The sequence below is a fragment of the Sciurus vulgaris genome (genome assembly GCF_902686455.1).
Source record: "Sciurus vulgaris genome assembly, chromosome: 14".
NCBI lineage: Eukaryota > Metazoa > Chordata > Mammalia > Rodentia > Sciuridae > Sciurus > Sciurus vulgaris.
The window spans coordinates 59624565-59912146 of NC_136475.1; the positions used below are offsets into that span (position 1 = coordinate 59624565).

Consider the following 287582-nt stretch of genomic DNA (forward strand, 5'->3'; position numbering starts at 1 on the left):
TGGCAGCCCAGATCAGCCAGAAGAAGGACTATAGCAGTCTGTAGCAGGGATGCTGCCACCCAGCTTGGGCCTTTGCCGAGGAGGAACCCTGTTGTCCTAGGAAATTTGCTGAGCAGAATCTCTGGCCTGATTTGTAACTGGTGCCAAACAGAGAGCGAAAGGGAGCCCCCTTCTCCATTCATTTACAGCCTTTGCTTTGGTGATGTTGATGGACTGGGATTGTTAAATGGAAAGGGTTTTGTCATCATGATTTTTTCCATAAATTTCTAGCCCTAGGCATCCTTTTTAACAGGTTGGGTAAGACATGTTCCCCAGGGTCAGCTCTTTATTTTGTTGTCATTCTAAGAGTATCAGAGTATATGACTAGAATTTACATCTAAATAATAGATTTCTGGATAGTGAAAGCCTATATTATTACTTACATTTAGTAAAATCCCTTTGGATAGTAAGAACCAGCATAAAATTAATTTTTCTCACTGTCACTTGACAATATGAATTGGTTTTGTATAAGATTCAAAATCTCATTGGATTGAATTTAGGAAATGGGTAAAACAAATTTGACTTCAGTGGGTTTGAATGATTACAGTGTAATAAACATTAGCTAGAAAAATAATTTATCACTGCTTTCAGTTTTATGTGAAACTCCTTCATCATTGGTATAAACAGACTTTATTAAAGATTATGAATTCAATTTCCAAATGAGCTGTAAATGGCTTTCTATAGAGAGATTACTTGATTTGTTGTTTTCCTGAATAAAACATGGTTTTGCCCAGTGGGGTAATGTAGCCCATATATTAATATTGGAAGATTATTCTGTTGTGCTTGGCATCTATGATGTGCAACGTTTGATTTGTTCTCTGATCTATTTGTCTTCACTCTCTTTAATAAACACTGAGACCCAAGACCAACCGAATGTATAACCTCTGAAGACCTGCACTTCAATGAATCATAAAAGAATGTCTGTCTGTGTGGCAGTTTATCATTTGAATGATAATTCTGGTTCCCTTTAGAAATGTTAAAGTGTCTGCTCTTCAAAACAGGCTGCAGTGAAAGGCATGAGAGATGCCATGGGTCACTGCTGGGGAATCATAATCGACCTCAGCTTTTGTCGCATGGTAACAGACTGTCAGGGTATTAGATCATCACATACCATGGAACTACCAATATACTGCCCTGAAAGTCAGGGCTGGGGGGAGGATTTTGCATTTTCAATTTAGAAAATTACAGAGAGCTGACCTTGTAGAGAGAGAAGCCTGTCAGCAGAGCTGAAGCCTCTGGGAGGAGAGCCCTCCAGAAGCCTGCCATATTGTAAAAACCTGTTCACTTTAAATCCTTTTGCCAAAGGATTGCAAATTTCATAGCCCAGTGCTTACTGGATTGATCACTGCAGAAATGCAAACACCGCTGAAGAAATTAGTGTCTAGGTGAAGTAGCTCAGAATGCTGGGGTCTTGCTGAGTTGCTTGGGGCCTCACTAAGTTGCTGGAAGGCCATTTATTTTAATTCCCTCCAGGCCAGTTGGCATATTTTAATTTATTAAAACTATCGTCTAAAGACCTAGGAAAAGTAAATTGTCTCAAGGGGTATGATTCTACCTCTCCCCAGTAAACCCTATTTGCAGCTGTCCTTACTTTACTGCATCATAAAACTCCAGAACAAAGGATGCAAAGTTCTAGTGAAGGGGAAGTCATTACCAGTGACAGTTTTGGGAGAAATGAGTCCACACTGAAAATGATAATAATGTGTTCACTCTATAATTCAACAACTTTAAAACAGTTTCCAGTGAAGCAACTTGGTCATCTCAAATCAAAGAAAATTGTACCAGAGACCAAACTGGTTTTAAATTTATTGTCTTTAAGATTTTAGATTGGGCTGGGGCTGTAGCTTAGTGGCAGATCTTGCCTAGTATGTGTGAGGCACTGGGTTCAATCCTTAGCACCACATAAAAATAAACATATAAAATAAAGGCATGCTGTCCATCTACAACTATAACAAATTTTTTAAAAAAGATTTTAAATTGACTCAATAATTCTGAAGTTCAGTAAAGAAATACAAATAAACTATGTACTAAGTTTGTACCAACTTCAGGAATAAGTCATTCCAGACTAATAGAAGGAAGTGAGTACAACTGCCATCTAAGGGGGCCTGCCTCTTGAGGTAGAGGGTGATGGGAAGGCTGGGAGACTGCTTGGCCTTCTTCTAAGTCCCCACTTAAAACCCCAAAGTTTCTTTTCTCTTCTTAAACTCAGAATATCCAAGTTTGTCATTTTCTTCTTTTCATCAGAAGGTACTTCTCTTTTTCTAAGATACTTCCAATAACCCTGCAGCTCAGCCACTCTTGTTTTTTTGGTACTACGAATTGAACTCGGGGGTATTTAACCACTGAGCCACATCCCCAGCTCTTTTTGTATTTTATTTAGAGATAGGGTCTTGCTGAGTTGCTTGGGGCCTTGTAAGTTGCTGAGGCTGGCTTTGAACTCACGATTCTACTGCTTCATTCTCCTGAGCTGCTGGGATTAGGAGCATGCTCCACTGCACCCGGCTCAGCCACCCTCATCACATCCACAATAAGGTATTTTATGCACCCCGTGTGGCTTCATCTTGGACTAACCGAATGTTCTTGTTATCTTTCTTTTCTCTGTATCTTCTAGGTGCCTGTCATGCATCTAGTATATCATAGGTACCCAACTTTTCTTATTGTTAAACATTTGTAAATACAATTTTAGTGGGATCTGAAAATTCTGTATTAATTTATTATTTTAGTTTGACTCTCAGCAGCAAACCTCCATTCTCAAACACAACCTCTATTTTCTGCCTGATGAGATTATTTCTAGCTATTATCTAACTGGAGCCTATCGTATTCTAGAAACCATGAGTTTAAATCTGTCATTCAGAAAGATTTTAACTAAATAAAATTTTTAAAAATATTTTTTAGCTGTAGGTGGACACAATACCTTTATTTTAATTTTAAGTGGTGCTGAGGACTGAACCCAGGGCCGCATGCATGCTAGGCAAGTTCTCCTCCACCGAGCCACAACCCCAGCCTGTTAACTAAATAAATTTTGACTAAGAACTACTATGCTTAGAATTCTTATATCACACATGTTGCTTTGAATTGTATTCGTCTTGTTTCATGTTTATAGATATTTACATTTTGAGTTAAAATAGGAACTTCTGTTTCCATGTTCTTTCTTTTTCTCCCCCCTTAGTGCCTAGTCCAGTGTCAGGCACTTGTAGGTATAATGAATGAATGAGTGACTGAATACAAATACTCACAAGCAGAAAAGTGCAGTGGTTAAGTCTGGAAGTCAGTCAGAGATGAGTCAGAAATCTGAAACCTACTAGCTGTGTAACTTTGGGCAAATTATGTAAATCCTTTAAGCCTTAGCTACTCCATCTGTAAACTTGGATGGTTGTAGAAGTGACCCTATAAGTTTGTCATGAGGATTAAATGTGATACTGAGTGTGAAATACTTAGAACAGTACTTAGACACAGTGGATCACATAGGGTTTGAAAATGTTAGTATAAAAAGAAGTGATAAAACACATGCAAAGAGGGGGAGCTGCTGGAGTAGTAGTCTGAGTTAGAGATTAGCAGAATTTTAAACAGGTGGAGATGGGAGTCGGCCCTGCACAGTACAGAAGGGTCTAGATTGAAGCCAGAGATTCTAGACCTGATTTTCCCTCCAATTAAATGCAGTACCTTTGACAAATAACCTCATCTTTGTGTACTTAACTAGAGGGCTACATTAAACAACTTCTAAATCTCTTCCCCTGCAAATAATCCTGCAAATATAATTTGTGAGAAAACATACACAAAATCTCTCTGTCTCTCTCAAAGGGACCATAAAAATCACAAGGTTATATGATAGATTTGCAATTATAGTCCAGAGAGGCTACAAGATTTATGGCAAAAGACAGAACTAATTAGTGGTAACAAATGCAAATCCCTACTCTCTGGGTCCCTGTACAGTGGTGGGTTCTATATGTGATATCAAATGATTTGGAAACCGAGGAGAGCAGAGCCTGTTAGGTCCTTGCTGGGAGTGAGGGAGTACATAATGCAGGGTTTACTGGGAAAAAACACCACTCAACACAGAAAGACACAGCTGAAGGAGACCCTTAGTCTACAACTAAGAGTTTTAATATGATAAAGATAACTAGGGCTCACTGGTAAATAAATTTATTCCTAGTTTATCGATTACTAAAAGATACAATAAATCCAGACAGAATCTATTCAAATACAGAAACTTCAACATGAATACAAGAGGAAAATTAACATAGATGTTTCCTACATAGTCAAAAAATAATAGTTTATTGGCTCATATGAATATAGGAATGATCTTTGGGGATCTAGGGCAGTAGCTACTTCCAGGAAGGTTGCACAGAGCAGCTGCAGCGGGAGTGTGCTCATGAGAGTGGGGGCTGCAGGATGGGGGGGCCTCTCTGCTAGGGGCATTCTGACTGCGACCTGCCTGCAAATGTCTGGGTCTTTCTCCTCCCCAGGCCCTGCCCATCTGGGCCTTCCCACTGCAGCTTCCTAGTGGGCTTTGTGAGATGATCCATCTTCCAGTTTGGCCCAGAGCTCACTTTTCATATCCCCAAATGTGACACCCTCAGGAGGGACTGAAGGAGATACAAAGATCTACCCAGAGATGGCATAAAGAACAGAATGCTGACAGCAAGTCTCCAGGATAATGCATTGCAGCCCTGAGGAGAAAAATGTCTGAGGACCAAGGGAAAGTCAGAGAAACATTTATGGATAGACTGATTACAATAAATACAGAATGATGACTTTCAAAAAGTTCCAGATAAAGAAAGTGGCGGGGGTGGGGGGGGTGGGAGAGACATGCATTTAAAATCTTTGAGGATTCTGAAGAAAATGGCTGATTCTACGTCCTGGTAGAGAAAGTATAAGTTGAGACTGGAACATTTTGTGCCAGCATGCAAGAAAGTACCCCCAAACTGATGGAAACATGTCAAAAGGACATAGGAACTGGGCTGAACAGTTCACACTGGTCAAATCCAGGTCAACTTGAGCACCAAAAGTTAAGATAAATGTAATTGACTGTAATATACTGAATTGAAAAAAAAAATTCACTAGCCAAAGATAAGGGGAAAGGAAAGTACTTCTTTACCAAAAAAATGCTAGCTAATATATATAGAATGAATTATAGAAGAGAAAAATCATAATTTTGCAACCCACAAGATAATTATTGGGTTAGACAAGGATCATCAATGGATGATAAAATCACTAGGTGGGGAGTTATTGGGAAACAGGATATTTACACAGTGACAGAGTATTGCTCCACGGATTACTTGTTAAAGTGGAAAATGTACCTTTAAATGATGAGGTCTGGTAGGTAGCATCTGATGTAAGTAATGAAGTTTATTATCACTAATATTCAGTGTGAAATATATAAATATTACCTGTGAAGTATTTTGCCAAAAGTCTTTAACTTGAATCTTGTCAAACCTTTAGACCTGAATTTCAGTTTATAGGCATTGTGGGATATACAGGGAAAAGTTAAATGACACTATTAGGAAACAATCATAAAATCTAGACTGCAAATATTTAAAGAGATAACTGTCCTGGATTCTTAAAAAAATATAAATGTCACAAATAAAGAAAAGTGAGAAAACTGATCTAGAGTAAAAGAATCTGAAGGGTCTAAAGAGACATAACCTTGCAAAAATATGACCCTTGATGGATCCTACTTAGAAAATAAAATAACTACAAAGATTATTTAGGGAACAATTGGGGAAATTGAAATACAGATTGGATGTAAGATGATATAGAATTTTTAAAATATATGATAATAGAGTTGTGGTGTATGACTCTCATTTCCTCATAGAGAGAAGAAACTGGGATCCTCCCCTCCAGAAAATGGCCTGTGCAGATTTTCTGAAGTCACAAGAGGTGATAATTTCCCAGAAATTCTACTTTATTGTATTGACATGACTTCAGAACATCAAAAATAAAAATTGAAATGGGTGCGGTGGCTCCCAGTGACTCAGTAGAGTGAGGTAGGAGGATCTCAAGTTCAAAACCAGCTTTAGCAGTTTAGCAAGACCCTGTCTCAAAATAAAAAATAAAAAGGGCCGAAGACATAGCTCAGTGGATTTGTAATGCCCCTGGCTATACTATAGCTCAGCTGGTAGAGTGCTTGCCTTGCAAGCACAAGGCTCTGGGTTCAAATCCCCAGCACTGAAAAAAAAAAAAAAAAAAAAAAAAAACTTAGTTGTAGTGCCCCTGGATTCAATCCATGGTTAATAAATAAATAAATAAATAAATAAATAAATAAATAAATAACATGGAGGATTTCACAAATGTAGATACTCATCCATACCATACAGGATACATATCTTATCTAATGGGCTCATCAAACCAAAGGCTGCCTTCTCAGACTACCTAATGACTGGCCCCTGGCTCCTGAATTTCCTTCAAAAGAGTGGTCAGTGCATCTCAACTGAGAGCAAAATGTCAAGTGAGCATCCCAAAAATGACATTGTGACCCAAGACTTCTGTGAAAGGTATAGTAGATAATGTGATCCTGAGCCCAGTAGAAAGAAAATTGAAATATGGAAAATGGAGGAGAAAAGGAAGGTGGGTAGGTAACTCACTTGGAACATTTTAAAGTCTTTCAAAGCAGACAACGATTTACTCCATCTTCCATAAGCAGAGTTCAGTAATTTTGGCTGGATAGTTAGATAGAAATGGAAGACAATTAAAGGGAGGAAAGAGAAGTCCCCAACAATGCCAACTTCCCAGACATGAGGATGGACATTTCAAGTTTTACCTGTCAAACTATCCAGAAGATACTAAAACTAAAACAAAAACAAAAAAACAATATAAAGAAAATAAAGTTAAAATTTGAGGTACCCTTGCAAAAATTTGTACCTTCATATCATCTCCCATGCTGCTGACAATATACAAAATATCAACCACTTCTCTTTGGGGACACCTTTCAGAGAGTAAAGGTATGATTTGTATAGCTTAATTACCTGCTGGTTCATTGCTTTAATTCTTAATTTCATGAAGCTAATACAGTCTGAACCATAAATTCTCTAAAGGAGAACAAAAGTACAATTTAAAAATAGTATAAACAATTATTGCTTGACCACATAAGAAAATTTAAGGTATAAGCACATATTTAGTATGCTCAACTTGATTTAAATAATAATTTACTTAAGAAGATTAGAAGGGTCTTACTGACCACTTTCTCTGATAAAGCAGATTTTCATTATTTTTAAGATAAACCATACTGTGTAAAAATCTTCCAAGCAGTTATTAAAAGCCACACAGAAAAGGCACATACCAAAATTACAACTTTATTTATTCATCCACATATTCATTCAACAAAATTTATTGAGCATCAACTACATTTCAGCCTCACACATAGTGTTGAGGGCAAAGACATGAGGCCCCAGAAGGAACTCAAGTGTAATTGGAGCAAACAACCTATAAGAAACCTAACATTTTGTTTTTAGGTACTTGGTATTGAGCCCAAGGCCTCATGCATATTAAGCAAACAATGAACTATATCCCAATCCCTTTTAATGTTATTGTGAAATAAAGTTTCACTAAGTTGCCCAGGCTGGCCTCAAACTTGAGATCCTCCTACCTCAGCCTCCCTGGTAGCTGGAATTACAAGTGTGCACCACCATGCCCAGCCCATATAGCATTTTAAGGTTATTTTTAAAAGATAGTGATTATTTTTTTTAGGCCAAGGGGCCAGTGGAGTTAGGAGACATCATAGGGGATGTGTGGGCCAAGTATGAGCAGATGTCCAGGAGTCAATAGAAAAGGAAGAGGGAGAATCACAAAGAAAGACATGAATGTGAGAAAGAGCACAGCACATTCAGACACCTGGGACTACTTCAGAGTAGCCTGGGTGACAGGATATGGAGGTGCTTTTTGGTGAAACCAGAATAAACAGATGAGGGTGAAAGATGATAGGTTCAGTTTTGGATGTGATGTTTTAGGGCCCCTAGGAGAAGTGGTCAGCAGCATTTTCAGGACTATCTGCAGACCTGTGCAAGAGAGGACCTGCCTTAGGCTTCCTTAAGAGGACGTTGCTGGCACAGCAATGTTTATAGCCAAGTTGTGGAACCAGCCAAGGTGCCTGTCAACAGATAAATGGATTAAGAAATGTGGTACATATACATAATGGAATTTTACTCAACTATCAAAAAGAATGAAATTATGGCATTTACTAGTAAATGGATGGAACTGGAGAACATCATGCTAAGTGAAATAAGCCAGACTCAGAAAGTCAAGGGTCGAATGTTTTCTCTCATAGTTGGAAACTAAAGCAAAGTAAAGAAAAAAAAAAGAGATGGGGGGAAGATCCCACAAAAAATAGAAGGAAGAGAGTGGAGTAGAGGAAGGAGACTGAGGGGGAGGGAGGATGGCTGGGAAAAGGGAGGAGATATGGAAAGAAATTGTCAAAATTATGAGGTGTACATATATGAATATACCACAGTGGATTCCACCTTCATGTATATCTATAAATCACTAACTTAAAAAATAAATAAATAGATGGAAGACCAATAGAGGAGAGGAAGGGAACTAGAAAGAGGGAGGGTGAGAGGGAAAGAGGAAGTACTTGGGACCTAAATGGAACAAATTGTATGACTATGTCAAAATGAACCCCACGATTATGTATAACTAGAATGCACTAATAAAAAACTTTTTTCTTTCTTTTAAAAGAGGACACTGGTCTGGACTTCCTGCAGATATGCCCCTCCACACAGGATCAAGGGCATTTCCCCACCCAGAGCATACATCCCTTCCACACTACTTTGGTTCCCTAGGGTCACATAAGTTTTTGCTCAAATGGCCCAGAACCTGCTTCCAGGGCCTGTATCTGCTTTTTCCTCAGTCTGCTCTCCAAGGGGTGTGTACCCACAGGTACAGTCTGCTCTCTGGAGAGTGGCCCTGCAGATGATACTGATGATAGAGGTGGTAATGATGATATCTCTGTTCCTTTATGTTTCTTCACTCTGCTTCAGATGTCTCTTTCCTCTTTTTTCACCTCTACTCAAACTCCTATGTGCTCTGGTATGAATGTGCCTACCAAAAGTTCATGTGTGGAAATTTAACACCCAAATTCATATGTTACTGGTATTTGGAACAGAGGGGCCTTTGGTGGTAATCAGGATTGGATCAGATTATAAGGATGGAGCCCCACGATGGCATTAGTGGCATTATAAGAGAAAGAGACCTGAGCTAGCAGCTTACTATGTCTCACCATGTGATGCCCTCTGCTATGTTATGATGCAGCAAGAATACCCTCACCAGATGCCAAGCAGATGCAGAGTTATGTGCTTGAACTTTCCAGACTCCAGAACCTTGAGCAAAATAGCTTCTATTTCTTATAAATTAGTTAGTCTCAGGTATCTGTTATATGAACAGAAAATAGACTAAGACACTAGGAAGTCTTTCCCTTGCCCATTGGGTTTCCTCCATGTGCTTCCATAGTCTCCTATGCTCACTTTTACCACAGTAAATTTATAGCATACAGTAGACTACTGGGATTTATTGAATGAGTAGTCATGGTTTCTAGTGAGTCCAAGTACCCCGATTTGTCTGGAACTGTCTGGCTTTAGCACTGAAAGTTCACATACCAGGAAACTCTTCAGTCTTAGGCAACCCAGGTGGTTGGTCACCCTAAACTCACATCTCAATTTTTTGGATGAACAAATAAATGAATAGTAACATGTCATCATCAAAGCTGAAGGCACTCAAGTTTTCTTACGGATATGTGAGCATAAGCCCCTTCAGTTCTTTTCCTATACTCTTCAACCCTCATCATGCAGACAAAACATGATGTGACTGGATTCCTGTCCCACCTGTTTTCTCCACAGTCCTATAGGTCTGGAGACTGTTTTCTTAACCAGTGTTCCTTATCTGAACTACAGAAGACGAAAATGACTTTCAGTTCCATTTTGCAATTCTTTCAAGGTTGGTACATAGCTAGTACCCTTTCCAGACACATCGGACAAAAGCTAATTTCACTACAGATGACTGATGTCATTCATTTAGGGCTTAATTCTCTTACTTACTGAGAAATCCATAGGCTGTGAGATCGAGAGTGCTACTATGATAGTTCTTCAGCCCTTGTTCATTACCATGGCTAACTGGAGGAGGGAAGCTCAGGGAAGGAAGTGTCAAAGGATAGCATTTGTGTTATCTCTGTTCTGCAAATGAGGAAGAGGTCTAGGGAGGAAGTGCATTCTCATTTACCAAGACCGGCAAAGGTAGAGAATTGCAGATCTCATCATTTGTGTGTGTGTAGGGGGAGAACAAAAAGACAATCCTAGGTCTTGAGTGGTGGTCAACATCAACTTTGCTTTCTCAGCTGGCAATTGCCAAAGTCAGGCAGCACTATATGTTATGCTGTGGAAGACAAATGCTCTATAAATAAATTGATTTGGAATAGTCTCAAATACGCATAAACCACAATGGCTTTAATGTAACTCTTGACTTTTCTCTAATTTTCTTTCTCTTCTTGAGAGGTCAGCAAGGAAGTTTCTGTAAGAGAGGTCTTATCAAAATTCAATCTAAGAAACCTAGAAGAATTTTTCTGTATCCCTCTTTAAAAACCACATTTTATTTCAAAATATTTGCTAAAAGCTCCTGGATGCAAGATACACCTCTCTGAGCACATACCTGATATTAGACTTAAACTCATACTTGTTATATGTTATGCATTAATTCTTTAAAAAATTCACTTTCTAGAGGTGATTATTCATTTTGTCATTCAATTTCCTATCATTACAATTTTCATATGTAAAATCACTGCATGCTAATAGGGTACTGTGTAAAGAGAATATTTTTAGTGACTCAGCTGAAAAAGATCATTGATGGATCTTCCAACTGAAGATATGAGAAGGAAACAGGGACAAATTTCTGAGGTATACCTTGGAAAAACCTGGAAGCTACCAGAATAGAGTTAGGAATGATGACCTCAGATTTTGAAGCAGAGGAGTTCACTTTTAAGGAACATTCTACCTTAATGATATTTATTTCATTTGTAGGACAAAGTTAAATCTGCTTCCCACCCACCAGCATTACATCACTACATTAGCAAGGACAATAGAAACACAGGGTTCTGATTTTTCATTGAACGGGTCATTCATCTGAAAGGGTCACAGGGTTGCCAATGCTAATTAGAAGAGCACTTAATGTCTGGTTTGCACAGTTAAAAGAAGGCCCATCTCTGACCTAGGGAAGAAAATAATACCCTCTTTCTCCTCCCCTCAGTTTTTTCTTTTTAGTTCCAGGGCTTGAACCTAGAGGCACTTTACCTTATTTTTAAAAATTTGAGACAGGGCTCTAAATCGCCAAAGGTCTCGCAAGGTTGCGATCCTCCTGACTCAGCCTCCCCAGTCCCTGGGATTACAGGCATGCCCCATCCAGACTGGCTAAGAAAATACTTTTAATGGTGTGAGAAAATGTCCAGTTTGGCTAAAGGAGGTTAAGTGCCACTGATGCTTTCCAAGTAGGTACACATTTCTGTTAGAGAAAATCGAATGGTCTTGCTGGACAGGAAAAATTTGAAGGGAAGCCACCTTCTCAGCAAGTTAAGATTTTTTACCTTGGCTTACTAAGAATGCTGCTCACTGGGTTTCAAGGGTCCACATAAAGGTGATTTTATTGGAAATTCTCCAAGGCCTTGATATGGTTTAATATGATTCTTTCTGGGCTCAAATTCTACCACCAACCTTTTCTTAAAGAACTGCATTTTAAGCATTAATTTCTAGTTCCTCTTTGACTTCTCAGCATCCGCCTCACCGGCTGTCTCCTTTGGGCTCCCGGTACCAAGAGGCCATTTGGAAAAACCAGTTCCACAGAATCTCGGAATATGGGTTTTGAGTGACTTTTTTTTTTTTTTCCCCCTGATAAATTACTGCTGGCAAAGGAAAGTGAAGGGGGAAGTATAAACGGAAGACCTTTTCAGATTAGTCTGTCAGCTGAGCGCAGTTGCCCTTATCCAGATTTCCATGGGTCTTGTAAGGAAGTGAAACGATAAATGTGTGGCCTCCACGAGGCCAAACACTAGGCTGAGAAACTGAGAGGGGTATGTGTTTATTGGGGTCTTTCGGCTTCATAATCGCTTAAGGTGTTTTCATCTACCCCTCAATAAAGGACAGGAAAGTGTTGGTGCGAATGTGGCAGGGAAAGAGAGATGGAGCTGGAAGGTTCTTCAGCCAAGCGCAAAAGAAGCCGCTCTGCCTCCTGGCGCAGTTGCTAGGACAGCGCGGCCCGTGCAGCAACGGCAGAAGCCGCACCGCGTCCCGGCGGCGGCTGCGAGTCCGAGTGACGCATTGCAGGTACGAACCAGCCAATCAGAGGTCGGTTCAACGACTATCGTAGTGCACGTCGCCACTGAGATGCTCCTCCGCGCCGCAAAGTAGCGCTCCTCAGGCGCGACTCCACCGGCCTTTTAACGGCTCCCTGTGGAACGAAACCCACTTACGTCATCCGTTCCCCCATTTCCCTTTATCTCTTGCCCCGTCCACCAAATAACTGTGAATAAAGGGGTCTCGAGCAGAGCTTGAAGGGAGGGGGGCTGGCCGGGACTCGTTTGCGATGTTCCGTTATCTGGCGTACGGCGGAGGAATCTAGCGGAGGGAGGTGTTTATGAGGCGCTGGGGGCGGAGGAGAATTAGTCCGAGTGGAGCGAGTGAGCTGAGTGGTTGTGCGGTCGTGTCTCGGAAACCGGTAGCGCTAGCAGCATGGTGAGTGCGTCGCTGAGCTGCCGGCGCTTTGCCTGTGGGGGGAAGAGGCTGAATCAGATAGACTAGAGAAAGGGAAATCACTCCTTTCCACTCTGAAGGGGTGGCCTTTCCCAGAGGGACAGCGCAAAAGAGGTCGGGGGCGCCCGCAACGGTTGTGTCGCAGGTTCTCCCCCACCCCCTTCTCCACAGGGGGGCTTCTTCCAGTGAGTGGGGGTGCCAGGCGCACAGCCCCCAAGGCCGGGAAGCTCCTCCGGTAGCTCGGCTGGGGCAGGATGGATCTGGGGTGCGGGGCAGTCTGATACATGGGGAGAGGCGGGGAAAAGAGGGGGCGAGGGAACGTAGAGAGCTCTCTCGGTCGGGCGTCTGGAAAGGTCAACCCCGTCGCCGGATTCAAACACCCAACGGACGGTTAGAGCGGGCTCCAGGAAGCGCCTTTGTCCGCTGGCGGCCGCCAAGCGCCGGGGCGGGGGGTGCTGGCGGGAGGAGCGCGCGGGGCCCCGGGGCGAACGCCGGCGCCGCCGTTAGCCCCCGCGTGCCGGGGTCCGGGTGGCGCGCGAGCGAGCGGCGCGCTGTGTGGGCCGAGCCCGCGCGGCGCAGGGAGCGGCCAGTGGGGGCGGGGCGGGCGGGCGCCGCGCGGGGCCGGGAGCCGCCGCCCGCTCGGCTCCGCTCGCGCTCCAGCTGCTGCGTTGGCACCTGCAGGACTGCGGAGGTTTCCGCGGCCGGCTGCGCTGCGGAGCGGGCTGGCGGGGGAGGGGGCCTCGGCACTTTCCCACCCCGCTGGTCACCCTCCTCTTTCTGTCCATCCGAGCCCTGGGGCCGTCTTCCCTCAACTAGGCTAGATTAAGAAAAAAGAAAGAAAAACAATTTAAGTGGCTTTGCCTTTGAAGGAAGTGAATTTTATGTCTGAAGTCAAGCGCATCCGAAAGACCTATCCTGTTAGGAAGAGTATTCGGCTCTGGCTGGGGTCTGAAAGGCGTTTTTTAATTCCCTGAGCCGGGGTGACTTCCATTCCGCTGTGAAAATCGGTCTTATTTTCATGTAATAATTGATTGAATGCCTTTGAAAGGGGCCACTGCCTTGTTTTTGAGTGAGTACTCCTAATGATAAGAACCACGACCACACACAGCATGCCTTGAAAATGACTTTTATTTCCGTGTACAAGTTGCCTGCTGATCTTAACATACAGTTCATTTATACAATAACGGCTGTCAAATACTGTATTGGTAGAAGGCAGAATAGTGTATGGGGGGGGGCAGGGAATTTTAGAAAGCATATTTGTTACCTAGGACTCCTGGATCTCCCACTCTTTCCTGTCTTAAAAAAAATTGCGGATGATAATTTGCAATACTTTGTGGTTCGTTCTGCCAAGTGGTTAATGGCGATGGGTGTGTCCAAGAGGCAAGGTGACATCTTAAACAGGAGTTGGGAATCCTTGCCAAGTGAAACCTCCAGCCTCCATGGGTGTGGGGAGAGTTCACCATGGGTAAAAACTAGCGTTCATTTAGGTTTGATGGATTTTCCATCTTGATATTTTACATTGTTTTGAATTCAACTATGCTGACTGAATTTACTTTTAATGCAAAACAGGATGTACATTGTAAGGATGTAATCATAATTTTCAAAATATGCAGTATATTTAAAAGTTTTAATTAAGGAGTAGATATTTTCTAAACCATTCTCATAACTGAATTAAGAGTTTAAATAAATTTTCTCCGAAAAGTATAGTTTGCATCTACATGTTTCTGTGGTCCCTTGCCAATGATAATCTTCTGTAGTTACTGTTTGCGTCATTGCTGTATTGGGTCTTTTTTAGATTGTTAAATTGGCAGTCATCCTTAAGTAATAAATTACTTTAAGATTGTTCTCTGTTAACTTTATAAGAGTTTGAGATTTTTTTTAAAATTAGGACTCCATCAAGAATTAAAAATTATTCCATAGAAATATTTTTAACAGAAGTATATAATAGGATCACTTATATAGGTCTTCTTGTCAATACATGTTTATTGAAAGGGGGATCACTTCAAGAAGACTTGAGACCAGCATAAGTTTAAAAAAAAAAAAAAATGTGAGAAGGTAGAAAATTTTGTCACTTCAGTTTAAATAATTGTTATTCCATCAAACTGTAAGGTCTGCTTCTTTTAGATCAGAAAATCAAATAATTTGCTTTGGTTCCATTACAGAAAATTCTAGCTTTGATAAGAAATTAGGCCTTTTACTAAAGGTCCTAATTTTTATGAAATCATTTTTGTTCCAGGGGTTTTTCTTTTGGTTTAAGATGCTATGTAATTTTGTTCTGTCAGAATTAAAGTATCTACTGAAATAATTTAGACTGATTTTGATAACGGCAAAAGAAATAGCTTGACTTCTTTATAGAAAAAATGTCATATATTGAAGCCTTTATATCTAAGTAGCAATTGGGTGGAATGAACAGATAGAAAAGGATGGAGGATAGCAGTTTGTATTCCCTTACTAGCCCATGAACCTCATACCTTTTTTCAGATAAGACCTTCAGATTTTCTAAACCACTTTTCACCACAGAAACTTCACACTATCGGTACCCACTTTTGAGTGCCATTTCCTACACTTCAGGTCACTCCGGCAGTGCAGATTAGTGCTTCTCGATGTTTATAGTGGTTCTCTAAAATGCATATTCAGTTCAGTAGGTTGGGGTGGAACTTGGGAGTATACTGTCTAGAAGCCTACTTTGGATTGAGAAAAGCAGTATGAAGAATTATGTCAACAGTTGGAAGAATAAGGGAGTAAGAACTAGTCATCTCTAGTGAATTAGTCTTTACTGAGATAAACACATGTTAATGAGCTTGTGTTTTCCCCAAAGTATAATTCTTCTAAATAAGAAAATGGCACTCTCCGTGGACAGAGTGAAGAATAAAACTTATCTGGAAAAGTGAGGGTATAAGGAAGTCTAATGTTCTTGCTTTTAGGAGGTTACAACCTGAATGCTACTGGTAAAGTTTATTTTAAAACCTTAACCTTAGGTAAGTAGTATATAAAAAAATTAACCATAACCCTAACCTTAAAACCTTCCAAGAAAATTGAGAGGTTTCAGGTTATGTGATTTAGTCTCTTAATGCACTTAATTATTTCAAGTTTATTTTTGTGATCAGCTCTAAGGTTGCAGTTTGCCTGGAGATAGGGAGCTAGAGAAGATGGCATAAAGTCCTTAAATTTTGACATTGCAAGCAAATTTGACAGTTTCAAAATTTGTTTTATAGCTAGCATCCTCATTTCTTCCCCAGGATTTCTCATCTTTCATTTTTATGAGCCCACCCCCAATATATGGGATATGAGAGAACATACCCCATGTCTCCCTGTACATAGCACTGATTCCTTCAGCTTTCACACATAATGCAGTGCCTACCAAACATTTAGCTTAACAATTTTAGTCTTCAGCTGATTTCACTTGCCTCATCAGCCCTTAGGTTGAGCCTTGTGGTTTTAGTTTGCGCAGGTAAGTTTTCTACACTTAAACAGAATTGACATGGAACATCGTAGGTTTGCTGAAAAGGGCTTCATAATGCCATGCATGTCTCCTTCTGTGTGACAATTGGGCTAGTCAGGTTGATATGTAACATTGTAGGTTGATCAATTTATATATATTGTTACCATTAACTGTTAGCTCTTTATGTAGTTTTTCGCATCCTCTGTACTGCAGCCCTCAGGGTACAGGGTAGGTATTGTGTTGCAGATGAAGTTGACTATGAGAGGTTGTGTGTCCAGGGTCACACAACTATTAAGTGGCAGATTTGGGATACCAGCCCAGCTATGATTCAGAACACCGTACTTTTTTCTAATACTGTACCTGTGGTCTTTCCTTCAGAAATGGAGACCTACAAAATGCAGCCTGACTAGAAGTGAATTTTCTGTAGCTTCTATTGTAAATAAACAAACATTGACTCAGTGAATTCACCAGATTTTAAGTTTACTGCTTGACTTAACATTACACGAAATATTTGTTAGTGGGGAGTTTATCTTGGGAACTTTTGCATTGGAACTTAATAAAGCTGCCTGCTTTTGCTTTTTAAAGAAATAGAAACATTCATTTCTTATCATGGTCAAATTACAATTATTGAGCAGGAAAAGAAATATCTTACTGGGTTCATTTTAAAATTTTCTCATGTGGTACCCTAGAGGAATTTGAGGCTGTTCCACATTAAGGTGTTAGCCTTCCCCAGGGTGTGTTCATTTATTAAAGAGGCAAACCAGGCAGTATTTATTTTTCTTCTCACAACAAGTAGGTGAATGAATTAATCATGGTACACTTTTCCACACTTGTAGGAATTTTAGATAGTCTTTCTTGGCAGCACTCCTCAATGCCAGGCAGTTGTTTCATGGATGTGTATACTAATAAACAGTGAAAGATGAAAAAATGAAGGTCACAAGAACAAGAAGAAATCTGGATATTTTGCAAATGTTATTTGTTACGGTGTTCTGAAATTGAAGGTATTAGGTATGTGTGACTCTTCAATGCTTAATTGTGGCTGTTATTAATTTTGTCTTACTCTGACCCACCCAAATTTAACGTGACCCTGAAATTAAAGAGTAACAAAAACCTCAAGAAACTTTTCTATGTATGGTGTAAAAACATCACAAACCATCTGGGTGCAGTGGCACAGCCATTTAGGAGGCAGGAGGATCCAAAGTTCATAGCCAGCCTCAGGCAACTGAGTGAGACCCTGTGTCTAAAATGGCTGGGGATATAGTGCAATGGGTTCAATACCCAGTCTTGCCCCGCACCCTTCCTCTCCCCCACCCAAACACCAATTGCAAACCTTAGGCTAACTTTGGGATTTCAGAAATCAAGAGAAAATGGATGGCAGGACTTGAATTTGGTAAATATTATAGTTCAGATGGTCAGAACCCTGGATTTTTTGCATTTGCCTGCCATGTGAGAAGTAGTAAAAACTGATGGTGGTTCTTTTTATGTGTGGGAAATCATTTTTGTGACAGAATGTTTTGAATCATCCATGGGAATACTTTTTGATTTGGGATTTTTAAATATTTGCTCTGTGGCAATTTCTAGTAGTAATGGTTTGTATATGCCATAGCTTAAATTTTGGTATCCTCACTTTGAAAAAGGAAACACCATTTGTATTGGGTTCTGTGCTTTGGAAGAACAACTCGTAATTAAACTTTGTAGCATGAGAGATTTTCAGTTGCGTATAAAGTTAACATTTGAAAGTTTACTTTTAGAAGTATTCTGAAATATTTGTATGTCCTAAACTTTTTAAGTCAAGACAGTATATCTGTGGAGGTAAACCCATCTGTAAGTTTGTTGTTGGTACTAAGAAATGTTGAATTGAAGTTCATGCTATAAGATGAACCTTGTCCAGTTTCAAAACTTATTTTTGTAATTTTTAACCTACATACTTCTAAATAACTAATCTATCTTCTTGATTTCTTTGTAGGCTGACCAACTGACTGAAGAGCAGATTGCAGGTAAGAAATTGTTAGGTTGTACCCATTGGATTTTATTACAAATTAATTGAATAGCAAACCTCAAAATAGATATTTATATGAAATAATTGACTTTGTTGTATGTCAGAGATGGTAACAACTGGATGGAATGTACTGTAGTAATTCACCCTGCTTGGGCAAGAGAGGATGTAAACTTTTCCTGTGAAAGATGCTTGGGGCTGTGGCTTAAAGTCATGTATTTTACTCTGTGTGGATATGCTTAAGAGCTTGTTGGTGGTCTTTGTGTTTTGAAGATTACCTTACTATAAAACATGAATTCTGGGCTAGTTAACATTGCAGCTCCAAATCAGTATCCATAGAAAAGTAGTAACTTAAGATAATTTTAAATGTAGAATTAGAAAATGAATATTAAGCTTGGTGAGATGGTATATCCCTGTGATCCCAGCAACTCAGGAGGATCAAAAGTAAAGGCCATGCTTGGTGACTTAATGGGGACCCTAAAAAAAGGACTAGGAGAATAACTCAGTGGTAGAGCACCCTTGGGTTAAGTGCCCAGTACTATTAGCTGGGCTCCGGAGGCTGAGGCAGGAGGATCAAATGTTCAAAGCCAGCCTTAGCAACTTAGACCCTGTCTCAAAATTTAAAAAATTAGAGAGGGTTGGGGATTTGGCTAAGTGGTTAAGCGCACCTGGGTTCAATCCCTGGTACAAAAAAAAAAAAAAAAAAAAAAAAATCCCCAGTACCATGAAAGGAAAAGGGAAAGGAAGGAAGAAGGAAGAAAACACTGAATTTACCCTGGCTTAGATTAGTATTTTAAATTTAGAATTGCATATATAGGTTGGGCCTCCCTAATCTGAAAATCTGAAATGCTCTAAAATCAGAAACTTAATGAGGGCTGACATGACATCATCAGTGGAAAATTCCATACCCAGCTTCATTTGATGGATTGCAGTCAGAATGCCCAGACTCTAAAGATAATTGTGTAAAATTACCTTAGGGGTGTATAAGGTGAATAGGAAACATAAATGAATTTTGTGTTTTGACTTGGAGACCCATCTGCAAGGTGGGTTATGGATATATAAATACTTTAAAATTGGAAACATTTCTGATCCTAAGCATTTTATATAAAGAATATTTAATCTGTGTAATCAATTGGTGAATAATCATTTCTCTAGGAAATAAGCCTATAAATGTCACTGAATTTTGACTTAAAAAGCAGTGGCACTTATTGAAGTTTTTAAAATGTCTCCTTTGGTTTGCTGTGGAAATATCTGAAATGATTACATAAAACCCCATATTCTGTTTTCTTTATGCTATATCATTTAAACATTAATACTTCTAATTTTTATCCTAATACTTTGAGAATGGGTAGTTAAAATGTTGGAGGAACCTCCTAAATTTGTTTTATATTTTTAAAATAATAGCAGTTTTAAATGTCTTTCAACCTGTTCTTTTACTTTCATTAGACTATTGTTAGCAGAAGCACCAAGCAGCTTGTCAGTTTTCCCAGTAAACCAGGAAGAGTTTGATAAGTGCTTAAAAGCACTTGAACATTTTCTGAAGTCCACATGAAACTACTATATCTCTCAATTAAAGCTTAAAGGAAGCCTTCCACCCTGTATATTTACAGAAATTTGAGACTATCAGAAATTAATAGTCTCTTCATATATTCCATGACTATATAAAGTAGCTATTCGAATTAAGGACCAAATATGAACAGGTTTTTATTTTTACTACTTATTGCATAATTTTACTTAAACTTGGGATTATTCACTTGTTTTGTGGGTTCTGTAGGGTTTTTTTTGGTGAGGCGTACTTTGGATTGAACCCATGGCCTCACACATGCCACGCTGGGCAAGTGCTCTACCACTGAATTACAACCCCACCCCTAGTTACACCATTTTAAATGTATAAACAAAATAAATTTTTATGAAATCTTATTTATTTATTTATATATTGGTACTGGGGAGTTAACCCAGGGACACTTTTACCACTGAGCTATACCCAGACCTTTTAGTATTTTAAGACAGGGTCTCCCTAAGTTGCTTAGGGCCTTGCCATGTGGCTGAGGCTGTCCTCAAACTTGTAGTCCTCCTGCATCAGCCTCCGGAGTCACTGGGATTACAGGCATGCACCACAAAGCCCAGTTTTGAAATTTTTTTTTTTTTTATGTTCAGGAGATAGCTTAGACTATTCAGTATTTCCAGTCTTAAACTCTGACCTGTAATACATCTACTTATCATTTCCAGTTAGGTAGTTGTGTCTCTGTGAATCACAACACTCACTTTCATATAGAAAATGTTACCCCAGGTGACTGTCACCTGGTTGATGTTCATTACTAGTATGTTAAACACATAACTCTTCTTAAAAAAGCTTATATCTGTTGAATATAAGAGAATCCAATCTTAAATGACTGAACTTGGGCAGGGGGCATGAATGGGTACTAGGGATTGAAGCCAGGAGTGCCGCATATCCCTAACCCCCCCCCCTTTTTTTTTTTTGGTACTAGGGATTGAACCCAGGGGTGCTTAACCACTTATCACATCCCCAGCCCTTTTTATTTTTATTTTGAGATGGTCTCACCAAGTTGCTGAGAACTTGCCATCCTCCTACCTCATCCTCCTAGTTACTGGGATTATAGGAGTATCCCCCCCCATATCCAGCAACTGATAACATTTTATTAAAGATTACTGGTAGTTATCATAAAATTATCTTTAAAATAAACTTTTAAGTTTTCCAATGAGAGTGAGAAAAGTCTGTTCTTAGGTTTTCTTCCTATTCTGCTTTTTCCTGTACCACAGCTTTCTTTAAAGCCATTCTTTAACTCCAAGTTTTAGTGAACCTTTAAGGTAGAGGAACTAAAACTTTTATACTACTAAAATAAAAGCTGTGTGCAGTCAGGGATCTTGTTCCTCCTTGTAGCACTAATACCAGCCACATAGGAAGTACTGAATAAGCACTTTATTTATTTATTATTTACTTTGGTAATACTGAGCATAGAATTCCAGGACTTCTTCGCCCATGCTAAACAAGTGCTCTGTTGCTGAGCTACATCCCTACCCTGAATAAGTATTTAATTGAATTCTCAAGAGATGTGTGACACCAAAAAAGTCAGTGTATTATCATCCTATCATGAATTCTGCCTCTTCCCAAGTCCTTTCCTCCCAAATTTGGTATATTTTAACATCTGCCTTTGAGGTGAAGACAAGTTTTTTTTATTCAACTGATAAATTGGTGACCAGTAACATTTTAAGAGTCTATAATTACTTGTTCTTCCAGAACAAATGTTAACAAGCCTCATACATAATGCAACATCAAATATACCAACATACTTTGAAGCTATTTTTATTGTCATGTAATACTCATTACTATACCTTTGTTCAGAAATTCTAAGAAGCCAGGTATGGTGGCACATGCCTATAATCCCAACAGCTGGGGAGACTGAGGCAGGAATATCACAAGTTCAAAGCTAGCCTTAGCAAATGAATGAGACCCTAACTCAAAATAAAAATTAAAAAGGGCAAGATACTAACAGCAGATAACTTGGTCTTCTTGAGGTAAGGTTACTAAAAGTGTTCTATTACTTGGTCTTGAAGAGTATTCCAGGCTATTGTAGTATCATTAACAAGCTAATTTTGTTTATGACTGCCATGATGTCTTCAGTTGTTGGTGTTTGACACTCAAAGGGCTGATAGAAAACTCAAAGGACTGATAGAAAAAGTGTTCAGGAATTTTCTTCCCTCCCTTCTCTAAGCCTTTATTAAATGTTTAAGGTCACATTTGATAAGAACATCCACCTTATTTAGTTTTTAGCAAAAACTACATATTACAACACAGGTTCCATACACGAGACCTATAAAAAAGGGATATTACAACATATTTTAATAAAATTATGGATATGTATAATGAACTAATTAGGGAAAGGGTCCTGAGATTGCTAATGAAGAAGTAAAACTTTGACTTTTCTGAAAATTTCAATTTAGGCATGGTTCACATGAATTTTTAAAGAAAGATAGCCGTTCTGACATTCAGGACCTGTTCTTTATTGTGTATTTGATTTTGATTCCTGGATATAAATGCTTCAATACATAAAGGTTTCACTATTTCTTAAAGACACAGGTGAACTCTAAAGGCCAGGTTAGTTTAAATTATACTTTGTGGTTTATTCTCATTTCAAGGAGTTTTTATTATTCCTGAGTCTTTAGTGTAGGATCACAATTAGAAATTTGGAATAAAACTTGACCTTCTCCCCTTCCTGTGTTATTCATTTTGTTTTTGGTTTTGGTACTGCAGATGGAACCTAGGGTTGCTTTGCTATTGAGCTACACCCACAACCTATTTCTTTCTTTATTTTATTTTTTTGAGACAGGGTCTTGCTAAGTTACTGAGGCTGGCCCTCATACTTGGAATCCTCCTGCCTCAGCTTCCCAAGTCACTGGGATTACAAGTGTGACCCAGCTCTAAAGCTTGATTTATAAATTTGTTTTTTCCGTGCTCAGGATTGAACCCACAACTGTGCACACTAGGCAAAATTAGACAAATGCTCTATCACTGAGCTAAAACCTAGCCATATCATTTTCTTGCATGCATCAAGTAAATAGTAGGTGTAGCATAGATGTTTTATTTTCATTTATTTCAGCAACATTTAAAAGGTTATTGGATTTTTTTAACTTCTTAAAATTTAGAACATACGTATGTAAATCATTCCTCTTCTATAATTTAGCTACTAGTTAAATCATGTAACAGAAGAATGATTATTGCTGCTTTAACGTTGGGAATGTACGTGCTTAATGATGGCTTAAAGTAATGCCCATAGCTAGATGTGCAGTAGCAGAGAATACAATATAAACAAATAGGCATCTCTGAATACCTTTTTTGTAACCTAAGTTATTAGGTGATAGATTGTCTAAATTCTAATAGTTCATATGTTTCTAGATAATGTCTTTTTTTTTTTTTTTTTTTTTCTTTTTAAGCCCTAATAAAGTGAAATACCTTCATCACATCCTGTTCTCTATAGGTGGGGACTCCCTAATCTATTTTTGTCATTAGATTCATATAGATTAGTGTTATAGTATTGTCACAAAATCAATTAGTGTGGTACTAAACTTCTCATTTATATTAAATGAGTTCCTCTGGAAACAAGTAAATGGAATGGAATTGTTAAATACTACTGAATGTAGCAAACTACTACAAACTGCTAGTCAGTGATATCTAAATAAGGCTAAGCAAATAAAATAATTTTAGGCAGAAAAAAGTAACATGGTGGTTCAAAAAGATAATAGATTGAGGCAGATATGTGGATGATTTTTAAAGAAAGAATCCAGTTTGGGGCCAGGGGGTGATACATACCTGTATTCCCAATGACTCGGGAGGCTGAGACAGGAGAATTGCAATGGTAATAGTCCAAGCAAAAAGATAACACTTAGAAGCAAAATATTGGTTGTAGAGGCGGAAGAAAGAATCAAGTAGTATTAAAATGGTAGAATTCAACATAACTTGTTAAAGAATTTTTTGTTGTGAGTAGGTATAGATGAAATGGCCATAGAGAAAAAGGGGTGAAATTGGTTGCTGCACAGATTGAGATGAGCAAGAATCTTTTGGCACAACATAAAATGGGAGGAAAACCAAAGTGCTGTTATGGAAGCTAAAATAATTTTTTGTTTTTCAGTTTGGATTTGCTGCAAGGAAATGAGATCTTTTTCTTGGCATTTATTAAGTATTTGTCAGATATATTTCTAAGTATTTACATATATTAAATTTGGGAAGTAGGTATAGTTACTGTACCTCTTCCCCCTCCTTTTTTTTTCTAGAAAAAATGATGCTGAAGCAGAAAACTCCCCCCCCCCTTTTTATGTTGTTACTAAGTAGCAAAGCTAAGACATTTTACTCAGGAAGTCAAGTTCCAAAGCCTGCTTTTAGCTTCTGTGCCATATGGCCTCTACATATCAAAACATAAAGGTACTGGGTTCGATCCTCAGCACCACATAAAGATAAATAAAGGTATTGTGTCCATCAAAAACAAAAACAAACTCATAACCTGGTTGATCGGGTGGCTAAGTGCTTATTGATTAACTTTAGTTTTTTTGCCTGATTAGTTGGAGCTGAAAATGATTTTAATAATGGATTATTAAAGTAGTGGTGCCTTTCAAAATTTGGGAAGGGACAACGACAAGCATTTAAAGAGAAAACAACTGAAGTGTGACTTAGTTTTAGACTGAGACACAAGAAGATACTTAGGTGTCAGTGGACAAAATCAGAGAAGTAGTTGAGTACAGAGAGGAGATGAAGGAACACAATTTCACAGAATCTTAAAGGATAATTTATTTTAGTCTTTATAAGCTTGGAATTTAGGTTCTAAAGAAAAGTCTAAAATGTCTTTTTTCCCAATAATTGAGCGATTGGTTAAAACTTGACACATCCTTCAACCCCTTTTTGCCATCATTATAAATTATTTGGTGATAGTCCCGTATACCTGCCTGTTAAAGGAAACTAGCCTATTACATATTGTTCTGAAGTTTAAAATTTTTTGGTTTTAAACTTGGTAGGTCATTGATCTAGGCATAGTTTTCATCTTTGAAGCAAATTCTAAATGTGCAAGTAATATAATTACTCTAGAAATATGTATTTGGCACCCAGAGTCTTATTTTTCAATTGTCAGTGTAGGTTAGATCTGTAATGTTGGATTATGTTCCACCGAACAGCTTCAGTGGAAAATTGATTTGAACCTTTGGTTCTTCTTTCAGCCTGGAATACATGTAGTTTTTATCTGGTCTAGATAATTGATTTCCCTGAGATTTTAAATGTAAAACTCCCCAGTAACTCAGTGTGAAGCATATACTGGGGTATGATTAGCTAAAAATATTTGAAATGTTATAAGGTTTTCCCACCTATTTTGTTAGAAATTAAGATTCCATTTTAGGTGATGTCTCCATATATATCTTTGCTTTATTAAGAGTTAATTAGTACATTTCACTTCGGAGTTTTTTGGTGTTTTTGTTGTTAACCTGTATATTTGGATTGTGGTCTTTCAAACAGAATTCAAAGAAGCTTTTTCACTATTTGACAAGGATGGTGATGGAACTATAACAACAAAGGAATTGGGAACTGTAATGAGGTCTCTTGGGCAGAATCCCACAGAAGCAGAGTTACAGGACATGATTAATGAAGTAGATGCTGATGGTAAGTTTTTTAATTTGGAAGGAGTAGGAGGGTTTGAAGAAGAGGTATTTATATTCTATTTAATATTTTAACTAAACACTATTTTAGGTAATGGCACAATTGACTTCCCTGAATTTCTGACAATGATGGCAAGAAAAATGAAAGACACAGACAGTGAAGAAGAAATTAGAGAAGCATTCCGTGTGTTTGATAAGGTAGGTATTCAAGGACTGGATAATGTTAAATTTTAATTTGAGGATGAAGTGAAGCTGCTGAGTCTGTATATTTGAAGACTTGTTCTTCTGGTGATTTACCAACATAATTTAAATGTCAACAAAAGCTTTTTATAAGGATTCAGTATAAGCCCAATGTGGTGGTCCATGCCTTATAATCCCAGCTACTTAGGAGGCTGAGGCAGGAGCATTGCAAGTTTGAGGCCAACCTCCGCCACACAAGTGAAAATCCTGTCTCAAAATTGAAAGCAAAAAGGACTGGGGATATAGATGAGTGGTTGCCTCTGGGTTCAATTGCCAGTACAAAAAGAAAGAAGATAAAATTTTGTATAAACTTAGATTTCCTGATAACACGTATTTCATTGATCTTCTGTGTGATTACATGACTTTGGAACCTGGGAATAGTGGTGGTATTATTATTAGGGGGGGTGGGTACCCAGGGATTGTACTCAGGGGCACTCAACCACTGAACCACATCCCCAGTCCTATTTTATGTTTTATTTAGAGACAGGGTGTGACTGAGTTGCTTAGTGCCTCACCATTTGCTAAGGTTGACTTTGAATTGTATGTCCTCCTGCCTCATCCTCCCGAACTACTAGGATTGCTTAAGTGACATTATGTTGATAGATCAGCTACTTGTAGATTCTGTAGTTTGTATGAATTTCTAAAGTATATTTTTCTCCGTAATGTGAAATTTAAATTTATTAAATTTCCATTGTAATTCTAATTTTACTTAGACATTGTATAAATTTTTCTCTAGGACGGCAATGGCTATATTAGTGCAGCAGAGCTTCGCCATGTGATGACAAACCTTGGAGAGAAGTTAACAGATGAAGAGGTTGATGAAATGATCAGGGAAGCAGATATTGATGGTGATGGTCAAGTAAACTATGAAGGTAAATCATTGCCTTATGTGTGCTTTTATTTTTTAAGTTAAAAGTACTTTGGGTGTTTCAGGTCAAAATCCAGATTTTTTCCCCCCTCAAAAAAGTAGATGCTAAAATTGAATATTTACTAACCCTTTTTCTATTCCAAATGATATCTTCAGTCTAGGCAATGTCACTGTTACCTAAGAACTTTTTAGAGATATTTATCAGTTCTCCCCCTATACTTAGAATTTGCACTTACGGTTTCTGGATGATTATGTAATTCATAGTACATTAAAGTTTGAGAAGCACTGTACAAGTTTTTGGTACTAAAGATTATGTTAGACTATTTGGAAAGCTTAAAACTTTGAATTCCCTAAAATGAAATTAAGAAACTGTTTCTTTTACTGGATTCTCTTTATTGCCTGTTAACTGACTTTGGTCTGAAACTGTTTACATATGTTTGAATTTAAAATCATATGCAGCTTTAAGCTTCAGGAAGGCCATTGTAGAAAGCAGGGTCTTCAAAAATTTAAAATTTCCAGCAAAACCTTTGCCTTACACCTTTTCACTTGTATTTTGATGTAACTACTCAACTTAGAACTAACAACATAAAATTAATTCTAAAACTTAAACATAGTCCATTGTGCTGAATTTAAAGTGTTAACCACTGGTAACCCAGCAGTCATAAAATTCAAGTCTAAATGTAAAAACCAAATATACTTTTTTAAAAATATAACTTATGTAGAATATTAATTTGTCTAATACATTAATAATCTTGAATGATTGTAGTTTATGAAGTTATAGCCTTGGCAATAAACTAACTTTCATCTGTACTTCATGGTAGTTTCAAGGAAAGAAGGGGGAATAAGAGACTCCTTTATGACTAATGTGATTGGTTTTGAATGGGGTTTTTGTTGACTCAATCTATTGTGTGTTTTCTTTTTCAGAGTTTGTACAAATGATGACAGCAAAGTGAAGACATTGTACAGAATGTGTTAAATTTCTTGTACAAAATTGTTTATTTGCCTTTTCTTTGTTTGTAACTTATCTGTAAAAGGTTTCCCCTACTGTCAAAAAAAATATGCATGTATAGTAATTAGGACTTCATTCCTCCATGTTTTCTTCCCTTATCTTACTGTCATTGTCCTGAAACCTTATTTTAGAAAATTGATCAAGTAACATGTTGCATGTGGCTTACTCTGGATATATCTAAGCCCTTCTGCACATCCAAACTTTAGATGGAGTTGGTCAAATGAGGGAACATCTGGGTTATGCCTTTTTTTAAAAAGTAGTTTTCTTTAGGACTTGTCAGCATGTTGTTGTTGAAGTGTGGAGTTGTAACTCTGCGTGGACTATGGACAGTCAACAATATGTACTTAAAAGTTGCACTATTGCAAAACGGGTGTATTATCCAGGTACTCGTACACTATTTTTTTGTACTGCTGGTCTTGTACCAGAAACATTTTCTTTTATTGTTACTTGCTTTTTAAACTTTGTTTAGCCACTTAAAGAAAATCTGCTTATGGCACTATTTGCCTCAAATCCATTCCAAGTTGTATATTTGTTTTCCAATAAAAAAATTAAACAATTTACCCAACTGTTGCTCTGAATCTGAGTCATTTAACTGTTGAAGTCTAATTTAGAGAATAAAACATGAATTGGTTTATCCTGAGGTATAATTCAGATATTTTGGTTTTTATTCCTAAGTTTATATTTCATAAATGAGGATAAAACTTCAAAAGGTGTAAATGAAACTTTAGCAAACCTTTCTAAGCATATTTCTCAGCTGTCATCCATTTGTCCATGTTGACTTGAGCCACGAAATGAATTTTTTAAATGTTTGCTTAGTTATCACTTTTTTTAAACCTCCTTTTAAATACTTAACACTGCAACCCAAAGCCAAGATTAAAACATGGTGTATAGTTGTTACCTGCTTCCTATAGACCACAAGGTTTAGAATCTCTTTAAGGGAGCTATTCATTATTTGACAAGTTATGCCTATATTTTTAAACCAAGGGAAGTTAAAGGCCTTCATAATCCTAGTAGGAGTGTTACATTATTGCAGTTGACAGATTAAATAGGAAGTTAGTATGGATATCCACTCTACCAGTGCCTCCTGCATTAGATGTAACAGTTTTAGTCAAAAGAAAAATCTTAAGGTATTCAGTGGGATAAGAGCTTTCTGTTTCTGGATGAGACAATTTTCTCTAGGGTGTTAAAATAAGCATAGACTTTTGAGTTTTATTGTGGCAGTGTTCAGATCACTGTCCGACAAAGAGGTCTTCAAACTTCAGTTATCTTACCTGTAAAATGGGTGTAGTTCCTAAGCTGGTTCCTAACAATGTAATTGTATCTGAACCCTGAACTATGACTTTAAAATATCTCTTTCACATCTTAACCATGTTAGTTGTGTGTTAGCAGGCTTGTGGTTATTGTTAATACTCCCTCCACCCCCAAATTCCCTGCATAGCATGTTGGCTTTCAGATGATTCTACCAATAAACCCTTGCTATTGGAGTTGAAGGTCATCCTCAGGTGTAATGGATTTTCCTGGGAATTTCTAGGAAAGGGTTAAAAAAAAAGTCTGATGGCAGATGTTGGACTCTAATATTTTAGTCTTTTGTTTTCTAAAGAAAATTCCTCCATAAAATTCTTACCCTGAAAATAAGTGTTCATGATAACTATATAAGACATTATTTTCTTAAAGTGAACATTTTATTTATGCTACATAATCTGTTTTATGGATAAAGTCCTTGAAATCATTGACCCATGCTGTTTCTATTTTTGAACTTAAAAACTATTTTCTCATCAAGATGTTCCTTCTCTTCAATTTCACACCTTGTATGGGTTTCTAGACTTCTCTGTACCCTTCATATTCTTTTAGTCTCTAGGGTCCCAGTCCCTTGTCTGCTGAGCCAGTTTTATAATCTCAGCCAAAATAAGAAAATGAAATGAGGCAAAGGGATGAACTTGATTATTAAGTTTATAAATACTCTTGTTTACTTCCTTCTTGGCCCTCATTTGATTTTAAACCTAGTGCCCGGTCCTTTTTAAAGTAAATTTAGTATTCCAGTATTTCAAGAGAATTGAAGTCCTATAGACTTCTCAAAAGCTCATTCCGAATTGTGTTAGAATTACTAGAAATGTAAAATCTGGTTGGTGATGTAACTTAATGGTAGAGTGCTTGTCTAGCATGTATTTTGTGACCTGGGCACTGTAAAAAATAAAAATTAGGCCCTGCTCTGGAACTGGGATCAGTCTTATTTTAATAATATGGCCAGATGTCTTTATGTGAACATCAGTGTTTCAAAGGCACAGCTATAAACCATAGTTTTGTTTACAGAGGGGAAAACTGGCAATTTATTCAAATATTATTAGCCCTCTTGTGTTCCAATTTATTTTGGTACCAGGGATTGAACCCAGAGGCGCTTAACCACTGACCCAATACCCAGCCCTTTTTTATATTAAATTTTGATGCAGGGCCTAAGTTGCTGAGGCTAGTTTTGAACTTGTTATTCTCCTGCCTCAGCCTTCTGAGCCACTGGGATGATAGGCATGCCATGTTACAAATTTTAAAGTTAGAGAAATGATTTTTCAATGATTCCTCCAATAAACAGGGTCCTTAGGGACATGACAGGTTAGGTCTAGGGGTACTACTCAGGGGAGTTGACCCTTGAAATTTTCTAGGTGTCAAAGAAGGGGAATAGTATTCCATGCAGGAGGGTTTGCATATTTTTGAGACAATAGATGTGAAGATGGCATATTTGGGGTTTACTGTACAGAGCATGAGGTTCTAATGAGAAGAGGTGAGAGCTTGGATTGTAAAGTTTGCTTGTGGTGTGCCAGACATGGTTCCAGACAGCAGCCAATATAACAGGTAGGTAGGTATTGCTTATCCTCTTTATAACCAAAGAAAGAAGCACAGAGGCAAATGCAAGTCAGTGTTTCAATCCTGGTAGTCAACGGGGGAGAGGGATTCAAGAATGAGGGAGTAATCCATGCAGCAATGAAAAACGAAGGCCTACTTTGATAGAGCTGAAAATCCCCACTGGATTTATCAATTGGATCACGGGCAAGTTTAACAATTTCAATTTTAGTTAAAAGGTGTGTGTGCGTGTTAGATTAAAATGGAAGGAAGGAAAGGATCAGGTCCACATTACTACTAAAAAGTTTGAGAAGGGAAGCAGAAATTCATGGTATCAAGGGCAGTGGAGTTCTGGAGTTAGATCTGGATTTGAATGACTGCCACTTTGTGATGCTGAGTCCAATGCTAAATTGTCCAAGAAAGACTCTCAAAAGATGGGGCTTTCGTTAAGGTTTTTCATAAAATCTTTTCATAAAACTTGCAGGGTTGATTTGAGGATTAAATGAAATTAATGTATGGGAAGCCCCAGGAACATGGTAAGTACTCTAAAATGAAATTAAGGTTAAGGGGTGGTTTGTTTTTAAAGAGAATGTTTCTAGGTTGAGAAAAGTTTCAGCTAAGCAAAGGAAGGGGTTGATCTGAGGTTTCACAGCTGGTGAAACCTGCTGTCTGGTGCTCACTCCTTAAGTGAGAAGCGACACCAGAATTTCGATTCGGATGAACTTAAGAGATACGGAAAGTGAATGCTAAAGCAGAGTATTGCTTTAGAGCTGAGTATGCCTACCATTTGGAGGGGGCTGCTGGAGACTGCGGAGTTCCCTCCTGACAACACTCTCTTGACGCACATATTCACCCAGGGCTCTGGCGACTCCACAGCCAGCTAGATTTTCTTATCACAAGTGCGTGATGGTCTGGAGGGATTTCCTCTGCGTCTGCTTAGCTGGCTCCGCGGGCCGCCTCGCGGTGAGCGCCGCCTCCCTTCCCCCACCGCTGGAGACAAACCTGGCGGGTGCTCTGCGCACGCTCGGGAGCCGCGTGCCAGACCGCGCCTCCTAGCAACCCGAAGCCTAGGGAGAGGAGTGGCCTCAATGGACCAGCCAGTCATCACCGTCACCTCTAGCGCTGTATTAGGAGAAGACCTGGGGCGCGCAGATTCGATAGTGTATGTCAAGCCCCCGGTACGGTGGTATTTCTCATGCCGCCCCTCCACCGTCCGCCTCTGGACCCCTGCCCCTTTCCCAGTCTCTACTCCCAGGCTCTTGCGCCCCTCGGCGCTCCCGGCCCCTGCGGTTCTCTTCCTGCCTTCACGACTGCAATGCGGTCCTTTCTTCCTGTCCTATTTGATCTTTACTTCGTATTTCCTTTTCCCTTACTGCCTCTCTTATCCTCCCCCGTCATCCTTTGTTTTCCACATTTTCCTCCTTCCCATTACTAATTGCTCTGGAAAAATGCATCAATAGAGTGATTAAATTACTTTCCCTTTTCAGAGACTAGATTCCACCCCCCCCACCCCCCACCCCCACCCCAGGCGCTGGTCCCCGTCGTGGTGCTGGGGATAGAATGAAAAATTTTCTTTCCTTAACCCATCACTTTTTTCTCTGGCTCTTACTTTAGTACCTACAAAAATATTCGGAATTGCCTTTGTTTAGTTTTTAAGTAAAATTGGGTGAGGGGAGTTTGACCTATTTTTATCATTTCCCTTTGAAGTGAATTTGAAGTGGAAGATGGGTGGAATTTACATCACCTGCCCTGGGCCAAACAAACAGCAGCTGCTGTTAGCTTCCTTAGGATTTATCACGTTTATCTCTCTAGTCTCCTTTCTACTTCATTTCCCTGCTTTTGGGTAGAGGTGGGAGACCTGTATTGATCTTCCTGAGAAAGTTTTCCTTCTGTGACTATTAAATGCACAACAGAAGATTCAACATAAATTTAACAAAGAAATATATAGAAAGAAATTCAGGCTTCATATTGTGTATGAAACCGTGTTTCGTTGTTGTTTTGTTTGTTTTTAGAGAGATGCACATATTTCATACTAAAACTAAAGCCCTGTGATACTCATAGAGTGGATTAGAGTTGAGACAAAAAGAATGAATTATGTCAGGTTCTTCATACTGATTACATTATTTTTAATGCATTCTTGCTTGCAATAACCCATATTTCCTAATAATAACAAATGCATTATAAAATGAAATGAGCTGGATGTGGTGGCACATGCCTGTAATCCCAAGTACTCAGAGGCTAAGGCAGAAGGATCAAGAGTTCAAGACCTGCCTGGCAAGACCCCATATCAAAATAAAAATTTAAAAATGGACTTGGGGATAGAGTAGAGTCCCAGAGTTCAATCCCCAGTACTGCAACAACAAAAAAAATAGAACTCAATACTTTAATTACTTTTACCTAATAGAAATAGTACAAAAAGATAAAACTAAACAATTGTGGACAGTGGGGCTAAAACAAAAGTGGAGTAGTAATAAATAAGAGTATATAACTATGGAAGATACTTTCTTGGAAATTGAGGAATAGCAAAATATCCGCTTCCTAGCTTGGCAGATGAAGTGTTAAAAATGAAAGCTACCATTTATTGAACAATGGTTGTGGGTGCAGGTCTTTATGTGTGCTACACCATATTCTCATAACTCAGCAGTGCCTCAGTTTTATACTCAGGTGAGAAAGCAGTGCACGTGAGGATTGAGGAATGGGCCCAGAATACTTCACTACTAAGGGAAGGAGCTGCAGTTCAAGCCCCACTCACTCCATGTCTCCTAAGAACTTCAAATTTTGTTACATCTAATATCCTTACAACACCTCAGCAAGTTGAGAACACTTATTACTCTAATTTTATCAAAAGGAATTTAGATATTTAAAAGCATTTAAAATCATAAAAGAACAATTTAAGGAAATGGGCAAAATTTATCATTCTGCAGCTTTTATTTTAATGTCAGTTTGGTGCAGGTATTGATTTCTTCAAGTAATGTTTTATAAATTTAATTTCAGGAGATCACCTCTCAAATGAATAAGCATATTTTGTATTTGTTAATAGAAACCAGCCCGGAAGTCTTCATCTTTTCAAAGAGAAGGATGGTGGAGAATAGCATTAACGGTGTGTATATTTTCAGTCTTTCCTCTTCAAATTATTTTTGTTCCCATTAAACTTTTGATCAGTTTTACCCTTTAAGTCAGTAACTCTTAACTGTAAGAAAACAGTGATCATTCAGGTCTACAAGGGCCTCATACTTATAATTTTAATATTAGCAAAATACAAATGAGAAATTCACTTTAAATTTTAAATGCAATGCAAGCTTATAAAGTAAAACAACTAGGAATCCAGGTGCTTTACAGAATATCTAAGTAAAGTGAACCTTTGATCTTATGATCTCAGTGACATTGGACAAGAAAGAAAAAGCATCCATTCTGGAAAGGTGACTTGGCTGCAGATTTTCTCATAGATAGTACAGATATGATAACATTTGTTAACATGATCAATGTATACAAAATGTTGAAGAATAAGATGGTTATATATGAAAAAAATGACCAGAAGTTCACCCTTTCAGGAGATCATTTGTAATGAAGCTCCATGGGTCAAGGCTGTCTTGGAATCGATCTAATTTTAATGGCAAAACTGGGCTCAGCTCATTGAAAAAAGTGGCTACAGGACAGCAGTGACTAAAAGTTTGGCCATTCAGCCACACTGTGGTTGTGGTTTGAAAGTACCAGACCTCTTCTGGAACTAAGTAGACCATATACTCTGCCAGTTCATCCTCAAACTCATGTTATTATGTGTTAACTTCCCACCTGATGGCTAGTTAGAATCACAGTACGTACTAAGCAGAAGTAGGGTAGCTTTTAGTTGACCAAGAAGCTCTCTTGAGTAGTATCACTAAAGACCTGAAATGTATAATCAAAATTAAATTGCAAACATAAGTTTATGCCTGAAATTACCTTTTTAAAAAGTTAACCTTCAACTATCACCCATTTGTGTTAATTCAGGATTTGTTTCAGAAAAGAAATAATCATGATTCTCTGGACATACTTTTCTGTCAAGAGTGTTTATTATATGTGATAGAATTTCTTTACATTTGAAAATAAAGAGAAATGCTAATTAGGAATGACCCTTCCAAGAATGGTGCTTTAGGGAAAGTTAAAGGTTTACAGTGATCTTAAAATTGCTGTCAATTTTTCCACAGAATACTCCTATACCTGGCACTTATCACTTGAAAACCTTTATTGAAGAATCCCTATTAAATCCAGTGGCAGCAACCTACAATTTTAAAAATGAAGGAAGGAAAAAGCCACCTCTTGTGCAAAGAAACAATCCAGTCCTAAATGATCTTCCACTGTATATGCCTCCTGACTTCCTGGACCTGTTAAAGAAGCAATCGGCCACTTACTCCTTTAAAGACAAGCCCCGGCCCAGCCCCAGCACACTAGTTTACAAAGATAAGGTAAAGTTCTACTAGCAGATTGGGTTTTGTGGGAAAGCTACTACAAGCTCCAGAGGAAAAAATCCTGTATTATTCTCCCCCCAAAGTCCCCTTCTACACCCAAGGGAAAATGGAAAACCTCCAGCATGTCTCATTTCTTATAGAAATCCAACAAGAGCTTCCTGATTTGCAAATGTATCCAATAAGATTTTTCCTCATGAGGTCTTAATCTAAGGAGAGTACTTTGGGAAAAATTTTCCCCTTTGGGGTCACACTTGGCAGGGTTCTCCTAGCCTGGGGAGCCTCTGGGATCTTATCTGTGTTTAAGCCATGCTCTGGCTTCTTCAAGCAGTTGATATAATGAGTCCTCTTTATTTAAAGAGAAAATCCTGGATCTGGTGAGTATCCTTGTTAGAGCATGCATAGAACTATAAGCCTCAAGAAGCTTTGAAATTATTTTCCTGGCTGAGATGTAACTCAGTGGTAGAACATGCATGAGGTCCTGGGTTCAATCCCAGCACCAAAATAAATAAATAAATAAATGAGAATAAAAATAAAATTGTTTTTCATGTAGGAATGAGCCTGTGGTTACAGAAGGGTCAGATTCTACTCAGCTCTACCGGTTCATTCATAGCACTGATAATAGAGCATTACTTTGCTTACAACCTTGTACTAGGACTGTGGAGGGAACATGTTCCTGAATTAGAAATATTTAAGTAATAATATAAGGCAAAATATAACAAGTGCTGAGATGAATAGTGCAAGTGCCAAGGGAGAGCCCAAGGTAGGCTGGACCGAAAGGCTGGAAAGCTCCCTGGATTAAGTAGGATTTAACTGGACCTTGACTAATGGCTTTTATGTGGCTCTTAACCCTCCCGTGTATATTCTCTTAGTTGCTTTTTCAGTATTCTGAAGTAGATGGAACAGATGTTATCTCCTTTACTTGCCATAAAACTGAGGTAAATAGAGACTTAGTAACTTGCTCTGAGACACATAACTTATAAAATAAGAGGCCCACTTTCAACTGAGGGCTTCTTAACCCAAATTCTGCCCTCTTTCCGTCTGCCATGTGTCCCCCTTCTTGAATGAGGGGCAGGGTTTTGATGGGTAGAATCCCAAGGAGGCATGTGCCGTGGGGAGCATAGCCTTGTTGAAGGCATACAAGTGGCAGAAGCAGGGCCTGTTCCAAGGACAGAGCTTGACTTGGACTTTTTTACTTGAAACTTTGGGCATTTGTCTCAGTTCTCTGTGCCCTAATGTCCACTGACTGGAAAGGAGGCAATAATAATATCAATCTTCACTTTATTAGAATATTATTATTATAAACGAGAAGAAGTCCATGGCAACCAAAGGCTGACTTAAAAACAAGGAATTATGATTGCCAAGTAGACTAGAAATCTTCAGCAGGATGAGGACAGGTGTCCAATGTGTAGACCCTTCCTAGTGCTTTATGAATTATAACAGTAAAACAGAACAGAATGAAAAATGTTCATTGGGTAAATCTTATCCTCTTTGCTTCAGTGGATGAACATAAATACTAATTTGTCTTTGGACTTTTATGGCTTGTTATCAGGTAACCAAGCCACATGCGACATTGTTCTGACTTCTCCAAACACAAAGGCATTCTATTATACTCTCCTCTGCCATTTATCTCCTTTCTGCTCCAACTTTTCTTGCTCTTATGGGTCTCTGAGCATTGGCCAAAGGCCTACTGTGGAAAGGAGAAAATAGAGAAATTTGTTATTAGGTAAAACTTTACCTAATTTACAGTGCTGGAGAATTGAACGCAGGGCCTTATGCTTTCAAGTCAAGCATTCTACCAACTGAGCTACATCCCTAGCCCTAGGTGAAATTTTTAAGCAAATGAATTTATCTTATCTAGAAGGATGAATAAACCTTCTGAAAACATTTTCTATTTTTTTTTTCTTGTTTTTCCTCCCCTCCTCCCCATCTCTCACAAAGGATTAAGCTCCAAGCACTAGAAAAATTCTGTTGTTCCTAATTTTGTATTTCAAAGGTATATGAGAATTATATTCACAAGGGAAGCAATATTTAGATATAACTTTATAAACCCACCTATAAAAGTCAAAATTCTGGTGTTTTAATAGCAGAATTCAGAATAATTTGGATTTGGGGTAGTTATAGTAGACATTAGTGTTGTTACTAAGATAGGCAACATTCTCAAGTTCTATCATTTTTAATAGAATATTCACTTTATACCTCATCAGGGCTTTATTTTATTTGTAAGAAAGTTTTTCCTGGCTCAATGGTGCATGCCTTAATCCCAGTTCCTTCAGAGACTGAGGCAGGAAGATCACAAGCTCAGCCTGGGTCACTTAGCAAGACCTTGCCTCAAGATAAAACAAAACAGACTGGGGATCTACCTCAGTGGTAGAGTGCTTGCTTAGCATACACAAGGCCCTGACTTCATTCCTGCTTGCCTCCATACACACAAAAAGAAAGTTTTTAATATTTGGGAGCTGGGTATGTAGCTTAGTGGTACAGTGTTTGCCTAGAATTCAGAGGCCCTGGGATCCATCTTCAGCACAGGAAAAAAAAAAAAAAAAAAAGAAGAGAGAAAATCTTGTACTATTTTTGTACCTTTATTCTGAAGCATGAAACTCAACTGGACAATCTCTATCAAGGAGTCTTATTAAGTGTGAGTGTGTGTGTGTGTTTGGATATGTATGCATGCATAGGCTCATGTCTATCTGGCCCTTTCCAAAGAGGATTTGAGGTGGTCTCACAATGTTTACAATAACTTTTTTCATATCAGAGAAATAATACGTTTTCATCGTAGAATGTAAGTACAGAAGTGGGACTGTCTCTCTCCATCTGTGCAGCTTTTGGCCCCCTTTTTCCTGGTGTCACAATTATCCACTGGCCCCAGGGTTACCTGTTCCCTTTGTTTTTTGTTGATTTTATCTCCCTTAACCCACAGCCACTCCTTTCCCTACTTCCTCATAATTTCAATACACAAGTGGATGACCTTCCAACACCTGGTTTCTCAGTTTCTTGACCTCCTCTACCTCAGCCACTTACTTCTTAGATTTTTTGTAAGACCCCTAATTTCACTCCTCCATCATCTCAGTTACGTGAAGGCCGATCTCTGGAGATACCCTGTGATGCTAGCCCCAACAATTTTTTCCATCTCCCAACCTACAGCCCATTGGTTTTCCCACCTTTTCACTTCCCTTCAACCCCCCATATTCTCTCTTCTTGACAATGCTTGAATTCCATAGTTAATCATGATAGTTACTTCCCATGACAGTTACTCGACAGTGCACTGTCAGTTCCCGTGGCCCTGACTCTCCCGCTCTCCTCATGTGGTAAAGCCATACCCTGGTTAAATCTCAGTGCATGCATAGCTCCTGAATTTCTGTAGCTAAATGCCTAGTTTCATCCCCCCCCCCCCCCCCCCCCCCCCCGCCAGTGTCATTTTAAACCCTTCACCTCCTTGGGCACTGAATGGACTTCTTAGTTTGTCAACGTTCCCACTCTCCTGAGTGTCCCCTGTCTTTTCAAACCTCAAACATCTCCTCAATCTTGATTTTTTAGCCTTTGCTATCTCTGCTTTTTTTCCTGTTCACCTGGGAGTGCCCCAGGCATTCAGGCCTCTTCTCCATCTGCATTTTCTCCTGGGATGCTGATCTTATCCAGTCTTAAGACTCTGAACACCATCTATTTGTTGGTGATTACCAAATATTTACCTCCTGTCTAGAGTTCTCTTTTGAAGTCCCTCTGCCTTTTCAAAATCTCTGCTTGCATGTCTAATCCAGGGTTTCTCAGCCTCAGCACGATTGATATTTTGATAGGATATATCTTCATGTGGGGAGCTGTTCTGTGCTTTGTAAGATGTTTGGCAGTATTCCTGGCCTCTACTCACTAGAAACCATTGGAAGTCTCCTTTCCCAATTGTAACACCACCAATATTACCAGACATTGCTAAATGTTCGCTGGTGGATAAAAATGCTCCTGAATGATAACCACTGAGTTAAGGCAGTATTGTGGTAGGTGATCTCAATGTGATTTTTCTCAGGGTTAACAGGCCTATTGTGAATGGGATTTCTTTCTCAGCAAGTTTAATTATTGATGTATAAAAATACTTTTTTTCCCCACATGTTGATTTTGTATCCTACATCTTGACTGAATTTATTTTCCAGTTCTAATAATCATTTGGTGGAGTCTTTAGATTTTTCTATATATAAGTAAAGTCATGTTGTCTGCATGTGAGTTATCTCTGACTGGGTATCACTTATCATTCTTCAAATTTTATTTCTTTAAACATTCCCCAAGACCTGGAACTTATGTGCTCCTGCTTTAGCCTCCTGAGTCACTAGGATTACAGGCGTGTGCCACCACACCCAGCAAGCTAATGATAAAATTAACAATAATGTGATTGGCATCCTTCTTTTTTGAGAAGTCCTGTGTGTCTGTTACTCAGACCTTAAAACATCTGAGCAGTGAGTCACTGATGTTTCCACACGGATGAGGAAAAGTCCCAAGAGACTTCTCCAAGAAGAGACCCACAATGAAGTTTCTACCAGTAGCACCTGGAAATGCAGCTCCCGCTGGTGGCTGTGTTCACCTTATGATGGATCTGATGGTGCTTCTATAGTCTGAGTTCCTCAAACAGTGTCACACTGATTTCTGGTCTGGTCCTGTGTGTAAGTAGCTTAGAAGTTGCAGTTCCATCCTAACTGCAAGCTTAAAACTAAACAAACTGAAAAATCAGCCACTTTTGTTAGATCAGTAAGAGAAGTGAGGTCACAGGGCTAACTGCCTCCCCCAGAACTGGAGAGATGACAGGAGGACACAGAATAACACCTTGCTAGAGCAGAAGCCCACAAATTGCAACCTCCATAGGTACTGTGGCCAGGACAGGAACCTCTGAACTGTAATTGATAAGCTGCTGGAGGCTTGGTGTGGGCAAGTCTGAGAGTTAAAAGCATCAGGAGGACCCATCAGGCCATAGGGCTTCCCATGCCTCCATGAGTCTTAATGCCAGGAGCTCAACCAGTTTCTCACAGTACATGTCAAAAAAAAAAAAAAAAAAAAAAAAATCTCCTCATGCTTTTGCCTGGGTGACAGGAAAAGGAATTGTTTTGAAACCTGTCAGAGGACTCTGTTCTCAACAAGGTGTGCCCTTAGGAGAAACTATCAACCACAGCCTGACTTTCTAGGCTTTTCTCAGAGACTGACCTGTGGGTAAGGGAAATACCCAGCTCCAGCCAGCTCCGGTCAGCCTATTCCACCTAAGAGGGCAGTTGCTGAGAAGAGCTTGCAAAGTCCATCCAGAGAGAGGCATAAGTTCACTAAAAGACTGGGCCTAATTATAGGCTCTAGAACAATCTCCACACCACTTCTGACCACCACATTGCTAAAGGTCTATTTACAGCAGCTCCTTTCACCCAGTCCATCTTGCCTATCTATCAGGAAAAAAATTACATGGCACACTGAAAGGCAGAAAACAGTTTGAGGAGACAGAGCAAGCTTCACAATCAGGCATGGCAAGGGTGTTGGAATTATCAGATTAGTAATTTGAAACAACTATGGTGACTATGCTAGGGGCTCTAGCAATAAAGATGACAACATGGAAGAACAGATGAGAAGGAACTGGGGGTGTAGCTCAGCAGTAGAGTGCTTGCCCAGCATGGACAAGGCCCTTGGTTCCACCTCCAGTACCACCACCAAAAAATAAATAAATAAATAAATAAATAAAAAATTTAAAAAAGAAGAAGAAAATATAACAGATGGGCAATGGAGGCAGAGAGATGGAAATCCTAAGAAAAAAAATCAAAAAGAAATGCAACAACACTGCAACAGAAATGAAGGATGTCTTTGAGGGCCTTGAAGCACACTAGACATGATTGAGGAAAAACTCTCTGAGCTTGAGATATTTCAGTAGCACCCTCCACAACAGAAAAAGAGAACCAAGATTGAAAAAATCATAATATTCAAAAACTGTAAGACAATTGCACAATGCATAATATATGTGTAAATTGAATACAAAAGCAAGGGAGAAAGGAAGAGAATAAATATTTGAAAAAATAATGACCGAGAATTTCCTTAATTAATGTCAGATGCCAAACCACAGATCTGGGAAGCTCAGTGAAGGAGGATAAAGGCCAAAACAAAACACAGCTACCATTAGATATATCACTTTCAAACCCCAGAAAATTAAAGACAAAGAAAAAATCCTGGGTGATGGAGGGACACCTGCAGAGGAACCAAGATAAGCATTGCATCTAACTTCTCTTCCAAAACCTCTCAAAGAAAAAGAGCCTGAAATGAAGTAAAGTATTGAAAAGAAAAACCTTTCTCTCTGCACAGAGAAGAGGCGGCAGGCTCTACCCTGACCTATCAGGCCAGAAGCCTTTGTGAACTCCGAATACCTGACCCTTTCCCCTAGGTAGGTCTCAGCTTTTGCTGGACCTGGTTGTTAGCCCTTGGGCACTGTATGTACCCTGTTTAACGTTGCACCCCCCCTCCAGTATACTTCCTCTCTTACCTTAGGCCCAAAGCATTTCACCAGCCTGGGCCAGAGAGGGGTCTTTCAGTCACGTCCTTAAATTCAATAGCTATTTAACCTCAGTTTCAAGCTTACTCAGATTTTTAAATATGATTTAGTATTTGTTCCCTCCATGGGAATTTGAGTTTGGTGGGGAAGTGGGGGAGCCTGTCAGGTTTTTAAGATTTCTTTTTAAGTATATGTAATGCCTTCTCTGATATGACCTTACAGCCAGCTCCTTAGATAGCTAAGGCCAAGGAAGTCAAGAGGGTAACTGTGATGGGAATGAATGCAGAGGGTTCACCTGGTGGTCCCAACAGGACTTATTCTTGGGAAAAAAAAAAAAAAAAAGAGAGAGAGAAAGAAAAACCTGCCAGCTTACAAATCTGTACCCTATGAAACTATCTTTCAAAAGTGAAGTAGAAATAGAGACTTTCTTAGACAAATGAAAGTTGAAGAAATTTGGGTGTGGTGGCACACACCTGTAATCCCAACGGCTCAGGAGGCTAAGGCAGAAAGGTGTTGAGTTCAAAGCCAGCCTCAGCAAAAGCAAGGTGCTAAGCAACTCAGTGAGACCTGTCTCTCAAAAAAATACAAAATAGGGCCAGGGATGTGGCTCAGTGGTTGAGTGCCCCTGAGTTCAATTCCCATACCAAAAAAAAAAAAGAAAAGTTGAAGAAATTTTGTTACCAGTAGATCAGCTTTGCAAGAAATGTTCTAAGAACTTCGTTAAAGAAAAAAATATGCAGGCCAGAAACTTGAATTTACGTGAAGAAAGGAAGAGCCTTTAAAGAAGGAATAAGTGAAGGTAAAACCAAACTTTTATTTATTTATTTTTTTAATTTTATTTTGGGGCTGGGATGTAGCTTAGTTGGCAGAGTGCTTGCCTTGAAAGCACAAGGCCCTGGGTTCAGTCCCCAGCACTGCAAAAAAAAAATTATTTTGAGGTTCTGGGATTGGACCCAGAGGCGCTTTAACACTGAGCTATACCCAAAAGCCCTTTTAATTTTCTCTTTTGAGACAGGGTCTTTCTAAGTAGCCCAAGCTGGTCTCAAATTTGTGATCCTCCTGCATAAGGCCTTGGGTTTGATCCTTAGTATCTGCCCAGCCCACCTCACCCCCAATAAAAAAGAAAAATAAAGACAGCAGAATAGGCTATATCAATTTCAGAGAGCAGGGAAGCTTATTAGAGGTAGCATTATATAATGATAAAGAGTTCAATACTCCAAGAAGACACAGAAATATGTTAGGCAATGTGCATGTGCCTAGCAACAGAGCATTAAAACATGTGAGGCAAAATACAAAGATAAATGGATGAATCCTTATTACAGTTGGAGACTTAACCCTTTATCAGAAACAGAAAATCAGCAAGGATATAGTTGCACTCAACAACACCATCAATCTACTGGCTACAAGTACTGTCTATAGACTACTTCATTCAACAGCAGAAAAAAACATTCTTCTCAAGCTCACATGGAATGTTCACTATAAGGTAGACCATATTCTGGGCCATTAAATGCACCCTAACAAATTTAAGAGATTAGAAATCATAGAACGTGGACTTTCATGCCACAATGGCATTAAATTAGAAATCAGTAATAGAAAGGTAACTGAAAATCCCCAAATATGCAGATATTAAGCAACATGCTTCTAAATAACACATGGATCAATGAGCAATTAAATCATACTTCAAACTAAATAAAAATGAAAACACATTTAGATAAGTATGTGGGACATTGTGAAGTCAGTGCATAGAGGGAAATTTGTAGTGTTAAATGCACATTTTAGAAAAGAAGACTGACAATCAAGCGTCTAAGTTTCCTCCTTAGGAAACCAGAAAAAGAAGAATGAAGTAAATCCAAAGAAGGCAGAAGAAATAAAAATTAGAGCGTAAGTCAATGAAATTGAAAGTATCAGTAGAGAAAATCAGTGAAATAAAGTGCTATTTTCTTGAAAAGATTGATAAAGTTTATCTAAACCAACTAAGGGGGGGGGGAAGGATATAAATGCCTAATATTAGTAAAGAGGGGCCATCACTAAATCTCATAGACACTAAAAGGATAATAAATATTATGAACAATTCTATGCCCACAAATTTAATAACCAAGGTGAAATGAACCAATTCCTTTAAAGACAGAGTCTGTCAAAACACATACAAGAAGAAATAGATACTCTGAACAGGTCTATACCTATTAAACTGAATTCAAAGCAACCTTCCAAAACAGAAAATGTCAGGCCCACATGGGTTCACAGGTGAATTCTTCCAATCATTTAATGAAGAAATTATATCAAATCTTTATAATCCCTTTTAGAAGACAGAAACAGAGGACATACTTTTTGTTTGTTTGTTTGTTTTATTCTTATTTTACTTTATTTTTTTCCCTGTAAGGAAGAAACTGAAAGACTAAAACTCCTCAAGGATTTTGTCCTGGTATCATGATTTTACCTGTGAGTCATAGAATCATAGCAGATTCACTCATCCTAGAGCACTCCTTGATCTTTAAGTTCAAGTCTTGTAAAACATTCTATGTATTTTAAAGGTTGAGAGTTTTCTAAGAAAACAGTTTTATTAGCTCTTAGGACCTGGAAAAAAGTAAACATCATTCACTCTGACTTTTTTTTTTTTACTGTCAGGGAACAGGTCAGGTCATTTTATGGAACTATTAGAATATGTGTCAGGGCTGTGCCAGGACCTGGGGATACAGAGAGGTGAGAAGGCACCACCTGTCTACTGGATGATTCAGATCCTGTGACAGTTTTTTGCAATGTGAGTGTACGAAGGGCCCTACCAAGGGTGATGTAGGGAAGGCCAAAGCAGCTTCTGGTCCTGTCTCTGTATTTGGGAAGGGCCTCTGCTTTTCACTGGGACATGAAATATACAAAAGTAAGTTTGGATGGTTTAAGGGTCAAAAACATTTAAGTATCAAGTATTGGTGCCATATTAAAACCTGTTTATCAAGGTTGGTTCCGTGAAAGAATCTGAGAGCACACACTGGAGAATGGGATTCATTATTTTCAGGGTAATCTTAACAGTCTTAAGATATGTAAATATCACCTTGACTCAAGATGTTTCCCAGCCCAAAAATGTGCTGGGAACTCAGAAGCCAGGAATCTGGGTCTCTTTATCTTTTGGCAAGTTTAATTTTTTTTAGGACTAATCCAACGTCCTCCTCCATAGAGTTGAGCACTGTGTGAGAGCCAACTCTCCATTTTCCACATGTATTTTATTTGAGTGGAATTGTTTTTTTTTAATAATTATAGTCCATTTTATTTTACAGAGGACATACTTTCTAACTCATTCTATGAGGCTAGCATCACCCTAATCCCAAAACAGATAAAAACAACACAAGAAAATTACAAACCACTCACTTGTCTTTCATGAACATAGATGCAAAAATCCTCAACAAATATTAGTGAATTGAATCCAACAAAATACAAAAGTAGCTACCTATCACAGCCAAGTGGGATTTATTCCAAGTATGAAAAACTGTTTCAAATTAAAAAATAATCTATCACATCAATTACTAAAGAAGAAAAGTCATATGAGCTATCAGTAGATAGGGAAAAAACATTTGTCAAAATGAACACCCATTCATGATAAAAATTCTCAGTAAACTAGGAATGTAAGGGAACTTCCTCAACTTGATAAAGAATATCTATTTTAGTGCTGACGATATAGCCCATCTTGGAGGGTGCTTGCCTAGCATGCAGAAGGACCGGGTTTCGAATCTCCAGCACCTGTGGGATGGGGAAAAAAAACAAAACAAAACAAGAATATCTATTTTAAAAAAACAACTTACTGCCGATGTCATAGATAAGGGTAGAAACTAGAAGATTTCCTATTGAGATCTGGGACAAGGCAAGGATGTCCTTCTAATCATGTTTAATGCTAGCCCAGGCAATATGACAAGAAAAGGAGATAAAGGATATGCTGTTTGAGAAGAAAGAAATAAAAATATAAAATAAAACAAAAATATTGTCCCTATTCATAGATAACATGATCAACTATGTAAATAATTCAAAAGAATCCACAAAAAAATCTCTCCTACAAATGTCAATTGTTCACCTATATACCAGCAATGAACAAGTGAAGTTTGAAGTTAAAAACACGATACCATTAAAAAGAATCCCTCAGTGGTGGTACTTTTCTATAATATTGGCTATTTGGGAGGCTGAATCAGGAGGATCACTAATTCAAGTCCAGCTTGGGAAGTATAACAAGACCCTGTCTCAAAATAAAAAGGGCTCTGGGGACATAGCTCAGTGGTAAAGTGTTTGCCTAGCATAGGCAAAGCCCTGGGGGCCCTGGGTTCAATCCCAGTATGGAGCTGGGCAAGTGGGGTAAGTACTGTCGGCTTTTGTCACCTGTGTTGTGACATTGATGCTGTTGGTGCAACTGAATATACAGTCACTCTAATATCATCCTGCCACATTTTATGACCTCCAACTATTAAAAGATCTTTGAGTGCCAAATCAGTATGGATTGGAACATTAATTAGTTAGAATCAGATATTTTTATGGGCACATTGTCTAGATCCTATAAGCCTTACATTATACAGTACAAATGAAGAACTGAGAACATATGTGTGAATTAGAAAATTGTGTGTATATTCCATTAGATCCAAGAACAACAGGACCACTCAGAAAGTGTGCAACAAATTTAGCAATGCACAGAGACAGTCTCTTTAGTCAATCCTTTTAGTTATCTTAAACTGCAAAGGATACACGAAGCCAAGTAGAGCAGGACAAATAAGGACCCTACAGGGGACCAATATTCTTTTCCAGACTGAGTCTTTTCATGAGTACCTTGCTCTTTAAGGGTCCTTCCTTTTCCATTTTCCTCCTTTCTCCTCATTTTGTGTGTGTGTGTGTGTGTGTGTGTGTGTGAGAGAGAGAGAGAGAGAGAGAGAGAGAGAGAGAGAGAGAATCAGAGCAAGAGAGACACATAAGCACAGTTTAAAGTACATAGAAAACATGCGTGAACCATATTAAAAATCAAGAAATAGGATGTTGCTGGCTCCAAGAAAGACTTTTGTTAAATTTTGTTCCCGTGCTTCTGCAGTATGATGCAAAAATAACTTTGTTTTTCCCCTGTACTTATTATGTCAAGTGGGCAATTAGCAAAGCACAGGTATGTCAGGACAGCATGTGTATTTCATCATAAAATGTGTATTTACTGTTATCATCGTATCCACAAAAATTGTGATCTGCAATCAAAATTGTGTTCTCATGGACAAGACAGCTGCAGGGTGAAATATAATAGCTGAACTTCCATGTGGCAAGTATGAGGATGCTTCATTTTCAACAAAGGCAGCATTGTTTCTCAAAATGTAAAATACCAGGAGGTTGAGGGAGGTGGTTCTGAGTCTGCCTAGGAGTTGATCATCCAACTCCCGCCTGGCAGCTCCTGCAACACAGAGAGTCTGGAGCTCCTGCCCTTGTTTCCCCCTTTTCCTCATCCTCTTTCCTCTCTTCCTTCCTCCATTCACATACCCTCCTCTCCATCCTGAGACCACCTTGCTTCTCATCCTCTGGGCGAACATCCACAGGCAAAGGGACATTGGAGCCACCTAGATAGTTTGCACCTAGATAGTAGAGCAGAGAGACAGTTTCACATGGAAGGTTCTTCTTCTTGGAATACCCTCCTGGCTCTGCTTGAGGAGGTCCTGCCTTTCTTAAATGTCCCCCTCAAATGTCCTCCTCTTTGCTGTCCTTAGATCACCCTGTTGGGTTTAATCTCTGTTCCCCATTCCCACGCTGGTTTTCAATCTATTTTAGCATTGACTACAGTGTTAGGATGATTCCTGCAGGTGCCTCTCACACCTGCTGTCAGGGACCATGTCTCTCTCACACTGTATCCCCCTCACTTGCCCTGTGCTGTATCCCAGAGCAGGCAATATATGGTCCAAGTGATTTTTTGACTCTAGCAATTCAAAATGGGAGCGGTTAGGCAGCATTTTCCCACGCAGCATCTCAGGCAGGTTGTCTATAAAATTCACCATGAAAAGTGAATACATATTGAATGTTTTGGAGCTCAACCTTTGGAGGTAGACCTTTCCTATATTGAAGCACAGAATAAATGATGGAATGTTGAGTGACCATAAAATAAAGCATTATTGAATAACAGATAATCAAGTGAGTTTATGACATCTATTAATCTATTATTGTCTCCTTGCTCCTTCCCTGTAGTCACTTCAGCTTTACCCAGGTCAATACGAGATACTTCCTACACCAGTTCCCAAGTATGCTTCCAGGTAATTATATGCTTATTAATGAAGTTACTTTTAATCATTTCATCCATGCCTATTACATATGTACTTACATACCAATACTTATGACTTAAACTTCACTTATGCACTTTATATTCAGATTAGCATTTTAAAATATTAAATGACATATAGGGAGTAAGTTAACAAAGGCCTTTACTTTAGAAATAAATTTAGAAGCTGGTGAGTTGATACACACCTGTAATTCCAGCAACTTGGGAGGCTGAGGCAGGAGATCACAAGTTTGAGACCAGCCAGCCTTAGTGAGACCCTGTCTCAAAACAAAAAATAAATTAAAAAGGCTTGGGGGTGTGGTTTAGTGGTTAAGTGCCCTGGGTTCAATACCCAGTTCCAAAAAGAAAAAGAAAGAAAATAGATTTAGAAAACTATTTTCTTCTTTTTTAAATATAGGAGCTTTGTATTTCGTTCTGCGGTTCAAAGATTCCCAACAATCTACTTCACTCCTGTGAGTATAATGTAGACAGTTAATTTATGATGAATTTGATGTTTAAAATATCTAGTGATTCCTTTTAATATGTTAACATTTTGCTCATCATCATAAGACATGAATGATTAATGCAATTGATTTAAGCTATAGTTTAAGTATATCTGAAGATACACTAGGAATTTCAATGTAAATGTTACTTGTCATGGCAAGTAACAGAAGAAAATGTCCAGTCCCTTAACTTTCAGAAGTTCAAGATATATATTGTACGACATGGTGACTTCTGTTAATAAAATGTATTTACTGTTGAAAATCATTAAGAAAGTAGGCTTTAAGGGTTCTCACACAAAAAGTGATGTGTGAGATAATGAATATGTTAATTAATTTGATTTAGCTACTCCAAAATGTATACATAATACATATATATAATTTTTATTTCTCAATTTAAACAATTTGTTCATTGTGTAGCATCAGTACCTCAATAGCTATCAGACTGGAAAAAAAAAAAAGAATCAAACATGATTTCTTAATTTTATTTATCTTTGTGGTGGTGGGGATTGAACCCAGGACCTTGCACCTGCTAGTTAAGTGTTCTACCACTGAGCTATATATCCCCAGACCCTTAAAATATTTTTATTGTCACCAATACAATACCAATACATGGTTAAATGTCAGTAGGTACCATAAATCATAACAAATAGCAATCCTCTGCTCTGCTACCTTCTTGAGGGCAGTCACCTTCAACTCTTAGCCATTTCTCCTGGTATTTTCATCCATATTTTCAACTACTACCTTATTCTCTTGAATTTGAGGCTTTATCTCATTTTTGGCCAGGGGAGGTAGCAGGGATTGAACTCAGGGGCACTCAACAACTGAGCCACATTCCCAGCCCTATTTTGTATTTTATTTAGAGACAAGATCTCACTGAGTTGCTTAGCACCTAGCTTTTCTTTTCTGAGGCTGGCTTTGAACTCTCAATCCTCCTGCCTCAGCCTCCTGAACTGCTGGGATAACAGGTGTGCTCCACCGTGCCCATCAGAGCTTTATCTCTTAATTCTCCAATTGCTCTCAAGTCTTCCTCACGAAAGCTCTCCCCTTCCTCCTAATAATTATCACAATTTTTATATCTGATACATTTTAATTTTACTCCCTGTGGAGCCACATAGTAGATTAAATTAAATTTCTTAAACTTTTTATTTTCTTGGAGTTCATTGGTTTACTTAGGCTGGGGATGTAGTTCAGTGGTACAGTACTTGCCTAACATGTGGCAGACCTTGGATTCAATCCCAAGAATTGTACACACACACACACACACACACACACACACACAAACACACGTGCGCACTTTACTTTTGGTTTGCTTAGTTTGTTAAGGACCCAAGTTCTCAAGAGAACTCTAAATTCTTCTTAGGGATGATTAAATGCATCAGATAATTTATCAGTTGCATTTTTTCCCCCTCCTTTGGAGATATCCTTCCTGGAACATTCCGTCATTATCCTGCGATCTAAACTGAATACTTAAAAAAAAAAATGTTTTTTTGGTACTGGGGATTGACCCAAGGGGCAATTAACAACTGAGCTTATGCCCCCAGCCCTTTTTATTTTGTATTTTTAATACGAGTTCTCACTGAATTGCTAAGGCTGGCCTTGAACTTGTGATCCTTCCTTCTCAGCCTCCTGAGCTGCTGGGATTCAGGCCTGCTCCACCATGCCCCATGAAACTGAATGCTTTCTAGTTTGATGCATAGTGCTCTTGGACATGCTTTTGTTATTCTCTTAGAAATTTAATGGTGTAGGCTGCCATTTTGGTAGGACATGCTCTCCAGTAGTGCTTCCTTCAGACTTGGTGTTGGCTCCTTCTTTGATGCAGGGGTTCCTTGTGGGAAAAATAAAAGCAGAAACCTAGGTCAGAAGCATAGAGCAGACTCTCCAGGGATCTACACAGAAGGATCTACACTAGCTTCAACTCTGCAAGATCATTATGAGGATCAGCAATGTCTTTATAAGAAGCAGCCCAGGCTAGTCTCTGGTTTAGAATAGGAGCTCAGTCCATGGTGGCTGCTATTGCTAATATTGGTTTTATATTAAAATTTCTGTCAGAAGCTCAGAGGACGAGGGCAGCCTTGATCAGGAAGGCCCCCTGGAGATGAGCTCTCTGCTTTCTTTAGGTCTTGACTCAAATCACCTTCACAGGGAGGTCTTTCCTAGTCACCTATTCAGGAATCCCACTACCCCTTCCTTGGTTTCCTTTTTCCCCATTGCATTCCTTACTGTCTGACACACTGCACTTTAAAATTGACCTATCCTGTTTGTGCCTGTCTCCTCAACAAGGATGGCAAACTTCATAGAAGCGGGGATTTTCATCTGCTCTTATCCTGTATTCCTAGCACCTAGAGAGTGACTGCCACCTGCTTTTGTTGTCTTAACTAATTAATAAAGTCATCGGAGCCATTCAGTACATCATCGTATTAACAACAGAAAGGAAGAATATCTAGTCTCTTTTCTTTGAAAATATGAAATAACCTTTCTGTTTTAAAATATTTCCAAACGCATGCACATGAGTTATGATAAAAATGAGCTCTTTTAGATGAGGAACTAATCAATAGGATATCAAAAAATGAATAGTGAGATACACAATCTGAAAGTGAAAAACAAAAAATTATTTTGGTGTAGTTTGATGGACTATAGTTAAATTACAAACTTGGAATCCAAAAAGACCATAAAGTAAACATCTGACAAAGAAATTGAGGTAACCAAACAGAGCTCAGAAACAAACCCTACAATGTTCAAGATTTTTATGCTTGATAAAGTTGATATGACAAGTCACTAGGAAAAGGGAAAAATATTTTATGCTAAAAAAACTGATTAGGTTGAAAAAATAAGTTATGCTCTCTCTTTATACCACATATTACAATAAGCTCCATACTGATTATAGAATCAGATACTTTTGAAAGCCATAACCAGGAGAAAATATATGAATATATGTCTAAGGATAAGGCAGACTTTCTGAGAGAGTGGCAATGAAAGAAATTTCAAAGGAAAGGAAATATCACATTTGATTCTAGAACATTTAAAATTTCTCATATATCAGGAAACAAACTGTAAGCAAAGTAAATAGGCAGATGCAAATTAGGAAGTGTATTCTCACTTGGCCAGTAGCAGGTGGAGTGACTCAGCGGTACAGCGTGGGCCCAAGCACCACAAAATAACACAACAGAAAAAATAAAAAAAGGTTGATAAAGGGTGAATGGCTTTATCTGTAAAACTCCCTTACCAATATATAGGAAAAAACATCAATGGAAGAGTATAACAGATAAAGGCCAAAAGCAGACAATTCATAAGAAATTCAGATATCCAATAAAAGTTGACAAAAACCCTTTTGATTTCAATAGTTCAGTGTGAAAAACTAAAAAACTTAGTGAAAACTGTATATAGGTGGTGTAGTAGGCTAAATAATGGTCCCCAGAGATATATCCATGTCCTAATCCCTGGGACCTATGGGTGTTACCTCACGTGGTAAAGATTTTGCAGATGTGACTCAGGTTGAGTCTGAGATGGGGAAATTATCCTGAATTAGCTGGGTGGGGTCTAAATGCAATCACAAGGATCCTCTTAAGAGAGATGAGGAGATGTCTCTCTCTCTCTCTCTCTCTCTCTCACACACACACACACACACACACACACACACACACACACACACACACACACACAAGCAGGCAGTACACATATAGAACCAGAGACTGCCAAGGTGCAGTCACAATCCAAGAAATGCTGACAGCCACAGAAGCTGAAAGAGGCATGAGAGAGTCTTCCAGAGTCTCCCAAGTGAGTATGGCCCTGCTGATACTTTGTCTTCAGCCCAGTGAAACTCACTTCAGACATCATCCTCCAGAACTATGAGAGGTTTTGAGGTTGTTGTTTTTGAGCCACTAAATTGATAGTTATTTGTTACAAAACAGCCATAAGAAATAAATACAGGTGGGGATTATCTGCAGGTGAGTTTCCAGGGGAATGGATGGGATGAAGACCTGGCTTTTCCTTTGGTGGTCCATGGACACCTGTACCTGTAGGTCTCTAGGACACTTCAGTTGCTTCAGAAGAACCCGTCAGCCTTCTCTGGGGTATGAGCCATTTGCCAGGGATCTGGGAGCTGAGTCAGGGAAGGGGCCCAGCAGCTCACCATTTGTGTGCAAAAGTTCTCTGGATTCTGTGTTGTCAAGGCCCCTATACTCATAGTACCTGGGTCTCTGAATTCAGATCTCTGACCAAGTCTTCTGAACTTTTCTTAGATTCTGTGGAACACCAGCCTGCTGATGAAAAATCTCAGGAATTTGAGGCATGGGGTACCTGTAGGTGGTAGTGGGGCTGGAAGCAGGAGGTCTGGCTGACCAATTTTATCACAGGTCCTAACCCCACCTTGTCCCTAGCTGCTAGGCAACGTCCCTTCCCACCTCCCTGTGAGAGACAGAGGTTTGGTTCTGGGGAGACTGCACCAGAGACCTGGACTTGGTGACACAGCCACTGGGCAACTCAGTTAAGAATAATTTTATTTTTTGGAGCTGGGCATGGTGGCACAGGCCTATAGTCTTAGCTACCCAAAAGGCTGGGGCAGGAGACTTGTTTGAACCCAGGAATTCAAAACCAGCCAGCCTGGACGGCATCACAAGACCCATCTCAAAAGCAGAACAAAAGAAAAAACAATGATAATTTTCTTTTAGTTCAGATTGGTACCCTGTAGGATGAGCATTCTGGTGTGCGAAGTAGCACAAGATGGTAGATTCTGATGCGTTTTGCCGGTGTTCTTATTGCTTTTATGGAGGAGGGTTTGGGGGATCCTTACTCTGCCCTTTTCTCTGATATCACCTCATCCATTCCATTTTCTACATAAAAGTGATTCACTGATTTGGAATATCCTGACTTTCAAGAAAGAGAAAAAAAATACTTTCATGGAAAATGTTTCAAGACAAAGAACTAGCCCAGGGCTGTGCTTTGTGTCTGTCCTACACAAACTTTGCCAGAGCAGACTTGTGGGTTTGGTTTAGGTCCATAAATGTGTAAACTGCAGAGAGCCAGCCCTGGTGATCCCCGCAGTGGGAGATGGTGGGCTGTGATGTTAGCATGGTAAAGCTCACTGGGAGGAGGTCTTCAATCTTCTTGCCACAATTCATTAATCCTTACTTAGGTGATTATAATGGGCCATGCAGCCTTTATCTGAAAAATTTATTTGGTTGATTTTTTCCTTTAGTTTAATTGTTCTAGAAATTGATATCACGGTCAGGGAACTGTTAGGGATTCTTAAAACAGGAAGGAACTTCATAAATCTCTTACTCTCTTGGGGTCCATTTTGATGATGATTTTAACTGCTGTTTATTGATTGTGCTCTGGCGAGTGACATGGACTGTGTCATTTAATCTTCACAACTTGTGGAGGTAGTGTTAACTTGCCATCTTTATTTGGTAGGCCAGGAAAAGGAAGTTAATTGCCTGAGGTCACATGGTTATTAAGAGGCAGAGTCAGGACTTAGACCCAGTCCACAGTGACCTTGAAACCTGGGCTCTTTGCAGTCCTGCCTGGGGAGTGGGCACCAGAAACCACTTGCTTCATGTCTGTAGATAGTAAGAAGCTGATGTGGGCTCAGAGTAACTGCCATTTGTCCCTTACAACAACAGGGAGGCTGGGGACATGGAGGGAAGGTAAAATGAGGCATACAGCTCAAAACCCAGGATTTAATTAACTGTACACAGAATAATAGGGTCTGGAGCACTACCCCCCAATCTCCTTATGTGGAATACTGACCATCTAATATTTTCCCCTTGGGCAAAAGATTGGTAGAGTTGGCACAACTACAGGCACATGCCTGGAATCCCAGTCACTTGGAAGGCTAAAGCAGAAGGATTGCGTGAGCCCAGGGGTTTGAGGCCAGCATGGGTGACATAGTGGGACTCATCCCTCAAAAATGTATTTGTTTGGGCCCGGAGAAATAGCTCAGTGATAGAGCACTTGCCTAGCATGAGAAAGACCCTGGGCTCAGTCTCCAATAACACACACACACACACACACACACACACACACACACACACACACACACACACGAGTAGAGTTTATCTTCTGGAAAATCTCAGTGATCCAGAGGAAAGAGAACTACAACTTGACATTTAGAATACCCCAGGAAAAAAACTGGATCTCCATTCAATTGCCTGATCTCAACAAATCCAGCCATAAAAACTTTTAACATAAACTAGAGATGGGGATAGACAGAATGGATACCTTGTTGAAAATAGAATTCAGTGAATAGAAGGGGAAGTTGTTGTTGTTTTAATAGTGTCTACAGAGAACTGAGAAAGGTAGAATTATTTTCAATTTAGGATTCTATGCTCAGCCAAATAACCATCAATTGTGGAAACAAAATAGAAGCATTTTCAAAATAAAATAAACAAAAATTACCTACTAAGTTTTTTTTTTTTAAAGATGCTACAAGTGATAAACAAACAAACAAACAAACAAAAAACACAAAACAAGGGAACAAATCCAGAAAAAGGAAGGTATGGGATCCAGGAGAAAGTGGATCCATCTGGGAGAATACTGGAGAGCTGTCCCAGTTTGACCACTGGATAGCAGTTTGAGACAAAACCAATCCATATTGAGAAAGAAAGTAGAGAACTCCAGAAGGAATGTCTCTAGGGAACAAGGGGCTCAAGAACAGCCGGTCTCATGGGGGGAAACTGAGAAAATAAGTATAGCAAAATGTGCAAGTAATAGGCACTAACTCCAGGTAAGACAGAAGTCTGTGCTGAAAAACACACATCACGGCTCCACCCGAAATGACATCTAGTTAGTAAACAATTGATCCGTGGTTTAAAGTTCTATTTTGAGCATATGAGGAGAGAGGTGTGGTAGGTAGAGCAATAGAGCCCCATGCTCATTTATTCCAGGAAGCAGTCAATAGGTGATTTCTAAAATATTAATCAGGAAATAGTGATAGGAACATAGTACTTAGTAGTAAGATAACTGCCAGAAGAACACCGAAGAGCTGAAACTAGTTGTTTTGGATTCTCTAGACACATGGAAAGAAGTGTTTCTAAGAGCGCTGTTTGCATGAATGAACCTGTCAAGTGCTATTTCAGTGAAATGCTGTGTTCACCATGCTGTACAGCATGTTATACACTCTTAGGGGGGGAAAAAGACAAACAAACAACAGTTGTCTTGGGGAATGAAATTGGGGAGGGGTGGGGCCAGATTTCTGTTTTATTGCTTTAAGACTTTTGCTACTATTTTTTTCTTTTCTTTTTCTTTTTGTTTTGGTACCAGGGATTGAACTCAGGGGCACTTGACCACTGAGTCACATCCCCAGCCCTTTTTGTATTTTACTTAGAGACAGGGTCTCACTGAGTTGCTTAGCACCTTGCCATTGCTGAGGCTGGCTTTGAACTCGAAATCCTCCTGCCTCAGTCTCCTGGGCCACTGGGATCACAGGTGTGTGCCACCATGCCCTGCTTTTTTTTTCTTTCTTTTTTTTCAATACTATGGAACACTCTACCACTGACCTATACCCCAGCCTTATTTATTTATTTATTTATTTATTTATTTATTTATTTATTTATTTATTTATTTATATTTTGAGACAGGGTCTTGCTAAATTGCTGAGGCTGGCCTTGAACATGTAATCCTCCTGACTCAGCTTCCAGTGTAGCCAGGATTATAGGCCTGAGACACCACACGCAGCTCACTTTTAGTAGTTTTTTAAGGTAAAGTCAAAAACAAATTTCATTCACTACTTTAAAATTTTAATTCCATTTAAAGTGGGTTCACCTTAATAGGTCTTTTTGTAGGTCAACTTATACCTGCATAATGTAACTCTTATATTTGGAATAATTAAAATCAAGACTAACCATCAATAGTAGAATGATTGAATAAATTATGATGCAATAACTTAATTATTTACCCAGTAAAGATAAAGCTAAAGAGAATTTTTAATAACATGAAAGTGAATGATAGACTAAAAAAAAGGATATAAGATTGTGAGGTACCATGATTTCATTATTTTAAAACTGCAGAGAAAAAAAGGGAGAAAATGAACTCTACTGTTTATGCATGAGTAATGAAAAGTTTTTAAATGCAGTTTTCTGAATTTCCCAAATTTTCTAAATTTTTATTCATTTATTTTTACTCTTTGTTTTTTTAACTTGAGTTTTAAAACTTCTTACTAAGAAATACTAGAGAAATACAGTTTTAGAAAACAAGTGGGCAAGGCACAGTGGTACACTCCTGAAATCCCAGGTCCTTGGGAGACTGAGGCAGAAGGATTGCAAGTTCAAGATCAGCCTTGGCAACTGAGCAAAAACCCTGTCTTAAAAATTAAAAAAAAGTAATAAAACATAAAAAGTGTTAGGAATATAGCTCAGTGGTAGAGCACCCATTCAATTTCCAGAACCACAAAACAAACAAAACAAAAATGAAAACTAAAATATATATATATAATTGCAACAATACACTAACTTTTAGATTAAAAAAAGTAATTGGGTTGATTTTTGTATTTTTTTCTATTTTATGATATTATAATGGCATATTTCACTTTATGTTTGACATTTCTAATGAAATCACAAAGGACAAATTTTAGAATAAAAATATTTGAAGCTTCAGTGGCTTTCCAAAGAGAATCTCTTAATATTTTGATATTTTAAATCATTCTTTTTCAAAGTGCCAATAGCATCACAATCCTTTTCTGACTTCTCTTTATCATTAACCAATCTAATTTTGCTGGGTTCTCATTAGTCAACCTCCTGTGAATTAGGTACTTCTCCATCACTTTCATTAACTTCATGAAATCCTAATTTTAGGGTAAAATTTGCATTTTCATTTTGAAGTGGATTTCCATTTTATTTGCAAAATGTATTGTTGAGTGACCATTTTAAAATGAGAGAGAGCCAGATGTGATGGTGCACATCTGTTATCCCAGCTCCTCAGGAGGCTGAGGCAAGAGGATCTCAAGTTCAAGGCCAGCCTAGGGGATTTGGCGAGACCCTGCTTCAAAAACAAAACAAAACAAAACAAAACAAAAACAAAGAAAGAAAAAGAAAGGACTGGGGATATAGCTTAGTGGGTAGAGTGCCCCTGGGTTGAATCCCCAGTACTGAATGGAAAAAAGGGAAAAAAAGAAAGAAAGAAGAAACTGACTGAAAGACACCAATCTATCAGCAGTGGTGGAAACCATTGTTAAGCAGGGTGAGATATTTGAATAGGCTTTGAGTTTTTTTTTTTTTTTTTTTTTGTACTCAGGATTGAACCCGGGGTGCTTAACCACTGAGCCACATCCCCAGTCCCCTCCCCACCCCCCTCTTTTTTGTATTTTATTTAGAGACAGGGTCTCACTGAGTTGCTTAGTGCCTCCCTTTTGTTGAGGTTAGTTTTGAACTTGAAATCCTCCTGCCTCAGCCTCCTGAGCCCCTGGGATTACAGGCATGTGCCAAGGGTATGGTTTTTATATGTGCTCAGTTCATTGAAGAATTCATTCATGTTATGACAACTTTTGCTTATATGTACAACTTGTTTATGCAAGAACATTGATACTGAATACTTAGATGAAAAGCCTAAGTATGCTTTGTACAGAGACTCAATGCACAGTCTTTTCTAAATTTATAAATCATTTTTTATGGATTGTCTCAAACAGGATTTACTAGATAGAGCTTATATGTAAGTTCTTGATATATATTATACTAGCAATGAAGATAGTGTGATTTCTACAAGTTTGTGTAAATCTTTTTTATTGTTATTTTTTAAAATATTTCAAAAATATTTGTCAATTTGATAGTAAAAAAAAATTTAGTGTGTCTGACTGATCTGAAACTCCGCATTCTAATTATTTCTTAGCCAGTTCCCTGTGAGTCTTCTCTATAAGCTCTGGTCACAGTCTTTGCTCAGTGGTTTCTTGGGTAGACGTTAGGTATTCTTTTGTTGTCATTGATTTGTATAAACTCTATAGTAAAAGAATATTAACATTTCTATTTGCTGAAGTTTTATAGGATCTTTGACTTTTATGTGTTTTGGTTTTATTTGTAAAGTTAAAAAGTAAAATATTTATGTCATCAAATTAGATAGTTTGTCTTCACCTTCTGGAATAAATCCCATAAAAGAAGGTAAGGCATTTGATTTATTCATTAACAACCCTTCACACTCTCTCTCTCTCTCTCTCTCTCTCTCTCTCTCTCTCTCTCTCTCTCTCTCTTTTGGTACTGGGGATAGAACTCAGGGGCACTCAACCACTGAGCCACATTCCCAGCCCTATTTTGTATTTTACTTATTTAGAGGCAGGGTCTCACTGAGTTGCTTAGTACCTTGCCATTGCTGAGACTGGCTTTGAACTCTTGATCCTCCTGCCTCAGCCTCCCCAGCTGCTGGGATTACAGGTGCACCCCACCAGGCCCGGCAACCCTTAACTCTTAATTCTTCCGAAGTGTGGTTTTGTATTTGGTTGCATGGTGCCGTCACAGTGTCATTTGAGCCTGTTGACTTAGGACAGGTTGCCTCTTTGTTGGTATACGTGAAACCTGCAATCACTGGAAATGTGACCTGTAGATCTGATGCAATGGAGCACAGACCTACAGATGGTTGCCAGATCCCTTTTACCCCTTTTTAGAACAAGGCTGGTTATAAAAGATACATGCAGGCACCCATCTCTCCTCCTTTCTTTGTGTGACCTATGAGGAGTTCATTAATGTTTGTTAATCAGTAATGCATTACGTTCTCTATTAAAAAATCATTAGCGACTAAATGAAGGCAGAGTAAATTACAATTTTTTTTTTCTAGTTATAAAAATACACTAAAGGGCTGAGGATGTAGCTCAGTGATTGAGCACTTGCCAGCATAAGAGGGCTCTAAGTACTATTCCCCTCATGGCAACAAATAAACAAAAACGTCATACACACACAAACAAACAAAACCACTTTGAATTTGAAAATCCTCTAGGATCTTATGGCCCAAAGTCCCCTCAAGTGTGGAAGAGCAACTCCTACTTGTTTTATTTTATTTTTTTTGTGGTGCTGGGGATGGAACCTAGGGCCTTGTGCATGCAAGGCAAGCACTCTACCAACTGAGCTACCTCCCCAGCCCTCCTACTTGTTTTAAAATAAACAAAAACTTGGCAGACTTCTGGTTCCCCATGTCAGAGAGTCATTTGGTGGGTTACATTTTATCCCTAACGTGTTCGTGGCCCACAGGAGAAACTGTGGGGAAGGAATCACCCTGACTGGGAAATGATTTGAACTTTCAAATTGTCAATGTAAATTATATACTTATTGGCTCTTTCAGTCATTGTTGGCATAATGATTGATAGTGGATAGTTTTTTTGTCCCAGAAGGACAGTGACAGAGTATGTGTGCATTTTTAGGTAGATACCAGAGGATATGTTCTACCATAAGGCACCTTTTTTCACCCATGGAAAAAAAATTGTGTTGGAAACTCTATCAGCCACTAATTGCTTTTAGCAGTTTATAAGACAAGCCCCACACATACCAAGCCCAAAAGGTGCAAGTCAGATGTACCAAGATTTTTTTTTTTTTTTTGGTGGCGTGGCAGTACCAGGGATTGAACTCAGGGGCACCTGACCACTGAGTCACATCTCCAGCCCTATTTGGTATATTATTTAGAGCAGGGTCTCGCTGAGTTGCTTAGCACCTCACCATTGCTGAGGCTGGCTTTGAACTCGCCATCCTCCTGCCTCAGCCTCCTGAGCCAAGCCGTTGGGATTACAGTCGTGCTCCACTGCACCGTGCCGGCGTCAGGATGTTTTTAAAGAGGAAAAAACAGATGACAATAAATCCTAGTCGTTTTCATCCAAGAGAATCAAATGAGGCAAAATTTGTCATTTGTGGTTTCTCCTCTCCTTATCCCTCCTGTTACAGGTTTTCTTGTTGTTATAAATGACTTAAATAAGTCTCCTGATCTACCGAAAAATTGCATGATTTTATTTCCTCCTGAATGTGTTTTGAAATAGGGGCATGAAGGACATCAGTTATTCCACCCAGCTTTTGGAACACATGGGGGCTATTGATGGCTTTATTTAATCCTCCTGCTAAGGTAACATAGAGTAAGGAAGATTTTATTTTTCTAAATCTTCTCCCTGCCCCAGGAACTGCTTGGCATGAGGATTAGAGACTCAGCGCTTTTCTTATCTATTGCTGTGGGAGTAGACTTCAACCCCTTGAAAAGCAGTTTAGCAATATATATTAAGCTATAAAAACTTCATACCTTTTAACTCTCTAATTCTACTTTGAGAAAACCCTCCTAAAGTAATCATCTTGAATACAGAATATTCATCTATACAAAAGTATCATTGAAGGATTATTTGTAATAGCAAGATAACAATAGTAACACTTTATTATCCAATCAAGGGAAATAATCTTTAAAGAATATTACATATCCACCCAAAGGACTATTTTACAGTCACTTAAATAATCATTATAAAAATTATAAATTAGCAACACAAACTTTTATGATCTAATGTGTACTGGAAAGTGCAGGATAAAAAATTATGCATATATTATGATTAAAATAAGGTGAGAAAGATCATATATACAAAATAGGAAATGGACCGGAATACTGGTATTGACTATGCTGAGGTGCTGTGACTAAGAGTGGTTGTTTACTTCCTTTCTCTCCACTGCCTTCATAATTTTTCTAAATATAATTTTCAAAAGCAAAAAATAAACAGTGTTTGGGTAAAAGAGCCGTCAAAATTGTCAACAGGAAAACATTTTGTTTCTTAAATAAAAATAGTCTCACTCACTACTACGTAATTAGGACTCAGTCATTCATATGATGTTTGCTAAGAAGATTCTTTACAATTACGATTTCTCAGAGTTTATATGAAATAAAAGGCAAGATGCGCTCATCTTTCCCGATTGAAATAAATCTTACAATGTCAAATGAAAATAAGTTTCTTTTGTTTGATGTCAGAAATATTTCAAGGTACTTCTGTTTCTTAAAACCTGACAGGACTATGAAGAATAAGGAAGAGATTAGAAAAACAGGAATCTGTACAGACACAAATGATGATAATGTGATTTGTCTATTTTGGTCACATTTATTAGAAAGAATGCTCAAAGTGGGTATCAGACCTGTGGTATATACTGTGCATTACTACCAGAGCAGGATCATTCCAATTGTTTTTGCATTTAAGGAATTAGTTCAATTAAAAACTAAACAGACAGTCTGAAATTCCATGGGGAGTAGAAAAATAATTAATAAACATGGTCAGACTGAATAAAGCAGAAAATTGATTTCTGCTTGAATGGAATCTGGAAGTTAAGATGATTAAAACAGGTTCCAGCCTCAATCTTCTTAAAGATGAATTTCACTTGTAGCTAATGTTTTTGGAAAATATAGCATTTCAAATAAAGCTACAGATATGCTAGAATTTTCTAGGAAAAGATATCTATCCTGGAAATTTTTCTTCTTAAAAATCTTTGCAACATTTGCAGTGGCATTAACATTAGCAGAATGATGTTTCGCTATCTAGGTGTGAGTGAACCATCTCCTGAGCTTCTTTCTTATAATAGAATCTTGAGTGGAAATTTAAAAAAATGAAATAGGACTTTCTTTTTTCCCCATTGCAAATGACAGAAACCCATCCCAAATTAGCTTGAGCAAAAAATAAAAACATGAAGGTAGGGTGGTGCCTTAGTCTGTTTTCTGTTGCTATAACTGAGTACCTCAGGCTTAGAAAGTCATACAGAAAAGAGGTTTATTCTGCTTATGGTGGTGAAGGCTGGGAAGTTTAAGATTGGATGGCACATCTGATTGGGTCCTTGCTGGTATGGACTCTCTAGTCCTCAGGTTGTTCGAGGCATAACTTGGTTAAAGCAGCCTATCTCAGGAGTCTCTTCCTCTTCTTAAAAAGACACAGTCCCATCAGATTTGGACCCCACCCTTATGGCCTCTATTAACGTTAATTATCTTCCAGAGGTCCCACCTCTAAGTACCATAGTCATATCAAGTGTCTACCCTCTTACTACCTCCCAATAGGGATGAAATCTCAACATGAGTTTCAAAGGGGACAGACATTTGAACCATAGCATTTATTGGTGCTGAGGGGCAGCCCTTGGGTGCTGTTTTATCTTCCTCCCTCCTTTAGACCTGATCTCTCCATGAGCCGGGTAAGATGGGATTCTAGCCTCCTTGCTGGGATACCTGTTTTCTTTTGGGGCAGTATATTCCTGCTTATCACACACACCAAAAAATTTTTTTTTGGGGGGGGGAATCATTTTTTACCACCTCACATAATAAATTCAATTTCACTACTAATTGTTTTATACATATTATGAATATTTTGGACAATAAATGTATATCCAACCCTTTTTCTCTTCAGCACAATCAGCTGACAGCTGCGCCTAAGATCAATGGGCACGGACTATGTGGTCTTTCTAGGTTCTCTTGAGCTTTAGGATTGTAAGGAAACACAGCTTAGAACAGAGGACTGTTACTTCCAGCACTTAGCAAGGAGGCCAGCGACTGGCTTTAGATAAGTAGATAAGTCACTGGTTCTAACCTCGCTGAGCCTCGGGCCAACCGCACCAGGTGGTCATGAATTTGATTTTTATTTATTCATTTATTTTTTGGGCGGTGCTGGGGATTAAACCTAGGGCCTTGTGCTTGCAAGGCGAGCACTCTACCAACTGAGCTATCTCCCCAGCCCTGTTGTGGATTTGAGATGAGAGCATGTGAGTGAGCAACTCTGCCAGGTGGAGAGGCTGCCAGCGTGGGCAGTGGGGAGCCCATCTGATGCAGCAGGCTGGAGAGGAGCCCAGAAGACCAGCACCTGCCCGCAGCTGAGAAGGCTTCAGGATGACAAAGACTTGCAGAGACTGGAAATGCATAGTGACATTTAAAAGATTAAGTCTGCAATAAAATTGTGAAAAACCTTTCTCAATTTACGACACATGTGAAAATCAACCAAGTAACTGCTGAGAAAGTTGAATGTCAAGTCCTCACTGCATTTTTTTGACAGAAGCCTATGCAAACATCTGTTGACATGTATCTTGTGTGTTGGTGCAAAGAGGGTCTTCACCTGAGATATGGAATGTGTATTTTCTGGAGAAAGGTGATATTATAAAAGGAGATTCAGCAATTCAAGGTGGTTACTGGGAAGTAACATTTAGTCATATATCTCAGGTTAAAAGTTTTGCTGTGTGACTTTTTTTCATATAAGCTCAAATTTTTTTATATAAGCTCATATTTTGCAACATAGTACAGGTATACCTCAGTGTCCATTAAGGCTTGATTCCAGGAACCCTTTGAATACCAAAATCCAGGGATGTGCAAGACCCTTTTATGAAACAGTGTAGTATTTGCATGTAACTTGTGCTCATTCATGCGTACACTACAAATAATCTCTAAATTCTTTATAATATCTATTACGATATAAATGCTGTATAGATAGTTATTATACTATATTGTTTAGGGAATCATAACAAGAAAAAAGTCTAGCTAAAGACACTTTTTTTTTTTTTTTAAACTGGGGATTTGAACCCAGGGGTGCTCTACCACTAAGCTACATCCCCAGCCTGTTTTAGATTTAACTTTGAGACGGGCGATTGTTGTTATTGCTGAGGCTGACTTTGAACTTGCCATCCTCCTGCCTCGGCTCCAGTAGCCACCATGCCTGGCTCCCAGACACATTTAAAAACAAAAATAAAAAAACATATTTTTGGTCCTTGGTTGGTTGAATGCATGGATGAGGAACCTGTGGAAACAGGGCTAACTTGGATGATTAGAAGTCCCTTCTTGAGTAGCTGGGAATGTGGCTTAGTGGCAGAGTGCTTGCCTGGTCTGCGACCCCCAGCATCGGTTACAAGTCTTTACTGCATCTTGATATGGATGTACGGCATCCCGTCCGTGACACTGGTCTCTGTCCGGTTGGCCTGTGGCCTTGAGCCTACTCATCCTTCCCTCCCTGTCCACTAATCTCGTGCCTTTCTTCAAGGGGCAGCTCTCCAGTCCCTCTTCCACCGAGCTTTCTGCCTCCATGGCCTCCCCTTGCTGCAAACTCATCCTGAGTCCTAGCTCATGCCTCCCACTTAACATTTAGTTCTATTCCGCCAGCATTTATTTTATTGTTGTTCTTTAATTCTTGCATTGTTCCTTTTACTGAAAATTTTGTTCTTGTCTTCACAACTAGATTTCAGGCACCCTGAGGGTAATGATCTTATATCAAATATTTTTAACATCTGTCAGAACCCCTGGCATAAATACCTGGCACACAGCGAGTTTCAGTGAATATTTCCGGGCTTGACTATTAGGCTTTGTTTGACCAGGATTTGACATATTCAACCTAGCAGCAGTGCCTAACCCCCTGGGACATTCAGGGTTCAGGTGGTTGAATGGAGGAGAACTCCTACTGTTAGCTTGCATACATATTAAGCTATCCCTGGACCACTAATCACTTGCTTTTTTGGTCTTTCTGCTAATTAAATCAGAACAGGCCAGTGAGCACGTATTATTTTACTTTTGTAATGCAGCAAATTTATCCCGGCAGGGTTCAAATGAATAATGTCCCTTTCTTCAGGCTTGTTCTCAAGGCCCTGTCCATTTTGACCTGTCCTACCCTTCCCTACCGCTAGTTCCTGCACCAACCCTTCCTCCAGTCTTCTCCTCGAGTGGATCCTGGAGGACCAGGGGCCAGATCAGTGTACCCTCTTGCATCCTACCGTTCCTTTGTGTGACATTCCACATGCTTGTGATTTTATTTTCTTGTAAGGTGTATATTCCCTGCTAAAGTGTAAAGCCATGAAGACAGGAAATGCAGGCCTATCTTGTCAATTAGACTAACTTCTGCTGCTAAGAACAGAGGGCTTGATAATAACATTATAAACAATGTAGGCATTTATTTCTCTTCTTTAAACCCCCTGCAGTGGGCAGTTTAGGGCTGGTGTGGCAAGTCCATGGCCTCCTCCTCCTCCATACTCCTCTGCCGAGCATGGCTTTTGTTCCTGTGATCACAAAGCAGAGGACAGGGGCCAGCTGGCAGGAAGGAGGGCAGGGAGGAAGCCTGGTGTGCCCTCTCCTTAAGGAGGCTCCTTGGAATGGCACACACCTCTTCCACCTCCCTCCTAGTGGTCTGAAATGAATCACGTGGCCACGCCTCGCTGCCAGGGAGGCTGGGAAATTGAGACTTTATTCTGGGAAGACATGTGCCCAGTTAAAAATTGTTCTGACTCTAAGAAATGGGCAGACCGATATTGGGAGACAATCATATACCTAGCCTCTAGCCCGCTGCCGGGAGCATTGTCTGTCAGTTGGATAAAGAAATGAGCTGGACCTCATATTTGTTTGGCTGCTGTAACAGAGTCCCACAAATTGGGTAGTCATACCAGTACGACAGAAATTTGTTGTCTCACAGTTCTGGGGGCCAGAAGGCCTAGATCAGGCTGTCACCCCACTGGTTTCCTCTGAGTACACTGAGGGATAATCTGCTCCATGTGTCCCTCCTAGCTTGTGGTCCTTTGCTGGAACATTTTGTCATTCCTCAGTTTATAGAACTCTCCTTTTGCTTTCTTGTAGTGTGTGTGTGTGTCTCTATGTCTACATTTTCCCTTTTTAAAAAATGAACACCAGCCAGGCACTGTGGCGCTGCAATCCCAGTGACTTGGGAGGCCGAGGCAGAAGGATCATGAGTTCAAAGCCAGTCTTAGCAACTTAGTGAGGCACTAAGCAACTTAGCAAGACCCTGTCTCAAAATAAAATATAAAAAGGGCTGGGGATGCAGCTCAGTTATTAAGTAATTCTGGGTTAAGGAAGGAGGGAAGGAAGGGAGGGAGGAAGGAACCAGTAGTTAAATAGGACTTTCTCAAAGGGGAGAGGATGATACTACCGTCCTGCAGGAGGGTCAAGCTGGAATCAGGTCCCAAAAGCAGAGGAATGGTCCCATGAAAAGTTCCCTGAAGTTTCCCTTGGCCTTGGGTTTAGGGACTTTCATTGGGTGGCTATTCTGTTCTCTCCTGGGATAAATGTTGGTGGTCTCTGAGAGGTTTAGCTTTGGGAAATCCCAAGTTGCCACATCAAAGCCCTGACATTTGCAAGGTGTAGGGAATGGCCATGTGATTGTGTGAGAAGTGCTGAGTGCTTTAGCTGAACCCGGAGGCCGGCCTCCCCGTGCACACCACACTGTGAGACTAAAGCCCTGGATCACACTTGGTGATCCCTGGTATACTAGGGGACAGAGTGCTCAACTTCAAGAAAGACAGTACAAATGTCCTTCTTGTTTTAAACACCATCCCATTGAACTGGGTCCAGAAGTGACATATCCCAAGCCTTCTGCCCATTTACAAAGCCCTCAGGTGGGGTTGCAGCCAGGACTCTGCTGGAGCTGTTTCCTGGCTATTGCAGGACCCTAGAGTGACCAGTCTCAGAGCTTTGCCACAGCATTCCTGTGGCTTTTGAAATATGTACTTGGGCCTGTATCCACTTCCCTAATGTTTCCCTCTTAAAGATTCCATCTGCCCCATGTGGCAGTAGTTTCTTTTTTATTTAAATTTTTATTTTTATAGACTGCATTTTAATTCATTGTACACAAATGGGGTACAACTTTTCATTTCTATGGTTGTACACAATGTAGATTCACACCATTCATGTAATCATACATGTACATAGGGTCATACTGTCTGTCTCATTCTACTATCTTTCCTTTCCCCACCTGCTCCCGCTCCATTTTCCTCTACACCATCCAAAGTTCCTTCATTCTTATCGGCCTCATTACATATTGTCATTCACTTACCAGAGAAAACATTCGGCCTTTGGTTTTTTGGGCTTGGCCTATTTCGCTTAGCATGATATTCTCCAACTTCATCCATTTACCAGCAAATGTGATAATTTTATTGTTCTTTATGGCTGAGTAATATTCCTTTGTGTATATATACCACAGTTTCTTTATCCATTTGTCAATTGAAGGGCATCTAGGTTGGTTCCACAATCTAGCTATTGTGAATTGAGCTACTATAAACATTGATGTGACTGCATCACTGTAGTGTGCTGATTTTAAGTCCTTTGCGTATAAACCAAGGAGTGGGATCGCTGGGTCAAATGGTGGGTCCATTGCTTTCCAGAGTGTCTGCACCAATTTGCATCTCCACCAGCAACATATGAGTGTGTCTTTTTCCCCACATCCACGCCAACACTTATTATTGCATGTGTTCTTGATAACATGCGTCAGTAGTTTCTTTCTGTTCCATGTCCCAGTCCCTTTGAGTCAGATGACGGAGCCTGTGCACGGCAGCTGCTGGATGGCATGGGAACTCCTCAGTGCTTCACCACACTCGACATCCAGACTCCCAAGGCACTGGTGACCTGGCAGCTCAGAAAGGAAAGCCACGTTAGGCTTGGGAGCCGGGGCAGGCGCTACAGAAGGCGGTGGTAGGCGTGGAACTGACGAAGCACCCGGCAGCATCTTTGGCCAGCTACTCATCCAGCTCAAAGAGCTGCGCTATTACAGTCAGAGGTTGCGCAAACTGTCTCTGTCTGGATTCCCATGGCTTTTGCTTCTTTGTGTTTATGATTTCTACAGTGTTGGTACAGAGTTTACACCAGAGAACCTCACCCTGATTGGGACCTCTGTCACATGTCTGCATAGTTTGAAAACGTTACCACTTTCATCTGTCTGTCATGAGGGCGTTAAAGGAGGAGGCGCATGCGTCCCTTGATTTATCAGACTTGTGCCTGGCTGTAAATAACATATTCCATTCATGGCAGGGTAGTCGAGAGTGGCAGCCCTGATTACATTTCTGTGCCACCAGCTAAAGCAAACGGGAGAGGCTTGCTCTTAAATCCTGCAGAGGGTCTGCAGCCCCGCGCTTGTTTTGCTGCATCTCCTGGACTCAATTGTGACCAGCCTCAGGTACTAGAAGGATCTTACCCAATATGTGGCTCTATATATTGGCTTTTTTTTTTGCGGTGCGGGGGATTGAACTCAGGGCCTGTGCTTGCGAGGCAAGCACTCTACCAACTGAGCTATCTCCCCAGCCCTTATATATTGGCTTTATATATTTTTTTAATCCCTTATTTTTAAAAAAATATTTTAGTTGTGGATGGACACAATGCCTTTATTTTATTTACTTATTTTTATGTGCTGCCTAGCTAGGTTCAAACCCAGTGCCTCACACATGCGAGGCAAGCACTGTACCACTGAGCCACAACCCCAGCCCTCCTTATTTTTCTTTACCCAATTTCCATATTCACTTTTCTATACAGTATTTTTTCATGTTTTAAGAACTCTCATGTTCATTGCAGAAAAAATTTTAAATGCAGATAAGCAGAAAAATACTTTTTTCCCTTTTAATTTAATATGCCATCACCTGGAGAAAGCTACCATCCATGTATAGGTCATTTGAAATTTTTTTATAAACACATTTTAAAGTTACATTTTTCACAATGATATTTGAGAATCATTTTTATGCCTAAAAAGCTTCATCAACACTGGACAGCTAGATGGAAGAATCAATCTATCTGACCAGACACACATCACTGATTACTTAGTTTATTTCTAATATTTTACTTTTAAAATAATGTTATGCTGAATGTCTTTTGAGGCTCCATATTTGTAAACAGTTCTTAATTGTTCCTCAGGATGAATGCCTAAAGGTGGAATGGCTGGGTCAAAATAAGAAATATACATTGTTTTAAACTTTGTACTGAGAAAACTTTAAAAATATATACATAAACTGGATGTGGTGGCACAGGCCTGTAATCCCAGAAACTCCAGAGGCTGAGGCAGGAGGATGGAAAGTTCAGAGCCAGCCTCAGCAACTTAGCGAGGCCCTAAGCAACTCAGTGAGACCCTGACCCAAAATAAAAAATAAAAAAAGGCCCGGGATGCAGCTCAGTGGTTCAGTGTCCCTGGGTTCAATCCCTGGTGCCACAAACAAACAAACAAGTACATAATAGCTAGAACACTATATTGCACCTTCATGTGCCTGTTCAACAGCGTCAACTCCTGGCCATTTTTTTTTTCCATCCATTCTCCCACCTGTTTCCCCCCAGTTCCTGCCATTATTTAAAAACAGATCCAAGACACCTTGCCAGAAGGGATATTTCTGGTTTTTTTCCGGGCCCCACCCCTGTGGCAAAGAGCACTGACTGAAAATGGGAGAGGAAAAGAGTGAATGCTGGGGAAAAAAGGAAAAGATCTACATCAAGTCAACAGTATACACGTGGTATTTGGGCGGTACTCCTCCCCTCCCCCTCCTCCCTCTCCTCCTACTACTCTCTCCCCTCCTCTCCCCCCTCCCCCTCTCCCTCCTCCCTCTCCTCCTCCTTCTCTCTCCCCTCCACTCTCCCCTCCCCCTCCCCCTCCTCTCCCTCTTCTCCCCCCCCCTCTTCTCTCCCTCCTCCTCCCTTTCCCTCCCTGCCTTCTAACCACCCTGACCTGTCTGTCCCAGCCTGCCCCCCTGATCTAGGCTCAGGACTCATCCTTAGTCTCCTGGATTCTGCGGCACCCTTGTGACCACTCCCTTTCTTCTTTGTCTCCCTCCATCTGTATGGGCAAGTACATTTTAAAAACATTTCGTCTTTCCAGATCGTGCTACAGAAAGGTTGATTGAATTTATATTCTGCCAGCATCTGCGGCAGGGCCTGTGCTTGTTGTTAAATCTTTGGGTTCCTTCCTCTCCTGCTTCCTCCTCTCTCCCTTCCTCCCTGCATCCCTTCCTTCCTTTCTTTCTTCCTTTCTCTGTCTCTTCTTTCTTTCTTAGCATTTGTTAATGTTCCAGAAAGAGAATCTCACTGTCTTAATTAGAACTTACTTGGTGATTAATGCGGTTAAAGCCCTTCTCCCCTCCCCCCATTGTGCTCATTGAACATCTGGGTTTCATCTCTGTGTGTTGCCTTTTGCTGATTTTTCCATTCGGGTGTTTGTCTTTTTAAAAAGTTGTTGTGTTCATTCATTTATGTTAATCTCATAACATTGTGTTTATTTCAGTGAATTGCTGTGAATACTTTTTAGGACTCAGAAAACATTACATTTATATGAAGGAGTAAGCGTGCTTTATTAAGCTAACAGCTCAGAGCAGCAAGTCACTGTTGACAGCTGCAAGCACGGCGTGAGGACGTGGATGTGAACAGGGGCCTGTGTGTGGCAGGGGCTCCCCCTAACAGGGCTAAAGGGGAACCTTACAAGTTGCTTTGTCTCCTCCAGCCCTCACATTATGCTTAAGATGGGTCACTCCATGTTATTCCCACTTCCCATTTTCCAGGTCATACCTCAATATGACCTCTCAAGCCCAAATCCAGGAATTTTTTTTACTATACCACATGAACTCATGTTTATTTGTAAAAGGCATTAATAAAACATATCAAGCATTAGTAACAACGAAACTTTTTTTTTAATGTCTTCTAGCGTGAAGGCCCAGGACCAGGTCACTATAATTTAAAAATGCCTTCAGCAAGTTCCATTACTTCTTGTTTTCAATCCAGAGTACCCCGATTCCTGCCCAGCTATTCAGTGAGTATTCTAAAAGACAGACACCCCCAGTGGTGTGACTGTGGGGTAGGTCTTAAGAGTCCCTGTGTATGGAGGGTCGGGGGACAGGGACTGCAGTCACATACAGTCCTAGTGTGTACCCATCAGGCAGTTAAGGAGTGAAGCTCTCAGCCAGCCTCAGACTCAGGGTGACTCTAGGCCCAAAGACTGTGGTTGAATTATGGGTGGGTTGAAAATAGCCAGCTCGGTCATCAGCCATCAGTGCTGTGACCTGGATCCTCTGAGGGGGCACTGTTAATGGACTGAAGCAAGCACTGTGCAGTGGCCGCCTCCAGCCACCAGAACTGACATTCTTTGTGTGTATGGCTTCCGGGAGCCCAAGGAAGCAAAACGTTGAGGCAGAAACATTGCCGAACCAAATGGGACCTTTAAGACATGAGCGATCACCCTGCTCCAAGGACTCACAAAGGACAGGAGGAGGCTTGAGTCCATGGAGAAAGTGGATTCTGGGGATGTGCAGAGTCTCAAAGGCCCAGAGAAGACCAAGAACGTTACAAAAGCATTACCAACTGTGGCTTTTTCAAATATTTTTTAATGTCAAAAGACTGTCTTAATTCCTGTGGTCTTGTTGCCCCAGCCCAAACAGTCTGAAAGTATGTAGACTCATTAGAGATGACTGGGGAGACAGAAATACAAATTCTGCTTGTAAGAGAATAGCCTCCCCCGGGTGGGAGGGGTGGGGGGAAGGGAAAAAATAACAGAATGAATCAAACAACATTACTCTATGTAAATTTATGAGTACACAAATGGTATGCCTTTACGCCATGTACAAACAGAGAAACAACATGTATCCCATTTGTTTACAATAAAAAAAAATAAAAATAAAAAATTAAAAAAAAAAAAAAAAAAGAGAGAATAGCCTCCCCCAAGGGCTCCAGGGGATGGGGAGAAGCTGGGGCATTGGGTAGCAGGGACTGTACTGCAGCTGTCTGGACTCCAGTGTGACCTTTATTTGGAGGAGTATTGGGGAGGCCCAACCGTAAATTGCAGAGAGACCAACAACAGGGGTCTGGAGGATCCTACCACCTTGGTGGCCTCAGCATGATCCAAAAAGAGATGTGTGTCAGAGTCCATAGGACTGGGCATTCTCAGGAAGATTTGAGTCATGCTAACCAAACTCCCAGGACACTGAGCAACACACCCTAATGCGTAGTGTTAATTTAGACGTATCCACCAAGGGGGCCTGCTGCTCTCCCTCATAGGAAATTTTCATAGAAGCCAAGGACAACCGGAAGGTCACTTGGTGACAGTGAAATCAGGGCAGGGGGGCCAAGCTGGATGTTGTCAAGGTGGGTGAACCACAACTGGCAGCCTCCTGCAGGGTGGCCCTATGGGCACAGGCCTGCCCAACCTCCAGTTCTGTGGCCTGGCCTTCCAGGACTCCACGTGCACGTCGCATCCTCATTAATCGCACTAATAAAGGCTTCCGCTTCCTTTGACGTGTAGCCAAGACTTGATTAGATTTCCAGGCTGCTGCTCTGCTCTTGGCAGGGAAACATGCTGTCATTGAAAGTGGCTTCTGCAGGCAGCTGATCTCATCCTCTGGCGCTGACCAGGCTGACCGCTCCGTTTCCCTCTCAGGGAATACTGTCTGTACCCTCACTGTCTCCTGAAGAGACAGCCCACTGTGAGGAAGGATGGAAAGGACAGTAGGTGATAATAGAGAATGGGAGGGGGGTGGTAACCAGGGGAGGCTTGTTGCTGGGCCTTCCAAGTACTGTCTGTTTTGAAGGGACTTCGGTGAGCCTCGTCCCCTCCTGATAGCCAGTACTCTGTCCTGATTGATGGTCCAGGGTCACACTGAGCCACTGGAGATAGTTCTGGGAGTCGAACCCAGGCCTGTTGGACTCTGAAACCCTTGTCCTCAGTCATTACATTCGTGGTTTCTTCAAAATGGGAGCCTGGTGTTTACTAACAAGAACTCGTGGATCCCTTGGGAATGCTTCTGACCCTGGGACCACCGACCTCACTTGAAAAACACCTTGCTTTGTCACACTGTTAATGACAGAAACTCGACCATATTTGGGAGGAAATTTGGGCTCTGGAATTAGACCATCCAGATTCAGAATTGGGTCTCTCCAGCCGCCTGTTTCTAGATGGAGGTCATTGGAGGAGAGGCAGATGGCATTCCCTGGGATGGAAGCTGTGTGGGTGGAGGACCCACGGAGGGAAGTGTGCCTTGAGGTGGTGGAGTGTGACCCTGCTTCTCCCAGCAGGTGCCCGTGCACCCCGAATGGTCCTGCCCTTGCCTCAGCCTCTCTCCAGTCACCCAGTGATCCTGACAGGAGTCGCCTCAGCTCCCAGGGCACATATGCTCCAATTCAAAGACCTCACAGGCCAGGCTGATGTGGACCTGCAGGGGGGACTCACCCACCACCCACATCTAACCCAGCAACCAGGTTTTGGTGTCACTACCTCATCAGTCCTTATTTATTTATTTATTTTTTCTTGTTTCAGAAAACCCCAGGCCCAGGAGCATACACCTCTTCCAGACAGTTTCCTAAGCAGTCCCCAACCATAGCCAAAATGGGCAGAGAGCACAGCCTTTTCTTCAATAACACAATTGGCTTTTAAAATAAAGCAATGTTGGTGCCAAGCTACTTTGAGTTTTTGTTTTTGCTTTGTTGTTGTTGTGGTTGTTTAGTAAGTTCTTGTGTTTAGGAAAGTGTACCTTGCCTGTTCTGTAGAGGGGTTTGACCTCAGGACACGATGGATCGCCTGGGGTGACGATCCTTCCTGTTTGTCTTTGATAGTTCCAGCATAATTACCAATTCACGTCTCAAAAGTGTCCTGGTTTGAGAAATGAATCATATATTCACTCAACCTATTATTACCCAAGAGCATGTCCCTAGAGACTGGGTGCCAGGGTCTTTCTGCAATCACGCAGATGCCCCATAAGTCCAGGCTGCATGTCCTCAGTCCCTCTACCTCAACAGCATTAATGTTGAAAGACCTCCAGGTCCCCTTGATGACTTCCCTGGTGATCACTGACATTCAACCAAGGCCACAGGATCCCCAAAGGTGGCACTTTCTCTTTTCAACTCCTTGAAAAGAACAATATTGATTCTATCTGATGAGTACAGTCAATGTTCTAGAAGGTCAATGATGGACTGTGCATGTAACCTCGGTCCCTGTGGCACGGAGCAGAAAGATTCCTATTGCCTGGTAACGTTGTAGTACAAGACATCACTCGTGTGTTTGTGGTGATGCTGGTGTCCACAAACCTAAGGCACATACCACTGTGCACAGTGCGTAATGCTTGATAACAAAATAAACGAGTGATACTGGTTAATATATTTTCTATACTACATTTTTTCTCTCCCTTGCCACTGCCTGGGATATATGTTATACTTTTTTTTTGGCGGGGGGGGGGGGGGGTTTGCTGGGAACCAAACCGAGGGCCTTGGACATGCTAAACAGACACGTACCACTGAGGTACACCCCAAGCCCACTGTATTGTTATTTTAGAGTGTACAACTTCTACTTAGAAAAGCAAGCCTGCTGCTGAACAGCGAGCATGCTGTCCAATGCTGGCCGCAGCCTCCTACAGCTCACGCTCGCCTCATCCCTTGACCGCATCATGTTCTCCTGCACTTGATTTAAGTTTGTGGTGTTGCATCATCCGCTAGGAGCAATGGACTAGGCGGCATACGTGTACACACGTGTAGCCTTGGTGGTGTAGTAGGCTCTGCCATCGAAGTTTGTGTTCACATGCAGTAGCAAAATAAACTAAAAGTGTGTTTTCAGCACCGTATCCTCATTGTCAGAGTCCTCATTGCTAAATGATTCATGACTATGCTACATGGTTATCTTTCTGATTTCAGGTCAACCGAAGTGTTTTATCTGTCAGGTACAAGGTGCGGTGCTGGGGGTGGGGAGTGGGGACTTGAAAGCAGAGGGGAACGAGGCATGGACTAAGTTGAGGAGGGTGGTAGGGGAGGACAGGCCTGAAGGGGTGCTTGGGAGCTGAGAAAGCTGGGCCGAGATCCTTCTGCTGGTCCCCCTGGGTCTACAGCTTGGGTTCTGTCCTCACGCAGGTGACAACTGCAATGGGAAGTTGAACTCTAGCCTCAGGAAGCTGCCAGACAGCTGTGTCAGTGTGCAGAGAAGCCGCTGTGTTCAGAGGGAGAAGTAGCATGCCTGAGTCTAGGTGCAGGCAGGGGATAGCTTGGCCAGCACCCAAGGGACCAGGAGACTGAGATCAGCAGAGAGGAAAGGGGAGAGGGCCAGGGACAAGGACCGCCATCTGGGCAAAGGCCCAAGGCAGGAATAAACATTGGCTGGAGGGAAGCAGAGGAAGCCTGGCCCAATTAGAGTGGAGGGTGCAAGTTGGGGCGTGGGAGGGAGTAAGGCTGTCAGAACTGGGGCATGTGGGCCTTGTGCACCTGCAAGGCCTTTCTGCTCAAGCAGTCACTGCCAGGCAGATCCAGCATGGCAGCTGGGGGCACAGCAGAGGTAGGGAGAGTCCAGGGTTGCTAATAAATAAACAAAAAGAATCCTTAAAAATTTTCTTTAAAGCCTATATTTTATTATGGTTAAAAAAGAAAAAAAAAACCCATCTCTCTTCTCTAGATTTATAAACCCTTATAGCATGGTACTGGGACAGGAGAGGGCAGGCTGTCATCTCCCAGAATTCATTTGCTCTTCCACATTGCATCACGTTCCTCCCAGCAGGAAACAGCCATGGGAAAGGTCCAGTAGGGGTCTCTGGGCAGCATCCCTTGCCCACTTTAATCAGAAGATGGCTGCAGGGCAGATATTTTCACATTTTATTCTCCAAGTGGGTCAGAGTTCCCACACAGTAAGATGGTTTGTATCCTCCGATGGAAGAGCTTTCTATAGGAAGTGGTGTCTTAGGAAGCGCAATGGCAGAAGGAGCGAGGCAGGAAGTGCTTATGTCTGTCTCTGTCAAGGCTGGTCAATGGAACCTTAGAGGAGCCCCTCAGACTATCAGGAGGAAGAGGGGGATTCTGCTCTAAGAATTTAGGGGCATCTCACCCACAGGGGTGTGAACTGGCAGTTCCCCCACACCCACCATGCTTGCTTTTCTCCTGTCCCTGGAGGTGACTTTTAGTGCCCTTTGTGTGCATAGGATCAAATGTGGCTCCCTCAGTCTCACCTCATGCCATTTCCTCAGTCCACATCCTGAAAGAAGGTAACCAGGATCTAGTTGGTTCCAGTTTCAGATTCCCAGAAGAGGGAAACCAGTTGGCCTGTTTGGGTCAGGGAGCTGCTCCAAGGCCATCAACTGTGGCCAAGAGGGCCACAGAGGGTGGTACATATAGTACAGATATGGCTGCAGAGGCTTAATTTTGTTTGTGTGTGTGTGTGTGTGTGTGTGTGTGTGTGTCACTGGGGTGGAGGGCAGTGTCCCATTGTCCTAGGAGAGAACAAAGACCCTTTTGGAGTATGAAGGGCAGGGTTTCATGATCAGCCTGCCGGAATCCTAACCCTAACCCTAACCTGGAGGAGGAATCTCTGGAGAATATTCTACAGGGCCATCTGGGCTACCCTGCATTCTGGGTCCACCTGGGGTGTTCACTAAGCTTTGCCTTTGACTCCCTGACTGTGAACTGAGTTTCCTTTCTGGAGTTGGGGTGCCTGGACTCAGACCTGTCTTTGTTACCTACCTTTGTTACCTGTCTTGCTTTTACTCTGCTTTGCTCTTCAGGATGAGCTGACAGAGACACTGCCCCAGGGGTTGTTAGCACAGGGACTCATGGGAGTTGGTGCTAAGAACAGGTTTTACTTTTCCTCTTTGACATATTCCAATATTTTTATTAAACTGTATTTCATTCAGTTTAGGAAGGACTTTTCCAGAAAGACAAGAGGGACTAGACTTTTCCCCTCCTTGAGTCCAAACGTGGGACAATAATTCCAAGATGGAGGAAGAGGGGCTGGACCGACTGGGGTTGACATTGAACTTTAGCTCTGAGTTTGGAACATGTAACACCTAGCAGCTAGGGCTACTGTGTGAATCAAATGACATGTCCGAGACGACTTGGCCAAGACACAGAGTGCCTCAGATGAAAGGGAACAATGGTGTTTATTGGACTTGCTCCCTCTCCATCTTAGGTCCCTGAGGAACTTCCTTCAGGATCTCATATAACCCCCCCCTTCTGTACCCATTAGCTTCTGTGACACTGGCTTCCCCTGAGCATCCCTCTGTTCCTCCACCCCCACTCCATTATTCCTACTGCTCTCTGAATTTGGCTCCAACCAAAGGGAATGCTTCTTCTTGGCTGCAGATATTTTGTGTTGCTTCCATGTGAAATTTCCTCTCCATTAAGTCAGAGCACGTCAAAAGTCACAGGGGATAGCTTATTCTTCTCCCTTCCTCCACTTTCCATCCTTCCCACCCCCACCTCCTCAATTCTCTCTGTGCCTAGAGGCGACACCTTCTTGGAGACAGGCACAGGCTTTGAGTCTGAGGACCACAAGTTGCTTAGGTGACTTGCCCTGTGTTTAGCATCATTTCTAATATGCTTAATGCCACCAACCTAGGGCACAGAGCTGCCTTGTCTTCAGGCCTAGCACTACTTTGAAAACCCTATTGTCTTGAGAAAAAAAAAAAAAAAAAAAAAATTTCAAAACCTACAAGTTCAGAAGCAGTGGTTCCTTTTCCTTACTTTTTTATTGTGATAAAGTACACATACTATAAATTTACAGTTGTAACCATTTTAAAGTATACAGTTTGGTAGTGTTAAATACAACTATCACAACTCTTTTCCTCTTGTAAAACTGAAACTCTGCACCGGTTAAACAATAGCTCCCCATCCCCTCCTGCGTCTCTGGTAACCATTGCTCTGCCCCTCGTCTCCAGGATTTGGACTACTCTAAGTACCCAGCGTAAGTGGGAGCAGATGGTACTTGTCTTTGGGCGACTGGCTTATTTCCTTCAGCTCTGCCCTCGAGGTTCGCCATGTTGTAGCGTGTGTTTGAACTTCCTTCCTTTTTGAGGGTGAATGCTTGTCCCGTTGTATGCTCCCACGGCATCTGGCTTCATCCATTCATCTGACAATGGTGACTCGGGTGTCATGTGTGCTTTAGTGATTGCGAATAATACTGCTGTGGATAGGGCTGGGGATACAGCTCAGTTGGTAGAGTGCTTGCCTCACAAGCACAAGGCCCTGGGTTTAAAAAAAAAAATACTGCTGTGGATGTAAGTGTACAAATATCTCTCCGGGACCTTGCTTTCAGTTCTTTGGGATATATAGCCAGTAGAATTGCAGGACCACGGGGTAGTTCTGTTTTTGATTAAAAAAATTTTTTTATTTGTTATTTTTAGATGCACATGACAGTAGAGTGTGTTTTGACACATTATACATACATGAAGTGTAACTTCTCATTCTTGTGGTTGTACATCATGTGGAGTTACACTGTTGTGTAGTCATATATGAACACAGGAAAGTTATGTCTGATTCATTCTCCTGTCTTTCCCATTCCCATCCCCTGTCCCTTTCCTTCATTCCCCTTTGTCTAATCCAAATAACTTCTATTTTTGCCTCCCCATCCCTTATTGTGTTAGCGTCCACATATCAGAGAGAACCTTGGGTCTTTGGTTTTTTGGGATCAGTTTATTTCACTTAGCATGATATTCTCCAACAAATGCCATACTTTCATTCTTCTCTATGTCTGAGTAATAGTCCATTGTTAATATGTACCACATTTTCTTTATCCATTCATCAGTTGAAGGGCACCCCAGTTGGTTATATAGCTCAGCTATCGTGAATTGAGCTGCTATGAACATTGATGTGGCTGTGTCTCTGTAGTATGCTGACTTAAGTCCCTTGGGTATAGGCCAAGGAGTGGGATAGCTGGGTCAAATGGTGGTTCCATTCCAAGTTTTCTGAGGAATCTCCACACTGTTCTCCAGAGTGGTCTAGTTTTGATTTTTTTGAGAAACCACCATATTGTGTTCCACAGGTGCTGAACCATTTTACATTCCCACCACCAGTTCCCAGGGGCTCGTCTCTCCACTCCTTGCCAACAAGACTTCTGTATTTTGGGCAGTAGTCATCCTAACGGGTGTAAGGTGGTGCCTTACAGTTTGGATTTGTGTTTCCCTAACAATTAGCGATGCTGAGCACCTTATCATGCACTTTTTGGCCTAGCGTGTCTTCTGTGAAGTGTCTGTTCAAGTCTTTTGCCCATTTTTTAATCTGGTTCTGTTTATTGTTGCTATTGATCTCCAGGAGTTCTCAATATATTCTGGATATTAATCACCAGAAGTATGGTTCGCAAGTATTTTCTCCCATTTTGTGGGCTGCCTTTTTATACTGTTGATAGGTCTTTTGCTGCATAAAATTTAAAAGTATTCATGAAGTTCGCTTTATTTTTCTTTTGTTGCTGGTGCCTTTGTTATCAAACCCAAGACATCATTGCCAACTCAAATGTCCTGAAACTTCTGGCCTATGTTTCTTCTAAAGGTTTTATTATGTTTGGTCTTACATTTAAGTCTTTGACCCACTTTGAGTTGATTTTTTTATACTAGTAATTGAACCCAGAGGTGCTCAACCACTCAAAAAATTTTTGAGACAGAGTTTTGCTAAGTTGCTGAGGCTGCCTTTGAACTTGCAATCCTCCTGCCTCAGCCTTCTTAGTAGTTGGGATTAAGTTAGGATTAAGTAGTTGGATTAAGTTGTGCCCCACCAGGCCTAATTTGAGTTAATTTTTGTATACGGTATGAGATGAGAGTCCAGATTCAATGATTTGCACGTAACTGCCGAGTCCTCAGACCTATTTATTGAAAGGACTGTTCTTTCCCCGTTGAATGGTCTTAGTACTCTTGTTAAAAATCAGGATGCATGCCTTTAATCCCCCGTGACTCAGGAGGCTGAAGGAGGAGGATTGCAAGTTGAAAGCCTGCCTCAGCAATTTAGTGAGTCCCTAAGTAACTCAGTGAGAACCTATCTACCTATCTCTAAATAAAATATAAGAAGGGTTGGAGATGTTGCTCAGTGGTTAAGTACCCCAGGTTCATTTTCCCAGTACCAGAAAAAAAAAAAAAATAAATAAATAAATCAGGTTAAAGCACTGGAATGGCGTGTGGGCTGGGTGAGTCCTCCTGGCCAGGGAGGGAAGGCCAAGGTCAGTCTGTGATTAAAGATAAGGAGGCTTCACTCCACACTGTGCCCAAGGCTCCTGGCACAGGAGGACTTCCCTAGAGCCCCGCTGGTATTCTGCTCATGAGGGATACATAGGTGTGGCTGAGCCCAGATGTACAGGACATGGAGGTCCAACCCAGGAAGCAGAACCCACCCAACCTAGAGTAACCTGGGCGTTCTGACAAAACATAAGGGTCCTGTAAGATGGGAGACAGGTCAGGGAGGGCTTCTAGAAGGCGTGAGAACTGGGTCTTTAAGGACAAGGGGCAAGGCCTGACTCCATGCATGAGTTCTAGAAAGAGATCTTGAAGATGTGGGTGGACATGGGAATGTAGGTGAACATGGAGGTCACGGCTCTTTGAAGCCACAGGAGACCTGATGGCCTTGAAGGAGGAGGAAGAGAAAGGAGAGAGGGAAAGGACCCAGAGGGTGGAGCTCCCTACGCACAGGAAGAGCTCTTCACTGGAGAAGGGGAGCACCCGGGCCCAGCCTAACACAGCCCCTGTGGCCCCCGTGGCCCTCTGCCCAGCTTAGGCCTGGCCAGGATGCCCAAAGCCCCTGCCTCCTGGATGAGCTGCTCTCAGGTGAGGGATCTGTGTATGCCCAGCAAGATACCACAAACCCTAAGCCTTGGGCCTTTTTAGGAGCAGGCAGTGAACTGTGTGTTCTGAAGGTGACTCCAGACCTGGCACAAGGCAGGAGCAGGGCCTGCACTGGCCTCTTCCTTCTGGACCCATGCTGGAGCCAGAGATACAGGAGACTGCCCAGGAGGTAGGACCTCGGGGGAAAGGCTGTCTGTGCTCCTGACCTTCATGTGAGGAAAGGACCCACTTTGGGTGTCAGAACTGCTTCTCTTCCTTAAGAGCGTCCTGATGCCCGCCCAATTGCCCTGATGGCACGCACACTCCCTTAGGTGGTGTGTGTGCCACGATGAATACAGCAGGCCGGGCTCTGGCCTCCTGCACACATTCACAGATTCCCTCCATACCCCTGCCTTTTTGAAACAGGGTCTTGCTAAATTGCTCAGGTTGGCCTTAAACTTTCAAACCTCCAGCCTCAGCCTCTGGAGTAGCTGGGATTACAGGCATGTGCCACACTGGCCATTTTTTAATTTTTGGTACTGGGGATTGAACATGGACATGCGTTACCACTGAGCCACATCCCTAGTCCTTTTTTTTTTTTTTTTTAAATGTTATTTTTCTTTTCCTTTTTTTTTTTTTAATTGTAAACAAACACATCCCTAGCCCTTTTTATTTTTAATTTTGAGACAGGGTTTCACTAAATTGCTGAGGGCTCTGCTAGCCTTGAACTTGCAAACTTCCCACCTCAGCTTCCTGAGTTGCTGGGATTACGGGTGTGCCTGACCCTGCTTGCCTACCCTGGTCACTTTTGCTTTTTATGTCCCAGCTCCAACCAATTCACTGTTCTCCCTGCCCCAGAGCTCGGGCAGCTTTTAGCCTCTGCTCCCAGCCCCAGCTGCTTCTTTCTGTCTGTCTCATCATTATACTGGGAGGCAAGACCCTCTGCAGTCCCTGGCAATGTTCATGCTATGAAAGGAGAGAGGAGGAAGAACTGTCAGACTTCAGGAGACTAAAGAGACATGACAACTAAATGGAACATGGGACCTGGTTGCAGGAAAATGGTGCTACAAACCTTACTGACAAAGTTGGAGAGTGGATGGAAGATTAACTAAGAGCCTGTGTCAAGGTTACAGTCCCCATCTGCTAACCGGGTGGTGGTCAGGGAAGAGAGCAACGTCAGCTCTGGGTGAAAACATACCGAAGGCCACTTGCGGTGGCACACACCTGCCACCCCAGCTATCTGGGGGGCAGGGGGTGGCGCTGAGGCAGGAGAACCACAAGTTTGAAGTCAGCCTGGGCAACTTAGCGAGACCCTATCTCAAAATAAAAAAGACTGGGACTGGAGCTCAGGGGTCGAGTGTTTGTCTAGAATGTGGGAGGTCCTGAATTAGATCCCCAGCCCTTCAGAAATTAAACAAAAACAACAAAACAAATCCACCATGATTTACTTAACTTCTTGCCAAATTCCAAAGTCAGAGTTAATAGCAGAAGAGAGAGAGGGGGAGACTGAGCTAGAACAAGGGCAAACAAGGAGAGTCCCTGCCCCCATAGGGATGCCCCTGCACAGGGGTACCAGACTCCCCAGGCTGTAGGCCAGAGCATGGAGGTCCCGTCAGCAGGTGGTCAGCACCCTTGAGGACTGCAATCCAACAGCTCCCATGCTGCCTGTTTGGACTTCCGGCTGCTGCGCATCTTCTGAAACCCACTGCTCTCTGGGGTCTTGAGTGGCCTCCACTCGAGGAACCTCCCCTGCAGCTGCAGGGAGGCTGGGTGCTGGGCAGCACGGAGCACCACCCACTACCCTGCAGTCCAGCCAGTGCGGTAAAGCTGGTGGCAGAGAGCAACCAGGCAAGAGGGCCCTGCGTCTGTGTGACTTGCCCAGGATGCTGTCCTGGATCTGTGGGGTCCTTATGTTGTAGTGATAACAAGCAGACTCAACCGTCCCCAGAGCTGGTGAGCTGGCACTCTGTGGTGTCTTCAGAGGGTGGCAGTAGACGGAGCTATCGTCTACTAGACAAGGCCCCATGTTCCCAGGTGCTATGTGCCAAGTAATAGTAAGTGGCCATATTTCATGTCCTGAGGCCCCTGCCTTCCTGTCACAGCTGACCAGATGGGGCAGGACACCACCCCAAGGAAGGGCAGTCTCCAGGCTGCCCAAAGACCCCTGCAAAAATCAGAGACCACATGGATCCTCTTGTTCTAGAATCAGTTGTTCAGAGGGGGTGGCCACAGCTCTGTAGGTGGTAGGTAAGCGGGAACAGTGCTGGAGTGGCCAGGGTTAGAGTCACCCAGAGTCCCAGGACAGCAACCCTCTCAGTGAGCAGAGAGAACCAGCAGGGAGAGGAGGACAGAAAAGAATCACGCACACATAGAGAGCATCTACAACAGGCCAGGCACTGTTCCAGGATCTCAATGTTTTTCTCACATAACTATCATAATCCACAAAGCAGACACTATTCTGTTATTTTTTAAATGAGGAAACAGGAACAGAGAGATTAAGCAACTTGTTCAAGGCCACACAGCCTGTCAATGGTAAAGCTCTGCCTTCCAGCTCAGGTGGTGACTGCACTGTCACCCTGCTGTCTCCCTGAGAACAGAGCAAAGGCTGTGTGGCTGCTTTGGCCTCAGGCCTGTGTGGCACAGTTCCTACCCTAGGGCGCTCCAAGGCGCTCTCTCTTATCTCTTATGGTATCTTCAGTGGGTTTCTGTTCTTTGAAACAGAAAGAACCTGATGAAAACTCTAAGGGATCTCTGGCAGGGGACAATGGGTACTTCCCAGGCAAGACCTTCCTGGCCCCAGGGGCCTTGGCTCAGTACCATGGGGTTGGTTCCACTAGTTCTCACGTGTGAGGTCCCCTGCCTGCAAGTTTTCATCATGAACTGGCAGCATGTGCTGGGCAATGGGGAAGCTTGTTTAGCTGGAGGTTTCTCAAAGCTAAGAAATATTTGCACGGTGACAACATCTGAACCTCCAGTGGGGGTGCCAACACAACCATGTGCATTTTGCTACCAGCAAGGAGTCTGGGTGATGGTGGCTGAAATTTCCCCCATATTTATGCCTGCAGATAAACACTGTTAATAGCAGTGTACACACGTGGGGGCTATGTCCTGGACAGTGGTGGGTGGGTTGGAGGTCCACAGGGGTGACTGGGCAGCCCCAGGTCTTATCCCCAGACTCAAGCCCTTGTTCTGGCATGATTGGTTTAGACACGACTTCCTTGCTCTCTGATGAGGTCTATCTGTGAGCACAAGATCTGCCGAATGGAATGGGTGTCAGGAAATTCCTGGGCTCAGCAGGTATCCTCTACCTGGCTTTCCAACATCTGACTGGCTCAAGGGTAGCCTAGCGAAACCCTCTTCCTGAATAGGGAGGCTGAGCCTCCACAGTCCTTCCGTCCTCTTCCCTGGAGGATGAGCTTTCTCAGTCTCTCTCTCAGGTTGGCAGACAACCTACCATTATCTGTGGGCCAAGGAGGTCTTTAATTCTCCCGCAGGAGCCATGAGCTGGGGGCTGGGGTCGGCAGCTTGATACCAGTCATTAATCGCTAAAGTTTATGTGACCTGAAAAAAGGATCATAGCCAAAGAGAAGCTGGGTACCACTGGCTTCAAGTAAAGTCCTACCTCTCTGTGCCAGCAATGCCCAGTACAGGACGGCCAGTGGGATGGTGGCTGCCCAGCCAAAGGGAAGCATAGGAAGCAGAAGGCTCCTTCAGGGTGGGCTCTGAATTCCAGGGGAAGACAGGGTGGCTGTTCCAAAGTGTGGTGGCTATCGCTCTGTGGGTACAGCAGGTGATCCTTTGGGGCCCAGGAAGAAGAAAAAATAGAACTTTTGTTGGCTGGGTCTGGTGGCACCTATCTATAATCCTGGTGACTCAGGAGGCTGAGGCAGGAGGATCACAAGTTCAAGGCTGGCCTGGGCAACTTAGTGAGACCCTGTCTCAAAATTAAAAGGGCAGGGGATGTAGCTCAGCGGCAGACCATGTGCCTAGCATGTGTGAGGCCTTGGGTTCAATCCCCAGTATCCCCTCTACTGCCAGAGTAGAGCTTCTGTGTAAATTTATATCGCGTTTAAAAACACGTGGTGCTTGTTTTATAACACGCACAGCACACTGGTAGGGGGTGTAACCTCTCTATTCAGATGGTATGGGCTCCTTGGCAGAGGTGGCTGACTGAATGTGCCCTGGATCAGCCCCGTCCGGATGCTCCTCCCCGGCAGCCCAAGGTGCTCCATTTGCAATGCTGGCCTGTCTCTCCTGTTCAGATATATCTGTGCCCTGGAGGCGGCATGGGGTTCGCTGAAAGGGCAAGTCAGAGGCCAGAGCCGGCCCCCTGGACTCTTCTGCCCTCTTGCCTGCCTTAGCTCAGCCTGCGCATGCTCCCCAAGCCTCTCCTCTCGCCCACTCTCACCTGGCAAATTCTCCAGGTGAAACCTGACGTCCTCAGGTGGCCACCTGCCCCTCCATCCGCGCCTGTTCTCTCCAGGGCCCGGCTCATGGGTGAACGAACACTGCTGCTTCAGGTCATCCGGCTTCCCCTTCAAGGGTCTCTTTATTAAATTTCCAGTCACTGTCAGCAACTTGGCCCAGCCCGTCGTGGGCTTCCAAAGAGGAATGCTTAGTCAGAATGCATTTGGTGTCTTTCCTATTACCAAAAATTGACTACCAGTATCTTCGCACACCCCAAGGCAAATCAATGGCATTTGCTTATTCTTTTTTTCTAACAGAATTCCAGAAAAAATAGATCTCTATCATATATAAATATATATATATATCTATATTTATATACATACATACACATACAGAGAGAGAGAGCCTTCAACCAAGAGGCAAAGGATCAAGTGAGGTGCCCCTTGGTCTGGCACAGGTGGTCAGGAGGCCTCAGCTCTCTGCAGTGCTGAGCTGTCCCCCTGTGCAGCTATGATAAGTCACAGAGGCCCTCACCAACCTTCCCATGAATCTCAAAACGGGAGCTGTGCCCAAGGGGCTTTACTACTGGAACCTGTGTGCAGATTGGAAGGAACTCTGCCCACCCCCACCCCTGCCCTGGGAGCGACTTCCTGGGGAAGGGTTCTGAGGGTGGAAGCTGCAGCCATGGAACCAACAGGGAGGACATCTGCCCAGCAGCTCCCCAACCACTGCAGACAGGGTGTGTCCTGGACATGGAGGCCTGCTTCACTATGGAAAGCAGGGGCAGGCTTGGTTTCCTTGGTCCCCAACCTCAGCACCTGTGGTCCCGGGCAAGGGGACCTCCATGGTCAGGGTGGGGTTTGGGTCACTTGAGAAAGCCCAAGGGCTGTAGGTGATGATATTGGGGACAGTCCTAAAGACTGCCCACCTCTGCGTTGTTAGCTCTAGAGGGACCTGCAGCACAGAGAAAGGCTTGGAGGAATGTGTTGACTCAGGGTATTAGAAAGAGCTGGGTCCAGAGCCATATTTTTGTATCCTGAGGTCCGCTCTAGGGGCCACTTAGATTAAGGCATATTTCCAGAAAGCTGGGTGGAAATGGAAGGATTAGTTATGGCTGGTGTTCAGTGCCCCTGGCCAGACACCAGAGGTGCAAAGGCACTTGATGGCAGAGGAAAAGCATGTAGGGTCCATCTGAACTGCCTGGATCAAGCAGGACAATGCCAGGCATCCTCTGCTAACTCCAAGTCTGAGAGAGGAACCCAGAGATGCTGTCTTCCTACCCCAGCCAGCAGAGTCAAGCTGGGACTACCAGGGCAAGGCCTGAGGGCCATCCAGAAGCCAGCCCTGTCCTGAGACTGGGGAGCAAGATTCAGTGAGTGGGGCTCCCAGACCCACCCCAAGGCAGAGGCATGGGTGGGGGTGAAGCACAGCTGCGAGGCTCCCCTTTCTGAGCTGTCAAGTCACCACACTCTGCAAAGTCACTTAGGGTTCAAGCCAGTCTGTCTCCCAAGGCACTGAGAAAGGAATCCAGGACAGCCTGGCCCAGCCAGAGGCAGCTCCAGGGGCTCATTTCTGGTGGTGTGCAGAGGCTTGAGACTAAAGTTTGTCCAAAGCCAGAAAATCCAGCTGTCAGGGATTTTAAGGATGGGGGCTTAGAGCCAGGTGCAGGGTGACACCCAAGACATGTGGACCCTTTAGTCATCTTCAGGTGATGCACAGGCACAGAGGGAGGGCCTTGTGGAGACATGACCCTCTCTCCCTGCTCAAAACATAAACACCACAGTGTCTGAGTCCCAGGGAGCAAAGGATTTGCTTCCGATGCAAATCTTGTCCACCCAGCTCCAGATGAGCAGTGCCCAGCCCCAGCTGGCCCTGGAGGGAGGTGGGGAGGCGTGGGCCAGGAGAACTGCGGCTGCAGCCTGTGGAAATGTTCACTTGGTGTATTCCCTGAGGCCCCACACTCGAATGCCACCGTCCCTCCCTGACCCCAGCTCCCTGCCTGGCCCTGCCTGCCCTGCCTCCCTGGGCCTGTGCTGACAGCCCCCTGCTGCTGCAGCGCCGCTCAGAGCTCCCTGGGGATGATGGAGAAAGGCAACACGGGGCTGCTGGCCTCCAACTCCAGGGCGGTGAGGAAGCAGTCGACGGCAGCCTCGTTCTGGCCCTGGGCCTGGAGTACCTCGCCGAGTCCCTGCCACGCCTCGTGACAGGTGCTCTGCCTCTCCACGGCGTCCCTCAGTACCTTCTGGGCCAGGTTCTTGTGGCCCAGCCGACTCAGCATCAGACCCTGGAGACCAAGCAAGGGGAGAGTGAGTGAGTGCACCCTGGGGCAGGGGCATCCTGGCAATTGGGGCAAAAGGCAGGAGCAACTCCCTTGTTGGTCACCTGTCAGAGAGGACTCTGTCCGGATTGGGTACTGTCAGGTGACCTTGCCCTTTACGCTTGCAAAACCTACCTGACCCCACCCAAGTCCTGCTTCGGCCTCAGGTCCTAGACCAGCCTGTGCAGGAACTCTCTTCCTCTTAGTCCCAAGAGTCAGGCCTTCAAATCCAGACCTGGCTTGGAGTCGCCCCATCTGGGCGATCTTGGGTAAGTCCTCTAACCCTGTTTCCTTGTCTGCAAACCCTCCCCTAGGGTTGCTGTGAAGGTGAATGAGTCAGTGAACGTGAAGCACGCAAGGAGTTCCGGGCACAAGTGAGCCCCTGATGAAGGGGCTATTCTCCTAGTCCTTGCTGCCTGCAGCACAGCGCCTCCTGTCATCCCACTGACACCAAGTCAGAGGGGTGTCCACTGTCCATTAAGGGAACTACATCTGGAAAAACTCACGTTTGTGGGAGGGAGTGAGTGGGGGGAGCAGCTCCTTTGCCTGCGTCAAGCAGCTTGGCTCCCCAGGGATGGCTGAGGGCCCAGCCTGGCAGGTGAGGGTCATGGGAGACAGTCAGACGGCAGTGAGAGGACCAGGCAGGGGTGGTCCAGGTGAAAGGCTGGATGGGCTCAGGGATGCAAGGCCCTTGGGTGTCTGGGCCAGGAGCAGCAGGAAGTGTTGCCCTGCAGTTCAGCTGAAACACTCTTGCCAGACAGCTAGACGAAGTGACAGGAATCGTCCCACAAAAAAAAGGGAGCTGGGAAGTGAAACTGGCACAGTAGACCCTGCGTATCCTCTTCTACCCACACTGGGAAGGGAGCAGGGGGACAGGGTGGAAAGGAGAGACCCAGGTCCCAGAAAGGCTGCTTTCCCACTGATTTGTGTTCCAGTCTTAGGAGATAGCATGAGAAGGCGGTATGTGTCGGGGGTCTTTCTCTTGTTCTAAGACAGGAGGGAAAGCTCCAATACCAAATCCCTAGGTATTGGTGGTGGTGGTGGTGGTGGTGGTGTGTGTGAGTGTGTGTGTGTGTGTGTGTGTGTGTGTGTGTGTGTGTGTGTGTGTGTGTGTGTGCGCACACACTGCCGTCTGTGCTTGGAGCCCCCTCTCCACCCACTGACAGCCATGTACATTTTTAGCTGGATCATTTTCCTTCTCCATGAATTCCCCAGAGTTAGGCCTTCTGTTGCTATGGAGATACTGGGAAAGATGCATATGCCTGATTTCATAAAGTCCTCCAAGAGCCTGGAACATGACCAATTAGGCAAGAGAAAAAGACTGGTGCTCAGGAAGCCCAGGAAAAGCCCCCCTCTCCGGAAGCACTTGCCCGAAGGCCTGTGGGCAGGGGGAAGAGGAACTGTCTCACGGTGCCCCAGATTGACCCAGGCACGGCCATACCCAGGGAACCACACGTGGCTGAGGCTGTGGAGTACGGGGAAGGGCAGGTTGCTGTGGGCAGGGTGGAGTCTCGGGCAGGGCCCCAGCTCTGGCCAGATGCAAGTGCTGCTGACTCAGGGCTGCCCAGGACTAGGGCAGTGTCCATCTGGCCAGTAGGGCTCCAGGCCAAGCTGTCCTGCCCACAGGGCTGGAACACCAGTCCCCAAGCTGCTCGCAGTGGAACCAGGCCCTCGGGGAGGAGGGAAGAAAGGCGAGCCGACAGCCGCCAGACACCAAAATTAAGCACCAAAAATGGAAGGTTTGAGGCCCGTGAGTGCTGCCCATGGGAGCAACAGAGGACAGAGTGGCTGGCAGGGCCTTCCAGGAAGGGTGGCCCAGAGTGGCTTCTGCACTCTAAGTTTCCCTTATGGAGCTTCTTTCCACAAAAGATTTTGTTGGAAAGAAGGACTCCATGGCTGGGAATGAGTTTGGAAACCCCTGAACCCCCAGAGTGGTGGCTGTTTGGGAAGGGACCAGGCTGAACAGTGTGTGTGTGTGTGTGTGTGTGTGCGTGTGTGTCCTACTCTCAGTTTGGGCTCCTGCACATGCCTGGGTAGAGAAAAAAGGTCAGCCAGAAGCCCTGGTCAGGTGGAAATCTCAGCTTTGCCACTGACGAGGACTGTGACCACTAGCAAGCGGCGGACCTCCTCTGAGCTGAGGTTTCCTTATCTGTGAACCAGGGGACAGGAGAGTCCTTCCTTGTGAGGATTCTGCAGGATGAATATGAAAAAGTGCATCCGGGGCACCAGGCGCCAAATGCAGCATCTCTAAGATGAGCTGAGGGTCTTTCTGGGTGGGGAACGGGTGGCATCACTGATTTTTCTAGAAGCTGGAGAGGGTTCAGTTCTGTGCCAGGGGAGGACTATGGGCTATGGTGGTGTTGGCTCACATTCCCGCACCCTGGGGCGCTGACCTTAGAGCCTGAAAGGAGACACCAAGGCTGGGGTCAGGCTGGGGCCCAGAGGCCCAGGGCCTGTAACAGAATCCACTGCCACCTGCCCCTGACACCAGCCGCGTTAGTGTTTGGTAGCAACTCGGAGTTGTTTGCTGCCTGACAACTGGGTGGGTCCCAGCCTGGACCCAGCTCCAGGGAGAAGAGAGGTCTCCTCTGCTCTGCCCCCAGCCCATCACTAGCCTGGGGTTCACTGACACCCTCCTGCCACCCCACTACCCCCTTCTCAGGGAGGTGGTGGGAATACAGAACTGGAATCTTGGTTCCATCCAAATGTCCCATCTGAACCCTCCTCTCCTTCATCCACCAGAGGAGAACAAATCTGCAGAGGCTCTCAGCTTCTGAGCCTCCCCTGGGAGATGCGAGAGCCAGGTTGCCTACCCTCAGGGATTAGACAGCAACGTGCAAGTTGTTTATGAACTGCACCTACAAAGGGGTACCTGGCCTGGCTATGGCCACCAACATGGTTTCAGGGTAGGATAAAGCTATGAGGAAGTTTCTCAGAAATGCCCACCTACATCCACTCTTCCTTCCCTCCCTTCCTCGATCCCATGGAGGAGGTGCCTGGCTACATCTAATCTGCAGAGGGCCTTGGTCTCCCAGGAAGTCTTCCCTGTGGACAGTCCTTTGCCCACACAACCACTTCAAGGGTGCCCTTATTTACTGTTGAGCTCTTGTATGCCAACACTGTCCTGCCCGCTGGGCTGAGAGGGTTAGGGCTTCTGTCTCCTGCCTTCTTTTCTGTTCCCCACAGGGCAATAGGTAAACTGAGCTGGGGTAGAAGAGTCCTGGACACAAAGCCAGGGACACCAGAGGCACTTCCACGCTTCCTGACCTGGACTTGCTGGCAGGGGTATTGTCCTCTGGGGTTCGGCAAGACCTGTCTCTTAGAGCGACCAAGGTGGGCAGTCTGAGGGGCCTGGATCCTGTGGGGGTTTGATGTCCCAGACTTTATGGAGACTCTGAGTGGGAAACCTCCCTGTCAGGAGACAAGTTCTGCGTGGAGGTGCAGGGTGGGACCAGAGACCACAGGCTGGGATGGGGAAGAAGGAGAAAAAGGACCTTGCCACTCAACACTACTATCCATTAATTTAGTTCCTGATGAGGTCCCCCGGAGAGGAGGGACAGCAGGAAGGCCTGGTGTGTGTGTGCCTCTTCCCTCTTTTGGGGGGAGCCTGCCCTGGGAAGCAGCCCGAGAGCTGGGCCAGCTGCAGGCCAGCCTGAGGTCTCCTCCCCGCCCTGCCCTCCAGTATTTATAGAAGTTATTTTGGGAATTTTCTTTCTGAGCTCAAGGCACATTCCTGGGATTCTGTAACAGCCTTTCCAGCTGGGAAGCTGGGAATCAGCTGAAGACCTCTGGAGCCTTCGGGTCCCTTGAGCCCCCCACCCCCACAACCTTTGGAACCCCGGGGCTGTGGGGAGAAGCCCTCTGCAGGAGGGTTCCCTCCTCCATGTGCTGGAGCACTGCCACACCCAGCAGGGACCAGGCTCTCTCCATTTCTCATTCTCTCAGGTGTGTCAGCCTTAACCTGTCCAACCAGCCTGGGAACCGCCCCCTACCCCATCACACATCCCTCCTGAGCAGGCCACTCCAAGGCCACAGGCTAGTCCCACTTCCTGGTTGGGGGAAGGGGCCCAAGTCCTTCTAGACCCTATCTAGGCCTGACTAACACAAGCACCCCAGAGTTCACCAGGTTCCCAAAGAGATGCCTGCTGAGAAGGCCCCAGACTGGGAGTCTCCTGGGGCAGTGGAGGCCATGCTCTCTGTACTGCTGTGCCCATGCCTGTCCCTTCCTCATCGTGGGTTCTTGAGAGATGAGGTGGCCAAGGACGCCAGCTGGCCTCTTTGCTGGGGTGGGGTGTCTGTCTTCAAAGGGCTGGGTGCTGCAGGCTGGGCTGAGAAGCTGAAGCACTGGCTTGACCAGAGGGTGGGTCACATCCTTGGGGCCTGCAGAGCCTGTGGACCCACCAGGAAGGGGGCTCCTTCGCCAGCCCACTCCCAGGCAGGGCTGGGCTTTTACTCCTCCCACTTTGTGGTCTGATTTGAGTTGAGCTGGCTGCGGACCCTCAAGGTTAGGTCAGAGCCTGTAGGTGGGCCTCTGGATTCTGGGTTCTAGAAGTGAACCTCCCGTGTTGGGGAGTGAGAAGGAGGCCCTGGTCTCAGAAGCCCCCCTCTCTGAGCAGGAGGCTGAGCCTAGGGCGGCAGTGATAGATGTTTTGGGGGTTGGGTGGCCCACTGAACAAGGGGGTTAATAGCCACACTATACAGCACCCTCTGTATATCCTGAGCTGACTTCAGAAAGAGGTCAAATGGCTAACACTCTGGATGCAGTGAGTCTTTCCCACTACTTTGGTGACAAAATGTTTTCTGGAGCTAAATTAAGTCAACAGTGCTCAACAATCATTCTGATCTGAACCTGTGACTGGCTTACACACAGCACTCTCCACTTCCTCAGCAGAGGTGATGGACGTCACAAGCCCACACAGCAGGCTGAGGTTTCCCAGGAGACCAGAGAGCCAGGGCCAGGAATCGAGTGCACTCTGGGGGCTATACCAGGCCAGGGGTAAGGTGGGGTGGGGAGGGGCCTCTGGACTCAGCCAAACCAATACTGGGAATCGCGGACAAGTCTCATCCCTCACCTCCGGGGAGCCCACAGAACCCTCTACCTCCTCCTGCTCCTCCTTGTGGCACTGGGAATGTGGCCTGAGGCAGGATTACCTTAGCAGTGTTGGAAGAGAGCTGACCTCAGTAAGAGGTCAAATGGCCAGACACTTCTGAACTAGCTGCCAAACAAGCAATATCCCAGGTCTGCTGGAGCAGGTGCTTGGAGCATCTCTCTCTCTCTCTCTCTCTCTCTCTCTCTCTCTCTCTCTCACACACACACACACACACACACACAAAAGGAAAAGCTTCTGGGTCCTTCTACTTGTGTTGCCTGGACCCCTCTAAGCCACCCGCCAAAGCTCAGGAAATGAACAGGGTGGGAGCAGCCTACAGGTGGAGCAGCCAGGACCCTGAGACACAGTGGGTAGGGGGCATGTCACAGTCTACGGGCCCAGGAACCAGAGACTTTGTGCTCTAGACTGAGTCCCATACAGCACCAGGGAGCCTTCAGAATGCCAGGCACTGAGTTTCACTTCTCAGATACTCAGAACACCTTTCTTCCTTACAGGCAGGAAACAGACAGTGAAGCAGCTTGGTGTGACCACTGGCCAGAGTGCAGGCAGCAGAACACGGCCTCTGAGCCTGCCACCACAACCTCTCTGGCTGCCCCAGATTAACCAATACATGAGATGCAAGACAAGTCTCAAATCCCCTCCTTCCTCCACTCAGAACCCCCTACCCCACCTGCCAAGCAGGCTGCCCTCCCCTCTGCCATAGCTAAGGTCAGCCTGGCCGGTGCAGTGTACACTCCAGACCAGGCCACGAGGCAGCTGGGGTCTGCATCCTGCACGTCTGTGCCATGGCCAGGTCCCTTGGCTGACTTGGGAAGGATTGGGTGGCTTTGCTGCAGTGAGCCTCTGGGGCTTGGCTCCGGACTTCCACTTCCCTCTGTAAACCAAGAACCTCTGACGTGACCTGGGAGCACACTTCAAAAACAACTCCTACCACTAGCCTGTTAACTCACAAAATTATTTAACCTAATTCTAACAATAGCCCTAGCCACCTGGCATAGCAATCCCCATTTTATAGACAGAATTCTGAGCTCTGAGAGCCTAGGGAACTCGGCCCAAGTTAAACAGCGAGTAAAACAGGGGACTCAAGTGCAGGTCAGCACCTCCTCCAGAGCCAGCTCTGATACCCGCGTCTTGAAAATCATCCCAGGCAACGAATCCTAGAAGCAACCCCTAAGGCAGTTCTGAGGTCCCTGTCCCTGCCCAGCATCTCCTCCCTGCTCCTCGGCACCTACTACTAAGTGCGATGGCCACCCTGGAAGCACGAGGCAGGGTGGGCTGAAGATCCTCACCTCATGGAGTGTGGTCCAGGGAAACCCACTTGGTCAAAGGAAGAACTTGGGATCAGGCCACTAGTCACCAAGTCTTTCATGTAAGTGGCAACAAAATTGCCCAATGGTGACTTTTCATTTCACAGCTTTCAGTTCATCTAAGCCCTAAAACTTTCCTTTGAGGTCACAGAGCCCAAATCATCCCACACGAGAGAAGCAAAAACAGGCCCAGTGAGGAAGTAATGGTCAAGTGTGCCCATAGCTTGAGGGCAAGCAGGGCTGTCTGTCTGAGGTTTGTCACGCTCTTTGTCCCACCCTCTAGGACTGGTGAGGGCTAGGTGGGGTGCTGGACAAGGCCCTGCTGCTAGAGTCCATCTCACTGGCCTTAGAGACCAGGGCTGTCCTGGTGGGTCCCTAGAGCAAGTGATAGGCCCGATTCAGGACCCTGTGGAGCAGCAGGGTGCTGAGGCACAGGACTGTCAGAGAAGGGGCTTGGAGGCTCGAGGGCCATAGCTGTGCTCTGGTCCCCTAAACCCGCTTCAAGAACAAGGCGGCCATTTCATGCTGGGAAGGAGAAGGAGACAAGCAAGGGGAATGATTCCTCACCATGCTGTCATCAAGAGGAAAAAAGGTAACTGAAAAGCTGTCTCCCTGCCCTTCTAGGGCATGTGGAAAGAGCCAAGCTTCAAAAACCTCCTCCTCTGGAACTACATCACAAGAGGCGAAGCTCTTGCATAGCGGTCCCCTGCTGCAGCCAGGGATGAGGAGAGGCTTGAGAGTCTGCAGCCCTGTCCTCAAGAAGAAAGCACCAAACTGTCCCTCTGGAGCCCATCACTGGGAGGAGGGCAGGTGCCACCAACAAACCCCTCGCCTGCCCACTCACGCTTCATGGTGGAGGGTTTCAGGCTGTCTCCCGCAGTGCAGACAGGCTCCCCAGATGCAGCCACATGCTCTGGCCAAGCTGAGCGCAGCAGAGGTGGGCCTGTCTGCAGACAGGACTCAGGGTTCCTTCTGTAGAGCTCAAGGGTAGCAGAACGTGCCACCCCAGAACACACCACTGTGGCAAGAGGATTATCTTGAGCTGAAGGTAACTGAAATAAAGCAGGTACAAGAAAAGCTCTCTGTCCTGCCCCAGTATGCCCGAAAGTAGGGCATAAATTTATAAAGGTGTCCTCCACTAGGGAGGACGAAGATGGATCATAGAGGACAACATTAGACCTTTAGACCTTAGCAACCCAGGGACAGCACCAGAGAAATCTACACAGCTGACCTCATCACCAAGCCTTTGTCCATGAGGTGGACACACTGAAACACTTGCTTTCCTCTTGTTTATCTATCTTTTGTTACAGGGTTCCTGGTCAAGGACACAGAAAGAGAAAAAAATTTTTTTCTTTCTGTACACTGGGAAACTGAGTCTAGCCAACTCTCCCATAGAGTTCTCTAATCTCAGCCTTGTGAACAACCCGGGAGTCCCCTCCACTGTGTTCAGGTGACTTCAAAGGAATGCCCTCTCAGTGACCTGAACAGTCCATAGTCACTGTTGTGTTCCCTGGCTTGCCTTTCCACGGAGGTGCCTGGTATTAAAGGGGTCCTGGGTCTGAAGCAGAAGGCCTCAGAGAGATGAGTGTGAGTTGCCTGGGGTCCCTTTTTGACCAAGCCCCTGCCGTCTTCTTTCTCTGAAGAGCAGTCATCAGGGCGACACCTCTGCTGACTTTGAGAAGGATTCTGCTGACCTTGGGAAGGGCCCTGCTTCCCTTTCTGTTCTGCAGGGGCAGGCAGGTAAGGTCCAGCTTCCCTTTCTTAACTAGATTCTTCTGCTGGTGAGTGGAGATCTGGGTACCGCAGCTGAGGGGGATTTTCTGGCTGCCTGGGGTGAAGGCTGGGGGCTCACACCTGTGATTTACTTTCCATCTGCAGACAGAGCACCTGCTTCTGCTCCAGTCTCCAGAAGATCCCCAGCCGTCGAGCCTGGTGCAGGAGGCAGCCTGCAGGACCAGAGCTCAATGGACTACCTTCTCTGGACACTGCTGTGGGTGCAATGGACATTCTTCCCTGGTGGTGATCTGCCAAGGAGGTGACTTCTCTTTGCCTGGTCTAGTGGAAAAGCTGAAGTTGCACCCAGCATGGAGCCAGAACTTGGAAAATATCTCCCATTGTATCCGGGGCCAAGGAGGACAGTAGGGTGGGGTGAGCAGAGAACCTGCTCCTGGGCCAAAGTTTATATTCTTAGAAATGCATGAAGCTTGGCTCCCGAAAGCAAGGCTTCCACTCCCAGTGGGCTTTCTTCAGCATCCCAGCATTTGCCAGTCCCACCCAATGGACTGTAGGGCCAAACTTGGTATCCACATAGCACAGCAGACTATCTCACCCTTTTCTTTCCAGAACCCAGGGAGTGGGACTCACCCATGACCTTGGGGGCTGGTGGGTGGGGAGCTCTTTGGGCTCAGGGTTGTGAGTAGCCAGGCTCCCAGGGGAGAAGGGGCTCTCTTTCCCCTGTACCTAACAGAGGTCAATGTCCTCATAAAGCTTCAATGGTATGGTAAGGCCAAGATGTCCTACCTGGAACCCTGCGTTGGCCATGACTCCACAATGGGATACCCATTCTCCACTATGTTCCTTTCTCTGGATAATTAAGGATGTACCAACCTTCAGTGTTCATAAAGGCTGAGACAACTAATGTGTCTCTTGTCAAGCTGACTCAGACTGACCGGTAGTAATTCCAAACATGTTTATCATGGGACTTCAAGGTCCCGTGCTCAGTGGGAAAAAGTGCTGTGATTGACTAGCAATGTCTGTCACTGGGGAGGGATGGGAAAATAGTGGTGGGTATGCTGTGTGTCTTCTTTTCACATGCACAACTCATCTGATTGGAACAAGAGTGTATGGTCTAGGAGCAGTGAAGATTATGATCCATTTACAATGGGGACAACAGGAGGATGAAAGTTAAGACTTCTCCCTAATCACCCAAGCAAATCAGAACGAAAGTCAGGATTGGATCCCAGATGTCCTGAGTCCCAGGCCAATACAGGGAAGGCACTTAGATTGGGGAACACTTGAGATCAACATGCCAAAATATTCACATGTCTTCAGAAAAATATGCTTGGTAAATCTTCTCCAGGCTTGCAATTTGCTATTCTTTATGCATATGTGTGGGATGCTGGCAGGAACAGAGTGTGTGGAAAGGGGATGGGCTGCCCACACAGAAGCCGACTGCCCCTCTGGTTGCTGGGAACTTTAAAAGGGGGCAGGCCTGACTCTGACTTGCTCCAATTTCATCAAATCAGCGAGGCACCCCAGGAAGAGAAAAAGGACCATTTCAGTCACATCTGCAGGGAGCCACTCTGGACATGGTAACATTCAGTTACCATGGAAACCAACCCTTGGAAACTGCTTCAATTTCAGGAAAATAGCTACAAACAATAATAAGCATAAATGAAAAATGGTACACTGTTACTTCAAAATTGTACTTGTTATTGGATTTTGTTGGGTCTTAGGGGCTGTGACTGCAGGCTCAGATCCACGAACGCAGTGGAGGGCGGATGTCTCTGCCTGGCTGCAGGCTTAATGCCAGCCCACATCCTCCCTCCTGCCTCTCTAATCAGATTTCTAGATGGAACCTCCGGTGAGGCATTTATCAGAGCAGCTAATGTCTGAATTTGGGGAGAAAGGAGGATGTGCTTTGCAACAAAACAAAACAAACATTTGCTGAGGACTGGAGGGTGACAGGAATCCACTTGAAAAAGCACGGTGGGGAGTGATATGGTGGCAGGGCTTCTTCAACTGGGGCTGAACACTCACGCAGGCCAAGTTAGAGATCCGCAGACATCAGGCAGCCAGAGCGCGAGCTGAGCTGGGAATCTCTGTTCTATTCCATTCTCAAGGACTCCAGGGGTCGGAAAGACCCCTTGTAAAGATGGCTCGGTGCAGCCACCACCCTGCCCCCCAGGTGAGGTTTCTGTTCCCTCGGCAACATCCTCATGACATGTCACCTGAGTACGCGCCCAGACTCCTCCAAGTTATGACATGCAATCCAATTTCTTGCAGCTTCTACTCAGGGACCAGTCAGACCCATTCTGGCAATGAGAACCCTTCAGCCATCTGGAGCCCTTCTCCTGATCCTTCTGTGATCTTCATGTGGCAGATGTCAGGGACACCCTCATGGCCATTCTCAGAGCGTTCTCACTGGGGGACACCTAAGACTCCCAAGGGAAGACTTGCTAACTGTGGTTCCTAAATGATCCCTCACAGACACTGTGGCCTCTGCAGACTCATTCATTTTCAGAACACACATTTGTCCCCAAAACTGCTCTCTGGAAGCAGCTAAGGAAGGCAGGGGAAAATGGCCACTTCCAGGACCATCTGCCAGAGCAAATAAACGTTTCCTGGATGAGAAGCCCCACTGGATGAATCAGTAAAATCACTGCTCAGAGAAGGTGGTTTACTTACCCATCATCACCCAGGTGGAAGAACAAGAGCACCTGGGTTCTGCTTCCCAGCCTTCAAACCTTCCTACTGGGAGGCCCAGGTACCTGGGTACCTGAGTCCCAGTCTGTGCCCCAGGAAGGGGGCTGCTGAACCTCTTACCACCTCAGACCATTCTAAATGGGTGTTCACATCAGGTCCAACATGGTAGCCCACCCCAGGCAACCCCCTGCATCCGACCAAGGAGAGACAGAGCTCCCCTCAAATTGAGAAGGAAGCCCAAAGACTGGGGCAGGTCTGAAGTTCTGCAGAGGGAAGAGCATTCTGGGAACTGCCTAGAGCCTGCACTGGCCTCCAGGACAAGGATCCACTGAACAACAATGAAAGCTCTTTGGGGCCTGATCATTTTACAGAACCTGATGGCAAAAAGGAAGTCACAAGAAACACCAACCAACCCTTCTAGACGTTTTCATTAATGCAGACCCTGATGGGAGCGGAACAACCCATACCTACAAGAAACAGACAGCTGCTGCTCCCAGCGGGGAGGAAGCACCTCTGCCCAGATGCCAGGGACCAGGAGCAGCAAGGTGCTGGCATGCAGTAGGGGGTTAGGAGGGACAGTGGGGAGAGGGCCTGAGGCCTCCCAAGGGAGGTAACAGGAGGGGGCCCTGGCTCACCAGGCTGTGCATGATGTCCACACCATCAGGGTTCACCGTGAGCGCCTCTTGGTACAGCTGCTTGGCTTCCTCCAGGCTGCCCTTCACTTCGGCCAGCCTGCCCCTCATGTAGAGCACGGAGTGTGAGGTGGGGAAGAGGCCAGCCGCCTCCTGGATGCAGAAACCTGCTTCCTTGAGGTGTCTCTGCTCCATGAACAGCTCAGCTGTGAAACCAGAGGGGCCGCGGAAGGTGTGAGTGGTGCAAAGACAGAGGTGACACCCACATTCCCAGAGCAGGGGAACTGGACGCTGCCCGCCAAGTCACAGCATAGGACGAACTTACTGTGGGATGCAGGGGTAATGCTAGGTGCTAGGTGCTCCACAGATCATCTCAGTCAATGCTCACAAAACCCCGGGGAACAGTGCTTCATCACCCCACTTTAGAGATGAGGAACCTGGGCACAGAGAGGTTAAGGCATTGCCCGAGGCCATGGTGATGAACAGCTTTTTGTTGGGCTATGTGACTTGACAGCTGGCAGCTCCATAAATGGAGTCCCCTGAGTGCTTGCTCAGGTATCTCCGCTTTGTGTTTCAGTGTCCCTTCACTTCAGTGATTCATCATGCGGCTGGACGAACAGGATGGAAGCTCCTGGAGGCCTCACCTGGAGGCTGGCTGAAGGTTAACTCTGTCCCAAGGTGCTCAGGACTTGGTGGGCATGTGCTCAGAGCCCAAGGGAGAGTCAAAGGGTCCAACTAAGGATGGGGGTGAGAGGAAGAGGGAGAAAAGAGGTGGGGGCACCCGCTAAGGGACAGCATAGAGTGCAAACCAAGTGGTGCTGATTAACAGTGACAAAAGCCACCACCTGCACTTATGGAGAGCTGTCTGTGGGCCAAGCCCCATCTTCACAAAACAGTCTTTCTCCATAATTCTCGCAGCCGGTCTTGGAGGGAGGCAGGTACCATTATGATCTCTATCCTGATCTCACCCACTCTCTCTGTGAGAAGGCAAAGCTAGGGCCAGACTCCTCAGCAGCCCCTGTGCCTCCTTCTAGAGCAGATTCTGGCAGCAGGCAGGATGGGATCTGCCCCAAAAGCAGATCAGTGGGAAAAGGGGCCATTTCTCCAGCCTCAGGCCTGCCACAGAAACGCACATTTCAGTCCCACACTGCACAGGCCCACACCCACCACGGGCACTTTTAGAAACGCTGCCTGTCCGCTGGCCCTGCAGCCCACTCTGCCTTCCTTTCAAAGCAGCCCCCGGACTCCGCTGCCCCCTCCTGGAGCCGGTGCCCATGCGGAAGTCACAGAAGGATGGCAACACAGATGGGGAGCGCGGGAGGCCAGCAGAGTCTGGCTTGTGGCTCTGCCAAGAGCTTTTCCTAGCAAGGGCTGAGAGCTGAGGTTATGCCAGTTCAGATCACGTCTGGGGTGGGCTACGTAACTGATATCCCTATGGAGACTCCCAGGAAGAGTCTCCAAACTGGGGCCAGGCTCCCCACTGCCTATGCCAAGAAGCAGCAGGAAGGAGACCTAAGGCTGTAACTGCAACACATGGCATTGGGGTCCTCAGCATTAACATTGAGTAAGGCTCGTTGTGCAATCCACGCAGCTGCACATCTGAAATGTTACAGAGGGCTTTGGAGCAAGGGTACTCTTTCTTGATCGGAGAGGAGAGAACTGGGAGAATGAGAGAATCAAATGCAAAGAAGCCAGATTCCCATGTTAGGGCGAAAGGGAGGGGTGCAGGCTCTTGTCCCCAAAGACAGCCTGACCTGGAGATTCCCAAGGCAGAGAGCACAGGAAGGTGAGGCCAGGAGATGGGGCTTTGAGCCCAGGGCCTTGCAGGAAGCCGATGACCAGTGGTTGGGGATTTGGCTCTCAGTCTGCCTTCCTTCTCCACTCCCAGGGACTTTGAACAGGCTGCCTTCATAACAGAGTATTTAATATGCAACTATGGAGCACTGACTGTATACCCAGTCCTTCATGAGGAGAAAAAGCAGGAGTGGGATGGGGGAGTTGAGTCACTAAAGAACTTGAGAGGCCCAGGGCAGTGAAGTGACAAGTGCCAATTCTGGGTATTACAGATACTTAGGATGGATCAGGTCAGCACTGCTAGCATGGTTGGGGAGGTCTTTCTGGAGGAGGTAGCATTTGAGCTGGGGCCTGAAGGCTGCAGGGGCATTTGTACTGGCAGAAAGGAGAATGGAGGCCATGCCCACCTATAAGGCTGGGAACCACTATGGCAGAATTCCCCAAGAGGGGCGGACAGAAGGCAGTGTGCAGGCGCAAGTGTTGTGGGCAAGGAGGCTTCTCTCCCACCCAGATCTGGGGTTGCATCCTGCAGTGCCAGGAGCTCAGTTTGGCTGGGGGCCCCAGGGTCTGGCCTTCCATGCCCAGACCTTTCCCCAGCAGTCCCACTCCAGGTTGGGCCCACTGGGCCCCAGCACAACTCATTAAGCTGTTTACAACTTGAGGTCCTGTCTTCCAAGCCCTCAGGAGGCTCTCCCTGGCCCCTCCCTTGGGAACTCTTCCTAGTGTGTTCACATCAACAGATTTCACTGAAAGGGAGTGCTGGGGCCCTGGGGCTTTCGGAGGCCTCAGACCTCGTTGTGGGCCGCACACCAGGGAACATGCCCTGAAGATTGGGTTGGGCTGCTCCACTCTGATGGGCTTCATCACCACTTAGGCAGGAAAGCAGATGACAGAGAACAGACCAGGGAGGCAAGGTCTCCTGAGGGCTTCTGGACATACTGCAGACAGCCTCACGGGCCCAGCCTCCAGGGTAGGACTTCTGACCTGCAGGCAGGCCCACAGGTCTGGGGGCTGCAGTGCCCCCATCTTCTTAGCCTCAGTGTCCCTAGGCAGATGCCCCTGGCTCCTGCTCACTGTTTTACCAAACATGGTGCTTCCCACCAGCCAGCCAGCCAGCCAGCCAGCCAGCCGAGGCTGCAGCAGGAGTCCCAAGGCATGGTGCCCACCACAGCCTGGATCCTCCCCCTCCCAACCTGCCTGCCAGGCCTGGGGTGCCCACCCAACCTGGCCTCCCCTGGCTGGGGCTGGATGAGCACTCACTGTTACCAGCTTTTCCTTGTTGATGTGTCACCGCAGTGAGCAGGGCCCTGCTGCTCCCTGAGTATCAAAGGGCACCCTGGGCCTCCTCAACAACTCTCCTTTCTCTTCCTGTCCCTTTTGTCTATCATCCTCCCTGCCTACCTCTTGACCTCCTCTCTTGCCTGTCTGTCTTGGGTTGGTTTTTTCCCTCTTTGCTCCCTCTCTCCCCACCCCCTGTCCTCTGCTTTCTCTCTGCAGGCTACAAATGGAAAACATCTGTTCCCTGGAGCTTTGCAAGAGTCCCTTTTATTATTTTTTTTTTCAGAGGCATCCTGGTCTAACCCGGCACCCAGAGCTGGTTCCAGTCTTCCTGCTGAAGCCCGGTTGTGTTGCAGGCCTATTTCCATACCCCTGTGCTGGGAGGACCTTGCCCTTAGGTTGACACTGTTCTGAGAGCCCTCACCTGGAGAGGTGAGGTGAGCTTCCTACAGAGAAACTGCCCCAAGACCTCAGAAAAGGGAGGGAGCCATGTTGGCTTAGAGGTGGAAGAGAAATGGATTAGACCCTAAAATTAGGAACCCACCTTGGTGAGCCTTGACTCCCCACCCCCAGTGGGGGCAGTTTTGGTGACCCTGAAGGCAATAAGCATCCTTCCCCATGGAGCAGACGAGTCCCTTGCAGTTGGGCTAGACAAATAATGGCGTTTAGGCTAATGGATCATGAGGGAAAGTGATGTGTTCCAGTTCCAGGTGTGTCCTTATGGGGATTGGGTGTCTTCTTTCTCTTCTGCATTTATCTTATGCCTTGGAATGTCAACTGTAGCAGAGAACCATCCTGGACCACATAGGTGAAAGCCACACCCTAGGGACAGCAGAGCTGCCGTCCCAGTTGAAGCTGTCATCTTCAAATTGTTACATGAGAAAGAAATAAGAAATAAGCATCTAGCTTTTATGGGAGCGATATGGCTCCATGTCTCAGAAGAGGACAGGAGAATCTTTGCTCTGGAGGAGGCCTTGTGTATTATTCCTCTGCATTCTTGAACATTCATCTTCCTACTTAAGACCCAACAGCTGTGGAGCACACCTCCCACATCCCTAGCATCCTAAGGACCCTGAGATGCTAACTGGAGCAATATTTGCATTATTAAAATACTCCCGTCTCTAGCCTTTCTGTGAATCCTGGTCCAATTCTTTTTTCATAGTCAGAACCTATGATAAGGAGAGTGGAGGCGTGCTGCATACTAATGTGTCCATATGTGGAAAACACGCCACAGGAAACCCTAGATTCTCAGCTAACGAGCACGTTCTAAGGATGACTTGCCAAATCTGCATGTCCTGGTAACTGATCATCTACTTTTGGTTGATTTCTTTTCCATCTCTCCTTGGAGTCTGCAGCCCCATCCCTGTGGTGGGGACACAGCAGAGAGGAAAACAGGCAGAACAAAGGTGAGGAGGCGTCCCTGGGCCTACCGTGACCCTCAGTTTAGTTCTGTAATGAGGCCATGCACGCCCCAGGGCAGGTTCAGAAGTCCACTTGTCTCTCATCTTCCTCTGTTCTGCGCTGCCACTGTATCTATGCAGACACTCGTCATCTCTGGCCTCCATCCCTCTCTCTTCACTCTAATCCACCTTCTGCACCACAGTCAGGTCAAGTTGTCAAACACGTTCCATGGAGTCCCTCCTCGGCATTCCTAAGCACAAGGAGACTCAGTTTCCTTGGCTTCTGGCTCCATCACAACCGTAACTGGCACAACAGAAGCCAAACACCATTTGCTGAGTACCTACTATGTGCTGCAGTAACTTCTTCACACACGACCTCATTTGAGATCAGGGCTGGCCAGTTGTGAGTTGGCATCAGAACCCAGGTCTGTGTGACTGAGGTCGAGCCTCCCTGAAGCCTGCCTCCCCAGTACTCACTGGTTTGCAGACTCAGTGGCAATGGTGCCGCCTGGTGATCCACAGGGACTACCACCTGGACAGCAGTTTCCACCTTACCAGCCCTCTGGCCTATCCATCTGTGTAGCCTCTCCTAACCTCAGGCCCTCTCACATTTGAATTTGCTGTAAAGAACCTCTCCCAGGTAGGAAGGCAGGCACTCTTCCCATTGAGCAAAGAGGAAACCCATAGTCTGACAGATTAAGTGATTTGCTTGAGGCAAGCAAGGAGGAAACAGCTGGAACTCGATGAGGTTCCTGATTCTGTGAGTATTCTGTAGCCCACTTGAGCCTCATCAAGAGCTCCCTGGCCAGGACAGGGCAGAGATCTGAACATCTAGATGGCTTCAGGCAGACACGTGAGTATTCCTAAGCCTCAGGTCCCATGCTGGGACTGGGGATACTCACCAGCCTGGAGCCAGATCTGTTCCAGCGTGGTCCACAGCTGCATGGGACCCTGCTTTAGGACCGAGGTGGGCATGGTCAGTTCTGACATGGCTTCCTCAAGCCTCGAGGCTGCAATGGATGATGCCCGGCGAGAGCCTGTGGAGAAAGAGGGCACAGGACTGAGAAGCAGAGTCAGTGCCAAATGCTGCAGGGTCCTGGGGCAGTGAGAGCCCAGTTCCAAAGGGGCAGAGAGGGCACCTGGGTCAGGGCAGGGCGGCATGGCCTGGTAGCCAGAAAACAGCTCTCAGATCCACTAGGGAGGGCCCACCATCTTCTCTCAGCCACATATGTAAAGAGGAGATTTTTTTAAGGGGCAATCAGGCATAAATCCCGCTGGGAATCTATCCCTGAGGAAAACAGTCATAAATGTCAGCAAAGATGCTCATTCGACTCCTGCCTGTAATATTGAAAATAACAGAAATTACCAGAATGTTCAATAATAGGGATAATTAAAAATAAGTGAGGGTATAATCATCAAAGCCTGCAGTCATTACAATAACAGTGTATACATGTGGATTACATCACGCAGTGTATGCATTACACAGAGAGGTGCACAACAAGAATAACAAAGGAAAATAATCATATTTTTAAAAAATAAATATGGGCACACATGAAAAAAGTCTGAAGGGTCATTTATTGAGGTCTGGGTGGTGAAATTAGGAACAGTTTTTCCTTTTCTCCTTTTGCTGCTTTTACAAGTACATATTATCATTTCATATGTATAAAGGTCCCATTCATGGCCCAGACCTGAGGGATAATTGGGGAGCAGTCTGAGTCAGACCTGTGCCCTCGGAGAACCTCTCCTGTGACAGTTCTGGGTGTGCGGCCCTGTTCAGGATATATAAGCTGTTGACATTTATAATTCCCATGCAGGTGAAATGCGAGCACTTTCTCCCTCTCTGAGAGGCAATAAAGGCTCCAATAAACTCAGGAGACCTCGGGCACACCACAAACGATTTCAGTTTATGGGACAAGTGTACATGGAGTCCTAATAACTTCGAGCCTGGTTCCTTCCTCTTTAATTGCAAGGGAGTCGCCCCACCCCCTTAACCAGCCCTTCCTTGGAGATAGTAGCTCCACCAGCAGCCAAGCACCCCTGGGACAGGCCCCAAAGTCAGGTGCAAGGTTGGGCTGCTGAAATCAACCCCATCACTTGCATCTTGGCTCAAGTTCACAGAAGTGGAAAAAAAATGAGCAATTCCACTAAATACAACTCTACTCACACTTTTGTTCCCATGACTAATACTTCTTGTGTTTTTGAGGAAGGTGTTTTGCTTTAATCAAGTCCTCAGCTTAAACATGTAGGTTTGCAGTTCCCAAATTCATTTGAATATCACAAGCCTTGGGTTTCAGGATGAGTTTTTTCCAGGAAAATAGTCAGCTTTGAGCTTAGAATTGAAAAGAGCTCAGCTCATTTCTTTTTATTTGACTCATCTACTGGGGCATTAGGCAGCCTCTGGCAGCTGGCATTGGCCTCGGGGGTAAGAGTCTCTGTTCCCGGCTGTCTTTCCAACCTAGTCTTCTCTCTCTTCATCCCCATTCCAGATGTAGGGTACCTCCTTTGCCCACTCAGGCTGCCTACCACCCACTCCTGGGCCAGCAGTCAGTCCTACCCGCAAGATCAGCCTGAGAGGTGTCTGAGGGTATCCGTCTCTTGGCATCCAGACCTTTGGGAAGCAGTGGCAAGGAGCAGTGATGGATTTGGCCAGGCTGTGTAAATGCCACCCTCCTTTTGTGCCCTCAGGCTGTGCCCACAGGGCACATTCTTACCAGAATCTGCATCGTGGGCGTCGGGCAGGGTCAGGTGCATGCCACTCTGCTTCTTCATCGTGTGGCCCTCACCTATGCTGCTATCCTTTTCCAGGCCTCTGGAAGGCAAGAGAGGGAAGGTCCTGGTGAGGCAGAGGCTGGCATCCCCCAGGACTGGCAGGGAGCACCAGAGGGCCTCACTTCAAGCTGGCTCTGGGACTGAGAGTTCACATCCCTGAAACGGAGCCCAAGTCCCTGGAAGGACAGGGAAGGACCAAGACAACTTGAGAGGGAGATGGTTCAGCACGGGTCCCACATCACACAGGCTGAGGACAGGAAACCCTCTCACACTGGTCCTCCTGCCTCTGAGGCAGGTGAGGCCAGAGGTTCCCCTAGGTCATGTGAGGTCTTTTCTACCCTACCTCCTTCAGAGCAGAGGCCAAGGACTGACTTCCTAGGAAAGCCTGCCTGGTCTTCACAGGCACCAGAAGTGCCCCAGTCTGCTCTGGGGAAGGAGGGCACAGTTGCCCCTCCCTGTCATAGGACCCCCTACCTCCAGTTGCCCGGGGAGCCCCAGGGGAGCCAGTGGGGGCCCCTGGGGGCAGATAAAGAAGCATGATGTACATAGGTGACTTTATGATTGATGTGATCCTATAATGTGTACAATCAGAAATTATACTCCATTTATGTATGACTTATCAGAATGTATAAATGCATTCTACTGTCATGTATAACTAATTAGAACAAATTAAAAAAAAAAAAAAAAAAAAAAAAGAAGCATGGTTACCGTCTCTTGTCCCCCACTCAGTTCCTCAGGTCCCTGCAGCTCTCATGCTCTTTTCTCAGCTTGGGAGGTAGGTAAGCCAGGAAGGAGCCATCAGCTCAGAAGGCATACCAGCCTGTTGGGCCCTTCCCGGGGCATATGCAGCCCAGCCAGCCCCTTCCCACTGCTGAGGAAGCCCGCGACCCTGGAACCTGTGGGTTGGGGAGACTTAGAAGACGGCTGTGACAGAAAGGGCTGGAGAGAAGCAGCCCTGGCCTGGACCAGAAGGTGCCTTCCCTTCTAAGGGATGCCGACATGATGGTCCTGCAAAGAATGCCAGTTCAAGGTGTCTTTGCCATCCCAACTCAGGCTCACGCTGGCCCAACCTGGGCCTGTGAATGCACAACCATCTTAGTGGGTATTAGAGAAAACCACCACACACAGTGCAGAGATTGGTTCAGGGCTGGTTGTCTTTTCCCACTCTCTTCCCATTCCTTGGGGGCATCCAAGTGTGGGCTAAGGAGCCAGAGACACTAGGTTAAAATCATGGGGCCAGAGTTGGCTTGTGTCCGGATTCCGCGTACAATCCGTTAACATCTGATGTCTTTATTTACCATCATCACAGCAAACTAACTCTAGCCTTTTTTCTTTCCTCGTAGAAACCTCTGCGCCATGAGAGCCAAGTGGAGGAAGAAGCGAATGCGCAGGCTGAAGCGCAAAAGAAGAAAGATGAGGCAGAGGTCCAAGTAAACTAGCTTGTGCACCGTGGAGGCCAAAGCAATAGAAATAAGGAATGCCAGAGGCCGGGGACGTTGGTACAAGTTGTTGGACTGCCTGCTACTGTCCCCAGATTTTGTCTCGTTGGATTTAGAACTTACATCGCCATCCTGTCGCCAAGACCACCACTGAGAGAAGACCCACCTTGCTCATAACAGCCCCTACTGGTCCTTAACCCGGGACCTTTGGCATTCTGGACTAATTCTCGTTTCTCACTTGTGGCCAGTGTAACACATGTACAATAAATCATCCCTTCTGCTGTTTTAGCTGAAGAATCAAAAAAAAAAAAAAAAAAAAAAAAAAAAAAAAAAAAATCATGGGGCCACCCCATGTTGGTTGTGTGACTCTCAGCAAAGTTACTTGACCTTTCTCATGAAATTTCTCTCTTGGAAATGAGCATGACAACCTCTACTATACATGGCTTTTGTGAGGGGAAATCAGACAGCCTGGGCAGGTGCCTTGCACATTGCTGGCTTCCTACCATGTACCATGTTCCCTACCTTGAAGAACCCCACACCCAGATGGGGTGAGAGACAGTCCAAGTTGAGCAAACAGCAAAGGAGGTTGCTGAACTGAGGCTGGGTTTGCGGGCCACATGAATGAGGGGCCGGAGGGGTGATGAGACCATCAGGCCAGCAGTGTGGGCCCTGGCAGAGGAGGAGAAGGAGGCAGTGGGTCTGCTGAGTGGTTGGGGTGGGGTAGGCTAGACCCCACCTAGCCCACCTGTGGATTCTGGTCTTGAGCCTGCCCAAACTCGATTTTACCAGTCTGGTATGTGATCTGGGGCACTAGGTTCAGAGAAGAGACCCCCTATCTCCTGGGAAAGCCAAGCGGGTCCTGGATTTACGCCACTGGTCCAGGCAGCTGGCCTAAGTAAGCCATGCCCTATCCTTAGTGGGGGGCTGAGGGAGGTTCCCGAGGAGTTTCCTGTTGTGATGAGTTCCATTAGGGTGTCAGATCAGAGACAGAGTGTGTGAGTGGTGACTTGAAGTGACCTCCAGTCAAGCCTCACTATCCCTGGCCCCTGTGAGGGCACTTGGCAGCCCTGCAGGCCTTTGGGGAAGCACAGGCCTTAAATTTAAGGTATGGCCTTAAATAAGACAAGGCGGCAGACCAGAAGTGCCCTGCCGAGACTGGCCACCTGAATAAGCAGGGAACCAGCCACCTAGATAAGAATGCAGATAAGGAGCAGCCAGCTCAGGACAGCTCCTCTGCAGAAAGGGAGCCATGCTGTGCACCTGCTCCAGCTGCCAGGCCCCCTGCACAGAAACTGGCCCTTGTCCTCATATCACTCAGCTGCCAGGTGGCTTCCCAACCCTTTCTGAAAGTCCCTCGCTCCACAGCCTCCTTCTGGCAGTCTCTACGCATTGTTTCCGTCCTGCTCTGGAATCTCCCAGGCTCCAAGGCCTGCAGAGAGAGGACTGACCCTGCCCGAGGTTTTTCACTCCACCTGGTTACCACTGTAAATGTCACCAGGAGACAGGTTCCTCCAGGGAGTCTGGAGGCCTTGTGGGCTCGGAGTTTCTGTGAAAATGCAAACAGCTCTGGAGTAGAGTCCTCTAAGTCCTTAGGGGAATGGCAGAGGGAGCCATTCCAGAGGAGGGGAAGAGTGGGGAGCAGTGGAGCAGGAAGAGGCAGTGCACCTGCCCTACAGGAGGCCCTTTGGGTTGCACAGGCTGGGCCAAGGCATCCCAGAGGGCTTGAGCAAGGACTTCCACAGATTCAGCCAGGACAAGAGTCTTACTGTGGCCCAGGAAAAACTCAGAGCCTGGGCTGGGGCCTAATGCAGGAGGTAGGATGCATGGAGACTACTAGTGACTAGGGAGCTGAGGGTGGCCCTCAGGCCCTTGTTTCCTCCTCCACTTCCTCTTCCAGTCACCAAAAAGACCCAGGAAAGAAGTGACAGACTCCATGGGTTGGGATTCAGGAAGCCCAGATTCAGGTCCCACCACTACTATGAGCCAGGGGAGTGAATGGCATATTACACAGGGTCTCTGAGTTGGTTTCCTTGCTGGGCTGAGGATAAAATCAAATAATGTGTAAGATTTAAGCATCTGAGGTATCAGATAAAGCAGCAAGCCCAGGACCTGGCTCAGGTGTTCAATACTTGTTTCTCTTATTTTCTTACCACTCTCAGTTTTGATTTCAAAATCTGGATCTTTATGGGGGTCACAGAGGACTGCCGGGAGGTTAAAACTGGACCATGGATGTAAAAAGCCCTGTGAGTGCCAAGTTCCATACTTTCATCCAGGCATTGCAGACACTCAGCTGAGGACTGTTGTCCTGGCAACCACTGCCTGTCAACTGGGCCCTCCACCCTCTGGCAACCCAAGGGATGACAACAGCCACTCACCCCAGCTGGGAGAAGCTGTATAGTGTCTGCCACAGCCGCAGCATTTGTCTGCAAGTCACGAGGGCTTCCTCTGGGCCTTTCAGTACCTGCTCCAGCTTCACCTTGGTGAACATCAGGCTGCAGAGAGAGAGCAGCAGTCAGAAGGCCCACGGGAGGCTCTCCTGTGAGAGTGGGACCCCAGGGGATTCTGCCTCACCAGGGCGGCCCCCATCTGCCCACCTCCCAGCCCACAAGAGGCAGAATGCCCGTGAGGGTGGCAGCCTCTGCTGTATCCCTGGGCCTTGTTTCCCTTTTTGTGACTTGTTTCTCCCCATCTTTGTGGCCAAAGCATGAGACGCTCTTCTGCATTTGTCAGCGCCTCTTGTGCTTATTCTACCTGTCCCCTGATCACAGCCACCTTACCCACCCTCTAAAGGGTTGTTAGCCTGGCAGTTTGCTCTGCCTCCCGAGATCCTCACCTGAGTGGTTCCCTGCAAGCCAATGACACAAGCTTTAGACTTCTGTGCCCTGTGGGGCCCCAGATAGGGTCTTAGGTAAGGGAAAGCAGCTATGACTCAGTGAGGCTAAGCATGAAGTCACTGGGACAAAGGTCACCTTAGGGCACAGTTCTGCCTTCTACCTTGCCAACACACAATAGCTGCCCAATTAACATCTCTTAAGTAGAACTGGGAACTTTTCCTGACCCTGGATACACTGGGAAGGTTCTGGGACTCTGTATCACAGAATTCTTCCTTGGATTTCCTAAGATGGCAGAATCCCCTTAGATAGGATTAAAGTGATATGAAACCCCCTTTCAATCACCATTTAGGGACAGTTGCTACACCATGGCAGCAGCTTTCAGACATTCTCCCTGTAAAGTTGAAGAATCCCGGGGCCAGATGAGTGAAGGATGTATCCCTTAGAATGGTCAGCGGGCAGGAGTGGTGGACAGCTCCCCCTCTGCCCTGGGCACAGCAAGGAGAGCAAAAACACTGAACCCGGACCAATCAGAATCTTTGCTCACCAAGAACTGGGAGGAGCCCTGGAGGCCCCCCATTGCCAGGTGTCAGCCCTTCTGTTGTTCAGGAGTCTGGGGGTGCTGGAAGAGGTGCCCAGACAGGAAGTACAGTAATATTTCTACCACCGGCAGAGCCAGCAATACTGATGTATACCAGTGCCTGGGCAGCCTGTGGAGTTTGGCTCAGACCACTGAGGCCCAGACAAGGTGGCACTCCTGGTTCTCAGAGTGGTCAGCAGGGAGGCCCTGTTATCCACAGCATGGCTGCTGAGCAAAGCACATGGCTGTCAGGCCTGGAATTTGATTATGCCCATGCAGAAGCACAGTCCACCCATGGCTGCCAGTAGACCTTCTACATGGAGAGCCACCACCTCAGAGCTCCCAGGCTGCAGAGGGGCAGCCCTACCCAGGGAGGCTGGCCTTCTTCTGGGTGCTGGCCCTCTGACCTTCCCTCTCATTGGGGTCCTGGCCTCCCCTTCCTCTGCTCTGAGACCCGGGCTCTTAGACTGTGACTCGTGGGTAGAGAAGGAGGGTGACATTTTTTTCCCATTGTCCTTTCAGAAGAAGGTTTTAGGGTTCTGGGTACCTATTATTTTTTTTCTTCACTTTTCCTCAAAGATGACTTTCCTGTCCCTGCACATTGGTCCCCACAAGACCTCTCCTCTCCATTTTCATCTACCTCCCAAGCCTGACTTTAAAACTTTTCCCAACTCTTTGGCACCATTCTTGAACATTAACATATGACCATCAATGGTCTGAGGTCCTGAGGTCAGAGCCTAGGGTTTTCATGGTGTAGCTCTCAGCACCCTGTGGACAGCTGTTGGGGAGAACTGGCCCTGCTGCCCCACTCTTCTTCCCCAGATTTTTAAGGGGCCCAGCTCTAGGTGCCTGTGTTTTGGGGAATATGAAGTAGAAGAATCAGAGAATCAGGTGCTGTATTTTTGGCTCAGACTCAGAGCAAGGAAAGAAGAGAGAAGGGGTCTTGCTGGAGCTGGTGTTTGCTGAAAAGCAGGGTGGGGTGGGATGTGGCTGGAGTGGGGGAGAGAGAAGTTTGGGGTGAGGAGGAGGAAGGGGAAGGTTGGAGCACAGGGTGTTGCTGAGGAGGAAAAGCCCCTTCCTGGCTCAGGCCCAGTCCAAGGCCATACCTCTCCTTGGGCAGACACAGTGAGTCCCTGGGCAGGTGACTCCAACTGGCCCAGGGATAGGCTGGGACAGTTCCTGGGCAGACAGGCCATGCAGCATTCCCGTACTCTCCACCACCCACAGGCCTCCTGTCCTTGGAGGTTTCTTTCTTTCAGAGCCCCCTTCCCAAGCCTGCTCCTGCATCCCTGAGGGCAGGATGGGTCCTTGGCAGACCTATCTGCACCACGTGCCTGGCACAGAAGGGGTGGAAAGCTGAGCTGTCAGCGAGGCAGCTTCTATCAACACAGGCCGCGCCCCCAATCGCTGCTGACATTCCATTAGCATGAGTGACCCTGAGTGGAATTTCTCAACCCAACCACATCCTCTCTGGGCCAGGCAAGGGCTCCAACAGCCACCCTCTGCTCTGATTTTCACTCCTGCATACTGAGGCTCCCAGTTAGCTCCAAGGAGACTTCCTTGGTCTGGTAGCTGAGCTGCCAAAGGGACTTGCTCCACCAAGCCCTGCTACCTTCCATGCCACCGGCCTAAGCTTCTCCCAGTGTACAGGGAGGCCTTTCAGCTCAGGCCCCACCTTCCATTCCCACTGACCCCTCCCCCCACAATGACCTTGGGCTCATCACATGGGTGTCAGCAGCTTCCTGAGCCTCAGCACAGGCTCTGGGACTTGTCCTGCTGTGCTCCATGTTGTGGCCTCTGCAGGGCTCACCCTTCCCCCTCAGACATCTGGTCAACTTCTAACCAGATGGTACCTTCTGACTTGCTCTGTGTATCCCCCCCGGGGGGGGGGGGGCATAGGCTGCCGGAGCCTCCAGGACTGACTTCACTATGTCTGGGTGTGGCCTAGGCATGCACACACCTGCTGGCTTGCTTCCAATTCACTGCTAAGTTCCCAGACAGGGATCAGAAAACCACTCTACTCTGGTTCTAAGACAACCAAACCCAACCTTGTGGGAACACAAGTTCCCTCCCACTGGGATGGGTGACTGCTGACCACCTACATTCTCTGGGCCCAGTTTTTTAGACAGAGCCCTGGAGTATCATTATGGCTGGGGGGAGGTGACACTTTTGGGTTGGCACAACCAGGCAGTCAGAGCTGTGGCCACAGTCTCATCTTAACAATGGGCTTCCTAGGTGATGGGCAGAGTGGGCAAGTCAGGCTCCACCCTCTTCACGCAGCAGCCCCTCCTTATCTTATATACAGAAGGAGTCTAAGAGGACTCTGGGTAAAGAACTCTAAAATAATAATAATAAAAAAAACCCAAAACGCTATTTTAATCCTGAGGCCTAGTCCTCTAAGAAGGCCTCAAGTGACCACCTTGCCTTTCTCCAAGTGTGTGGGACTGCACTCAGCACTTAATTTCTCTCTCTCTCTCAAGAGTTTAATCTGACACCCTACAAACAGCCTGTGACCAGTCCTGTGTAGAGGTAGTAAACCACCATTTATCTTGCCCTGCCTTCCAGGTATGCCACCTGGAGGGTGTGTGCCTGTGGAAGAGGGCCCTCGTGGCCCTACAGTACCCAGCCCGTGCTGAGCATGCTGCGTCTGCCCAGAGAGATAGGGTCTGGTCACTTGACTCCTCATATGGCAGTGTGGGCTGTGGTCACACAACTGGAAGGCAGAGCACCACCAATTTTACTCCAAACCATCCACAAACCAAGTTTTATGACACACGAGACAGGGCCTATGGATGAACAGCATGCTCCAGAGATGGCGTGCAGGTGTCTGTCTCCTCCTACCTGGTGGAGGGGTTTTTTATCCAGAGACAGGCACAGAGTGAGGCTAAGAGTATAACTAAGGAGGCCCTGAAAGATAGGAATTCTGCCATCTAGCCACCCTCCAATATATGGGCACTCTGACGAGAGCCATTCCAGGAGAAATTCTAGAAACAAAGTCTAGAACAGAGAAGTCAAAAGCCTCCGGCAGCCCAAAGGAACAGCTCCAAAGTCACACTACTGTCCTCAAACCTTGCATTGCAATGTCACTCAGAGTGAAGAGACCTGGCTGAGGAGTCAGAAACCCATGCCAAAGTCCCAGCTCTGTTGCCACCCAGATGGGCATGTCACAGGTTCCACACCTGTAAAACAGGAGTGAGGTCCCCTGCTCACAGACTCCCACAAGGCTGAACCCTGGTCATCTATGAGCAGGAGCAGAGAAGCCCCACAGTAGCCCTCAACTCTCCAACACGGGGCCTGCCCCGTGCTTGAGGAGGGGTGCCTGCTTTGAACTGTAGGCCTCCCAGATTGGCAGAGCAAGGTTCTGGGCCACGTGCCAGCTTTAGAAAGCCCCTGAGTTTCCCAACTGGTCAGCAGGGTGGGAGGTCTTCCCCATGGCCCCAGGAACAAGTCCTGGGCAAAGTGCTCTCAGCTGTGATGCCCTCTTGCGAGCACTTTCCTGTTTTTGAAAGCGGAGGAAGCCCATGTGGAAGAAGCACTGAGGTCTTTTAAGGCCCAGGCCCTGGCCACACCCTCGGCCTCTGAAGGCAGATGTGAAAGTGAGTGTTCTCTCTGGGGAGGGAAGGAGCAAGGGCCAGTGTAAACACGCTGTGCTCTGTCCCGCTGCTCGGTCCTGAGCCTCTCATTCCCGCCACTCTCTGTGGCCCTGTCCAAAGCTTGTGGCATGTGTGCCCTGGTCCCGGCAGGCACCCTCAGTGCAGACAGAAGCCCGCTCACTGTCAAGGAGCTCAGTTTTCCTGAGTATGCCACAGCCCTCGGCAGCCCACTCCAGAGCTCCTGAGCCTGGGCTCCGACTCCCTCAGACACTAGCGGAACTGCCTACCTCAGCTACCACTGGGATCTGCTTGAGGACAGGGACCTGCCACCTGCCACATCACCCACACACTTCAGCCCCTGGGTGGGGGTCACAGACAGGTGCTCAGCTGACCTGAGCAGAGCCAGCCCCCTGCTGAACTGTGAAAGGGCTCTGCCCCGCAGGGTTTGTCTACACCAGTCCTCCTCCCATAAAAAGAGACCAGTGAAGTCAGTGTCTCTATTCCCTGGTGTAAAATGGCTGTCATCACAGGTCACCAGCTTTGTCCATCTTCCCGACTGCTCTGGCTAGGGGCTGAGCATGAAGATTCCCAAGAGGATGTTGGCAACTGTCTCCTGTTCCTCCCTCTCTTCCCAGGCCCTCCCTGGCGGCACTCCTGGGGCAGGATCAAACTGCTAATTATTTGTCAAAAGGATTAAGACTTGGAACTCTTCCCATCTGAGGCAAAGGCAAACAATTTCCTTCACACTGCCATAAAGAGAAAAGATTTCAGGGTGAGCATGGTTATTCTAAAAGCTTTTAAAAATTATTTTGTAAATGGGAGATATTTTTGTGACATCTCTGGTTTAGCAAGCACTGTCGTAGGGTCAGAGGTCAATCTCTCCATCTCCTTACCTGGGGCTCCAATCCCTCTGTCCCTACCTGGATCCCCTCCCCAACTGCTCATTATAGCTCTCCACTCTTGTGGGTTGGGGGGATTCCTGAAAGCAGCTCCCTATGATGACTCAGCACCTGCAATAAACTCTTGAACTTGGCAATTCTGGCAGACCTGTGGAGCCACCTCTGGCCCCTAGCTCACTCCCTGCCAAATGGGAAGGCGTATGTTGAGATCCTGTATACTTCCAGGCTCTGCCACTTGCTAGAAGTGCCTCAACCTCTCTGAACATGCATTTTTGTGTGCGAAGCAGGGAGGGCAATGGAATGGCCCAGGAGGTTGTAGGGAGAATGAGAGGAAGGAGAGTCCATAATGCCATCTGGTATAGTTATCCTTCGGAGAAAAATTAGTTGTCATTCTCAGACCTGCCGTCCTAGCAGGTCCTGTGTTTGTCTGGGCAGGGACCAAGTCATTCTTATCTTTATATCCCCAGTGCCTTTCCTTCACACCACTCAACTCGTGCTGAAGCACGGAAGGAGGAAGCTGAGTCACGAGGACTTCCGCAGGCCTGGAAAGCTGTGGGTGTTCCCAGGACCAGAGCAACTGTGAGGAATGGGGGATGCTCCATTCTTCCTGGCCCCACTGGCCCCGGCTGTGCTCTCAAGGCCCTGGCTGCCTCTGCCTGCTCCCTCTGGCTCCTGGCCATCCTGGGAGCCCTCTGGCAGGTGTGGCGAATACACAAAAGGGTGTATTATCTCTTTAAAGGACAGTAATTAGTAATTCCAACTGGTGGCTACGCAGCGCTGCTTTAATGAAGAGTTCTATTTTTATAGAAAACACATAATTGAGTGAAAAAGCAGGCTATTCTCTGAGTCAGGTGGCCACGCCTCTGCAAATAACTCCTGGGCCAGGAGGCCAGAATCTGTGCACAGCACAGGAATCCACATAAGGGGCCCCCATCTGGTGATGCACATGTCCCTTCTGACCATGAAACCTGGAACAAGCCACTTGAACTTTTTTTTTTCTTCTTTTTGGTACTGGGATTGAACCCAGGGGCGCTTAACCACTGAGCCATATCCCTAGTCCTTTTTTGTATTTTATTTAGAGACAGGGTCTCACTGAGTTGTTTAGGGCCTTGCTAAACTGCTGAGGCTGGCTTTGAACTCGTGATCCTCCTGCCTCCGTCTCTCAAGCTGCTGGGATTATAGGCATGTGCTACCGTACCTGGCTCACTTGAGCTTCTTCTTCTTCTTCTTCTTTTTAATTTTTAGATGTTGATGGACCTTTATTTTATTCACTTATTTATATGCGGTGCTGAGACTGGAACCCAGTGGCTCATACAAGCTAGGAAGCACTCCACCACTGAGCCACAACCCCAGTCCTCGCTTGAGCTTCTTAATGCCCATTTCTTGTTTGTAAAATGGGAAGGACAGTATCTATTTGCCTGAGGATCGTTGTGTGAAAATAATTCTCATAAAATAATGCTAGTGAGAGGCTGACACTTAATGAAAGGCGCGACTCCTGTCTGGCCCATCACTCTTATTTACCCAGCTCCTGTTACATGCAGTTGCTTACTTCGCCCTTCTGCACCTGTTTCCTCATCTGTAAAATGGGAATAACAATAGTTCCTACCCTCCTAGGGTTGCTGAGAGGATTGTGTGAGTCCATGAGGGAACTTGCATGAACTCACGGTGAGTTTCTGCTTACGCCAGTGTCCGGCACAAAGCAAGCAAGGTGCGTCCTACAGTCAGGGAAGCTCAGGGTTCAAGAAGGCGGCTGTCCAGCCATCAGCTGCTCTGCCGTTCATCGACCATTTGATTTTGAGATATCACATAGTTTTTCCATTAGCTTCTCACCTTTATCATAGGAGTATTGTACAGACCAACCAACAAACCTCAAACCAAACAACGAAGCTGGGGGGGCGGGGTGCGCTGCGAGATGCCAAAATCCTCATTTGTTCCCCTCTTTCCTTTAAAAAAAAAAAAAACAAAAAAACACAACTCCCCTAGTCTACCAGTCTGAGGTGTACAGGGGTATGCAGGGTGCCCAGCCTGGGGTTCCCAGTGGTGGGGGTGGTAGACAGAGGAGAGGTCACAGTCCCTGCCTGAAAGGGACTTTCAAACTCATCAGAAGCAATTAGGAAACAAAATAATGCATCAGGTTCTCCACTGAGCGGCTGGGCTCTGAAGTGCAGGGGCTCCAAGAACAAAGTGGGGCTTGGGAGAGTCCCTGCCAACCAGCAAGATCTGGACGCAGTGGGGTGCGGAGGGTACCTGGGCAGGGTCAGGGGGACTGGGAGGGCAAAGACCAAGGCCTGAAGTGGGGATGTGCTGTCCCAGGGCCAGGCACAGGGACCCCCCAGGACAGGATGGGGGAGGAAGGAGAGGCGTGAGCTCTTCCCAGCCTGCCCCTGCCCCCCCTCAGTCTGTGATCACCTGACTCTCAGGGGGAGGCCCAGGATGCCAGGGACACATCGAGCCACATAGGTCTCCCAGACTCCTCAAACTCCACGGCTCTGGGAAAGACTCCACCAGGGTGAGTGACGGAGTCAACTCACACAGCTTTCAAGGGTGTGATTTTTACCTCCCTGAAAGGGGGAGGGTCATTCCGGCTAAATTACCTTCCTAGAGACTAATCCTCAACATAGAAGGAACCCCTTTCAGCAGCTCTGAGCCCTAAAGTAGTGATTCCCCACCAGCCCTGGGATTTGGAGGATTCCACAGATCCATGTCCCCTATTTTTATTTTTTTTAATTGTGGTACTGGGGATTGAACCTAGGGGCTCTCTACTACTCAGCTACACCCTAGTTCTTTTTATTTTTTATTTTGAGGCACAGTCTTGTCAAGTTGCCTTGGTTGGCCTGGAATTTTGTGTTCCTCCTACTTCAGCCTCTCACACAGCTGGGATTAGAGGTGTGGGCCACTGGGCCCCACTGATCTATGTCCCTCACTCTTTGAAGGCTCCTGATGACTCTCCACCTCTTAATTGATTCATTAAACATGATCTGACTTGGAAGCCTTAAAAAGCAAGGGCCTGAAAACACCTACTTTCTGAAGTAGCTCCTCCTTCCTTCAAAGGTCTGCTCCACCTGATGAGCAACCTGGCTGCCCTGAAAATGGCCAGCAGCCCAGGCACACCATTCTTAGCTATGTTCTGTGCTGACTGATGGCCGACTGCATTGGCCTCTGGGCCTCGGCTTCTCTCTGCTGTGGACCACCTCCAGTTCCTTCCAGATGCTCCCCAGACATAAATTCATGACCTTGGCAGAACTGAACATAAACCACAGAGACTCTTCATAACCATTCAGGGCAGAAGACCTTCCAGAATGGCCCTTGTGTGGAACAAAGGTAGGTCCCCAGCAGGTATGGCCTTGCTCTCGTCTGCCACTTCTACTCAGTGAGATCCTCAAGTACTTGAAGATCTCCCCCTGCTGAGGGAGGTTAGCCTTGCTTTGTGGGCAAGGCCTTCTCCCAGGGGCAGAAAGACTTTGTCTCTGCTACAGAGAACCACGTGTCCTAGGCCCAGGCTGAAGCAGGGAGATCAACGAGAATCAGAAGCCCAGGGCTAAAACCCCCTTTGAAGGCAAACATAGAATTCCTTTGGGAAAAACCTGCAAATATCTGTTTCCTTCCTCTCTTCCTGAGACAAACAAAACCACCCATGTCTTCTACCCTCCTAAGGTCAAATGTAAGCTGCCCACTAACTGGAGACCAAGGACTGTACACAGGACATGAAGTGAGAACAGAGGTGCTCACGGGACAACGATGAGGGGAAATGCTGAATGTCAACCCAGCTTAGCTGAGGAGGAACTGACCTTTGGCAAGGATCCCATGCTGCCCGTGATTACACCTGGCTTAACACTTCCCTCAGCCACATGGCCGGCAAGTTCATCCCATGGCTGGTGTCCTCCTCAGGCGCTGTGGCAGCCAAACATGCTTCATGAACCCAGCAAAGTGATGAACTGTTTGTACTAATACCTTTGATTCCAACCCCCTCGCTGGAGTGTTGGTATTTTAAGCATTCTTTTGATGTACTACAAGTCCGTAATAAGGACAATCAAACACACACACTGGGTTTAAGGCAGAACATTAACAGAAGCCCTAAAACTCTGATCCCTTCTGCCCAGTGGAATGCGCCATGAAAAATTTGTTACCAGCAATGAAAAATAGGTGAGGCAGGTCAGGTAGATGAGAGAAGTGCCCTAGAGGTTCAGCCTCAGCCTGAACTGGATCCAGGCAAGGTCTGCCTCGCTAATGCCTAGTTATCAGCTCAAGCATTTTTCCAAAACAGTCTAGGTTTCCTGGGGCAGATGACTTTGGCGGTTCATTTGTTTACCCCAAGCGAGCTCAGGCTTGTGGAGAGGGCCATATTGTTCCCCTGCTGGGAAGTGCCTTCTGGGACTATGACACATCTTCCCCCAGGACTTTCCAAGTCCCCTAGGACCAGGGCTGGGCCAGCTGAAATCCCAGGAGGACCTACTCTGACCGACTGGGGTGTGGGCGGTGGGAGAATTCGGTTTTGCTCTTTGTGGAGCAGGAAGAGAATCCATTTGCTCCTTTGCTGATCTAGGTATGGTGTGGGCCTTCATAGCCAGCCTGGCAGGCTTCCAGGGCTGGGCGGGAGCAATGACTGACAGGTTGGTTATTGGAAAGCTCCCATCATTAGCCCAGGAACTTTGTTTGGTTGCTATGGTGACCTTCACTACAAGGGTCTGACTAAAGCACAAAGAATCTGTTACCTAAAACCATTGCCTGACAGTGCCATGGCTTCAGGAAGGACGCTTATCAGTGACCCGTTCCCCTTGACCCCATATCCATGCTCCTCCCTGGTCAGGCGCCCAGCTGCCTCCCCCACCCCAAAAAAGAAGAAAGGCATCTCCAGGGTTTGCAGGAACTTCTCACATTCCAAACAGGGAGACTGCTGCCCTCTGAAGGCCTGGGCCGCCTGGCTGGTGGTCAGGGACAGAAGGGCCAGCACATGTGTCCAGGGCTTAGTCGGAAGCCCGCAGGATTTCAGGAAGCCGCCCAGGGTGTCTGGTTCCCATCGTGCCAGGTTCACACTGTCCCTGAGGGGCCATCAGTCTCTGCCTCATCACGTTCCTGCCTTTTTAAACCTGAGCTCAACTAACTAAAGGTCATCCCGCAGCATGGAAATTAAGATCCTCTTTGCTTTGCTTTCTAATCCCTGAATTCAGAAGGATTTTCTAAAGTTTGACTCTACGAAAGCTGGGTTTTGCTCTGGAGTCTTGATGCTGCCTGTATGGGAGCGGGGACATTATAGCACTCTTCCCGGAGCTGGCCTCCTGGCCTCTGCTCAGGGCCCAGTTCCATTGGGCACCTCCTTCCTCCAACTCCTGGTCCCTGCACCCACTGCTGCTCTCAGGTCCCATACACCAGTGTGACTCTGGGGGCAGCCCCTCCACCCTCCACCGTGCCACCTTGGACATGGCTATCCATCAGTTACATGACTTCCTTTAGTCTGAGTCTCACAGCAGACCTCAGAAGCACAGGAAGCCAGGACAGATGTTGTCTGACTTTTCAAGGAGAAGTTGCTGCAGGTGGCACAGACAAGCAGCAGACCTTGCTCAAGGGCAGGGATCTCACTATGGCTCTCACACAGGTGTAAGCTCACGTGGGTGTATCTACCCACTGGCTTCCTCCCCTGCACCAGGCTTCTCTCTAACAATGACAGGCAAAACACACACGGTACTTCTTCCCTCCCTGGGGCAGGCCCTAGCGTCTGCTGCTCTGATGGCCTCTGCAGGAAAGACAAGTTCTAGGAGGTAGCAGTCACCAGACAGCTGTGCCAGTGTTTGGTGGAAGAGAGACCCTCATAAGCCTGTGAGTGTCCCCTGAAAACAGACTTTGTTGGTGACAGTGAGGTCAGGGCCAAGGAGTTTCGTTTGTGTTGTTTTGCTGAGTGATATTTGCTGGACCAGTTGTTTAATTAACTGTCTTGGCAACAGCTGGAGCCACTAGGCTTGTTCCCAGTGCAGGGAGCAGCTGGAGAAGGACTCAGTGTCACTCCAAGAGCAATGACATTTTGCAGATCCCTGACCCGTAATGGACTCAATGACATTTCCTGCTAATCCCTGGGTTTCTGTACTCTGGGGTTTCATCTGTGAGGAATAGATTGACTTATTTGCAAAATGACATGATCATACCTTATGGTCACTCAGCAGAGCTGGGAGGAAGACAGCTTCCCCCATATGTAAATGTGTACAATACACGTATATATATATATATTATATATATATATTTATATATTATATATATTTATATTATATATATATATTTTTAATATAAATATATATATTTATATATTATATATATTTATATTATATATATATTTTTAATATAAATATATATATATATATATTTTTTTTTTTTCCTTAAAATAGGAGAGGTTTATTCTCTCACAGTTCTGGAGGCCAGAAGGCCCTATAGCTTTTTCCAGTTAATTTTTTTTCCCCAGTGCTAGGTTTGGAACCCAGGGCCTCACCCATGACAACAACAAGCACTTGCTCTACTACTGAGCTTCGCCCCCAGCACATTTTGTACCCTTTAAGAACTAGCTCAGGTGAAAACATCTCCTCATGGTCTGGGAAGTGAGGGGCTCAGGGTGGTTCAAGATAAAAACTGCTTCTCTTCCTCTGCTGACCGCTGGGTGAGCAGATGGGGAGAGGCAGGGGGCTACTGGGGGCAGCACTTGCTAGTTCCCAAAAGCTCTGCAGCACACCACTTTGCAGTGACAGGGAACAAAACAGCACACAGGGCCTCAGCCCTCAGAGCTCCTGACGCCCCTCCAGTTAGTCCTCTGTGCGGGTGAGTTGTTCCCACAGCAGAGGCTGCCCCCTTAAGGCTCCTGCCTGCACAAGCGGGGACACTCATGCTGTGCAGGGGAAGCCCTGGGCTTAAGGCTGCACACTGACAGGCAGCCACCTGCACCAGGGCTTCTCCATCTTCCTGGGGTGAGGCCCTTCTGAGGACCTGATGAAAGCCCTCTCCCCACATGCACGCAGGCACGGCCCTCATTCATGTCCCCCAGAAGGCACCAGGCTCAGGGCCAGGACCCTCTGCCCATGAAGACACTCAGAGTGAGGGGGCATGTCCTGGGGGGAGGAAGCGGGCACGGCTGGGGAAGGGCAGCAGCAGGGGCTCACACACTGCCACGAGGGAGAGCAGCCTTCCCGGCGCAGCCCCAGAGCTCAGGAAGGCAGAGGAGGAGAGGCAGGAGGCATCTACCTGAGGTGGGCCAGGGAAGCTGAGGGGGAGCTGGAGGGATGGCCCCCAACATTGGACAGACCCCATGCCCTGCTGTACCTCACACAGCTTGAACTTTTCAGACTTTCAGCACAGGGAGGGGGTCAGCCTCCACATGACAGGGCGCGGGGGGTGCCTGCTGGAACACTCAGTCAGAAGTTAGGAAGACACACTGAGCCACACAAAGCCACCTGCAGGAATGGAAAGGCCCCCTTAGCGGGAACTAGGGGAGCAAGACAGGGTACCGGGGGCGCTATGAGTCTTCATGTGCCTCCGTCAGAGCAGCTCTGCCCCATCTGCTTTATATCCTCAGTTTCCATGTGAGACTTATTTGGAAAAAGGACTTGCTGATAAAATAACACTTGCCCCAAGCCCTACCCAGCATCTGTGGCCCACATTCAGCCCCAGCCCCAGGGGTCAGTGAGGAGTCCCTTCTCCTTTCTCACCCTAAGATTCTATTTTTTGTTTATTTGGTTTGTTTTTGTTTTGGTACTGGGGATTGAACTCAGGGCCTTGCAAAAGATACTCAAATACTCTGCCACTGAACTACATTCTCAGCCCTTTCTGTTTATTTTATTTTGAGACAGTCTTGCTAAGTTGCCAAGGCTGGCCTTGAACTTGTGATCTTCCTGCTTCAGCCTCCTGAGTTGCTGGGATTACAGGTGTGTGACACCACACTGCCCCCACCCCTATCCCCCAGAGGATTCTAAATCTTTCTTCTTGGCCATTTCTGTCTCCACTGAGGCCTAACTGTCCAGAGTAAATGCACGCACACAGACATACTCATGCTCACGCGGTACGTACACCCACGTGCAGGCACATGGATCACAAGCACACTCAGGTATGCACACCAGCCACAGTGAGTCAGGGCCGGGCAGACAGGTGTGAGGATGGAGCTGGAAAGAGCAAGGTACCAGCACTAGCAGTGGAGAACCTTGGTCTTTGTGTAATTTCATTATATATAACAATAACAAGAAATGTTAACAGCCTGTATCGCTGTGTAATATTTGCTATTACCGAGATAAGGTATCTAATCCCTTGTCCAAACATTTTTACCTGTGTTTTAGAATCCCCTAAGTGACCTGCCTTATAAAGTGAAGTGATTGGGATTTTAATAGTTTCTGAAAGGCTGGGTCAAGGCTCAGAATCAGGGCCATCCCTTGAACACAAGGATGGGCTTTGTTGAGATGGCGCACACTCTACTCACACCTGGCTGCGAGCAGCTGGGATCCGCCTGGGTACTGCAGGTGGGGGTGGATCTGGATAAGGGTAGGCAGGGCAAGGCTCCAGGCTCCTGGGACTGTGGGTCAGGTTAATTGGCAGGGCAAGGCCAGCCCTGGGCCTCACTCACGGCGGTCCCCTCCTCAGCAAGGCACACTGCGATGCCTGGATTTAGGGAACCCTATCATGCCCGAGGCACCTTTCTTTAGCCCTGGTGAGGAGGACCACATCCACAGTAGTCCTCAGCACCCTGGCAGAGGCCACAGGTGAAATCACCTGGCATTCTCTGGAGGAGGCCAGGAAGCCCAAGCATGACCCCTGTGGTCAGCCCTGTTTCTGATGGGACAGAGGTGGAAGCCCAGGTATTCCTGTGAGAAAAACTCCCCAGGCTGGGACACTGCAGCTTCCCTCATTGCCCACCACCACTGAGCTACCCACCAATTTTCCCTAATTCTCCATGAACCTGCTGACATTGCCAGCATGAGTCACAGTGGCCAGGGTGACCAGGAGCCCAGCTTCCTACTGGCTCTCTACAGTGGGAGAGGGTCAGGTTGGTTCTAAATGGCCTTCCTTCAGTTCCCAAGGTGGAACAGGGTGGGATCAGGGTGCTTGGGGCCCCTCACTCTGGAATTACAGGATTCAGAAAAACAAAGCCTGCCGTACCCAGTGTCACCTGTCCCTGAGGGGAGGAAGGCAGAAATCGAAAGATGTCTTCCCTCTGGTTTCCCCAAACAGAGCAGCCAGCCTCCTGCCTCGGCTGGCCTGGTGCAGCTCTCATTCCCACGTTCTGGTTTGGTGGTAGTAGTTCCTCTGTGTCACAGGGAGGTAGGAAGGTCTAGTCCTGCCCCACCCACCACTGCCTAGACCAAGTGAAACTTGAACTCTGCTCCAAGAAGCAGGGCATCTGGTTGGGGCAGTAAACAGAGGAGCGGTACCACCTTGGACAACCACTTCCTCTCAAGTGCCAGCGAAGAGGAGGCAGTCAGCCTCCTTGAAGGCAGGGGAATGGCTCCTTTGGCCTCTGCCAGCTCAGCCAATGTTAGAATCCCATCCTTGGCTGGCTACATCAGGGTCATGATGAAGTCACACACTGTGGAGCCCTGAGGAGGCTCGTGCAGAGTGGGGGGTGGAAGTACCTGAGCAGTGCACCTGTGCTCCAACGCCCCTCTTCTGTGTGTCCACAGCCCCTGCTGCCGCCTCCCCCCAGCTCACTAGTCCCCGCATGGCACCCCAGAGCAGAGCACTGGGGTCACTCACCACCCTACACCCCTTGTCTCTCCATCCAGGTAGCATGCATGCAATAGGCGCTTACTCCGTGTGTATGGTTGGCAACATGACAAGGTGCGGTGTGTCCAGGTGCCTGTGCCAGGGCCAGTCAGCCACCCACCAGACAGTCCCTAGGGAACTCACTTGAAGTTCTCGGGGTACTCGGTGATGGCCATGTTGATGACATCCAGGGCGTGCTGGTGGTGCTTCTGGGCAGAAAAGAGCAGTGCCAGCAGGTGAAGCGCGTTGGCATCGTCCCTGCACGCCATCAGGGCCTCCTGCAGCTGCTCCATAGCACTAGAGATCTGCCAAAGGTCACAGCCAGCTTAGGGACCTGCCCCAGGGCTCTGGGGCCAGGAGCCAGCCAAGAAGTGAGCAAGTCCTGGGACTTGGGGGTTGTACTACAAGAAAATATACCCCCTGGTTAGCCTAGCAAGGAGGGGCCTGCTGTCCCTGTGGAGAGTAGAGAGAAGCAGGTTCATATACAGCATGAAGGATTTGGGTAGATACCTGGAAGCACTTCCTCAGTGGAAGGTGTAGGAGTTCTATAAAGAGGCAGCCTGACCTCATGCAGAAGTCCTTTCCTAAAGTCCTGTCAACAGGGGTCAGTGGAAGGAAAGGGGGTATTCCAGGCAGGAGGTGCAGCTGACCAAAGGTAAGGAGACAGCAGAGGGTAGTGTCAGGACAGGGGGAGACTGCTCTTTAATGGGGGCAGTGCAGGGCCTGGCCAGATTCTGGTCTTGTTTTTTGTTTTACGACTCAATAAATGATTATTAAGCCTGGTTCTCTGCAGAAGTAAGACTGGACAGGTAGGATGAGGCCAGGTCACACAGGGTCAAGAAAGACACATGTGGAGGGTCTGGGAGGCCCCTGGCAGAAGTCTCCATGAGTGCCGTGAACTCGGCCCGTGCTCTTCTGGAGGAGAGCAGAGGGACGGAGGACCACCGTGTTTCCCAGCTGGTGAAAATTCAACTTGAACTCTGTTTTGCTTCCCTTCTTGGAGTTCTATGTGAAACAGGTCAGGCCCTGGTGGCTCTGGGAGCCCTACTGGTGAGCCCAGTGGGGAAGGGCACCTTCTATTGTCCCAGCTGCGTGGGACCCTAACACCCTACCTAGCTGCTGAGAGGACTAGTGATTTGCAGCTGTGGTCATGCCCTGGCTGCAAGCAGCAGCAGGGTGGTGGGCTCAACTTCCCAGCATACCTCAGAGGAAGTGTGCAGGGCTAACACCACATGCCCGCCTGCCACTGCCCTGCCGGACGGCTCCCTGCTCCTCGCTGGGCTTGAGGAGGATGTGGTGGTTCAGGGAACTCCCCTCTCCTGAAGAAATCCTTCTCAGCACAACACTCCCCAGGATGGGTTCCAAGATTCATCTGCATGCTCATCTCCTCCATCCCATTCTACCTCTTAGCATCTGCGCCCATCTGCTGCTCATCCAGGGAGCAAAACTCCTCCCAACCCCACCCACGTAGCCCGGGTGTGCACCCTTGGCAGGGGCTGGGCAAAGTTTCCACAAACATCAAGGAATTCTGGCAGTCACCAACGTAAACAGTCTTCTTCAAAAGATGCCCCTCATCCTGGTGCCTGCGGCCACTCCCTGATCAGTTCCATGTGACCTGTGGGCGGGGGCAGCCTGCGGCCGCTCCACCATCTCCTTCTTCTCACCAAACACAGGCGGAGCCTATTGTTCCGGTCCTGCCCGGGAGAGCACCATCTGAATCCATTGATCACACCCTTGAGGGCTTGTTGGGGGTGTTGCAGAAAGGGTGGTATTTGTGAATTTGGAAAAAAAAAAGGGGGGGGGGTGTGGTTCTAGTCTTAGCCCTGGAGCTCCAGTCTCTGAATTCAGTTTCCTTATTTGCAAGTTAGGCACAGGAGCTAACTGCAAATGAAAATGCAGGTTTATCTTCTACCCCTCGATCTTTTCAAATGCCCTCACCTTGAGAGGTTCAGCACTGTGCAGCTATTTAGCAGCAGGGCTGGGGCTCCCACAGGCTGCTAAGCCTCTGCTGGATGAGCAAGAGGCCTATACTCGAGCTCTTTCCAGGTCAAGGCCAGCTAGAATGGATCAGGGTTGCAGCAGGTCCCAGCTAACCACTATCTCCTCCTCACCTCCGGATTGTTGGCACCTTCAACCTAGCCTGTTCCCCAGAATGGACAAGCCTCCTCCACCCCACACTGCTGCTTCACCCAGCTGCACTCTTAGCACGAGGCCCCCTTCCCCCTTGAAATGCCCTTCTCCTTCCTGCCCTTCCTCTCTGTCATGGATGCTGTCACCAGGTGGACAGAGAGAACCTTTCAGCAGGTGGGAGGGTGGAGGGCTAGGAAGTCCTGGCCCTGCTACAGCGCTCTAGCTACGGGCCTAGAGCCGACTGGGTCCTCTTCTCTGAAACCGTTCATGCAGTGCTGGGGAACACAACCTCACAGGTAAATACCCCTCCTACTCAGATGCTCCCAGGAGCAAGAGCTTGGCTCTGGAGTCAAGGTGGGGGGGCATGCAATCAGCTCTGCCACTGCCCAGCTGGCACCTAGGGTAAGTGGGAGTCACCTTTCTGAGTGGCAGTTCCTCTGCTGCAAAATGAGGGTAATGGTCATACCCATAGCAGTGACTGTGGAGATGAGACACTGGACAGGGAAGGTCCTGCAGAGCACTGAAGAGTGAGCTTTTTGAAAGTGAGTGTTCCTCTCTAACCCTCCTCCTCCAGGCCCTGGCAGCTGAGGAACTGGTAAGATTCTTCCTCCTAGTCACGGGCACATACATGCTCCTTCATGCCCTCAGCCCTGGGAATGACAGCCCAGTTGCTCAGGAGAAAATGGTTTTGACAGAAGGATGCACAGAGGGAGACAGGACTCAGTGACAATAGCTCCTGCGAATGACTGTCCACATCAGGGTTCCTTCCCACTGGAACCTCTTGAGTCTTTTTTTTTAAGTTCAGTGTGGAGGATTGAACTCAGGGCCTGCTGCGGGCTAAGTCTACCTACCACTAAGTTACACACCCAGCCCACGAGTAGCTTCTTCGTCGTTTTTTTTTTTTTTTTTTTTTTGAGTCTTGCTCTTTACCAAACCTCAGACACCGGTTTCTCATGTTCCCTGTGGGGTCCCAAGTCTTCCAGGCTTTCCCACTGGTCTCCATCCTAGCCTCTGTGCAGGCCATGGGCACCAGTGCCAGGCCCAGAGTTCTCTCACAGGGACCTTACTTTGGGGACAGGTCAAGAAGACTATAAGAAGGAAGGAAGCTAAGATCACTGTGGCTACCAGTTTGGCTTATCTGTGCCTCCCCAAGGCTGTTTCTGTGGTGGTAATTCTGCCACAACACACCCCATTACCCTGGGTTAGGCACCCAAGTCCCTAACCATCAGTGTCAGGGCAACAAGATATGCTCTGGGCAGGATGGGATGGCTCCAAGCCTCAGAGAATCAGGGGTGGGGGTGAGGGCTCTAGCTTAGAGTCCACTTAGAGACCCTCAAACTCCCGAGGCTGATGAGACTTGGAGTCCCCAGGGACTGGGCACCAGGCTCCTATGGCCTGGCTGGCCATCTCTCTCAAAGGATGAGCCCTATTCATCGGAGTGGGATGAATAATTAAAGAGATTAAAAAATGCATCACCAAAGGTTTATCATTAACTTGATTGGCAAGAAAAGCACCAGGTTCTTTTACAGATGGCTAAAAATAAAGCAGTCTCAGGTATCTTTCCATCTGTGTTTCTGGAAGCAGAGTGATACTCCTGGAGAGAGGCACAGAGGGATCCAGTACCTGGTTCAGGGCCTGGAAGTCAGGAGTGTGGGCACAGCGTGGAGGTGGCGGAGGGATGGAGTGAGTCATGGGGGAGGGGATGGTGCAAGAGGAAGAGAGAAAAGCAGTGGACGACAGCAGGAATGACGGCAGGCCAACGGCGAGAAAACGGTTGAGACAGAAGGACAGAGAAAGGGAGACAGAGGACTCAGAGTGACAGCAATAAGTCACTAGACCCAAGAGGAGGGTCCAAGCATGGAGTGAGAAGAAAGGGGTCCCAACGATGAGAACCACCATGCAATGATGAGAGGATCCAGGCCAAAGTGGGCTCCAGGAGAGGGTGATGCAGATGGACAGTGCAGAACCCCCTGCCCTGGAGTCAGGAGAAAAGCTCACTCAACTCCTGATGTGCAGGCACAACACCAGGACCAGCCTTCGGCCAGGAATGAGGTGCCAGTGCCCATTCCAGATGGCCCAGGGATTTTCCTAACTGGCTCAGGGTGGGCTTTGTATTAGAGACCTGAGTCCAGTGTTCCAGCAGTCTGGAGCTCAGCCTGCTTCCCAGAGGCACAGGAGACACAGGCTTGTCCGCAGTGCTGAGTGTCAGTGGGTGTGAGGGTCACTATGTAGTGGCCCTGCTTTGGAGGTCACCAGAGCACCAGTCTGCAGGCTGCAGTGTGCATGAGGGCAAGAGAGATTCTGAAGGGCATGGGGTGGGGACGTGCCCAGACAGCCAGTGTCCTCTTGACAGCTTACAGCTCAGCTGCTCAGCTTGGGGCAAGGTAGGTTTCTCCTGGAGAGCTGCAGATGGTGGCAGGGGTCCCAGCATGGTGAGGGTAGTTGACTGACAGGGCCCCAGAAGCCAAGGTCAAGGCTCAGGGAAAGGCTTTGGAGGACACAGAGAGCCCACCTACAAATAGCTCCAGGTGCCACTCTTCCCCCACACTCTCAGGGAAAGGTTGGTGGGAGGCAGGACACAAGCAAATGCTGTTGTGGTCACATATCACCTTCTCAGAAGACTGACATGTTGCAGAGGGAGTGAGGGTAAGGGACGGTCCCTATCTCTTTGCCCCACCTATGGGACACCCACATGTTTCACCCACATTATCTGACTTCATCCTCACTAGGCCTTCCAAGGAGGGGCACAAAGGTGCTCACACAACAGTTAAGGAAGCAGAAGCTTAGAGAGGTCTAGTCACTCGCAGAGGGTCACACAGCTGGTAAACAGAACAGCCAGAAGGGGATCGACAGCCCCCAGGGATCTGGGGCTAGGAATTGTGACAACCCACCTGTCGGACGAGCGCCAGCTGTAGGGAGACGTAAAGGATGACCTGGGGGTCGTCAGGTGCCAGTTCCTGGGCTCTGTGTGGGGAGAGGGAATGACAAGTCAGTCATCAACAAATGAGCAACAGCGTGTGAGCTGGACTCCAGCATGCCAGCCCTGAGCTGGGTGTGGTGGGCAATACGCTGGGGATGGGGGATTCTGCCCGCCCAGCCAGAAGATGATGGCTCAGGCAGAAGGCCCACAGACAGCCCAAGGCAGGGGACAGTTGCTCTGGAGGGCCGGCACCAGCTGAGGCAGGGGTCATCTGTGACGTGGCCCTGAGGTGACAAACCTGAGGGGTGGAAGTAAGGGGTGAGGAGAGAGTGGGTATATCCACACCAAGCAGCCTGGCCTTCCCCTCTGAGCATCGTCAGCTGGCCAGAGCCTCCCCACCTCCCCACAGAAGGACAGAGGCTAACACCTTCTGTTCTCCCAGGGTGGAGGACCTGGAATGGCCTCTCTGGGCAAGAATGAAGAGCTGGTGAGGGAGAGGGGCAAGTCTCCCTTTCCTGGAGCTCCAGGGGGTCCTGGAGCTGCCTCCCTGGGTTGGAGAACAACCTGCCCCAGAGAGGGGCTGGGGTGGCCACGTTCCAACGAAGCCAGCAGAGTTCCAGTGGGGCCCCACCCAGCAATACAGCCACCTCAGTGCTGAGCAGGGAGCAGGACACTTGGGGGCGGCGCAAGGAAGATGCAGGGGAGGCCAGAGCTCAGAGGAGGGTGATGGGTGGGCGGGGCCTGGTGGAGAGGAGGGGGCTGAGCAAGGCGAGGGGGCATGGCCTCTGGGAGAGGCTGCTAGGAAATCTCTGCAAGGGCTGTGGGAAGTCGGAGGGGGAGGCTGGAGGTCTTCACACTCGTGGGGTGGCTGGGGAGAGCCTGAAAGGAGACAAACTCCATTCCCAGCTCCCCACTACACGTGGGACACGGTGACGAGATGTTTCTTGCTTCATGTCATGTGATTATCGCAGCAGTAGGGTGCTATTATTCCATTTTAGAGCCCTGGGCCGCAGCGGCTGGGCCTGGTGGCTGCCGTAGTCCCAGCTCCTAGCTGACCACAGGGGTCCACCAGTACTGAAGGCCAGAGGCCTGGAGCTGAGGGCAGGGCTCGCTGTTTGCCCGACCTCCAAGGCCTGACCCTGCCTGCTGTGTCACCCCTCAGAGTTTTAGTTTCCTCATCCATAAAGTGGGAAGAGGGTGAACACCTCAGAGGTAAACATGGAGGGAAAGGATGGGAAAGAATGCCATCGAAGAGCCTCCGTGGCCAGCAGACGTCTCCTCACCTCTCCAGCGTCTGCAGTGCCTTCCGGTGCAATTCGTCTTTCTTGGACTTCAGGGTGGCTGCAGGAGACAGATGGACTCTGAGACATCAGGTGCCTCAAAGGCCAGCAGCTCTGGCGGATGCTCTCTGCCGCCCTGGCCTCCTAGCACATTTCTTGGCATGTAGGCTTTTTTGACTCAATTGGCTTCCTGCCCCCTGGACCAACTCAACTCTCTCAAAGGCCCAAGCCTTGAAAAAGGTCACTGCCTGTGGTGGGCAGGGAAGCTGCTGACTGAGCCCAAGCTGAGCACTCTTCTGCTGAACTACATCCGACTCTAGACACGGCAGGGCAGTGTTCTGAGTTTTGGTGACGTGAGCACCTGGAGAGCTTTTCCACGACTGTGTACAGGCCCCACCCCAGGGTCTGAGCCCCAGTGGGGAGGACCAGGCAATGAGAGCCAGCAGAGCTCCCTGCCTAGAAAGCTTCAGGAGTGGCCCCTGCTAGGACAGGGTCAAAGGCAAGGAGGCTCTTTTGATCAGAGCCCACTGTGACCAAGGGACAGTACTCCCTTTCTAGACCATGCAGGGGTCTCACAGAGGCCTGGAGACATCTCAACTAGTGCTGGCTCTGCACTAGGCTCTTGCAGACAGCTTCTTCTCCTCTTTGGACAAGTCAGGCTATGCAGGCCTGGTGCAGCAGGCTTCTTGTGCACAGTCCTATTCCTGGGGACTGGCACTTGGGGGAGGTAGGTGAAGGTAGATCCCAGTCCAGGTTAGGCCTGGGGAGGGGTCTATCACTCCCTTCCCCTCAGACTGCAAGGATACAGGCAGGTAGCTGCCTGATCAATGTGGGGAAGGTCAGGACTGGGGAGAGAACACCAGGCCTGGGCAGCAAGGAGTGGAACCCATCAATTAAATGTGAGTATTTATGAAGCACCTGTTGTATGCCCAGCACCATGCCATGTGACAGGGTATTTAAAAGACCTCGGAGGATCACAGTGGTCTGTGAGAACCAGAATGAAGGCCCTGTGGGGGGCTGACACTGGGCACCACAGACAGGAAGTACCAGGAGCTCCACACAGATCAGACTGGGCTTGACCGGAGCTGGGGCAGGGCCTAGAAGGTGGGAAGAACTGGGCGCGTGAGAAGAGCTGGGCGTGGCGGCGGGCTGCATGAGGGTGGAAATGGAACAGAGAGGTGTGTATTTATGTGTGTGTGTGTGTGTGTGTGTGTGTGTGTGTGTGTGTGAGAGAGAGAGAGCAAGAAAGAAAGAGAGAGAGAGAGAGAGAACGGGGCTGGTGGGGAGTGGCAGGGTGGGGGTGTGGGGGTACTAGTGGGACAAGACACCTTGGAGGCAGTTAGGAAGCCTGAGGCATCCTCTTGAGGGCACTCACCGTCAGTGGCCTGCAGGCTGTAGGTGAGACCCAGGGCCAGGTAGCCCTTGGGGAGGAACTCCCCAGCTTCCTCTCCGAGGCTGACCACCGCCATGGCAAAATGCTCGGCCTCCTCCAGCTGTGAAGAGGAGAGGCAGAGGTCACTGGAGAGGGCTCTGGACATGGCAGGCAACACAGAGTCACAAGCCTGGGACACTGCTGTGCAGACAAGAGCAGCGATTTCTCACACATGGGCCACATGACCAGAGGTCATGTGGCTTGTCTGGGTCATGCAAGCATTGAGCAGAAGAACTGGCTGTTTTCTCTACCTGAGAGTGACTCCCTGGACCTATTCTCCCTCCAAGAGGCCTTGTGCTAAAGGTCACAGGACACCACCTCTCCCTGCCAGAAGCTTCCCCAGTTCCAGAGATTTAGCTCCCCAAAGCTTGCTCTGCTGAGAGCAGGAACCTAAGGCAGGCCCTTTTTGCTGCTTCCTTGCCTGTGTGGCCTCTGAGGGGCCTGTATCTGCGCTTGCCCTGCTCAGCAGACATAGGGGAGCCGGGGCTGACATGCTGGACATGCAGCCCCACAGAGCAGGCAGGCTGCCATCAGGCTAAGTCCAGGGCCTGCTCCATCTCTGAGCAGGGGAAAAAGGCCTGGGGCTGTGTTTGTCCTGGGAGCAGGGGGACAGTTCTAGTTGGAAAAGGACCAACTGGCAGGGGTCACACATACACACTCCACTGTGCCCACACAGAACGTGAAGACAGGGTCTATGGGACACTCTGGGGCACACACCACAGAGGCCGGCTGAGGAGGCCGGGCACAGCACAGCCAGGGGTCACCACAGGCCCACTCTTGCCCACAGGCCTCCAGGAAACACTTCCTCCCTCCCACAGCAGAGTGTCTGTGTTCCTGTCTCTGAGAACATCAGCTTCCAGAGAGGGCAGAGATGCTCCTCCATGCCTGAGATCCACGCCAGCCCATAGCAAGGGGCAGAATATACCACACCCCAACCCTCTGGTGCCACCGAGGTCAACATCTCCTAACCACAAGTGTCTCCAGCTGAGGACTCGCAAAGTCAGTCAACTGGGAGACAAGATTCACACTTAGGCTGGTTTTGGCACCAAAGCCCTACCCTGCCCCTATCCCTGCTCAGGTTCAGCTCTGTATCCTGTGGCTTAACCACTGGCCACATCTGGTGGAGTCTTCTCTCCCTAGAGTTTGGAATTGAGATCCTGAGACAGAGACAGTTAGCCATGGGGAGATGAGTGGGGCACAGTTGTGGTAAGGTATGGGCAAAATGAAAACCCAAACCAAACCAAAACGAAAAACCCTGAGGGAACAGAGGATCCAATGTGCAGAGGAAAGAGATAAAATTCACAAGGCTGCCAAGTACCATGTCCCTATAAGGCTGACACCATTGTGATTTCTACTGCCACACCACAAAATGGGCTTTCTGCATGTAGCGCTTATAAAGGAAAATATAATTAATTCTATTAAGGAAGACGATACACAATTCAACAGCATGCAGCAGCCGTAGGTGCTCTAACTAGCTAGCCAAAGGGTAGAATGCTGTCACAGCAAGAACGAAAAAGAAAATGCTTTATAATGCTCGATTCCCTCATCTAACAAGAGCGGGGTCCTGAATCGTGGACGCTGACTCTGCCACCTTCGCTCCGTCGTGCTAGAGTTCTGCTCAACCCCAAGCCAGCTCACTCAAATCAGCTCTCTGTAAAGAGGCAGAGCAGCCTGGTGACAAGGACAAAGGAATGGGGCCATGCTGTCAGGATTCGAGTCCTGGAGTGGTCATTTCCTCTTGCTATGCCTCAGTCCCCTCTTCTGTATAATGAAGATAACAACAGTGTCACCCAGGGAACTGCTGGGAGGACTAAATGGATCACATGGTAATGCTCAGGGCAACGTGTGACCAGATATCAAAGACAATTTGGTAATAGTAAAATTCATTGCTTTGTAGGTGTGTGTTGCTAGGGATCGAACCCAGAGCCTCTTACATGCTAGGCAAGCACTCTCCTATGAGCTACATCCCCAGGCCAGTATTATTCTCACACACACACACACACACACACACACACACACACGATCTCACTGACAAATTAGGAAGTGGCATCAAAGGCCCTCTGAAATCCATAGAGGGGACACTACTGTCTGCCTTTTGTCTCTTGGCCTGGCCCTTAGTCAGGGGAGTGACCACACAAGAACAAGCTGGTGACTCTGCAGCCCTGCTCAGTCTGCTCTGCCAGGTTGTTCAAGCTCTCTGACCCATCCATGGTCCAGGACACACATTCCCATATCCACCAGACCCAGCCAGTGGCACAAGCCTCACCCACTCCAGAGGTTATGCACTGGAATATTTCCCATCCTATCCTGATAGTCTATTATTGTTATTATTATTATTAATATTATTTTTGGCACTGGGGATTGAACTGAGGGGCACTTGACCACCGAGCCACATCCCCAGTCCTGTTTTGTATTTTATTTGAGACAGGGTCTCACTGAGTTGCTTAGCGCCTTGCAGTTGCTAGAGGCTGGCTTTGAACTCACGATCCTTCTGTCTCAGCCTCCCAAGTTGCTGGGATTCTATTTTAATTTCTTAAGTGTTCTATTCCACAGCCCATGAACGGGTCTCAACCTGCAATCTGCAAATGCTGTTCAACCCGATGGTGCCAGCTGCCAGGTGCCTGAGCTTCTGCCACCTGCCCTTGTCTTCTCTGTTTGGTGCCTCAGGTGTTCTTCCTAAACTCCAGACACTTCCTCCCACAGCCTCCGAAGTTAACAACTGGCAGCTCTGTGGGGCCACTGCTTCTGTGACAGCTCAGGTGTGGCTCTGGGCCCTCCCTGCTGGTCATGATACTTCTGGGTGAGGAGTCTCCAGCGTTCTTGCCAACCTTCCTCCCATGATGCAATACTTTCGTACCCAGAACAGCCACATAACCTTGTCAAAAAACCCTGGAGAAGGTCCTCCTATGGTTCTACAGAGACTGAAGCCCCCTGGGGCACGTCAGGGCACCAAGACCACCTGGTGGAACAGCTGGAGGTTCTGAGGCACAGGGAGCTTGTGTGGCCTAGGCTCAGAAAGAGCAAAACTGTGTTTCCAACCCAGGATCCCTGCCCTAAGGTTGCCCTCTGTAGCTTTTCATTTTTCTCCTCTCTGACACTTTGGAAAAAGAATGAACTGAAGGGTATAATGCTTTGATACTCTGCTTTACATGAGTAAAGGAAAAGTTCCCTGTGATCTTGCGAGTTCTGTCTCCAGTGCTCCTTGCCGACTGCCCTGCTCTTCCTGGCTGACTTCTCTCTGCAGCAGGCCAAAGCGGTTTCACCCTGGGATTCTTCCTTCTTCCTCTCTTCCTGGGGACTAGACAAAGCCCACTCCTGAGCCTGAGGGGATCTGAATAAAGAGACCTCGTTTCTCCTTTGTTCCTTCCCACAGGGCCCGGAACCTACTCGCTGCTCTGTGGAAAATCCACTTTTTCCTTCCTGAGAGGAGTAGACGCGTTCTCATTTCTCTAAGGTGGTGGCAGAAGAGCTGGTGCTCTTTTCTCCTACCTCATAAACACTCATCTGTCTTCCTGGCTCTGCCCACCCCTAAATTTGAAAAACGAAGGTGCATCCTTTCTGAGTGCCTGCTATTTTGAAGGGGCTAGAACAGCCGTGCTGAGCATTTACCAGGTCCCAGCAACACGCTAAGCGCAGACATGCTTCATCTCCTCTCAGGTTCACAGCTCCATTACAGTGAATGTGACTGTTCCCAGATTATAGGTGAGAAAACGGAGGCACTGGGAATTACTGCCTCAAAGTCGCAAGCTGGGAGTGTGGGTAGGTGTGGACTTGAAAACCCCAGCCTCTCTCCTCCAGTCCATGCAATTCCCACCCACGGCCCCTCAGGGGATGGGTGCCCCCGTGGGAGATGCATCACACACCTTCCTGAGGTGTGCACGCCTGCGTTCCACTCTACAATCTCCTCTGCTGTCTCCGTGTGACACATGCCACTCACGCACACCCTGTCCTCTTTGCCTCCTACGAAGGTTTTGATTTTTAAAATTACCTGGATTTTAAATCACTGTGTTTGGAGGGATACTAAAAAATATCTACTCTCCTTTTTTCCTCCTGTTCTAAAAGTGGGGACCCTGGAAAGATGCTGACCGTGCCCAGGCAGGGGGTTGCCAGGCAGGCCTCTCACCCACCTAGGTGCCCTCAGGCTGAGGGGGATGGGGGTGTCCTCCCTGCAAACCCCCACCCTGTCACAAAGTCTCTGGTCAGCCAGCAACCAGCACAGGACCAAGCAAGTCCTCTGCTGGCCCCCACCTGGGGGCAGCCTTGCTCCCAGACCTGGCTTGGGGCATCCCACGCTGGCTCTAGACATGAGGACAGGATGTGGGGACAGCAGGTGCTCCGCCCCTTGGGCATGTGGCCACTCAGGCTGGTTTTGCCTAGCACAATTTGTTTTTCTAATGTCCCAGTTTCAGCCTCCCTTCCTGCAACCCAGGCCAAATGGTCCACCCCCAGATTTCTGTCCCCTGCTCTTAGGGCTTGGCTGGGAGATGGCTGAGCCTGCTGGGGGCTGACGTGAGCTAGAAGAGCCATGAAGGAAGGAGCTGGAGGGGGTGTCAGTCACCTCTCAGGATGCATGCTGTCTCATGCAACTAGGCCCCCGCCTGCCATCAGGCCCATGCTCCACGCTATAGCCTCGGGAACAGAGAACACCAGGCTGCCCATCTCCTGGCCCCCTGGGAGAACAGGCTGCCCTTGGCCACCCAACAGCCTGCTCCCTGCCTTGTGCCAACCAGGGCAGCAAGAACTAGCCAGAGGGCAGAAGAAACCACTGAGCCAAATGTAGAACGCCCACCTGGGCCCTGCCTGGCTAGCAACGCCACCATTTGTATAATTTTCTGCAGGGACAGGGGGTCAGAGTGCAAAACATGGTAAGTGAAAAAGATCCCCATCTAATAGGGAAGACAAGGGCCATACAAGGCAGAATTCCTTGTGAAGAGACAGCTGTGCTCATGGGCAAGGAGGGTCCACCCACTGAACTGTGGGAGGCGTTTCAGAGAAGTGAGAGAGACAGTTCTGCTCCAAGAAACACAGGATCACAACGCAGAGCAGTCTGTGTCCAAGGCAGGTGCAAGCAAGGCTTCAGGGGATGTTAAGGAGGTGGTTTCCAGACCAGGGAAGCTGCCAGCAGTCCACCCCTGGCCCACCAGCAGGGTCTTGCGCTGGCTAGGCCTGATTTAAACTCCGGTTCCAACCCGCCCCAACACTCAACAGGCTCAGCCCAGGTTAAACAGCTCTCCCTTCTTTCTCCCTGATCCAAAGACAAGTCTGTGTGTTTAAGCTTCCTTTTGGGCTTTTCTATTTATGTTGTCATTGATTACTTTGCTCCTAACTCATCTGATTTCAATTTGGACTGATTTGATCCTAATTTTATTACCATGTAATCTGAATGCACATAATTACTGTAATTATGCTGTAGAGGGAAACAGCTCCTCCGTGGTGGGAAGACCTAAATTTAGGGCTTCCTGGCAAGGGTGCCGTTGGCTGGGTGGACCACAGCTCCCTTAGAGCTGGCAGCAGCCTTAGGGAGCACAGATGCCCTCCCCCGTCCCACCCTCAGAGACACGGGTATTCTGGGCTTCCTCTCAGGGATGTTTGAGGTCCCTCTTAGAAGCCCTGGAACAATTAGGGGTCTGAGTTGGCCGTCAGGAGCCCACTGGCTCTGCACCCTCTCACCTTCCAGCTCCTGCTACTCTCTGCTGCAGGTACTCTGGAGCTCATATGCCACCTGCATCCAAGTGCTTGCTCACCAGGGCACCCTCTCTAGGGAACAGCCTTCCCCAAAAGACCTGGGGAGTAGGAGGGTTCCCTGATATTCTTGGGGCCAGGGAAAGCAAATAACGGTGGAAGGTCTTGCTGCTGGCCTACCTGGATCCTCCCAACCCTCCAAGCTCTGTTCAAGGCCACCTCCTCCATGAAGCCTCCCTAATGCACCCAGCCCTCCAGACTTTATATCATTTATGTCAATGTCTGAGGAAGAGCCTGTTATTATTTCCATTTTATGGATGAGAAAACTGAGACACAGCAAGGTCACATGCCTTACTCAAGTGCACCCAATGTTTGGGCCGTGGAACTTTGGACCACCCCATCATTCTGTGCCTTCTAAAAGCCTAAAACCCATTACAGGGTGGTTCTGATGTAAATCTCCCCAGCCAGAAAGACTGCCCACATTGGGGCCCAGCGCCAATACTTCAGACACAGGAATCTGAGCACCAGGGAGTGAAAGGGCAGTGCTGCCTCACCCCCTCACCCTTGTCCACCTCCCTGCAGCAGAGAAAAGGCACGGGAACAGAGAGGTGGGGACTTGAGGGAGGGCCGGGGCCAGTTTCCTGTACTGGGAAGAGTGTGAGGATGTGGAATTTACAGAGAGCTTATCACCTCCTGTGATAGGGCCAGTGATTTGCCTGCTGGATGCTCAAGGAGGGGAGAGTGGCAGGAGGAGTCAGTTGTCCAGGGTAGTAATTATTGGCACCTGTGGTGTACGCCTGGCGCCTGGTCCCTGCTGTCTTTGAACAAACTGGACACATGATGGCAAGGGGTAGGTTAGGTTGGGGTGTCAGGACTACAGGAAGTCAGAGACGGCTGTGTGGAGGCAAAGAACCCATTTTGGCAGACCCTGGGCCCAGAGAACAGATGAAGGAATTGGGGACAGACACTTATTCTGAAGGGTAGGAGAGGTGGGATTGGAGCCAGCATGTGGGAGACACTTGCTCTGTCACTCCGAGGGTAGAAACAGGACCACCCCTGACATCAGGAGGCTAATGGGACTAAGGAAGGCTGAGACTGTCTGGAAGGGAGCTTCGAGTTAGAGCAGACATCCACGCAGAGGCTCGGCCCTAGAGGCAAGCAGCCTGGACGGGGGCTCCGGGATCCTGGCCCTGGACTCCCTCACTGCTCCAAGCTGCTGATTCCTGGGAGTCTTCGGGAGCTTATGGCAAAGCCACCACCTGGGGAGAGGGCACTTCTTGAGCTATAGCCTCTTAGCAGCTTAGCTGCCTCAGCAGAGGGCAGAGAACAGGTGGGCGAGCCGAGGCAGGGCCCACAGGCTGGAGCCAAGAGGACTGAGAGCCGCTGAGAGGGGCTGCCCTCCCTGGGGCCAGGGCTGACCACCCTCAGCATCACATAGGCCCTTGCCCTTTGGGTGTGAGGTCATCCAAGGCTTCTAAAATGACGGGTGGCTCCAGGCTCACTACTCCCACTGCTGGGCAGGTGGGGGGGACCTGTACTTTCCCTCCACTGAACTCTTGACCACATTTCAAGGTTCAACCACAAACCGAAGCCCATCCCGAGTAGGGGACGGCTGGGGGGGCCCAAAGCTGGTGGGTCCTCATGAGTCTTCCTCCAGCTCCACGCCCGCCTTCTATGCCAAGCCAGGCACAGCCACCTCATACCCACCTGCTGCTGCACTCCCCACAGGCTGCTGGGACCTGGGCCCTGCCTGCCCACGACCCAAGCTCACTTACCCAGTGCAGGGGCCCGATGCAGACCTTGGCAGCCATCAGGGGCACGGTGGGGTCTGAGGGCCGCAGCTTCATACACTCCCGTAGCAGTGACACTGCGTAGGCTGACTGCAGAAGAAAGAACAGGGGACATCATCGCTGGCCACCCTGGGTCTCCACAGATGGGGTGCCTGCTACCCATGGTGTGGGAGTCCCCCAGACAACCAGTCCTGGCTCGGTGCCCCTTTCTTCCCGAGAGCCAGGCAGAGGGCCTGCTGCAGGTCCTGGTGCTGCTGTCAGGTGAGTCCCTCCATGGGCCTCAGTTTCCTCATCTGAAGAATGGAGGTGAAGATGACCTTGTCCTTAGGGGACAAGACAACAGCTAACAAGACAACAGAGGGAAGCACTGCAAAAGGAATCCGAATTTGAATTACAGAAATTTCAGAGGTAGAAAGGGGCTCTCTAATGTTATGCTAAGTGAAATAAGCCAATTCCAAAGAGCCTAAGGCCAAATGTTTTCTCTGATGTGTGGATGCTAATTCACAATGGGGGGGAGGGGGAAGCGTAGAACAGAAGTATTTTGGATTAGACAGAGGGGAGTGGAGGGAGGGGAGGGGACATGGGGGTAGGAATGACAGTAAAATGAGTCGGACATTATTATTCCATGTGCATGTATGATTACATGACCTGTGTAGCTCTACATCATGTACAACCAGACAAATGAGAAGTTATGCTCCATTTATACATAATGTGTCAAAATGCATTCTACTGTCATGGATAACTAATTAGAACAAATTTTTAAAATATTATTAAAAAAATAGGGGGCTCTCTAAACAGTCTACAGTCGGAGGCAGGTTGGGTAGCAGGATGAGGGAGACACAGAGGCTGGCAGGAAAGGAGAGAAGCCAAGCCAACAGAGCTGGAGACAACCTGCAGACAGGAATGTGGGATTCCCCAGGGATCCAGGGATGCAGGCTGGACCTGCTGAGGATGGCGACGTGTGGAGGGAGGGCCAGGAGGGGAAAGCAGGATGTTACCATAATGATAAGTACGGCAGCTAACACCTCTCTAGAACTTACTCTGTGCCAGGCATTGTTCTGAGTCAGGGGTCAGAAGTCACAGCCTACAGGCCAACTCTGGCCCTCGGTCAATTTTTATAAAGTTTAATTGGTACTCAGTCATGCCTGTTCATTTAGGTACTGTGTGTGGCTATCTGCGTGATGGGGTGGCAGAATGGGATAGTCATGACAGATGGGCCTACAAAGTCAAAAATGGCCCTACCTGACCCTTTACAGAAAAAGTTTTCTGACACCCATTTTAAGTGCTTTATAAATATGAAGTCACTTAATTTTCACGACATTTCTCTGAGGCAGGTACTATGACCCTGCTTATAGAAAGTGAAATGCTGAGATGTTAAGGAGATGGCTTCCAGCCACACAGCCTGAGACTGAGCAGACTTTGCATAGAATCTGCACCAAACTCTGAACCATGACCTTACACAGGTTCTATGGGGTTGACCTCAGACTACTCAGACAACCACTACAGACCAGAGAGGAAGCCTGTCTCCCTAACATACAATCAACTTCTCTTTCTCCCTCTCTGAGAGATGGAATCTACTCAGTGAGTCCAACACTTCTCCAGGGAACTCAGCAGTTACCCTCCTGGTGTGTACACCCTTGTACATATGTGACCCCAGGTAGGTGGTGCATGGTTGGGTGACAATTCCCATGTACTGGGCCCTACTGTGGCCAAGCTCCCCACTGTCACTTAACTTCTCTCCCTTCCAAGCAACTCTGGGGATGCCACTGAAGAAAGGAGACTCTGGGACTGACCTGCTCAGAGCACAGTGTGACTGACTAGCAGATGCACAACTGGGACCCAACTGGCCTGTGCTCACAGCAGAACCCCCACCTCCCACGACTTAGCAAAGGAAGAGCTTTTCTCCACTTAGCAGTCACAGATTTCCTTGGGCTCTGGCCCAGTGCTCTGACTTGCATGTGGCTTGAGTGTGTCCTTAAGGGTTTATGTGCAGGAGGGACCGGGTCCTCAGGGTGGTGGCATTAAGATGGTGGAACCTTTAAGGAGTGGGGCTGAGTACATTAGGGCACTGGGGGCCATTCAGAAGGAATGGATGTAGTTTTCATAGAACCCTGGTTAGATCTCAGGAAAGGGTAGTTATAAAAAGAGTAAGGCTGGTCCCTTCCCTGTCAAGCTTCCTGTCTTGCCACGTGATTTCTCCCACATACACACATTTCTGCCATAATGACATCTACTATGAGGTCCTTATCAGAGCTGAGCCAATGCTGGCTTCATGTCCTTGAACTCCAAAATGAAGAGCTAAATAAACCTCTTTTCATTTTTCCCAGCCTCAGGTATTTCATTACAGTAACAGAAAACAGACAAATACACCCATACTTATAAGGTCAACTGCAGTGTCTTTGTTGAGGGCCTGCCCTGGGTCCAGCCCTGGGCTAGGGTTTCTGGAGTCACTGTGAAAAGGGACATGCATGGCTCTTGCCTCTAATGAGTTTACAAAAAGGCAGGGGAGAAGGCAAGAAGACAAATGCTACCCTCCCCTATTGTACTCTCAGGAAACAAGAGTGTAGGAAGCCAAGTTCAAGAAGGTACTGGCAAATGACTGGCTCCAGCAGACTGGGAACCCAATGTGGGCTGCAGCAAGGGAGGCTGTGTGAGGGGCCTGAAGGAGCTGTCAGGCCCCATGTCCTCTGCAGACCCTCTCCTAAGAATGCCACTCCAAGCCCCTCACACACCCAGCTAGCCTCAGGCTGCTGCTCAGTCTCCTCTGGGCTGCTGACCTTTGAATCCTTGAACTAGAGGACTCTCTAACACTGACCCTCCACATTCCACCCCACCCCTTCCCACCCCACCCCCTCACAGACCAAAAAACGCTGCTATTTAAGGAGCCATCCGAGGACTCGGCAGTAGAGCAGCCGGCTCTCTCTTTTTTTTTTTTCCTGTCATGCTGGTTACCTAGCAACGCAGCCAATGCAATTGCCGCACGGAGACCAAGAGGAGGAACGACCTAAATCATGCCACACAACTCATCTGTTATTCCTGAGGGTTCAAATGCCAGGTATATTTATATCTGCCCAGCTTCACCTTCTGGAAGGTACAGAACCTGGATTCCCACCTGAGGCTCTTTTGACAAAGGCAAACTCGGGTCACTCCTCTGAAAGCTGCCTGGGACAGTTGGGCTGACTGATTTGGTATCCAGGGTTCCCAAGGGGGTGGAGAATGCCTTCCAGAACAATCTCCTGCTGCACTGAGTGCACGGGTGGGGAGAGCCCAGTGTCTCTAAGCCAGTGGAGTCTCACACATGAGGAAATTAACTGGTCGCCCCAAGTCCCTGTCTGTACGCTCATTTCCTCCTGTGCCCACCATGCTGGTTTGTGAAGGGGCCAAGCTAGGAAAGCAGCTCAGGGTACTGGGAGGGTACCAGGCTGTGTCCATAGGAAGGTAGGAAGCCCCTTACCTCCCAGGCCATCATGACACCTTTCCCTGAGCCTGGGGGCCCCCAAGAGCTCCCCTAGAAATAAAGGCTAATTTCACATGCAATGCATTTCTCCAAGGAGGGGTCCCCAGCTTTCCTCAGTGCCTTCAAGGGGTTCAGGACCCACTACCCTGGCCCTGGTCCTTTCCCCTGTGGGTGCGATTAGATTAGAGGTGCTTTCTCTGTTTCCTGGAGGCTGCTCTATGCCACTGTGGCTATTTGCCTAGGTGCCACTTAAACCCCATCCTTCCATCCCCTCCAGGCCTGTTCCTTCTACCTTAGGCAGGGCCCTGGGTGTAATAAAGTACTTGCCTAGTATGCATGAGGCCCTGGTTTCCATCCCAGCCCCCCAAAACACAACAAAAACAAATCCCCCAAATCAAAAAATCTACTACCCCAAGTAGTCTGGTGTCTTCAGGACCTTCAGAGCCCCCCAGCCCCCAGGACTCATCTTTCCAGTCCCTCCGCCTTGGCTCACGCTGCTGTGACTTGTCTGTGCTCTGAATACTGCCTGAGCTTTGAGGAGATCCTGCTAAGCCATAGCCAAGAGACCATGTGACTTCAAGATGCTCTGGCCCACGTGGGGAGGGAGGGCTAGGAGGATAAACGTCCAGCCCTGATCCTGGGCTGTGCCCCCAGCCTCTCCCCGTGTGCCAGACCAGGAAGGTCTTCTTCCCCCTCCCTGCCAGGTCCTGGCGGCCTCTCTGCTGAGGCCCGGAGAGGCCTGGCACCCCTCCATTGGTGGAGGCGGCGCTGGCACGCTGGGAGGGCCCTCCTCAGAGACAGCTATGGGGCTAGAAATGGAACACGGCACAGATGGGCCAGGGGGCGCGGGATTCCCTCAGCCCCATGAAAGGGCTCTGGGTATTTACAGCTCTTGGAACCATCTGCAGCGCATGCCACCTTGCTTTCTGCATTCGTAGCATCCTCAGCCCCAACGCCCTCAGCGCCCACCTCCGGAAAGGTCTTCCTTTCATGTCACTGCTTAAAATAGAGGCTTATATAAGTGTGATTCTGATCTGAGGAAGAATCAGGAGCGCTGGCACCGGGCCGGGTGATGGAGGGCGGACGTCTGCCCCAGAGCCCCTCCCCCACCAGGCCCCCGGGCCACATCCACCCCTGCAGTTCTCCCTCCAAAGTCCCTACTGGGGCTGCTGCTCCACTCAGCCTCCCACCCTTCCCTCCTAGGCAGGCGCCCAACTCACAGGCAGGCCCTTACCCGACGCCTCGCCCAGGGGGCAGGAACAGGTCCCTCACCTGGAACCACACCCCATGCCCATCCCACGCAGCCGTGCCCAAGTCACCAGCAGAAGTGCCGCAATGCCCCGTACGCCGCACTCAGAAGAGCACCCGACTCACCCCACTGCGACTTGCATGTGGATGTGGGTGTCACTCGGGGTACCCCTCTGTCTGCCCCACCCACACTCCCGGAGATTCAGACAGTTGCTGGAGAACAGTTCCCAACCACCCACCTTCTCCCGGTGCACCTGGCTCCAGAGAAGCCCCCACCCTCCACCTCTGGCCACCTCTGGAACAGAGGAACGCATACATTCCTGGGCCTTACCTTCCCACAAGCCACCATGGAGAGGGCCACTTGGTACCAAAGGTGAAATTCTCCAAATGCAAACTTCATGGCTCGTTCCAGGCACTGGGGAGGGGGAGATGGTCAGCATTTCTTCATCAAGGATCCTCTCCCCTAGCCACGCCATCCCCTTCCAGAGTAACTACTACTCAAGTCACTGCCTTTGGGAGGCTGCAGGAGGCCTATACTTGGTTTTCCTGTTGGAAACCCAGGGGTAACTGGCATGCTGTGTGACCCTACACAAATATCTCAACCTCTCTGGTCCTTAGTTCCCATTTCCATAACATGTGAATGATTTCACAGGGCCATGATGAAGAGCAAATAAAATAACATTTGCAAAAAATGCTTTCAAAATGTACACATTCAGTAAAAATAAGACTTTTTATTATGTATGATAGTATTCATATCCTTTTACATATATGAACTTATTTATTCTTCCCAACAAACCTGAGGTGAGTTCCCTACCCCCATTTCACAGATGTGGAAGCTGGGGTTGGTATGACTTGCCAAGGTCACAGGGCCGAAAAAGGGCAGATCAGCCTGGCAGTAAAGTGACGAGCTGGGGTAGGGGTAGGGATAAACGGTGACATCACCAGATTTCCTTATGTACTGTCTGACTCCGGGGAGCAAAGTGGGCTGCAGGGCCAGCCATACCTCAGAGAGCATGACGTACTGCCCCCTCCTGCCCAGGGTGATGCTCAGGAGGTCATAGATGGCTGCCGCATTCTGTAGGCTCACCGCCCGGTCCTCTGCCTGCTCAGGAGCCCGGCTCAGCACCACGTCCCGAGTTGCCTGTGGACAGATGTAGTTTGGGAATGAGTGAGGACAGAAGATATGCAGGTGCTTGTCCCCACAGGTCCCCCACCTTGCTGGCCCAAGCACTACCACCTTTGTTACCACCCCAAGCTGAGCAAGTAGCCATACTCCCAGAAACAGCCTTTTGCCATTCCAAAGACAAAAAGAATAGGGCCACAAGCTGGGCATCATGGCACACGCCTGTGATCCCAGTGGCTCAGGAGGCTGAGGCAGGAGGATGGCGAGTTCAAAGCCAGCCTCAGCAAATTAGTGAGACCCTAAGCAATTAAGCAAGACCCTGTCTCTAAATAAAAAGTAAAAAGGCTCAGTGGTTAAGCACTCAGTGGCTCAGTGGTTAAGCACCCCTGGGTTCAATCCCTGGTACGACAAAACAAAACAACAAAAAAGTGCCACAACCATACAGCTGTCATCTAAATGCATCCACTGTTACCTTTAGCAACTGTCCTTTGTAGTAGTTTACTTTTTCTCAATGCAGGATCCAATCCTGGACCATGCCCATTAGTGTTTCATCTGGAAGAGACCCTCAGCCTCTCTTCCATGGCACTGGCATTGATAGCGGAGCTATTTTCTAGAATGCTCCTTGTGTGTTTGCAATTCTCCACAATCACAGCAAGAGCTTCAGATAACATGGGACTGCCTGGATCGGGTAGGGGGCTCTGCTGCTCCACTCCTGGGAGCGGAGTTAGGGCTGTGGCCTCTCAATGTCATCTTCTCCGTCCTCCATCCCACCTCTTCCTGGGTCTAGTCCAGAGGGGGCCTGGCTCCTCTCTGTCCCAGCCGAGTGAGCTTCCCCACACCTAAGGGCTCTGCCCCGGCCTCCAGCACGGCGGATTTCAGTGGCTCCCACAGTGGCCAGATGGCTGCCCATGAGGGGAGGAGAGGGAAAGTGTGTTTTGAATCCATGGTTCAGTGCAATGCAGAAGGCACTCCTTGTCACCAGGCCTGAAACCCCCATCAAGGATGGGGGACTCTTCTGTGGCCTGTGGCATGTGGTCCCACATCCTGCCCATCTCCACACCCTGGGGCAGAAGACAGGGTGGAAAGGGAACAGCTGACATTAGGGGCTCTGAGCAGCAACAGGGCAAGGACCAGGCTGAAGACACTGAAATGACAACTGGGTCTGAAAGCCCCCCCCCGACCTGTCCCCCCAATCATAGACACATGCGTGTGCAGTCCCAGGGCTGTGCCTGAGCTGAGGCAAAGCTGAGCTCCGGCCAGAAGCTCCTGCTGGCTGCTCCTAGTCACCCTCTCTGCCAAAGGGATCTCTGTCCTGTCCAGCATCTCTCTCCCTTTGTCTGCCCCTCCTCAAGAACAAGGACTCACCTTCCTGACAGGACAGGAAGCAGCTCCAGGCCCTGAAACCTTGGCCTCCCTCATCAGATCCACAGGACCCTCCCGCACCCAGGTGGTCCTGCCTCTCACTCCTCTGCTCCTCCAGCTCCTCCAGATCCGGGGCTGAGGCTCCCAGGAGCAAGTGGCTGGGGAGACAGAAGAGCCACGGCCTGCTGGTTCCGGCCCTGACGGGAACTGGTGTGCTCTCCAGGAGGCCTCTGGAAGCCAGCAACTCCCAGCCCCAAGGAGGCAGCTCATCCACTGGGGCATTTCAAACAGGGGGACAGACAAGTGGCCAGGGGGTGCTGACAGCTGCCCCTCGAGTCAAATTCAGTGAGAGCTGCCCATTTCCCCAGGGACATGGGGCCCAGCAGAAAATGCCTAGGAGAGTATGGGGTGCCAGGAATTCCCCAGAAAGCCTGGTCACTGGAGCCAACCTGGTTAACGAGAACTGATCGCGGCTCCACAGTGTTCAGGGAGATGGGGTGGGGAAGGAAAGGGCCAGGAACCCCGCTCCCTCCCAGTGAGACCCACCACGCAGCCACCAACAGCGATTCTGAGGAGAAGTTTTCCAGGAGCTGAGAAGAAACACAACCCTCCTCTCCTCCGCAGCCTGTGCCTCCTGCTCCTTCTCTAGCAGCTGGGGTGGAGCCCAGGGAGGGGGACTCTACCAGTGGGGGGGCAATGAGAAGAAGCGGAATAGAGGCCCTGCCCCAGGGAGATCCAGGGAGGGGGATACAGGTGCACATGCTGAGTGGAAGCTGACGTGGAATTTTGATGGGCTGGAGAAGTCAGGATGGTAGGGGCTTGCAGAGGTGGCTTTTCGCTTTCCTTTTTTTTTTTTTTTTTTTTTTTTTGATACAGGGGATTGAATCTAGGGGTGCTCAACCACTGAGCCACATCCCCAGCCCACTTTTGTGTTTTTACTTAGAGACAGGGTCTCATTGAATTGCTGGGGGCCTCACTTAGTTGCTGAGACTGGCTTGGAACTTTGATCCTCCTGCTTCAGCCTCCTGAGCGGCTGGGATTACACGGGTGTGCCACTGTGCTCAGCTTTGCTTTTCTCGTCATTCTTTTTCACCCCCAGTACTGGGGGCTGAAGCTGGGGCCTCATACATGCCAGATAAGCACTGCACCACTGAGCTACCTCCCAGCCCCACCCCCTTCTTTTATTTCCTTTTGAGACAGGGTCTTACTAAGTTGCTGAAGCTGGCCTTGAACTTGTGATCCTCCTGCCTCATGTCTTGAGAAGCTGGGATTACAGGCACTGCCACCATGCCTGACTAGGGGTGGCTTTTCTTGGGGTGGGGGCGAGAGGCCTGGCTGGGAACATCCAGAGCCTGTGCATCCACCTCTGCAGATCTGCCATGTTCAGGGGACAGTGAGCAGCCACCTGTCACTACTATCCTTGATATAAAATTTAAACCTCCTTCTGTGACTGCCCACTGGCCAGCTCCTCTTCTGCCACAGGAAACTCCTTAAAGCTCCCTGTCATCATCAAGGCCCTAATTTAGTCATGCTGCAGTTCCCTGTCAATCTGGATGCCTTCTGGTTCTTTAAAACGTAGTCAAAGTGGCCCCCTTCCTGCAAGCTGATGCATCTCACAGGCATCCCTGGCTGGTTCATCGGTTCTTGTGACAAGGCTGCGTCATCTCGAGACTGAGCCCCTAGCACAGCCTCCCACACAGAACTTCACTGATATACCTTTGTAGAGTGAGTAACGCCCCAGGGAGGAAGATTCAAACCCCATCCACCTAGACCTTGGCCTAGAGGAGAATGGGCCACTGAGGTTGAGCTGCTTGGAGGGAGGGGTAGATTTTCAGAACTGGGCATTAATTAGGTCAGAAGAATAGGAACAGAAGAGAGGACTACAGTGGAGTGAATCCTCCTCCTGGTTTCTGGGGCCAGCAGGAAAGGCATGCTCTTGGGAGTCCTTAGATCTTATGCAAAACAGCACCTGTGCCAAGAGGAAAGCATGCTTCCCCAGAGGATAGCCAGAAGCAGAGCTTCACCCCAGGTTACTATGGCTTTGGGGCAGGGCTGTCTTGAAACATGGTGGTTGCTGGGCAGCGACTGTGTATGTAACCATGGTAACAGGGTGGGGTGGGGGAAACTGGCAGAAAGAAGGAAGTTGTGGGGGCTGGCGGGTGAAGCCACAAGAGTAGGAATTCATGTGAGGCTCAGCAGCCCGAGCAAGACGCTGTGGCCAGGGCCCCAGACACTACAGGGCGTGCAGAGTCCCCGACTGTCCCACTTCCTCCTCCCCAGCTCACTGGCCTCAAGCACACACAGGCCCCAGGCTCCTGCAACTGCCTGCACAGAACCACCCTTCCACCATCTACAAGTCCTCAGATTCTGGCTTTCATCGGGAGATCCTCCAGATCAAATGCAATCACACGTGAAATGTGCCCGGCACCCTTAAGGCAACACACAGCCACTCAACTGCCTCCCCGCCATCCTCCTCCGTACTGCTCTCGGGAGAATGGCAGAATATTCTCCCAGGGTTTCTCCCTGGCTAGTACTCACTACCACGACCCCAGTGCCCAGACCCAGGCACCCTGTCTCTGGGAATGCTCTTGTTTAAAGCGGTGCATTTAATCCCAAGCAGACCTTCCATGGTTGTCCCTGCTTCTAGCCTTTGTCCCTTCGGCAGTTCTCCTAAAGCTTCTGGTGGCCCCAGAAGGGGAAGCCAATGCTCCTCCCCACAAACTCCTTCACCCAACAGCTTACACTGCCAGCTGGACACACTTCTGCTCTTTGGACAAGTATTCATGAGGCAAACGTGGGAATCTCCATTTCCCCAGGCTGGCCCACCTGAAAGCTAAGGCAGATGTGACTCGTGTTCCAATAACCGTCCCTAGGTGTGTGTTATGCATTACCCTTTCAGAAGCCGACTTCTCATGTCCATCATCTTATCTGGCCTCACAGTAACTCCATGAAGCAGGTAGTGATAAAGTCATGGATCCCCTATTCCCAGATGAGGATGCTGAGTTCCAATCTCCACTGGCCAGTCTGAGACCTGTTGCTTGCCCGAGCCCTAGCTGCCCCTTGTCTTTTGCCTGCTCCTTCTGACCTCGCAAGGTGCAAGCTCAGTTCCTAACCTCTGCTGGCTGCAGGATTCAGACGACACTGACCTTCACCCATGCCCAGCCCTGTTTCTCCTCTCTAATCTTAGACTGAGACAGGGCTCCAGTCTAAGAGAAAGGAAGGGGAGAACTTTGTAAATGACATCTTATCATTCTCAAAACAGCCTTCTTGGTTATTATCGTCCTATTTTACAGATGGGAAGACTGAGTAAAACCTAGGGGGCAAGTCAGCTGACCAACACATACAGATAGGTGGTGGAGACCTGGATTAGAACCCAGACATTCCCTGTTGCCAGGGGTCCCTGGGGAAGTGTCCAATAGCTTTATCCGTGTCACCAGAGAACCTGGGTTGGCTCTGGTTAAGAAAAAACAAAAGCAAGGTTGAGAAGGTAGCTCAGTGTAGTGGGCCTGCCTGGCCTGTGCAAGGGTCCAGGTTCCATCACTAGACTAGGGGTTGGGGTGGGGTGGGGACGAAAGCAAAACACAGGCCAGGCCAGGCTTCCCAGTCGGGCCTCAGGTGCTGCTTGTCTGCAAAGAACATGCTACTGGGGCAGTGTGTGGAAGGCCCTGCTTAGCCCTGTTCTCAGAGACAGCTTTCCACAGACCAAGGAGCGAGCCTCAGGACCCACTGCCGACACCCCCAACAATCACCCTAGAAAGAAGCCTCCCAGAAGCATCGTGCCCAGTGCCTCCCCCTCCCTGGAGGTTGCTGTCACATTCCGCTCCTGCTGTTGTCCCCCACTGGCAGACATAATTACCACCGGCTTTTGAGCTGCCAGTCCACAGAGCCAAGAAATAACATGTTCTGAGACAATGTTCCATCTACCCAGCGACCTGGGCCAGGCCCATGCCAGCCCCCGTGTGCCTGCCTCTGTGGGCTCCCATGACAGAAATCACAGCTCTTCTGGCAGCCGGCGAGAGCCTCTCCCACCACCAGTGGAGACAGGCTCCAAGCTGCCAGCGCTAACAGCCCCTTCACCATCACAGCTGCCAGCAGAGCAGGGCCCTGTGTCCCAGCAAACCAGACGCCAAAACTTAGAGCAATCTGTCTCATCTTCTGACTCCCAAATGGAACCAAGCCCAGGAAGTCCTTAAAAACACACACACACACACACACACACACACACACACACGCGCGCGCGCGCGCACGCGCGCACGCGCGCACATGGGCGAGGGTTGCAGCTCAGTGGTAGAGCACTTGGCTAGTCTGTGCAAGGCCCTGGGTTCAAACTCAGCAACACACACCAAACCCCCCCCCAAAACAACAAACAAACAAACAAAACAACCAAACAAAAAACCCCAAAACAACAAAGAAAACCCCACAAACTGAATGGTATCTTCAATATTTCAACCATATCAGAACCTACATGTTCTAAAAAAAAAAAATTGACTAATTGGAATCAAGTATTTTTCAGGACAAATATACATATCAAACAACTAAAATGGACTAGGCACCTTTGTGTCCATTTCCTAACTCGATCCCACCAAACTCTTGCTAGAAAAGGCCAATTAGCTCCATTTTATAAGTGAGAAAACTAAAGTTCAGAGAGGTAAGAAATTTTTCCCCAGGCTGCACAGGATATGAATGGCAAATTCAAGATTCAAATATCCAGACACCTAGCATTGGGTACGGCAAAAAGCTAGTTTGCTAGCTTGTCAGGACCCCAGTGCCCAGGGCTGTATCCCTCTACCTACCCTCACTCTGCAACAGGCTTCCATGCCCTTTCTATTTCTGAGAGAGTAAACCAGCAGTGACTTCTTCCCCAATTGAAAAAAACAAGGGCCTAAGGATTCAGTTTGTTTCTTCAGCACATATTTTTATGCTCTGGATCAAAATTCTGGAAAAGATGAAGATTGCCTATTTCCTGGTTCTTCAACTGTCTAAGAAAATCAGACTGGTTTGATATATAGATTCTTGCAAAAACTAGAATTTGGCTGGGTGTGGTGGTACATATCTATAATCCCAGCTACTCAGGAGGCTGAGGCAGGAGGATTGACAGTTAGGGGCCAGCCTGACGGATAGATGGATGGATGGATGGATGGATGGATGGATGGATGGTGGGTGGGTGTATATATGGAGGTATGAATGAGTGAGTAGATCAGTGGATGAATGGAGAGTGGGTGAATGAATTTTAAAATGTTCTTTTGGCCCAAAAGTCACAAAACTAAGTCCAAAACACAAACCTTGGGTGGGAGGGTGGGGGGGGGGAGGAAAAAGTAACAGAATGAATCAAACATCATTACCCTATGTAAATGTATGATTATGCAAATGGTATGCTGTTATTCCATGTACAACAAAAACAACATGTATCCCATTTGTTTACAATAAAAATAAATAAAAAAAAAACACAAACCTTGAATCCGTTATAACTCATATCCCTGCATTTCTGTGAAAGCATTGTAATTTCTTTCTTTCTTTTTTTGGTACTGGGGATTGAACCCAGGAACATTCAACCACTCAGCCACATCCCAGTCCTTTAAAGAAATATTTTATTTAGAAAAAGGGTCTCACTAAATTGCTTAGTGCCTCGATAAGTTGCTGAGGCTGGCTTTGAACTTGTGATCCTCCTGCCTCAGTCTCCCAAGCTGCTGGGATTACAGGCATGTGCCACTACATCTGTAGTTTCTATCTTCCTTGTCTTTCAAGAGCTTCCTCATTCATTCTGATCACACATTTATGTGTAACAAAATTCATAACAAAAACCATATCCAAGGCACCAGACTTATGTCCCTATCCCATGCAGCTACTCTTCTGAGTCCCAAACCACAAACTAGGGTGCTGTGCCCAGAAAGCTTACAAGCACCCTCCCCTGGACCGGCTGCTCTGGTCATCCTAGAAGAGGAGGAGTGAGAATGATTATGGGCTGGCTCTGCAGGAACAGCTTTCACTGCAGTGAAAGGAATTCTGCGTCACTGGCAGAACTCGAGTAGCAGCCAAGGATGCCAGCTGCTTTTCTAGACGTTTCTCCCCAAGACCGCCATCTGCAAACCAAACCCAGCCAGCATCAAAGAGAGATGAGGAAAATCCCACAGGCACATGAGGCCAGACTGAGGGTGCATGGAACCCTGGGGTTCACCTGAGGGGTCAGAGCAGGAGCTTGGGGAGGTGGGGCTGGTGGAGTGGAACTCACACCTAGCTCTCTGGCTGATCAAGAATGCAACTGGAGGGAAGGCAGATGCAAAAGAAAGGCAGGAGGGAAGGCAGGTCTGGTCTCTGAGATACAGCAACAAGCCACAGAGGCCAGATTTAGAATGAAGAAGGAAAGGTCTCTGTAGATGAGATACTAAAGCTAAGTCCATTGACGATGCTCCGCCCCCAAATCTCCACATGTCTGACAGGCTGGGTGTGGGCAAGAGGAAACAAACCAGACAACCCTGTGGCAGTACCTCTTCCCAGTACCCTGTAAATAACTGCAGCATTTTCCAGGACAGCACCAGGCCAGACAGCTAGGACCCCTGAGTCTCCCCGCCAGATCAGCCAGACGTGTTTTCCTTTGCAAAACTGGAAAGAGCACCTTGGAGGGAAGGCTCGTATTCAGAAGCATCACCTGGCTTCAAGTGTGGGCCACTCTACACTTGGAGATTTGAAGCAGCTTTAGGTAAGGGGGCAAAACAACCGTAAGGGATCTGGTCCTGGGAGCCCAGATCAAATCAAAGTTACAGAAAACGGGTCGGTGGGATGGAGCCCAGCCTCAAACCCTGCCTTGGAGAAAATGATAGCCATGGTTACACTAACAATGGCACGTCCCTGTTTGCAAAGCCTTCTCAAAGACTTCATGCGTTCAATTCTCAAAATCACCTCTCTGGATGGCCCTTTTATAGTTGAGAAAACCAAGGATCAGAGCTGGTAGCAAGGGATAGAATCAAGGTTGAAATCCAGGAGCTTACCTTGGGACCTGCACTTTTAGAAGCTATTTAAGGAGATGGATGTGGTTTGAATCATGACCACAAGGCTTATTAATATGTGACCTTGATCAAGAAATATACCTATCCAGGCACTTACTTTTCTCATCTGTAAAATTGGGAACCTGTTGGTATTAAACTGAACATTTCCTGTGAAAGGTCCACGGCCTTTTTTTTGGTACTGTGGATTGAACCCTGTGAACACTAGACCTGGCACTTAGCACCTCCATCCCCACATTTGGCTAACCAGCTAGGTTTCCTCCCCTAAGCAGCCCTTACCTACCTCACAAGCACACCTCCAGCACACCCTACAGGACGCCTGGCCAGCTGACACTCCACATCAAATACCCATCAAATGCCCAGACACGGGGACTTCTAGACCCAAAGTGACAGAGGAAGGAGTGTCTTTGCCCCATGGTCTGTCAGACCTCCTGCTGTCTACCTGCCAGGAGACCTGTGGAGCCAGTCACGACTCAACCATCAAAGTTCCCTGAACAAGCCCTGACACTGTCCCCACCAGATGTCCAAAGAAACATTCATTTCTAGTTGTTCAGGGACCCAGATCAAGGGGTCTTGGTTTCTTAACCTTTATTTCTCTTTTTTTGGTACTAGAGATTGAACCCAGGGGCACTTAACCACTGAGCCACATCCCCAGCCCTTTTTATTTTTATTCAGAGACAGGGTCTCAACTAAGTTGCTGAGGCTGGCTCTGAACTCTCGCAATCCTCCTGCCTCAGCCTCCAGAGCTGCTGGGATATCAGGCATGTGCCACTGTGCTCCGCTTAACCTCCACCTCTGCACACTGCTTTCAGGGGTACTGTCTTAGAAAACCTAATCTGGTGGTCCTGCCTTACCAGCTCAGACGGACACAGTTGGAGGACTTGGACCCAGCCATGGGGACATACACCTCTGTACTTGGTTTGGGGGTCCCAGTCGCATCCTTACCACGTCCTCCTCAGACCTGTCCAGTCCATCCTTTATCTCACCATCTCCTAATCATCCAACTATGATGCTCCTTCGTGGAGCTTTGAAAGCACTCTGGTGACAGGAAAACACTGCCTGCCTCATCTCCCTGGCCCAGGACATGGAAATGGGTCTCATGAGAAAGTCTAAACAGAACTTCCTGTGTAATTTGTCCAGGACTCCGCCTCTGCCTTATTTTTCCAGAGCATGCATACACGGATACCCTGGCTACTGGGATTATTAATGTATTGTCCCCTCCCTGACTAGAATGTAAGCTCCCATAGGGGCACTGACGTTTCTCTCCTTTGGTTGTTGCAGCAACTCTGGCATCTAGAACAGGGCCAAGCATAAGGCAAGTAATCAAGAACTGCTGTGGGAACACATTAGTTCCATCCACGCTTACCTGAGTTACCATCATCTCATAGGGAGGAAACTGAGAAAGAGACTGAGTGGTTTGCCCTTGGCCCTCAGTTAACAAGGACAGAGCTGGAACCTGAACCCAGGCCTCCTGTCTCCAAAGCACACGGTCCTCCTGCTCGCCCCCTGTATGCTCCTGTGTCGGTCACAGCACTCGGCACCATGCTGCTTGAGGCCAACTGTTGACTTGTAATAATCATCTTTTGCAACCCCAGAGGAGGAGAAGGGCACTCAGTCCCTACTCATTTGGGGACACAGACCAAGCCTCCCAATGCAGCCTGTGCTAAGCCTAAGAACTTGGACTCACCTTCCTTATGGGGGAGCAGGGCCAAGATGCTCCCTCATTAGGTGCATCCCTGGGAGGCAGAGCTTGGCCAGGAAATGGGCGGCCTTCGCCTAAGCTCTATAAGACCCGCCCCCCCGGGATCAGAGGCCCCAACAGGTGCCTGGGGCTTACCATGGACTCACTGATGAGCAGCAGCAGGAGGGCCTCCTCGATGTTATCCTTGGGGCAGTAGAGGCTGAAAGACAAACAGCAGCCCTGGCTCCAGCCCAGCCCTCACCAATGGTCTGGCCCACTGTGCAACCTTCTGCCCTGAGTGAGCACCAGCTTGGTAAGGTGATCCTCTTCTGCATAATTCACAGGCACCAGATACCACATGCAGCTCTTTAACATGCCCCAGAGTTATGGATCTGAAAGACTGCGGGTGGTCTTGGGTAAGACATGGCCCTCCCAGCCCCTGGCACTGCCTGAAGCCGCTGGGCAAGGAAGAAGTTCTTCCTGTTGGCCCCAGACCCCATCTTTGTTGGCACAAATAAGAAAGGGGTGTGTCAGACAAGAATATCAGGAAGGCAGGTAAGTCAGATAACGTGTTTGGCTTCTGGGTTTTACAGGATTCTCCCTGCACCCAATCCTTGTCTCTAAAGAGTCTGCCTGGCCCTGTGCAGGGGAGAGGCTGGGAGGGTGCAGGGCACAGTGAGGAGCTGCCAATGCAAACAGACCCTGTGCGCAACGGGAGACTGGTGTGGTCCAGCAGGGCAGGTGAACTCACTTGTCCCCTTCATACAGGTGAGGTTTCCGCAGGGCCTGTGTGACAAAGGAATTCTCCTCCTTGCTCATGAACTCCGGCAGAGGGTGGGACAGGGGGCTCCAGTAGCACTCCTCACTCAGGGAGTGCAGCAAGACCCCCGCCAGGTGCTTGGCCGCCATCTGGCAGAAAGGGAGGAACTCAGATCTGGGCACAAGGGCTCTTCCCTGGCTCACCCGGATGGCCCTCCGCCCACGGTCCAGCCAATCTGCCGGCCTTGCAGTGTGCTGCCTCTCTACTCCTAAGGGCCTCCTTGCTTCGGTCACTCCTCCAGCACTGAGGCTGCCCCACCCCTTCCTTTGGCCTTAGGTAGCTCTACTTCATCTTTTCTCTCCTCTCCTAGACTGGAGGTGCATTTCCTCCTTCTCCTGACCCCAGGGAAACCAGCACAGCTCTGAGCATCCTGCAAGCCCTTAAAAGAGGTGGAGAAGGGCAGGAGGCCACAGGTACAGGCAGCCCTTCCTACCAGGAGCCAGGCTAAGATTCTGATAAGTGACCAAAAATTCCAGTGGAGCATCTGTGGTTATGACTTTAGATGACTAAGAAGGTAGGCCTGAGTCGAGGCAAGAAAGCAAAGTCAAGGATATTTGTTAGGAAACAAATTCCTGAGAATTACTGATATGGCCTTGCTAGGACAGGTTTGTTGGGGATGGCATGGCAGTGGAGTTTAACTCTCATTCTGCTCTGGTGAGAAGGACTTGAGGGTGCTTCTCGGGCTCAGTGAGAAGAGCCATGCGAATTGTTAATAATGTCTGCCACGCACAGGGACAGGTAGGCACCTACACATGACAACGCTGCCATCCCTGATCCAGGGGCTGCCTGCTAGCACTTCTGTTGTCTCCCACTGAAACTGACCCCTGAAAAACAGCCACAGCCAGCAGTCACGTTACCACTTTGAAGTTCTGCGTTGCTTTGGTCTCCACGGTCCGCAGAACCTCCCGGAGTTCCCTCATGCCCTTCACAATGTTCCTGGAGAGAGGGAGACAGAAACAGGGTCATTACCAGCCCTGGTCCCACGGATATCCTCATTAAGTCTACAGATCCAGGGAGAAGCCTGCCTGCTTGAGTTTTCTTTGAACACCTCCAGTTTCTGAAATGAAAGGTCAGAGTTGGAACTCCAGGTCTCTGGAGGCCCTGGACATTGGCAAGCAAAGAGGAAGGAGGTTCCTTCTCTCCCAAAGCCTCTAGCAACTCAGGTTCACCACTAAAAGGATACCAAGGTGGTGTACTGCAAACAAAGCTGTCACCTTGGCCCAAGTGCCTCTGGGTTGTTGGACTTGAGCCAGCTTCAATTCTGTGCCTACCTGCTACATCTGGTCCACACTGGAACCTGTCCTCTCTTCTACATCTCCATCACCAGGCCCAGGCTGGCCCGCCTCACCTTGCATCTGATGGCCATGCCAGCCAGAACACTCCCTCTGGTCAGCTCTCTGTGCCCTGACAATTTTTAGGGTTGTTAAAGTGTGACCCAGAGGGAGAAACATGCCTCATGTTGTAGGCGGTGGTCACACAGGCCTTCCTCACTTAACCCTGAAGTTCCTCAGCACAATATCTATCTCCACTATGTGCAGTCAGCTCTGATGTCTTCCATTTTACCTCTCCCCCTACCCTGCTTTTTAAAATGCTGGCTGCAGTCCACACTGTCCATCTTGCAACCCACCAATAGGTTGAGTCCTTCAGTTCGAAAGCACCTCCCAGCACCCTTGGAGTGTCCAGACGGCACACAGAGGCCATCTGCATCTTCCCCAGGTCAGCCTCCTCTGCAGTTCCCAGTCTAGGCCTTACTACAGCTTCCTGGGATTATCAGGCCACCCCTTCCATCTTCTCCATCTCAGCTCCCACCACTCAGACAAGCTCTTTCTGAACAACCACAGTTCTCAATGTCGAGCGTTGGCAATGGCTTCTCCACTGCCTTCAACAGCCTCTCCCCCCATGAGCCTTTAAAAACTAGTTAGAGCGTCATTCTCTACACAAGGCCTCTCAGTCCCTCCCCAAGCTTGCCTCGCCTGGCTGTTAATTCCTCTTCTGAAGCAAATATGGCACCCTGAGGTCATTGTGGGTTTACCCTGGCACACTGTGGCCTCCCAAGGGTGGGGCTTGGTTCCCACATGTTCCTGAAGCTCAGCTCCATCACAACTCCTGCTTGCAGCATGCACTCAGGTGGGAGATGCACGACCCTGCTCATCTGCTGGGGGTGGGGGTGGGGGTTCCCTGATACACCACCAAGAAGAAGCAAGGGCTGCCAGTTCAGCAAATATAACAAAGATCACAGAGGGCGACCAGCCAGCCCCTCAACTCCCTGAGGTTCCTGGGGGCCTTGGGGTCTAGGAGCTATAGAAGGGTAAGTTTGCAGAAGCAAGTTCTTGGCCTTCAGGGAAGCTCTGGCTTCAGACAAGAAAAACTATGCAAACTGCTAACATTATAAATGGCTCCATTCTCAGCCTTGGTTTTAGGCTGAGTCAGAGTCATGATCTTCCCAACCTGCCTCGTGCTCTGAAGAGGTAAGCAAGAAAGTGAATGTTAACATCCTTAGAAATAGCTCAAGTCCAGGTGCTGCTACTGACAGCTGGGTGGCCCAGGCGGGTGGGCTGGCCTCTGTGGGCTACAGTCTCCTTGCCTAGAAAACAAGGACTTCTGTCAAGCTCAGTGTCTCCCGACTTCTGTTGTGGGTATACCCCTATGTCCACAATGTCTCCATCATCTGCTCATCACTGGTATTATTTATATAATACTTTATACCTTCTTTCTTTTTACTTCAGTATGTATCTCACCTTAACCGAAACACCTGAAATCATGGGTTTCTTGTACTGGTTGTTTTTATTTATTTATTTTAAATTTCACCAATAGATATTAAAATACAGAAATTACTGGGGATTGAACCCAGGGCCTCATGCATACTAAGCAAGTGCTCTACTACTAAGCTACAGAACTGCCTTTTTTTTTTTTTTTTTGCGGTACTGGGGATCGAACCCAGGGCCTCACAAGCACTCTACCGACTGAGCCATCTCCCCAGCCCAGAACTGCTTTTTAAAAGTTAGTGCCTGTCACTTAAAATCACCTTGTGCATCACCAGAGGTACCTGTCCCACACTCTAAGAAATGAAAATGTAGAAAGGAGGTTCTTAAAGCTTGGTCACTGTACTAACAGCATCGGCAATGTCCCAGGAGCTTGTTGGAAATGCAATTTGGCTTCCATCAAGTCTCCAGGGGGTCCTGATGGACACTCAAGGTTGAGAACCACTGGCTTAGATGACTCCAGTGCCCTCTAGTTCTCCTTGTCTAAGAAGCCAGTTTTCAGAAGAGACAATCTGACATGGAAAATGGGGCTCTGCAGTCAGATGCCAAATCTTCACTCTTAGGGACATGAGGTGGCGTCTCTCTGAGTCCTAGACTCCTGTCTGTAGGAGGATTCCCCATCTCCTCAAACAAAGATGTCAGGAAGATGATGGACACAAAGCCCAGGCCCGCCCAAGCATGTGGGAGAGGCTCACTAAATAGTATTTTCCTTTCTCCTAATCTGTACTTTAAGGATCATATTATGGATATTTTAACTTTTATTATTTTGCCTGGAAGCTCAGGAGCTAATGACCGTGGTGGGGGCGGGGGGAGTGCCTGGTTCCTGAGGGAATCCTCTGGCTTTGTGTCCATCTGTCTCCTACCAGCCCCAGCCCCACAGGGGACATACGAGGATTCCCTGGTAGACGACCGGGGACAGGCCTGGAGGCCCCCACAAGCCTCAAGAGGAAAAGTTGGCAGTAGAGATCCTTCAGTCCCTTAGAGGCCTTCCGTCTCAGAAGCCAGAGATGGACAGTAGGCCACAGGCCAGGCCCGGTCAGCTGTGGGGCCAGGGTGGCACCATCCTTCACGAGGGGGAAAGAATAAAGACAAGACTGCAGGAGCTCCCAGCCAAGAGGGGAGATGGCTGGTCATGGGAACCCAGTCCACAGAACGGCAAGGCCAGAAACTGGGTCAAACAGCCATGGGCCGAGGCAGGCTGCCCGAGGCTGCCCAGGGCCCTGTGGTCCAAAGGACGCCAACAGTTGCCTGGACCTCGGGTGATTTTCCACTCTGTGGGCTACCTGCCAGTCTCCTCCCTGGCAGCCTGGCCCAGGCTGCTATAAGGAGGCTGGAGCCAAGGGTGATTACAGCCTCTTCTTCCCACTCCACTGAAAGGACCAACCTCTCTTTTCTGCTGCCAGGAGAGCCCAGCCTTTACTCCTTACATCAGCATCACCCCTGTATCAGCAGATGGGCACCACCTGGGGGCTGGAGGAGCAGGGGCAGGGAATCCGACTCCAACCCCCCAAGCACAAGTAAGGAGTCAGCGGGCTGCATGTAATAAGATCCTGTGTCCCAAAAGTTGTGTCTCATTATTTTTAAACTTACAAGGGATTTTGGCCTCTAAATAAGCTCCCAGGAATTCTATAGCAAAGCAAATCATCACCCTCAGGCATGTTTTGAGCAAATCTCAATTTTTGTTGAATGTCCTTAAAAAGAAAAAAAAAAAAGAGGTGCCAGTGGCCAGGGCTGCAAGGCGGAGATGTGGGATCCCAGCCGACACTGCCCTGTTCCGCAACACTGGGAATGCCCCCCTGCCTCAGCTTACTTCTCTGAGAAACAAAAAAACAGACGGGGCTTCTCAAGCACCTCTGATGGCCACCAGCCTGAGCAATCCTGGCCCAGGCCTAAAGCTGCCTGTGCCAGGTGGAGCCGGGGCTTTTCCGAGCATTTCTGGCTGCCTCGTGAGAGGCCAGCTTGAAAGATCTCTTTGTTCTTGTCTCTCCTGCTGACCTTTCTGAGCCAAGCTGCCCACTTTTAACAATATCCAAACAGGGCCTCAAACAAATCCTGGCCCAGAAACAGGCTGCGTGGGGAGAAGCCAGGAAGCCGTTTATTCCAACTAAAGTAAAGCCCGACTGGCCATGAGCAGAGAGAGAGAGGTGCATGCGGTGATGGACCAAGGACAACAGCTTTCTCAGGGAGGCTTCCAGGTGGGACTGCAAGGGAGGTGGCGGGCTCCTCCAGACCCTCCTCCAGCAGCAGGTGGTGGTGTGCGCATTTTTCAAAGCCCTTCTCCTTGTTCAGTCTTTGTAGTTTCTGATGAGGTGAGTGAGGTCAACAGGCCCCGTTATCCCAGCACAAGTGCAAAGGGTTTTGGTATAAAGAAGGCCCCAAGAGGAAAAAGGTACACTCATACATTGCTGGTGGGGCTGCAAATTAGTGCAGCCACTCTGGAAAGCAATGTGGCGATTCCTTAGAAAACTTGGAATGGACCCACCATTTGACCCAGCTATCCCACTCCTTGGCCTATAGCCAAAGGACTTAAAATCAGCATACTACAGAGATACAGCCACATCAATGTTCATAGCTGCTCAATTCACCATAGCCAGATTGTGGAACCAACCTAGATGCCCTTCAATTGATGAATGGATAAAGAAACTGTGGTATATATATACAATGGAATATTACTCAGCTATAAAGAATAACAAAATTATGGCATTTGCAGGCAAATGGATGAAATTGGAGAATATCATGCTAAGTGAGATAAGCCAATCTTAAAAAGCAAAGGACGAATGATCTTGCTGATAAGCGGATGATGACACATAATGGGGAGTGGGGGGCAAGAATGGAGGAAAGAGGGACTGTATAGAGGGAAAAGAGGGGTGGGAAGGGTGGGGGGGAAGGAAAAAGTAACAGAATGAATCAAACATCACTACCCTATGTAAATGTATGATTACGCAAATGGTATGCTGTTACTCCATGTACAACAGAAACAACATGTATCCCATTTGTTTACAAATAAATTTAAACAAACAAACAAACAAAAAAAGAAGGCCCCAAGAAATTGTGACTGAATAAATAAAGCTCCTTCTCCCAGCAGGGAAAGTAAGGCCTGGGAGGTATCTCCTTCGCAGGTCACGGCCTTTAGCAATGGCAGCGGCAGGCTTACAGTAGTCACCGAGGGCTCAGATCTTACTCCCTTTCAGCCTGGAGACCCCTGAGAAAGCCAGCACCAGTCTTTCCACTGGAGTACTTAGCCCTCCTCTCGCAGCCATTTGAACTGCAGAACTCCTGGGGCTTAATCTGCAAATCTTTACAAAGTGCCCACTGCATACCAAGTACCTGGTCATCAGCCCTGTTGGCAAAAGGCAGTCAGTGTAATCAATTAAGAGACTGAATGAGTGGATGAATATCTTGTGTGGTCTTGCCCGCAAGAAGCCTGCGGTCTTGTTAAGTTAGCCACACTCCTGATTGACCTGGAGCTCAGCAAAGTGTTTTGCACACAGTGGGTGCTTGATGAATTTTTGCTTAGGGGGACTGTTTTGATTTGAATCAGAGAAGGAGAAAATTACATGGAATTAATCACTGAAAGGAATCAAAACAGATGCTGGTGCACAGGATCCCAACCAGAAGTCTGCACTTCAAGACTGGATCGTGTGTGAGAGGTTTCCAGTCAAAGACCCAGAAGAGTGAGCATAGCCAGTTGGCAGATCCCAACAGCTGGAGGGTTGATTCGGGAGACAAGGTGAGGTGAAGTTCAAATGGTTAGCAAGATGTACACTTCAGCCAGAGATCTAAATCACCCTTTCAAAAACTAAAATACTTCAGCTCCAGCCCCAGAATAAGGATGTGCTCGGAGGACTGCGGATGCCCAGGCAAGGGGCTCTTTCTTCCCAGTGCGGTGGCAGATGGGCAGTGGTTAAGGTGGGGAGGTGGGTGCAGACAATAAATACAGGGTGTAATGTGTTAATAGAGAGGCTGGGATGGGTCCTGGAGGCCTCCCATGACCCAAAGCACTGTACAGAGCACAGGGGCTCAGAGCACAGGTTTCATGGTTGGGTGAGTCTGGTCCTTTAACTCCCCTGGGAACAATCCATCTCCTGCTCTCCCCTGGTCCTGCACACACTGATGGCTGCTGAGAATAAGACAAAATTACTGCTTCCTGCAAACACTTCACGTGGGTCCACCAAACAGCAGTATGGGTTTCTGAAGATGTTTCCATACTTTCCCACTCACTGCTTAGCTGGCAAGCGCAGCAGAAGGTGTAAGTTCATGCGCACACGTGCACACACACACACCAGGGAAAGGGAGACTGAACAACTGCCAGTCCCGGAGAGCTGCCTTAGAAAACACATTCCCCCTTCTCTGTTGTTTGGTTTGGGTACAGTGAGCACATGTTGCTTTTCTAATTTAAATTTTTTTTTTTTTTTTTTTTTTTTTTTTTTTTAACGAACAAGCATAAAACCTACAGCCCACTTGGTTCAAGGCACATGGCCCATGCTCACCACAACCCTGAGTACTGAATGGGTGGAGGCAGAAAGAGGGGGAAGAAAATGAAGAGAAAGGGCCCTTTGCCCACCACGGGTGAAGGAGTAGAGTCAGCTCTCGGCCCTGTTCTTGGCAGATGCCCAGGCATTCAGTCTAGTGAGGTCAGAGTCACTGACAGGGACAACCAGCTTCCCCAGCATTTCACTACAGCACATCGCCTCCTTCCCCTCCCAGCCCCCTGCTGCCTCACTCCTAGAGCTGCTTCATGCAGGTGAACCATGATGGGTCCGATGGGTCCGGCTGCCCTTACCCCCTTGTCCCTCTGCCCCCCAACACAACAGAAAGGCGCTCCCTGCAGACAGACCTGCGGCCCCAGAAATTCCAACCAGAGTCCACGGCTGCCCTCTAGTGGCAGCAAGGGAAAATGACACCCCCCAGGTGTCCCAACCCCCACCCTTTGTATGGGAGCCTCCCAATTCCTGACGGTTCCTTGGGGTGAGCACTTTGGGATTTAGCTCAGTTAGAAATGCTTGTCATCATCCACAGAGTAGGCGGTAGGAGTCATCTGGAGAAATTAACTGCTGGATCAATAGGGCAAGGCCCCTGGAGAAAGTTAACAACCCTCGGACACACTGAATGAGCAACGGGGCAGTGGCCTCTGACTCAGCCAGCATGAGGGAAGCCCAGGCAACCCCGAAGCTCAGACTGCAAGGGAGGCTGCATGGCTCAGGCACACGCCACCCACTCTGCACAAGGGACAAGGCCACGCTTTTGAAATTCTGTCAAATCCTCCATAGGAGGCCCAAGGCTGGACACTGGGGCAGATGCTGCTTGTGGCCCACAGGCCCCATCCTGGGCCCACCACAGACACATGTAGGAATGAGCTGAGGCCCTCCCATCTCCCTTCCCTTGGCAGCACCTAGCCCCATCTCCACCCATCTGGCCCCTCGGGGTGAATCTGAGCCACCTTTGGGGTTCACCCTGTCCCGGGCAGCACCACCACCTCCCTGACTTCTTCCCTTCCCCTGTCTGGATTTCTTTACTGAGGTTTCCCTTGGGAGGTATCCTGCTCACAGCTGCACCTCACACAGCTAAGGGTGGGGCCTGGCACACCGTGGGCACTCGGGCGAGCTGCGGAGGGAACTGCTGGGCTGTCCTCTGGACTTTCTGGCTTTAGTCCGCATCTCCCACTGGGCTGTAAGCTCCTCATTCCAGGAGGGCTTTCTTCTACCTTTCCAAACACCCCAAGAGCCCAGATGAGCAGGGTGCAATTTTACTGGCAGGACGTGACTCCATGGCCCTTTAAAATCTTGCCAGGGCTGCCCTGGAGATGTCAGGTATCTGGGTCCCAGCCTACCCCTGAACTTCTGCTTCTAGCACCTTAACTTACCCTGCTGCCAGGACATTTCTCAGTGTCTGGAGACATTTTTGGTTGCCACACTTGGGGGTTAGGGTGCTACTGGCATGCAGTGGGTGAGGGTCAGAGATGTCAATAAAACCTATAATGGCTAGGACAGCCCCCACAATGAAGAGTTATCTGGTTCAAAATACCAACAGGGCTGAGACTGAGAAGCTCCCGTCTAAAGAGACTTTACATTATTTTTTTAACTTCCTAGTAGCAACAAATGTGTAAGAAAAATACCAGAACTGGTGATTTTCCTAGGAAGATATAACTGTCACCAAAGGACAGTAACATGCCATTACAAAAGCTCACTGATATAGCCTTAATGGGAGCAGGTGGTAGGCTGGGCCACGTCTCTGTAATGAGCAAGGTCTTGTCATCACAGGGCTGGACAGACCCCGAATCAGTGCCTGGCTCACTGGCTCTGCCACCAATTAGCCAGCAACTTTGAGTAAATTACTCCACATCTTTCCTCAGTAAAACAGGGACTGTATCAGATCCTGCCTCTTAGAATTACCTAGAAAAGCACTGCAGGAAGTACTCAACAAATATTAGCTACTATTATGAGGAAAGGTTCAGAGAAACTATTTACAGCCCAGCCAGGTACAGGGCACTGCAACCCCTGTTTTATACATCTCTGTCACTTTCTGGGGCCACCTCTGGGCTGGATGGGGCCACAGGAAACAGAAGGGCTGAGTAACTGCCACGTGTCCTGGGGACCGCCGCTCACATTCAGAGACTTTAAATGTTTGGGCTGTTTACTTGGAAAGAAATGATGATTAATTTCCATTCCTCTTTATGCACTGTGGTTGGAGTGGGTGGGGTGGAGCTGGTTTCTTGGCTTTAAAGACTGAAATGTGTGCTTCAGGAAGAAAAAGGATGAAGGGGCGGGGCAGAGTTACAGGAACAGAAAAGCTACTGAAATTACTTAGGCTTTTATAGGGGGTAATGTTTGGTTAATGCTCCGGCCCACGGCACCTCAAGCGTGCACGCGCGTGCACACACACACACACACACATACCGCGCGCGCACACAAGACTCCCGGCCCTCCCACACAGCCCGAGTGTACAGAATGAAATGAGAGGAGGCAGGCGGTGTCTGGGAGGGAGGGCAGGCAGAGGAGCCATCCTTTGAAAATGGTGACTCAGGGTCACAGAGGCAAAAAGAGAATGGAGTCTGTGTCCCAAGGATCCATTCACAGGCCCCAGTCACCACCAGGGCCCTGTCCCTCCCCACACACCCCTTAGGCCAGCCAAACTTCCCTTCCACACCCAAAACATTAGAAAGGGTTTCAAGGCTGTCCAGACCTGCAGTTGGAGCCCGGTGGATGAGTTTGGGCCAGTGACAATTCTTCAAACCTTTACCCATAAGGGGTAATTCTTTACCCCTTATGGGTAAAGCGGGACCATACGACCTTCTTCACAGAGCACTGTAGGCTGGGCACCAGTGCAGCCAGCAGGTACCTGATAACCCACCATGCTATCTCCCTCCTTCCCTCCTGCCTAACACTGATTTCACCTTAGCCTCACTACACCTGCAGAAAAGGGGAAGAGGTGGAAGTGGGGATACCCTCAGTAGAGGGGGTTTATCAGAAGTACCTCTCCAGGCTGAGTTCCATCCCCTTCCTCTCTCCAGAACTGCCCCCCTCAACTACCACCACCACGCAGGACCGTGGCTCGGGAGCCGAGCTAGTGGGGTGGAGGAGGAACTTGCTCAGGGTCACAGAGCAACCTTCACGGCCCCACCCTGACTTCCTCCAGCTGTGAAGGCACCCACACAATTTTTCACATCAGAAGCTAGGACACAGCACCTGCCAAGCACCAGTGCACTTGGAGGAAGCAGGGCCAAACTGTGCGCACCTCAAGGGTGGAGCAGGGTCTTGTAAGGGGACTTCGGCTGTGGGCAGTGGAGCCCAGTGGTTAAGAGCACCAACTCCAAAAGCCAGCCGGGCCCCACATGCATAATCCTGGCTACACTCAGGTCAGATCACTTTTGTTCTCCATGCCTCAGTTTCCCATCTACAAGACAGAGACGCTACCTATCTCACAGGGAGGACTAACACATACAAGTCAACACTTATCAAGAGTCTTGTGCAAATTTAGCCCTTAGTTAAGTGGCTTGAATTATCATATGAAATAGTTATCAGATGAATGGAGACAGAACATTGAAATCAGAATGGTCCCCTTCCCATGAACACTCCTCCACAAGGCTCCTCATATATAAGGCACCCCTCTGCCCTTAGTGCCTTCGACAGTCCTGGGGAGGAGGACTTCCAAGCTCTGTAGTGCAGGGACCAGCAAACTTTTCCACGAAGGGCAAATAAAGAGAGCAAATATTAAAGGCTTTCCTATAAGATCCCAACTGCAACCACTCAACTCCACCATAAGACAGTATGTGAGTAAATGGGCGTGGCTGTGCTCTAATAAAGGTTTATTTACAAAAACGGGCTGTCAAGCGTACTCCTCAAGTTCAGCTTGCACAGGTCAGAGTGGGCTTCCGACACTGCTGACAGCCTCACAGGGTCTTCCTCCAAACCTCTGCAGGAGGGGAGCTGAGGGCCACAGCTGTGTTCCCCAGATTCATCCCTGGGAGCTCACAACTGGCAGACAGAGGGGTTCCCACCTGGGCACAGCGATGAGGGCAATGGCAGTTCCAGCTAGAGCTGCCGGGGCAGTAAACACAGGAATCAGCCTGCTGGGCCACCGTATCTGAAATGGAGGCTCGGTAACTAAGAAAAGATCACCTGCTTTTTTGGATGTGGGCAGGGGCAGCTGGGTTCCTTGGTCCCCATGTCCTTCCACAGTCATGGGTGGTCTGAGGAGCTAAGGGCTGTGGCCAGCCCCATCCACCTTGGCTACCTGGACCCCTGGATCCACTGGTCTTAAACAGGGACACCAATACTCCCTGACCTCACACTTGAGAAATTTAAAAAAAGCAAAGGGTATAAAGTTCACATCTGGGCCAATAGCCTGTCCAGTCATGGAATGCATGAAAATAATAAAAACAAATGACAATATTATTGGATTTGATGTTCTAAGTAGTTGTGACATATCAGACGCTCTGGTGGGTGTTCACATGTGATTCCATTCAAGTGGGCCTTGCCCCCACTTCACAGTTGAGGGCACAGAGTTCAGAGAGTTCAAGGGACTTGCCCACAGTCACTCAGGCACCAGCAGCGGAACTGGGATTCACCCTTGGAGGTGGCTGCAAAGCTGTGCTTCTCCCTCTTCTTCTCCACCAGGCAGGAGGGGAGTGCAAAGGCAGCCCGCTTCAGGGTTGGACCCTTTCACACTATGATGAGGATGATGATGATGTGGTGGTGGTGGTGGTGATCATGAGTTTTGATAACACACTGAGCCATATCCCTGGCCCTTTTTATTTTTTATTTTGAGACACGGTTTCCCTAAGTTGCTTAGGGCCTTGCTAAGTTGTTGAGGCTGGCTTTGAACTTGTGATCCTCCTGTCTTAGCCTCCTGAGCCACTGGCCTTACAGGGGTGTGCCACCATGCCTGGCCTCCCACATTGCTCTTATCATCTGGAAGATCCTGGCTGGTGCCGCACCCCCCTTTCCAGCCCTGCTCTAACAGGGGCTGTTAGAGGAGAGAGATGAAGAGGGCACAGGCCCACCAAGGCCCAAGGCCACCTGCCTGCCCATGGTACTGCGGCCTCCCCTGCCTCCCAGAGTGGCCTCACTAAGGTGTGCTCCAAATTCTGGGCAAGGCACTCCACTTCCTTCTCTTCAAGGCAGTTGAAGGTTTCAACTCAGTGGTCACCGAAACCCCAGAAGGGATGCAGCTCTGATGGGTAGGCTGCTGGGTTGGACAGGGTGCTCACTGGATGGAAATGCTCACCCTGGTTCCAGTCAGACTGCTTTGCTCGGAGCACCTGCCCACCTAGAAACACCCCCAAAGGAGGGCTCTATGTGAAACCAAGTTTGGAAAACGACACAGCTTTGCTCCTCCTGGAGATCTGCTATCTTCCCTCATTCACAGGTTCCTGTTCTAAAGAATCAGACATCAATCTACTGCTTCCCAAGCTTCTTTGGCCAGGGGCCCTTCCCTGCAGATCCCAGCCCACCTAAATGCCTCGGCCTTATCCCACCTCCTCTGTCCCTCCCTGATTCCTGTGGCTCTCCACACCAGGGCCCAGCTCAAGCCTGACCTTCCCATTGTGTGCCTGGGCCCACCCAGCACTGTTCTGGCCTTTAGGAGTGAGCTCAGGCCCTCCTGCTGCCAGCAGGCAACTTTTATGGGGAAGCGGGGTGGGCAGGAACAACAGAGGCTCACAGCCAAGTCCTGGAAGGAGAGGGCAGGCTACAAGCAACATGTACTATTTTTTGTTGTTGTTTTTGCAAAAACAAAACAAAACAAAAATCCTATGCAAAATAAACATCAAAATGGTAATAGTGATTATCCAGAAGAGAGAGCTGAAAGAGGCTGAAGGCTGAGCTGATCCCTGATATCACTGATGGCTAAGGATTTAATCAATCAAGACTGCATAACGAAGCCTCCATAAAAACTCCACAGCACTGGGTCTGGAGAGATTCCAGCTTGCCGAACTCCGGGAGGGTGGCAACCCAGAGAGGGCCCAGAAGCTTCACGCCCATTCCCCTATGCTGTGTGTGTCTTCCACCTGGCTGCTCCTGAGCTCTAACACTCTATAGGAACCTATAACCTAGGAAGTGAAGTGTTTTCCTTGTTCTGTAAACTGGTCTAGCAAATTATGGAGCCTGAGATGGGGTTGTGGAAACCTCTAATTTGTAGCCAAGTCAGACAGATGTCATGGGTAACCTTCTGGCAAGTGGCTTCTGGCAAGTGGCTTCTGGTGGGACAGCCTGTGGGACCTGAGCTAATGCTGGTTAGTGTCGGAACTGAACTGAATTGTAGGGACCCCTCCCAGCTGGTGCTGGAGAACAGGTTGTGGGTGAGGGTGGTTCACAGAATGGTCTGTGTTGAGAATAGACTAGGAGAAAATAGTAAGTTGGTTTTTCCCAATATACAGATAACTATGTATAAGAATCATCTATTCAAAAGCAGGTTAAATAAAAATGGATCAAGTGAAATTTAACAAAGTAAACCATACCAAAAATGACAGCCAGATTTTGGAGAGCTCCAAGCAGTCAGTGGAAAGGAAGCTGCAGACCCTAGCCCTGGGTCATCCCACCTCCTGATCATCCCGCCTCGACACTCATGAGGGCTGAGTGAGGTAAGCTGAGGCCTGGGACAAGTTTTTCCTCCCACGGGGACAAACCACACTCAGCATGTGTCTCCTCCTCTTGCCAATGACACCCTCCAGCCCCAGCTCACAGTGTCTGTGGAGGATGCAGAGGAAGAAGTTGAGGGGGCCCAAAGTCCCTGCAACAGAGACAGACAGGAACCCCTGGCCTGCCTGGATGGAGGACTTGCAGCAGGCAGGGTGGCCTTGAACTATGCCAGCCCACAAGACACCTGCCTACAGAGCACCTTCCTGATTCTGGAGCTTTCCTTCCCTAGTCACTGTCACCCAATGCGTGCCACAAACTACCACTCCTGGCCTGGCACCCTATTCCAGCCACCCCTCCACTATTCACCGAGGGGTTCCTGCTTCACCCAGCAGCAAACCACAAAGACAGTCATCCCGGCACCATGGTGCCCAGGGCTTGGGCAGAATGAGTTCGCAGTGGAACCCCGAAATGATGCCAGGCCTGCACAGTCACCATCTTTCCCTTTCCTATTCCTTGGAATTTGGAATGAGTAAGTATCAGCCTTTCCATTTGATTTCTGGAGTACCTGAGTTCAGAGAAGTAAAATGGCTTTGCCTGTACCTCGTGGACAGGGGACGATAGCAGGCCAGCGCCAAGCCAGCTCCCTCCCTCTGTGCCCTCAACACTACCTTCCAGGCCTGGCTCCCACTCTCCCCTCTGGAGGCAGCCACTCCTGCCCTCCTCCTCAGTGGTGTCCCCCCAGGCACACAGCCTGTATTGCTTCAGGAGCCTTCTGAAGCTCAGCCCTTCCACACACCCGTCTAACAAGATGTGACATGTGCCAGCCCGGCTCCATCCTCTCTGGAGAGTGTGCATGCATACACGTGCACACACACACACACACACACACACACACACACACACGCCAGCCCAGAGCTAAGGCAGCATCAAAAGCACCGGCCAAGGAGAAAGGTCCAGGTTCTGCTTGGCCGCAGCGACCTACCCCTTCTTCAGGTTTTTCACGTAGGCGCTCTGGAGGGCAGCTTCCAGAAAGTAGGTAAGCTCATAGTCAGCCGGCTGAGAGCCTTTCAGATGCCGTGAGGTGCTGTTGTTGGTGGCCTAAGAAGAGAACACAGAGGGAGAGCTGTTGTGTCAAAGTTCAGAGGCCTGGGGAGTGACAGCCCAGCAGCAGGAGGTGGCGCTCACCCCAGCCCCAGCTGCCTCAGGGCATATGATGCAATGCTCAGACAAAACTCAACCCCACTCCCTTTGACTGAAAGTAAGTCTCAGGGCTGGGAATGCAGCTCAGTGGTAGAACACTTGCTGAGCGTGTGCCCGGCCCTGAGTTTAATCCCCAGCACCACAAAAATACAAAACAAAAACATGTCTAAAATGTCCTCCCCACATCCACATGCCGGAAGCCCACAGCCTCCTGTCTAACAGGATCTGCTCAGCAGTCAGAGAGCTTTGAATTCATTAACTCGTTCCATCCTCAGAGCAATGCTCTCAGGTCAGACTGTCCTCATCCCCATTTCACAGGTGAGAACACTGATGCATGGTGCTCCTGCTGCCCCAGCCACCCAGGCAGTGGGTGGCAGAGCAGGGCAGTCAGGCTGAGCCCACGCTTTTCCTCTCACTACCTGCAGATGTCCCCGTCTGTTCCCGGCCAGGCAGAGACGTCCCTCTTACACTGACAGCACTATTGCCTGAGCAGAGACAGAGAGACAGAGAGGGTCCCTGCCCTTCTCTGCATGCAAATCTCCCCTCCCGCAGGACAGGGGCTGTTTCCTGAGTCCCACTGCTGCCCACACCACAACCCAAGTAAAAAAAAAGAGGTGAGGGAAGGAAACTAAGGGAACAGCCACCAAAAGCCTCATTTAAGCCTCACAATAGTCCTCTACGGCTGGGTCTGGGTGCTTTTAATAGATGAGGAGACCGAGGCTGAGAAAGTGCCCGTGGTCACAAAGCTGTGTGGGCCTGGACTTCAAACTCAAGTCTGGCCGGCTACTGAGTTCAGGCCACTTCTCCTTATTGGTTAATTCATCCCACATGTGAGTGCCTTCCATCTGCCAGGTACTGCACTGTCCCTGCCATACACCACGGAACACCAGTGCATCCCAGGGTCACCCAGTCGTGCCAAGATAGGCCTTCAGTACGCCACTTTTATTGATCTATAACGTAAAAAAAATAAAATAAAAAGAAAGAAAATGAGCACTTCTTCAACTCCTCTCTCAGAAATCAAAGTAGATTGAAGAGTTCCTATGAACCTCAGAAGTTAGGACTGGGTATCAGGACAGACACACAGGATTTCTGAGAAGCAGAGTTCTGTGGCCCACCTTTGACTTGGGATACCAGCAATCGGGGCCCCTCTGTTCACCTATTGTCACCAGGTGGTGACTCTAGCCATGGACAATAGCATAGCTCACCAACTTCATTCCTTTAAAAAGACCAAAGCCTCCACTTTCAGCTGAGTAGAAAATGTCATCTGTTTCCAAAAGTTTCCTTCAAATGCAAATTCGAGGGGCTGGGGATACAGCTCAGTTGGTAGAGTGCTTGCCTCATAAGCACAAGGCCCTGGGTTCAATCCCCAGCACCGCAAAAAAAAAAAAAAAAAAAAAAAAAAAAAGCAAATTTGAATGCAGAGAGCCCCTAAAATGCTGCTTTCTGGCAGTGATCCAGTGACCTTAAGGAGGTCACATGGAGGCCAAGTCTTCAGGTGGCAGCTGCTGCTGCAGGGACCTGTATCTGCAGCAGCCTCTCTTTTTCTCCTAAGTCCAATCAGGCAGGGAACCAGGCCAGTGGCTCTTAACAGGGGGTGATCTGACCCTCAGAGGACGTTCAGCAGTCTTCAGAGGCCTTTTTGGTTGTCACAATTGGGGGTGTGTGCTGCTGACACCAGGTGACAGAGGGCAGGGAAGTTACCAGACATCCTACAGTTCACAGAGCCCCCACAGCAAAGAAGGACCCAACTGCCCGGTCGGTAGTGCTGAGACTGAGAATCCCAGCGCTATGGGGCATGTCTGGCCCGAGGTGGACTCCTCCAGAAAGGCCCATCCCCAAAACTCGCTGGGCTGACTTCCGGCCACTGGCCACAGCAGGGGAGGTTCAGGTGTCTCTCAGCTCAGGCCACCTCCTCCTCCAAGGTGCCAATCCTAACCCACTCTGCGGAGCACCTGCTATCTACCGTCTACTAAGTCTCCGGGAGGCAGAGGCTGAGGTACACCCCCTCGCCTCTCCCACAGGTGGCAGAGCCACGTACCCCAGCACTCCTGCCAGTGCCACTCACTGACTGCATGAACTTCCACAAGCCATTTAACTCCTCTCCAAGCTTTACTTTCCTCATCTGTAAAAATGGGAATAACAGCAGCACCTACTTTGTCCAGTCAGTATGAGGGTCAAACTACAGAATGCGAGTGAAGTTCTCAGAGGAGCACCAGACACAAAAGCAGGGACTTGGTATGTGTTAGCAGGGTCTCTCTTCCCTGCCTGTCTCCCCCTACCCTGGGAAATCAGAGCCCCTCAGCAGGGGGAGGGTTGGTGCTCCATCACCTGGAATGGACTACCGGCAGACAGTCAAGACAGGCCCACCCAGGGGAGCTGGGGGCCAAGGGCCCTGCTGGCCAGCTCTTTACCCACCTCTGAAAGGCGAGGGGAATGGGCCCCAAAATCCCACCTTCCCTGGGAGTCCAGCAAGGTGCTTCCCCAGGCCTGAGAGTAGGGAAGGACATCTAACTGCAAGGACCAGCTGACTCCACCCCTTCCAAGGAGAGAGTGGCAGGCACATGATTTAGCTCTACATCTCATCTATTCCGCAGGGATCAATAGAAGACCTCTTTACAGGGATGCGAGGGGTGAACCAGATACTATACATTTTGCTCCTAAAAGTTGAGTTCACCATGGAGAACCCTCACAGACGACAGAGACCCACTTATTTATTAAAACAACTTTCCGGTGGTAAAGAGTCTCATTCTAATAGAAGTTCAATATTACATCTTCCTACTGATGTGGCTGACCGTCATGAGGGACAGGGAGGTCCTTTGTTCTAATTTGCACAAGGGTGACCTATGGGCTTAGTGTGGGCCTGCAGGTGCTACTGTCCCCAGCTCACCTTCTCCAGTTCCTGCAGGAACACCTGAGCCACCCAGGAGGCCCTCTCGAAACAGGCGACCACTTCCTCCTCCCGCTCGGTCAGGCGGTAGTGGGAGGCGATGGAGTTGGGCAGGCGTTCCAGGGAGAGGCCTGCGGGAGGAAGAGAGCACCTGAGACCTGCCCTGCTCAGGACCCCCAACTCCAGGCCCTTCCCATGGACCCAGGCTGGGCCCACCGGAGGGGACATATGCTCTGGAGCAGCCAGTGGGAGGTGGAGGTCTGCGAAGGGGAGAGAAGCTAAAGCCATGGTGGTATTAGCAGCAGCAGGGAACAAGCAATGGGCAGAGAAGGCCCCCAGGCCCCGCATGGGGACTCACACTGTCCAACTCAGTCCAACTCCTGTCCCTCTTTCCGGTTATTAGAAGAAAACCACCACCCTGCAGATGCTCAGGTCTTTCTACGCTGTACACTGGTAATGGTGACCAGCTCTTCCCTCCCCTACTAGCTGAAAGCCCTGAGTGGGCAAACTGGAGTCTTCCTAGACCACCATGATCCCCAGCCCTGCGCCCACAAGCAGGCGCTCAGGTCACACAGCACGTTACATGTGCCCTTCTCATGCAACCAAATGTCTCTACCTTGTGTAGTGCTTTCCCTCTCACCACCCCTTCTGCAGTCCAAGCCAAAGAGGAGGGACACAGTGATTAGCTAAGAGTGAGCCCATAAGAACCTATCAGGGAACTGCTACTCTTTTCCACTGGGATTGTTAAGCTGGTACCAGAGGTTAGCTTGGAAATGTTAGAGGAAGCCCATTTTCAAATGGAGTCTACACAATGTAAACACAGATGACTGAACTGTACACCTAAAAAATGGTTAAGATGATAAATTTTATGTCAGGAAGTTTGTTTTTTTTTTTTTTTTTAACCACAGTAAATTTTTTTTAAACTAAGAAAGTATAGATCCAAGGCCAAAAAAAAGAGCCTAAGCAAACCAACCAGGAAAAACTAAAGACAGAAAGCATTGTTTACATATAAATAATATATATAAACACACACATATATAAAGGCAGCCACACAGTAAAGATGAGACATGATGGAAAAGGACAGATTCCTGAAGACATTAAGCAACTAGATGCAGCCTTGCCTGAAGCTCTACCCCCTGAACTTTCCAGTGTATGAGGCAACACTGCCCCCACACTTTTTTTTTTTTCTTTTGTTAGTTTGAATTGTGTTTCTGTTGCTTGAAGTTAATGTAGGCCTGTAGGAAATGCTGCCTCCAGGACTATCACTTCCCAAGGGGCAGAACCCACATCTTTCTCATCTCCGTGCCTCATACGGTACCTTACGTGTAACAGGTACTCGAGATAACTTACTGAAGGAATGCCTAAGAATGCAATCCTCAATTATTTCCTGCCCTACCAGCTCCAACATCCAACTGTTAATCCAAGTCATTAACGTTTTCAATCTCCCCTCCCCTTCCTCCTACCACCTCATTTCAGGCAGGCTCTCTTGAGTGGATAATCATACTGGTCTCCTAACTGACCTCCCTGCCTCCAGTCCCACTCCACTCTAACCCATCCTGCACACTGCTCCCCAGGGGATCTTTCTAGAAGTTTCCATACCACTAGCTAGAAGGTCCAAACTCCTGATGCTCTATATCAGGCCTCCAAGACCAATCCCTGTCACCTGTCCATTCTAATTTCCCACCCTGTTTGCCACATCCATAGCCAACTTCCTACTCCCAACTGCTGGGTTGAGACATAGCTTCCTGACTTGCTCCAGTTGCTCCTTTTGCCTAAAATGCACTGTTCTCCAAGTTCACCTAAAAGTACTGCTCTCCTTCTGATTCACTGAATGGTGCCTCCTCTATGCCCTTCCTGATTCACCCTAGCACAACTAACTATTCTAATGCCTCCTGTGATCCCTGGTCTATACATATTCCTGCCTCACTATTTCTTAAACTATTTATTCACATGTCTCCTCAACCAGATCCTTCAAGGCATCAGCCCAATGGTGTTCATCTTTCTCCCACCTGTCACACAGTAGGTACTGGATAATATTCACTGGTTAGATAAAAAAAATAACAAGCTTGATCATGTCTGACAAAGTACAAAGTGCTCTGCAAACACAGGGAAGGAATTATTACTGCTTTTCTTGGCTGGATTTCAACACATACAGATTTAGTGACCTTGCCCTCAGACAGGCTAGGGTGTGACTAGATGCAAAGGTCAGGGCACTGTGGCCTGGGGGAAGGTGGGCACAAAATGTGAAGGCCATTGCTCAACACAAAGACTCTGTTACCCAGGTCACTGAGTGTCAATGTCCTGCTGCCAAATGACTCACAACCAGGAGGGGAAAGCTCCTCACTCCAGAGGATTCAACGGGGAGGAGGAATAGAGAAGGCAGGGAGGAGGTAGGTATCCCCTTGCTCAATTCCAGGGCTGATCCATTCCCTCCCTTCCAGACACAAACAGCGTATAGCAAGACCTGACCCAGAACAACTGCAGGTGTCAGGACACAACTGATTCCAAGAGATGTAGAATGGATCTGCTTAACAGGGCACTTGGGTGGTCCTCAGAAAGAGATACCGAGGCTGGGTTCCCTCCTGCCTTACCTCTGGGCCCAGCACTGGTATGGGCGATGCAGGCTACCTGCAGGTTCCAGCTGCTGTGAAGTGGGGAACTCAGGAATGCCAGCCTTTGGGGCCTCCTTCCTGATACTTCAAGTGTTCCTTTCTCTAGCCTTGGGGATTACTAAGCTGCATCTCCAAGAATTCTAAGCCCATCCTTCTGGAAAGCTCAAAGCAAAGCCACCTCCTCTTTGAAGTCCTCCCTGGTCAAGCTTCCCTGCCTCTGATGCAGCAGAACATGGTAACTGCATCTGCTACATGCCAATTGTTCTTCTTTGCAGTGCTGGGGATGAAGCCCAGGGCCTGGTGCCCACCAGGCGGGTGCTCCACCTCTGAGCCACACCCCAGCCCTGGATCTCCTAAGCCTGTGCCTTTTTCCTACAATGCCGTCAGTACCCACTCTACCTATTTCAGATCTTTCCAGCCCAGTGATGGCCCAGGGCAGATGTTCAGGAAGGACAGGGATGGAAACCCAGATGAATGGGCCAATTTGGGCATGTTGAGGGTAGAGCCCAGTGGGGTTCTTCCCTTTCCACTTAAAAAGCGTTCTTAGAGAATCCACACAGTGTGGTGTATTTGTACAATAGAATTATACTCAGGATTTTTTTTAAAAAAGAAGTATATAAGAGCATCTTATACATACATAAAATGGATGGATTCCTCAGAAATTGTACAAAAGTGGCAAGATGTCAAAAAGTACATGCTATATAATTTCACTTATATGACATTCGAAAAAAGGCAAATTAATCCATATTAATAGAAAATAATCAGTGATTGGGGTCATTAAGGTGGTGGTGTTAGTTGCAAAGGGGCTTAAGGGAAATTTCTTGGTGTGATGGCAAATGTCCTACATCTTTATTTGGCTGTGAACTCTGGAGTTTTACACTAGTCTAACTCATCAAATCATACTCCTAAGATCTGTATATATCTTACTGTGTGAAGACTTATCTGAAAATAATGGAAATAATGCCTTTTTATTTATTTATTTAATTTTATTTATTATTATTATTTTTTATAGTACTGGGCATTGAATCCAGGAGCACTCTACCTCTGAGCTACATTCTCAGTCCATTTTTTTTTAGATAAAATTTGGCAAAGTTGACAAGGCTGGTCTTGAACTTAAAATCCTTCTGCCTCAGCTTCAAAGTAGCTGGATTATAGGCATGCACCACTGCGTCTAGCAGATAATGCCTTTTTTAAAGGAAGCAGTTGTGATCTACAGAAACAAAAGATCAAAGTGAAGGGTATACATTCATTCAATGATCCTCTGTAAAATAAATCTCAACATACCTAAGACCAAAAGGTTCCCAGAGCTGGCAGGGGCTCTTCCTGAGTAGGATCGCCACCCATCACCCAGTTCCCAATTCTGCCCACACAGAGAGGCATTTTTACCTTAGATGTATTCTCTGACTACTATGAAGGCCCATTCTCCTGCCCACAAATGTCTGATTGGAAACCTACCCAACCCTGGGGTTTCTGCGCCTCTGCCCATGAGCACTCCTGCACTGGAGGCCAAATTAAAACACACTACTAGGTGCACAGCGGAGACACCTTCCTGAGCCTGGCTCTCAAAGATCCCATTGATTGTGGCACAGCCCTGTGGGGTGGGCAGTGAGCCAGAAAATTCCCACCTGCAAGAGGGGTCTTTCTGTGTGATCACCCAGAACAACAAGGCTACGAAAGGCCCTTTCAAGAGGAGGCCTCACTTTTTCATGAACTCTGCACTTTTGGTTTGGAGGCAAGCTGATCCTGGCACAGTCTGGGCCCAGAACCAGGCTGGTCCCAGCTTCTTCATTCAGAGATGACTCATCACGTCCTAGGCAGCTGCCTTCCAAGAAGGCCCACCCCCAGGAGCCTTGAGCCCAGGGCACAGAGGTGGAAATATAGCTTCCCATGCTGCAGGAAGTGTACTTTCCACGCAGGGGACACGTTCCCACCCCCACTATCCAGCCAGCTCCCAAGAGAGGGTTAAACCCAGAGCTGGGTCCCCTAGAGCTGGAAGAAAAGAAAGGCAATTCATTCTTCAGTTCTCAAGGAGGGAGCCTTAAGGCCAGGGTGGGAGGAACCCTCACAGACCCATATTCAAAAGTGGGTAACGGTAATAATATAAACCGTACAGTGCTGAGGAAAGCAATATGGTAGCTCCTCAAAACAGGAAAAAGAAGCTACACGACCCAGCAATCCCATCTCCATGAACAGATTCAAATGAATGGAAAGCAGGGTCTGGAAGAGATGGTTGAGTTCACAGGGGCATCATCCACTGTAGCCAAAAGGTGGGAATAGCCCAAAGGCCCCTGGACAGGTGACTGGACAAACAAAATGTGGTGTACACATCCCATGTGGTGTTATTCACCTTTAAGAAGGAAGGACATTCTAACACTTGCTACAGTACAGATAAACTTTGAGAATATTATGCTTAGTGAAATAAGCCAGACATAACAAGGCAAACTATATGATTCTACTTATATGAAGTCAGATTCATAGAATCAGAAAATAAAAGGGTGGTTATCAGGGGCTGGGGGAGAAGGGAATGGGGAGTTGCTATTTCATGGGTACACAGTTTCCATTTCGCAAGAGGAGAAGGGTTCTGGAGATTGGTTGCCTAACAATGTGAATATTAAGAGTTCTAGAGATTGGTTGCATAATAATGTTCTTAGTGAACTGCACACTTAACATTTATACACACACACACACACACACACACACACACACACACACACACACACACACACAAACTCATGGTCTTGCATATGCTAAGCACACTCCCTACCACTGAGCTATAGCCCTAAACCTGACATCTATATTTTAATACAATTTTTTTAATTAAAAAAAAAAAGGCAGACAATTTGGCTTCTGTATTTAAGTTTCCAAAAGTGTTACTTGTGATCCAATAATTCTACTTCGAGGATGAATGCAAAAATTTAGCTTCAAGGAGAGCCACTGCAACATCGTTTGTGATGGTGAAAGAGATCAAGCACATAGAACAAAGACGTGATAAATCTGCAAAATGACCATGAGTCCTTATGATGAAATGCTATGAAGTTTCTTATAGCGATACATGTAAAATGAGTCATAAAATATTGACTTTAAAAAGCAAATTATACAACATGAACTTATGAACTATTATTATTATTGTTATTATAATTCTTATTTTGCAATACTGGGGATTAAACCAGGGCCTTGCACATGCAAGCAAGTGCTTTCCCACTGAGTTACATCCCCAGACCTTTTTTATTTTTAATTTTATTTTGAGATAGGGTCTCACTAAGTTGTCAAGGCTGGCCTCAAATTTGTGATCCTCCTGCCTCAGCCTCATGAGTAGCTGGGATTACAGGTGTGCACCACTATGCCTGGCTATGAACCTATTTTTATTTCAAAAAGCCCATATAAGCCTATAGAAAAAAAAAAAAAAGACTGGAAATAAATACCTCAGAATGTTTACAGAGAACTAAGTCTCAGTTTCCCCAAACATGAAATGAGATTACTAACAATGCCCAGCTTATACTACAGCCATGATAATTAGATCAAATGAAACATTACAAAGATAACGTATGCATTTAGGAAACATTTTCTGATGATGCTCATGATGAAGCACAAAGTCTATGTAGGGGCTGAACCCTTCTCCAGGGTTCTGGAGGAGAGAGCTATCTCAGGGAAAACAGATTCATTCCAAGACCCTTTAGCCGAGAATGGCAGAGGGAAGACTACATCCAGGTCCCCTGGCTTTGCCACCAAGCCCAGACTCCCATGTGTCTTCCTTTACCCTCAGAGACACACCAGATGTCTCCAGATCTCAGGCTCTATGTCCAAGGCTGAGTCCGAGGTATCTACCCCACTGGGGGATGGGCCTGAGTTCTGGCGCTGGCTTCTCTGATGTCCTCCTTAAAGCCCTGTGCACACTCTACTTCCTCTGACTCCTTTTGGGTAGCCTTCAACAACGAAGGTGAGGGCTGCCAGGACAAGAGGCAGGGAGACCACATGCCTTCTGCCTGTCCAGCCCCATGGCCTCCCGCCTGTGGTTCTATTTACCGTCTTATCCCTACTGCCTGGGCCAGAAGAAGATGCATCTTGTTCTGTTTGGGAACTCTCAGCCCAGGAAGATACCCAGTGAAGGCTGGTGAGCATACACGCACACACGCAGCCTCCTCCTGAGCTGTCCCAACTGTGGCCCACTCCTTTCTCCAGCTGGAGGCCAGCCCTCCTGGGGCTGGGACAGCAATACCCCAGGGCTGCATCCTTTCACCACAAAGCAAACAACATGTACCCCTTGAGGAGGAGGCCAAAATCCACAACTCATTCCTGCCATACCAGGGCGAAAAACAACAACAAAAAAGCAGAAACCAAACACACTACCTCCCGCCCTGAGAGCAGCCTGGTGTTCTTTTATTTTTAAAAATCTCAATAAGTCATAAAATTCCCAGTGAGAACAGAACACCTTGGGGTTGCATTGCCCAAGAGAGAACAAGGACATGACAAAAAACAGCAAAAAGCCTTGAAGGGTGAGGAGAAAAGAATCTGTGCATGACAATCCCCACAGTGGCTGAGCGAACTTGGCTTTTTTCACCAGGCATAGCAGCTCCACCACCCAGCATTCCTTGCTGTACTTTATATGATCTGGGGTCATGTTTCTTCGCAGCCAGTCGGCAAGCCTGCTCAGAGCATGGGGCCGTGGCCTCCCTGGCATTGAGCTGTGAGACAAGAGGAGAAACAGGGCTGGCTAAGGCTGAAACAGGCAGGGCTGCTTCTCGAGAAACCCACAGCTCATTTGTGGAGCTGCACCGAGCCCCAAACTAGACGTCAACGTCTAAGGCCAGAAAGGCCACAGTGGAACTTATGGGGAGAAGTGGAGGTCATTCTCCAGATCGTTAGCATACTAAGCAAGTGTTATAGAAGCAGAAGGGGACGGGAAGAAAGCTGTCTGTCATGTCCTCTGAGGTGGACAATGGGGTGGTGGCTTTCTGGGGCTGAACCAGCTAAGGTTCACCATGTTGAAAGAACAGGCCTTGAAGCATCCTGGATGCCTGTCAAAGCTGGTATATCAATTGATGCTTTGACCAAAACGAAGAGGATAATTTATTACCCTGGATAATTTGTTACTTTGCCTTGGTCTAGGGCCCAGACTCTAAGACATGTTGACAACCAGGTGAACCCTATTTAAGCAAGGAACAAGCTGTTCAACACTTCAGAGTGGAGCAAACAGGGGCCAAAGTTGTAGGACACCAGCCAAAAGACACCTGAGAGCCAGACATGGTAGTGCACACCTGAATTCCCAGCAGCTTGGGAGACTAAGACAGGAGGATCACAAGTTCAAAGCCAGTTTCAGCAACTAAGCAAGACCCTAAGCAACTCAGGGAGACCCTGTCTCAAAATAAAATATTAAAAGGACTGGGGATATAGCTCAGGAGCCCTTTTTGCCCATGTGCAACAATCCAAGATGGCTGACGGTCAAGTCAGATCATTGGAACTGGAAATCTAACCCTACTGAAGGTAGAGCCAGAGAGACAGAAAGACAGGACCCTAATAGGAGATAGGCTGGGCCTAGGGAAGGCCTGACCAACTCCCAGGACCTCACTAGGACCTCCCCAGCTCTCACTGTGTGACAGAACAAGATGCAATTTGATGGGAAAGGGCATGTGCCCCGCCTTCTCCAGCCCAGCCCATGGCCTAACCATTAATGGGGGACTGGGGACAGACAGGAGGCAAGAGGCCTGCTACTGAGGGCAGAATCCTCAGGTCTGGATCTAGAGTCAAGGCCGTTGAGTAACAGTCTTCAAATCCCAAAGGCCTACAGCTAGGAGCTCTAGGGAGCTACAAACAGGACCTTGAGCTGTTCAAGTCTTAAAGTCATCTCCAGTGGTCCAAGAGGTGCACTGCCCAGGAGTAGCAGCCCAAAGGGAACTCCACTAATGCCCCGGTCAGGTAGCCAAAAGGCTGAGAGGCAAGGTAGAGCCTCCACTGGAGCAGTGGGACACCATGATTCATGTGCAGAGCAGAACACAACAGGATATGAACATCAAGGACAATGGCTCAAGACAAAAAGAAGGGCCAAGACCTCACAGATCATGTTGGGAACCAGGAGTAGATCTTGTCTGGGGGACACATGGGGTTCCAGGAGGGGAGAAGGGAGAGAGGAGATTGGTTGAGGTTCCACAAATGATTAGCTGTCCTCAAGGGACTTGGAATTCAGGGGAATTCAGGGCTGACAGTCATGGGCATTTGGAACTGAGAACACAGGGCTCAGTCAAAGGCTTCCCAAGAGTAGGTGCCATTGCCAACAGGCTCTCCTGGAAGGGCCCTTAAACCCAAGTAATTCGGAGAAAATGAAAGATGTTCCCTGCCCCCAAACACACCAGACTGCAGTGGTGCTGCTCCATCTAGAAAATGCACCTATAACTACTCCTGGAATTAGTCTGGAGACACTTCCTCTCCCAGGGCTTCTCCTGCTCTGACATATTTGGTGAGGGGACAATGGACTGGCAGAAGTAGCAATGGGGCCACAGCAGGGTCTGAGGAATGGGGCTGGAGGTGGGAAGCTTCCACACTGGCCCAAAATGGCTAGAGTTAGGTTGGAACATAAAGGGAGATTTTCCTGAACAACTCACCCACCCGCACACCCACCCCCAGGAAAGCAGATCCTGGGGAAGTGTGCAGGGCTTCACCCTTGCAGTTCCTGCTCCACCTAGGGCTGAAGAAGGTGCAAAGAAGAGAGGGTCTTTATCACACAGCCTGCTTAGGAGGAAACTGCAATCTTCTCCCGTCACCCTCTGGGGGCTCCTGTATTGCAGGCAGGACACAGCTCTGGAGACATCCATCTGGCCACCAACACTACTTACAGGCTGTGTGAGCTTGGGCAAGTCTCAGTGTCTTCATCCATAAAAGGCACAACCACCACCTCCCATCCCACAGAGTGGAGATGAAGGTTGGTCAATAGCATTCATTAAGCCTGGCTCAGGGCAGCATTTCCCCACTGCATGTGCATGCACATCACCCCAGATGGTGTTAGGGTACAAGTTCTCATTCAGCAGGTCTGAGTAGGGCTGAGGGTCTACATTTCTAACAAGCTTCTTGGTGGTGCACATGCAATAATCCTGTCCCTGGCAACCCCCGAGGCACACATTAGATGCCCAACTCCCAGTGGGAGTTATTATGTTGCTGGAAATGCCACCAAAGATCAGGTATTCCGAAGGGACTTGGGAAATCGGCACTTGGGGAGTGAAGGACTGAACATGGCATTGTGACAGGCAGTAGAGGGCCTCAGTTTTGTCCCCGGACTGCAGGTGACTTGGGAGACAAAGATGGGCCCATCATTAGGTGACAATTTAGCATGGCTGCCTCTGCAGCCAGGAAGTGCTAGAGGCAGGACCTGGAAAGAAGCCATGCTTCCTCCAAAGCCAGAGCCTCCAACAGGGCCCAGTTCACCTCCAAGGGCACAGAAAGGTCCTAAAATCTCTAGCCTTCTACTCCTGGCAGGAACTGGTCAGTCTGAGAAAAGGTGTGACTAAAACCTTGAGGACAGGGAATGGGAGGTGCTGAACACAGATGTGGAAATGACAGGGCTTCCCACAGATGTATTTTATTTTTCTATCTTCCCGGGAGAAATGTGGTTTTCTATTGTTTCTGAACAAATGTGATGTGGACACTAACTCCTTTTACAAACTCCTTTCACCTGGTGCACTTGACCTCCCCATGGTGCACTCTTTCATCCCACAAACATGCACACGTACATCATGTACATGTGCCATGGGCAACAGAAACCTGAGACTGCTGCAGTGCTTACCTTCTCTCAAGCTCCCTGGGTGGCATCTAAGCCTCCCAGAGAGTCGGAGAGCTCCTTGGATCTAACACAAGGATGCATATCACTCCCCACTGCACAGAAAGGCTGAGTTTTCATCAATGATGCTTAGAGGGCCACACTGCCAAGTGTCTCTGCTCTAAAGGGGAAAGAGGGTGAGGGTGTCTCTTGAAGGTGGGGCAGATGCCCAGAGCCTGCTCCTGAATCTTGGAACAGAACAACATCTCCAAGTTGGAGACACCCACACTTGGGCCCCACAGAGCCTTCCCACCTGTCCCACTCACACTCTTCCAGGGCACATGGCCCCTGTCCTCTCCCTCCAGCCAGGTGTGTCCAAGATCCAAGCTCTTCACCCCATTGGGTGGTATCAAATGGGAACATGGAATAGAACCCAACACAAAATGGTCTCTAAGCTGTTCTCATGGCCAGACCAGGAGTGCTCGGAGGCCAGGGAGGCTCCTGTGGAGGCCATCCAGAGTCATACAGAGACACAACTAAGAAGCTGCCTGGACCTAGAGGATTTCAATCCAAAAGCAAGCCAACTGATATCCCAGGTAAGTGTTTCACTTCTGCCAGCCTTGGTTTCTTCATCTTTGCCATGAGGAGTCGGCCTAGATCACTTCTGATTCCTTACAGCCTAGAATTCTGAGCAGCAACACCACAGGAAGTCTACGACATCCTCTGGCTGCCTGGATTCAAATACAGGCTCTGCCACTTCCTGTGAGACCTCACAGGTGCCACCTCTCCCTACTGTGGCATGGAATGCAGGGAACACCAACTCAGAGGGTCGCTGTGGGGATTTGGTGGGGGCACACCTGAATTGGAGCAAGGGCCTAAAGGATATTATTACTGTGAGCTCAGGAGCCTCCTGCTATCACTGCCCTCCTGCTCTCAAACAAAGCCAGTCCAATGACCAGTTGTCCTCATCCCCTTTTGTGTGTGGCCTTCACTCTCTTCATGGAGGGTCCCACCAGATTCTCCCAAACCCAGGAAAGTCAACATCGTGCACACCTGATGGCCTGGTGCATGGTCTCAGGTACTCGCAGGGTCAAGTGAGCCTTAGCATGCCAAGCAGCAGGTGCAGTCACTGCAACAGGACAGGGAGGACAGGCAGAGAGGAGGCAAGCAAGGGGAGGCCACGTGCAGTCACTGAGGGACGGAAGCCAGCACAGCCCGCGATCCAGCAGCCCCTGCCAGCGGTGCCGGCTCCTTACCTCCCCAGCAGGACCTCTGACCACCAGGACTGTGTTCCCCCAAGAAGCTGGAGGCATGCTGGAAAGAGTAGAGAGCAGGAGACAGGGAGCGATATGTACTGAGCCAGGTTGACAGGAGAAAGGACCAGAGGACACCCAAGGGAGAGTTTCACTTCAGGGCGTTCATAGCAGAAGTGGTTTCCAAGAGACCAGAAGACCCAAGTACCAACAGAAGATCATCCCCAAGACTGCCCTGTGCCAGAGGCACAGAAAGGGGGAGGGTGACCCTCCCAGATGGGCCCCTTCCCTCCTGAGAGCTGGTGCTGAGTCTGCCCATAGGACTGACTCAGCAGGTTTCCTGGGACAGTGTGGGCTGGGAGGGGAAAGGACTGAGGCACACAGTATGGACAAACAACCTCTAGGAAAGCCCCTCCAGCCAGAGTCAAGGAGGGAGTGTCCTCCACAAATGTCACCGTCACTCCTACTGGGAGCCAGAGGAGACAGGTGCAGGTGAATGGGTATGCTGGGCAGGGACAGGGTGTACATAGTCCAAGGCCAGCATCAGAGAATGGAGGTTCCAGTCCTGGCTCCACCATGAATCCAGGTATCTTTGGGCAAAGTACATATCCTCTCTGGGCCTCAGTTTTCCTCTATAAGACAGGAAAAAATGTCTCTATCTACAATAGAAAGAGGGTAACATATATTCTACCAATGTCAGGCACCAAATCCCCTCGGGACAACTGGTGGGTTTTCTAGACTTTTCTCTGGGGGTTGGTTTGTGCTAAAATAGGGAGATGATCACACATCCAAGATTTCTGAGAACAGTCTAGGCCCCCAAGACCTCACTGTCAGCAAGGCCCACTTTCAGGCCCAACCCAGGGCTTATGGATCTGGGGAAGAAAGAAGTCGGAAGTTCAGGGCAGGGACTTTACTAACATTTAGCACATTCAAGCAAGTTCAATGGCATGATTTCCCCAACTGGACTGTCCACAATCCCTCTCATGAAATTCCTGTATCATTGACCTGGTGTCCCTAAGTTCCCTCAGGAGCACTGGGGAGGCTATAAGCTCCTCCAGAGCAGGAACTGTTTATCACAGGTTCCCAGCAACCTCTCCCTGGGCCATTCGTAACAGATGTCCAACACCTGAAGAATGAGACTCCTCTACGTTCTTGAGTACCGATGTGTGGCCAGTGTCAGTCACTACAGCCAGCCTGACAACATGATGGCACACTCGTTAAGCCTTTCTCAACCTGGTTATACAACTCAGCTCACTCCTTCTGGTCACAGGAACCCTGGAGGGCAGGTATCATCAACCTGTCTTACAGATAGATAAACTGAGGCCAAGGAAGGTCAAGAGGCAGTTTGCCCAAGGACACACAGTTGGGTAACTGGCTGCCAACAAGCAGGACGAGAACCTGAGTCCCCTGATGTCCCGCTTGTGCAGCAGGCTACCATCAGCAGTGCTCAGCCTGGACAGCAGTGTCTGGGCGTTACCCAGGGGTCAGTACCTGGAAAGTGCCCCTCAGGCCCACCCTCGATACTGTATTTACTGCCCTAGAGCTGCCACCTGCGCCAGACACTTGGGGGCCAGAGTGGGATGAGCAGGGCATGAGGGTGGGGAGCCCAAGCTGGTGCTCACAGCTACCTTTGATGACAAATGCCTCCGACAGCAGCCGCATCTGATACAGGGGCTTGTTCTCCACAGACATGTCATCAATCCCAGCCCGAGCATACATGCTGATGGCATCTCGGTAGGAGCCCTCCACGTAATGCAGCTTGCCCAGGATCAGCATGGCCTCGCTCATGTACTGTGGCTGTAAGGACAAGGACACGTTAGCAAGCTCTACCCCAAAGCTTCCAACCCTCCTCACCAGGTACCCTGGGATGAAGACCCTCCACTGAGCCATAGCCTAAGGCCCTGCTCAGAACTCCCCTCCTCTTCCAGCAAGCCTTTCCTGAAGACCACAGTCCCCCGCTCCAGACCTGTGAGCCACTGCCCACAACGCTCTTGAGGAAATGATTATGATTCCCTAACGCTTCATGTGTGTGTGTCTAGACTCCAGGCAACTGTAGACAGAGTCCTGTCCTCTCACCCAAAGGCTCCAGCCCAGATCTAGCACTTAGGAATTCAGGCACTTATCCTGAATACAAGTGGGGACCAGAGACTAAACCAAGTTTTGTGGGGCCTGAAGCTTATAATTGGGGGGGTCGTCTTTATATGCATATACAAATACACATGCAAGTGTATAATTAGGTGGAAGGTCTCAGAAAAAGCCATGAGGACCCCAAAGCTGACACCTACTTCCACAGCAGCAGGACCTTCTAGGGGAGGATCAGTCACATAAGTAGTGGGGACAGAAGACAGTGAAGGGCCTGTCAGGTCACTGTCCTCATCTTATCAGAAGTGGAACAAAGTGCAGAGTCCAAGAGGCCGAAAGTGTCTGGATTCAAACCTGCTTTCTTCCCCCAACTTTCTCAAATGCTGCTCGCACCCAAACCAGGACTCTCAGGGCCTCAGGAGGTCTGGTCAGCCCTCACCACACCTTCCCTGTGCAGGCTGTGTTCACCGCCAGAGCATCCAGTGCTGCTGACTGAGGCTGAGCTAGCCCTGGGCTCGACCACTCCTGGCTTTGGCCATGGACCTAGTCCCACTCCAAGGTCCCCTACCATGTGAGGCCATCTGCAGCCCCTCCTTCTATCCCTGTGCTCAGTTGCCCATAACCCCTTTGGGTTAGGCTCTGCCCTTCCACAAGGGTACCAATCTGTCAGCAAAGCTCCCTGTAGATGCAGCTCTGGCCCCAACCCCTGGCCTATGTCACTAGTAGGAAGGTACTTCCCTGGTCTCCCTGTGGGGAGGTAAGAGTTAGGGGTACCTGTGACTCCAGGGGGAGCCTCTAGCACTGCCCATCATCTACTGCCTTCAGGAAGCCAACTAAGAGAAGCAAGAGCATGGCAAAGCAAGGCCCCAGGGAAGCCAAAGTCTCCCTCCCTCCTGGTCTCTGGTTTTTGTAAACACATTCCTCTGTTGCTTTTGCTCACTCAGGGCTCCTTCTTCTCAGCCTGTCCAGATCCTCTTCCACCTTTGAGCCTTGCTCAGGCTCACCTCCTCCAGGAAACCCATGTAAGCACCAGGGGCACCCTTTTGCTGAACCCCTACAACACTTCTACCAGTTAGGCCCCTTCAGCCCTGCCCAACTGGTCTGCCCTCTCTGACTACTGACTAACTCTCAAAGGCTAAATTTTTCAAGGCCATTTGAAATAGAATTTATTCCCCAAAGAAGCCACCCACTTCCTGGGCCAGGGCCACAGATGACACATCCCCAGAAGGGCGCAGTCTACAGCACTTCTGAGCCAGGCAATGACTCTGCCATTCTGTGTACTGGTCTCGAGCCATGGTCTCATTTCCTCCCTGCTCAGTCCTCACTGTCCTCTCTGATGAGGGAGATGCAATGCACCCCCTCCTCACACCCCATCAGAACCATGCCAAGAGCATTAATAGGGCAAAGTCCAGAAGGCCGCTTTGAACTGTTCCTGAGAAAGGAGCTAGATAAATACAGGGTATGAGTAATTATTATGATTATCCACTTCTGTTGAACATGGGCAAGAGACAGCAAGGCTCAGAAGGACACATTTCAGGGCATGACGATGGGGTGTGGCTAGTGGTAGCTCCTAGTGGACCAATGACAGTTTACAACAGAGTTTCCACCAAGCTGGAGGAGAATTAAGAGCAATACTCTTAATAAAGTTAAGCGTAAGCCGGGTGTGGTGGCACATGCCTGCGATCCCAGAGGCTTAGGAGGCTGAGGCAGGAGGATCTCTAGTTCAAAGCCAGCCTCAGCAATGGCGAGATGCTAAGCAACTCAGTGAGATCTGTCTCTAAATAAAATACAAAATAGGCTGGGGATGTGGTTCAGTGGCTGAATGCCCCTGAGTTCAATCCCCAGTACCAAAAAAAAAAAAGAAACAAAACAAAACAAAAAAACCAAAACACAAAAAACCTAAATTACTAAGTGTGTGCTATTTAGAAAGCTACTCATAGTCCTGAAAGTATATCCACTTTGCCTGCCTTTGGCGTTCAGATGTCTCTCTATCTCTTTTTTTGTTTGTTTGTTTTTAACTTTTCTAATGTCTTGACAACTTTAAGAGCTGGCTACCTATGTGGGACTTCAATTTTGAAATGTTCCTCATCTGTCTATCCAATGGTCAGGAATCTACAAACCTGGTCCAGTGGAAGGAAGCTACGCAGCAGCCAGCAGGTGCTCAGCTTGAGGAGGGTGGCACCAAGGGGGTCCCTTGCTGTGTAGATCATCAGTCACCTATTCTACTTGTCCCTCACTGGCCCTGCCCATATGAAGGGAAGAATGACCTCATGAGTACAGTCACAGAGGAGGAAAGAACAGATGAGGAAATGACGTCCCTGTACATAGGACCTATAAAAGCAGGAGGGCCATCCTCCGCCTCAAGTTAATCCACGTTTCTCAGTAACTATTTTATTTCTCCTCCAGTACTTTGGGAGGCAGCACCAAGGAGTGGCAGAGAACATGGGCGTTTGGGATGCAGAGACAGATGGGGCCTCGGTTCCAGCCCTGCACCTACTAGGCTAGTGTGGTCCTTGGCTTAGGGATCACCTTTCCCGGGGCTCGGCACTGGGGAGAAAGGAAATACCATTGCAGAAGGTGACCAAGAGGCCTCAACGGGATGCCACAATGCCTGGAGCTCAGGGAATAATAGAAGTTCTAGGGAGTGGCAGGCTTTCACCTACCTGGATACAACTGAGCTGAACAGGCTCTTAGAGATGATCCAGAGTGGAGGTGCCTCAGGACCACCCCACTCTCCTCCTCATCCATCACAGCTACTTGGGGTGCAAGGGTTCCACTTGGAAACATCACCCCAGCTACACCTGATCTCTGGGAGTAACACAGATTACCCAAACTGCTTTTAATATTTTATTTTACTTGATAAACATCTAGTTTTTGGCTTTGGCCTGGATAACAGTGAATTCCTCCATGTCGCTGGTGCCTATGTATGCCTTTGTTTAATAAAACACAGTAAAATTTGCATTTAATAAGTGGAATGTTGTGCAGGTATTACATACACGACCTGGAGGGGCACGTTCAACAAAGCTGCTTGTGACTGGATGACTTTGTTCTTTGCTTATATTTTATATTTCCTGTAATGCACATATTAACTTTTTAAAAAAAAGTCATTTTAAAAACCAAAAAAAAAAAAAAAACCACCCACAAACTAAAGGAATTTAGTAGATTAAACCATTTGTACAACAATACATGGGGATACTATTTAGTGAATGCAAAATGGGGTTCAGGTACAGAGAAAGCTCCAACTGAAAGCTTTCAGCGAAGAAAAGAACTTGTCAAATACGTACCCTACAACTCTATGCAAAGCTCTGTGTGTGTGTGTGTGTGTGTGTGTGTGTAAATAAAGAAAAGCATGTGGGGCACACATCCAACAGCAAGGAGTGTTCCACTCGATAGACGGGAATAGGCAGAGAGGGGGTGGCATTCAAGGATCTTTATTTATCATTCAAATTCCTTGTATATTTTTTAATTTTAAAATTATTAACGGAGTCTACTTAGAAAGAAACAAATAAAAAGAGGTTTTGGTGGAAGAAGCTTGAAACTCACCACTTGGGTCCAACCTTTTGATGGGCAGATGAGGAAATGGAAGATCCACTGGGTCAAGGGACAAGCTCAGGGTCAAGTAGTATTAATCTAATGCAAACCTCCCACTGCCTAGATGCAGAGTCCTGCAACTTCCAGCACTCTCCCCTCTCCCTCCACCCTCAGCCCTCTACTGCTTATAAAGTAAACCCCACACTTCTTAACTGGTGCTCTACTAACCTTTCCATCCTGGATATGCCTTTACAACCTAATTACCCACCATGCCTCTTCATTTCTGCTAAACTCACAACTTTGATGAGATTCTTTATAGTAGGAACCTTCCATTACCTATTGCTTCCTTGGACTGAAACACTCAGCCCTATCTCTATCTGTCCATACCACAGATCAGCTTCTAGAAGGGTCCAATTCTAGTACCACCATCATCTCTACCTCACAACGGGGAAGTGACCCCCTTACACTGGCCTCTTCATGTATAACACTCCTTAGCATATACCACGGTCCACCAGGGACAAAGGCTATTTATTTACCCATAAGACTTATTTTTCCCACTAGACCTGAAACCTTCTTCATCTGAATTGCCCTCAGCATGCATAACACAATGCCTCGTACATAGCACATTGCAATAAACGCATAGGAAAGTAAATATATTACTTTGGAATATCTCTTAAAATATCACTTCTTCTTTGAGTCTAATGACATACCCATATCCCTATTATAGCTTAGGATACACTTCAATCTAGAATAGTCTCAAACTTCGATGCTTACGTGAATCACTGGGAAATCTTAAAACACAGATTGGAGTTCACATTTTGCATTTCCAGCCACTTCCCCAATAATACCCACATTGCTTTGGGTGAATCACACTTAGAAAAGCAAAGGTCTAGAAAAAGTTGTACCCTCCCTTCTCAACCTTCCTTCAGTGACCTGCATATAGTAGGCACTCAATAAATGCACATGGACTTAAACTGGCTTGTCCTGCTCTGCAGCTCTTCTTTTGCTAGTCAGCTCTGCCTTTTTACTGCTTCCAACTAGATCACAGCCTGAAATCTTTTTCCCCATGAAGACTTCAAGAACCCCAAATAGCCAGGCACATATTAGGTCAACCAAGTACTGTTCGACTGAAATATAACTTAAGTCACCAGTGTGAGCCATGTGTGTAATTCAAAAATTTCTAGTAAAATATTCATTCACATGTTAAAAGGTAGTAACAAGTGAAATTAACTTAATGGTTTCTTTAACCCAATATATCCAAAAGATTATCATTTGAACATGTAATCAATCAATATAAAAAGGTGAGTGGTCTCTTTTACATTCCTTGTTTAATACTCAGTATTGGAAATTCAGTGTATTACACTCATACACATCTCAGTCTGGACAAGTCGCATGTGGCTTGTGACCCTTGTACTGAACAGAGCAAGGCCAACCCTCAAGAGAGACTTGTTACTCAGGTGACCCAATGACTCAGAAAGGCTGGACAGCAGATGGAGGCAAGAGAGAACAGGCCAGGCGAGGAGGCCCAAGCTTGTGGCTGATAACTCACCGGCAGCTTCCCGTGGTTGAGGATGCTACTCAGATAATTTTTGGCTTCATCTATCCTGCAATCATTCTTTTCTAGCAAAGGGATGGAGTCTTTTATTTTGGCGTGATTCTCCTTCAAACACTGCTCCAGGAGGGCCTCTGCCAGCAGCAGCTTCCCAAAGTCATCTGAAACACAGGGCAGGGTTCAGAGTGGGGAGTGAGGGCCGCACCCTTTAAACAAAGCAGATGTGGAGATGGTACATACTCCTGGACCCCCCAGCCCCAACCCAAGGACACCTCCCAGCACAGAACAACTCAGGTCTGAGAAAATAAAGACACATTTGCCATAAACTTAAACAGACTTGGTGGTGGGCGGGCGGGGCATTCTACTATGATCACAGTACAAATCTCCTCTTTGGGTTTATCTGGGAAGCAGCAGAGTTCCCAGGACTTACAAATTTTTAGAATTTAAAAATTTTAAAAATGAAGACTAAAATCACGCCCTGGTACAGGTACTAAGTTCTTAAATCAAAAAGGGATTATCTGAAAGGATTGGAAGATAAAAAGTATATGAGGTGGCTTAATAACTCATTTTCATATGCTCCTAATTTCTGTGTAATCAAATTGGTTTTCTCCATTTTTAAGGTATTTTAATGTGGCCCAGGGATAACCTAGCAGTCAAGGCAGGGTTCAAGTGGGAAGCACATTTACTGTGTAGCAGGGCAAATCCTTATCCTTAGTACCTGCATTTTCTGGAGTTCTCTCCCATAGGGTAGCTCATTTGCATACCTGATCACCTGGCAGGTGGCTTACGCAGCTTGGTTGAATTTGCTGCCTCCCCCTACCACACTGAAAACTCCAGTCTTGCGACCACCATATTCCTGCTACCTGCTGCAGAGATGACTTGGGCATGGAAGCCAGGTATACATTTATCCTGTGTGGGGTTTGAGTTTCATTGCAGCCTAAAGTGACTGTGCTCAGTGCCCCTCTCCCAGCACTCAAGGCCAGGACCAGATCTGCCACTCAGAGTCAGTGCCTAATAAATACCTGTCAATCACATTCTCTCAACTTCCCAGAGAGGGAGCCATCAGGTTCCAGGAGTTAAGTGCCAACACAACAAATGTCTTTAGGAATGTATGCTCTCGGTCTCATCTTTTCTGTTTCCAGGATGCTGTCCTCAGACCTACCCAGGGGACCCACTCCCTCCTCATTCTCAGGATCACCACTGTTGTTTGCTCAGTCTCAAAACCAAAGGTCCAAAATTGCAGGCTCTGGAGAGGAATTTACCTTCCTAAGGGACAGCTCCCTGTAGAGCGCAGTCTCAAACCCCAAATCCCAGGAGGCTTTGGTTGTGAGAAAACCTGCTATTGGATTCTGTACCACCTATATCGCAAATTTTTTAAATTAATATTTTGAAGAAATAGCCAAAAAAGTAAAGTATTTGGATCAAACATCATTCATACTGAGAGGGCACAAGTTGGTGGAGCCTCTACAAAGGATCATTTGGTAACATGTATCAAAATTATTTTTGTATAGCTCCATTGTGCCAGCAATTCCACTCCTAGAGATGCCCTTGCACTCGTGTAAAATGAACTATGCATAAGATAATTCCTGCAGCACTATTTATACTAGCAGAAAAGTAGACGCAGCTTTTATGTCCCAACAGGAGGTTAGAGTATGATACGTCCACAAGGGATACCATGCAGCAAAAGAAATGAGGATGTTCTGTATGTGCTGTTGTGGAATGAACTGCAAGATAAACTGGGAAGAAAGCAGAGTGAACAACAGTGCGGTAATATGCTACTGTGTGTTACACAAATAGGTGACAGGACACACACACACACACACACACACACACACACACACACACACACTGAAAACCTTGCTGGCTGACAAGACGTGCAGAGACACGGCTAAGTTTTTCGTTCTTCGCTGGTACTTTGGGAATGTTGCAGCATGTGACTATATTACCTCGTCAAAAGTAAACTTTCAGTCAACCCAGGACCAAGAGGCAATCTGCATTTCCAAATCTCAGCCAGGAGCAGGGCGGGCTGCCCACCGGGGGGCGGAAAGTCAGTCTCCAGGGGCATCGCGAGTGGCGCGCCTCCGGGACTCTCCCCATCCAACGCACTTGGCATCCGCAAAACTGGAAGGGAACGCGTCCCTGCCCAGGCTCCGCCCCTGAGCGTGTCCCCGCCCCTCTGCCGGTGGAGCCTCTGCACACGCTTAGCAACCACGCCACCCTGTCACCTCGCCACCTTGTCACCTCTGCCCCATCCCGCCCACCTCGTCGGCCACCGCTCACCGGCCCGACCCGGCACTCCCAGAGCCCCTTGGTTCGGTGCTTTCAAGCCAAGAGGAAACTGCTTCTGTCCCAGCGCGCCCCTTTCCTCAAAGTAATGGAGAGTGCCCCCCGAAACCCATGCCGCCCAGTGTGTGCAGGCTGGTGCAGGCTTATTGCTTTGTGATATAACCTCGGTGGCACCTCTGAGTGCAAAACAGAGTGCACGCGTGGAAATCTGACAGAGTAATTTTGAGTCTGTTGAATCTAATGATTAAAAAAAAAATGAGGGGGGTACTTTGTGTATTTTTCTTTCAACGTTATTTATACTGGATTTTATGAAAGTATCAGGGGACAGCAGATTGGAGATTTACACAGCAAAACTGATCCCTCACCACAAACCATTTGAGAAGCACTGCTCTAAACCATCAGTGTCTTCAACTGCAAAAGAGGAACTAATATTTGATGAAGGCTTACTAAGTGCCAGGCACTTTATTATAGTTTTATTTAACATGTACAACCCTAAGAGGTAGATATGAATTCCACTTTATAGATGATAATAAAGATAAACAATATCCTTAGGGTCATCATCAGTAATAACACAAGCAAAAAATAATGTGTCCTGCATCCCAAGCAGAGCAAAGTTTCTGGTAATTTAAAAACAAAGAACAGTCTCTGAGCTACAAAGAGTAGGTTGAAAGCTAAGAGTAAATCCAAGGGCAGGGATGAGAATTGTCCTCACTTTCGTATACCTGTGAATTTCAGAATATTTGTTTACTAACACAATTGAATGGGGAGGTCCTTTACTGGGAGGCTCTGCTCTCCCTGCGGCCTCCCCATTCAATTTGCTTTTTGTTTAGCAGACTCTCAGTGGTATCTGAAATTCACTTTTTCTCCCTTTGCTCATTTCTCCTCCCTGCCCCACCTTCTCTTCTTTTCCCCTCTTCTTTCCATCCCACTATCCTTGACTGGCCACTCTATGGAACACAAGGATATTTTGCAATTAAACATTCTAAATTTCAGCTGCTAAATAAGAATTCAGGTGGATAAAGGCATCCTTGTCCCCCCAAGGATAAGCGAGTTGCTTTGGACATCCTCTTGTCTGAACCCTACTCCCTGCTGGATGTGGGTCCCACAGAGCCCACAGGAGGTCTGTGGTCACCTATCTCTTCACTCTCAATTTGAAGGCTTCTGGCAGCTGCTTTCCTTGACTCCTCTCAGCTCCCAGCCCCTTGCAACCTCTCTCAGGGCGCCAGGTCACAGAGACCAACTTGGAGGCCACCTGTCTCCTGTCCAGACCTCATTTGAAGGAAGGTACTACCCCCTCCAAAACCTGCCAGTCTGCAGTTAGGAAATATGGGTCCATCCAGGAAGGAGGTCTCATACCAGGCCCTTCCCCTTCAGTTAAACAGAGCACAGTGGTTTCAGCAGCTGGCCCGCAGAGGCTGGGGCCTTCCAACCACAACCACGGGAGGAAAAGGCAGAAACTCAAGAGAGGCCACCTGCCTCCAACACCTCTCCCAACTTCAACTGTAGAAATATTCAGAAAAAGCTCCAGTTTTCAAAAAGAAGAAGAAAGAAATCATCCAGCTAAAAACAAAACAAGATGGGGTGACCACAGATGAAGTGTCAAGAGGGTCAGCACGGGAAAGCAAGCCGTGAAAGGTGAATGACAAAATCCAGGAGTGGGGGTCACAAGTGTTCACTGCAAAATTCTGACCATTGCTGTATATTTGAAATTTTCTCATAAAATGTTGGGAGAAAGGGACAATGCAATAGCCACACACAATGTGTGACCTTTGGATCCTGTGAAATTTCATGGCTAGAGTTTTATGTGAGGTGGCAATGGCATGGTATTTTTTTTTTAAATTCTTATTTAATAAATACATACTGAAATAATGAAACGTTGAAGAGAAATGGGCTGAGGTGTTGCTCACACGAGGTTATTTTGGAGTTCATGATCACTAAAGCTGGTTGATGATACAAGGGGTTCAGTCTTCTTTAAAATGTTTTGATGATTTTTTATAATAACGTTTTCATTGAAAACACACACACACACACACACACTCTTAGATGGGCTCTTTGTTTTTACATGAACAAACCCCAGAACCACCAGCCAAGTTCTGGGGTTCCCCTTCCCCATCCTGACAAAATCTAAACGGGATGTGAGTTTGAAGAAACTGCACAAACAGTAGCAACTCCCAACTCCCTTCTCCCAGGGGTGGTGAGGCGCTGCTCCTCAGACAGGAAAAGGGTGCGGGCCTGTTCTGCTTCAGTGTCTCCTCATATTTTTATACCACTCGACCAGGGACCCCAAGCTCCATTTTCTCCTGCTCCCTGAAGTAGAATCTATGTTCTGGGAGTTACTTTTAGTTTCTGTAGAAAACTCAAATGCAGCAGGACCTTAAGGCCTCAATAAAATGGGGCTTAGCAGGAGCTAGCTCTCCCCCTGTGTCTTCTGCTCCTCCTCCACTGCGACTGTCGAAGCTTCAGGCCACTAATTGCAAGAGTCCAACAGGCCAGGTGAGCCTCTAAGAACCTCCCTCCTGGACTGCCGTGGAAGACACTGGGCCAACACCCCCAAAAAGAATAAGCTCTCATTATCTTGAGTGACCAAGAAACCCTAAGAGAGAGAAGCAAATAGCTGTTAATCTAAAACTGCTCTCTGCGTGGGCTTTGGGAGTCATTTGTTTTCATTCCTCACATTCATGTGTGTGCACCTGCATGTATGCGCATGTGTATGTGCGTGCATGCGTGTTGGGGATTGTGCAGCTGGGTTTAACAGTGGTAGAAAAGTCACTCAGAACCAAACCCGGAAGTTGGGAGGAGAAACCCCACTGCCCCTCAGTTTCCCTCCTTCGATTGGTCAGTTCCCACCGTGACACCAGCCCAGACAGCTCTTTTACCATGTCAATAATTGCTTATGTTGTACCAATGTTTTCCAGTGATGACCCATAGAATATGGTCAACTGAAGACTGAGAAATGTGGTGTTTATCCTCTAGCCTTGCTTTCTCATCACATGCAGGTACACACATGAAGGTTCTGCAGTTGTTGCTGCATTTTTGTTTGTTTGTTGTCTGTTTAACATCAGTGAATTCACTCTTTCCAATTTCTTAACTTGGCTCCCTAAACCCTTTCTTTGGGAAAGGGATACCAATTAACCAACTGTGCAACCTCGTCGAGACCTTTAAAGAACAGCTTAGAAACAATGGCTCACGTGGGTGCAAGGAGGCCCCAGTTCCTGTCTTGGGCCCTGTATGTTTCTCTGTGTTGCCACCCTCACTCAGATACCCACACCCCACCCAGGAACCAAGGCCTCTGCGTAGGTGTCTCCATTCCCATTCTCATCCACCCACTCCTGCAAGGGACAGAAGGGCTCCTGCAACTTATCCACTCTGCCCTGGAGGAGGGAGCTTACCAGCTTCTCCCAAATGTAGCTCTGCCCACCACCCCTCATGCCTAAGTAGATCTAACCCTACTTCCAAGTCTCAGACTGTCACTAAGCTCCTCGGGACCCTTCCATCCTTCCCCCTCCTTGGACAAACACACCCTTCCCTTCCCAAACACAGGGGCCAGTGTAAGTTCTGCTGCTTCCTTAAAACCATCTCCCCTCCACTGAGCTCTACAATCTAACAGATAATCTCCCTCCAATCACCTCCCTGATTCCCATCCACTTTGGGAGTTCTTGAGGGTAGGGACTCTGCGATATGCATTTTTGAGAAGTGGTAGTGTAAATGATCAGAAGGTTGTACTTTGAATCTGGGTTCAAATCTTGATCCCACAACTTATTGGCTAGATGACTGAGTTATTTAACTTCTTTAGGCCTCCGTTTCTTCATATGCAAAGTGGGGCAAACAGGGGTACCTGTTCCTAAGGTTGCTGTGAAAAGTAATGATTTGACTGAACTCCTCAGGTCAGCGGCTAGCACACAGCACTACATCAGTGTTAGTTGTTATTATTATTATTATTATTATTATTATTATTATTATCATCATTCTGTGTCCCCCACAGAGACTTCTCTAGGCTGGGCAATCTTTAAAAACTATATCTGTATCTACTCTCTGTCTCCTTCAACAAAAACTCCTAGGTGGCTGCTCTTACGAAGGCGACTCAGGGAGAGCTGTCAGGCTGAGAGGGAAGGCACTAGGAACAGGATCTGGGGTTAGATACAGGGCGGGGTGTTCCCGCCACCCCATCAGGGTGCTTTCCCGCCCCAGCACGAGGGCCCAGCCCAGTCAAACCAGCCCTACTGCTAAAGTCACCGACTGCCTGGGCTGGACAGGGTCCGAGTTGGCCACAGATGAGGAAACTGAGGTTCGTCAGGCCTCTTCCTCAACTTCACAACCCTAATGGTGCTCAAAAAGTCTCCACTCCGGTCTGCTGTGGAGCGAGCTCTGTTTAAAGGAGAGGGCAAAGAGGGACAAACACAGCCTTCACCTGATGGATTTTAGGGAGGCTAGAGTCCTTTTAACGCACTGCTTGGATGTGAGCAGCTACCACCATTTCATTGTAGCGGAACTACCCACCGATCTTACAGGGCAGAGGGCAAAAGCCGTTTATCGCTCTTCTCTCTAAACACCCAATTTGCATGTGATTTTTCTCCTGGAGTACAAAAACCTTCCTAACTGCCCGGCTGCTTGGAAGATTGGCAATGCCCGGTAGGGTAGCGCCCGGCGCAGGCCGGGGCAGTCAAGGCGCGCTTCCTGGAGGAGGCGGTGCTTTTCGCGAGCTTGTTGCTGGTGAACGAGCCCTTTCCCTCACTCACCGGTGTCCAGAAAGCTGATCCTGGAGCTCGGGCTGGCTCGTCGGTTGCTTCCGCTACTGCCAGGCATGCCCAGCGTCTGCAGCTGCCGGACCAGCTCGGGTATGCGGTCCCAGTGGCCCTCGGCGCGGCAGCGCTCCAGTTCGCTCTCCACCTTCAGGTGGGTGCCGTGCGCGCCCTTCGCAGCCATCTTCGAGCGGACGCTGTCATGGGAGGTGCGGCTGAGAAGTGGAGACCCGGCCGGGGGCGGCGTCCCGGCTGGGGCGCACACGCGGGCGGGGTCGACGGGGGCGCAGAAGGCAGCTGGGGCCCTGGTGGCAGCGGGGGCCCGGGCGGCTGCGGGAGGGCAGCAACAGCAGCAGCACCCAGTGCACCTCCCGGCGCCTCCGGGCTGGGGCTCCGACTGCGCGGTCCGGACGCGTCCAGGAGAAGCCTCCGCCTCCGCTGCAGCACCTCCCGGCGCCGCTCTCGCCGCCGCTGCTGCAGCTGCTGCCACAGTCCCCGCCCCGAGCCGGGGCGCCGCCAGCTGCGGACCCGCCCCTGGCCAAGGCTCCACCCCCGAGGGGGCGTGGTGCGGCCCCGGAGAGCCGGGCGCGCGGACGGCCAGCGCGGCCACAGCAGCCAGGCGCGCGATGGGCGCTCGCGGCCGCCCCGGCGCCCGCCCCCCGCCGCCGCAGAGTCGGAGCTCACTTTAATGCTGCGCGGAGCCCGGGCGCCCGGGGGCGCCTTGCTCCCCGCCCCCGCCCCCTCCCATCCCGGGCCAAGAGCCCCGGCTTTGTGTGGTGGCCCCGTCACCGCTGCTGCCCCCCGCACGTCACAAATCCTGGGAGAGGCCGGCTGGTCCGCCCCAACCGGGAAAGCGAGCCTCCCCAGGAACGGGCCTGGCGCGCACCCGCTGGGCCTTGTGGAACGCGCGGGCCCTTGGCGCCGCCCGGGTGGTGCTCCGGAGCAAAGGGGCCGGTTCCGAGTCCTTGAGGTTTTTCCTTTATTTTTTAACAGCGGAGTTCCTCTTTTCCGATTTAACTCCTACGCACTAGTCGACCGCCTTGAATCTCTCTTGCCCTGGATTTCTTAAAGGCTCCGAGCTGTTTCTCCAACTTGATATTTACCTATTTCTTCGTGCTGGGGTCAAAAGACTGTGGTCAGAGCTGCATGGTGCGTTTAGCAGGGCTTAGCATGGCGACGTGGAGTGCCCGGAAATTCAAAGGATTACCGTAAAAGACCGGTTACGGTGACCCCCGGCCCCAGTGTGACCACAGCTCACAGACCAACGCAGGGATTGATGACATCAGTCAAGTAACCACAGCAGATCCAAAAGAACCCAAACACCTGTACTTACATCACGTGTTGTGTGACCCATTCTGAAGGTTCCACGAGACAACAAGTCACAGCAAGCTTTTAAGCTCAGCCTCATGGAGTTAGAAAGTGACCGCTTCCTACCCCATTCAGAGGCCTTCACTATGCCTCCCTTGGGAATACATTTCAACACCAGAAAACTTGCTGCTTCATGTTTCGGGGAAAACTGTAACAGTGGAAGGGTGGTTATATCAAGAGGAGCTTAGACTCCTGTATCTAGCCCCATAGGGCTCTTTGCTTCTGGAGGGCTGTCTGTTGGTGAGGATCTTCCTGTCCCTATAACCCCAACTCCCCTATGGATACCCTCTTCTCCAGCTTCCAAGTACAGCTCCATTCCTTGCTTGGAGAGCAGAATTTCCTATTCCTGGGTGCTGCTGTCAACCCCCAGGAGCCAGGAGATAGATAGATGGAAGAAAATTGGGACAGCTCTGGCAGTTGGAATTTAGAGACAATTTACTCAATCAGCCCATAAACCCCTCTTGGCCTACTCCTGTCAAACTGGTTTTTGTTACCCTTTGGCTGCCCCTGATGGTCACCAGAACTGGATTTCACTTGGAGAGAGGTTGGATTAGAGAAGCCTGAGAACACACTGTGATTTGCCCCTGGCCTGGCATTCCTGGGACTGAGTCCTGGAGCAGGAATGAATCACAGGGTTGATAAAAAAGAGTCAGATTTAAACCTCTTTTCTTCCCACTCCTTTGCACCAGCCCCTTCCCATATTGCAGAACACCAGGGAACTGACTTTCAGAGGAAATCACTGCCTGTTTCTTTGACCACATCCCCAAGATACGTGTAGGCATGGAGGTAGGGAATACAGCCTTCATGCTTTGGATTTATTACAAGCTGTTCCTCCATATACTTGACCCCTTCTCAGCTCTTTTCCTATAGGGACAAGACCCTGATTCTGTAGTGACCATCATTTTTTAGGGGAGTGAGAGATTTTAGGAACGAGAACAAACAGCAGCTGTGATTGCATCCATAACATTTGCTAATATAAAAGGCAAACAGAACTGGCACAGTGGCACTAGCCTGTAATCTCAACTACTTAGGAGGCTGAGGCAGGAGGATGGTAAATTCCAGGCCAGCCTGGGCAATTTAGCAAGACCCTGTCTCAAAATAAGACATCAAAAAGCCTGGGGATGTAGCTCACTGGTAGAACTCCCTGGGTTCAATCCTTGGTTGCCTGGGGTGGGGGTGCAAATAGAAAGTATGGTTGTTATTTTTTAATCTTTTCAGATGAGAACTTAGGACAAATTCTGATGAAGATTGCTGTCATAAGCCAGATCACTGAAGGTCCTACCAAAATGATGGTGAGAAACCAAGCTCAATGTATTGCTTACAACAGAGAGGAAGAGTCTTGGCCATGATAGTTTTTTCTGTAGTGTCTCTGAGTGCATAATGAAATTCACAGAAGGCAAGTGCAGTTGCTGAGAAATGTGTATTTCCAGCAAGCAACAAAATTGTACAACATGACAGACCATTGGGTTTAAAGCAGATCCTAAAATCAAGTCAGCAGAAGACAAGTTGGAGAGGTTTTTGCCACAGGACCCAAGAGAACGACTATGGTAAGTTATTGATCTTGGTGATTCTCATAATGTTAAGGGCTTGGTGAGCTCTGGCATATACTTACAGGTTGACAGGTTTATGATATGTAGGTAGGCCCAGAAAGACACAGAATTGAAGAGCTAATTTTAGCTCAAGAAAAGCCTATTCCTCTTTGAATTCTCAGGGATAAGGTTACCAAGGACTCAAGTCAAGCAATGACATAGAGATTTCAGAAAAGTTGGGACCACACTGTCTGTATAGTGGCCCAGGAATCCTCATAATTGTCTTTATTGCTGAGAACATTTTGCACATGTGGTTGTCTGCAGTAAGGGATATACCTCCATAGGATAAATTTTGTCTTTTCTTTGACAAATTGATAACTCGTCCATGGAGCTCCTAGGCCCTCTCTGAGCTAAAAGAGTAAACCCGATGGATGCATCAGTCTTAGAGTTCATCTCATCTGTAGGACCCAAGGAAAAGTTATCCAGATATTGGACAATAGGGCACTTGAAGGCTCTTGGGGTCCTGGTTGAGTACTTGTAAAAAATAGGAGGACAGCCGGGTATGGTGGTGCATGCCTATAATCCCTCCTGCTCAGAAGGCTGAGGCAGGGGGATTGCAAGTTCAAAACCAGCATTAGCAACTTAGTGAGGTCCTAAGCAACTTACCAAGACATTGTCTCAAAATTAAAAAAAAAAAAAAAGAAAATAGGGCTGAGGATGTGGCTCAGTGGTTGAGTGCCCCTGGGTTCAATCCCTGGTACCAAAAGAAAAAAGAAAAGAAAAATAGGAAAGCACCTCAGTCCTCAGTGAACTTTGAAGCACAGCAGCCCAGGTAGATTGTTGATTTTCCTTAGAGATGTCAAATTGATTAATTCGAACTAAAAAGACACCAAAGTCATTGATTAATTTGATCTAAAAAGACACCAAAGAAAGTGCCCCACAGATCTATAATTGTTAAACACTGAGACCTCAAGCATATAATAGTTTTTAAGTTTGGTACTCTAGGAAAGGGGAGAGAATGATTATTGATATTATTATTACTACTGATATTGATAGCACTGATATAATTATACCCATATTAATCAGAAATTTGAAAGGTTATCCTTTAATTTCTAGAGAAATGTTTCCTTGTGGGTAAAATGGGAAATTGAACAACTTCCCTGGAGAGTTGCTTTTCACTTTTTTTTTCTCTTTAGTTTCTTAGTTCTAGGACGCCTGGCACATCTGCTTCAGGATCAAATACTACTGAAGGTTGTTGCTAGTTATTAAACGACCTAGCACCAAAGTGTAGGTCAGATTACTATCTTGACAAACTGAATCAGAGCACAATCTGTTTGCACTGAAGATACTTCCACAAGACCTTGATCAACACATTCAGCTTTTTTAAACCTCTTTGGTTTCCTATGTAATCTATGCTCTTTTCAGTCACTATTGAGGTTCTTCCTATTTTGACTTTTTCATTGAACTTTTTACATCTGGCCCTTCTACTAGCATATGAATTAATTGTCATATCTGGTGCTCTAGATTATATGTCCCTAACATAATTCCAGATTCTTCTGCAATGTTCCACCTTATCTAGACCTCAAAGAGTCTTAGACAATAATTTTTAGCTGCAAATGAAACCAGGGCTTAAAATCCACCATAGAGAATTATTATTTTTTTTTTTTTCTGAATGAGATTTATCAGAGGTAAGTGAGTGAGGCATCATAGTGGATCATGTCTATAATCCCAGAGACTTGGAGGCTGAGGCAGGAGAATCACAAGTTTGAAGCCAGCCTGAGCAACTTAGCCAGACCCTGTCTCAAAATAAAAAATTTTAAAAAGGGCTGGGGATGTAGCTTAATGGTAAAGTACTCCTGAGTTCAATCCCCAGTATCAAAAAAAAAAAAAAAAAAAAAAAAAAGAGGTAAGTGAGCTTTGGTGTATCTGTGGGTCCCAGGAAGGAAGGGACATGGGCCAGAGGAAGAGGTGGGGCAGAGAGAAATGGAAGTGCATTGGGTAGGGGAAAAGGAATGATAGGTGTGAGCTGGAATATGGGGAGATTTAGAAGACAGGTTTAAGTTGCTCACATTTTTATTTTGCTTTGGCCAAGGGATTCTGTTAAGGAAATAACTTTGAAGCATATTTCTTTTGGATGCTTTCTCATGCTAATAAAAAAAAATGAAGCCCCTTGGATGTTTAGAATTGTGTTCCCCCTTTGTTTGAAAGTACCCCTCAAATGAATAATTTTGTTCAGATCAAAAATTCCTCATAAGTGGTCACAATAATTTTAAACTACAATCCTAAACTATTGGATCATGGAATGATGCTACTTAGAAAGTAAGTGGAGGATTTGGGCTACTTGGATATAGCCGAAATCCACATAAGAAGGAGAAGCCTGGTCTCAGGAAGGCACAGACTATGGCTTACACTGAGACAAACCCTTGAGAGCCTGGAAATGAAGAATTGAGACTTTCTTGTGCCTCCTGTAGCTCAGGGGCCCAAGCCTTGCAGCTCGACTTTTTGGGAACTTGTAGTTCCCAGCAAGAGAGTTTGGAGAGGTCACTGCAAACAAGTCTGAGGAAAGTTCTCATAAAGGCCCCAGGCAATGACCTCAGAGGGGTGCTGTATTTTTGAATCAGTTATCCTATGCTGCAGTGGCCAAGAGGCCTTAATTGGATGTCAATAATTGCTCCTCAGTAATTGAATGTTGGCTCCATGAAAATATCATCAAGACAACTTTGTAATAACAATCCTGAGTTTGCTGAGAGAGTCATAGCAGCTTCTAGAATGGGGAGGGGAAAACTGGAATATTTACGATGTATTGGGTCTAATTTAAGGCAGCGCTTTCAAAGACGGGGTTGATCAGGATTGAGCAAGAATCATGATACAATAGTTTAGGATTGTTGGACAGGACAAGGCAAGGGCTTGGAGAGGAGGCTTCCAAAGACTAAACTATGGTTTAATGCTATCTATTGAAAAATTGCAAAGTTCATTTAAATGGCTTCATTTTGAAACTTCTACAGAAAACAGTAAAATTATTTACAATTTTCATCATCCTGGGCCAGAGTTTCCTGTAATAGTAAAACTATGTCAATGTCAACAATAAGCTGTTTGGGTGTAGACAGTTTCTGTTCTTCCTGAGTAGTGACATAAAGATTAGATTTTTATGTATGACTATTACAACATCAACTTGCTCCTATTAAACCTCCTATTTTTTTGGTACTGGGGATTGAACCCAGAGGCTACCACTGAGCTACACCCCGGGACCTTTTTTTAACTTTTTAAATTTTGAGACAGGTTCTCGCTAAGTTGCTGATGATCTCACTAAATTGCTGGAGCTGGCCTCGAACTTGTGATCCTCCTGCCTCAGCCTCCTGAGTCTCTGGGATTAGAGGCATGAGCCACTGCACCAGACTAAAGCCACTTTATACTAGCTGTCATGGTGGCTGTGAGTAGGTAGGTTGGAAGCCACCAAATGTTCCCAACCACCCAGAAGTAGAATAATAACACTGAGGAGATGTCTTCCCCATCTTCTACTCTGGCCTCTTCTTTCATATTTGCCATTTGGAGCCATCATATTTGTCATCTGGGATCCTTGAAAAGCCTATGTATTCAGCACATACTAGATTTCTGAGCAGTACTCTGCTTTTCATGATACCCTACCTTGCTGTCACCCTAAAAATTCCAAATTTGTATGTGAATTTCCCCTTTCTTCATGGTTGAGTTAGTCAGCTTTTCATCCCTCTGACCAAAATACCTGATGAGAATGACTTAGAGGAGGAAGAATTTATTTGGGGGCCATGGTCTCAGAGATTCAGTCCTTGGTTAGCTGGCTCCATTGCTCTGGGCCTGAGGTGAGGCAGAACATCAGGGCAGAAGGGCATGGCAGAGGAAAGCTCCTCACTCATGGATGCTGGAAAGCAGAGGGGTGGGGTAGGGGCCAAGGACTACTACTTCCTCCAGCCATACCTCACCTGCCTACGGTTACCACCCAGTGGGCCATTCAAATACTAATTCATCACATGGATTAATCCACTGATGAGGTTACAGCTCTCATAATCTAATCATTTCATCTTTAAACATTGCTACCTAGGATATCATGTTTCCAAAACATGAGTTTTTCAGGGACGCTGCATATCTAAACCGTAACTATGGTCAACAGTCATTTCATTCACTCAGATCATCAGTACACGTGATACAACACAGACTGACTAACTGCCCTTCCAATCTAGTCACATGTTCTGCAATCCTTACATTTGGAAAACAACTTTTTATCTATGACCATGATTACTGACTATAACATTTTTTATCCATGGTGTTACTTATTAGTACTGAATCATCCTTTTCAAATGTTGACATTAAAACTCTACCGGGGTCTGGTTAGATGATCAGTCTTTTGCTTTGACAAGTGCCAGGAAAACTGCATGTAATCATTTGGCTGAGCAATAACAAAGTCCTACACAGGGAAGCATCAAAATCATGAATTATTCGTGTTTGTGCAGAGTGGGCACTAGGTTATTTGTTATGTTACTTTTAGAATCCCAGAATGTCATAGGTGTTCCCAAGCCTGGGAGATGAGAGCTCTGGAGTGTTTTATCCCCACCCACCTCTGAGATTTGGGGGGATTGTTTGATACTGCAGTTACTATCCTTCCCAGCACTTACCACTTCCTGACCTCACCATCCCCAACCCTTCTGCTTCTTGGGGTCTCTGGTGAGTTCTGATTTTCCTAGGTGGTTTCTATATCGTCTTACAAGACCACTGTCATGATCCCCTCCCCAGAGCAGGCACCCATGATGTCTTCCCATTCTCTGTCCAACTGCTGCCATCCTGAGGGACAGAAGTCGTCCCAGCCTGCAGGTGCTCAGAACCTTTGCAGTTTGCTTGCATTAGCTGGTTGATATCCAGTCCCACTGCTTCTAAGGTCTTCTTTGAGTATTAGGCCTTTCTATGATGATAGTTAGAAGCTAAAACACATAGTTTCTCTGTTTTTCAAGTCTTTTTTTTTTAATATTTTTGTTGTGAAAAACATCGCAATTAAAGGAAAGTGCATAAAACACAATTGTTACAAAGTAAACTCTTTTTAATCACCAACTAGGGTCAAGTAATAAGGTTTTATACCAGCATCCCAGAAGTCCCCAGTAAACTCTTTCCCAAAAATGACCTTCTACCACACAAAGGTATCTGCTGGCTCTTATGGTCATTATTACATTACTTTCTGACAACCTTTATCATTTTTAGGAAATTCTTTCTAATCCTAGTTAAAATTTCTCTTTTTAAAATTAAAGTTGAATTTTACAATTATTTGTTTTTCATCTATTGAGATCATCGTATAACTTTCCTCCTTTAAATCTATTAATATGGTAAAATGCTGGAGTTTTCAAATGTTAAGCTATCCTGGCATTTCTGGCACAAGATCCCACTGAGTTGTATTAATTTCCTATGGCTTCTGTAATCAGTTAGCACACATTTAGTGGTTTAAAGCAGCATGCATTCATTATTTTACAGTTATTGGAGTCAAAAGGCCAAAGTGGATCTCATGCACTCAATCAAGGTGTCAGTAGAGCTGAGCTTCTTCTCGAGGCTGCAGTGGAGAATCCATTTCCTTACTTTTTCCTGTCTCACCTGATGGCTCCTTCCTTCATCTTTCCAGCTCATCACTCCATCCTCTGCTTCCATGGGTCACATCTCTTCTCTGACTGATTTTCCTGTGTCCCTCTTATAAAGACTTTTGTGGTTACACTGGGCTCATGAGGAAAATCCAGGATAATCTCCCCACTTCAAGGTCCTTAAGTTCATCACCGTTTCAAAGTTCCTTTTTCCATAGAAAATAGCATTCAAAGATTTCAGTACTTAGGACATGAACATCTTTGGAGGCCTTCATTCCATTTGTTACAAAGGTCACACTGTATTTTCCTTTTTATATATTGCTTGATTTGCTTTGTCAATACAATATTTGGTTTAGAATTTTTTTTTTATCCTTGTCCATGAAGAAGACATTGCTAAAAATTTTCTCATCTGGAACTGACTAATTGGACTTTTATATCAAATTTATTCTAGCTTTTTAAATAGAAAGTATGCCTTTTTCCCCCCTCATTCTTTGAAGAGTTTGTATATGGTAAGCATTATTTTCTCTTTAGCTATTTATGGAAAGGTTTTAAAATATTTATTCAATTCTTTAAAGAATTACAGTATTTCAAATTTCTATTTTTTCTTTGGTCAATTTTTGGTAAGTCGTATTTTTTTTTTTTTTTTTAGGAATATATCCATGACATCTGCTTTTCACATCTTAGACATGAAGTTTGTTAAAAATACAATCCTCTTATTTTTTTTTTAATGTTTATAGAATTGGTGGTTATATCTGAATTTCTATTTCTGATATTATTGTGTTTTCTCTTTTTAAATTTTTCATGGTAACTTACTAGGCATTTATCAGTTTTATTTTTCTTTCCAAAGAACAAATTTCTTTTTTGGGGGGTACTGGGAATTTAACCCAAAGGCACTTAACCACTGAGCCACTTCCCCAGCTCTTTTTTTATACTATTTAGAGATAGGGTCTCACTGACTGCTTAGGGCCTTAATAAGTTGCTGAGGCTGACTTAGAATTTGTGATCCTCCTGCTTCAGTCTCCTGATCCACCCGGATTACAGGCATGCACCACTACACCTGGCCATATTTTGTTTTTGTTGATCTTCTCTATCATGTTATTTTCCATTTCATTAATTTTTCTGATATCTTTATTTTGTTTATTTTATTGTGTTTGAGTTTCTTTGGTATTTCTGTAACATCCAGGAAAGGATAGATTATGCCACAGTAACAACCAGTCCCCCTATGTCTCCAAGTTTTCAACAATATACTTTATTTCTCACTCTTGCTACCTGTTCTACCCAGTTTGGCTGGTTCTCCAAATTGTCTTCACTTTAGGGCTCAAACTCACAAAGTGGCCATTGTCTGGAACATTTATTGGTTATGACAGAGTGAAAAGAGATGATATGGTTTAACATATTTTGGCTCTTAAAATTTCTGCCTGGATGTGACCCAGCCTTTCTGTGCATAGTCCATTGACCAAACCAAGAAATATGACAAAGTTTAATTCCAGTACTCAGAGATTGGCAGTGAATCTTTGTGAATAATAAAATGATAACCCATATCTTTTTCTAATTCTTTGAAATAATATCTTAGCTCATTAATATTCAACTTTCTTATTTTTTAATATATTAAGGCTCTAAGTTTCCTACTAGCTGTATCCCACAATTATTAATACATAAAAAGTTTTGCTAACATTCAATTCAAAATGTTTTTTGTTTTTGTTTTTACTAGGGATTGAACCTAGGGCCTTAAGTGTGCTAGGCAAGCATTCTACCACTGAACAATGTCCTCAGACTTTTTAATTTTGAGACAGGATCTTGCTAAGTTGTCCAGGCTGGCCTTAAACTTGTGATCTGCCTGCCTGAGCCTCCTGAACAGCTGAGATTACAGGCATATGCCACCAAACCTGGCTCAGGGAAATTTTAAATTTCTCTTTGTGATATCTTATTTGATGTGTTATTTAGAAGTGTTACTTGATTTCATAATAAATTCAGAGGTTTTTAGTTTTTTCCTAGTGTAGTTGCATTATACAGAAAATATACTTTGTCTGGTTGCAAACCTAAGCTATTTTTTAGGTAATACCTTCAACCGCATGATCTTGGAAGGGAACCTTGAGCCTCAGATGAGACCCCAGTCCCAGTAAACACCTTGATTTCAACTTGTAATACGCTGAGCAGCTAGTTGATCCCTACCTGTATTTCTGACCTATGGAACATCAGATAATAAACGAGTGTTGACTTAAGCCATTTACTTTGTAGTAATTTGTTATGCAAAAGAAGAAAATTAATCAAGTGTTTCTGTTGGTGTACAAATCACTCAAATTTTTTTATCTAAAAATATCTCATGGTCTGGCATGGTGGACCATTCCTGTAATCCCAATTACTCAGGAAAGTGAGGCAAGAGGAGCACAAATTCAAGGTCAGTCTCAGCAATTTTGTGAGACCCTATCTCAAAATGAAAAATGAAGAGTCTGGAAATGAAGCTCAGTGGTAACAAACAAACAAACAAAACCCCAAACCGAAACACAAACAAAACAAAACAAAAACTCATGTTTACTCTTGAAGGATATTTTAACAGGACATAGTTTTTTAAGCTGGCAGTTTTCTTTTATACTTTGAGGATATCATGTTATTTTCTGACTTCCATTATTGCTATCGAGAAGTCAACTATCTATTATTCTTTGAAAATTCCGCCTCCCATCTTTAATAGTTTTCCTTTTCTTTCGATGTCCACAAATTTATTTTAATGTGCCTAGCAAAGATTTCTTTTAACTTTGCTTAATATTTGTTACTCTTTTCGATTTTGGACCTGGAGTCTTTCAGCAGTTCTGGAAAATTCTTAGCCAGTATCTCTTCAAATACTGTCTGCGCCTTCTCTCCTATCCTCCCAGGACTCTAACTAGACATTAATGGGGCCTTCTCACTGTGTTCTCTGAGACTCTCACCCTCAATTTTCTGTGCCTCTATTTACTTCATTCTAGATAGTTTCCTCTGTCCTATTTTCAAATTCATTGATACTCTTTTCTCCCATGTCTAAATTGTTGTTAAACCCATTACTTCTTACTACATTTTTCTGTTTGCAAATTTAGACTTCACTCCTTTTTCTAATATACTGTTACCTTTTATAATTTTTAGCTCCTTGCCAAAATTTTCAAACTTGGCTTTTATTTTTTGAAGATAATAAGCAGAGTTGTTTTCACAGACTCTGATAATTCCTGTTTCTCAAGCTGCAATCTGTTCATTGTTCTTTCTTCTAGTTTTTGTCCATGCTCTCTCATTTCCTTGTGTCTAGTTGTCTTTGATTGCACAGGACATTGCATTTGAAAAATTACTGTAAAAATCATTTGAAACTTAGGACGATTTTATCTTCCTTTGAAAGGATTTCAACCACTGCTTTTTGTAGGTGCTTGGGAATTCTAGCGATCATGCATCACCTTATTCTAAAAATCAGGGTTTGAGATTTTCTGTGCAACCCAGGCAGATTGAAACTGGACCATCATTCATGTGAAGGCTCATCTATGCACTCTTCTAGATTTTTATAGAAGGAAGTCTTCCTTGACCCCCTCATCCTCACCACAGGTTAAATTTCCCACCTGTGTGTTCCCATGGCAACCTGGTCTTTAACAAGCATTAACCTGTTATCTTATATTCTCTTCCTAACTACACTGTAAGTACCTTGAGGATATTAGATGTCATTTACTCTGTATCTCCAGAATTTAACACAGTACCTGGGCAACAGCAGGTACTCAGTAAATATTGTGGACCTACACTGGCCATCTAGCATTGCCCTACTCTGAGATGGTAAATCTTTGGTAAAGTCTCTACAGTTCACAAATGCTCAGGGGGAAGTGAGTCTTCTGTGGGTGGAATGCTAAGAGATGTTGATTTGGGTGGTGGGTGCTGGGGATTGAACTTTGCCACTAAGCTACATCATCAGCCCTTTATCTTTTTATTTTGAGACAGGGTCTCACTAAGTTGCTAAGGCTGGCCTTGAACTTGTGATCCTCCTGCCTCAGCCTCTGGAGTCGCTGGAATTATAGGCATGTGCCACTGTGCCTAACTGGAGATGCTGATTTTTGTATCCAGTTTGATGAGTGGAAGAGCGGTTAATTACTGGGAATGAGCAGAAATTGTGGGACAAGCTCAGACTTTTCCAGACTGTGGAATTGGCTAGGTCTGATCCCATTATACCTGAACTTCCAGGTAACGAGGGACTCCTAGCTGACATCTGGGTGGTACTCTTGCGATGTATCTAGGAACTTGACAGAATGGTTTCTTTCTGTTTTCTTTCTTTTTTAAAGTGCTAGGGATTGAACCCAGGGCCTGGCATATGCTAGGCCAGGTATTCTACCCCTGAACTACATCCCCAGCACAAGGCAGAATGGTTTCTAAGAAAGGAATTTTGTATAACTGGTATGCTGAATACATAGGACTTGGGAGTTGTATCCACAAAAGCCACTTTGTGTCTTCCATTGACTTTTTTTTTTTTTTTTTTTTTTTTTGACAGCAGGGATTGAACCCAGGGGTGCTAGGTTCAATTGAACCACTGAGCCACATCCCCAGCCCTATTTTTTATTTTGAGACAGGCTCTCACTAAGTTGCTTACAGCCTCGCTTGATTGCTGAGAATGGCTTTGAATTCTTGATCCTCCTGCATCAACCTCCAGAGCCACTGGGATTACAGGCATGTGCCCAGTATCCACTGACTTTTTATCCCTTTCAGTGAGAGTATGGATGATCGGTCCTTTCCCTGGCCATGGATACAAAATCCTTTCAAGCGCATGAATTTTGGGGGGTACCTATAGGTAAACTTTAAGTTCCAAATGCAACTTAATTAAGAGTCTGGTCTAATATATTAATCAATATTTGAATCACCATTCAAAGATAAGGTTGCAGTGTATGAGGGACTCTGTTCAGCCTCTTCTTTTTCTTACTTCCTCCTCATCTTCCTTCTTTTTTTTTTTAAATTTTTTATTGTAAACAAATGGGATACATGTTGTTTCTGTTTGTACATGGAGTAACAGCATACCATTTGCGTAATCATACATTTACATAGGGTAATGATGTTTGATTCATTCTGCTATTTTTTCCTTCCCCGCACCCCTCCCACCCCTCTTTTCCCTCTATACAGTCCCTCCTTCCTCCATTCTTGCCCCCCCAGACTCCCCATTATGTGTCGTCATCTGCTTATCAGCAAGATCATTCGTCCTTTGGTTTTTTGAGATTGGCTTATCTCACTTAGATGATATTCTCCAATTTCATCCATTTGCCTGCAAATGCCATAATTTTGTTATTTTTTATAGCTGAGTAATATTCCATTGTATATATATACCACAATTTCTTTATCCATTCATCAATTGAAGGACATCTAGGTTGATTCCACAGTCTGGCTATTGTGAATTGAGCAGCTATGAACATTGATGTGGCTGGATCTCTGTAGTATGCTGATCTTAAGTCCTTTGGCTATAGGCCAAGGAGTGGGATAACTGGGTCAAATGGTGGGTTCATTCCAAGTTTTCTAAGGAATCTCCACACTGCTTTCCAGAGTGGCTGCACTAATTTGTAGTCCCACCAGCAATGTATGAGTGTACCTTTCTCCCCACATCCTCGCCAACATCTCTTGTTGCTTGTATTCTTGATAATCGCCATTCTAATTGGGATGAGATGTTCCTGCTTCTTCTTAACTGCAGTGTTGACATGGGGCAAGGAGGAGAGGGAAGAGAGATAGAAGAGTTCCTGGTACAATAATTTTTATTGTCCTACACCTGAGGACTCACAGGCTCCCTGGTGGCTGTTCAGGGATGACACATGGAGGTTCTTTTAGGGTCCTGAAAGACACACACACACACACACACACTTCTCTTTTGGAACTCCTCTGACTCGGCGCCCTCTCCTTCATCACACTCCTCTTTCCCCAGCAGGAGCTCAACGCCCAGCCCCTAACCCTGGATCATCTTGATCGGGCCACAGGTGCATATTGGCCACCTCTTCATCTGGTCCCCAGGATATTTCCCTCACTGACCTGCACTCAGAAAGTAGAGTAGTTCATGCCCAGGCTGTCTCTCTTCCAAGGCTACTCACCTTTCTCAGATCCAGGCCAGCGTGTGCCCAGCAACAGGGACCTCACAGCAAACCCTTCGCCACTCTCCCTGAACTAGAGACGGGGAGCAGGTGGCCCTTTAGATTTTCCCAAAGAAATCCTCCCCACAAAACAATGCTCCCTGACCCTCCCTTCTTTGACTCTTATTTCCGCTGTCTGGGTGGGGGATTCTCTAATGAAAAGACAAAGAGACAGATAATCAGATTTCTAAACTTTCCTTTGCAGTATCTACATCTTTGTGGTCTGCTTTATAACTTACTTTGATGCTCAGTAACTATCCTATCTTGGTGTATCCATCAAAAATTCAAACTTAGCATCCTCTTGTACTTGCTAGTATTTATGTCAGAATGAAACATTATTTTCCTATTATGAAATTAATGCAGGCTCTCTACATAAACTGCTCTCCGAGCCCCCTCCCTGTAACCTCATTGGTAAATTAAGTTCATGCTATAGTCCACATCTTGTTTGTCCTCTCTGTCATTAGGAATGCTTTGGAGTGCAAGTAACTGTCTTAGAGTGGCTTAAACAAATAGGAGTTCTCCCCACATGTCAAGATATCTGGAGGTAAGCAGCTGCTCTTGCTAGCTTGGCAGCTCCACGGCACTGCGATGGCCTGTCTGAAATTCTCTACAATTTACCTTCATGGGTAGAGGTTGACTGTTATTACATCCCCATTCAAAAGGGAAAGGGCTGCACCAGTCACTATCTCTTTTATCAGAAAGGTAAAAAATTGGGGCTGGGGAGTTAGCTCAGCCAGTAGAGTGCTTGCCTTGCAAGCACAAGGCCCTGGGTTCCATCCCCAGCACCAAAAAAAAAAAAAAAAAAAGAAAAAAAGTAAAAAATTTCTCAAGTTCTCCTATGTATCATACCTAGAACTGTGTTACATGGTTATTTATATACACACACAAAAGCTGGGATAATGAGTGCTTCATTTGTTTTTTAGTTTCTATTTATTTTTAGAGATGGAAAGAAGAGGGTTGAAAATGGAAACTGGGCTACCACCCAGTATAATGACCAGCATATGTCTGGTGTAGCTCTTTATACTGAAACTCATGTATATCCTTATTTTATATATGCACATTTTGCATAAAATGTACTAACTCACCCACAAAGGAGATAACCCTAAAATCTCAGCAACTCCTACATACAAGTAGGAGTCTTGGTTCTTTGTGTAGTGTACAAGCCTCACAAAATACCCAAGACTGGGTAATTTCGAAAGGAAAGAGGCTTATTTTGGTTCATGGTCCTGGAGACAGCAAAGTCCAAGATTATGTTATCACTGAGGGCCTCATGTTGCTTTGACTCATGGCACAAAGCAGAAGATAAGCAGGCACATACAAAAGAGGCAAGACATGTGAGGTAAGCTTTAAAACACTAGCTTTTGTGTTAATGAATCCAGTCTCACAAAAATTAACCTGTTCTCCTGAGAAAGACATTTATGCCTCTTAACAGCCTAATTTTTTTTTTTTTTTTTTTTTCTTTTTTTTTTGGTCCTGGGTATTGAACCCAGGGTGCTTTACCATCAAACCACATCCCCAACCCTTTTTTCAAAATATTTTATTTAGAGACAGGGTCTCACTGAGTTGCTTAAGGACTCGCTAAGTTCCTGAGGCTGGCTTTGAATTTGCGATCCTCCTGCCTCAGTCTCCTAAGGGGCCAGGATTACAGGCGTGTGCCACAGTGCCTGGCTCCTAATCTTCTTAAAGGTCCCACTTCCCAACACAGCCACAATGGTAATCAAATTTCAGTATAAGCTTTAGAGGAAATAAGCCATATTCAAACCATAGTCCTCTTCTTTCATGTCCAGATGTATCTTCTCATGGTCTGGTGACTTAAGCGAAATATCAAGTTCTTTACATGAAAAAGAAGGAGCGTACCAAGAGATAGGAAGGATGTGGAACCATAGAACTCTCATATGCTCTTTCTGGGATATATTTTGACACAACCACTTGGAAACTCTGGCAGTATCTGATAAAGCTGAACATGTGCATTCTCTATAAGCCAGCAGTTCTACTGTTAGGTAAACACCTAACAAAATGAATGAAGGTGCAACAAAAGACACATTCTACAGCATTCAAAGTAGCACTGTTTATGAAAATAGCCTAAAATTTGAAACTAGCTAGGTGACCATGAGTGATGCAATAGGATGATAGTATACTTTGATAACAATGGGATAGCACACATAAATGATAACAAACGATCTCAAACTGCATCAACACGGATGAACCTCAAAATTACGTTGAGTGAAAGGAGTCGTAGACAAAAGACAATGTACTATGCTATTCTACCTAATATACAATACAGAAACTGGTAAAATTGCTCTGGGTGTTAGAAGTCAGGATGATAGATAGCTTTGGGGGAGAGAGTATGTTTGTGAGGCAGAATTAGGAGAGCTCCTAGGGTGTTGGTAATGTTCTGATTCTTGATCTGGGTGCTGCTTAAATGGCCATGTTCAATTTCTGAAAATTTATTGAGTTGTATACTTTTTACATATACTTTTCTTTGTATGTACTATACATTAACAAAATGTTGGGAGGAAAGCCTACAAAGAAACACATTTTATGTTCAATGTGAAGCAAAAATAAGAACTTCCATTCATGGGGGAAAAAAAGAAAAACCTGGAACCTGATATATCCTGGTCAGCAAACGAGATCCAAGTTTGGAGCATTTGGAACCTCCATCCTTGTTCTGTCCTCCAGTTGTGCAAAATGCAGACATTTTGCATCCCAGTGCCCATTTGTTAAAGGGAATTTGGGGGTCCAGGGATTGCCATAGGGTTGAAAAGCAACGATTGTTGGTGACACAGAATTCCTTCAATCATTTGTTATCTATATGGTCAATTCCATGTATGAGGAATTGCAATCGAATAACTTATTTTAAGAGTCTTTAAATTGTTTTTATTAAATATTTCCAACTCATTTTTCTAAATAATTAATATATTTATATATGATCATATAATCAAAGCAACACTGAAAGGTATAAATTTCAGTCTTGTTCTTATCCCTGTTCTCATTCACCTTGGAATCTTCTATATAAGCAAAACATCATTTTGAAGCAATTAAAATAATAGCTGAAGAAAAAGATGTCACCTACAATCCATCTTGCTACCTGTGGCCTCAGTCCTATTTCCTGACAAAGCTGCTGCTTCTCTTTCCACTTGCTCTGGTTTCAGCTTGGCTATGCAAAGTAAATTGGTCATTTCAACCCAGCAAGGTCACAAGTCATGGGACTCTTGGCCAGTTTGGACTGTAGGTTGCAGATAAAGAGATCTCTTTTACCACATCTTTTACTTTCTTTAATCAGTGATTTAAAATCAGTTTTCTAATATAGATTTGCCATTCTTTTGAAGAAGTTTGCTGAAAGCTACTAAAAAGAGGCCAACGCTCACTCATATTCTGTATAGTTCCTGAAATTCCTCCTAGAATACAACTTTGGTTGGCATGCGGTCTGTATCTAAGGTCCTGCAGGTGACAGTTTTGCTATTGATTAATAAGGGTCACCAACTTTCAAGTTTAGAAAAGAGAGTTGCCTTTGGCTACCTTAACCTCCAATGAACCAATTCCACATTTTAGTAGCTGTTTTTAGCTTTCTATTTCTGGTACCAAATTATTTGCTTTTTAGGAATGGGTTCAGCTATAAATTACAGAGCACCCACCGATAAACGACTTAAAGGTGGCTTCTCATTTACAGACCAGATTTGGGCAGGAATAGAAGCAAAGAGGTCGATTAAGTAGTCCCCTGATTAGAACTGTAGTAGGGTAGTAGAGGTTGAAAGGACTCAGGATGTATTTTGGTAGCATCAAAAGGATTTGTTGAAAGATTAGTTATAAAGGTAAGGGATAAGAAAAATCAAGAAAAGCTCCTAGAATTTTAATTTAAACAACTGAATGCATAGCAGTGATATTTACTAAAATGGATGAGACTGAGAGAGGTGCAGGTTCAAGGGTGAAAACAGATTTTGTGGGGTCTATGTTAAGTCTAAGATGCCAGTTAGAAATGTCAGGTAGGCAATTATTTAGAGGATTTAGGAATTACAGGGAGAAGTCCCTAGAGAGATAAATATTGGAGTCATCTGTATTTTAAATGGTATGTAAAGCATAAATGTCACAGCGAGAGTGAGTAGATAATGTACTCAGGATAGAAAGAACCCTGGGCACTTATATATTTATATGTTGAGCAGAGGAAGGGAAGCTTGCAAACTCTAGCCCACGAGAGAATAGCCAGTGAAACGAGAGAAGACCAAGAGTGTGTGGTGTCAGGAAACAAGAAAGTGTTTCATGGTTGGTAGTGGCTGCCTGATGAGTAGTGAAAGGGCATGAAAAATAAAAACAGAGATCAAAGAGGAGACCACTAGATTTGCATGGAGACTGCAGTTTCAGTACGTAGGGAAGAAACCAGAGAACAAGCTTTTATGAGGACGGCAATGATCTGGTAGAGAGCACTTGTTGAGTCAAGAGAGCAATGACAGGATAATACCCGTAGGAAAAGTGGTTAAATGGAATGAGGCTCTGTCAGATAAACTATTTTTTTGTTTGTTTTTTATACATTTTCCATATTTTTTATTGGTGCATTACACTTACATATAATAATGGGATTTGTTGTTACATATTCACATGTGCACACAATATAACAATATAATTTGGCCAATATCACTTTCCTCCCCTCTCCCCTCCAGGTACTGAACTTCTTAAAGGAAAATACTGTGTCTTTTTGTATCTGTAGTAGCTCTTAGAACAATGCCTAATGCTTAGAAGGTACTCAGAACTGTTATTAATGAATAAATGAATAAATGGAGGGGTGTATGAACGAATGGGTAGGTGAATGACTGGTATGTGCAGGGTACCTGGAATGATCTAGATCAAACTAACCTAAATTCAGACTAAGGAAAAGGGAGCATTATTAGGGTCTCTTTAGAATCCTGGAATTTTTCTCTGGGATAAGGTTGAGAGATTTCAATCTCAGATGAAGGTGGGAGAATGACGCATCGGTGACAGTTGGTGTTGGCCAACTTTCGAGGACCCGATCTATTAAAGCAGGCTGCAGGGAGGTTTTGGGGAATCATCTAATTTCTTTCTTTTTTGGGTCCAGGCTCCTATGAAAAACCGATTATGTACCTTTAGGGGCACAAGTGGGAGAAGGGTTTTAAAAAGCGAAGGCCTACATTCTTTTATCCTTCTGGCATAGATATTCCCTGAATGATTATCTTGTATGAGAGCAAAGGTGTTAAGGGCAGGGGATGCGGTTGCAGCTCAGTGGTAGACCGTTTGCCTAACTGGGTTCGATCCTCGGCACCACATAAAAATAAAATGAAGATATTGTGTCCATCTACAACTGAAAAAAAAAAAATGTTAAGGGCAGGATTACACGTGGAATACCTATTCGTTTCTGGAAGTACTTTGTCTTCTCTCGATTTATAAAAGCAGCCCATTTCACGGACCGCACCGGAAAGGTGCCTTTTTTTTTCTTTTTTTCATTCAGTGAATGAAGGTTACTTTTTTGTCAAATTTAGAAACACCAGTAGAAGATTAAAATAAACCATATCTATGAAAGGTGCCTTTTAACTTGGGTCACCTATAAAGTCTTGGTGGGACTTGTAAGTGAATGGGTGTTGAGGTTGTCGCGGTTTGTGGGACGGCAAGCAGAACCTGAAAGTAGGCCATTGTGGGAAACGCTGGACCCAAGGCCGGCACCAGCGTCTTCTAGCCGATTCATTAGGAAAGAAATTAGTTTTCCTATTATTTTCCTTTTCAGGTTGTAATCGGAGGAACCGAGGGATCCGAAAGATGACGTGTTGGAGTTGGGAGCCAGCTTTAGAGTGGCCGCATCCAGATCCGCTAGCCTAGGTCCCACGCCGAACCTGGTTCCTGCGGGCTCTTGGGGTTGCCTTGCAACCTGCTGGGCACCTGGAGCTCCCATTGGCTCCACCCGGTTGGAGCTGGGTGTCGCCCTCAGGAAGACTGTAGAACGGCGTCTGCAGCTCGTTACACGTGGACTCACGTGAGCAGTCCGCGCGGCAGTCTGCGAACAGGGGCGTGGCCCGCGGCGGAATGGGCGGGCGGGAGGGAGTGCGCGTGCGCAAGTCGGCTGGGGCCGGGCCGGGGACGGGCCGAGGGCGGGCCGGGGGCGGGCCGGGGGCGGGCCGGGGGCGGGCCGAGAGAGAGCGTTCTCAGGACGGGGGCTGGCGAGGCTCACGCTGGAGGGCTTCGCGTCTGCGGCGGGGACAAGTGAGGGTGAGTGAACCCACGAGCGGCAGAGGCCTGACCTCGAGGGCGGAAGTCAGTGGGCGACACTCGGGCGTCTGTAGCGGGGTGGGATCGGGCCCTGGGACTTAGGATCAAGGCAGAGTGGCTGAGTGGGGGGCTTGGCTCCGGTGCCATCTCGGGACGCTTTGCAGGGCCTGTCTCCTGGTGCGGAAGCCAGTGTCCATGCCGGGGGCTTTGGAGCCTTGGTCTGGCCGGTCGATTTCCGCCCTCTTGCCTGGCCCCTGAGGACCCCAGGACCTGGTTATGGTGCCACCTGTGACGGGTAGATACTCCTCTGGGCAGCCCGAAAGCAGGAGGATACTCTCTGCCCTGGTTCCCCCGTAAGTCCTGTTGGGCCCGGCGGGGTTGGCTAGGCTGAGTCTGGGCGGAGTAGGAAAGCCGGGGAAACTGATTTCCTTTGTATTATTTCTCTAGCCATGGCATCACTATCCACGCAGGTGCCCAGACCAGAAACCTGGGCGTTATTTTCATCAGCACTCCTTTACCCACCCACATCTGATCCATCCAAAGGTCTCTTTGGATACGTCACTTTTCCAGTCCATCCTGCTACACTAGCTGGTTCGGGCCGCCATTGCTGCTCTAGACTACTTCATCTTCCCAGCTGATCCCTTGCATCCTTCCTTTAACTCTGCAGGTTGTTCAGTACAAGGGACCTAGAGCTGTGGTTTTAGAACAGAAGTCTCACATGTCACTGATTGTTTCCTCCATTCCCTTACCCTTCTTAGAATTCCTATTGCTCTTCCAAGTTCTTATACAGGTTTACAGGGACCTCTGTGACCTGTCCCCTTGGTACTTTACTCAAGACTCAACCATTTCCTTAATACTGTGTCTTCAACTATATTGAATCTTAGATCCTAGATTGGACCAAGTCCTTTCTGGGCTTAAGTGTTCATTACAGTGTGTTCCTTCTGCATGAGGCACTATCCTTTGATTGAAATAATTCTTTTCATGCTTCCTGTTTTATTGCAGGTGTGAGTTGGGGCTTCTGCTGAACCCAGTGGGTGTCTGTTTACTGGCCTCTCCTCTCCAGCTGGCTGTGATCTGTATGAGGAGTCTGCCTGGGTCACAGTCCTCAGTATCTTGTGCTATTCTGCTGTTCATATGTTACCAGGCTATTAGTGTGTTGGTTAAATGTACAAAGGGAGCATGGCTGCTTCTTGGACTCCCAAAATGAACAAACAGATCAAGCTATTAAATGCCAGTTTTTTTCAGAACCCATTCTCAAACTTTAGCCCATGCAAAGGTTTCTTTAGCCTAGAAACTTGGTTGTTTTCTCACTTTTAGTCCAAGATCATGGCAGTAATAATGGGGAAAATACTGGTGAGAATTTTCTTTGGCATTGGCTGTGGGCACAGGATGTCTGGATGTTGGTAAGGGTGGCTGCTTTGAGAGTGAATTCTTAGCTGAGCGCCCCCTGCTCCCCTCCCCCTGAGCCTGAGAGTAAAGCTGCCAACAGCTGCTAGGAGGAAAGCTGGCATCAAACTCTCATGTGCTGATAGGACTCATGACACAATGAGAAGGAAGGATGGGCCAGGCACAAACCAGAGCTGGGAGGACTCCACAGAGGAGTTCCAGCATAGACCAGAGCTTTCAATTAGGAACAACATGTGCCTAGGTGTCATTGCCCCATTTCCCTGATTTAGACACGAAGGCATGCCACCCCCAGGTCAGCTCAGCAGGATAAACAAGAGACAAGATAAGGTCCTGGCCCTTGGAGAGGGAGGAAAAGAGAGAAAAAATGAAAATGAGAACAATATGTGACTATGTGCTAAGGTTAAATGGGTGGAGAGTTTGCAGATTGAGGTGAGAGGAGGTAGCAAAAGGTGTTGGCTGGAAGAATCTCCAGGTGACATTTGAATAAGTCCTAGAAAGAAGAAGGAATGGGTAGATGGAACCACTGGAGCCAATGGAACAGGAAGACACTGCTAGAGCAGTGAGGGGACCTGGGTTCAAGTCACGCACCACTGACAGTGATCCAGCACCTCCCTCCGGGGACTAAGGCTGCTCCTCATGTCGGATGTCAGGCATGGGTTTGGTTCTGCAGTTTCTTTAGAACTCTCCTCTCTTGGATTTTTCTTCAGCCTGGGCATTATCTTCCAGGCTGTTTGCCCATAGCCTTGAGCTAAGTAGTATGGATGATGCAACATGTTTTTTGGGCAGAGTGGAAGAGTTGTTTCCTCTTGATGTTGAGCCATTTAATTTGTTTAGGTGGCAGCCAGATTCCTGTTGTCATTGTAGCACTTGAAGGTTTTTCTTTTATAAGTTTATAGATTTGAGTTTGTTGTGTTTTGATGGTTAGAAACCTGCAACAGCAAACCAAAATAGGACAAGTTCAAAATAAATGGGTCTTGGCTGTTATGATTCCTTGAAGAAGGGATAATTTGAACCTATAGTTCCTGCGTTATTAATCACTTCGTTGCTTTTTGGTGTTGCCTAAGTAGAAAACACCACCCCTACCACCACCACACACCATGCATGCACACACCCTAATTTGTGATACACTAAGTGTTCAACCATGTAGTTAGAAGAAAGGGTGCCATGGGTTCAGCAAGTACTCAACTCAACTGTCTGTCTGATAGGTGACTCCAAAGTCTTATCCTCAGTTACACTGACATCAGAGTTTGGCATCATGTCTGTAAAGGTGGTAATCTCAATCTGTCAGGGACCTTAGCATGCAGGCTGAGAACCACCAGTCTCTGCCAGGCCCTGTGCCCAGTGCCAAGAATGACCTCTCACAGCTAGTCCAGGAAGGGGCACTGACAAGTAATCAGGCAGTTTCTAAGATTGTATTCGTAGCTGTCATCAGCAATGGACAGGAGCCTTCTGAAGGGAGCATGTGGGAAGAAAACCTAAGCCAGACTAGAGGTGAAGAAGACTTGCTGGAAAAAAAAAAAAGATGTTGTTGTAAATGAGTCTGAAAGACTCTGGAGGAACTGAATTCCAAGTTGTTCTGCTATGACCAATAGTCACTGCTAGAAGTAACTTGAGACCTTGTTTTCTGGTACCAGGTACTATGACAGATACTTGTAGTAGGTAAAGTTGGAAGTATGGTTTCTAGTTGCTTCTGAATTGTTTTATGGAGATAGAAATTAACTGGAAGTCAGGACTGATGGCACATGCCTATAACTCCAGCAGTTTGGGAGGCTGAGGAAGGAGGATCGCAAGTTCAAGGCCAGCCTTGGCAATTTAGTGAGACCGTCTAAATTTTTTTTTTTTTTTTTTTTTGAAAAGGACTGGAGATGTAGTTAAGTGGTAGAGCACCCCTCTGGGTTTAATCATTAGTAGTACATGTGTGCACACACACAAAGTATTAACTGGAAACTCTACCATCCATTTAGTATTGAAACAAAATTATGGGCAAGATTACATTAAAGACATTTTTGTAAAGAAAAATGTTTATAGTACCATTTAAAGCAATAGATAGTAAAAAGAAAATCATAATCACTCCTAACTAATCTCATGATTTAAGACAGTCTTTCTTCCTTTTTCCCTTCCTTCCTTTTCTTTTTCTACTCTCCCCGCCACTGCCGGCCCTCTCTCTCTCTTTCCAGTACTGGGTAATGGACCCAGGGGTACTTTACCACTGAGCTGCATCTCCAGCCCTTTTTAGTTTTCTTTATTTTGAGATGGGATCTTACTAAGTTGCTGACACTGATTTCCTCAGCCTCCTGAGTAGGTGGGATTACATGTGTATGCCACCACACCCAGCTAAGACAGTCTTTATTAACAATTTTTCATCATTTTTTGTACATATCTAGCTATATATTATATATACATACACATACATATATATATATACATACATACATGCATTTTTACAGTAGTGAATTTTTCTTTATATTTTATTCTTATATTTTTGCAGCCTGCTCTTTTTCATGTAATCTGTATTGAGCATCTTATTGTGCAGCATGAGAGATTGCATTATGATGTCGCTGAGTAGTAAGCCTAGATTCTGCTTTTTAGCACCCTGGGAGTTACACATCCCAGTGACTGTTGTCCCCTTTAGGGGGAAGACCATAGGAGGTGATGGGCAGAATGCTTTGAGGAAATTTTTCTAATCATCATAGGGGGCATGCTCTCAGGGTCCTATCCCAGAATCCTGTAAGATGGATGAGGGGCTGTTACACCTCTCCTACCCAGCCCCAGGCAAAGAGGGGAGACAGTGGCAGTTTCTGAGCCGTAGGCTGAGGATCGCATGTGTAAGGGTGGGACCGGGACCTTCTGTTTTATCTTCACGGCTGTAGATCTGTGACTGTGCTGCATTTGGCCTCTTAAGAATCACTGGCCCTTGTTATCCAGCCAAATGGTCTCTGCCTTTTGGAAAGTGACTGTTAGATTAGGTTTCTCTTCATTTTTATAAGTTAGCCCCTGACTGACCTTCACCTTCCTCCCTGAGGGCAGTGTCTAAGCCTCAGGAAGGGATGGTTACTTCCAGTTGCAACAGTTACCAAGGCCTGTGTGAACCTTGATGGGGGAATACCGGAGGGAATAAAGTACTCCCTGCCCTCTGGGCTGACTGAGTTGACCCTGGTCCCAAGCACAGTGAGGCTGGGGAGAACAAGACAAAATCCTAATTTCTTTCTCACTTTCCTTTTCAATGCTCTCTCATAGTGGTTAAATCACTTGCCACTGTCACAGCCCTGGGAGGTGGATGAGACAGGAGTTGACCTCTTCATACCCACTGCTGCAGAGGCGACCTTCCTCTTCGCTGCCCTCAGGGTTCCTGTCTCTGGTCTGCCCCACTTCATACCTCCCCATGCAGCTGCCCAATGAGTCAATCTGAAGCTAAATTCTGATCTCATCTCCCCATCATGAATCATTAGTTGTTTCCCATTTGTTGCTCAGGAAATGTCGACCCCTGTGGCCTGGTGTGGAAGCCATGTCCAGTGTGGCCTGTTGAGCCTTTGCCCCCATCCACAGTGCTGTCAGCTGCCTGTCCTCCCGAGGGACGAAGCCGCTTGTGTTTCTTTCCCACTTGCCTGCACCTTCTCCTGCCCTTCCCTTAGGCTTTCCGTCCCTGCACATTCCAGGCCCAGCTGAAGTGTCACCATGTCTGTTAGCCTTCTCTGAGTTTCCTTCATCTAAGGAAACTTCTTCCCCTGAACTCCCAGGGGGTTTTCTTTCTTGAATATGCTGGGCGCATAGGCTTTCTTAGTACTACTCCCAGTCGCAAGTGTTTGTCTCAGGAGGACTGGAAGGTTGTAGGCAGGACCAATCTTTGTATTCCCTTAAGCCCTTGTGGAGCTGCGTGACCCTCTGAAGGTGTGTCAGGAAGCATGGCCGGTCCCCCTCCCTATTCGAATGATGGGAACCTGGAGAGCCCAAGGTCATCCCACAGTCTAATGACGGAACTGGCCTTGGGCCCAGTCTGACATGTTCTCTTCCCCAGCCTGGCTGCCTCACCAGCTTTCCCAGAAGTGTATTGTGTCAAGTCTCGAGAAAAACCTCAGCTCTGCGCTCCGCCTTCATCTCCTGTGTTCCCCACCTCCTAGGTACCGGTGACCATGAGATCCCTGCAGCTGCTCAGAGCCCCCTTCCTGTATGGCCTGTTCTGGGCTTTCTGTGCTCCAGGTTCCAGGGCTGAGGAGCCTGGGGCCAGTGTCCCCCATCCCAGCAGCGTGGGCCTGGATAAGAACACAGTGCACGATCAAGAGTACGTATTTGACCAGGACTGGGATCCTGGGCTTTCTAATATCTGTAGCTGCAGCCAGCTGCATGGGCACACTTAGTCCTCTTTCCTTCCTTCTGTTTATGTGACTCCTTGACGTTTGTCAAGGATGCTGTTTATTCCCTAGAGCCACCTATTAGGTGTTCTTTTTCCATCATTGTTTCATAAGTGAAGGTTTTCGAGGCCCAAATAGGATAAATGACTTGCCTGAATTCAGTCTTTCTCTTTCACCACAGACAGGCAGACAGACATGCATAGACACACACAATAGTAGTGGCAGAATCCAGAATATAGTATTTTTTTTTTTTGGCGGTGCTGGGGATTGAACCCAGGGCCCTGTGCTTGCAAGGTGAGCACTCTACCAACTGAGCTATCTCCCCAGCCCTTATAGTAGCTTTTTGACTCTGGCAAGACCTTTTTTTATTGATACATTCTAATGTTGAATCATTTGTCCCAGCTTTTGTCTTAAGCCAGTAGGCCTCACACCTACTTTGTTTTCCTTAAATTGTTTTTTAAAAAATGTTTTTAAATTGATGACCCAAAAGTGTTGTAACAAAATTCTAATGATAAAAAGGAAACAACACCCATAATCCTGTTGGCATAACAGACAAGCTATTCTTTGTCCCAACCCCTTGCCTGACTTTGTATGGGATCATCCTTAAGTATGATCTGCTGCCGTTTTTCTGAGCTGGATGAAATTTCAGATTTTGAACTTTCAGAGTCCTTAAGGTTTCAGCATGATCTGATTTGTTGGTTTTTAGGCATATTATGGAGCATCTGGAAGGCGTCATCAACAAACCAGAGGCGGAGATGTCCCCACAAGAACTGCAGCTCCATTATTTCAAGATGCACGATTATGATGGAAATAATTTACTTGATGGCTTAGAACTCTCTACAGCCATCACTCACGTCCATAAGGAGGTAGGTCAGGTCAGGCAATGGCTCAGTGGGTGTGTCCTGGAAAGTCTCCCTCTGGTAGTTTGGTCCCCAGTCTCGATGCCCTGTGCTGTCTTTGTGTCTCCATGGTACTGCTTCTCCTTTCTCTGCTTGCTGCTCTGTTGTGTCCCTTCCTGTTCCACAGTCCTTCCCTGGTGACCTGCTGAAATAGAGGCCCTAAGGCTGGGCCTTTATCCTAAACCAGTGCCTCAGCATTTCCGCTGCACCGAGTATGAGAACCAGTACCTAAAAAAAACAGACCACGTTCACAGTGCAGAGCAGGAGTGGAAGAAGTTTTTCATTTGAGAGGGATGGTAAATGGGGTCCATGGGATGGAGGGATGATTCAGAGGCTGAGTGTTCCTACGATATAGTACGGCGCCCTGAAGCACTTTCAAGCAGGTTAGAGAGCTAGTTGGCTCTTTACAGCAAGCTGAGTAGGCAGGGCCTGGCACTGGTGTTACTCCCATCTAATAGATGAAGAAACAGAAATCGAAACTGGTGTCTCCAGCAGGGTCGGTGGTGCACATCTGTAACCCAGCAGATCGGGAGGCCGAGGAATGGGGACGGCAAGTTCAAAGCCAGCCTCAACAATTGAGGTGCTAAGCAACTCGATGAGACCCTGTCTCCAAATAAAATACAAAATAGGGCTGGGAATGTGACTCAGTGGTTGAGTGCCCCTGAGTTCAATCCCCAGTACCAAAAAAAAAAAAAAAAAAAATCTTGCCTCCAGATTTAGTTTTGTCCCTTCTGGCACCCGACCACTAGTGGAATGATGGTAGGAGTGCAGCTTGGGTTTGCTCTTAAGGAGCGCAAGCAGTTTTGCACGGGAGAAGAGCATCATTTTGAGATGATCCTGTGCTGTGGGACACAGACTAGTGGATGAGAGCAGAGGAAAGGGTAGATATGGGACATGTGGCAAAGGAAGAACCAACCATGTGTAAATGACCTTAGCTTCATGCCTAGCAGTGAGCCCTGCAACACTTGCTTCTGGAGCTGGGCCATACTTTCTCCTTAAAGGTTATAACAGGTTCAACTGGTTGGCAGTGCTTCTTTCTCTTGTTTTGGTCCTGAGATGTCACTCAGTATGTCACTGTTTCCACTTTAACAGGCAAATTGTGCACAAAACTAGCCCCTGGGGAGGGCTTAGGCCGTGAGCTTTTCTTTTGGATGGGTGTGTAGGTCATGGAATCTGTGACTCTCATAGTTCTGTGTAAGCTGGACCCAGATTTCTTCTAAGAACACGCATTACTCTGGTAATTAGAAAAGAACAAACCATAATTTTTGAGAGGAAATAAGCAAGGGCCTGCTTTGACTGCATACTTTTAATTGGCAAGTATAATACTTGAATTGAATTATTATAAACTGACTCAATACTGATATGAGAGTTTGTGGATTCCTAGAAGTAACCATGTATTATGTTGAAAGAGTTTCTAGACGTGTGTGAGCGTGGACTTTAGCTAGGCACTTCTTTCAGTAAATGTGCAACTCATCACTGTCTAATTTATATCTTGTAGGAAGAGAGTGAACAGGCGCCAGTAATGAGTGAAGAAGAACTGATTAACATAATAGATGGTGTCTTGAGAGATGATGACAAGAACAATGATGGATACATTGACTATGCTGAATTTGCGAAATCACTGCAATAAACATTATTTGGCCATCTTCTAGTTATATGCAAATGTGACCCGTGATAATGTGATTGAATACTTTTGGTAATGTAAAACAACTCATTTTTAAGTACTGCTGCAGCATTTTGATAAAAACCTGTAGCAATTTGTTACACTGGGGTGAAAAAGAGAAATCAAGAGAAATAAAGAAGAGAGATGGGGCCGCTTGTGGTCCCTCAGTGCTATTAAATCTCTCATTGAACAAGGGCTTGATGAAAGAATCCTCTTAAGGATATGGAATAATTGGAGCTGAGCACTCAGGAACTTAACCGTAGGAGATTGCTCAATCTTGATCTTTTTAACTCATGCTACCTGAAAAGTAAGACAATAAGCTTTGCCAAGTGGACACACTTTTCAGTGACAGTGAAGGGATGAATGCCAAATGTTTCCCCTGGGGGTCCCATCTCTTCAGATAAACGAAGTCAGTGTTCTGTAAAGTTCCCCTGGCCTATGTGCTCACTTGCTCTGAGCAAGTGTCTATTTGTTGGGCTGTATCAAAACCACAGCATAAGAAGAATGTCAGATAATGAGTTCAGCTGGCTACAGAGGTTAAGATGTATCCCCTCATGTTTTGGATGCAATAGACCACTGGCCTAAGCAATTAACCTTCTCAGATTTTCAGTATTTTGTACAACTACTGCCACACCTTTATACTTTCTTTTCTGTCTTCAACTTGAGAGAAACCTTGAATTTAAAGGTGCTCTCTAATCAGTAGCAAATATTTTAGCTTTCTTAATATTTGTATTTCACTCTTGTTTTCAGGGTTTCCTTTTTGCAATTTTGGGACTATTTGGAATGTAAAGACTTGGTACAGCAGGTTTATTATTGACTGGCCTAGCCTAGGTAGGAAGTGAAAAAATCATTCATCAAACCCAGTGATTAACCTGAGCCAAGTTCTGTTCTGAAGGAATGATGTTTAAATTACCTCTTCTAGTGTGAATGGATGAATTCTTAAATTTCAGGAAAGATTAGAAAAGGAAGCTGAAAAAATTCTTCGACAGTGTGAAATCTCAGTATTTGAAGCTGAGGATTGTACTCTGGCTTGTTGGATGTGACAGACATGCTGTGATAGGAAACCCAAAATGATGGTTGAATAGGGAAAAGAGATACATACAATTTGCTGTAAGATGTACAGAGACTTATTTTCTTTATTAAAGTATTCTTATAAGAAAACCTATGTATTTGTAAAAATGATTTCCTGTGTCAAGTATTTGTGCAATCAGAGCTGACTTGTAAACTATTCTTGTAATATCTCATTATTTTGAAAGATTTATATAATGAATTCTGGATATATGACCAATAAAACTGATGAGACAAAATACAGTGCAGTTGATTTTGTTTGTAGGCCACATAGGCCTTTTCTACCACGTGGTGGGCTTGTTTGAAAATACTTTTGCTATTTCCTGCTTCTTTTTGCGGGGTAGAACCTCAGTATTCAAAGTCCCTTTCCCCTCTCTGGCATTTTTTCTTCCAAATGAAATCACTTTTGTTTCTTCCTTCTTAAGCTGAATTCAGGTTGTAACAGCATTCTCTAGTCAAAGAGTACATAGTGTTTTTCCCTTGAGTGTTTGCTTTTCCTCTGCCAGAAAATGTAATTAGCATTGAAAACATTTCAGGCCGAAACAGAAGCACTCTCCTCTGGCATTTTGAAAATGACACACTTCTGCCTATTAGTTTTTTTTTCTCTTCTAAGACCTTGGACCTTGCATGGCCTGCCTTCACTCACAGCTGCCTTTCTGGAATGGGTTATACTGCTGGCAGCTGGGAAGGGGGCATCCAGGGAAGGAGGGGAACAGTTCCTTTCAAGGTAGAATCAAGGTGGGAACCCCATTAATTGTGCAAGACGGAGCCCCTCCCTCCTCTGTGGCTGGCTCCTGTTGGCACTTGTTCTGTGCTATCTTTGTGGTCCTATTAGTCTGTCTGCCTTCCCTATATACAATTCCCCTTACGGGAAAGGGACTGGGACTTTATCTGCTCACTTACTCATGACCCTATGCGAGGCCTTGGCCTTCTCTCACAAACTGCTTCAAGAAGTTTTCAGAATGTGTGAGGAACATCTCTGCCCTCACCGTCCCTATCTGTGAGGTGGAGATAATGTACCACAGAGATTCAGCTGCAAGTGAGGGAAGAGCATGAGCTTTGGACCCAGACAGCCCTGACAGGAATGCTGGGCCTGCTATTCCTTAGCTGTGACATTTCTAAACCAGTTTCTTATCTAAAAAGTAATGATAATAGAAGGAGCAGCTAAGAGAATTAACAAAAAAAAAAGTTTTTTTTTAAGTTGAGGTACTTGGTATGGTACTTGTACAGAGCGGTGCTGAATACTTAGTCATTCCTCATCCTGGCTGAGAAGCCTGCCCTTCCTCATTGAAGAGTCGGGGCTGGGACTGTAAAGACATTGATGACTCCTTTGGGGCAGGGACCAAAGGGTCTTCTCTGCTTCTTCTGTTCCATCATATAAATGCTAACTGAGTGAATGGATGAATTTCAAGGAGAAACTAAGGAACTTGTCAGGTGTGATGGTGACAAAGGAGAGCGCTGAAGTAGGTACCAGAAGGCGGGGTGGGGTGGGGGGGTTCTGCCTCACCTGGTTTTCTGACAGGTGACTTTCCTGAGCCCCCTTCTGTGAGTCTCCTGTTGAGTCCGGAGAGCAGACTTTCCCACAGTCCCTCTGTCAGGTCACAGAAAGCACCAGGTCACCAGCAGCAGTAGCACCTTTGTCCCCTCATTCAAAGGTCTGGGGGAGAAAGATGAGGTCTTGGAGAGCCTGTGAGACTGGGATGGAGACGGCTGAGGACAGCTGCTTCCGAAACTGCTTTCTAACTTGGCTTCCATTCCCCAGTGGAGTTTTGAGCAGGTTTAAGAAAGCAACAGGAACAGATTTTTCAAAACCAATGACAACTACCAGGTGACAAAGACATCTGTATACCTAGCTATAGAAATTCTTCAAAGAAAAAACAAAAACCCCTCCATCTTCAGTGGACCAAAAGATGTCCTTGGTCCAGCTCACCAGTCATGATGCGGGAGCAGGCAGAGAGTGGTGGACAGGTGGGCAGTGAGGAAAGTCCCCTGGAATCCCGAAAGCTCATGTGCTGAGGCAGGGGACGTGAAATAGGGAGCCCAAGACGGGTTATTGGAAGCCCTTTGCAAGGGGTGACTGTCACGTCCAGGCACCCCCTACCTCCTCAGAACATTGGAAGTCAACTCTGAAGAAGGACCAGAGAAGCTCTCGCCTTGGAACACCAAGCAGAGGGGAGTGGGAACAAAGCCCCATGCCAAAAACAGCTGCCTGGACTGTGTGTGATCCCGCGGCTCCCGCAGGCAGCACCAGGCTCTCAGGTCCTGGGAATGAGGTCAAGCTCCTTTTCCGGAGAAACTGAAATGCCCCCAAGGAAAGGGGTGATGTGAAGCCCAGACATGTGAGGTTCCCTGGACATTTGCTGTCCGTGGACTTCAGCCACTTTCTCCCGGTGCCTGGGAAGGAGATGCAGGGGAGAGGAACGTGAGAGGCAGTGCGCTAGGCCCTTGCTGCTCAGGTGGGGGGCAGAGGTTATGACGGTGAGCACCTGCTCCACCCAAGCTCCCTGGAGTCAGAGTCTACTTTTTCACAGGTCCTTGGTGACTCCTGTGCTCATTTAGATTTGAGAAGCACTACTCTAGAGAGACAGTCCCCAGGCACCCAGTGCCAAGAGGCCTAAGCATCCCGTTCCTGCTGATCTCACAAAGATGGCTCCACTCCTCCTTGGAGTCCAGTGGCCTCCCACTGAATTACTTTCTTGTAGCTCTGGTCGGAGTGGTTCCTACATTGTTTATAACCAAGAAGACCTTGCCAATGCATAGGGACAGGTTGGGTGTGGGGGGACCTGTGGCCCAAGGGCAGGCTGAGCTTGCCCAAAGTATGAGCCAGTTTGCTTCCCCAGCTGCCTCCCATCCACAGAAAGCAAGCCCTGTGTGCTCATAAACGCTTTGAGTGAAAATCTTTGTTAAATGAAAATCCTCTGCAATGAAATTGTTTCCAATCACCTTTTAGTATGAAGTCACTTCTCAGATTCTTCCCCAAAGTGCTGCTGGTTGATTTGAACATAGAGTCATAGAAACCTTCCTGTTTTTGCACTTTAGTCAAGGCCTGGTCCTGCTCCCTCAGATCAAGGCTCGCATTGCAATTGTTTCAAGAGACTCCTTTTAATCAAGTGGGGAAGGATACCTCTGTCCCTTCCCTTCTGTGAAGCCCTCTCTGCCTAGTACAGTCCATTGTCACTTGTTATGTCTTTTTTTTAAAAATATTTTTAGTTGTAGATAGACACAATACCTTTATTTTATTTAATTTTTAATGTGGTGCTGAGGTTCAAACCCAGTGCCTCACACATGCTAGGCAAGTGCTCTACCACTGAGCTACAACCCCAGCCCACCTGTCCTGTGTTTGAGTTTCCAGAGAAGTGGCCTTTAACCTTTTGCGTGTCATGGAACCCTAACAGAATAGAGTTTTCAAATGCACAAGATAAAAATCAAAGGGTTCCAAAGGGATGAAGCATATTGAAATAGAGATATCAAAATATTTTAAAAATTATTTAGAAATAGATGTGCTTCTTAATTAGCATGGTAAAATCCTGCAGCAGGTATAATAATCCCTGTAATTCCAAAGTAATGATGACCAAATGATCTGAGGATCTATAATAACTATCATATGTTATGAAAATATAATTTCTACAAAGGATGAAATCAGGTTCCACTCATAGCTTTTTGCTTAACTCATAATCCAAGAATACACTAAATTTGTTTGAAGTTCATGGAAATAAAGATGTAATTTTTTTCCTCACCCATGTTCATGGGTCCTGAGTAGTATCTTGAAAAGGTTGTGGACCTGAAGAATCCTTGCCCCAGAGGGCACAGGGGCACATGGTCAGTAACATACGATTCACTCACTACCATCACTGAAATAATAAATGTTTATAAAAATGAATGCCAAATAGATGTTTCCTATGGCAAATTCCAGTCTCTGTGATTCTTCCACCTGCACTCTTACTGCTCTAGGGTGGTGGTTTTCTATGCGGCAGTGGACCACAGACTCTCTTTTGTTCCTGGGACCTCCCTACCCCATCAGAGCATGGCAGGGGATAGACCCAGGAGGGGTACTCATTTAGTATGTCTTGTCCATATGCCTGTGATTGTCAACCATGCATGACATTGCCAACATTTTAAGATTCTGAGATTTTTATTTTAGACCCTGATGATTATCCCTTCATAAGGACTCCACTATCTAGTTTGTCATTTGAAGATAAACCACTAGATGGCAGAAGTGGTCCACAAAATGGCCTTTTCCAATCCTGGTATCCTATTCAGGAGCTGTCAATTTTTTAGAAGTGTCACTTCTATTTCACTCCTGGAAAATTCAAGCTCATTTTCCCTCTCCATCTGTCCACCCCCAGTGAAATCCAAGGATTTCATGACTTCATTTATTTTTTCCTCTGATAGAGAAGCTGTGCAGAATAGCGGAAGAGTGTGGGCAGATGGATGAACTGTTCAAGGTCACATTCAAAATGTCCAGACATGTCTGCATGAAGAATTCACTTCCTTCCCTAAGTTTTCTGAGTACCTACTATGTGTCTGATCCTATTATGCTTCAAGTACAAGGATATATTATCAGTGTCCCAGATATGTGGCCATCTATCAAAAATGAAAGGCAAGAAAGTAGGCTGTGGTCTTTGGAGATCCTATAACAGACACCAGGACTGCAATGAAGCTGCAGTATGTATGTGGGTGAAACCTCAAAGGTGACATGCAACAGGAAATTAGCTGCTGCGATAAATGTAAAGAATGATGATCTAAGGCCAGGCATGGTGGCACACGCCTGTAATCCCAGCAGGAGATGCCCCATCCATGCAGATGCCTCCCCAAATACTAACCTGGCTGTAGCTCATCCCAGGGGAAGGGTTTCCCCACCCTTTCATCATGATGGCTCTCCAGGGAGCAAGGCCAACCCAGAGGTTGCTGTGAATACAGGCCCAGGCAGAGGACAGGCACAGGACTCCATGGGACACAACGTGGACTGGGAAAGTTGGCAAGGTTAAGTAATCCAGGAGAGAGGTGTGTGTGTATGTGGGATTGGGGGGCTTTGCCAGGGCTCAGCACCCTGTGTGTTCATTAGAACATGAATCCTTAAGGTTTGCTTCTAGCAAGCCCTCCAGAAGTCACCAACACCCAGAAAACCTTCCTGCTGCCATTCTCCTTGGACACGGGAGGAAGATGAAACCCCAGGAGAGATGAGAAACTAAGGTTTTAAAAACATTATCAGTCCTTTTGCAACACGAGTGCCAAAAAGAAACCAAACAGGTTTGTTTATTGTTGAGCCTTGAGGTAGTTGGGCTGGAGAATTGGATTTGGCCTCCATATTTGAACATCTCCGAGGAGGCACTTTGTGAACGGAGTCAGGAGTCTCAGACCTGAGGTCCAACTCCCAGACAGGGTTCTTACTAGTTCCATGTCTTCTGGGAACCTCAGTTACCTCCCATGCAAAATGGGTATAATCTGGTGCCCACTTTATAGGATTGTTAGAAAAAATATGTGTGAAGCGCTTAGGGCAAAGCCTGCGGCATTTGTTGATGATTAATCAATACATAGTCTATATTGCTATGCTTGTAGGTGTGTCATCAGCCAACCAAATATTCTGGATCTCTGAGGACATAAAGATGAGTGACACATCCTCTGTTCTCATGGGATGGTTAATGAGTTATTGTGAAACTGGGAGAATCAGGAATGTATATATACCCAGCCATATTATATTCCATGTGTTCTAAAATGAAATTTTCTCTATTTTAATATCTTTTGGCGATATTTTTTCTTTGTTAGGGGTTGATAAAAATAACGGTGTGGCTTACAATCAGTGGAATCTTAAATTCAGTGAAAAATGGCACGGTCACGAAGGCAGTGTGATCATAGAGACAGTCGTCACTCACCATCACAATTGAGCCCTGCACAGGCGCTCAGAGCAAGAAGCCTGGTACCAGTGACATAAGATGCTATCTTTTCTTCCAGGGATATATCTGCTCCTCCATGGCCTTTGGGGGACAGTAGCGGGAGTTGCCTTGGTTTGGACAAATCATTTCTGTGGCCGAGGGTTGGGTAGTACTCAAATTTCAGTGCTTATCCAGATCCCTGTCTAAAACCAAGTCCTTAGAGCTCATCTCTCCTGGAGGATCTAGTTGGGTAGGTCTGGAGGTAATCTCAGGTGATTCCTACCCAGGTCTGGGTAGGAGGGGATTTTTTGCTTAGGGGGGCCCTCACAGCCATAGGCTCAAGAGATGATCTTTATCTGAAGCCAGGAAACCCAAATTTATATCCTGAGTCTGCTCCTCCAGTTGTGTGCTTAAGTTGGCTTGTGTTGGCTGGCAGGGGTGGTACTGGTCGTATTTACACCACCGCAATTGGTAAATCCTGCAAATCTAAGGCCCTCCCTCCCTCCCTCCCTCCCTCCTTCCTTCCTTCCTTCCTTCCTTCCTTCCTTCCTTCCTTCCTTCCTTCCTTCCTTCCCACCATTTATCTGCATACAACAATGACTTTTCCTTAGTTGCGTGATCTTGAAGATATCACTGAAAACCACTCTGAGTTTATTTTTCCACCTGACGGGGAATGATTATATTCCTCATCTCATGAAGTTACAGAATAAATAAGTCTTCACGTATGAGAAGACATTCACGGTGGTGCATGCCTATAACCCCAACTATTTAGGAGGCTGAGGCAGAAGAATTACAAGTTCAAAGCCAGCCTCAGCAATTTAGTGAGGCCCCAAGCAACTTAGTGAGACCCTGTCTCTAAATAAAATATAAAAAAGAGTGGTTCATTCTCTGGTGCCAAAAAAAAAGGTATGAGAAAGCATCAAGTTCAGTGCTAAGACTATCAATTTGCAGTTTATTCTTTCACTCCTGAAGTTCCCTGTAATGTTATCTCCTTGGGCACTTGCCAGGGAAAGAATGAAATGAAATATGTTTCTTTTACTTTTCTTTCTTTCTTATTTATGTATTTATGATGCTGGGGATTGAACCCAGGGCCTTAGACATACTAGGCAAGTGCTCTGCCAGTGAGCCAGTATCCCCAGCCCATGAACACAGTTCTTGATGCAATTCAAATCTCAATGTGAATACTTACCACTTAACAACAGGATAACAGTTACCAACTTTATTTCACCTTTCAGAGTCTCCTCCGATGTATTTAATACGGCTTAGCCATACATTGCACACTTCCCTCCCCATTTTTCAGGGGAGAAAACCAAGACTCATCAAGTCAAGTAAGCGACTTGCTGGGCTTCGGGTGACTTTTAGGTGAGGCAGGAGCCAAGACGTTTGCTGCCCCCCTCAACCCCACCTCATTCCATCTATGGCAGTAGCGCACGAGTGCGGAGCCCTGGATAGGTGGGTGGTGTTAAAAAACACCAAATCCCCAGACCCAGCAAGCTTGTCAGCCAAAACCTAAAGCTGAGTTGGAAAACTTCAACACACCCAAGGAGGCCCTGGCGAATGGCTGTAAGCGTGGCAGACGGGTCGGTGAACTCTCTTGCACAACCAGGTCGAGATGATGGGAGATCATCTTAAGACCTGCCAACAAGAAGGCCATGCAGCTGTTCCTGGACCTTGCCCCAGAACTGCAGGATGTCCCACCCTCCTGCAGCAGCTGTGGGTAGAGCAGCCCCCAGGGCTGACTGGCCTTTCTTTCTCGTTCCGTGGCTGCGCTGGGCCTCTCGGTTTTCTCCAAGACAAACACCAAATTCTTGAGAGCTGAGGCGGTCCACCTTGGGTGTGAATGCAGATGGTGATTTCGCCTTTGGTTTCTCAAAGTATGAACTTTATTGCCCAAACTGCTTATTGACTTATGAGCTGATTAAAAGGGAGAAAAAAACCTCTCCCAACTCAAACCATGCCCCAGTCCTTTCCAAAGTTTAAATGAAGTTGAAATTCAGCAGCAGCTTGGCTGCCCTGAGGAAAGTGAGTCGAAGCCAAATTCAGCCTTCATGTTAAGGTGTCAAAGGCTCCCGCCTGCAGCTCCGATGGGGACCACACCTCTCCTTAAAAGTGGAAGAGGGTTCTCTCAACCTTGGGCTCTGCTGAAAAGGTAGAAGCAACCATTCTCTTCCTTTCCCCACACGTGGATTCCACTAGGATGGCTAACCTCTGCAATTCTAGTCCCCACTGCCCCCCAAACTTTCACGCACTCTCACGCCCCTAGGGCAGGAGCCGGGTAAGGCCTTTCTCAGCCTTCCACATTCCACGATTATGACTCTTTATGATCCCTCCACATTTTGAAATACTAAAATGGGTCTGTGGCAAATGTACTTCTTGATGTGCTATCTACTGGATGAAAATTGAAAGCTTTTCTAAGTTTTATAAATTGTTGTACAAGGTCTGCCTTTATCTGTGGTTCCGATTTCAGTAGTTTTGGTTACCCAAAAATCTTACACGGGGAATTCCAGAAATAAACAATTCATAAGTTCTAGATTTTGTGCTGTTCTGAATAGTGCAGTGAAATCTCATGCAGTCTGCTCTCAAGACATAAATCATCCCTCTGGTGTATCCATTCTGTATATGCTACTCTCCCAGTAGTTACTTAGAAGCTGTCTTGATTATTCGGTCAACTCTGACAGCATCACAGGGTTGGTGGGGAGAGTCCTGTCCTTGAGGGCATGGGCTGAGCCTTGTTTGCTTCTATGTCCCTAGTTGCTGGGCATACTGCCAACCCGAGGTGATCCACATGTGTCTATAAATGGAATGACAGATCATCAGGCAGGTGGTCTCTTGTCTTTGGGACCAGTGGTGCACAACAGAGAAACAAACTGAGAGGATGTGACACTGTGATGAGGACATTGAGGGCAGCATCTGTGGGCAGCAGCAGGAGCTCCCAAACAAACCCAGTTTGAAGATGAAAATTAGAATTAGTGAACACAGTCCAGCAAGGGAACAAGTGACTGAGGAATGAACAAGGAGGGGCAAGGTCAAGGACGAATTGGTGGGATCATCTCGACTGAGTCAAGCCAAGGGCAGTGGGCAGAAAACAAGATCCCAGGGTGGCTCCTGGGTGCCCCAGGGTCTCTGGGCTTGGATCAGGTATACCTGCCTCCCCAGGGTACCACACTCTGTGTTCTGACCTCCCCGCTGGGTCTCCGTTCTCATGGGGACTGGGGCCAGCCACCAGACTCCATGTAAAGGAGCCACATTATCAGCTCCTCCTGGCAGAAACTGTGTCCTATTTCTGGTTCCCTCATCAGTTTCCACTTGCTAAAAGCTTGCTGTTTGATAGAACGCCAGGGCAGGGCAAGGTCTCTTAGCTTTCCACCTTAGCTGTGGGTTGGAATCATGTGACCCAGTCTAATGACATCAGACTCTCTGGGGTTGGGGCCCAGACCACTGCACTTTCTAAGGCCTCTCCACAGTCCCTGGCCCTAGTTGCTCCCAGTGAGCAGCCAAGGCTGAGAGCCAGGATGTACCTGATCGCAGACCCTTCTGGCTCTGGCCAAGCCCTGAGCACTAAACACTTCCCTGGAGCTTCGTGGGCAGGTGTGAGCTGGGGTGACCCTCACAGACTGTCAAGAAGGCTGCCTCTGGCTGTGGAAGATGTAACCATGGTCACCAGCCAGCGCCTGCTGCTTTCTCACAAGTGTAATTTATGAGGCAAAAATTTCTCTCTTCATAAAAATGTCCCACGCTCCTGTCACGAAGGGTAATTGAAGCTTTTAGCTTCTGCGTCAGTCATTATCCATTTCCTCATGTGCTTAGTGGCTATGGCCTACAGGGATTTAAGTCATATTCTTGGTCAGTGAGTAAAGGAGGATATGAGGTGGACATCCAGGCCAGGTGACTCAGCCGGCCCTGGTGGCCCTGGTGAGCGGCTCTTCCCAGACCCAGCCCTCTGCTCACCACGCTGTGTCCAGGGGAACAGAAGGAAGAGTTGGGAAAGGGCTTCTGTGTTCTGTGTGTAAAAGGGGGTGTCCATGTTTACGCCTGGGGGTTATCATGAGGGCCAGACGAGGTAGTAGATGGGAAATGGCTGGGTCAGAGCGGGCCACCTGCCTGCTGCCTCTCCACACTTCCTCCTCCCCCATGGGGAACCAAACCCACGCACGATTTTATATGCAGCAGGAGATGAGTAAATACTTGGGAACTGAATTCCAAACAGATGGATTAGGGCCTGAGATCACGACTGTTGTGGGATTTAGGCCCATCTCCTTTACCTACCCAGAAACCCTTGGTCACTCACCAGCACACACCAAGACCAAGCGTGCCCCCTCCTTCTATCTGAGGGTGCAACCCCCCATGTGGCGGCCCGAATGGCATTTGTAATTCCCCAGGCTGCCTTCCTTCTCCCCTGAAACCCTATGCAGTAGTTAGACCTGGTAATAAAACATTTATTCTTCTTACTGACAGATAAGGACACGTGGATCAGAGAAGGCAAGCTGTTTGTCTAGGTCACAGAGCTAGTTCCTCTTTCAATCATTTCCCCAGGTGCAGTGTTGAGTGCTCAGCAGATGATCCTGGCTCCCAGGCCCTCCGCACTGGAGGACGAGGGCGCCTCCTGGACGGTCATCTGGGAGTGGAGCCTGCAGGGGGGTATGAACTGGTATTGGGGCCTCCTTTTCTAGGGTCTGAGCAGGTACTAGGGAGGCTCTTCTTCAGAGTACAGAGCTCAGATGTCACCACTGGGGATGGGGGAGCAGGGTGCCTGGGAAGAGAGGGGACAGGGCACAAGGACTTGGAGTTGGTTCAGGCCTGGTCCACTGCTTCAGTGTAGTAATGACACCTACTCACCAAGAAGAAGTGGCCGAATGCTGACAAAAACATTTGTCCTTTGGAAAGAGCCCTGGAGAGAAGGCAGAGACAACTGTGTTGTGACCACAGGAGGCTGACATCTCAGAACAGTGGAGCAGGTGTGTCGGCAGGGAGGCGAGGAGGCCCCACAGGGTGGGAAGTTGGACTAGGCACAGTGACACGGGTTCCTAAGCCTGGCTGTGCCGGTTACCAGCTGTGTGATCTTGGGCTGTTACTAACACTCTGGTTCTCCGTGCCCCCATCTATAAAATGTGGATAGTACTTTTTATCTCAGTGGGTTGTTATGAGGATTGAGTTAATACATAAAAAATATTTGTGAAGTTCCTGCCCCAGAGTAGACCTGTGTTTCTGCTGCCGTCCTAACATCCATGAAGGGGCTGGCAAACGGAAGGTACTCCATGTTCAGTGAATCTGAATTTATTGGTCCTTTTTCACAGAGCAGGGGACCTCTACCTCCCGATGCCCCCTCCAGTCCCACAGTCCATGTCCACCTTGAGCTCAGTCTAATCAAGGTAGGCAGCAGTAGTAAGGTAGCCCAAGCCAGGGTCGTGGCTTAATTCAGGCAGGCATTGAGGATATCCTGGGTGTGCTTTTTGTTTTGTGTCGCTTGGTCTATCCAAGATGGGTGAAATATTTCTGTTTGAAACTGAATTGCTCTAAATGCCAGTTTTAACACTTCCCCCTTTATTTTTCTGACTTTCCTTCTAATCTCAACCTAGAGCTACTTAATTTGGCTGGCATGTGACTCGAACTTTACAGTTTACCAGGCCTCCTCACCCATGAGCACTAACCCAGTCCTCCCAGCCTGGAGATGGAGGTAGCCGATTGTCCCTGTCTCAGGGATGTGGAAAGCGAGGCTGACGTTAAGACAACCTGTCTCTTATGCAAGTGGACTTGAAGATAGATCTACATTCAAGCCTGCAGTGTTCTTTCTACCCAAATACTTTTTCACTTGGATTTTTAAACATACCCCTTCAGACATAGATTTTTAAGCTCTTTTCTAACTTATTTCAGAAATTACCCTTTTCTACACTGTCACATTGGTCATCACTTGGATAGCCATATAAGATAAAATGTTACCCTAATTTATTCAGCAGCTCAGGTCATGGCTCATTTAAGCTGCTCTGTATTAGAAGCAAAGCCACTGGAACTTTTTGGAACCAGAAATTTTCTTTCTCTGAATTATTTCCTTGGACAAATGAACAAGAATGGGATTAAGGACCCAATGAACATGAATTTATGACTCTTGATTTACCTTGGCATTATTGACCTAAAAAAGAAACCAGGCCTGTTTACTCATTACCCATCTGCGTATACTTTATCTATCCATTCATCCACCCATCCACCCACCCATCCACCTACCCATCCATCAATCCACCCATCCACCCACCTATCCACCTATCTACCCATCCACCCACCCATCCACCCATCCACCCAACTATCCCTCCAAAATAGTTTGCACTTCCTCTAAATCTTAACTATATTGCACAAGTTCCAAGAAGAGTGTATGCCCTGGTACATGTGTGAAAAGCCCTTTCCTTCATTCATACCCCAGTGTTCACCCTTTTGCCGAGGGACTTCTCTTAGACCAGCTCCTGCTGCCAACCTGGCAAGCAAAATGTTCCCAGTCTCTGTTTCCAGCTCACCGCCCTCAACTGACTCCCTGATTGATTCTGGCCATCCTAGATCCCTCAGCTTCCCTTTGTTTATTTTGGAAGGCTACTAGCCACTGGTCGGTTCCAGCTATTTCTCCAGGGCCTGGCTGGTGGAGGGTCTATGCTGGAGACAGCTGACCTGAGTAGGGGGTGGTCAGGACTCTGGGAGAGAAGAACAGCAGTAGCCCTGGGACAACCTCCTTTGAGGGCTAAGTTTGGCCCTGGCCTCCCCTTCTGGCCTTGAAAGGTCACGAGTTGTTCCTGAAGTGCTCTGCTCCTTCCTGCTATATCCTGTGGCCCATCAGCCTCTGTTTGTCATAGCCCCAGTGCATCTATGTGGGGGACTTGGGAAACTCTCCAGGGTTTTTTTTTTTTTTTTTTCCTGAGAGAATCTTGGTAATGAGATTAATTTTTTAATATATCCTCTATTTCCCCATTAAATAAGTAAAATATTGCTACAGTAGAAAATATAGATAAGCAACAACAACTAAGTCCTCTGATTCCACCATCTAGCAATGCTCGTGCTAATCCTTAAAGGGATTGGTGTGACTGAGTTGTAGGGACTTGGTTGGGTCAAGGAATGGATGAGGCAGGAAGATGTGGGTTAGGGCCACATTGTTCTGTCTCCAGATGCCATATGGAGAAAGTCTATGGGCCTTGACCTCAGACCTGGGGTCAGAAGCTGACTGACCACTTCCTGCCTGTGTGACCTTTTACAAGTCACCCAATTTCTCTGAATGTTTACTTGCTCATCTATAAAATGGGAACAATAACAGGACCTCATAGGATTAAGTGAGAGTGAGGTGACTTCTGCCTGACTCATCATAGAAGCTGTTCTGTAGGTGCCGGTCCCTTCTAGGTACCTTCTCCTGTGAAGGCATATTTTAAGCAACAGAGGAAACATTTATTTCTTTTGACTGAGGAATTGACTCTGAAACCCATTAGCGGGCTCATAGAACCTGATGAAGGTGTGGAGGAACGTGCACTTTCACGAGCTGCTGAAGAGGAGGTTTCGTGAGCACAATTTCTTCCTGGCAAGCCATGAGGTATTGCATACCAAAATAATTTAAAACAATGGCAATGCTTACTCTTCAGTCCAGTAATGCTAATGCAAATGACTCACCTGCTGGCAGGAGACGTGCACAGCAGCGCTCATTCACAGCCTTACTTTCAATGCAAAAGGGACAGGCTGAAAGTCCACCACAGGGCACTGGCATCTAACTCTGACACAACCTTCCCTCCGAGCACAACCAGGAGCGAGGGTAAATGTACCAGTAGCCAGCACGCATCAGTGATGGAAATCTAGGTCTATTATATGATAAACGTGTCATGTGTTGTTGAGTGAAGGTCCCAATTCCAAATGAGGGAATGCACAGTGTGATTTCAAACTTACGCAGACCCACATTTGTATTGAAAATGTTCTGGAGGTGTCTGAGGCCCTTGTCCCTGGGTTAAGACATGCACTCGATTCCTGGCACTAAGTCCCCTCATGCCAGCTGAGGGACTTTCGTCACTGGTGCTCAAACACACTCCTGGCCCCTCCGCTGGCAGCATTCCCGCTCCTCAGAGAGCTGCCACAGCTACCACGTCACCAGGGCAGAACGCAGATCCCTCCTGCCTCTTTGTGCCCAGGATGCAGAAGTAGGTGAACAAGACCAGCTTCCTCACTCCCCTAAGGCCAGGAGAATTCAGGCTTCCACAGAAGAGGGAGAGACCGAGGTGAACCCTGGCCCTTCCCTTCCACCTATACCAGGAGCAGAAGGGGCAAAGTCAGCACGGGCAGAGGGACCCACTATGGTGACTCATCAGCCTCAGGGTACATCAAGCCCAGTTCTGGGCAACGCCACCTGCTGAGTGCAAGAAAGGGAGCTCAGTTCAGGGGGAGAACAAGCAAAGCCAACCTCCATGTAAGAAGAGAGGAAGGTGGGCCAGAGGGGAGCAGGTGGCCTGCTGCTGGTGAGGAGGGCCCCACCAGCAGCTCCCCACCTTCCTCGCTGGCCTTGCCTGTGTGGATGGAGGAGGGGAAGAGGCTCTCTAGGTGGAGGCTTCACTTCCTCTCACATAGCTGGCTCTCTGCCTTCCAGCCCACAGGGTGAGGGGGAGATGGCCACCACCTTACATGGTGTCTGGTCAGGAGGACCACTGGGCAAAGGCTGGAGTCTTAGTCCCAATCCTGTCCTCTATGCCTCGTCCCCACTCCTGGCCTTGTGAACTATGTCCAGGTGAGGGGTGGGGGACAAAGCCCTCAGGTCTCCATGACTGTAGCCAAGTGAATTAGTGGCAGAGGGTGGTTCTCAGGGAACAGGGGTGAGGGTGGCTGCTGAGTAGACAGGCCCCAAGTCCTCACTGCAACCACCAAGGGATGGTTCCAGCTGCAGCTGACACAGTTATACAGCCCCTGACCCTGATGTCTTTGAGACACAAGCTAGTGATTGAATTAGTTATTTTTACCCCAACTGTGTTAATAAATAGTGACCTCTAGGTGCGTGCTGCCCTGTGCACATTTGGGGCAGGGGACCCAAGCACAGTCTGCATACGTGAGTACACAGGCTCCTGGACCCAGGGTGAGAGGAGAAAGTCATCTCCTGCAGTCCCACTGCTTCCGCTGAGGAGCACCATCACCCAGTGCTGGTGACTCATCGCCTGTGACTCACAGGCCTGCAGGCCCTAAGGTGCTGCTGGTGAAGGGCAGATGTCTCATTGTCCCTTTACATCCTCAGACAGAGGGTCTCCCAGCCCGGTCTGTGCCCTCGACCCAGGTTAGAGCAGCTCATGCAGTTAGGAGGAGAGATGTGGGAGTGTCCTAGAGGCACTCGCCAGGTCTGGGAAACGGGGGTGGCAGTGTGTAGGTTGTCAGTTCATGAAAGCATTTACCGAAGACATTTCAACACAGCATTCCACGCTGGGCATGCAGAACACAGGATGATTCCCAAATCGAAGCTCCTGGTGTCTTTTCTGGAATCTGTGGATTATGCAAAATGAGGTGGAGTTTGGGAGTGAGGAATATCCTGCAGGGAGCAGAGATTTCCAGTTTCAATGTCATAAAAGGCCCTAACTAGTGGGGCCACTATGCACCACCATCTCTGGCATAGTGGCATTGCCAGTCCTGTGGACAGCACCTTTGTCTCCTCCAGGTCTCTCTCACCTTCCTGCTTGCCTGGCCCGAGCTCAGGTTATAAACTTCAGAAAGAGGATGCTCCTACGGTCCTGTGGGCAGCTGCTTCCCAGCAGTTGTGTGAGAAAACTGTGTGAGAATCCCTTCCCTGCCATGAGGGCTCATCCAGTATTCCCATGAACCGAGTCTAGTCTAGGGGTCACGGAGGCAAGACACATGTCCCCACCTACATCAAATGGGTGGGAAGTCACCCCTTGAAGTGCCTGGGAGGAAAGAGGGCAGAGTATTTGTGGGCAGCCCCACCAACATCCACTCTCAGCCAGAGGACATGGCTTGTGGCAGGTTTATAGTACAGAATTCTCAAGAATTCTGAGAAGGGAAGTCTTCCTAGAGAAGGTGAGGTCTGAGGTCAGCCTCAAAGGACAGCCCAGCTTCAGACCTATGAGTGTGGACAGAGGAGGACGAGGTCAGAGGGAGTCACTGGAGACAGCAGATTTGGAAGGAGCCCAGCTCTGGTGGCAGTGATAGTTCTGCACTTACTTCTCCTGACCCTAGTCTCTTGCAAGCTGCAGGAATCTCGGCAGGGAGGGAAGAAAGGCAGGGCTGGACTGGGATCAAGCTCGATCAAAATCCTGGTGGTTGCCTTCCAGTGTCCAGCAAAGGAGACATGGTGGGGACCCCTTGACCCTTGTCTTGTGTCTGGGCTGTCTGACCTCAATGACTTCCTCTTCCAATGGATGGGCTCCAGGGCTTCAATGTCAGTCTATTCCCAAAACCAAGTAAAAGAATTTACCTGGGAGAAAGAGACAGAGGGGAAATGGTCCTAGGTGGTTCTCCTGGTCGTTCCTCCAAAAACACCACCAACTGAGGTTCTTTCCTTCTGAGTCTCTGGACTGAGTACTGAAGGGGTTCTGGAGAGAAGGGAAATCAAGGCCCAGACTGGGGATGTTCCTACCAGTGTGAAAGAGATGTGATCTTCATCTTGGACACATTTTTAGGCAAACTCTTCAAGGCATCCCTGGTCACCCTTCCTGTTTCCATTCTTCAAGGTGATTAATTAATGTTGGAAACAGAAACTGAGGTGGGCAAAGGAGTCAGGGAACAGGAGTCAGAAGGACTTCACACTCCTCCCAACAGGACCACGCCCAGGAGGAACCTCATTCCTCTCTAAAGACCAGGTTGTTGCAAGGAATAAATGAGCCCTTTGATGAGAAAGTGCTAACTTAACCAAAGCTGCATTAACAATAGATGATTCAAAAACCTGGCCTACGGATTCACTGGCTTGATGTCGAGGCCCCAAGGGTGGCCTAAAGACTGGACTGCCTCCTTCCCTGGAGCCAGTGGGTACTAGAGTCAATGCCCTGATGATGAATAGTCTCCTGCAAGGGAACTTCTGGGAGAAAACAGGAGCCACAGAAGCCACAGGATGGAGGCAAAGAACAGGAGCAAGAAGACAGACTACTGTGCTAGGTGTTGAGGAGGGCAGGTGGGGATGAAGGAAGCCCAGGAGTAGGTACAAGAATAGGGCCCAGTGCTTCCGGGGATCAAAGTGATGGTAGGCAGGGAACAGATCACAGTTCTGGTGTCAGGGGGTGGAACTCTTGTGTCTGCCAGTGAAGACTGTGGCAAGATATGGAGAGTGAGTTTCCAACAAACAGCAACAGACAAAGGAGAAGGTAAAGAGCACCCAACCCAGGCCCAGCCTCCACCACGGAATCAGGCTCACGAGCCTGGTGTAAAGCTGTGGGTGCTTCTGAGGCACAAGTGGAACTGGGGTGTGATGTCTCTGCGGAGGGCACGGGGACCAGGGGAAGAGGAGGGTCATGTGAGGAACAGAGACGGGCCCCAGGGTGGGGCAGGGAGCTCCATGTTTTCCCTGTGGACCAGACACAGGGGCCAGATTTTTCACCCCTGCAGAGCTGTGTGTTTGGGAGGAAAGTTTGACTTTTCCTCAGAGTAGAGGATGGGCTGGGAGAAGGATGCACCAGCTTCAGCCAGCAAAGCTGTCCCTGCTTCTCTCATCAGTCAGCATAACACACACCTAGGGCGGGGGTTGCTGCTCTGAGATCCAGTCAGGAAGGGGCCGCCCTGAGCAGGTCCTCAGGTGGGCCAAAGACCAGGACTCATGTGCTCAGGTTCAAAGCAAGTTCGGAGGCACCCAATATCAAAGGCAACTGCTTCTTACCCAGTGTTGGCCCTGCTGGGAGCACGTCAAGCTGGATTCCTTGGGCGAACCTGTTGCTGCCACCCCATTTACAGAATGGGCACTGGGCACAGAGGGGAAGGAGCTCACCAAACGTCACAGGGCAGGGAGGGAACCAGGGGATTCTAGCCCAGGCAGCCCAGGTTGCAGGACTGTGCTCTGACTGGGACTGAACCAACCCTGGAAAGTTTCAGTTAGAGCCACTGAGTCCTTAATTCACAGAAGAGTGCCAAACTGGAGGTTGGGTGCTGAAGGGGTTCTGGACCCGGGGCCCTGGATCCCTGGGCTCAGGAAGGCTGGGGATGGGGAGGGGGAGCGAGGAAGGTCCGAGGTGGGGCAGCCAGCTGAGCAGGGCTTCTGGGCATGAGGGATGGCAGGACATGGACCAGGGGCAAGAATGAGTAGGAGGGAGGGAGAGAAAGAAGGAGAGAAAGAAGGAGAGAAGGAGACCTCTCTAGTCAGCGGAGAGAGGGAGTTGGGAGTGGGAGGCAGGTATGGAAAAACAACAGCAAATGCAGGCCCTGTTGATCTATAAAGAAGCAGAGCCACAGAGGGGCAGAAGTCATGCCCCCGAGACAGAACAAGGTGCCAGAACACCCTCAGTGTGGCCAGAGGAGGGTGGGTGCCCCAGGGTCACAGAGTCAGAGGCCTCTGAACAGGCCGTAAATTCCAAATAAGAAAAATATGACCTGATCCCCTGGAATGGGGGATACTGGAAGGGGTGGCCACAGCTTCTCTTTCTGAGCAGTGGCACAGGTACACAGTTTCTCAGCCTTGGTACTACTGACAGTTTGGGCTGGGGAATTCTATGGTGCAGTGGGGGCCGTCCTGTGCATTTGAGGATGCACGGCAGAACCCCCACCCTGCTCCCAGCTTCAATTTATCAGATGCCAGAGCTCCCTTCTCACAAGAGCTCAAACACCTCAAGAGTTTGCCAGAACTGCTCTCCATTGAGAACCACAGGTCTAAAGGGAGGCACAGGCCAAGGAGCACACAGGGCTGCAAGTTGCTGGACTGGCCAGTCTTTGGGTGGGGGCCCTTCGTCCCAGCCCAATGCTTAGAAGGGAAACAGAACCCTTAGAAGGGAAACAGAACCCTGGATCTGCAAGAGAGGGAACGGGGGAGGGTGTTGGGAACCTGGAAGCTGTTCTAAATCAGGTTGACTGGGCTGGGGGGTCACAGGCTCTCCCACCATGAAAGTGCTAGGAGGAGGGGCCAGTGGTCAGGGCAGTCTTGATGCTTTGCCCAAACTCATCTCAGCCACCTCCCTGGTGTTCCTCCCAGGAAGTTCAAGTCATTCCATTTCCAACTCTTGTGGTTTTCCCTGTGCCACATTTTGAACAATTCTATTTGTGACTTTGCATGTTCCATTCCTGCTTCCTAGAGAATTTGTGTGCCTGTGGATCTATTTAGCTCCTATTCATCCTTCAAAACCCAACTTAGGAATCATCTCCCTTGGTTAATCTTCCTTGACTCCTCTGATTAGTGACTTGTTCCCTTCACAGACCTGTTTTCATGCCCTCTTCTGAGTGGGGCTTTATTGTCTCCTCTACTAGACTAAGAATTCCTAGACAGGCCCAGCACAGCGACACCACAGAGCCAGGCTCATGGGACGGCCAGGTCAATGTTAGTTGAATTGAATACAATTCTGAGGCAGAAGGAGATTAAGTTGTGGGAAAGGCAGAGGCTCTGCTCAGGTATGTCCTGATTATGGGGAAGAATTGCTGCCCTTCCTCACCAGAGGTGCATGCAGGAGACCCAAATAGAAAGCAGCATATGAAGACACAGCAAGCTACTGATACAGCACCAAAAGGGGAATTCTAGAACCCTGAAGTCAAGAGGAGGCTCTGCAATCCAACATCCTTATTTACAGACAAGGAAACTGAGGTCCCCTAAAATGACAGGCCCTGCTGTAGCACACCCAGGAAGTTAGTGACTCTACTGGGACAAGACTGCACATTCCTGCTATTGCAGTTCCAGTCTTTGCTGCTTGCTGTGAGCAGCAGTCCTGACCTGAGGAGCTGTGAGGTGGGTCTCAGCCTCTGTTCTCACCTTCCCACGCACAGGGGGATAGCAGCTTGTGCCTCCAGGGGAGTCAGGGGAGTGTCACACAGTGTGGTGCCAGCACACAGTAGGTTTTCACACAGGTAACCCCTGCCATGCGTGCACGCTCTCTCTCTCTCTCTCTCTCTCTCTCTCTCTCTCTCTCTCTCTGCTTAAAGAGGGCACAACACTGAGAGCCCTTCGTTCTGTCAGGAAGTCTATCAGAGGCAAGAAGCCAGGACTCAGAACAGGAACTGCTGTTTCCTGAGCACACGGTGTTCCCGGAGGCCAGCGTGCCCTCCCTTCTCCCCTTGGAGCCTGGTCCACCGCTCTGCCCCCACAGTCACCCATCACTGTTTAGTCTGTTCTTTTACATTTGCATCCCCACCACCCCATATTTCCACCAGCCAGCTGGACCTTGGTCTTGGCCAACCTATCCTCACCTTAAAGACCAAAGGTCTGAAACCAGGTTCTGGTCTTCTGTGTGACACACAGGCAGCCTGTCAGGAGCTGCTTCTGACCCCTCCACGGCTTTCCTAGTATGGTCAGAGCTTGCATGCTGGGACATGAGCAGACCTGGTCTCAGTCCCGATGTCGTTGGCTCCATCAGCACAAGACGCGGCCACTCTCCTGCCCCACTCCCCTCCTCCTCATCTGTCCTCCAACCCCGGGGCTCCATTTTTCTTGATCAGATCTTCTTTACTAATTAGCTGCTTTGGTATCAGTGACCACATGTCATTGGTCACCTTCTTCCCTGTCCTGCCCTTCCCTTCTCTTCAGTGTAGCTGACCCAACGCACTCTCTGTGTCAGGGTGACACTAAGGTGGCCTTAGGAGGGCTCTTAGGCCAGATGTCCAGAACTACTCAAATCTTTCCTAGCCTCAACCAATCATAAAAAGAGATTAACAAAGGAAAGCTTGCAGGGGAACCAAATACAAACCAGCGCAGCTTGTTTCTGACGGGGCATGGCCTCCAAGCCTAATAAGCAGCTCCGGGCCACCTTTCTCCTTAGCTACTCAGGCCCCAGAGCCTCTGGCTTAGCGTAGGTGCTTTGTTGGGGAAGTCCCTCTGCCCACTGGTCTCCAAGGAGCCCTACCTATCTCTTTCTTGTACCACCTTCTTTCCCTACCCAAGTCCACCTGGGTTCAGGCAAGGTGAAGCTGAGTCTGTTCCCTGGCAGGCACCTCTAAGGCAGAGGCTCCCTGGGCCTTTCCCCTCTGGACCTGGCAAACCAAGCAAGGCTGAGGAGTCAGTCCCACATACCGTCTGGCTTTGGCATGTTTGGAAAGTGGTCATGCCCAAGTGCACTGGGTTTTAAACAGGTACAATGACCTTGCCCACTAGCACAGGGACCTATTTGACATCTGCAGTTTGGCCCAGGAGGAGGGCAGGAAGAGAGAGGACTGTTTTTCCTTGTGAAGCCCATGGCACCTCCCCGCCCTGGCATGCCTGGCTGCTTTTTTCTTTCCTGAAGCCTGCTTTTGTGTGGTGGCCCTGTGGTCCTTTCTCTTTTGCCAGATTTCCTAGGGTGACTATAGATAACCAGGCAGAAGACAACACAAGCTGCAGCTGTGGGAGGTGGTAAGGGTTCTGCAGCCCCCACCTTCTGTGGTAGTCAGCTTTCCATCACTGGACAAAAAAAGTGAGAAAAGCAACTTAGAGGAGGAAAGGTTTATTCTGGCTCATGGGTTCAGTCCGTGATCACTTGGCTCCATCGATTCTGGGCCTGTGGTGAGGCAGGACATCACAACAGGGAGGGTTTGGCAGGGAAAAGCTGCTCATCTCATGGCAGCCAGGAAGGACAAAACATTACCTTCAAAGGTTCATGCACCCCAGTGACCTACCTTTTCCAACTAGGGTCCACTCCATTATGAACCCCTCAATGAATTATTCCACTGATGAGGTCAAAGCCCCCGTGACCCCATCACTTCCCAAAGACCCACCGCTGAACAGTGCTGTACTGGGGACCAAACCTTTAGGACATGAGCCTTTGGGGACATTCCAGATCCAAACGACAACAGCTTTCTTTCTTAGAGGAGGCCATAGATGCCTGGTGACCTCTGGAATCATAGCACTATGTCCTGCCTGGTGGTGCCCCTTTCTCACATAGGACAGTGTCCCTAAATTTTCATAAAGAATTTGCCAGGCAGTTGGTGCAGTAAAAAAGCATGTGTTCCAGGCTCAGACCTGGCTTGCAATCTTCCTTTCCTGCTTCCTCATGTGAGACCTTGGACATGATTCTGCATCCCTGAGCATCACTGAGCTACTGGGTGGAGAACATCCTCCCAGTGACTGGTGGGCATTAGATACACAGTGTGAGGCAATGAAGGGACGTTCAGATTAGAAAAGAGAGTAGGAATGACATGGAGAGAGTACAAATTACATGCCAGATTTTAGGCAAAGGCGTCAATCTCATCCAATACTCCGAAGAGCCCCAGGGGGGAGGTACTATCTGCAATGGACTGAAAGTCTGCATTTTCTCAGAATTTGCACGTGGAAACCTTAACTCCTATGTGATGGTATTGGGGGGCAGGGCTTTGGGAGGTGATTAGGTCATGGAGGTAGAGCCCTCACAAATGGAATTAGTTCCCTTATAAGAAGAGACCGGAGCTCTAGCTAGCTCTCTTTCTGTCAACTGCGGATACAAGGTCAGGTTAGCTGTCTGCAATCCAAAAGAGGGCCCTCACCAGATCCTGACCCTGGCACTCCGATCTCAGACTTCCTGCCTCCAGAGCCGTGAGAAATCGGCCTTTGTTGAATTCCAGGCTATGGTATTCTATTACAGCAGTTCAAACTAAGACGCTATCATTATCTCTATTTTACCAAATGAACTTGGGATACTGGGAATTAACTTTTTCAAGGAGTAGAGTCAGGATGTGAACACAGAAACTAGTGGTTCTTTTAGGACAGAGTAGCAAAAAAGGGCAGAAGTAAAGCTGGAGTATGAATCAAATGTGGCCCAACGTTGGTCTTTTTTAAGGGATGGGGATCTCTGCTGCAACATGGCCGATCTCTCGTTAAAGCAGAAGCCCTGGGAGGGCAGGCCACCTTCCAATTTTAAATGTTGCGGTCTGAGTCATCCCACATGGGTTTTGGGTGGAGGGAGTGGCCTCTCCTGACTTTCAGGGCCTCTGTTGAGAGAGCTCATTAATCTCTTGCCCACTCTGACACATCCCAGGCAGTCCCGGCCCAGCCAAGTTGCAGGGCAGGGGGCCCAGCCTGGCATCTCTGAGAGTGTGGAGAGAAGGGTCCTCCATAGTACACACGCTGGGGATTTGAGTGAGCAGCTGGGATGGTGCACTGCTGACTTGCAAAAGACATCTGCTGGCACGCAGACTGTGTGAAGGAAAGCTTGTAATTGCAGTCATAAATCAAATGTGGACAGAGGAAAAACTGTCAAATTTGGGGGAGTTATTTTGTACAGAAGAGGTGGAAAAAATGCAGCTGCGATGTGATCACCAGGCTGACTGGATGTTGGCAGAGGCAAGACTCCTGGGGTCACAACAAAGTGTGTGGGGATCCTCGACTCAGAAAGTTATTGCTGTGTCCCTTCACTTTCAGGATGACAGAATAGCCAGTCCCTCAGAAGAAGACATTCCTCCATCAAGGATGCTGTCCTGGGAACAATGGTGAACTAAGTCCAATTTGTGTTTAGCATCCTTGTTCTCTTTCTGGATTTGTGTTCCAGTTATGTACTTTTTGGTTAATGACTAGTGGATCTGGTGCCTGGTATAAGCTAACTCCAGGGCTGGCCTACTCAGCCAGAGTTTATCATCTTCTCACTAACAGAGCCTGATTTTATTCAGGCATCTACCTTCTCCCAGCCATCCCTGGGCTTCAGTCCAGCTGGAGCCATCCCTAACCCTTGAAGGTAGAAGCCAATTGACTCAAGTCAATCAGGTGGTCCCATTTTTCTTGTCTGTGATGGGTTTAGGCATGGTCACATGACCCCATTCTAGCCAATGAAATATAACGGGAAGTCTATAAGGGCTGTGTGTAGGTCTGTTTTCTGTACTTTAACAAAATATCAGAGGCTGGATACTTTATTTTTAAAAAGGGATTTATTTAGCTCATACTTTGGAGACTGAAAGTCTGAAACTGGGCAGGCTCATCAGTTTGAGCATTGATGAAGGTCTCATGGTAGATGGCATTACAATGGTGGGAATATGTGTGAATAGAACACATGGTGAAGGTAGCAAACCAGAGAATGGGGAGGGGGCAGACTTGCCGTTTGTGTAACAACTCACTGTCACATGAATTAAATGGAGTCCCATGAGAACTATAGTAATCCCTCCCAAGAGCAGCACTTCCAGTGGCTTAACTGCCTTCCAGTAGGCCCCACCTCTTAGAGTTCCCAGCACAGCAGGGTGCTCAGGCGAGGTTTTGTCTTTCTAGAGGAGAGGGCCCTTTTGTTCATGAAACCACTGTAGGCACCCGGCTGCCGGGCCTGAGGCTGGCAACAGCACCAAGGACAGCGGAGCAGTGGGAAGAACCTGGTGATGTCACCGAGCTGCCAAATTAACCTTAAGCTAGATCGCTGGAGCCCGCCTGCCTTGCGTTTCTTGTTGTGTGGAATGATGACTGTCTTACTGTCGGAGCCACTTGGAATCCCGTTTTTCTGTTATTGGCAGTTCAAAGTGTCCCTACTCTTTCTTGCTTCATTGAAAAAAGGGCAGGAAAAGTATATTCTGTCTTCCATCTAAGAGTGTCCCCATAGCTGGCTGGCTTGGCCTCTGAGATGTCATTCTCTCTCATCTGTCCTCAGAGCGAGACCTTCCTTCCCCAGGTGCACTGTGTCCCTGGGATGGCAAGGCAAGCGGGTTCATATGACAGCCACTTGGCCTTTCTGACCAAGACTCATGCTGTTTCTCCTTATGCTGTGTTTGTTCTTGTCTCAGGCAGACAGAAAAAGATCTTAGGCAAACTGAACCCCATTATAATGTACAACAATAAGGCATAGAAAAAGATAAAACATAAAAAGGAATCTTAGGAAGTGCCCATTAGATCAATGTCCCTCCATGCTTGTTTGCGGGTGCCTCGCATCATTACATGGTATTAATTGGAATTACGAGTTCTTTTCAGGCAAGCTCCTGGTGGACAACATTGGTGCGGTATTAAGCGCCCACTGTCCCTTGAAATGTCTTGTGCTCCCTGAATGTTTATAAGATGAGGACTGAGAACTCTATGGATTCCCGCTGGAACCCTTTGGCTTCCTAACTGGGGAACTGATTCTCCCAGCTCAGTTCTTGGACTGGGGGATGGGATTCATAATGTGGAACTGATTAACATAGGGCACAAGAAGAGGAAGATGAAAAACTTACTTCTTTCTCTTCTTTGTCCCCAAGCCAGACAGCAGGGGCCATTGAGATGCCATTCCGTTTCCATGTAAGATGCTGGGGAAGGGGTGTAGCAATGGTCAGGGAGGAGTGCCAATCTGCCCCAGAGGACTCCCAGATTGCACCCTGTGTTTAGCCAATGTGCCCTGGACAGGTAGGATCTCCAGGATACTGTTAGGATCCTAGAGGTTAAACAGCCCTCAGAGAGAATTAGGGGGGTCAGAAATGTACGGTCTCTATTGTTACCCACAATTAATTCCTTCTGGGGAACTCATGGGGCCCAGGCTAACTCTCCAAGTATACTCTGGGGCAGACAGGGCTGCAGGAGCTCTGAGCCCAGCTGGGCCCCAGTGAGGTGAGAGAGACCCACTCTCTCTGTCAGCTTGTGGACAGATGTGGAACTCGGCCAGGAGAAGGCAGAGAGCTCTTGAACTCCACATGACCTGTGCTGCCATTCTTCTGAGGGCTTCTTGCTCATGGCAATAGATCTTGTTTTCCCACCGGCAGTAAGTACCTTCCCAATACCTTTAGAAAGGGAGCAGAGACACCATTTTTATTTGTGTGACTGGAGGTTAAGTATGTGACCCCTCTGTGTATCAGTTTCCTCATCCGTACCATGGAGAAGATCATAGGATCTCAGAGTGGCTGGGAGCCATAGAAGAGATGGTAGAGGGAAGGCATTCAGATCAGACACATGATCATTGGACACGATTATCATGAACTCATGTCCTGCAGAGCAGCTCACTGGGCCCTCCCAGGGGTCTCTGTAGTCTGGTAGTGTCGAGGGCCACCCACCTCTCCTCATTTGTCAGATGTGCCTGCCGCCTGCCATGACTTCGGAACCCCCGGGGCCTCGTTCTTATTCTGCCCTCCCATTGGCCTAGTGAGGTAGGTGGTCTCGTGTTAATGTTTCCATGTGATGGATTCCCAGAGGTTGGGGAGGTTTGGGGAGCAACTGAGCATGTGTCCCACAGAGTTATGTATTTTTAGAACCTCCTCCTCTGGCGCTGCCTGAGGTCCCTATGAGAACAGATGGGGACCACCAGCACCTCCTAGCCTGGAAGACCAAGGCTTGGAGGGTCTGGGGCTGAGCAGCTGTGTCAGAGAGCAGACTGGCTGGTAATGCTGGGGCCCTGAGGGAGGACGGCCAGGCCGGCAGCCTGTGGCCTCACTTTCTCACCCAGCAGGCAGGAGATCCCTGGGCCTGGGGACCTAAGGCAGGAACACTGAGCAAAGCCGTAGAGGGCAGGTCCCAGGACTGGGGAAGAAGCAAGGGCTGAGGGCCACTTAGGGCGATTCCGCAGGCTTTTGTTACTCTCTGAACTGTGCTCTGGGCACTGCCCCTCTGTTGAGATGGGGCCCCGGGTTGGGGGTATCACCCATCACACCCAAGAGGTCACATTTGATTTATCCTTTATGAGTGGGTGAGAGAACCCAGGGGCCAATGTGCACAGAAGGCTTGGGTACCTCGCCTCTGCTGGAGGACACCTGCCCCCACCACCACCCTTTTGCCCCTGCAGCTTGCCTGCCCCCAAAGCTGTTGCCCAAGCTGGATTAAGCTGTAGAAAAGTCTGTCACTGGATGATCTCTTTCAACTCTTAAAACAATATAACCATATTGGTAAAGAAAAGTGTGTGAGTGTTGGGGGAGAATCAGTCACAGTCTCACCTGCCATTGCCACTGTCCCTATTTTCTTCTAGTTTGGTCTAAGTGATGGCCTGTTTTCACCATGCTGTCCTGTGTCCTATTTGTAAACCTGGTGTCAAAATCCTTGGTTGCCTCACTGTGTTGCATTAAATTGTCTCAAATTCCCCTTAGAGAGGCCCTGTCACTAAATAAAAAATTAAAAGGACTGGAGATGTAACTCTTAAAAGGACTGGAGATGTGCCTCAGTGGTTAAGTGCCCCTGGGTTCATTCCCTGGTACCAAAATATCAAAAAACAAAGATGCCAGAAGGAGGCTGTCTCTGGGATACTCCACCACCATCTTGTGAAAATAACAATCTCCCTTTCTGCATTGTGGCCTCTCTCCACCTATTATATCATGATGTTTCCATGTGTTCCATGGTCTCATGGTATTCTGAAGTTGTATGCCTTTATTTATTTGATCATGTTCCTGTTGTTGAATATTCATGGCACTCATAGTTCATTAGACAAATTTTTCGACCCAATTCCTTCCTCCTTCACCTCCCAGAACTCAGTGGTTGCGTATGGTTAGAGAAAGGAGCCAATTAAAGGAGAGTTTTTTGAATTGCGCGATTTATTGCCACGCAAAGACAATTTTTCCTCAGGTTCACTCAATATTCAAGGTACATTAGTCACATTAGTGAGTGAGTTCCAAAACTAGCAGTCGCTTGGTTAGGACAGGAGCAGGCCTCTGCGGAGCGCGAAGTCTAATTCAAGCTTGAGCTGTTCTTTCATATGAGTCCTTCTCAGCAGGAACAGCATCCAGCCGCGGGAAACTCCCTGAGGACACGTGAGGACCCCAGGCTGGAGCGTGGTGCCCGTGCCTGAGGGCAAGACTTCAGTGTTCAAAGGTAAGAGCGTGTGGACCTGTCGAAGCTGGTGCTGTTGGTCAGGGGGCTGTGGAGTGTAGCCCTGCCGCTGCCCAGGCTCTCAAAGTGACCGTCGCATTCCTAGGTGTCCATGTATTTTGAAGTGGTTGAGGTCAGTCGCTCACCTGGGGGTCTGGTAAGGTGCCACTTCACAGTTCCCAAGTCTCACACATGGGGTCTGATACAAAGGTGCAGTTTCGAAGGGATGGGGGTGGGATATACTTCAGGTTCTTGTGACAGCAAAACATATCGTTCACGTCCCACTACGTGTGTTAGAAATCCTTTCAAAGCTACATGACATTAGAATGCTGAGATGGCCTAAATACTGGTTTTCGGTCACCTTCCACACAGAAAGCTTTGACTTTCTTGACTTATTTTAAGCAGGTGGTTGTGGGTGGCATCATTGTTCAAAGGGACTCCTGAGGACCAGGAAAGCTCTCTTAAGAACTTGGAGCTCACCTGGAAAAAAACAAAACAAAACAAAACAAAAACAAACAAACAAACAAACAAAAAAACAGTGGGCCTGCTGAATGTGGAGTCCATGGTAAGGACTCACCATCAGAAGCGCCTTGTCTGAGCATTACATTAGCGGGTGTTTGCTTTATAGACCTTTCTGTCTAACATCCTGAAACCCAGGTAAGAGGACGGTGAGAACCTCTGTTAATGCTGAGCTGAACAAAGGCAGAGTTTTCTGAAGTTTGGGCCCTGGTATACCACTTGGCATCCTCCAGAAAAGTCTTAGAATCCTGCAATAAAGAAACATGTTCATCTTTAGAATCCAGTATATCCCCCCACTGATTAGACTTTAAAAAAAATACAGAACACTGATTAACATCTCATGAAACTTGAGATTCATGGAATAATGAAACTTGAGATTCATGGTATAGACTTTAGAAACATCACCCTAAAAGCTACAGGGCTCTTCTGAATAGAAAGAGAAGATAGGATAATCAAAGATGGTGCTTGCTTTATAATCCTTTGAAAATTGCAGATAAAAATGTGAGCGTTAACTCAAGTTTGGGTTCATGAGGTATAGTGGTTAAGGGCACTTTCCTTCTACCCTCTGAAAATTAAATAGTCGAGTTTGCTGAAACAAGTTAACAAGAGACATAAACAGGGGACACGTACTCAAATGTATTAACATGCAAGCACACAGGAGTACCACAAAGTGTGAAATTCACAGAACCATCAGATGGTTGAAGCCAAAATACCCTTTTCATAGAGGGGATGGAAGTGGGGTTCTAGGAAATTTTAGAGGAAGAGTAAATGATTCTTAGGGGAGATGAATGGGCCTGAAGAACAGATAACAGCCTGCGACAAGGTTTGCCTGGGCTTTGGGTGTGGGGTCAACTCTGGTCTTGCTGGATTCTCAATAGGAGGTTCTGATGGGCCCTGCCCTCAGCTTCCTCTCCCTCCTGTTTATCCCAAATAATTCTTCCCTGCTGTGACACAGGATCTTCACCCCCAATCTGCCTCCCAGACCAGTTTTTTTTTTTTTGACAACCATTAAAGATAAATTTTTAAAAATCATCTAAGAAAACATGTGTAACCCACTGGAAATTTCAAGGCAATGAGTCATCTTGCTCCTGGTCCCCCTCAGATTCCCATCTCTTATGTAAGTCTGAGTCATTTTTTTTGTGAGGTCCATGCAGGAGAAAGAAAATTGGAAGACTCTCAAGATGGGAGAGGGAGAGAGAAGAGAGAGAGAGAGAGAGAGAGAGAGAGAGAGAGAGAGATTGATTCATGTCATTTGCAGCTTTAAGGAGAGAGAGAGAGAGAGAGAGAGAGAGAGAGAGAGAGAGAGAGAGAGAGAGAGAGAGAGAGAGATAGATTCATGTCATTTGCAGCTTTAAGGAATTGGCAGTAGCTCTGGACTAATATCAGAGATAGCTCTGGATTAATATCAGAGACTCCTCATCCCCTGTGCTCCTTCCTTCCCCCCACTTCATTTTCTATCCAGTGACTTCTTGATCCAAAGTGGAAGCATAATCCGTCATCCTTCTGCCCTGGCTCAGGAACACTGTCTTAGGGCCTGAGGACAGGCAGGTGGGGTGGGGGGTGCTTCTGCCCCACTCCCAGTATGCATCTCCTCTGTGGGGGCTGCACCTCTCCTGCGTGCAGGTCCCAGAGCCTAAGGGTCGGATAAAACAGGTCTGGGCCCAGCTGCCAGGGTTGGGTTCTGGTTATTTCTGGTTTTCTCAGGAAAATATAGAGGATGCCCAGCAGGGTCCAGGAGAATAAAGACTTATAGGCATTCATTCCTTCAGGAGCCATTCCGGGGTGCAGGATAAGGCTGTTCTTGGAGAGTTCCACATGAGACTGACACACTGAAATCAAAGCAGCCAGGCAAAGTCATCCCCAAAAGGGACAGAATGGGCTCCAGGCTGGTACAACTGCTATATCCGAAGGGAAAAGATGTCAGTGTAAAGTGACCAGGACTATAAGGGAGGTGTAGAAAAGAGCTGGTCCCCAGGTGGGTGGCCACACACGTTCCACACTGCAGGCAGTGAGGCTGACTGTCCCCTCCAGCAATGGGCCTGTCTGTGCTGGGGAGGCAGGTGCCTCACTGGTGCTGCCTGAGAGTGTCACTCTTTCTCAGTTAGGAGAGGCCCTTTTTCTGAATCCAGTTGCCCAAGACTGACTCTCTGAGGACTGTGCCTCCAGGGAAGTGGCGGGGGGTGGGGGGCGGTGTCTGCAGGTACAGTGGAGAGAGAAGCCACCTGCTCAGCATTTTTCTTATGAGTGCACAAAGCCACCTTCAGGTTTGATACTGCGCTCCTATGAGCGTGTCTCACATGAATCCCTCCCTGTACCCCATGGGACAACCATCTGTCCCAAATGACAGATAATTAGGAGGGGCCCTGGAGGTGGTGTGGGGAAGCTGTTGGGCAAATGCCACCCCCTGGGGCCTGCTGGCCTCCCCAGGAGTGTCCCTAGCACCACCAGAAACTTGCTCCACGTTTTTCTAATTTAGTGAGCTGTGCTGTCCAGTAACGTAGCCACTAGCCACATGTGGCTGTTAAGCATTTCAAATGTGGCCATTCTCAGGGTCAAAAACACAAGGAACTTTGAAGACTTCCTATGGGAAAAGAATGTACAAGTACATTGTTCATAATTTTCTATAGTGATTACATGTCGACACAATAACTATTTGTTGGTTATGTTGGGGTTAAATAAAGTATGTTATTAAAATTAATCTCACTTCTTTTTATGTTGGTCCCACTCTGAAGTCCACAAGATGGAAGTAAAGGGACAAAGGCAACAGGAGAACAAACGATAGCAAGTTTTGGAGCCAAGAATCAGATGTGTGAGGGGGTCACTGGCTTCACCACCAGATCAAAGCTGGATCTAACAGTGTACGTGGTTGAGTTGTGCCCCTCTGGAACCTCAGAATGTGACCTTATTTGGAAAAAGGGTCTTTGCAGATGTAATTGGTTGGGATGAAATTTTTCTGGACTCTGTTGGGTTATCCATTCAGCAACTGGTGTCCTTATAAGAAGGCCATGTGAAGGTAGATGTGCAGAAGCAGGAAAGCCATGTGATGACAGGGACAGACACTGGGGCAATGGAGTGACAAGCGGGGGAATGCCATGGACTGTAGGAGCCAGCGGCTAGGAGAAGGCCTGGGGCTGCTTCCTCGGAGACTTCGGAGGGAGCACAGCCCTGCTCACACCTTGATTTCTAACTTCCAGCCTCCAGAACAATGAGATAGTCACTTTTGTAAGTCACCTAGGTTTTGGTCATTTGTTACAGCAGCCTTCAGAGACTCATACACTCACTCTGAAAAAAGAATGAAAAATATCTCATTAATTTTTATATGAATTAAGTGTTGAAATGATAATATTTATTTGGGTTAATATAAACATATTGGGTTGAGTGTAATATTACTAAAACTAAATGCACATTTTTCTTTATGCTTTTTATAGGTTGTGGCTGTTAGGAAATATTAAATTGCATAGGTGATACATTTATGCCTTGTTTCTAAGAGCCAATACCATACTAGAATGAACAAAACCACAAGCCCCTGGGCCCTTGTGTGTGGGACCTTGTGCTCTTTATCTGGAGGAGAGAGTGGAGAAGCATTCAAGCCAGAGAATGCAGAGCTTTCAATATAGTCCAGGAGCAACTGCAGGAGAGCTTTTCATATCAACATTTCAGCCTGGGGCTGAACTGGTGGGATAATGGAAGGTCCTGGATGGGTGGTAAGAGGTCAGGGAATGTCTTCCTCTATGCACAGGGTAGGGATCCAAGGCTGTTCCTGTACCATCACTGTCCCTAAAGGGATCATGCCCAGGGAAGGACAGGGCAGGTGGGAGGCAGGAGAGCCGTGGTGAGTGTTCTGTCCCTCCCTAGTTGGGCTGAGCAGAGCATCCCATCCCATACTTTCAAAGGCAGGACCCAAGGCCAGGGCAAGACTCTAGAATCCTGCTGGCATGCCTTTTCTGGCCGTAGGCTGTGAGGGAGTGGGGTCTTGGGGTTACCCAAACAATTCATTGGCTCCAGAGTTGGGGAAAGGGAGGTGGAAGGTGGGGAGAGAAAAGCCACCTGGTTTAGCCAGACTTGGCTCATGTTTTTCTTGGCTGGAGCTGGGATTCCTTTCAAGGTTTCTGCCCCAAGATAGCAGCATGGCTGAGCTGGGTGGTGGCTGGATGCTGTATTTTACTCTGTCCTGGCTGAGAGGGGAACCAGAGATCATCCTGGAATGTGCGAGGTAGGAGGGTCTCCCTGGAATCCCACCATGGAAATGGGTATTCGAGAGGGGTCGGAGGCACTTCTCAGGGGGCCTCGGGATGCAGAGATGCAGACCAGGCTGGCCTGGTAATTTTTCAGAGATTCAAGGAACCCCAGAAGTGACCTTGAAAGCCACTCTCCAGAGCCCCTGCCAGACGAGCAGGGGTACCCTTGGTACCTCAGTTATTGCTATTGTCATTGTGAGGTGACGTTCCTAACAGCATCCCAGATAGGTAGAGCTCGGCTTCTCCACATTCCCTCGTGTAAGTTGCTTGCACCTGACCAAGTCCCTCTGCTTGTCCTTCTTGCCTCTGCAATTGCATCCCTGGGGACCTGGTTCCAGCCGCTCGGTTCACTGCAGGAGGAGTTGTATGTAGCGTGGTTCTTTCTGCAGATAATCATTGCAGAAAGTGCCACAAAGGCCCAAGCCGGCCTAGGTCTAGGCGCAGCACTTCATTCAACCTGGCGGTGGAGTTAGCTTGGCCACACCCCTCTCTGGGCGGTGCGGGAGCTGTCACTCAGGGGTGTGCGTGTTCTGACCAGTGGGCCAAAGGGTCAGGCTTTAACCGCTCTGCACTATGTAAGCAGCGTGATATCCCTGCGTGCGTGTCTGTGTGTCCGAGCTGCAGCAGGGTCTGCCTGTCTTGACCTGCCTGAAGCACGGACTTGAGGCCGGCTCCTTTCCCAGGCTTTCCCAGCCTTCTCCCTTCCCATCTGGTCCTTATCTCTGGCTCCAGTGTTTAGAGAATGTCATCTTGAGCAGTCAGGGCTGTGAGTACCTAGGGAAGTGAGGAGAGGTTTCCAAGAGGGGACAGGGCCCCACCCCCACCCCCAATGCCCTGGCTTCACAGCTGATAGCTGGCAGATCTGGAGGGGCTTTTGGAGACTAGTACTCCTGCCAGATGTTCTGTTCCCTGTCCACCACCCAGCTACCTCTGCCTCACCCTGGAGAGGAGATTTGCAGCTTTGATTGGTGGAGAGCAACCAGAGGCTTCTTCTGGTCCCCGGCTAACCCCACTAGCACTTACTTGAAACAGGACATGGAGGGACACTCACTCTGTTTTACTTACTTAGAGCAAGAAAACTGACAGTCGGCTTAGGAAGACCCCCCCCCCCACCCCAGGATGCTGCCAAGTCAGCACAACTGGGCGCTTTTGGGTGAGAGACCTCCACCCTGCTATCCCTAAGATTCCAGAAGGACCCAACTCACTGGCTCTTCTAGTCTCTTGGCCACTTAGTAGGTCCCAAGATTAAATGGAAGAACTGGACTTTAACTCAGGCAATGGGGAAGTGACCAGGCTGGGGCTGGGAGGGTCTTGAGAAAGCTGCTCTGCTGACCGAGTTTCCTCCAGGGGTTATTCACAGGCCCATGCCTCCCCATGGGAGGGGGCTCAGGTGTAGTAGGGGAGGCAGAGCAAGGAGAGGTTTTCTCCATATCTTTCCAGCTTATGGCTTTTGTAATTAGACCTGGAAAAAATATCTTTTCCTTTCTTCAGATCTTTGAAAAAGTGGGATTGGCTTAAAAACAAAGTGATCATGTGGGTCTTTTGAAGGCAGAAAAGAGAGAGATGACCTTTTGAGAATAATGCTTCATTTCCGCATTCTGTCTCCCACCCCCATGGTTCCCAGCTCCCCTCCGTTAGGAAAATGCTCTATTTGGCTTTGGCTCTAGAGGAGATGGGAGATGAGATAACACCCCTGCGTTTCAAAGGCATTTTCCCCAAGGACCCAACTGCTTGCAAAGCCTCTGAGAAAACCTTGGCCAATCTCCTGGCTCCAGCTGCTGGCCTCAAAACCGAGACTGCTCAGCCTGTCCAGGAAGCTTGTAAATCCCCAAGTCGGCAAGAAGCTGCACTCTGGAACTCACCCTGTTGCTCAGATGCCTGGCTGCAGGCCTTGGGCTGGCCTCAGCCAGGCTAGAAGCTGGTGTAAATAAGCACATTTATCTCAGACAGACTTCATTTTCTGAGGAACTGTATCCCCCCAGAGGTATCAACAATCAGCTCTTCCCCACCTGAAAGTTGATATTTAATTGATGGCTGTTGTCCTCCATAGAACTTTTAGCACATCACATTGTGTAGGAATTCCAGCAAAAAAAAAGTCAACTCCCTTGCCCCCAAGGCAGACAGCCGTGGCTCTCCTCATACCTGTCTAGGCTGTTATAAATCCCCAAAGGGTTGTTGCTCTTGTTCATTTCAGGCACATCCTGCAGATGGGGTTCCTGGGAGTTGAGCGAGCTCAAAAGGTGCATTACTCAGGAATGTTCTGAGACTGGGAGAAGAAATGGAACCTTAATCTGTGGACACAAGGGAGGGTGTGAGGAGGAAGGACAGGGTAACACTAGGCTGGTAGCCTGTACAATGTGAGAGGTTGACACCAGAGGGCACAAGTTGGTAGCCAGGGTGGCACCTGGAATCCTACCACGGCCTTGCAGTATGCTGTGGGGCAGAGGTAGTTTGTCAGTTCATCAGACTTTTGCAGGGCGGTGGGAGGAAGGAGGACAGTTGCAGGCAGAGCTCAGGCTGCTCCCCAGAGCTGAAAATCATCAGGAGAGGGGCCGTGTGTCAGGCTGGCTGTCTGAAGGCCTGTGTTCCTTCCCATCTCTGCTCCTTAGTGGCCGCTTGACCTCAGGCCAATTCCTTCATCTCTGAACCTCAGTTTCCCTCTGTGGAAGGAGATGGTGATGCTGAAGTAAAGGATGAAACACAAGGATTATGAAAAATAGCACCAGGCAGGAGCCGACTAGGAGGTGACAGTTACCAGGACCACCAGGCAACTCTCACAACGGAGTTCATCTTAGGCCCCGGAGGTGGCAGGAGTTATTACCACAAAACAGCCTATTTCCTGCCCTCTCGGGGGCGTTCTACCTCCTGGGTGGATCTGAGGAGCTCTTGGTGGACTGCAGCTGCCCTCAGAGATCATGGCTGGCCCCTCCCTCTCACCCCGCTTCTTCCCACTAGTGTGTTTGGGATTAACGTGTATCCCTTGAACCTTTTCATTTTTCTACCAAGATGGAAACTTGGCAGGTGACCAAGCCTGGATGTGCTCTGGATGCTTGTAGCATGGCTGGGCTCAGGCCAAGCCCACGGTAATTGTAATCATGTGTGAGGTGCTGGCTCGCTGGGTGCTAGGGCCAGGAGACGCAGGGCTGCCAGGCAGGCAGAGGCTGGGGGAGAGCAGCTGGCTGTGTGCGGGTCTCTGTACTGATGTGCAGACAGTGTGGCCTTGAACTCCTGCCCTTACTCTTGACCCTTAGTCTCCTTGTTAATGAAGTAAAGGGACTGGACAGGACCTCTGAGGATTCTGGCCTTGCTCCGAGAATACAGACCGTCACTATATAGGGACAAGTTCCCATGTGCCCCCTTTGATCCCCCCAACTCTGGTTTGGCCTTCCATGTAGACAGAGAAACCATGACCAGGGTGAGGTGGGAGGTTCCAGATTCCTGTCCCTGCCCTGCTTCATCAACCTGGATGCTTTTTCACAGGACACACAGCAAGGAGGGACACTGAGACAATGGCGGTGATGGTCACCATCCCAGGAAGGTGAACCCAGGGATAGCTGGAGGGAATAGGATACCAGGGTAGGAGGGATACTTAGAAGGGTTGGGAAGGGAGAGGCAGCAGAGTAACCAAGACAACTTTCAGCAAGGGCAAACCTGCTTCCTGCTCTCCATGAGCTGGGGCTGAGGCCACCACTCTGCTTGAGTTCATCCATTCTCCAGGATAAGACAGGCATGTAGAGAAGGGCTTCTCCTTGTCCCCAGCCTTCAATATCCTGAGAAGAGCCTTCCTATTGCCAGAATCTAACTTAGAACTACATGGGAAGAAGAACACTGGAAAATCAAGACCCTGGGGCTCTCCCCTGGAGGCAGAGGGACACACGGGATGGAGAGGAGATGTTGCCGGTCCCACTGCTATGAGGCCAGTGTGCCTTTTGGTGCATCATTTGCTAGGGCACTCAACACAATGGCCTTTCCCCTTCTCTCAGCTGCATTTGGCAAGAACAAGGGGCTTATAAGCCACTGTGTTTAGGGAAGAAGGATAAGGGCGCAGGGACAGAAAGTGGAAGAGGAGGTTTACAACTTGTGCAGACAAAATAGAGGCCATTAAAAAGTTGTTGTCTTTATGCAGGGTACACTATGAAATCCTGGACACACAGAAGAGAACAGACTGGATGTTGGGGGCCAACAACGGGGGGGGGGTCACTTCCTTCTCTGCCCTCTGTCTCTTTATCTGTTATTCGAAGAGTCAAACTCTAAGGTCCCTTTCAATCCTAACCTCCCATGACTGTCTGATTTTCAAGAACAGAAAAGTGATGTGCTTGGCCTCAAGGAGTTAACTTTTTTTTTTTTTTTTGCTGGAATTCCTACACGATGTGATGTGCTAAAAGTTCTATGGAGGACAGCAGCCCTTCCCCATCCCCTGGAGTCTTCCCTCAGCCTGCAGAAATGCCCAGGTCTTTTGCATCCTTTAGAGACAAATCAACAAAACAGCACTTCCTGTGACCATATAGTTCTCTCTTAAACTGCTGCTCTATCTCGAGCTTTCCTTTGACTTCCAAAACTCTGGAAGGAATCGGGTGTGAACACTACGGGGAAGGAGATCAGACTCTAGCCCCTTTGCACACAGGCCTCAGACTTTGGGAGGAAGAGCTGAGGGGCTCTCAGGTGGATGAGTCTGCGGATGTGGCTGCTCAGCCTCTTCCAGGAAATTGAATTACTAAAGAATCTGCTTGGAGGTTAGATTTGAGTAATTTATGTCTCTAAGAGCTGCTGTAACAAACATGACACAAACAACAGTGATTAACAACAAAAACCCCAAATAACCTAATTCAAAAATGGGCATAGAACCTAAACTGACATTTTCCCAAAGAAGATATATGAATGACCAATAAGCACTTGATGCGATACCACTTCACATCTACTAGGAAGGCCATAAAAACAAAAAGCAAAACAGCAACAAAACTGGAAAATAACAAGGGACGTGCAGAAATTGGATCCTTTTGCATTGCAACTTGGAATGTGAAATGGCACTACTGCTATGGAAAACAGCTTAGTGGTTCCTCAAAATAGTCAATACAATTATATGTGATCCAGCAATTCCACTCCTAGGTATCTGTGTTAGTCAGTTTTTCATCTTTGTGATAAAATACTTGAGAAAAACAACTTAAAGGAGGAAAGATTTTTTTTGGCTCACAGTTTCAGAGGTTTCAGTCCATAGTCACTTGGCCCCATGACTGTGGTTTTCTGATGAGGCAGAACATCATGGTGGAGAGGCTATGGAAGAGCAGAGCTTCTCACTCCATGGCAGCCAGGAAGCCGAGGGGCAGGGGGAAGATACCAGGAACAAAATTTAGCCTTCAAGGACACACCCAGGGACATACTTCCTTGAAAAAGTCCCCACCTACTAAAATTTCCACCACCTCCCAATAGCTCCACTAGCTGGGAACCCGGTCTTCAACACATGAGCCTTTGGGGAACATTCCAGATTCAAACATACCAATAGATATCCAAAAGAATTGAAAACTGGAATTCAAACAGTTATCTGCAAACCAATGTTCATAGCATCATCATTCACAATAGCCAGAGGTGGAATCAACTCAAGTGTCTATCACCACAAAAATGGATAAGCATAATGTGGTAATCATAGGATGAGATACTATTGAGCTATAGAAAAGGAATAAAATTCTGATGTGTGCTACAACATGGACGGACCTTGAAATAATCCAACACAGAAGAACAAATGTTGTGTGATTTCACTTAGATAAGGTAGTGACAATAGTCGAAATACAGACACACAAAATAGAAGAGAGGTTACCAACAGGAGGGGGATGGGGGAAGGGAGAGGTATTGTTAATGGGTATATAGTTTATGTGAGGGACGATAAATAAGTTTTGGGTACAGATCGTGGTGATGGGTCTGCAATGTGGGTGTAATTAGTGCCACTGAATTTTGCAATTACAAATGATTAAAATGACAAAAGTTAGGTTATTTGTTTTGAAAAAAAATTAGAAAAAAAAAAACAACAATACCTCAAACAAATGTATTCTCTCACAGTTCTGGCAGACAGAGGCCTGGAATCAAGGTCTGACTGGGCTGTTCTCCCTCTGAAGTCTCTAGGGGAGGATTCTTTTTCCAGCTTCTGTGGCTCCAAATATTCTTTGGTTTATGGTTGCATAGTCCTTACCTTGGCCTCTATTCATGCATGGCCTTTTCTGTCTCTCTCTGCCTGTCCCCCACTAGGGACCCAAATTATTCAAGCTGATTCCATCTCAATATCCTTAATCATATCTGCAAAAATCCTCTTCCTGCATGAAGCCACAGTGTCAGATTCTGGAGATTAGGATATGGACATATCATCTTTTTAGGAGTCACTCTTCAATCTCCTACAGGGCTTCTTCACACATCCCTGCCCAGGTCACTGGATGGGATGTGGGTACCTGAGCTTAGGACTGCCATCTATAGGCTGGCCCACCAACTGCAGCGTGGGCCCAGACTGATCTGTATGAGCTGGGCTGGGCCGGGTCATTTTCTGGAATCAGAACTGGGAAACATGGAGAAACTGAGCCAGTTAGCAACAGGGCCAGGAGGCAGAAGTTTCTGTCTGTTGGTGCTCAGGGCCAGCAGAAATTGTGAGCAAGCAGGCATTGTAAGGCCTTTGAAACCAATTGGCAGAAAGGAAAGACATGCCATGAGGTAGTCCCTATAGTCCCCCAGAGACAGACAGCTTGGTCCCAGGTACTGCTTGGTTCCTGGCATCCTATTAGGTGCAGGCTATGGCCACACATACCTCGAAAAAGGAAGATCCCATTTCCTGGGGCACTGGCAAAGTCTCTTTTGGGGGCCACAACAATCTTGACCAAAACAAGGACAGACATTCCTTGTTCTACATGTCTCAGCATGAGGTCACCGGGGGAGACCCTTTGTGAAGATGACCTGAGTGATTTCTCACACACAAAATATCCCTCTGCCATGTGACTTTGCTGCTCTTCCCATGAAGAAGTGACGTTTTTTTCTCCTCCCTTGAAATGTGCCACCATGCCCGGTTCAGTTCATGGTTCTGAAGACTAAAAAGTTCAGGACTGAGTGGCTCCATCTGGTGAGGTCCTCTTTTCTGGTAGGGACTCAGCGGAGTCCCGAGGTGATGCAGGGATCACGTGGTGAAATAGACTGAGGGGGTCTGCCACCCACTCCTTACCAAGTCACTAATTGTGACATGCAGCCCACACTCATCCAAACCCAATCCCAGAAGCCCCAACTCCAAACACCATGCCATTGGGAGTTACGGCCTCAACATACAAATTTGGGAGAGACACAAAAATTTCAATCTTGAATAGCAATTATTTTTTTTCTACATTTTTTAATTGATGCATTATCATGGTTCATAATGATGGGATTCATTGCTACGTATTCATAGATTGACACCCAAACAGCAATTAGGATATGATCGGATTCCCACCTACCATTTTGCCATGGCTTTGATATATTTGGTGAGATGTTTGATTTGTTCCTTTGTTGTTTCTTTATTGCCTTCTGCCTTTGGGTCAAATACTTTTCTGGCAAACCATTTTAATTTCTTTGTTTCTTTTAAAACTGTATTTGTTATTTTCCTAAAGCTTGTTTTAGGAATTACAATATACATCTTATCATAAGGATAAAAGATTTTACTGGACAGTTGGTTAGCTTGAATTATTACTTTGTAATATTTGGGCACTTGGCATATGTCCCCTGTGCGTGTCGGGGACAGGCCTGCCTTTCACATATTTATATGCATGTTTTTTTTCTGCATAGCTATATTCATAGTCAGAGTTATATGTTATGGATCCTATACCCATATATCCTGCTTTTTTAAAGCTAACATTTTGTCATGGGCATTTTTATTTGCCATTAAGTCTTTATAAACTTCTTTTTTAACGGCTGCTGGTTTTCCATTGGGTGAATAGGGCAAACTTTAATCATTTTCCTACTTTAGGACATTTATATTATTTTCAATTTTCACACCCAGTCCCCTGTTTTTTTAAGTGTAGCAACGAGAATTTTTGCACATATCTCTTTCCACAGTTTTGAATCTCTGACATAATTTCCTAGTGGCAAAATTACTGTGTTGTTGAGAACAAATAATTTTATGTTCTCAACATCTATTGCCATATTGCTTTCCTCAAGATTTGTAACCATTTTATGAAATTTGTATGAGCGCTGGGTGTCCATTGAAAGACTTCTACTTAACTTTGCATTTCTTTGGTGATTAACAAGGTAAGACATTTTTCTGTAAATCCATCTACTAGTTATAATCTGTTACATGTAAATTGCTTTATTATGTCCCTTCCCTATTAGAAATAAGGCTTTTTGCTTATAATTATCAGTGTATATGAGCTCTTGATATAATATTCTCCCTTCAAAAATTTTTAGGAAGGAGACAGAGTACAAATAAATAAAAAGAGATATTAACTTTTTATCAATTATGAATGCTGTAAATATTGACCCATTTGCCCCTCTTCAGTCAATTCCCTTCTTGATTTCATCAATCATTTCTAAGTTTAATAGAAGGCATTCTCCCTCCAGAGACCTCATGAATGCTCAGTTCTCTTAGTTTTGCCTTGGTTTTTTAAAAGTATGTAATACTTTAATCCATGTAAATTTCTCCAGGAAAACTGCTCCTGATCTTCCTGAGAAAGGGGATGATTTTAAAGCTGGAGTTTCCAAGCTCTGTCGTTCCCTTCGCTGGTGTCCTTGCCTGCACCAGGGACTGGGGCCAGAGCCTGACCGTGTGTCCCACTGGCGTCTGTCTGAAGGAGGAGCTCATGCAGAATCAGAGCTTGCCTTTTAAACCTCCAGGGTTAACCCCACACCCAAGGAGGCAGCAGAATGAGGGAAAGGACGTGCATGTGCCTTGAAGTGTGTGTGAATGCTCAGGCTCCAGCTGATCTTCTGCAAACGGGGCAAAAACTAATTGTTGTCAGGATATACAGAAAGTTCTAGAACAGTGCCTGGCCCAGCACAGATCTCTCAAGGTCCTGCCTCTGCATCAACATGGCCCTTGGATCTCACCTTGTGCCTGAAGGCATCCCGAGGCCCCCTCTCCATGGAACATGGGCTGGCCTCACAGAGCAGTCAAGTGTGATGTCTGCTGCTCTTCTAGGCGAGAAACTGAGCAGCAGTGTAGCTAGCAGATGCTCCCGAGGGCTCTATACTTCACCTCCTCCTAGCCCAGTTCCTCAGCCGCCTCGTGCATAAAATGCAACTAATTGTTCTCAGCTGCTGAAGGGTTAAATTGATGATCAAAGGAAAGACTCTGAAAAAGCCATGGAAAAATCCAGAGGCAAGGTAAAGTCCCCGCAGGCTGGTCAGTTCACTCCTCCCTCAGCCTCAGACACAGATGAAGCCTCTGTGTTAGCTTAGCTGCTCCTTGCTGCCCCTGCTCCCGAGGAAAACCACGAAGAGGCTCTGTGAAGGCCCCTTGTGCCTGGGCTCACCCAGCAGGAAGCCTGGAGCTGGGCTGAGGCCCCAGGAAGCAGGGTCTGGGAGGTGAACCACACCTCAGGCCCAGCTGTGTTCGGCTTGGAACAGCTTCTAACACCTCAGAGAGTCAGGGTGAGGGGGAACCCCAGAGGTTACCGGCCTGCTGCAATTACACAGATGTGGAAGTTAAGGCATGGAGTGGGGAGCCAGTGAGTGGCAGTGGCAGCACTTGGGCGGGGGAATCCTGGCTCCAATTCCAGCACTACTGCTGCAGTGACCTCTTGGGAAGGTCTCTTCTGACCCTTCTGGAAAATTCTTTGTAGCTTGATGACATTTGAGCAAAATTGCTTAGTGTTGGAGAATCAGAACATTTTGAAAAGATGGGTAACGCACTAAGAACACGATGCCCCCACAGTCAGGAGGGCGCTTCCTGGGAACAGGCCTCTCCAGGGAGGGGGCAGAAGTGTGTGGAACTAGAGTGTGAGCAGCTGGAAGGACGGGGAAGCAGCGGCTGGAGGTGGGCAAAGTGGGGGGCGGGGATCTGACACCACCAAGCCACTGACAATTCAGTGTTTAAAAATAAAGTTGCTTTCTCTTTTAGCATTTTTTTTTTTTTTTTTTTCTCTAATAGAGGCCATATTCTTCCTGCTGCGACCTGAGAGGTGGGTATGGTTCTCAACTCCGCCTGCACGTTGGAATCCCTTGGGCTGCTTTTCCACACCCAAACCAGTGAGCTGGGAATTCTTGGGGTAGGTCCCAGGCATCGGCCTTCCTTCTTTTTTCTTCCTTCCTTCCTTCCTTTCATTCATTTTTGGTGGTGCTGAAAATCTAACCCAGGGCTTTGCATGGTAGGTAAGTGCTCTACACTGAGCTACACCCCAAGCTCTACTGGTATTTCCTAAAGCTCCCCAAGTGATTGCATTAAGAAGCCCAGGCTGAGAACCTCCGAAACGGAGCGCATGTGTGACTCTGTCCACCACTCAAACTTGGCCAGGCCTTCTTCACAGTAATACCGGTCTTGGAAATCAGGATTGGGTCCTTGTCCCCCAGTGCTGAAGATTAAAACACACAAGAAACGCCCAGGCAAGCGTAGAAAGCAAGTTTTATTTAAGGGATAGAACAGAGATAGACTTCTCCAGAGAGAAGGGGACCCGGAGCTGGTGCCCGTGGGAGTGGGGCGTCTCACTCCTTTATAGATCCCAGGGTTCCCTTCCTTCCCACCCCTGCCTACCTTTCCTAGTGACCAAAAGGAGGAAAAGAGCCGTCCAGGGGGTGCTCATCAGCAACCCCCTGTGCTGGGAGGAGGGATTCCCCGGAGGGGTTGGTAACCCTGGTAACCGGCTAGGGGGTGGGAAGTGCTCTGGAGGTGTTAGCATTTTATTTCCTTTTCTCTGATTAGCTCCCATCTTTCCCACCTGATCATTTATTATCCACAAATAAATGATCTGCTCCAACTCTGTCCTCTGCCCCTGTCTCAGCAGGAGACCTCAGGGAGAGATTTCCCTCTCTCTCTCTCCATCCTCCCTATTCTAACGTACTGTCCTCAGGACCCTGCCCAGGCCTACCTCCTCTAAGAAGTCACTCTGAATCAAGACTGTTCACCTCCTCCAGATCCACAGGGAGGTCCTACTAGGCTTCTGGTTTGACTAGGGGTCGATGACCAGCCCAGAAATCTCCCTTGTGGCTGTCACTTGATGTAAGTGGATATTTCTGTTTTGAGTCATGTGCATGCTATTTGCCACCTAGAGGGTAAGCTCTCCGAGGGCAAGACACCCAGGCTTTCTCTTCCCTGAAACCCCGAGTTGCCTGGAAGGCTTTAATGACACTCGTTCTCTGGAAACCACATGAATTCATTGCATCCATTTGCATTGAAATATGAATAAAAGACATTTTATTCCGACCATGGTCCTGGGAGATTGGGACTGATATATACATGACACATCAAACGTAAATGAATGATAACTTCTCATTCTTCTGGTTGTACATGATGTAGAATCACACTGGTTGTGTAGTCATGTATGCACATAGGGTAACAATGTCTATATCCTTCCTACCTCCATACTCCCTCCCCTCCCTTTACTCCTCTCTGCCTAATACAAAGTAACTCTATTCTTCCTTAGTCTCCCCCCCACAATTGTGAATTAGCATCCGCATATCAGGAAAATTTTCAGCCTTTGGTTTTTTGGGATTGGTTTATTTTGCTCAGCATAATTTTTTCCAGCTCCATCCATTTACCAGCAAATGCCATCATTTCATTCTTCTTTAAGGCTGAGTAATATTCCACTGTGTGTGTGTGTGTGTGTGTGTGTGTGTGTGTGTTTATGTATATATATACCACATTCTTTATCCATTCATCTGTTGAAGGGCACCTAGGTTGGTTCCATAGGTTAGCGATTGTGAGTTGAGCTGCTAAAAATGTTGATGTGGCTGCATTACTGTAGTATGCTGATTTTAAGTCCTTTGGGTATAAACTGAGGAGTGGGATGACTGACTGGGTCAAATGGTGGTTCCAGTCCAAGTTTTCTGAGGAATCTCCATACTGCTTTCTATAATGGTTGTACCAATTTGCACTTCTACCAGCAATGTATGGGTACACCTTTTTCCCCACATTCTTGCGAGCATTTATCATTGCTTGTATTTTTGGTAATTGCCATTCTGATTGGAGTAAGATGGAATCTTAGTTTTGATTTGCATTTCTCTAATTGCTAGAGATGTTGAATATTTTTCATATAATTGTTGGTCAATTGTATTTCTTCTTCTGTGAAGTGTCTGTTCAGTTCCTGGGCCCATATATTAATTGGGTTATTTGTTTTTTGGGTGTTAAGTTTTTTGAATTCTTTTTATATCCTGGAGATTAGTGCTCTGAAGTGAGTATAGAAAGATATTCTCCCACTTTGTAGGCTCTCTCTTCACATTACTAGTTGTTTCCTTTGCTGAGAAGAAGCTCTTTAGTTTGAATTCATCCTATTTATTGGTTCTTGATTTTACTTCTTGTGCTTTAAGATTCTTATAAAGGAAGTTAGATCCTAAATCCGTATGGTGATGATTCGGGCCTATTTTTTTTTTTTCTTCTGGTAGGGCAGGGTTTCTATTCTAGTGCCTAAGTTTTTGATCCACTTTGAATTGAGTGTCATGCATGATTAGGGATAGGGGTTTAATTGTATTTTGTTACATACGGATTTCCAATTTTCCCAGCACCACTTGTTGAATAGACTATCTTTTCTCCAGTGAATGTTTTTGGCTAGTATGAGAAAACTGTTTTTATGTGTGCTTGTCTCTGTATCTTCTATTCTGTACCTTTGGTCTACATGCTTGTTTTGGTGCCAATACCATACTGTTTTTGTTACTATGGTTCTATAGTATAGTTTAAGACATGGGATTGTGATGCCTCCTGCTACACACTTCTCGCTAAGGATTACTTTGGCTCTTCTGGGCCTCTTATTTTTCCAAATGAATTTCATGATTGTTTTTTCTAGTTCTATGAAGAATGTCACTGGGATTTTAATAGGAATTGCATTAAATCTGTATAACGCTTTTGGTAGTATGAACTTTTTGACAATATTAATTTTGCCTATCCAGGAGCACGGGAGGTCTTTCCATCTTCTAAGGTCTTCTTCAATTTATTTTTTTAATGTTCTATAGCTTTCATTGTAGAGGTCTTTCACTTCTTTAGTTAGATTGGTTCCCAAGTTTTTGTTGTTGTTGTTGTTTTAGGTTATTGTGAATGGGGTAGTTTTCCTAATTTCTCTTTCAGTAAATTCATCACAGATGTATAGGAATGCATTTGACTTATGGGTGTTATTAATCTCCATTTTATGGTGAGGAAAAGGGAGCTCAGTGAAGTTGATGGCTTATATAAGGTCACAGAGCAAGAAAGTGACCATACACTAGGTCCATGGCTCCCTTCCTCACCACACAGAATTATAATAGGAACATCCCTAGAGCAGGCAGGACCTGGCTTAGCACCAACCCCCAGATGTCTCTTTTCAAGAAAAAGCCCGACTTGATCAGCTGGAGAGGCCATCTATTATGGGCTATTTGGTCTCTAATTCCTTAGACCTGAGGAAAGGGAGTGACGGGTGTTAATCAACTGAGAGGTTAAGATGACAGATATCAGCTCCTAGAGAATGCAGATTTGATAAGGAAATATTTTAAAATTGGTTTATTTCTCTTACAGCTCTTCTCGTGGTTGTGGGTGGTGGGCCTGGAGATAGGGAGATGGTCTGGGGAAGAATGCATGTATTGAGCACCACAGTTCTCTGTTTCCTTGGAGGAATGGAAGGTGCCTGAATCTCACATTGACCCTGCAAGGGGAGTTTCACTGGAACTTCTGGGATAAATATTAAACACGGGATTCCTGTACTATGAGGCCCTGGGGCTGGGCGCCTGACTCCTACCTGAGCAGTCTGGAGGTCTGGAGATTGCTGTCCAGCTGCTCCATGGATGAGTTGAAAGACGGGTGGCTGTGTTAGATCAACCTGAATCTTCTAGAAGAAAGGATGCCTGGCTGCATCCCATGGAACAGATGAGAGCCACAGAGCAGAGAGGGTGTTAACCCCCAATAGATGTGGGTTAATCTATGTCTCTGAAAAAGATATGTTCAAGTCCTAATCCCCAGTACCTGTAAATGGCACCTCATTTGGAAATGGTCCTTGCAGAGGTAGTAAAATTAAGATGAAGTCATGCTGGATTAGGGTGGGCCCCAATTCAATGATGGGTGTTCTTTTAAGGGGAGGGGAACATGGAGACAGGGACACAAAGAGATGGAGGAGGAGTCCATGTGATGATAGAGGCAGAGACGGGAACGAAGCAGCTGCAAGCCAAGCAATGCCAAGGATCATCAGCAAAACCAGAAGTGAGGAGAGAGGGACACTCCTTCCCTCCAGTATCCAGAGGGAGTGTGGCCCTGCTGACACCTGCATTTCAGACGTCTCACCTCCAGAACTGCCGGAGAATCAGATTCTGTTGTTTTGAGCCGCTCAGTTTGTGGTCATTTGTTACAGCAGTCCTAGGAAGCTGAGACGGGTCCATTGGGCTCTTGTGGTTTTCTGTCCAGTAGGGCTGCCCAGAGAGTTAGCAGCCTGGACCCTTGGCAGACAGAAACCAGAGTGGGCCACCGAAGCCCCCAGGAGGAGGAGAGCGATATTTAAGGCATTCACTCAGGTCACAGGAAGGAATTGTAGTCTCTAGTGATGGGACATCTCTAGAGGAACCCACAAAAGCTCCCTCATGAGAAAGTCACTGGAACCATCTGCTGTTTCCAGAAAGCATGAGGAAGCGCCTGCCAACTGCAGGCAGTCCTGATCCCCACCTCTCCTCCTTGTCCCCTTTCCCCACTGCAGTCACAGACAAAGCTAGGGAGCTGGGGAGGAAGAAAGCAGGAGGGCAGAAGCCAGCGCCCCTCTTTCCAGGTGGCAGGCAGCTAGCTGGACCCGAAGAGGAGCTATAATTCCATGTAATTCTATTTCATGGGACTGAAATAGGGTTTTCAAAGCTGCATTATCCAAAAGGGAACAGAAAGGTGGTGAGATAGAACTTCTATTGAACAAAGGCAAAAACAAACGTATTTGTGGTTTCACCAGAGTTGGGTTTCCTAGTACGTAGCTCTTTCTGGGGCAACATGGAGAGAAGGGGCTCAGGGACCAACAAAGTCGGGATTCCTGAGTCATGTGTGGGTCCGGGGGACCTCCCTGGATCTCCTCAGCAATCAGGAAGCAGGTGGAGTGTCCCCATTTTGCAGATGAGAGAACTGAGGTGCAGAGGGATCACGTGACTTGCCCCAAGTCCCAAAGCAAGTGGTAAAGCGAAGGAGGCAGCCAGGCCTGCCTGATCCTGCTGCTCAGGACCTCCTGCCACACATTTCTCTGTGCTAGAGTTCTCTTTCCCAGAACCCAGAGCAGGTCTTCCTCAGCTGCTGCTGCACAGTAGCTCCTTGTTCATAACCGGATGAGGTGAGCAGTAGCATAGTTCAGTTGGAAGGGACCTCAGCACGCACTTCCCCTCTCTGCTGGTGGCTTTCTCTGATTTCAGTTCCTGGTGCCTAAAATGCAACAAGAAATGGTGGAAAGGGCTGGGGTGGCAGGCCACTCATTCTGTGGAAGCAGGAGCTTGGCTGAAGGCTGGGCAGCCCAGAGCTGTTGGGATCCTCTCGTCCTCCCAATCCCAAGTACCCCAAATGCTGTAGCATTGCTTTGGGTCCCTGAGCAGCCTCCATAAGAGGAGGGGGCTTGGGTGTCAACCAGGACCTGGAGGTGGTAGCTGGAGTCCCCTGAACAGGGGCAGGGCCACGGGGAATTGCAGCCCTGACGTGCAGCAAGCTGAGAAGCCACTGCAGGCTCCCTGCTGTGGGCTCTGTCCTTTCCCTACCTGTGGAATCCAACCTGGCACTCAGTGCCTCTGGGAAGCCCTGCCTCCTCCTCTCTGTCTTTCCGGGGGACCTCATCTGTGTATCACCTCCTCCTACGTCCCAGCATTGGACTTCCTGCCCTCTTCGTTACTGTCTGGAAAGTGACCATTTTTCCCCTGCAAAGTGTGCAGTGCGGCCCGAGGCTGTTCCCGGCATCCTGTGCTGCAGGGCTGGAGCCTGGCACAGGGTGAGTTCTGCTACTGTGTAGTGAGACTGTATCATGTGAGTCACGTAGGAATGGGGCTCAAGAGGCCCAGTAATTAGCACCTCCCTCCCCAGAGTTCCGTCAACCGCGGGCAAGGGGGAGATTCAAAGGTGACCTTTGCTGCTGCTAAAGGCTGGGTTGGCTATTAGCTGAGCTGGCATCTGTCTTGCACCTAGAAGTCAAGTCTACCTACCTCATCTGCTTTAAGAAATAGGGTCTCAGTATGCTGGCCCTAACCTCCTGGGCTCAAGTGATCCTCCTGCCTCAGCCTCCCAAGTAGCTCCCAAGCACATGCCATTATGTCCGGCTTTACCTTGTTTTGGGCTGAGAGTCAAGGCCTTCCCTGGGCCTTGCGTGGTGCAGAGGAGCTGGTGAGGTGAGCCTGCTGCAGCAGCTTGGCTGCTCACAAAGGAAGGTGATGAGGGAACTCACCTCACCAGTCAGGAGGGCACTCTGTCCAGGGGACAGGCTGGCAAGGAGCAGGGAGGCTGGGCGTGGCTCCTGGGGAGCTCCCTCCACTGGGAAACATGAAAACAGGACATCTTTTAAATAACGTCTTTTGTATCTCTCTCCCTCCTCCTCCCCCCTCCTCCCACTCTTCCTCTCCCTCTTCCTCCTCTTCTTCCTTCTCCTTCTTCTTTCCCTCTCCCCCACTCCTCTCCCCCCTCCTTCTCTCTCTCTTGCCCTGCCTTGAATATCTGGGGCCACTTCTTTCTGGCTAGATGACCCTTAGTAAGTTTCTTTATTTCTTTAAGGTTAAGTTTTAATATAAGAAAAACAGATTTAAGTGGGTAAAAATGTGGCCTCTGGGTTCAGAGCGTGGCCTCCCCTGGCTGTGTGATCTTGGGCAAGCCGCTGAACATCCCGTGACTGTTCCCTCCCTGTTCACTTGGAAATGGCCTCATTGTCTGCAGTCAATTCTGCTATAATGTGACATATGCGTGCCTAGAAATCACCGTGCCATGTAAAATTGCACAATAAAACCCACAGGGCTTACAATATTTAACAAACTAGGAGTACAAGGAAATTACCTCAACATCATAAAGGCCATTTAGGAAAAGCCCACAGCTAACTAACATCATGCCGGATGGTGAAAGACTGAACGCTCTCCCCTCAAGACCAGGGACAGGGGGAGAATGCCTGCCCTCATCGCTCCTAGCCAACTCAATGAGGAAAAAAAAATCAAATAACCTGTTTAAAAAATAGGCAAAGAACTTAAATGTACATTTCTCTGAAGATGCTATACAAATAGCCAATAAGTACATGAAAAGACGCTCATCACTAATCATCAGAGAAATGCAAATCAAAACCACAATGAGATATCATCTCACGCCGATGTGGAGGGTTACTATAAAAAAATAGAAAATAACAAGTTTTGGCAGAGATATGGAGAAATTGGACCCCTTGTGCACTAAGGATTGTAAAATGGTGCAATCACTATGTAAAACAGTGGATCCTCAAAATGTCAACTTACAATTACCGCATGGTCCAGTCATTCCATTTCTGGGTATAAATCCCAAAGAATTCAAAGCTGGGTCTGGAAGAGATATTTACAAGTTCAAGTTCACAGCAGCACTATTCTCATCAGTCAAGAGGTGAGAGCAACCCAAACGTCCATCAACGGAAGTGGGGATAAGGAAAACGTAGTCAATGCGTATCTCAGTTTGTGCTGCTTCATGAAAACACCCGAGACTCCCCAGTATTTATAAGAGTAGAACAGCAGACAAAGACTGTTCCATCCAAGTTAGCCCCTCTGTGGTGGGGCAGGCTGGACCACCTGCTGCCTCCCCATTTCCAACATCCCCCACCAGAGTGGCTGCTCATTACACTTGTCAGGCCAACATCGACACAGGGTAGTTGCCCCAAGTCCCCCACCTTAAGGCCCTCGTGTTGTGTATTCTATAGCTTTGAGCAAAATAAAACAGCATATGTCCACCATTGAAGTATTAATCAGAACAGTTTCACAGACCTAAACATCCTCTGTACTCTGCCTGTGATCTTCCCTCCCCCTCCCCCTGGCAACCGCGGATTTTTTGCCGTCTCTATAGCTTTGCCTTTTCGAAACTGTCATATAGCTGGAATCGTGCAGCATGTATTGGCTTCTTTCACTTGAAAATTAACAATTTCTAAATAAAAGTGGCCATCATTATCATTAAATTAAGACAAAGGGGAACGAAGGGAAGGGAGAGGGGAGGAAAATGGTAAAGACCCGAGAATGACCCGGACATCACTTTCCTGTGTTCATGTATGAGTAAAGGACCAGTGAAACTCGACGTCATGCACAAGCACAAGAATGGAAGTATGCTCCATGTAGGCATGTGTGTCAAACTACAATCTACTGTCGTGTGTGACTAAGAAGAACAAATAAGGAAAAAGAGAGGGAAAAAACCCATATTTTAAAAAATTGGGATAAGTGCACATAACATCAAATTTATCATTTTAAAGTACACAGCTCAGTGGTATTCGTCACATTCGCAATATCGAGCGGTCATGAGATCTAGTTCCTGAACGTTTTCACCGGCTCCAGAGGAAACCCTAGGCCCGTGGAGCTGTTATTTCTCGGTCCCGCTCTCCCATCCGGAGGACATTTCAAAACCGCATCTTCCCCTCTCCTGGAGTGGCGCTTACCGTCTGTCAAAAGCGGCCTGCGATCTCTTCTCTCAGGTGGCCGCCCGGGGGCGTCACGCTGCAGGAGCGCAGCCTGAGTCCGAGTTCCCAGCCCCGGGAGGCATCTCCGGTTTGGCGTGACTGCTGTCTAAAGTGCTGGAAAGCATCATGCTAAGTGAAATAGGCCGAGCCCAAAAAACCAAAGGCCGAATGTTTTCTCTGATAAGTAGATGACGGTATATAACGATGGGGGGTGGCGGGGGTGGAGGCGGAAAGATTGAAGAAACTTTGGCAGGTGTAGAGGAAAATGGGGTGGGAGAGGGTGGGGGATGGGAGGATAGTAGAATGAAACAGACAGCGTTACCCTCTGTATATGTATGATTACATGCATGGTGTGAGTTGACATTGTGCACAGTCATAGAAGTGAAAAGTTGTACCCCATTTGTGTACAATGAATCAAAATGCAGTCTGTAAAAATAAAAAAGATTTAAAATAAAATAAAATAAAGTGCCTTCTAGATGCTGACTCCACAGAGCAGCAACCAACAGCTGAGTATGGAGAGATTCGAAGAAACACCGGCCCGGAGTCCAGGGTGCAGATTTAATATTAATGAAGCAATTATTTGTCATCAGAGGAGGAACCAGAATCTGTTTCTTCCAAAGCAATGAACAAGAGTACTTTGTGGGGCAGGAAAGGAAGAAACAAAGCGCTGAAACTGTGCTGTGCTTTGTTACCGAGAGATGTTTTAAAAGATGGCCTGTGACGTCACAAGCAGGGCAACCGAAGGCCGGAGAATTGTGAAATCCCTTGGAAGAAACAATAAAAAAATTTCAAACTAATGAGAGATTGGTGTGACTGGTTGGTGTGTCATGTGGGACTGTTTAAGGCATTATGACTCAGTTTAAAGGCAGTATTATTTTTCTAGATAGTACATAAAATAACAGTACATTTTATAACTGATGACCCCTTAAAATGACACAGTTAATGTTATCATCAAATTGCAACATTTCCATTGACTGTCTGTTTCCCCTTCCAGACTGTCAATGTTGACTTGTTGATTATTTTGTCTTCTTTCTTTCTTTCCTTTTTGTTTTTTCTTTAAACCAATTAGGATAAATAGGATGGTGTTTGGCTCAAGTGACAGAACACCTGATATAATAATGGCTTAAATAAGATAGAAGTTGGTTACTCCCTCAGGTAAGTAGCATTTGGAAGTAAACAGCCCAGTGATAGTAGGGCAACTCCATGATCATCAGGGCCTTGAGTTTCTTAGTCTTGTTGCTCTGCCATCTTAACACATGGCATCCACTTTATAGCCCAAGATGGCTGCCTGAGCTCTAGCCATCATGTTTACATTCCGGCTGTCAGATGTAGAAAAGGATGGAAGGAGAAAGATGTTTCTCTTCTTTCATTACTACTTCTCAAAAATCATTAATGACATTGTGTGTATCCCTTGGGGCAGAATTTGACTATATCTAATTCACAGAACCTGGAAATACAGGCTTTTCTGTAGATACCATGTGACCCACTAAAATACAAGGGTCCTATTAATAAGAAACAAGTAACAGACTCTGCCACAGTTATTAAACTTTGTGGTGTGATTACAAGTGCAACACGGGCTATAAGATGGTTTGTTTCATCATGGCCCTATAGTGGGAGGCTCTTGCGTGAAGATTAAGTAAGCAGAAGGACCAGGCAAAGGCATTCCAGGAAGGGAAGGAACAGAGCTCCTGAGGCAGGAAGCACCGGATGTACCTGAGAGTCCACTGGGCTGTCCTGACTAAGCAGTGCTGGTTGGAAAGGGCCACTGGGCACTAGCTGGCTGAGTCTTAAACCTGGCAGCAGACTCAGTCCTGTGCTGACTGTGTGGTCAGCGTGGACTCATTTTACCTCCAGCTTTGGCCTCTGTGAGATGTGCAGAGTGACAATCATACAGAGAGGATTCATGTAATCCTTTGTAACCTGTAAATCCACATACACTTCAGATGCTCAATAGACAAGAAGCGCCTGTCATCATGACACAGGCCAAGGGTGGGAAGGGAAGCTACAGCATGCAAGGCAGGGTCAGCCGGGGTCCTGCCTGCCACCCCACAGAGGGGCCAGCTTGGATGGAACACAGTCTTAGTCTTCTTCAGTTGCTGCAACAAACTACTGCAGGTCAGGTGGCTTAAAGAGCAGGAATTCATCCTCACAGTTCTGCAAGATGGGAATTCCCAGATCATGGTTTGGCTGATTCGGTTCCTGGTGATAGCTCTTCCTGGTTTGCAGGTGGCTGCCTTCTGACTGTCTTCACATGGCATGACAGAGAGAGCCCTCTGGTTTCTCCCTTCTTATAACGGCACTAATCCCATCATAGAGGCTCCACCCTCGTCTAAACCTAATTACCTCCAGAAGGCGCCACCTCCAGATCCTACCCCATCAAGGGTTAGAGGACACAAACACGCCGTCTATAGCAGACTTCCAACTCCATCTGAAACTTGCCCTGGCCCTGGGGTGGGGTCTCCTGCTCTGTGCCTTCGTCTTCAGTGAACGCAGTGTGACTGGCAGTCTTCTGCTCTGGCCTGACAGAAGAGTTGAGTGGGAGCTATACTGGGGCCTGCGTCTCCCTCCGCTGGGGTACCCAGGGACAGTCCTGGACGAGCGAGGCTGCCGTGGCTGGGTGGGCTTCCCTGCAGCCCCATTCCAAGGCCACCTGATGAAAACCAAATGGTGACTTCTCTACTTTTTCTTTTTCCTCCTTCTTTCCTCTCTTCCCCGCTGTCATCTCCTGTGAGACCACTGGTTCCTCAGCCCGCAGCGGTGGGTGCCCAGGGAGAACCAGGGAGCACAAAGAGAGTCAGGGCAGACCAGGCGGCACATGGAGGGAGGCCTCGAAGGGTGAGATGGTGGGGACGCAGGCGTAGGCCTGGGAAAGGAGGGAGCCAGAGACAGAGCAGTCGGGCACCAAGCGAGGAGGAGCCCCAGGGAGAGACAGAGAGGTGGCCGGGTCTGGAAAGGGCAGCAGAGAGCCCCTGCGGCAAGACCGCCAGGCCAGGAGCCAAGGGTTAGGGAGGGGAGGCAGACAGAGGCACTGGGCCTCGCCTGTCTCAGGGGCCCTGGCCCCCACCCAGGCCACCCCAGGAGAGGAGGAAGGCCAGAACCAGGGGCAGAGCTACCACTGCTTCAGATCAGCCACATTTCTAGCTGGCTGCCCTGTCCTCACCTCTAGGTCAGGGATCGGAGCCAAGGGGGAGTGCTGCAGGCCCCCAGGTCCTAGCTGATGGGTCACAGGTTCCCATGAGCTGGGGATAGGGTCCCTCTGAGCCCCCGGGTGGACCAGACAGCAGTGCCACATCGTCTGACATTTAGGATGCGCTTATCACAGTGACGTGCTATTGTAGGGAAGGAATGGGGTCAAAACCAAGGGCTGCAGCCTGAAAGAGCAAAGGGCCCAGAAATCCGTCCCACCTCAGAACATCAGCGGGTCAGCTCTGAGCACCTTCCTTTCAGGGAGTGTGGTCTTCCTGAGCCAGAGGTGTGGACCATGCTCACCTGCCAAGCAGATGCTTTCCAACTGGACAAGGGCAGGAGGCAGCTCTCCTACAAGGCAGCTCTCCTACAAGGGAGCTCCTGCCCACAGGGGAGCCCCGTCCTGGAGGATCTTGATCCTGGACCAAGAGGGACTTTGCAGAGTGACCAGGCAGGCAGGGGACACTGTGTTTGTGTATGTGGCACAGAGTGTTGACTGTCAGGGAATCACAGAGACAAGGACAAGAAGACCACAGTAGGGGAGCCCGGGAAGGAAAGGCAAGCAAGTCGCCACTTACCACCTCTGGGGATGGGACAGGGTAGGCCTGTCCTGGCTCCTTAGCCTGGCCCCTTCACACATGCCCAGGAAGGTCTGTGTCCAGAGCGAGGCCCCAGCACAGGCCCTGAGGCCTCCTGGGAGGGAGGTAGAGGCTGCTCAGCGCCTCCTCAGACAGGTTCCCTCTAGAAGGGTGGAGATAATGTTGGTGTTTTTGTAGGTGAAGACAGAGATGAGAGAGATGGGGCTGAAGGGTCACTCGGGCCAGCTGGTCCAGCCCTCACAGTGCACAGAGAGGGGCAGATGCCTGCTCAGTGCCACAGGCCCGGCTCCCTTTCCGCAGCCTGTTTACTGGCCTCAGGACTCCTCGGGGTCCTGAGTTCGACTCGCCCCATTCTTCCCATCTTAGCTCTGGGCACTTACCACAGCCCTGAGGTGTAGGTAGGAATAGTCCCACTTTACCAGTACAGAAATCAAAGCCAGCGGGGGCCTTGCCCAAGGTCTCAGGACCATCCGAGAGAGCTGGGGCTAGAACGGACAGGGCTCTGGACCTTCCACCTTGGCTGTGATGAGGCAGCTCATTTTCAAAGCATGGCTGAACAAAGGCCTTCCCTCCCCACCCAGGCCCCAAGCGGGCCTTGTTGGTAAGGGGTCACTTCTGAGCTTAGCCCCTGCCGGCTCCCTGACAGTTCTGGCCCACCTATGTGAGATTACTTCCCTCTGTCTTGTTTCCCGTGGGCTCCTCGGTTGAATCTCCGCCCCCTCCTCTGCTCCAGCGGCCCTCAGCTCCCAACTCCTTAATGTGGACAGATGTGGCAGGCACCGTCCTTCCATGCCAACAGTGACATGTGGTCTGATGTGAGGGAGAATATCTTAAATCTGAGTTGTCCTTCAAAGGCTAGAGCATGTGGCTGCCAGAGTCATGAAGAGGCTGGATCCTCAAAGAGGGGACAGGAGGCAAGGGGTGGAGAAGATGGGGGAACCGGGACAATAACCCACTCCGCATGTCCTGAGGGCCGGCCTTCGAAGACTGCTGCTGGCCAACAAGCATGGGTCAGCCCCTCGTAGGTCCCAGAAGCTTCCCTTGCCCTCTTGGGTCCCCCTGCGCCCAAGCTCCTTCCTCAGAAGCAGGAGTGACATGTCTCTCTCTTCCTCCTCCTCCCCGGGGCAGCTCACTGCACTGCCCAGAGTGAACCTGTGCGCCAAATGCTCCCTCTGTCAGGAGACACCCTGTGTGGGAGGAAGGGACAGTCACAGCTTCCTCATCTCCACGCCTTGGGCAGGAGGGTGGCCTGGGAGCAGCCAGAGAGTGATAGCACGGATGACCACCCTCCACTCTGATGCAGGCCCTTTAGTTTGTCCGGAAGATACAGATGGAGGGGCCCTGGGTTTTGAGGTGCGGGAAGGCGTGGGGGGCTCCGCCTCCCCCAGAGAGCCTGAATGAAACTCGGCGGTCTTTAGGACTGCACATCCCTCGAGGTCCCTCTTTCCAAGAAGCCTCCTGCCAGCTCCTTTGGCTGGGACCCCAGTCCCTGCTCTGATCTGTTGGACTAGGTCCTAGAGGTGGTTCTGCCGGCAGCACGACACCAGCCACAACAACTTCGTGCATGAAGAACTGCTGGGGCCGCCCAGCGGTTCTGGGAGATCCCGCCAGTGACGCCTGGCCACCAGGACCGTGAGGCAGAGTTCCTTCGTTCCCTCTGTATTCATCTATCGGGTGTCTGCTGTGTGCCAGGCTCTTTTGAAACTGGGGATGAGGCGTCCTAACCCTCAGGGACAGGGAGGCACAGAAGCAACCCATGATTAAGTCAACCATGACATGAGCTCCGTAGGGAGATCAGGGTGCTCGGGGAGCTCCTTGGGGGGTGTCTGGGAAGATCCTCTTGGAACATGGTCACCCACCATGCTGCCTGAAGGATGTTAGGTAAGTGAGGGGAAAACTGGGAGGAGCCTTCCAGGTAAAGGGCAGCTGGGGAAAGGTCTGGAGGCACTCTCTAGAAAGGATTCCAGGAGGAAGCGATTGGGGATGAGAGGGCGGGTGTCAGGGGATGAAGCTGCAGAGAGGAGCAAAAGCCACTCCCAAGGAAACTGTGTTTTTATACCTGTCTGGAATCTCCAGCCAGAATTGTTCTGGGCCTTGTTCCTGCAGGAAACCCAGTGGGAAACGGTTATTTCCTGACCCCAAAGCAGAGAAGAAAACAATAGTCGCAGCAAGGCCTTGCCTACCTGCCTACCCCAGTGTCAGAGTTGACTCATG

General features: G+C 47.2%; 4 protein-coding genes across 5 annotated transcripts; 3 read left to right on the forward strand and 1 right to left on the reverse strand.

Annotated features, from left to right (window-relative positions):
* Positions 1 to 12651: 12651 nt before the first annotated feature.
* On the forward strand, positions 12652 to 28044 carry CALM2 (calmodulin 2). Its single transcript, XM_079110784.1, has 6 exons — positions 12652 to 12746; positions 18173 to 18203; positions 25218 to 25361; positions 25449 to 25555; positions 26334 to 26469; positions 27390 to 28044. The coding sequence occupies exons 1-6, from the start codon at positions 12744 to 12746 to the stop codon at positions 27416 to 27418; spliced, it is 450 nt and encodes a 149-aa protein (XP_078966910.1). The 5' UTR covers positions 12652 to 12743; the 3' UTR covers positions 27419 to 28044.
* A 1880-nt stretch (positions 28045 to 29924) lies between these two features.
* Positions 29925 to 73050, forward strand: STPG4 (sperm-tail PG-rich repeat containing 4; the record flags this gene model as incomplete). The annotated part of the gene is given in 8 exon segments (XM_079110902.1): positions 29925 to 31484; positions 33347 to 33406; positions 34491 to 34748; positions 47428 to 47492; positions 47916 to 47970; positions 70328 to 70432; positions 72929 to 73028; positions 73031 to 73050. Coding segments are annotated over 8 exon segments (753 nt in total). The 5' UTR covers positions 29925 to 31394.
* Positions 73051 to 84683: 11633 nt separating this feature from the next.
* Positions 84684 to 200640, reverse strand: TTC7A (tetratricopeptide repeat domain 7A). Its single transcript, XM_079111622.1, has 20 exons — positions 200314 to 200640; positions 193289 to 193452; positions 187755 to 187923; positions 174518 to 174648; positions 171413 to 171528; positions 157448 to 157526; positions 156522 to 156679; positions 155927 to 155990; positions 145607 to 145744; positions 144935 to 145018; positions 139884 to 139988; positions 132370 to 132487; positions 130998 to 131055; positions 129686 to 129758; positions 124809 to 124969; positions 109414 to 109530; positions 105542 to 105639; positions 103733 to 103867; positions 98362 to 98564; positions 84684 to 86850 (listed from the first exon to the last, which is right to left on the reverse strand). The coding sequence occupies exons 1-20, from the start codon at positions 200498 to 200500 to the stop codon at positions 86629 to 86631; spliced, it is 2580 nt and encodes an 859-aa protein (XP_078967748.1). The 5' UTR covers positions 200501 to 200640; the 3' UTR covers positions 84684 to 86628.
* Positions 200641 to 221018: 20378 nt separating this feature from the next.
* MCFD2 (multiple coagulation factor deficiency 2, ER cargo receptor complex subunit) lies at positions 221019 to 230739 on the forward strand. 2 transcript variants are annotated; one of them, XM_079111644.1, is made up of 4 exons: positions 221019 to 221112; positions 226638 to 226798; positions 227575 to 227734; positions 229266 to 230739. In XM_079111644.1, exons 2-4 carry the CDS (start codon positions 226650 to 226652, stop codon positions 229395 to 229397), a joined length of 441 nt encoding a protein of 146 aa, XP_078967770.1. In that variant the 5' UTR covers positions 221019 to 221112; positions 226638 to 226649; the 3' UTR covers positions 229398 to 230739. The 2 variants fall into 2 exon arrangements, with proteins under 2 accessions (XP_078967770.1, XP_078967771.1); XM_079111645.1 differs by having other exon boundaries at positions 221026 to 221157.
* Positions 230740 to 287582: the final 56843 nt, after the last annotated feature.

Bases quoted from the DNA above. Each gene is read 5' to 3' on its own strand.
- CALM2 (XM_079110784.1), top strand. The intron at 18,204-25,217 runs GTAAGAAATTGT...TCTTTCAAACAG, and splicing joins GACTGAAGAGCAGATTGCAG to AATTCAAAGAAGCTTTTTCA. The intron at 26,470-27,389 runs GTAAATCATTGC...TTTCTTTTTCAG, and splicing joins TGGTCAAGTAAACTATGAAG to AGTTTGTACAAATGATGACA.
- TTC7A (XM_079111622.1), bottom strand. From the start codon at position 200,500: ATGGCTGCGAAGGGCGCGCACGGCACCCACCTGAAGGTGGAGAGCGAA. The intron at 157,527-171,412 runs GTAGGTCGCTGC...CCCTCTCTCCAG, and splicing joins GTGAAAAACCTGAAGAAGGG to GAACATTGTGAAGGGCATGA. The intron at 129,759-130,997 runs GTGAGGAGACGT...CTCCCCACACAG, and splicing joins GCACTGCAGACGCTGGAGAG to AGCCCAGGAACTGGCACCTG.
- MCFD2 (XM_079111644.1), top strand. From the start codon at position 226,650: ATGAGATCCCTGCAGCTGCTCAGAGCCCCCTTCCTGTATGGCCTGTTC. The intron at 226,799-227,574 runs GTACGTATTTGA...GTTGGTTTTTAG, and splicing joins AACACAGTGCACGATCAAGA to GCATATTATGGAGCATCTGG. The intron at 227,735-229,265 runs GTAGGTCAGGTC...TATATCTTGTAG, and splicing joins TCACTCACGTCCATAAGGAG to GAAGAGAGTGAACAGGCGCC.